This window comes from Schistocerca serialis, chromosome 3 (assembly GCF_023864345.2).
Source record: "Schistocerca serialis cubense isolate TAMUIC-IGC-003099 chromosome 3, iqSchSeri2.2, whole genome shotgun sequence".
Classification (NCBI taxonomy): Eukaryota; Metazoa; Arthropoda; class Insecta; order Orthoptera; family Acrididae; genus Schistocerca; species Schistocerca serialis.
This window is the reverse complement of record NC_064640.1, coordinates 670,841,481-671,129,838: the sequence shown is the minus strand read 5'-3', so window position 1 is coordinate 671,129,838 and position 288,358 is coordinate 670,841,481. Positions and strand designations below refer to the sequence as shown.

The following is a 288,358-nucleotide window of genomic DNA, read 5'->3' as shown; positions in this document are numbered from 1 at the left end:
TATGATTTAACGTGGCTTTCTGTTTATATTTCTCCTGTAGCTCGTATCTGATCCAAAGTTTTTCGTTATAGGCCTTCAAACGCGTAGCGGTGATTTGCACTCTATTTTTACATTTGAGTTCCTTGGTATCACCTCCTTCTGCAGACAATTCTTGTCGAACCATACACATTCGTTCAACTTCAGCATCTGAACTCGATGCCGTACCAGGTAAAGTCCTTAAGATTTTGAATTTGTGGGGATCCACCATTAAGGAGAAATGCGACAAACGTCAGTTTGGCGTTAAGTGTACTACATACTTCTATTTTTACATGATTAACATTGCACGCAATAAAATAAAGTAGGTGGGAGTTACACTAACTATACATTATGGCCGGCCGGAGTGGCCGAGCGGTTCTAGGCGCTACAGTACGCAACCGCGCGACCGCTGCGGTCGCAGGTTCGAATCCTGCCTCGGGCATGGATGTGTGTGATGTCCTTAGGTTAGTTAAGTTTAAGTAGTTCTATGTTCTAGGGGACTGATGACCACAGAAGTTTAGTGCTCAGAGCCATTTTATACATTATGTACACGGGAGAAGAATGTGTAGCAGTTTTCTCATTCAGAAACCGCGTTTATATGTTGTTTCGTTATGGTGATAGCGTATTACTTCTTCGTGAGATAGTAGAAACATCTACCAACATTTGTCGTAATTCAATGACGGCAGAATCATCTTCTATCGAGATGGCGGACTATCGCTCGGCAGTGTGGCTGCTCATGTTAGTCGGGATCCTTTGACTGTCATGTGAATGCAGAATTGATGGAAGCTATTCATTATTTTGGCTCCACTGGACTAGCGGCCACGGGTACAGACGTATGTAGCGCTTGACCGAGCACCATCGTACAGCCACGTCACGTATCACTAATTAGCGACTGTGTTGGTTTCCCGCGAGTCGTATAGCACAACGACAATGTCAGTACGACAGGAGCACTACGGGCTGGCAGCATATGGAACACTGTTGTAGCTTCGTTTGACGCAGTAGCAAAGAGGAGAGCCGAGAGTGCTGTACGTTATGACAACACTGGACACAGCAGTGGCAAAACGTCGTCATAAACATTGTAGACTTCATTAGAATGTCAGTGCACGTAGTAGGAAAGTCCTTGTGCTACAAGTAGACAAAGTGCTTGTAGCTGAATCAGAAGAGGCCCAGGGGGAAGATGAGGAATGCCAGCTATTTATCGAGCGGAATTGGTGTCAGAATATGTTATTTTGTACTATGAAACCTTGTATGGAAAACTATTGTTAATACCAAAACCTCTGCAGCATATTATCCCTCAGTGTCATGACACTATTCAAGCGTGAAATAGCGGAATGTGGCAAAAACACTCGTGTGGCCAAAACGTAGTGAAGACTATATCTTAAGCTGCATCCACAGCACATAATGCACGCAACAGGCTAAGACTGAAATTCCACTGCAACCAGTACCTGAAGCTTCCAGATCTATATAAACATTGGCTTTAGACATACTATGGTCATTTCTGGAAACACAGCGATGAGGTAAGTACATATTATCTATTATTGATTACATCTCATGCTACCTAGTCTTGGGTGCAACTGCTGATATGGCAGCAGAAACTGTGGCATTATACATTTATTTCTGCAGATCAAGGGACTAATTTCATATCTTCAATATCCGTTCTAATTTATAAAAATTCCACAGTTAAAAAATGGAAAACAAGACCAATTCATCGTCAAGTGAATGGAACAAATCGATAACTAAAATACTTTCTTATTATGTCAATAACTCATTATGACTGGAATAGGTATTTGCCGTACATTACATCTACTTACAAGAATCAAATCAGTGAGTCGACTGGACATACCCCAGATGATGTATACTAGCAAATATTGAGCTCCCTATTCGAATTAGAAAAATTATCATCCGGTATTGGTACAAGTGAAGTTAAAGAACTGGCAAGGAGACTTGAAACCATATGGAAGGAAGAGAAATAGAACAACTTAAGAACAGTTGATAGGCAAATAAAGATAAGTAATGACGGTGCAACGTTGCCATACTATTAACAGGGAGACTAGCTTATGTTGAGGAAAACTGTAGTTAAAAAGGAAAAACGAACAAATCATTCTTGTCTTTCGAGAGACCGTACCAGATTTTTCAGCTCACATCACCTGTGAATTCCAAGTTACAATTAACTAACCACACCCTGATCGTATTTTTCTGACACTGCCACCGGTCATTGTTTTCTGTTGATTCTTCATGAGCTAAACCTAGTACCTCACAATGGATTAAAGGTTGAAAAAGTCTTCTCTTCTTGCGCCCCACAGATACACTCTGAGTTCCAGGCGCCCGTGTGGTTTACGGTCAAGGGACTGAACTCTGTTCCCTCAACCCGTGTTTCGCTGAAACTGTCGTGTTCTACCATCGATGGATTCAGTAACAACCTCCATCAGCTCATGCTTGTGGGTATGGACAGATGACCATGGAATATCAAAGTGGAGTGTGACTATTCTTCACTTTTCATTGTTTCCGGTATAACACTCGATCCAAATACATTTTCTTTCTTTATTTTTCTGTATCATGTTATTTCGCTTTTAGGCATGGGTTGTCACGTGTTCGAAAGTATCTCCACCGACGTGTGATAAAGGAGTATCAAAGTAATGCAAAATCAAAGATCTAGTGGTTTGCATCACGTGACAGTAGCTTTTAAAATAAGTTGAGCTGTCAGAAATGCCTTTCCTTCATTGGTGTAGAGTACTTTTCAACTACGCAAAACATGTGACACATCCATCTCGCATTGGCGAAACAGAAGAACACTGTGAAATGAGACAGTTGTTCAGCCGTGTATGTACTGTAGAAAAATATCTATGTTTCTTTTGAACTTGTAGCTATTTCTCTGTGGACAATTAATGAGAGAGGGCTTACGCCCTAGAAGGACATGTTGCGTTACCGAGAAAAGAGATTTAATAGTATGGGCGCCACCTGTGGTGTCAGCAATTTAGTTTGTCTATTTCTTCATTATGAAGAGCACTCCCCAAATTTTTCTGTGTTTTCTGTCATGTTCCTTCTTTGTAACTGAAAAGGATGTACCCAGTTTGTCTAGCAATCTAGGTGAGTTAGGAATCTACTTCTTACCTACAAGTCTTAGGGAATGAGAAGTTTTTCAATACACAATCCTTCCTGCAGGACGACTTCCAGTGTCTGTTCTGTTATTCAATATTGTTTTTGGGTGTTATTCACCTGCTCCCTTTCTTCGCTCCTAAAACAGAACGTCTGATACTAGTAGTTTGGTCACTATAAAACGCCAATTTCAGAACGTCCTGTGGCATGGAAAGGTTACGTCTAACCATAGACGGCATTTGTAACCGTAATGAGTCTGTTCCCAAAGGAAGAAAAAATTTACCTTACCCTTGGATTTTCAATGCGATAGGGTCCGTAGCTGCGATGAATTTTCTGAGAGACTTCTTGAAGCCTTTAGCTGCCATTATCTTTATTCCCTTTACTATTGTACCTTGTACTATTGTACAAGGTTTAGATACTTGAAAATGGCCTAAGGCCGAAATTGTACAATCGTAAAAGAAATAAAGAGACCGGCAGCTGAAGGCTTCAAGAAATCTTTCAAGAAACTACTCTTGCATGTAAGTATTTCCATACATTGTAGTTGTTTGCTAACGGACTTGCCGCTGTGGTAACACCGGTTCCCGTCAGATCACCGAAGTTAAGCGCTGTCGGGCTGGGCTAGCACTTGGAAAGGTGACCATCCAGTCTGCCCAGCACTGTTGGCACACGGGATGCACTCAGACCTTGTGAGGCAAACTGAGGAGCTACTTGATTAAGAAGTCATTAGCCAGACATTGTATTTACATACTTTCAATGCACACCCTACACATGGTTGTCGTTTAATACACTACACATGGCCAGGGCAATACTAGATCCTAGATGCTATAGCTTGTTGGAATGCTATAACGATAATAGACAGGATCGCATTATGTTCCCCAGTTATACAGAGAAGCACAAGGTTAAGCTATGAATGAGTACTCGGGCGCCTTGCTGTTGTGGTTTAATTCTGTACTACATAAACTCACTTATAGAACCGAAAACATCTTTCATTATTTTAAAGCACTCCAAACTATTTTCTTCATAAATGAGAAGCTCCTTCGTTACTTGCCTTAACCTATCATCCCTGAGCCTCCATCCTGTGGACCCTGTTGGTCTTCTGTCAGTTCTTGACTTCACTTCGAAGTGTGAAGTAGGATGCATCTTGCCTTAGCTTCCAAGCGTAAATTAGGACTGCAAGTAACTGGGCAATGCTTTGCCTTTCGGAACCTTGTCGCAAACTGAACTTCGAAACCCTTCCTAAAACATATTCAGATACAGCGTTTCATGTTATCTAGTTACATGCCCGAAAAGTACCCACTTTATGTCTGTTTTCTGTGGTGGCATATATTTCTCCGGCAGATTTATATGGGCAGATCTGGAAAGTTTTCTACAGTAGTTGAGTGGCAGCGCTGGAGCTAAATCTGAGACGTAGCGGTTGCGGTATTCTGTAGTGTTAGCAAAAAGACTTCGAAAATACACTCCTGGAAATGGAAAAAAGAACACATTGACACCGGTGTGTCAGACCCACCATACTTGCTCCGGACACTGTGAGAGGGCTGTACAAGCAATGATCACACGCACGGCACAGCGGACACACCAGGAACCGCGGTGTTGGCCGTCGAATGGCGCTAGCTGCGCAGCATTTGTGCACCGCCGCCGTCAGTGTCAGCCAGTTTGCCGTGGCATACGGAGCTCCATCGCAGTCTTTAACACTGGTAGCATGCCGCGACAGCGTGGACGTGAACCGTATGTGCAGTTGACGGACTTTGAGCGAGGGCGTATAGTGGGCATGCGGGAGGCCGGGTGGACGTACCGCCGAATTGCTCAACACGTGGGGCGTGAGGTCTCCACAGTACATCGATGTTGTCGCCAGTGGTCGGCGGAAGGTGCACGTGCCCGTCGACCTGGGACCGGACCGCAGCGACGCACGGATGCACGCCAAGACCGTAGGATCCTACGCAGTGCCGTAGGGGACCGCACCGCCACTTCCCAGCAAATTAGGGACACTGTTGCTCCTGGGGTATCGGCGAGGACCATTCGCAACCGTCTCCATGAAGCTGGGCTACGGTCCAGCACACCGTTAGGCCGTCTTCCGCTCACGCCCCAACATCGTGCAGCCCGCCTCCAGTGGTGTCGCGACAGGCGTGAATGGAGGGACGAATGGAGACGTGTCGTCTTCAGCGATGAGAGTCGCTTCTGCCTTGGTGCCAATGATGGTCGTATGCGTGTTTGGCGCCGTGCAGGTGAGCGCCACAATCAGGACTGCATACGACCGAGGCACACAGGGCCAACACCCGGCATCATGGTGTGGGGAGCGATCTCCTACGCTGGCCATACACCACTGGTGATTGTCGAGGGGACACTGAATAGTGCACGGTACATCCAAACCGTCATCGAACCCATCGTTCTACCATTCCTAGACCGGCAAGGGAACTTGCTGTTCCAACAGGACAATGCACGTCCGCATGTATCCCGTGCCACCCAACGTGCTCTAGAAGGTGTAAGTCAACTACCCTGGCCAGCAAGATCTCCGGATCTGTCCCCCATTGAGCATGTTTGGGACTGGATGAAGCGTCGTCTCACGCGGTCTGCACGTCCAGCACGAACGTTGGTCCAACTGAGGCGCCAGGTGGAAATGGCATGGCAAGCCGTTCCACAGGACTACATCCAGCATCTCTACGATCGTCTCCATGGGAGAATAGCAGCCTGCATTGCTGCGAAAGGTGGATATACACTGTACTAGTGCCGATATTGTGCATGCTCTGCTGCCTGTGTCTATGTGCCTGTGGTTCTGTCAGTGTGATCATGTGATGTATCTGACCCCAGGAATGTGTCAATAAAGTTTCCCCTTCCTGGGACAATGAATTCACGGTGTTCTTATTTCAATTTCCAGGAGTGTAGCTGTACAAGGAACTACTAGTCATCTCGAGTCAGCAGCCCAAGTGCAGCTGGAACGTAGGAAGCAAGCATCATGTCTTACAGACTCGAACAGAAAACACTGCTCACTACCGTGCTTTTAACATCTGTCTCTTCATTACTGACCTCACCTGTTAGGAGCGACTATAGGTTTGTTTTATATAAACAGGCGTATTTGAAATGTTTCTCCACCTCTCCATATGAGGTCCTTTCCAAATCTCATACCTCTGGTACTTATCATGATTAGGGTTTCCCTCGGTGCTAAATCTGCAATTCTAAACTTTTGGCTTTGTATTTAATGCAATTTTAGGTGGCTAAAGCACCTATGTAATTTCAATTTTCCTCTATGTTATTGCATCATTTTTTGTGTTAAGCTTCCTAGTTTATCGTAACAGACTAGGAGTTTATTCGTTTGGACTCAGCATCAACATTCGAAATATATCGCAGCAAGAATTTAAGTGGGCAGCTTTTAGTAGACGATCTATTAATAATGTCGGGCAGTTGTGACTTACTTCAACACTCTCAACACTCTAATTGCCACATGAAGGTCACTAACTGCTTTGGCTGCATCGTAGCCACCCTGTCGCTACTTGTCACTTTTGTATTAAAAATAATACATTCCATACGATATGTGCCACACATAGGCTGAATCTGTTAATTTTTATTGCCTAATTGTATTTTAGTTTAGTTTTGGGAATGTTTAATTTTAATTCTGTATTTTAATTTGTTCATGGGCGTATCTAGTCGCCCACGTTTACTTATACCTAGACTCGTATGGTCACTACGACTATAACCACGGGTTTTACTTGCGATTTTTTTAAATCGATCTTGCTGATCGTGCTTTGTATGCATCCAATTTAGAGAACTTAGTTTTGTTCATCAAAAGCCAGATATCCCATTATGATTGTACTTCTTTGTAACTAATAGGTTCTGTTACGTGCCATTTATAATTCAAGTTTAAATAACTTAACAAAAGATTTTTTAATTACTATGTTAAGGTTTCACCACTGGAATTAGATTTCATATCGGCAACTTACCGGCTTAGTTGCTGTTTACTGTTTCACATAGATTTGTCCCATTATAAGAGTATATCTGTGATACCATTACTTAACAATTGTGCTAATTTTCATTACACTCTTTTTGAGTATCGAGTTTCATTGTAATTTTACTTATTGGCACTGTTGTCCGAGTTTTCTGTTTCATGCTAAGGTTATGAGGAATCAAATGGTCACTTTCCCTTTACATTTCTATACAGGGTGAATCGCACATGAGGAACAATGTTTCGTATCGCTAACGAGGAAAAATGTTTCGTACAAAGTGTCATACATTGAGCTACAAACGGGAATTCGTTTTCCCCATGTTCATATGTCACTAAATGCCAAGCCAATTGAATGTTGTACGATCGAAAAACAGGAAGCCAACTTTTGGGTGTTCCTGTGCGCCGACATAAGGCAAGGGGAGAAATCAGCATCACCGCACAACATGGGAGTAGCCGACGCCGCCGATAAGAGGGCGAGGTTTGCGGCTTCAAGCAACGGTTCGCGTAACACTGCGAGCAGTGATAGCGTCTCGTTACATTTTCGCCAACCGGTATTATGTATACGGCTAGTTGGCAAAGGGAAAAGAAACTGAGGAAGAACTTGTAACAACAACGACGTTGTACTATTGTACATATAAATAATATTTTTTTGCATCTGCTTTTTCGTTAAACTTGAGTAATTGATGTTCTGATTTCATTTGTTTTCTTGTTTCATGTCATTGTGTTAGGTAAACTGTAAACGAGTTTCAATGTGAATATTAATGTTTATGTCAAATGTCAAGTAGTATTGTGATAGAATTGAAATGTAACAAATTTTGAAACTGTTGTAAGATGTTTAAAATTGTAACTGTGCGTCTGGTCCGTACGTAGGCAATGTGTTAGGATATGTAGAATGCAAAACCTCAGGTGAATACCCTGTCTGTAAGGGAGCGGTAAAAGGTGGATGGCAGGCGAGCGCGGGAAAATGCACGCGGGCGCTGCACGGCACAACGGGCTCAGCAGATGTAGTAGGAGTTTGGCAGTGGTCTGAGCAATTCGTTTTGGAGCGAGGAGGCTCTCCTGGAAGACGTAGTTTCATTGAGCCTCGGGTATGCCGTTCCAACGCCCATACAGCATGGCAAAATTCCATAGGCACTAAATGGAGAAGTATTGCGACGCTATGAAGAAATAAAGTGCCGGTACGTCAAGAGCCATAGCTGTGGTTGTATGTGTTCTTTGTGCCTCGCCATCTCGCCGCCTGCCAACCGCCGCATCGATACAAACAGGTTCAAACTTTTAGTACTGCATTCGTATGGACCAGTGTTACTTTTGTTCCATACTGTTCAATAACAACTTAATAACAACTTAAATTTTATCAGAAATTTTCTATGATTTAATTATCCTCACAACTAACCTAGACAGGGTCCTTTCCAAATATTGTGCAATCCGAGTGTCCCGAGATGAAAAATTAGAGTTTGTGTTAATAATAATTACCTGCAGACCTAGCTATATTAGAATGGTGTTTAAAGAACTGTTTTGTTAATGAACCAGTAAATGAATAACGAAGGTCTGATAAGTTGGAAGATAACTTTAATATTGATTTGGTAATGAAGTTTAATTATTTCGAGACAGATATAAAGGTATTTAAATGAGTAGGAAATAAGATAAAGAGAGTAGTAACTCAGATATTGGAAATCTTGAGCGCATAATGGTGTCAGTAATTAATTTTTTTTAATACAGTGATCATAACAGCTTCAGGTTTCCCCCCCCCCCCCCCCCTCCTTTTTTTATTCATTTGAATTCTGAAGTGCTCTAAATTGGTTTGACTAGCAAAAGTTAAAGTCAATATATATGTCAAAAGTTATCAGTGTTTTATCTTTATCAAAACGGACATTTTGTGTGTGGCCCCAAAGTGCTATTTCTAGGGTAACCTATGCCCGATTTTAATCAGATCAATAGACAGTACGAAGTTTGGTAGTATACATTACAGTGTAGTGTTATGTATTCATGGTTTTTCCATATCAGTACAGAAAGTGAAACTATCAGTTCAATAGATTTTCTGGTTCTAAAATATACTATATTGTGCAGTGTTACTACGTGTTGTTTTGCATGAATGTACATCAACTTGTACAGAGAAGAAACTCAGTTAATGCCTAATTAGGCTGGCGACCGCATTATTAACAAATTGGTAGTATCTTCTGTGTTGCTTTTTGTCCGTCGTGACGTGTAGTTGAATTTCGAAATTACTTGACGTATCATTGTTATTACTGAGTGGGTGTAAGTCTGATTTGCCTCCATTCAGGTACACGCGGTCAATATCTATACAAAAAATCCTGTCTCGTAAGGTAAACCCCACTCACTTACCATAGTATAGGCTTTAATGAGTATTGTGTGCCCCACGCGCACGTTACAAACTGTATTACTGTGTATGCATGTTTTGTAATTTGGATTTTTTGTCTTGCATTAATCTTAAGGAACGACACCAAAGAATGAGGATACAAAGTCCGCCCCCGTTAGCTGAGCGGTCAGCGCCGCAGAATGCCACGCCAAAGGGCCCAGGTTCGATTCCCGGCTGAGGCAGGAGATTTTCTCCGCTCAGGGACTGAGTGTTGTGTGGTCCTCATCATCATTTCATCCCCATCTCCGACGAGCAAGTCACCCAATGTGGCGTCGAATGCAGTAAGTACTTACCCTCGGTGGCCGAACCTCCCCGAAGGGGAGACTCCCGTCCCACAATGCCTTACGCTCATTTCCATTTCAGGATACAAAATACGAGTACTCAGTTATGTCTCAGTTAATCAAAACGAATGCAGTAGAACTGTACAGATTTGAAAGAACATACAAATACATGCCCAGAAGCTGACGTGGCGTCCCATAAGTACTGTTCGAAATGATGGCCACTGTGTGTGTGTGTGTGTGGCAACGTTCGAATCTTCGATGAAAGGATTGCTGAACATGATTCATAATGTCTGTATCTCTTCGTATCTCTTCGCATAATATCACAGGCATGTTGTATACTGTGTCCAAAGTTCTTGGTATCAACAATTCCTCCTTCATAAATCACAAATCTTAGATGGCCCCACAAAAAGAAATCCATTGGATTAAGGTCCGACAGTCTAGCTAGCCATGATAAAGGGCCTCCACGACCAATCCATTATGAGGGAAGGAACTGTACAGGTGGCGTCGCATTGTGCCGCTGACGTGAACTGGGCTCCATAATGCTTGTACCACAGGTTCACAAAGAGGCCAAAATAAAGTCTTCCAACAACTCCTGTACCGTAGCACCCAGGAAACGCAGATATCGCTCTCCTCTCTGCCTTGTTGGTAGCGCATATGGTCCTATGAGATTCCGATCGATAATACCAGACCGCATTTTGATATCGGGTAGTTATTGGCACCCTCGTACATCTGTGCTGTGGTGGTTTTCTTCTGTCCACTCGTGACAGTTATGCGAATTCACTGTACAATCCTCTGTTAAACAGGCTTCGTCAGCTAACAGTATTGTTCGTGACAAATGCTGGTCGCGCCTCTGACGCCGTAGGATGGATTTGTCGAAGTCCAGCGTCTACTGGTGGTGTCCCGCTGACAATGTTTTTACCTTCTAATTGCTAAAGCGATGGGTGTGCAGTACTCGTGTAACAGTACATTGTGATATTCCGGCCCCACAGTGGCGAGAAACCTGGTGTTTATTCTTCGGTCCTCCAAAACAGTTTATAAAAATTCTCTTCGTCATCCGCACTGTACGGCAACGGTCGGCCCCGGCCACTGATTTCTGGAGGTGCTACACATGCCCCTATCAACATAGTGAAATATTTTTACGGAGTGAAGATACCGGTTAGGAAACCTCGCGTGATACAGTTGTCTTGCAACGTCAGTTCTCCCATCGGTAAGCCCTCAGATCCGATGGATGTCGGTGTATTCCTTATCTGTGAAACTTGCCATGGTAGTAACATTGCGATGTGTCTGTTAGCAGCTGTCAGCACGGCGACATCTCTGCGGCCGGAAAAAGATCCTACAGCAAGGGAACCAACGACAACTGAGGAGAATCACTCAACGTGGTAGAAGTGCAAACCTTCCGCAAATTGCAGTAGATTTCAATGCTGGGCCATCAACAAGTCTCAGCGTGCGAACCATTCAACGAAACATCATCGATATGGGCTTTCGCAGCCAAAGGCCCACAGGTGTACCCTTGATACTGCACGACACTGCGCGACATATAGCCCGTCAACACCGACATTGAACTGTCGATGACTGGAAACATGTTGTTGCCCGGTCGGACGAGCCTCGTTCCAAACTGTATCGAGCGGATGGGCGTGTACGGGTATGGAGACAACCTCATGAATTCATGTAGGTCAACACGGGACTGTTCAAGCTGGTGGAGGCCCCGTAATGGTGTGGGGCGTGTGCAGTAGAAGTGATATGAGACTGCTGATACTTCTAGATACGACTGTGACATGTGACACGTACGTAAGCATCCTGTCTGATCACCAGCATCAATTAATGTCCATTGTGCATTCCGATGGACTTGGACAATTCCAGCAGGGCAATGCGATATCCCACACGTCAAGAATTGCTACTGAGTGGCTCCAGGAACATTCTTCGGCGTTTAAACACCTCTGCTGGCCACCAAACTCCCGAGACATGAACGTTATAGAGCATATCTGTGATGCATTGCAAAGAGCTTCTCAGAAGAGATTTCCATCCCCTAGCATTCTTACGGATTTACGGACAGCCCTGCAGGATTCATGGTGTTAATTCCCTCCAGCATTACTTCAGACACTAGTCGAGTGCATGCCAGCTCGCGCCGCGAAACTTCTGCGTAGTCGTGGGGGCTCTACACAATATTAGGCAGGTGTACCAGTTCCTCTGACTCTTCAATGTACGTCACTCACGCCGCAGTTTTCCTTCGGCACATAACCGCTGTTTCGGTTTACAGGAGAAATATTCTCTGACATGAGACTGTAAATTCTGTCGCCACCATCAACGACTGGTTCGTAAGTGCCGATATAATTCCTCATACACTACGATAGGATTTATTCTTTCTCGTGTCTTTTAAATGCTCGCAGATACAAATCACCTCATTGTGTATCATGTGATGCATCTGTGGGGGAATAACATGTCGTGATCAAAAAATGGTTCAAATGTCTCTGAGCACTATGGGACTTAACATCTGAGGTCATCAGTCCCCTAGAACTTAGAACTACTTAAACCTAACTAACCTAAGGACATCACACACATCCATGGCCTGAGGCAGGATTCGAACCTGCGACCGTAGCGGTCACGCGGTTCCAGACTGAAGCGCCTAGAACCGCTCGTCCACTGCGGCCGGCTATGTCGTAATCGTGGAGTCTGTCAGGATCTCGTTAAATGCTTAACATTTCTCTTGTTTTATGTACACAAGGAACAAAATTAACAACGGTCGGTAAGTTGTTGGGCATAGCAGCACGGGTTCCTTAGAACATTTTTTCTCTGTTTACAACTCACCCTTAGAGTCACTTCATTTAATATCATCTTATGGGAGCCATAATCTTTGACAGTTTTTATGACGTAGTAATTGATTGGCTCTATTAGTGCAGTTTTATTTTTATACATAAAATTTTGAGTGAAAAGTAACTGACAGAATTCTAATGAAGTTTTACTTGTAAAGTTCCACCTCAGTACCCAAAGGCTGTTTTGATTTGACATATTCGGCAAGGCTTTCTCTTATGACAGTCGTACCCCTGATGCGGGAGACTAACTCTACGTGTTTCTCAGGTTATTAAACTGCCGTGGAGAGCCGACACCTTCAAACATAGGTGAAAGAAATACGTCAAGACTACGACGCAGCAGACTGCACGGTTACATAACCTACCAGTCAAATATCCTCAGTGTTTCAAATTCGAAGCTGATAAGTTAAATATCGAACTTTAAATTCTCAATTGGCACTTCATTTGTAATACATCATTTCGAGCACCATTAATGGACGTTCAAATATTTCTCAAACGTAATTTATTTCCTATTTTTAAGACTACTTTTACTTAATATCTGAAAGTTTTACAACTTCTTATTTTCAGCTTCCTTTTGACAAGGCATGGTATACAATATATTTAAATGTTGATGGGATTTCTATTATTATTAAGGGTATGTAGATGAAGAGAAAACAGATAAGTTTCATTTATGCAGTGGTTTGATATTTATTTTAATCTTTCAACATGAAAGAAAGAAATCAAAAATTTGCAAAGTGATGAGAAGTGTAATTGTGGTAACTCCTTCAGTTCATGAGATGGCAGACCTACAGTCTGGAACCGCGCTACCGCTACGGTCGCAGGTTCGAATCCTTCCTCGGGAATGGATGTGTGTGATGTCCTTAGGTTAGTTAGGTTTAAGTAGTTCTAAGTTCTAGGGGACTGGTGACCTCAGAAGTTACGTCCCATAGTGCTCTGAGCCATTTTTTTTTTATGGCCGACCTTCATGTTCACGGTTGTCATCATCAAAGAGCAGTTCGATCGTATGTATAGGGGTTACATCCGTTCTAAATTGTTTCTCTACCACTGGCCGGTGTGGCCGAGCGTTCTAGGCGGTTCAGTCTGGAACTGCGCGACCGCTACGGTTGCAGGTTCGAATCCTACCTCGGGCATGGATGTGTGTGATGTCCTTAGGTTAGTCAGGTTCAAGTAGTTCTGAGTTCTACGGGACTGATGACCTAAGATGTTAAGTCCCATAGTGCTCAGAGACATTTTTGTTGCTCTACATCTAACGGTGGAAGGCCCCTCAAACGATCATACTCATCGAAAACTTCTGGTGAGCGGTAGCCATAGAAGAATCGATCTTAACCAATCTCATTTAATATGAAAAAAGAATCCAGAAATCGAAATCAGCCCAACGCCACATATACTTCACCAGCACCGAATTTTCATCTGCCCAAGTAGACCAGACCTGAACACAAAGAAATCCTGTGACCTACGAGCGGTTATTTTCCAGCTCAATGTCAAAAACAGGTGAAGTCGTTGGATTTTCGTGCTGAATTTGCCATCATAATCTACAGCTATCGGTTGAGTAACATGATGGTATTTACCATTTGCTGAAACGTTGAGAGGATCGTTGAAGCGAACTAGAACTTCCTGTGGTTTGTAACTTTCAAAAGCTGATCTCGGGGCGTCCACGCAGCCCCTCCCGCTGATGGTTCGAGTCCTCCGTTGGGCATAGGTGTGTGTGTCGTTCGTAGCATAAGTTAGTTTAAGATAGTTTAAGTAGTGTATAAGTCTATGGACCGATGACCTCAGCAGTTTCGTCCCTTAGGAATTCACACACATTTGGACATTTGGGGCGTCCAAGAATATCTCATCAATTTCACCAAAAGCGCCATCGATGAGACCAGCGCTAACTGAAATGTTTGCGTTGAACAAAAGTTCGCCAGCCGGAGTGGCCGAGCGATTCTAGGCGCTTCAGTCTGGAACCGTGCGACCGATACGGTCGCAGGTTCGATTCCTGCCTCGGGCATGGATGTGTGTGATGTCCTTAGGTTAGTTAGGTTTAAGTAGTTCCAAGTTCTAGGGGACTGATGACCTCAGCTGTTAACTCCCAAAGTGCTCAGAGCCATTTGAACCATTTTGAGCAAAAGTTCAGCGCCGATTTCAGTACTGATTTCATCAGCAAGTCCACCTCAATAATCGGCGTTTCGTGTACAGTGCTTTTTCAGAGTTGGCTATCCTGCATCCTCTTACATTTAGGAGCACACATCTACGACGCAAACTTTCTAAACTTTTGCTGCCAGTTCTGTAAGCATCTGCTGCTTCCAGGCAATGCACTTTGCTTATGAAGGATGAATGTGAAGCATCTACTTCACAAACTTTGATCTCAAATCATCCTTAGAAATAACTCTGCTGTAGAGGACATCCAGGCCATCCGAAGTGAAGTCGCCATCGCGAAATCGATTAAACAGTTCAATGAAGACATTTTCTTGTTGTCGCATACTCTGATGGAGTTCCACGAAACTGAAGGGGTGCGACAGGTTAAAAGTATGCTCGTAAGATTTGGGATACTATAAAACCGGCGAGTCGAGAACAGGCTGCAACCGAAACAGATATCGAATGAGAACAGAATTTAAATTTCCGAATTCACCATTTCGTCGGTCGTTTTACCTGTCTCAGCCGTCGCCAAATTACAGCCAACATTTCAAATGAAATCTTTGAGTATTCACCCATTATGATCCAATGAACGTCACTGAATTTAGTGACTCCTTTCTCTCGTTGTTCAGCAGGCAATAACATATATTTGTCTTGATGTTTCTGGTCATTTCTTAGCCTAAAAGCGCAATGAAACGTCATTCCATTTATTTTCTCAGCTGCAAAACCAATTGCCTCAGCAATAAGAACAGAATCAGCCTTGCTGTAAGCAGTTCGCAAGAATTTGCGCATCACTCTGAACACGAAGCATTTTCCAGTTCCAGTGCTTCCAGAAATTATCAAACGTAGAGGTGGAACGTCTGCACGATTGATGGCTCTGAGTACTATGGGACTTAACATCTGTGGTCATCAGTCCCCTAGAACTTAGAACTACTTAAACATAACTAACCTAAGGACATCACATACATCCATGTCCAAGGCAGGATTCGAACCTGCGACAGTAGCGGTCACGCGGTTCCAGACTGAAGCGTCTAGAACCGCACTGTCATGCACGATTGATGTCTGCACTGATGTGACGTTCAACAAGTCGTAGAATTTTCTCTGCTCGATTGAGAGTGCATCGCGCCTGACTTTGTGTTCTTCATTTGTCGGAATGAATTAGCTGATATGTTGCGATTGACGTCCACATCAAATTCAGGATCTGCAGCGGTGGTAACTTCGTCGTTTCACAATATTGCAGTGCCTGTGTTGTTAAGAAGAACTATTTAGTGTTCCTTCGGACAGACGGATAAATGCGATATTGCAGTTCTTGTGTTGTTAAGATGAACGATGCAATGGTCCTTCGGACATGCATGCATGCACGTCCGAAGGAACATTGTATCATTCATATTAACAACACAGGTACTGCAACATCGTATTTATCCGTCGATACCAGGCACCGACTTTCAATTAAAATTTCCTCCACTGTACGGGAATTACATAACGCGTGTACGGTACGAGTACAGGTTGTCAAACAGGAACGACACACACAGAAGTTTGGGTCTGGCCGTGATTCGTGGTAGGATAGCCAAAGTGGTTCAGGCGACCGCTCGAGTCCCTGTCCGGCACAAATTTTAATTTTCTTCATTCCCTTATGAAGCTTATGATTGTTCGTATTTGCAAGTGTGAATACATTTCATGTATTCGCCGTTTCAACCTCAAGTCACAATCTTCACTTCACAATACACTAAGAGCTTCAGGAGAATGCAATAACTCAAGACACCTGTTCTCAAGATCTTCTGTGCCTGCATCCAATGTTGACTGCAAAGAACTTCCTGAGCATTCCTAAAACGTGCACTTCTGTTGCTTCGTAAGAGACCTCCATTTCAAAGAGGACAGTACAAATGTAGCAGGTTGTAGGTATGCTAATCAGCACACTTGTCAATGCTTGTTTGTGGCGTTTTAAGCACTTATTGGACCTTCCTTTTCTGCATTTTCGTTTTTCTGTCTCAAAGTGCCATTCCCTACGTCACTCTCATCTTATGTTTCACTAGTTTCATTAACTAGGCCGCAACTTGTGCAAACTGTGCTAGGCAATTATTCTTCAAGTTTTCTGGTCCCTTTTTCTATTTTTTAAAATATTTATGCCCACAATGGCTTACATTCAACAGTTGTCCAAACTGAAACAGCGTTGGCCTTTTTTTTTCTTGATCCTGTGCTCTGATACCACTGAATTCTCTGTGTCCCAGTCATACGTGCCAAATGTGCTGCTCTCAGCGTTTCGAAATACAACGTCGCGTTTGGCATTCGTGTTGGAGGACACACTTACAGGTGATGCTATATGTCCCCAGTACATTTAAATTTAGTGGGTATTTCGTCAAGTCAAGTTACTCCTTGGTCTCGGGCAGTAGTTTGAAGACGGTTTTTATGTTGGATTTTTCAAGTAACCTCGCAATTTTAGTTAAGAGCGGTCCCTCCTCCTCTTCCCAATTTGTTACATACTTTCTCCTCTTGAAAGTCTTTCTAATCTGTGCTTAGCTGTACCCATTCTTGCTGAACACTTCCTTCAGATTTTATAGTTCGTCTGGGAGGCTTTTGTTCCCGCAGATGTACCAGTGTAGCAGCTCTTTGCATACAGGTAAGGCTCTGTGTGGGTCCTCTTCCTATACACTGCTTGCCCTAGTGTTCCATCTGCCTTCTTCTTTATTAATATGTCCAAGGAAGGGAGACAACCATTATTTCCTGTTTCCATAGTGAATGAAATGATTTGATGGTTGCTATTAAGCGACCCAGAAACTCAACCACCGCCTGTACGGCATGCTTCCACGCGGCAAATCTAGCGTCAACATAGCGGAAGGAGTGCTTGGGGTTTTCGCTAACGGGTTTGAAGTGCCACCTCCTCAATGTGTTCTATGCAGAAATCTGCGATTCCGGGAGCCATGGGAATTCCATGGCCACTCCATCCATCTGTTGATAAAAGCTCTCTGTTGCACTCGAAGTAGGTGGTCATCAGTGCATGTTCAAAAAGTTTAACTATTTGCTTCTGGAAATGTTGAGTAAGCGTCGCCAAGGTGCCATAAGAAATACTTTCGCGAAGAGTGATGTGGTGCCAAGAGCATCATCTCCTTGTAGTAGCATTTCCAAAAGAAGTTTCACGAAGTCGGCCGAGCTCTTCACGTGATGACTACAGTGTCTCACAAGCAGCTTCAGAAAGTCGCCATAAATTTAGTGAGCCCGTAATTGGGCGAGTTAAAGGCGTAGAGTATTGGTCGGAGAGGTACCCGTTGCTTGTAAATTATAGGCATTCCATATAGGCATGTTGTCGCTGGCACCTTAGGATACAGCACCTTCTTCACTGCTGCTGGTATATCTGGGCGATCGTTCTCCTGGTTATCTGTGTTTAGATCCTTCTTAAGCTCCTTGTGAGACGGGTCCTAGCAGCGAGCGTAGTTTTTCGGTGGTAATCGTTGGTGTGCATCAGCATTGTTACATTCCCTTTGTCTGCAGGAAGAACCATAGTGTCAGCACCATCTCTCTGTGCTCAGAGAGCCACCTGCTCCACAGCACTCATGTTCGCTTTTGGAAGTCGGGAGTTTCGATGACCCTGCTGGTTTCCCGCTTTCTCCTCTGCATCTTCCTCTGGCAGGCAACGAATTGCTTCCTCCACAATACCAACAATGTTCAGTCTCAGTCTGGTCCTAGGGTCGGTTGTTAAGTTGAGTCCTTTTGCGATAGTCGAAGATGTAACTGAATCCAGTACTTTCTCTGTCAGATGCTCTCCTTGTCAGTAGCATGAGCTTCCGACAGTCTGACAGATTTCCCAAACTGTTACACAGCAGAGCTTGGGTTCTGTATCTTGCTGACGGCATAAGAGGTGCAGTCCGCAAGCTCCCAAGTGTATGCTAGTACTGCTTTTGCTATACATGGGTGGCATTCGAACAGGGTATGCACATTCTTGTCAGCTCTTTCCGTGTAAAGCGAATGCACTTCCTCACTGTGGCCATGTCCGCTACTTGTAAAATCCTGGTAGTTTATTCGATAACACTGCCACCCATCGGGAAAAGGCAAGAGATTTTCATTAATATCCTACGCCGAGAGATTATACAGTCACGTTTGAAACAACTGATTGATTATCCATACTGCCTTGCCATAGCCTGAATATGTCATGGCTATAACAATTGACCGTTGCCTCGTCTGCATCCCTTTTGTGATTGACAATTCGGGTGTTCACTTTCCGAACTGTTCTATTCTCGCTTCGTTCATGAGGAAAATCGAATCTGCAAAATTTATCCTAGTTTATAAAAGTCTGGCGATGACTGTGTATATGATACTTCTGTACCAGTTGGTGAAATTGCTCATCGTGCTTTACAATAACGCAATGTGTAACCTCCTCAATGTACGCGAGTACAGCAGCTGAATACACATCAGGAGCCTCTTAAATACAGAGCAAAACGTGAGCGTACTCAGAACCTCTCATTTGAAATTCAAAACGGATGAAGTAGTCAGCGGCACGTCTTTTCGATGCATTTGTAATCTAAATTGCATCTTATAAGCGCTTGGAAAAGCTGTGATAAAAATGGTGTGTTACACGAACAGGATTTTTTCTAACAATGCCATCCTTCTATGCAATGTCAGATTCTCATTTGTTTTGCCGCAGGCAGGGCCGTCCAGAACCAATAGTTAGCTCATTACTTCAGAAAGAAAAAATCATATGACCTGAATCAAAATGGAGGTGTCAGATGATTCGCAACTGCGGTAAGATCGCTTGACACGCTCGCACAAAAACTCATATTCTCGAAATACAAGCTCAGATCTATGAGCTCATTCAAGTTCGACGGTCCAAGTCATGGAATGCTCATCCTACTCAACAAATTGACTTTGTTATTCATGCGCTGCCCCTCAATTGTTCCGTAACCGTAAAAAAGGACATTCGCTGAACTAGAATCTTATCTTGCTGCCCTTAACAGGCTGCTGGACTCATAGGTCGTTACGGATATTTTGCGTTCTTCTACGAATCCGTTACTACCTCTTGGACTGATATACTAGAATGCACATTCTTTCAAGTATTTTTGGCGTGAAGCTTAGCAAGTTTTTCATGTTTTGCGTTGTACGACAAGCTCTCTGCTTTCTCCCTCTTTTCGTATGAACGCTCCTTCAATGTCTGGTGGTTGGAATTCTTCACTCCCTTTCAGAGCGTGTTTTTCAATCGCGGTTCCGTCGTTGTCAGAGTAAGACGTCTCAGAAACTATTCCAGTTTCAGCAGAGTCATAGGCCACGTATCCATGAACTTCACCTGGAGTGACACGAATGAGAGCGATAAGAATAATTTAACTTTCAACTCTGGACATTTCGAGGTTCTCTTCGAGACGCCTGAGTACAATTTGTAGCGAGCCAGGAATGACGACTGCAGTTGCTGAAGAAGATGTCGAATGATAATCAGCAGGAGCTCAGGTATGCGAGACAGTATGGTAATATATGTAGTGACTGCGATGTAAAGCCACAGTCATGTTCTGAAAAATCATTATAACATAGTCACTAAAATATTCACGACTGACAGAATCCCACCCATTACCCACATCTCGGTTTTCGAACCAAGCAGTGATGATCGATCTCAAACCCTGCACGCATACTTAATTGCTGTTGAAGCAGGATATCGACATTTCTTCTCAGTTGATACCAGACAAGGAGAAAATAGCTAGACTATTTGTTGCGATGTTGATTTCACAGATCATCTCATTTGCCATAAGTATATCGTGCCCCGACTGCTGTCGCTTATTTGAGTAAATGACATGCACTCTCGACGATGTCGCACCGAAATCACGCTTTCGCCATCAGATGATCGTATTCAAGACTGCTTCGCAAAGACCAAAAGCTGCAGCTGCCGCGCGCATGTTACCACTCTCAGGGGAACACTTCAAGTTTTTCTGATGAGTGGAAGCCTGAAGGTATGAGTAGCTTTTGCCCCTAATCTCGTAAAATGCAGTCCCTAACGCGGTGCTCTACGTATTTTCTACTTTTTTCATTGGCTTTGAAGGCAACAATTTTTGAACATTCGAGTCATTCGAAGAGCTACGCAGCTGTTCGAAATTGGCCGGATTGGCATTGACATACACCTTGTTCTACTCGTTGAGGCAATTAAAAGCAATATTCATGATCTGTGGTCGAACTACGAACTTCCGCTTGATATTAATACGTGTCAAGTCTTCTGTAAACTAGATAAGGCCAGCATCCATAAGACTGCTTTGCAGCTGATTAAATACTTTCTGAAAGATTTGTGGGAAGTGACAGATGACTCTTTTTGTTTTATTTTAATGACCCCATGGTACATTTGTATCTTGATAAATTTATGTAACAACGCAATCAGGCGCTTTTCTCCAAATGACAAGTCAGTGACGAGAGACAGTGCTTCTTCCAATTCAGTTTTGTTTCACTTTGGTCGAGGAGTGCGATGACCGATCAGTGGTTGATATCATCTTGCACTTAATTTTCCATTATCATTGACAGACCTATTGTGATCGACCAGCAGCTCAAGAATACTTTTTTTATTTGCACGCCATACGAGAATGTGTGGAAATATTTGGTGACCGCCAACTTGGAAAAACCTGGTGATTAAAATGTCAATACCGGGAAAAAGTTCTACAGTACTCTTTTAGGTAATTCCTTACTCCTGAGCGATATTTTCCGATCTCGGTCCTTCTTACACGCTTCGCTACCTTCAGTGTTGCAGAAAGACCTTCCATGTTTACCAAACGCCTTTGGTGGTTCGCCAAACTTGCGCATCTCTCTCTGGTGATGTTCGAGACATTCTGTAGTCGGGGCGGAATAAGAAGGCCCCTGTTGCCAGTTTTCAACTGAGAAACGCTTAAGGCTGCAGGAGCGACAATGGTCGTCTATAGAGCTTAGAAAACACCGAGGCTTTACCACAGAGACATTTACAGAAGCGTTTCCTTAGGATTTTCTGTTCCCGAAATGCCATGATTTTAATACTTCAATCGAAGAAAGTCTTTTTAATAGTTAAATGCTACACCAACTTTTCATGTGAAAAACTACTACGCCTTGAAGAGATGAACTTCGTGACACTCTGCCGCACGGTGTAGCCGCGAGGTCTGGTGCGCCTTGCGCGGCTCACCCCGTCGGAGGTTCGAGTCCTCCCTTGGGCATTGGTGTGATGGTTAGTTTGTGTTAGATTAAGTAGCGTGTAAGCCTATGGACCGATGACCCCAGCAGTTTGGTCCCATAGGAACTTAACAGAAATTTTCAAAATTTCGAGACACTTCAGTCACATAGGTAGCAGCAGCTATTCGTGATGTATTTCAATTTTCCCTCAAATCGCTAATTAAGTTTTCGTTAATTATCCTGATTTCTTACAACTACTTAAATCTTTTTCTGCAAAAAAACTCATAACGCTGGTCCATTACTTACTCTTCTGTTTTCTCTCGCATGCTGCTTATGTAGAGGCACAGTTTATGATAACCCGCACTGATAGTAACGTAGAGACCAGCGGAACGAAACAGACAGTTCCAGATATGGATAACAGTAGACATGACGAGATGAACTACACAAGTCCAGAGCACAGCCAAGTCGTCTGGAGCATAAACAACCTCAATAACAAACATAAATGAGGAGAGGTCGGAAACTCTGCTATTGAATGGCGCCTAACTAAGGCTTGAGTGAATAGTGAGAGACCGGCTGCAATTGCCGCGCTGCGGTATATCGGTAAACACTCGCCAGGGGGCGTCACGTGCTTGCCTGCGCGTCTGTCGCCTGGAACCTGAATGTCTGTGACGTATTCTCTCTAGCGTTACTCGGGCTAGGCGGGAAATACGGATCACCGACGCATACTAAATTTGGCGAATGATAATTGGGACAGAAGTTTCCATCAAACTGTAATTGAATTTTTTAATTTTCTTGAATACTATCAAGCAGTTACACCCTTTTTTGTCCAACTAGACCTCACTTCGGTTATTTTGATTCTCTATTTGTCCATTTCCCACTCTTCAGTTGACTATAAAAATTCTAAGAAAAACCGATTGTCTAATTTATAGGGACACTTGTTCTCGTAGCATCTAAACATTTTACCACTACATTGTAACCATCTTTTGTAAGCCCGTCTTGCGAACCTTGCCGTTTAGGCTCAAGTTCTCTCCAGCTGTAGGTCTGGAACGTGGTTCACGCCTCCCCTATCAGCTGGCCTGCGGAAAGGGGAAGGAATGTTCATGTGGCTAGTCAATCTAGGCGGTATCGTGAATTTTTAGCATTATTTCTAAACTTTTCCTCAAATTGCTGAAAACTACTGGCCTACAATCCCCCATGCACCACTTTGAAAAGCCATTATGGAGCGAAGGAGAGAAATCCCTTGTTGGTTGCAGACCGTTTCTGGAGTGTTGGTCCAAGACTGGACGCTCTCCCTGGTTCCGGCTGTCAGCTAGCTGTGATGTGGACCTTCTCCTCTGTCTCTCTTTATTGTCTGACAGGACATCTGTATGGTGCGGAAAGTGGGAACTGACTTTAAATCGTGCAATTTGTGAATTCATCCACATAAGTACTGAAAAGAATCCTCTCAATTGCGGTTACAGATAAATGACAAAAATATAAAGCTTGTAAATTCAACTATGGTTCAAATTGCTCTGAGCTCTATGGGACTTAAAATCTGAGGTCATCAGTCCCCCAGAATTTAGAACCACTTAAACCTAACTAACCTAAGGACATCACACACACCCGTGCCCGAGGCAGGATTCGAACCTGCGATCGTAGCGGTCGCGCGGTTCCAAACTGAAGCGTCTAGAACCGCTCGGCCACACCGGCCGACTCAACTAAATACTTATGGATCACAATTACGAATAACTTCAGTTGGAGCGATCACACAGATAATGTTGAGGGTAAAGTAAACACGACTCAGTTGACAGAACGCTTAGAAAATACAACAGGGCTACTAAAGAGACTCCTTACACTACACTTGTCTGCCCTTTCCTGGAGTACTGCTATGCGAAGTGGGATGTTCATGGGATGTTCATCAGATATGATCGACGGAAGACATCGAAAAAATTCAAAGAAGGACAGCTCGTTTTGTATTATCGCGAAACAGGGGAGAGAGTGCCACGGATATATAATACGCGAATTGGAATGCTAATAATTAAAAAATCGGCGTTTTTCGTTGGGCAGGATCTTGTCATGAAATTTCGATCACCGATTTTCTCCTCAGGGTGTGAAAATATTTTGTTGGCACCCACCTAAATAGGGAGGAATGATCCTCATAAAAAAATAAGAGAAATCAGAGCTCGCACGGAAGGATTTAAGTGTTTTTCCCGTACGCTGTTCGAGAGTGGGGCCTTAGACAAATAGTTGAAGGTGGTTCGATGGACTACCTGCCAGACTCTTGCTTGTGAAATACAGAGTGATGATGCAGATGTAGATGTAGACAGCTTTCCAAGACCACATTGAATGGCTAATGGTCTCGCATCGCGAATCAGGCACTCTCATATGGATTCCGTAAGCTAAAATATAAGAAATTGAGGTTAGATAACGCTTTTATTTAAGTGCCCACATCCTTGTCTAACCAGGCCAGGACCCGCTGTGACCGACAAAATGCTTTTCCAAGTCATTCTATCACGCTATGTCAATCCACGGTAACCTTTATAACTGGTCAACTAATAACGTGTTCCACCAACAGATGCTACTGACTGTTAATTGCGATACTGTTTTGTCCACTGAGTTCTTGCGTATTTACACGCAGTCTCCGCCAATAAATGTAATATTTACTCTTTGGCGTCTTATTAATTATGGAAATCTTCCAAACTCATAATTCATCACAAATACAAACTGTTCGTACAGTTTTGGTATGACTGAACTGTACGGAACTGTTGCACGGGAAACCCTAACGACGACTACCTCCTCACATTCTGTCGCATGACTGGTAGCGTTTGGTCATTGCTGAACGAAAACAGCAATACAATGTCATTGCTGGAAAAGGCTCACTCACCTCCGAAATTTTCGGAGAACAAGCGCTGCGGAAAAAGTACGATTTCTATGTCACGCCACTATCGATGGTAGTGTCCCGTACAGGTGCTAAAAACGTTTGAAGTAGGCCGCGAAGACATTGAAGACGACCATTGCCCTGGACACATCAGCCCATCATCAACCGATGAAATCATGGATAAAGTAACTGAAATGACGATAAACCATCGTCGAATCACAATCAGAGAAGTCGCTGACAGTGTTGGCATGTCAGTCCGCTCATCCAATGAAATCTTTTTTTAAGGTTTTGTGTCTAAATAACAGTAAAATTTGTTCCAAAACTTTTGAATTTCATACAAAACAGAAACTAATGTAAGTTGCTGAGGATCCGCTGGATGAAGTCAACAGCAATGCAGAACTACTGAAACACATATCATAACAGATGATGAAATATCGGTTTACCGAAACGAGATCAAAGCTAAGGCTCAATCGTCCAGATGAAAGAAATTTTGACGAATTCCGTCAAACGTGACGGTTATACGTCTATATCTACATCTACATGATTACTCTGCAGTTCACAAATAACTACCCGAGAGGGCTTTCATCAAATCACCTTCAAACTACTTCTCTGCCGTTCGATTCTCGAATAGCGTGAGAGAAAAAAGAGCAATTAAATCTCTCCGTGCGAGCTCTAATTTTCCTTATTTTATTATGATGACCATTCCTCCCAATGTAGGTCGGTCCCAACAAAATATTTTCACACGCTAAGGTCAAAGTTAGTGATTGAAATTTCAAGAGAAGACCTGCCGCAATGAAATTTCCTTTGTTTTGATAACTGCCACCCCAATTCACGTATCATACCCGAAGCACACTCTCCTTCCTATTTCGGGATAACACAGAACGAGCTGCCCTGCTTTGAACTTTTTCGATGTCCTACATGAGTCCTATCTGGTACGGATCCCACACCGCACAGCAATACTCCAGGAGATGGCGGATAAGCGTGTTCTTCTGTTTCAACAGCATAGTGCTGCATTATTTCTTGCCAAAGGGTCTAACAATCATTGAGATGTATTACTTACAAACTGAACGGCGTTTGTATGGAGCAATCCGAAAAAATAGGGCCGGATGTGTGATGAATCCAAGAATAGATTTTTCCACAAGCTTAATGCGCCTGCTCACACTTCGTTGCTTGATCGTGAATTTTTAACCAAAAGCAATTCTAATTAGGCCCAACCTTCATATTTGCCAGAAACGACCCAAGATTAATTTTCTGTTTTCAAAAATAAAGACAACCCTAAATGGCAGTCGCTATGCAAGTAAAAACGAGATAAAAACGCATTGCTAAGAAAGTGAAAAGCTATCCCAAAGATTGACTTCCAAAAGTGTTTCGGGGATTGGTAAAAGCATTGGAATAGTGTATAATATCCAGGTGGAACTACGTTGTGGGGGATAACATTCAGATAGACGAATAACCTCATTCAAGTTACTTTTGAACACACTTGGCATGCAAAAAAATAAACTCTTGTAAAAAGAAAAGGAGAATCCTTTTGATAATCTGTTGTTATAGAAAATTTTGAGAACTCAGAACATCCTACGTACTTATGAAGTCCCTTATGCTTCTGTCTACGACTGTGTTTTAGATTAGTAACCTAGCTATTCATCAAACTAGTGTCCCGATTGCGTTGAATATTTTCTTCACTGCCTCGCTAAATGAACAATAGTGATTTGTCAAAAGATGACAACAGGCTTGGTGAGTACACATTAATACCTCATTTTTGCTTCAAAGTATGATAAGACAAAACTTTAAACTTTTGACGTCCGAAGTTGCGCCACTTGGCGGGAGAAGAATCGATACATACAAAAATCAATTTATCTCTAAAAAATAGTTATCTCTGTTGAAGGACTATCCAGCGAATAGTTTATAAAACGACAGCTACTGAAACCGAACTTACTAAACTTACACACAATGAAGAAATGAAAGAGATTTTTTCTCTGCTTAGTTGATTACTCTGGCAATAAATACATTGTTTTATTGTTCTACCGATTCATGCGTTCTAATTGGATGGCTCCGTTCTTTCATTGTGAATGCCGCGTTATGGCTGGAGCACCTATCGATTATATTATCCATTTATCTCCAGCGTTCGGTGCAAAAGCTGTAGAAAGAGAGAATTGGAAACTCTCTCTCTTCTTTAGCAACCGCATGCGGTAGTTATTTTCTACAACGCTTTATTTATTTGCATTATACACTATAACCGAAAATTTTTTATGACTCCCTGTACATATTTATATGCGTTCTACTGTTGCTGCTCTCATTGTATAAATGATGGATATAAATTAATTATTTATCCACGATGGAAGAAATGGGTAGAGTATTCCAAGCTATTTGACCTAAACGACCTACTCTTGAAGCTCAAAGTTTTATTTTATTTTACTTTTTTTTTTGTTTTAAGAAACCTCTAAAACAATGAGATTCAGTTGTGCCAGGAAATGCTTTGGAGAGTTCAATTGTTTGCTTCGGATCCACTGATGTCAGCTGAACAGATAATCAGTAACCTGACTCCAGCTCGCTTTTTGTCCACAATTTTGGACTCTTGGCAATGTTAACACAAAGCTGTAAACTAACTACCAACGATTGTACAATGAAATACTTCAGACTCTGCGGCGAGCTGCACAACGCGTCTACAGATTCACTACACGAGTTATTTACTAAGGTAGCTGACTATTTTTGCATCCCATACAGGTTGTGCTGTGCATATCTGCAAGCAATGACAAGTGTGCCCACGGAATCATGAAACATATAAATAATAAGCGTCAAATTATATATTTCGCTTTCTTGTCATAATCACATAATAAGACAACTGAAACAGTCATACTGATCGAGATCTCCTGTGATATTATTTACTGTTAGTAAAATCTCCAATCCATCAAATATTCGTGAAAGTCCAAACGAAAAGCCGACCGCTTTGACCGAGCAGTTCAAGCGCTTCAGTCCGGAACCGCGCTGCTGTTGCGGTCATAGGTTCGGATTCTGCCTCGGGCATGGATGTGTGTGATATTCTTAGGTTAGTTAGTTTTAAGTAGTTCTAAGTCTAGGGGACTGATGACCTCAGATGTTAAGTCCCATAATGCTTAGAGCCATCCAAACGAAAAGTAACAGATATACCTGATACAAAAATATATAGATATAGAAAGACGGTGCGACATAGTCAAAAAAAGTCCTCTTACAACTTTCTGCAGAGTATATGACGGTCGTAATACCAACTAATTTCTGTTTTCCATTGTGCTGTGAGGCGAAGGAAAAATTAATCCTGTATGCCTCTACAAGTGCCCCAGTATCGATTCTGTTTTTATCATGCTTCCTGCATATATACGCCCGAGACAAAAAATATTTGCGTGTTCTCTACCCAAGAGTTTTTCACGGAAACGTTTCCGTTCCTCCAGTGGTTCACACGTAAACTCCCAGAACTCATATCACACTTACGTATCAGCAATATAGAAATGTTACGATACAGCATCTGAATTCCTTAGTCATCGACCGTGAGAACCACTATCCAGGGACTCCAAACAGTGCAACGTCACACAATTAGTCTGGTATGTGATTTCCTTAGGAGAAACTACATTTTCTCCGAATCCTCCGAAAAATTTTAAGGAATCTCTCTTTCCATGCAACCAGTTTAATGTACTCGTTCTTTGAGTATTCCACGCCATGTAGTATCAGTAGGATTACCCCTAAATATGCTCCAGACTCCAAACGTTTGTCATTAATGATGTAACCGAAACACTTGGTTTCTTTTTCTTACTTATGGGAATGATACAGCATTTATCAATATTTAAGAATTCCATTAAGTGTACCGAGTGGAAAGAGCCTGATCGTTTTGCATTTGCTTACAACCATCACTGACGTGTCTTTCCAGCGTTAACAGCATTATCAACGAACCATGTGTGAGAGCCGCTTAATCTTTCTGGCAAGTCCTTTACATGTATTGAGAACATGAAGCACGTGTTGCACGTGAAAGTGAATTACGAAAAGGAAGCATACAGCCTTATATATTCCCTCTTTTTCAACGAAATTTGTCCATGAGTGATTATCATGCACCTTTAACACGAGAGATAACAGTGTGAGACATATGAAGGAGTTATTGGTGACTCCAGATTGGCTCTACAAAGACCCAGGGCAAACTTAAGTATTTCTCAGTACATGGCAACACTGTGGATCGCTATAGACAAACGAAAGCGCAACATAGGTGCGACAGAGTCCAAGCATCTATCTTTCGAGTAACGTGAGTGAACGCCTAGGTTTTAGTGAAATAAGGTAACAGTCTAATAAAATAAGGTGTTAAATCCAAACCTTGAAATGGGGCTGTTGTTGGCGAACAGTTAAGTCGCGAACTATCAACCATCATAGGTGGGGTCTATTTCTTACGACGACGTGGTGTTCAAATATTTAACAGAAATTGCTCCATCCATCTCACACGGTGCTTGTGGTCCCAGCGAGCGGAACTGGTACTGCTCCAGCAAGTCGACAATATCTCCTCTGGCCGTATAAGTCATATCGATATCACTGTACGGCAAGAGTACAAAATCGCTTCCCGTTCAACAGTCACGCAGAGCTACTAACGTTCAGACCTTGGTCTAAATCGGTCATATAAGAGATTAAGTGGTGTCTGCATCTCGACAAAGATTCACAGGAAATGGATAGAATGTTAATGTCAAGGTTGTCGGAGATGGTTGTCTGTATGCCCGCCCCTGTCGGCGAATTCTGAGTGGTTGCTTCTGTTGGTACGGGCTCAGAGTCAGCTATGGGCAGAGGACACGAGTCCAGGTTAATGGAGACACATAAGAGACCAGTAACAGCTCCTGTTGGCACAGTGCTGCAGAACAATGACGTGAGCAGAGATCATATCGACATGGGAAGGAAGGTAGGACTAGAGGCGACAGGCTATGCAAGCTGGTAGCCTGAGCAATGGGCGACGGTAATCGTAGCTCGCACCTGCATGGGAGCTCTGCTGACGTATACGGGGGCATATGCTTCAGGTCTCGTACTGATGGGAGTCGGAGTGATGCAGACTATACCCCTGTTTACGACAACATTCCCTCGTGACGGGGCGGCCCTTGTGACCGAGCGGTTCTAGGCGCTTCAGTCTGGAACCAAGCGACCGCTACGGTCGCAGGTTCAAATCCTGCATCGGGCATGGATGTGTGTGATGTCCTTAGGTTAGTTAGGTTTAAGTAGTTCTAAGTTCTAGGGGACTGATGACCTCAGATGTTAAATCCCATAGTGCTCAGAGCTGTGACGGGAAAAAGATTCTGGATGCCGTCATGGACTTTGATTCCCTTCAACATATTAATTAGCGGTTATCATGTATTAAATATGTAAAGGGTGATTATATATGTATGTATGTTCTGAAAATAAGGTTTCTATGTATGGAAATGTAGAAAAACGAGAACTCAGATTTAATTGTGAAAAGCAATGGAAATGTGAAGTGATTGTCTAAATTGGTTCCCCTATGGTTTTGGGATATAGAAGTTCAGTTCTGATTTGAGTCTTGCTAGGGATGGTTACACTAGAGCTGGTAGGTGAAAGCTCTAATTAATTGTCATGTCTAACAGTCACTGGGGAAGACAGTAGATCGCGGATGTAGATGGGATTGCGACTAATGAATTGTTGAGAGTATAGTCAAGAGCGTACCGGTCCCCGGCACGAATCCGCCTGACGAATTAGTATCGAGGTCCGGTGTGCCAGTAAGCTTGTGGATAGTTTTTGAGGCAGTTTCCCATCTACCTCGGCGAATACGGGCTGGTTCCCCTTATTCCGCCCCAGTTTCACTTTGTCGGTGATTGCTGCTGAGCAAACACAATCTCCACGTACGCGTCCACCATAATTACTATACCATGCAAACATTTGGGTTTACAGTCGTCTGGTATGAGACGTTCCCGGAAGGAGGCGGAGGGGAGGGGTGCTGGGAGCCGCACCGCACAATAACTCTGGGTTCGGTGTAGGGCGGCGGTGAGGTGGGTGGACTGCTGTGGCCTGTTGTGTGGTTGTGAACCACTGAGTGCTACGGTGGGACGAAGCCTCTCCGTCACTTCTAGGTCCCTAGTTCAATACATACATACATACATACATACATACATACATACATATATCGTCAAGAGGGTTTATTGAATTATTGAGTTTGTATTCGGTCGGTGTTGTCGATCAGAATTTAGTGTGGCCGAGAGTGTTTAGCATTGTATCTTCCTCAAGTTATATCGTTCCACGAGAGAAAGTAGGGTACGTTAAACCAATTAATTTCAGTTTTTGCTTTGAGTCTTAGGGCTGGAGCAATTTTTGCTACGATCGAATATGTGAAGAAACGGGTAATTGACGCTGCAATAGCGTGGATAAAATTTATTAGTCTTCAATTGGTGTGGTAAGAAACGGGCTTGCGTGCTGTTGTAAGGTTAGGGGCATGTGACATGTGTGCTTCTGTGTTAGTCGGAAGCGTAATTTGTGCCCTACTGCATTCACTGAGTTAAACATCTTGGACTAAAATGTAACGAGGACGAGGTGCGTGTAGTCTTGAAGGCAGGGCTATTGTCAGTATACAGATTAGTGTCACGTCTCAACACGCTACTCTGCGTAGATCAGTGTGGTACAGCACAGTACACCGTCGTTCCATCCACGGTGTACGGTCAACTGCGTTGGCCTCACTGTGGGATCTCGCGCGATAATGTGGGCTAGTGCAGGAGGCCTGAGGTAATCAGGCTGAGTTGAATAGATAGAGTAGCATGCAACTTCTGCCCCCATATAGTAACCATTCTGCGTTGTGGTTGTTAACCGTGGTTCACAAGTAGGTGGCGACGAAGCGTGTCTCGACGGCCTCTGCCGTAGTCGTCTGCATCGTCTTTTAACATCTTGAACAACTGCTCCACCCACGTGGAATTATTGTCGTGAGGCTGAACACCATTTAGATAGCAAAATTGTTTATTCATATATGAAACGGCTCTTGTGCCTGTGACGAACCGTATGAATTGCGGAGCTCGCTCAATAAAGTTGGGTGTCAATTGCATTTATGAAATCGGTGTGAGTAGCGTCTAGTCGTTTGATTAAGTTTTGCACATGATGCAAAGACGGCACATACGAGAGTCATTCAATAAGTAATACCTCACATATTTTTAAAAAGCCATTACTAAAGCCATTATTATACATAGACAAACATCCTTGTTGGTGGTTCATATTTGATGTTTGTGCGCCTCAGGAAATGCAGAAACAGAGCTCTATGGTCAGCCACGCTGTGGAAGTCCTGTCACAGCCACTGCTCCAGACATGCTGAATCATGCGGATGCCATTATTCGTGCCGACCGACGCATCCCAACTCGACAATATTGGAAGTGCGTCTGCGATGTTCGAGACTCTCGGATATTCAAAGAGGTTCTCACGATTGGTTCCACGAATTCTCACAGCGGACCACAAGTTTCAAAGAAAGGCCATTTCATGTGAATTGTTGGAATCTTTTGAGACCGGCGGAGAGGTCTTTCTGTTACGGATCGTTACGGGGGACGAAAACTGGGTGCACCACTTTGCGCCGGTGACGAAAAGGCAGTCCATGGAGTGACATCATCGTCATTCACCACAAAAGAAGAAACTGAAGACAATTCTCTCTGCCGGAAAAGCCATGGTGACAGTCATCTGGGATTGTGATGGCGTCGTTCTCGTGGATGTGATGCCAAGAGGGTTAACCATCAATTCAGAGGCATACATGAAGACTCTGAATAAACCCAAGAACGATTTCCGACGTGTACGATCGGACAAAAATCCATCATAAATCCTGCTCGAACACTATAATGCAAGCCCACACACAAGTCTGAGAACCCGGGAACACATCGCCAAACTGAGTTGGACACCACTGCCTGATCCATCTTACAGTCCAGACCTGGCCCCTTGGACTTCCATCTCTTTGGGCCGCTTAAAGATTCTCTACGGTGAACACACTTTGAAGATGACGAGAGTGTCAGTCATGCAGTGAAAACATGGCTATGCCAACATGGTAGGAGCTTTTACCAGCAAGGAATACACGGTCTTCCACAATGTTGGAGTTCGGCCAAAGAACGTGATGGAGACTACGTAGAAAAGTAGGACATGGACAAGACATCTTGATGTATATTGTCACCAAATTCTGACTCTTAACAATAAATATGTTCCGAGAAACAATGTGGGGCATTACTTATTGAACGACCTTCGTAGTTTTAGCGGGACTATATGTGTTACACAGTGTTATTTCAAGCGTTTGCTACCGATTTCGAGAGAGTAAATGTTAGACGTTTAACAGTTCAACTGCTTTAAAGCTAATCGCTCCTCAACAAAACGGATATCAGACCTTCAACACATAACGAAGTCCATCTATGCCAGAAGGTCCCTTATGTGCTCAGCTCACAGTTCCGTAAGTAGTAGTTCTTTCCTGAAATACGCGATACTGAAAGCTCGTACCAGTAGGTGCGTAAGTGTTCCAATCCAGGATAATTAGAGAATGGCTGTTTATAGTAGGGCCGTGGTCCTCGTGATTGAACCGTGAACTTGTGGAGGATTGTGCTCTACGCAAAGGATCCGCTCTTCTGTTTTCAGTATTAGGCAGTACAATTACAAGAACAGTGTTCAAAGTTCTCAGTTTACTGGTCGTGAGGAGTGTGAGAACAAGCAGTATTAATTGAGTGGAGGAGCTACACAGCGACCTTTCTAGTCTGAAAAATTGTGTTAACGTCAGCAATTACAGAAATGAAGTACTGCAAAACATGGGCATTTCCTCTTCATGGTTGACAATACCACTTCTCGCCATACTGTTCTGACGGTTTTATTTTCGCCCTAGAAAGTATTTATCGAATGGACTGGCCAATGAAGTCATGTGACATGAATGCTATACAACAAGCCTGTCATGTATTGGAGCACTGAATATCATTCCGTCATCCAGCACCAAGGACTCTTCCAGATATGTCTATCGACCTTTCTGAGGAGTAGAACAAACTGTCGACAGAGTACACGGCATTGAGATCAAACAGATATGACAGGTCGTGGCAACTATACTTCTAATTAACTGGTTTGTTTCTGTGAAAGATAGTTTCTTTATTTTCATAATTCTTCTAATGTGTATCTTTCTGTTCAGAATTATTATAACTTCTAATTAATCGTTACCGTTTCCTGTAAACGTTTTGACACATTTTTGCTGGTGTTCGTCTCGAATTTCTTGATTACGCTTACAATTTTGGACGTTTGCGTTTCTGAGTGTTGCCCTCCTCTGTCAGTTGCACTCTATGAGAGAATTGCAGTCTGAAGAAATGTGAGTTAAATGCACTTCCAAAATGAGCGACAAGCATTCTTTTTATGCCGCTAGAAACTTTTACCTCAGCCACTACTTACATAGCACTGTAAGTTGCTTACTTTGTCTCATGAGATCATTCTTTCAACGTACGAAAATAAAATATTTTTTAATATTAGGATTCAACATTCTAGTAAGTTCAACACCAACTATTTTATGAATAGCATAGTTTCCATGGACTATCAGGGCCGCTATTCGAAGCTACGACACTGCAGGTTTCTGAGATAATATGCAATATAAGCAAAGACCCCCTTACAAACACATCACCTGAGCTTCTCATGTCGCCATCTACGAAAAATGTTTGTTGCAAATTAAGTATCAAATACAGACATGGCTGAGATAAGACACTGGACATCAAACAAATGTTGGTTCTCTGGTTCTTTATCGTAAGATGATCTCCATGACGAGGAAAACTGACGGTACGTTTTTGAGAGTTTGAGAGGTCAATTCAAAAATAGTAAGCGAAATTTGCAGTTTTCTTTGTCTCGCGACAGACGAGATGTGACTGTTGTCAGTTGTCTTTGCATGATTTTGGACACTAAAGATTTTTGTCACACATTTAAAATAGAAACATTGTGTCATATTCTTATGATATTTCTTTTTTCTTCCCGCACACCGAATTAGGATGGATGTCAAGCTGAGAAATCTGTATCTAAATACTGTAATCACACGATTTTGATGAGCCGTAACTGCTGTATGGGCACGTCACAGATCCGTTTCGCAATAGCACTCTTCCCTTCGAGCTTGAACATCTATTCAATTACAGGTCATATATAGTTACCAAGTTTTAAAGAGGGGCTAAATAAAGTACGACGAACACTGAGGGCTGGGAAGCAAGGTACCGTCACATTTAGTTTGCACAGGGCTACGATTCCTAACTCAATTCCTGTCAGGGCCATAAATTTGATTACGCAGCCTGTTCTCGCAAAGCTGAATTACATTCTTATTTTGCAGTAAAGAAGACACAGTCAGAGGCAATACGAGAGGATTATCTCACAAGCTAAAGAAATGATTGTGTGATATGTAACTACTACAGCCATATAGCAAATGGGAAATTAATGTGACGGTCACCATTGCATAACAATAAAGAAATTGAGATATTTTAACGTGATATCCGTAAAAATATCTCATCTTAGGCCCTATCCTACTTTCTATCATACTAACAAAAACGTGGCTCTGTAGTTGACACGTATTTAGTTTAAAACACAATAAATACTGTCCGCGTGTGAAATACGAAGACAAAATAAAATTAATTTGTAATAGAAAACGGCATGGAAAAACTTACTTCTTCGGCTTAATTTCTGATTCATCGAAGCCCGTGGAAATATACTTCATATTAGAGGGGACAAGAGACTTTAGGCTAGTTATTGGTATCATCAGTGCTATGTTCGTGAGAGTCTTCATTGTAATTTCCTGAAAATTGTATATTTCTGTTTCAGGACTTATATTTTGCTTTATATTTTCACAGCGTGTTTGTAGAAATGTATTGGGAAATTTGTCAAGATGTTTGAGCGCTTTTGATCATTTGTACACGTCGTTTTGCGTTATTACATAGAATCTGGCAGTCGTAATTTAAAGGAAGATATTAAGACGCTCATTTCTGGTTACACTTACACGCAGGAAATTATATATAACAAAACGTTTAATACGTTTTTTCAGTTGTACGCAGGAGCACTTTAGAAATTGAGGTTCACTGGAACATATTTTTGGTGATTTCTTCTGTTAATATGAACCTTCTATATATTTTAACAATGTCAACATTTTTGAAAGGTTATGGTATTAGACCAGTTGAGGTAAAACATTGTGAACAAATAAAAGGAGCTGATAGAGGAGTCTGTGGTGACCAAGGTGCTATGAGACACGCAGCTAATCACACCCAGTTAATATAACAACTAACATTTTATTTCAAACATAACAAAACAATGGATATAATTCACAACATACGGTCCACGAGGGCTATTGTCCATGTAAGTATGATGGACACGCGTACATAATACTCTGTTACACAATAAGGAGTCACATGAAACATTATGAGTCACTATGGTTACTGATTTATATGTAGTGATGAACCACACTTGATTTATTCTAAGTTTGCCTCTGAAGGCAGTTGCTTGACACAAGCACAAAGTCTAAGTTCAGCCGGCGTATACCGGCCCAGGAGCACTGTGTCCGATAAGGCTATAGTCGGTAGAATTGATGGCCCTTATAGCGACTGACAGCTGCTCATTGCGGTGCTGCTGTAGATTCTCCACGGTTGGTACGGCGGTTGGGAACGCTTGCTGCACGGCTGGGCACATGCAGATGGATAATTCTTCGGCGTGCTACTGACACCTGATTAGCGGATGCGAAATAGTGCTGTGGAAGCATCACCGCCTTTGGTGAAACAAGAGCCGCTGGTGGAAATGGGGGTGTCTCTTGCTCCCATGGAATCCGCAGGACGTCAAATCGAAAACAGATCGGTTTACTTTGATCGGCCACTGTATGTGTGTACAGTCCGACCTGTATCCGTACGCTGTTGTGAGGCCGGCGGGAGACCTGTGACATGTCAACCCGATGATCACATCTGTTGTGTAAGTAGAGGTAGTTGCAGAAGGTGGTAGAGTTTGAATACAAAAACTATCGAGTAGTAACTTATGTCCTTGGAAGTAATTCTGAGCCAGTGAGATCACTGAGATATCAGAAACCATAGGACATGCACTCTACGTTCAGCAAGATAATGCACTGTTAACTTAACAATGCTGTACATTACAGAAAGTTTTCAGCATATGTTGTTGTTGTGGTCTTCAGTCCAAAGACTGGTATGATGCAGCTCTCCATACTACTCCATCCTGTGCAAACATCCTCATCTCCGAATAACTACTGCAACGTCCATCCCTCTGCAACTGCTTACTATATTCATCCTTTGGTCTCCCTCTACGATTTTTAACCCCCCCCCCCCCCCCAAGCTTCGTTCCAGTACTAAAATAGTGAACCCTCGATGCCTCAGAGTGTGTCCTACCAACCGATCCCTTCTTTTAGTCAGGTTGTACCAAAAATTTCTCTTCGCTACAGCTCTGTACATTACCTCCTTATCAGTTACGTGAGCTACCCATCTAATCTTCGGCATTCTTCTGTAGCACCACATTTCAAAAGCTTCTTTTCTCTTCTTGTCTACACTGTTTATAGTGCATGTTTCACTGCCATATATGGCTACATTCACTAAAAGTCCTTTCAGAGAAGACTTCCTGACACGTAACTCGCTACTCGATGTTCACAAATTTCTCTTCATCAGAAATGCTTTTCGTGCCATTGCCAGTCCACATTTAATATCCTCGCTACTTTCACCATCATCCATTATTTTGCTTCCCAAATAGTGAAACTCGTTTACTACTTTAAGCATCTAATTTCTAACCTAATTACCGCAGAATCACCTGATTTAATTTGACTACATTCAGTTATCCTCGTTTTGCTATGTTGAAGTTCATCTTATACCCTCCTTTCATGACACTATCTCTTCCGTTCAACTGCTCTTCCGAGACCTTTGCTGCCTGACAGAATTACAATGTCATCGGCACACCTCAAGGTTTTTATTTTTCTCCTTGGACTTTCATCCCTACTCCAAACTGGTCTTTTATTTCCTTTACAGCTTGCTCAATATATAGATTGAATAACATCGGTGTTAGGCTACAATCCTGTCTCACTCCCTCGTCAACCACTGCTTCCCTTTCGTGCCCATCGACTCCTATAGTTGCCATCTGCTTTCTGTACAAATTGTAAATAGCCTTTCACTTCCTATGTTTTACCCCTGCCACCTTTAGAATTTGACAGTACATAACATATTTGTAGAAAATACCGGTGCGCTAACAAGTACGCCAGGTATCGTTCTAACACCATCAGAAGCTATAAGCATCTAGGCAAGAGGTATTTCTTAATTGTGAACTGGTATCTCGTACACGAGGCTTTTGCTGTACAATCTTTTCTTTCCAAGTACGTAACATTCTCAGTGTCACGTATCCATAATATTTTATTGGAAAGGAAGGCTCAGATGTGTCACCATCTTGCTAGTCTGATCTGACGCTTCTTGAGTTTTTTGTGGGGGCATATAGAAAGCTTCGTATACCTGACAGCAGCTCCTAACGAAGAAACTCTTTTCAACAGGATACTTGCAGATACATCGCAGTGTCCAATTTGTATCTGTAACCACATGGTGATTCACTGATAATGAAGTATGATTATCCTCTTTCCATTGCTGAGCAACTATGACATGTCGGAATTTTTAGAGGTGTTTATGAGAACGCTACTGAGATCATAAACAATATCCGTGTTTGTAGTCGTAACTAAATATGAATTTACATTTTTGGGATCGGAAGAGGGAAGGCGGAGTTTAGAGGTGTCCTGAACTTCAGTTGTCTTATTAAAAAAGTGTCTGTATGCTGAAAATGATATTGATATAAACAAATTGAATTTTTAAGTGGCTATCCATCATTGAGCAGTATGCAGTACTTCAGACCAACAACTAACATGACAAGAGAGAAGGGCACCCAGTAACAGAAAAAAAATGAATAAGAAACATCATGTACAGTATATAAAACTGTTATTGGCACCTCCTGTAAATGTACCAGGTAGTTCAGTTACAAATATGATTCTCAAATCATCGTTATGGTTCAAATGGCTCTGAGCACTATGGGACTCAACTGCTGAGGTCATTAGTCACCTAGAACTTAGAACTAGTTAAACCTAACTAACCTAAGGACATCACAAACATCCATGCCCGAGGCAGGATTCGAACCTGCGACCGTAGCGGTCTTGTGGTTCCAGACTGCAGCGCCTTTAACCGCACGGCCACTTCGGCCGGCAAATCATCGTTATGAAACACATAAAAACTTTCTACCGGTGAATAACAAGACATTCACACACACCGAGTGACAAGCTGGCTCGTTGAATCAAATTTGCATTCTGAAGAATAGAAGAAGAAAAAATAGCCAAAATATAAAAAATATCTGCCATAACTTGATTACCATATGCATTCATTTTATTCCTCAACGACACTCCATAAGCAATTTTGAAAATGTAAACTAAAGTGTCTCGTTCTATAAGTCATATCATATTACTTCACCAAAACCACATTTCAGAGGAAAAGTTCTCTTCGTACTTTCATTTCATTCTTCATTCTGCATTTGTTTCCCAGAAAATTCTCATAAGTATCCTTTCAATGCCCGAACTGCCCCATTCCTGATTATCTACACATCAAAAATATGCAGTGGCCTCAAATTACATGAAACAGTTTTTCATTAGCTTCCTTTCAAGTTTTTAACCGATACAAAAGATACGAGTCCTAATTTTACTTCAGTGACAAAGTGAGATCCTTCGCCCTTCATGTCAGTGTCCCCCTTAGTTTCCATTAACAACAACAATACACTACAAAGCGCTTTGTACTAATAAAATACCTCAAAAACCTTAATATGGAAATGGTTCGAATGGCTCTGAGCACTATGGGACTTAACATCTGAGGTCATCAGTCCCCTAGAACTTAGAACTACTTAAACCTAACTAACCTAAGGACATCACACACATCCACGCCCGAGGCAGGATTCGAATCTGCGACTGCAGCAGTCTCGCGGTTCCAGACTGAAGCGCCTAGAACCGCTCGGCCACACCAGCCGGCCTTAATATGGAACATGGATATATTCTTTGAAGCATTGGTAAACAACTCACGTTATATATCATCAATATGAATACGTTTATGTACAGTCGTAATCGTTCCTGCACGAGAAAACATTAAACTTCAGCTCTTCACAATAAGTCTAGGCACAAGATAATCTTTTGGACTATTGTCTAACTTCAATCAAGGATTACAAGAAGAGATATCTCCCTGTAACAATCTCTACTCGTGGGAACACAATGACATTCATTATATTTTTTACTGTTTCTTGTAACGCCATAAAACTATTAAGGTCATAGAGCATCATGCTGGACCTTTTGAAGGAATCCATCAAACCACAAAAATCATGTCATATAATTTCATAAACAGCAGTCAATGGAGCCACAAAAACAATTAGATCATTTACTTCAGAACACCCTCTTAAAAACCCTTAACAGTTAGCAGAAACCGTTATAAAACATTCTTAATTATCCTCGAAACAGCACCCACGGAAGATCTAACTCACAACTGCTCCGTTTCCTCGCACGTTTGACGCCGTGCCACAGTGCCGTCTAGAGAAAGAAAAAACACAAGCTTATCAAGTACCAGACCAGATTTGCGACTGGATTGAAGACTTCCTTGGGGACAGGACTCAATATGTCGCTCTAAACGGAAAACAATCAACAGAAGGAAAGGTAATTTCAGGAGTATTCCAAGAAAGTCTGATAGGGCCGTTACTGTTTACAATGTACGTACAGGGTGACAGTTATTGAACTATATGAAAAAACATAAATTAGTTGCAAACGACGGCGTGCATGCAGTATATTCAACATGTAAACATCACTACAGATATTCAGATTTAGGTTATGACATGTTCGATATGCCTGCCATCATCGGCGATGATGTGGCCCAGACGAATAGCGAAATTCCTAGCATGACCCGCTGAAGCGTAGGAACATCGATCCGTCTACGATCTCCTAACTGGCTGTTTTCTGCTCAGAAACGGTTTGGGGGATATTTCTGTACACCTTACCTTTAATATAGTCCCATAAAAGGAGTCACGTATGTTCAGATCCGGAGAATATGGCGGCCAATCGAGGCCTATGCCAGTGGTCTCTGGGTACCCTAGAGCCAGAATGCGGTCCCAAAAGTGCTCCACCAGGACATCAAATACTCTCCTGCTTTGAAGCGGTCAAGCTCCGTCTTGCATGAATCACGTCTTGTCAAAATCAGGTTCACTTTGGATAATGGGGATAAAATCATCTTCCAAAACCACGTACCGTTCGTTAGTTACAGTGCCGTCAAAAATATCGCACCGATTATTCCGTGACAGAACATTCCACACCACACAGTCGTCCGTTGAGGGTGAGAGACTTCTCGACAGCGAAATGCCGATTCTCTGTCCCCCAAATGCGCCACTCTTGCTTATTGAGGAAGCCATTCAAATGGAAGTAGGCTTCGTTGCTAAACCAAATACCATCATGCCCCACGGTCAGCCGTGGAGTTTGATCTTAACGCAAACCGTTCAGAAATTATCATGATTTTATTTCATATAGTTCAATAATTGTCACCCTGTAAATGATCTCGTAGCTAGCGTCGGAAACTCCAAGACTGCTGGCAGATGATGCGGTTGCCTATAAGAAGGTAGCGACGCTGGAAAATAGCGTCGGTTTGCACAATGACATGCAGAGGACTGATGAATGGTGCAGGCTGTGACATTTGACACTGAACGTAAATAAATGTAACATATTGCGCATACATAGAAAAAGAAATCCATTACTGTACAACTACACTATTAATGACAGATTGCTGGAAACAGTATCTACCGTTACATATCTAGGAGTATTTATCCAGAGCACCCTTAACTGGAAGGCCCACATAAAGCAAACAGTAGGAAAGGCAGATTTCAGGCTAAGATTTACAGGGACTACCTTAAGTAAATGTAACTCATCCAAGAGAAATAATGGCTTACAAGGCGTCTATTCGACCTATTCTTGAGTGTTGTTAATCAATCTGGGATCCTTGTCAGGAAGAGACTTATATAAGAGATAGAGGAGATTAGTAGGCAGATAGCGCCATCACAACAAATTCAGTATTAAATAGATATGCAAATTAATTAAATTGACCAATTAATGACCCCCACCCCAAACCCAGCCCTGGATGACGACAAGTGTTTCCCTCAGGCTGCACGTGGGTCACAGCCCCCTCCTCTTCACCTCCCCCTCCCGCACCAACTCTATTGGCGGGAATTTCAAGTTTTGGCGGGAATTTCGATATTAAGTTGGAATTTCTTTGTTCCAGGGCTGTAGTGACATCCCCCCTTCCCCCCCCCCCCCCACCCCCACAACCAGGAATTAGACGGAAATTCAAAATGACGGTGTCCTTCCTGTGACTCGAACCCTGGTCCTTCTGGATGGAAAGTCCAAGTACTCATCCCAATGTATGGAAACTGTCCAGATGCAGGAGAGGAGCGTTAGATTAAAGTACTTTATTTATTTTGGTTAGAAAACTGAAGTAAAGATCGGCCCTAATTACGTAATTAATCATAAAGATCGGTCCCAATAACACAACTATATGCTCTGTGCTACACAGGGAGTGAATAAAACCGCAATACAGCTCAAAACTGACATTACCAAAAAACTCTTGTTAACCTGCCGGACAAAAATTTCATATGACTCGAAAGTACTGGCAGGGGTACTCAAACTCTACCCATCACCTAGAAGCTAGAGGAAGAAACAGTGGAGTGAGAGGCGCAATCTTAATTTTTTTTTGTGGGAATTGTGTTCTGCTGACGATACGCTGGTGTTGGACAGAAAGGAGATTAGTAAGTGTATTACCTGTAAGGATTCTATCTGTCGCTGTTTGATGTCAAGGTTCGCTACAGACGCCTGCTTGACAGTCACAATGCAGCCAAGTAATCGAAATAAATACACACCACCAAAACTGATGGAAAAATCTGCACTGTTCAAATTACACATGGAAAATGTCGTGAAAAAAACAGCACCCGTAATCAAAGGTCATAATGCAATACATTTACTAGAGAAAATATTCATCCCGAAAGATTACAGAGGCAGCGGTAGTTGCAGCTATGTCGTCCCCTATGGGAACTATTGAACCAATCATCTTAGAGGCTGTCTTACCCTCCCCTCGCCCCACCACCCATCATCTCTCTCTCTCTCTCTCTCTCCTCACTGTAGGTAGAAATAGAGGCCTGATTTATCTTGGCGCTGGTGGTCCACAAAGAGATGTTTCTGGTGCCATTAATATACTGTCTCTAGATAGATAATACACAAGAAGTCCACACTCCATGAAATATGTTAAACGTATTTCACAGAAAGACTGGACCCCCCTGGAACAACAACTCAATTCGGGAGAAATCTGCAAATCACTTTTTAAAACGTCCATTGCTTGGAAAACATGTAGCTCACTACCTCTGCTGGCCATAGCTCCTGGTGTATCTGCGGTCGGAGCAGCCTCCAAGGTGGGGAAAGTGGCTGGATCCTCCGTTAGGCGGTTCATTTCTAACAGGAAAGACCATAACACCGATTGCCTGCAGAACAAAACAAAATGAGTGACGCTAAAATGTAACCATGCCCTGATCGAGGCACAGCTGCCTAGGACGCTCACACACACACACACACACACACACACACACACACACACACACACACACACACTGGCCGGCTCCACACCTCCACGAGTGCCCGCAGTTCTGATTGTGAAAACACTACATTGTAAAAATTGTATTTAACGTCAATGCACCTCTTATAATCGAGCATGTGTTCAAAAGAGAAACACAATCGCAAGTCCTCTTTCCACGAAAATAGGTGCTGTCAGTAAAATTTTAGTTTTATGAGCAAAGTCTGTATAGTTTTTACGTTCGACGGCAGCTTACAATTTGCATCTCATTGTTTTGTGACATCCAGCAAAGTGCGCGGGCCGGCTGGAGTGGCCGTGCGGTTCTAGGCGCTACAGTCTGGAGCCGAGCGATCGCTACGGTCGCAGGTTCGAATCCTGTCTCGGGCATGGATGTTTGAGGTGTCCATAGGTTAGTTAGGATTAATTAGTTCTACGTTCTAGGCGACTGATGACCTCAGAAGTTATGTCGCATAGTGCTCAGAGCCGTTTGAACCATTTGAAGTGCGCGGCTGCGGATTAAAAATAAATAAAATTTAGAAGTCTGGATGTACTATCCTTCAAATACATGTTCATCCTGCACAAAATCAGGAAAAAGCTTCCACTATTTTGCTGTGAAAACTACTAATCACCACAGAATGTGCTTGTTACGTTGAAACAATCATTGAATTAAAGAAACAGCCAGAATTTAAACTCCACAGTAAAAACATCTGTGTTAAGCAATTTCGCTTAATTTGATAGACAAATTACGAAACCTGAGAGCGTCTCATGCTTTCAAATCAGTGCCTTTAAATAAACCGTTATGCATATGTGTATTACAAACATGTCAGACATGTGAAAAAATGTTAGAGAATACACTCTTTCACGCCATTTCCTCACGTGTAGAAAAAAAACACTATCATATTACGTTCGACAACAGGCTCTAATTCAAGAGGACGCTGCTGTTTTGTACACTATGGCAAGTCCTCTTTCATTAATGCGGTGCTACATTACACTGGCATTTACAAAACAAATTGTGAGAGGATCTGTTGTAATAGAACAACCTACAAGATTTTAAGACGTCTTTCTCTCTTCCGTTTTATCGAAAAACAAATACCGTCTGCGCGTTGATTTCTATCATGTTACATATGCACGTATCACTCCAATGGAGCTCATGGCCAGTGATTGAGGTCACTTTCACAGATCGGCACAAGTTTTGTTGACTGTACTGGAGAAAAACCATATCCAACAGACTATCAATCATAAGAGAGGGTTCCTGTATTGTTCCTTCTTAAGCAGTTCAATAGATTGTTTTTCCGGCTGTAACTAGTGTACAACTACAGCTTTGTACATCACCATACATTTTACTTTTCTACCATGCCTTTGAGGTCTATGTGAGATACTAAATCAACATTAACATTTTTCAGTCAGTTTTCTCTCACAGAAAGCTGATCATCGCATGGTGTGAACTATGCAGCTCCCACAACACAGGTCAGTAGAAATAAAACACAGAGGCGATGTTCCTCACTGACAAAAATGTCGAAGAATTGCAACGTATGGAAACTGGAAGAGTTTGCTTCATTGTAGAGCGTTTCCTACAACTATCTTAAGGTGATGACCTATACAGTTAATGTCATCTACCACAGCGGCAGGGTAGCGGATGACTCAGTGTTCCATTTTGAGGAGCATTGTTTCCTCATTTTGCAGTCATGTACATGATTACTGTTCTGCTGTTGACCATCGCTAGAAGGTGCTGTTCTCAACACGTATGAGTTAGTAGAACTAAAAAGAGATACTGTTATCTTATAGGCGAAAAAGGAACATACAGAGGGCATCACAGCATATGGAAACAGGACGAGCCTGCAGAATTTAGGATGAAATAAGTGCGTGAAGGTGATGACCTCCACATTTAATCCCATGATCAACAGTGACAAGTAGCAGGTATCCAGTGTTCCACCAAGGCTCTCTGTTTTAACCAAGTGGTGTCAGTCAATCATCAGCATACCAGTGGACGAATAGAATGGGAGAGACTGTATTGATACGGGACGATTTACTCAAAAATGCACCATAATTGAAAGTGCGATCAATTTTAGTAATTTTAAAAGATGTTCTGTAATTTCACCGCCAGCCAATGACACAGCAGAATGTTTCCCAATTTCTGTATCATCGCTAAAACACCCCTCCACTACTTTGCAAGCACCATATACTAGATTGCGAATGCAGATAGATGACTGGGCAGTACTTCCATTCAGACATACACACCAAACTAAACCAGACAGCTTTCAGTACGGATGGGTTAGCTTATCTACATATTTCGAGGACATCTATCATACTGCAGAATTTACCATTTTTACTGGCCATTTTCCCTATTGTGGATGGGCGTCTCAGAATATCCTTTCATTCGTAGGATAAAGTCGAGATTGGCACATCCTTCCTACATTGTCCTTGACCAATCGGCGCTGCAACACGACGCCAATTTAATCTGCAACTGACCATAAGTATGATGGTCTTACACCCACTACATTCGACGTCTCATGAAGGAACATGGCGAGTTGTGTCTGTAACTACTGTTCAGCGTAGACTGTTCTGCACCAATCTTCCCCATAGCACACATCAAAATTCACAAGAAATCCCCAGACGTCTGAATGTTGGGGAGGATAGCACCTCTTATCAGTGCACAGTAGACATGAGAGTGTTGCTAGGATATAACGGACAGTTAATAAGAGACATGTGGTTTATACATTATGTAGCTCCAGACAGATGGAATTTGAAACATTTCACGTAAATCAACCATGCTATCAGTTCTGAAGCATTACTCCATTTTCTGGAGACAATAACAGGAAGGTATCGGCATGAGAGAAATGATCGTAGAGTATAAGCACGCACTCTGATGGTTACACGGTTCTGCACCTAAAAATGTTATATTGTTAAAGCGATACGGTTTACAAAGTATTAGTCATGCGGAATGCAACGCTCTTAATATTCTAATGCGGGATGTATCTGTCCAACATCTGACATACAACGACCACACCAAATTTCCTACTCCAATCACCACAGCGACCAATTTCAAAATGATAAAAGTACTTCCTTCTTCTGGTGTCATAGGACGCTATCGTCAGTATATATCCGCCGCTCGAACTGCTTATAAATCAATTTCAATGAAGCCAGGAGATTGCTTTTCTGTCTCTTAGGAAATTAACGGATTTTATACATCAGTCACACTTCCTGCGTTAGTCGCGCTTATCATCAGTAATAGTAGTATCGGTATTAATCGATGCGGCTATGTCTCACTAGGAAATAGAGTGAGGAGAAACTGGCACCAATATTGTCGATAGCTGATACATTGAAGTTCCACCCCGACCCTGCTGCACGAAAATGAATGCAAAGAAGCAACAACTTCCGACTAGTGAGTAAGCACCACTATCAGTAGCCAAATGAGATGCAACTCTCTTATTGCTGTTTACAGTATCATCACGACAGCTCTGGCAGGATTGCTGTCGCTTAAAGAAATCCTCGTCTGATGTTAGGGAGTTTTGCTCATGTGTAGGATAATATAGCAATTTCGTTCTAACACCACATCTCTCGAGTACACCTCCCTCCCACTACTGGAGGTGATATGTGTGGTATCAGTCCGCTCTCGTACACGACGTTCTGGGGAACAACTTAAGTCTGACAAACGCATTGATTCTTCTCCTTAATATTTAAGGAATAACATTGTTTGTGAGAACCAACCATAATTCGTTAATAGCTATATTCAACGGCACGTGTGAGAACACAATTAGGGATTGAGAGACATAGGTTTCGCCTCCTTTAATATAGCGCCTCTTTTTAATAACTGTATATTCTTTGCTGAAGAATGTGTTACGAAAACCTACGTAGTGTGCAGGGGGAGAGGGACGGCTAAAAGTGAATGCAGACAAAGAACATGTTTTAAGCTTTTCTTGGTCATGAGCGTCCGGGTATCCCCAATGCATCTCAGTTCCCTGCATTTCATAGTACTTTATCTCTAATTTTATGTATTCTTTGTCAATTTACGTAATTTTGCAAGTGTTTTCGCAAATTTACATATTCCGTCATATTTACCTCAATTTTACGTATTTCCCATTAATTTGTCGTAGTTATACCAGGTTTGTCTCGTTTTTTACCGATTTTATGTCATTTCTCATATTTTTTTGATATTTCCATATGTACATGGTCGTATTACCGCCATAGTCATGCGTTGTTTGATTTTATACGAGGGTATTTGCGTGTCCTATACACCAGTCTACTGAAAAATCCTATGAACTCCCCTCTTCCTGATGATCTACATGCATGCATTTTGGATAGGAAGATCGTGGAAAGTATAGTAACACTCGCTTAATACCTAGATGAGACTCAATGATTGGTGGAGACTGTAAACTCGTAGTCTAAAAACAAATGCGTGTACTGCTACGATACATCAGAGAGCTTGCCCAAGAGTCATATAGCGTTGAGCTTGATGGAAACTCAAAGTCTGGCACAGTTCTGCACGTTCATCGTATTTGCACTGTACCGTGTAGGCATCTGCAACAGGTAATTGACATGTTTACAGAGTTGATATTTGGTGCTGTTCTGGTAATTTATTCCCGTAAGTATATGCTCTTATTGCTTGCCAGATGAGCTCCGCTTTCTTTTTGTTTAAACCTTCAAACTTTGATACATCCTTAATCCGCGTCAGGACATATACAAACTGTAGATTCCGTGTATTTTGTTATCCTAGAAATATGCTATTCGTTAGGTGACAGTGTTTCGACTGCACTTAGCAACCTGGAATGTGAGAGTTTCCTCTCTCCATACCTATAGAGTGCGCACTCTCGGCAACGAAAATTATAGGTGAACAGTTAGCAAGTTATGCATTCGAACCACAACTGTCCCCCGCTGACATCTATACACACATATATAGAGACTATGCATGAGTGTTACCAATAGCTAAGTCTTGATTTAAACCAATATTTGCTACAGTATTTCGTCGTTTTTCTGAGACAGGCTCGTTTTGGGAAGCAGGAAATCATGAAGGACATACCAGAAATGTTCGGACATCAGACTTGGAAGGAAAAGTGACTAACACAATGGAAGGCGACCGCCGTGTCAGTTCTAGGCAGTTAGCCCGCCAGTACAGGGTAAGTAAGACGACAGTGTGAACCATTCTCCATGACTACCCTTATTACTTAAAGCTTGTGCAGGGCTTACTAGCGACAAACTTTCCACATCGGGAGCAGTTTTGACACTGGTTTCTTCACCAGCCAATCACGATTCTGGGATTTCTGTCATCCATCCTCTTCACAGATGAGGCCACCTTTACACAGAGTGGTATCTTCAACTTTCATAACACTCATCTGTGGGATAGTACTCACAACGCCATGGTATGGTGACAGCGAAACATCAGCATCGGTGCCACTGGAATGTGTGAGCCGGGATTAATAGCGACCATATTTTGGGACCAGTCTTCCTTTCAAGTTGCCTAACAGGCCGGAACTATCTGCGTTTCTTGTGGGTGACTTTCTCTCACCTTCTAGTAGAAGTGTCATTGATGATTCGGAGGGTTATGTGGCTGCTATATGATGGTTCTCCACTCAACTTCGCCGTTAACGTCCAGAAGCTTCCCATCGTCTCCTTCGTGGTCGATGGGTCGAACGAGGTGGTCCAGTTGCATGGCCTGCTCGTTCACCAGGTCTCAAACTGTGTGTGATTTCTGGTTATGGGGACATGTCAGAAGTACCGTGTATGCAGAGCCCATCCCAGATGTGGAGACACTGGAGCAGCGTATCCATGCTGCCTTTGACACTGTTCAGATGCAGCCTAGCCGGTGTGAACATGTGAGACACAACATGCTACGGCCCTTACAAGCATCCATTGAGGCACATGGAAACCATTTTCAACACGTAATGTAACAGTTGCTGCATGGTACAGCACGTATTTGACCACAGTTGTTGTAAAAATGTATAACTGAATAAATGGTCTGTAACGTGTAAGCCCTACATTTCCAGACATACGTTCGTTAGACCTTTTTTGTCCCGTGTCCTCTCATCGATCGATCCGTAGAGCTTGTACACGGTGGAAAAAATCACCCTGTGTAGCTCTGACGTAGTTCTTCTGATGAGAAATGCTATATTAACTTGAATTAGGAGCTTTCAGCAAGCTGTAAGCATGTGAGGGGCCTCTAACATATCAGCCTTCCCTTATAACATACTACAGCTTCATTATCTTCACCTGGTAGTTTATCATCTTCTCTTAGTACTGCCAAGGAACATACACAGCGATCTTTTTAATTTGTACTAATACGATTACAGCTGCCAAATTTTCATTGCGTAGTAGATATTGATCGAGATGAAGCATACAACATGCGAAAGGTCCGTAGTACCTAATCCAACAGGTTCTCAAGTACCATATTCAAAACATGAGGTTCATGTCGACCAACTCCTCGTCAGATAAAATACACTTCACGGTAGTGTATTCCATTTCTGCAATTAAATGAAAGGAAACTATAAGAAAGGAAATTGGTTTTTGGCATATGAGTTTCGCTTATTACATCTGTAAATGTATGTGATACATGGCTGCTTTATGTAAGCAAAGATGCATTATACAGTAGATAAAAAAATGTTACTACATTAGGTTTTCTCTTGTTTTTCAGATTACAAACAACTTTTGCACACAAGTTTCGTGACGTTGAATTATTATTTGGTGTTACTTACGATTTCATCCATGTGTGTTGCCCTGAATATGAATTTACTCGGTCTGCATACTCCTGATAGCCGATTTTACGCGTTTTTGCGAGCGCATTTATTTAAACTCTTCACTTCCACTTTGCATTGAGTATGGAATGTGTGTCTTTCGAGTGTGTAATATTACCAACCCCAATTGTGTGTTTTCCCTTGGTCAACCTTCGTTTTTGCTGTGGTGTGTTTGTGTAGTTTCATATTTGTTCATTTGTTGTTTGTTTGTTTGTTTGTTTGTGTGTGTATGTGCGTGCGTGTGTGTGTGTGTGTGTGTGTGTGTGTGTGTGTGTGTGTGTGTGTGTGTGTGTGTGTGTGTGTGTGAGAGAGAGAGAGAGAGAGAGAGAGAGAGAGAGAGAGAGAGAGAGAGAGAGAGAGGGAGAGAGCTAGATTAATTCATTACTTAGTCAAGTTGTTTTTTACTTTATTTGTTTTTGTTTTAGTAGTTAACATGATCAGTGAGTTACTGTCTTTAATTGACTTGGAAATTTATTATTTTCCTGCTCATTACAAGGCACTTTATATATGGGATTTCATCTGTATTTTCAGACTTTTTTGTTGGAATTGTTCACTCTAACAGTTTTCATGTACTGTTCGATGTTGGATGTTTCATGTTCATATTTTATCAGGTGTTCAATACAGGTACAATATCTGTTTTCATTCTTCCACCTTCTTATATGTTGTTACCTAGTTTTGAAATTTCCCCCTATCATTCCCAGATACACTGATTCGCATTCTAGACATTCTAACTGGTGTGTACCTGCTCCTTGGTAACTATCGTTTGTCTGTTACTGTCTGTAAATGTTACTGTATTGTGTTTCCTGTTATGCAAGCAATATGTAATTTGCTTCTAAAGCAAGGAAAACGCAGCAGTACAAAACTTTCTACGCTAAACGCGGTACAGTTTCTCAATCACTATAAAAATGGTTAGCGCAAGTAAAGGTGTAGAAGGGCTTTATATTTCACATCATCTTCCTAATTTTACATATTTCGTAATAAATTATCCTATTATTCTTCCCCCAGTATCATTTTTGGTAATGTTATGAGTATGTACTTTGATCACCAAAACTACCCCATACACTTTGACTTGGTACGTGCTTGCAATAAATCCACAGATTAAAAAAAATTATCGCTGTGTCTGTTACGGACAAATAATTTGAAGGCCTTAAATTTAATCACATAGTTAAAACTACAAATGGACTGTAGTGTCCTCCAATCTTGAGGGCAATCTTGAAATCCAATGAAACAATATCACACTCAAATCTTGAAATCCATTGAAACCATATCACACTCACGAGAGTAAAAGAGAAAGTGAATAGCACTACGAACGACAAGTTTGTATGTTCGTGGAAACTCGTGCAGTGCGCTCAGACACTGCACAGATACGACTAGCCAGATGTTTCCAAATCTGACGTGCAACACTGCTGAGCACTTCCTGCAGAGGAGTGGGGTGAATAATCGCACTTAGAGTCACCTGTTACACAAGGGGCACCGATTTCGGTAAAGTGACTGTTAGACTGACCCTTACATTTCTAAAATATGTTTTATTCTCACTCATTTTGACGTTTCTAGAGAAAGAAAATCTTCTCTATAAAAAAATACAAGTAATTCGCAAACAGAGATGTATCCAGAATCAGCCCCCTTTGCTCGTTCGTGAGATACAGAGCGGTTCCGCACGGTCGTTTAGTGAATAGATTACGAGTTTACAGAGTATCAGACCAGATTTATGAGATTAGATTCAGGACTTCTTTTGCAGATAGAACTCAACACGTTGTTCTTATCTGCATCAATTATCTAATGCACATCGTTGGAGGCTACGCAAGGCTATTCTCCAACGAAGCTGTTGGACACTCACCGTAAATAAATTAAAAGTAACTGCAAGCTCTTGATTTTAACGTTAACGCCCACTAAATATCTTAAGTTCCGGATTCGTATATATTGACAACAATGTTCCTGAAAAAAAAAATCGCACAATTTGTAACACGAAATTTCGAAAGCTGTTATCTTTATGCTAACAGCACGAACATCATTGTCTGCAGGTTTTTCGTCAACATAAGTCCGTACCCACTGTACATGCAGATCGAAAGTGCGCATTTGCCTATTCCGATGTCAAATATAGAAAAGGAAAGCACTCAGTCTACGGTAAGAAATTAAGTAATCTACAGTAAAGTATTTCCCACAGTATGGCATCCACTTCAAATCAAACAGTAATGGCTACATAGCTTGGTACATAACAGGCTCAGGACACTCCTCACTGCTCTCATTCACATACGTTTTCGGTACGTGAAGGAACTTGAAGCCTGCAATAACGTTTCTCCAGCTGTAGTAGGAATTCTCTTTACTGTTTAAACGGTTATCACAAACTTCACTAGACCTACATCGCACAAAATGTGTTCCTATAGACATAGTAGTTATTAGCGATTTCGCATTGTATGTACGTCTACATCTTTCAATTCTCTCCAGCAATCTTTACATTGATAACCGCCCCTGATAGGAATAACATCATCTGCTTTCTACTATGAAACTCAGTCCAACATTTTATGTACTGAAATTTAAATCTGCATCTACATCTATACTCTGCAAACAACTGTGAAGTTCTTCTACATCTACATCTACATTTATACTCCGCAAGCCACCCAACGGTGTGTGGCGGAGGGCACTTTACGTGCCACTGTCATTACCTCCCTTTCCTGTTCCAGTCGCGTATGGTTCGCGGGAAGAACGACTGTCTGAAAGCCTCCGTGCGCGCTCTAATCTCTCTAATTTTACATTCGTGATCTCCTCGGGAGGTATAAGTAGGGGGAAGCAATATATTCGATACCTCATCCAGAAACGCACCCTCTCGAAACCTGGCGAGCAAGCTACACCGCGATGCAGAGCGCCTCTCTTGCAGAGTCTGCCACTTGAGTTTATTAAACATCTCCGTAACGCTATCACGGTTACCAAATAACCCTGTGACGAAACGCGCCGCTCTTCTTTGGATCTTCTCTATCTCCTCCGTCAGACCGATCTGGTACGGATCCCACACTGATGAGCAATACTAAAGTATAGGTCGAACGAGTGTTTTGTAAGCCACCTCCTTTGTTGATGGACTACATTTTCTAAGCACTCTCCCAATGAATCTCAACCTGGTACCCGCCTTACCAACAATTAATTTTATATGATCATTCCACTTCAAATCGTTCCGCACGCATACTCCCAGATATTTTACAGAAGTAACTGCTACCAGTGTTTGTTCCGCTATCATATAATCATACAATAAAGGATCCTTCTTTCTATGTATTCGCAATACATTACATTTGTCTATGTTAAGGGTCAGTTGCCACTCCCTGCACCAAGTGCCTATCCGCTGCAGATCTTCCTGCATTTCGCTACAATTTTCTAATGCTGCAACTTCTCTGTATACTACAGCATCATCCGCGAAAAGCCGCATGGAACTTCCGACACTATCTACTAGGTCATTTATATATATTGTGAAAAGCAATGGTCCCATAACACTCCCCTGTGGCACGCCAGAGGTTACTTTAACGTCTGTAGACCTCTCTCCATTGATAACAACATGCTGTGTTCTGTTTGCTAAAAACTCTTCAATCCAGCCACACAGCTGGTCTGATATTCCGTAGGCTCTTACTTTGTTTATCAGGCGACAGTGCGGAACTGTATCGAACGCCTTCCGGAAGTCAAGAAAAATAGCATCTACCTGGGAGCCTGTATCTAATATTTTCTGGGTCTCATGAACAAATAAAGCGAGTTGGGTCTCACACGATCGCTGTTTCCGGAATCCATGTTGATTCCTACATAGTAGATTCTGGGTTTCCAAAAACGACATGATACTCGAGCAAAAAACATGTTCTAAAATTCTACAACAGATCGACGTCAGAGATATAGGTCTATAGTTTTGCGCATCTGCTCGACGACCCTTCTTGAAGACTGGGACTATCTGTGCTCTTTCCCAATCATTTGGAACCCTCCGTTCCTCTAGAGACTTGCGGTACACGGATGTTAGAAGGGGGTCAAGTTCTTTCGCGTACTCTGTGTAGAATCGAATTGGTATCCCGTCAGGTCCAGTGGACTTTCCTCTATTGAGTGATTCCAGTTGCTTTTCTATTCCTTGGACACTTATTTCGATGTCAGCCATTTTTTCGTTTGTGCGAGGATTTAGAGAAGGAACTGCAGTGCGGTCTTCCTCTGTGAAACAGCTTTGGAAAAAGGTGTTTAGTATTTCAGCTTCACGCGTGTCATCCTCTGTTTCAATGCCATCATCATCCCGGAGTGTCTGGATATGCTGTTTCGAGCCACTTACTGATTTAACGTAAGACCAGAACTTCCTAGGATTTTCTGTCAAGTCGGTACATAGAATTTTACTTTCGAATTCACTGAACGCTTCACGCATAGCCGTCCTTACGCTAACTTTGACATCGTTTAGCTTCTGTTTGTCTGAGAGGTTTTGGCTGCGTTTAAACTTGGAGTGGAGCTCTCTTTGCTTTCGCAGTAGTTTCCTAACTTTTTTGTTGTACCACGGTGGGTTTTTCCCGTCCCTCACAGTTTTACTCGGCACGTACCTGTCTAAAACGCATTTTACGAGAGGTAAGTCCCATTCTACCTGTTATCAGGGTTTTGTCCATTCGATTCACGTATGGATCGCAAGAAGAATAATTGCTTAAATGTCTCTGTGCTTGTTGTAATTAATGTAATCTTGTCTTCACGTTCCAAGTGGGAGCGATACGTAGGTTAGCCGGCCGAAGTCGCCGTGCGGTTAAAGGCGCTGCAGTCTGGAACCGCAAGACCGCTACGGTCGCAGGTTCGAATCCTGCCTCGGGCATGGATGTTTGTGATGTCCTTAGGTTAGTTAGGTTTAACTGGTTCTAAGTTATAGGACTAATGACCTCAGCAGTTGAGTCCCATAGTGCTCGGAGCCATTTTTTGATACGTAGGTTGAAACGGTACAGTAGCTTCCGCTCTATAAGCAGCAGGTTTCGCTGCTCGCTCGCACCGAGAAATACAAACAGAGGCGGCTCTGTCGCCAATTTCATTGCACGACGCGGCCGGCCGCGGGTGCAACAGAACCCATGTGGACGGGTGGAAAGAAATTTTTCAGGCTTCATAATACGTATTTATATGTGACGCGTATTATGCATTTCTTGTACGTGAATGTGAATCTGCACATGAACATTCCTAAGCCTCCTCACACCTTTCCATAAAGAGTAGCCAAATCTTAGTTGCGAAGTAGTTCTGTAGAATAGTAGTGCCAACCTAATTCTTGGGTACGGGATCAGAGAGACATCACAGGCAGGTAAAAGTCAAAGACCTTCCAGTGTCACAAGATTTGGGGTGGAGAGGTTAATCACGGCCAAGTGGTTCGACCATCCCCTCCACCGGGGCCCAGGCAGACTTGCAGGTGCCCACCATTTTCGTGGAGTGTTACAGAAGAGGGGTAAGTGAGCAGACGTGTCCTTAGTGCGTCTGTCTCAATGTTCTCGCATGGAAGAGAGGTATTTGAATATTTGTACTAATTCTTTTATTTCCACCTTCGTATTGTGTAAGTAAATGAATGTTCTCGTTTAATTTCGGAAACTGGACCCCCTGTGTTAATGTATCTGGTCCCCAATTTGCCCGTTATCCTCCTCACATGTTGGATGTCCCATGTAAAATATTGTGAGACTTTGGTGTTACACATTTGGCCAACGCAATTCCGCCTTGCCCGTAGAAATGTGTGTACAGATTAGTATATAATATACCCGACCTATAAGTTGTAAAATTGTAATATCTATAAATTGGAACAATTGGTGCAATCGCTGTAAAGTCGAGTGATAATGTTTAAAATAAATAGGTAACCAATCGTCATCAATCTTTAACATACCTTAAAATCACAAAGAAGTTAAGTTAAAGGACTTTATTTAAAATAAAATATATAGAATGCAGGAACCCACACATCAGCGTGTGAGCCCTCCAGCCCCTTACCTAGTATCGTACAGAAAGGGCACGCTCTCTAGGTAGCGCTCCCAAGCTACCCTCCCAAGTTATCCGTTGCGCAATTTTCATTCAGGGCTTGACGACATCAACTTTCATCTGGCGTCCCTACGCAAGGAGGTTAGACGGGAACCTTTCGAGGTGTTGTAATGTACGAGAAGTTTTCAGTAAGCATTGCAAGAGATTTTTTCTGAAAGCAGGTTGGTCTTACACGGGATTCCAATACATCATATTATTCCCCACTCGTTTGGCTACAAAACCCTATTTTTCTACATGCTCTCCGTTCACTGTGATGGCCTTACACCATCTTACTGTAGAGATGGAGACAACTGAATGAAAACAGTCGATTCAGTCTGTTGTTGAAGAGCAATCGACCCATTTAGTTGTAGCTTTACAGATCGGTTTCATTATTTATTCTTTCTGTTGAGTGTCTATGGGACCAACCGAATGGAAACAGCTGAATCCGACGGTTGTAGTTTTATATACGGTTGGGCTATTATTCACTCACTTCTTTAACTTGAAACCAAACCCTTGGATCAATCGAATGAAAACACAATCCATTGGTGTTTTACGTACTGACTGAGTTATTCATTATTTCTTTTCAAGTAAAACCAGTCTTCACTTTTTATATTGTTTGAAGCACGTATTCAGTCGTTCGTTCAACTGAAAGCACTGTTCAGTGGTTTATTTGACTGAGGTATCCAGTTATTAAAAAAAATGTTCAAAATGTGTGTGAAATCTTATGGGACTTAACTGCTAAGGTCATCAGTCCCTAAGCTTACACACTACTTAACCTAAATTATCCTAAGGACAAACACACACACCCATGCCCGAGGGAGGACTCGAACCTCCACCGGGACCAGCCGCACAGTCCATGACTGCAGCGCCCAAGACCGCTGGGCTAATCCCGCGTGGCTCCAGTTATTAATCTGAGTGAAGCCAGTCAGTAATACTTTCATTAGGTGAAGTAAACCAGTGGTATACAATACAGTCTGGGTTATAGATACCCACAAAGGGTAGGCCCACCCCTAGGTGTACGCCAAAATTAAAATAAGCAATATAATATTCATTTAATTATGTACTGCAAGATTAATTCTTCTTTTCGCCATTTAAAATTGATGAATATATTGATGGTCATTAAATTGCTCCAGGTGCAATTAACAAACACGTACCTAATAGAACTTCACTGGGAGTACCAAGTTGAGCAAACATAGACGTTGTCTTAAGGTGTAAACATAGTGGAGCGGCAAGTCAAGAGCCAAGCGGTGTGTGAAGCTGCGCTGCTTGTAATGATGTATGTTGTTCAATGAGTTAGTACATATTGGAGCGTCCAGTGGCTCTGGTTACAGCGTCGAGACGCTTGACTCTTTGGTCAGGAAGTCAGCACCGATGTCCCTGCACCGCAGCTCCAGTCGAGACACATCGCTCAAACTCTAAACAATAACGAACGTTGAAAATGTTGCTTTATCCGTGAACGACCGGTGCGCTGTTTAGTATCAGTAAACAAATGAACATCACAACAGGTACAATCTAGATCGCTTGTGGAAGGGTACAAGCAAGGATGACAATTACAGTGGTAACAAAAATTTAACATTATTTTCATAAATATTGAGGTAATGAAGAATACTGTTATTTAAAAATCTACCCTTGGAATGTAATTGGTAGAGATTGATGTGTTTAATAGGATTATCAAGGAAGTACACGTCAAATGGTCGCGCAATAGCAGAACTGCAGATGGCAGTCGTCCTCCTTCTCTTCTTTGTCCTTGTTGACGTACAAGAGTTTTATCTGTAGTTTCCCCTGCCAGATGTCTTTCAAAACATTCCATGTCGATAAGAGTATTTTGAACAAACAGGTTGCCTTCACTATATAATCTGCAGTTTCGTGTTTTGCTGCTAATCTTTTGTCGGTATTCGCCATTTAGAGTACAGAATGCCGAATCTGCATTCGATGCTTTTCCTTGACCTTGAGTGTCTAAGATTGAAAACAATTTCGTCTGCAGTTAAATGATCAGCAGGGTAGGGGGTAAACAACGTAAGTAATTGAGGGTACGCCTCGTTACCAAGAAACACAAAAGGTGTTTTGACCTCTGTCCCTGGTAAGTAGATATCCTCTGGAATATATAACTGGCTCCTTTTTGCCTTTTCGTACAGATCTGAAGCTGAAAATGTAGCTTCCTCGTTCTGATTTCTATAGCCTCCAATATCACTTACAGCAAATCTATATCGAGCAATACGTCGCAACGGTATTCAGTGAGGCAAGAGTAGGCATTGCTGCTGAGAAAACGTTTTATAGTTATAGAACATTGATCCAGAATGTGGTGAGCAGCCCGCATCTCGTGGTCGTGCGGTAGCGTTCTCGCTTCCCACGCTCGGGTTCCCGGTTTCGATTCCCGGCGGGATCAGGGATTTTCTCTGCCTCGTGATGGCTGGGTGTTGTGTGCTGTCCTTAGGTTAGTTAGGTTTAAGTAGTTCTAAGTTCTAGGGGACTGATGACCATAGATGTTAAGTCCCATAGTGCTCAGAGCCATTTGAACCATTTTTTTGCGGTGAGCAAATAATTCTCACTTGTTTCACATCAGTACGCCCCACACAATTAGGAAAATTCCTAATTTCCATAAACGCATGACCTGTATGAAGAAACTTTTCTATTGTAGGTTCAAGCATATGTAATGGCTGTAAAACATTCGATAATTCTTTCACTGTGTCGTTTACAATATTCCTTACTGTAGTACCTCCAGCTCTACAAGCGAACGACAGACTTTTGAAGAATGTTCCTGTAGCAAGGTACCTGAAAAATAACAATAGTTACATGGCTATGGTAGTAAGAAAGGCTTTTCAGATGCTGTTGACACTCGGTTAACCCTTCCCCATGTTATCTAGACACTATGGACGGAAGCGAAGAAAGAGACAAACACGGCGCCACACCCCATTTGAGTTGCGTCGTCCAATCCGGCACTCGCCACCCAAACCTTTTTGTTTGACATGTTCTGTTCACTTGACTTTTGTCCCTCTGGGCGGATACCACTTCTTCTTTCTGTGCTTTCTTGTGTTGAAAATATTTGTCTAAGAGAAAATGGGTGACAAAAAAAATTGATGAAGAGCCTAAGTTTAAACGTAAGAAAGTGGTTGTGCCGACGAAAACCCGTTTGGAGGTGCCGAAATATTTGGATGGTGGGTTACTTATCCTAAGTAGGGTGGTTATGGCGCTGGACCATGAGACATGGTAGGCTTATCCATCGCGTAGTGGTAAGTGGCGAAAGCACGTCTGCTGATAACATAGCTGCCTTCAAATTTATAATCAAATTCAACGAAATGGTCGAAAGCGAAGGCCTTAATCCAGAAAGGATCTATAACGAGGACGAGATCGGCCTGAAGTTGAAGCAATTGTACCACAAGAACCAGTTAAACTAATTTACTGGTACCACTGGCATACGTAAGAAAACATGGACCTTCCAGCTGCCATTTTTATGATTAAAAATCTGGTAATTACGTGTTTCTGATTGTCGAGAATAAGTGGTATCCCATTAGGCCCCAATCACGATGTTTCCCCGAAACTACAGTTATAATTAATATTTTAAAAGAAAACGTAACGTTATGTTAATGTATTTCAAAAGTGTTCCAAAGATGTATCTGTGACCAATATATTCTAACTTTTATGTACATACCAAAAAAATACTTTTTTCCAGTACAGCGAAAGATGTTGTCGTTATTTCCGGGACACGTATAATTTATTACGGAAATACAGTGAAGTCACTAAGTTTAGCTCCATACAGGCGTTGATATACGTCAACGGGGAGAGTCGAAAATGTGTGCCCCGACCGGGACTCGAACCCGGGATCTCCTGCTTACATGGCAGACGCCCTATCCAATTTTTGGTCGTTGTGGACGTTACATGACATCCATTAAAGTTCGTTTTGTTGCTCCTTCCACTCAGTTCTTTTATTACGGATGCCAACCAGCTCTCTGACTGAAGACGCTGAGCTACCGTGCCGGCGATATGTGGAACGCTTCACTATTTTGCGTGTCATCCTTGCGCAGGGGCCATGCTAATCTTCTCTGTCTCGTTCCAATTTTAGTATATGTACCGCCGAAGCGAGTACGTCCATCTGAGCCACCGAGGACACAGAGGATATTGCGACTGCAGGGAGTTATCTCCGGCACGCCTCCCGTGAGACCCACATTCCCAACTCATATATATATATATACATATATATATATATATATATATATATATATATATATATATATATATATATATATATAAAAATTATTGCTTAAAAATATGATTCAGCATATTCTTTTACTTAGCTTTAAAAGAAATAGGCAGACTAACAAACATGTTACTTATTTATTTCACTAAAAGAAGTGCAACATAAATGGAAAGGACTAATGGGTTACTGTAGGAAGGAATTAGGGAAAAATGCAACATGAAGGATCAGGATATGGAGCTGATTTTCTATATAAACAGAATTGGCCGTACTTTGTATATATGCACTTTCTAAGACGGCAGTTTAAAACAAGACTTTCAAGTGGAAACTGGGAACGACATGAGCAGTATAACGAAAGCAGTGGAGTGGAATTATCCACGGTAGCTGATACAGAGGCGAATGACAATAATGCTGATTCGCTGAATGTAAACGTAACATATGACGAGAACAAGGGCACTTACGAGTCACGATCTACAGGAAATAACGTTGACTGTACTAATATTCGAGAACTACCACCAGAACTTTTTGCGAACTGTTGCTTATCATGTTTGAAATATTAATTATTACTAATATTACCTAGTCGTTTGCATTTTCATTATTCTAATAACACATAAGAAAAAACATACTTTAAAATAATGAGTAGCCTCCCTTCAGCTTCAGTTGGCTGCTTTACAAAGTTAACGCCATTTGCTTGTATAAGTGCCACAATCAGGTTGAAGATGTACCGAAATGTGCTCTAATCCATCCTTGTTTATTGGAAAAAACCTTAAGGAAATTTCTTTAGCTGGTGGCATAAATGGTGATATTCGCCGAATTTCCTACGTTCGTGATTTACGTTCAGGGTGGACAGCGTAACTCCTAATCCCTAAAACCGATATGATTTTAAGTGTACTATACTACTATAACAAATCGTCTTCGCTGTCCGAGGACATTTCCTGACTGACCTTGCTATATGCATGTGAAACGCCGGTATGAGCTTCATTCAAAACACGTGGAGCTTCAGGATCCGCTTGACTCTTGACTCGCCGCTCCACTGTATTTTCACCCTTAGGAATACGTGAAGAAGAGAAACACTACGAAACTTTTGCGACTATTTGCGTCCCGTTTTACTGAATAGACGCGATGGTGATGATGTCCATTAGCTATTATTCATTTGCATTTATTTCGTCTGCCCTGCATCTACGTCAGCGTCCTCCTGCTGCCAGAGGCAGACGGCGGAAGGAGGTAACCAGTTAACGCTAGCTCAGGACCCAGCAATGCTGCGCTCACAGTGGCCACGACGCTACCTCCTCGCGGCGACTGTGACCCTGGCCCTGGCAGCAGGACGAGGAAAGGCTATGTGAGTGCAACGCCAAGCACACGCCCAAATTACGGTCGCCTCCTCTCCCTCCCCTCCCTGACTGACTTTTTGATCTCCCTGTACATAAATAACTCGACAGGATATAATTCACGAAGTACCAATATCAAATGCCTGTTGGGCCTACTACAAGAAGAAAACCTTATGTTTGAAAATAGTTTTACATTTTATTCATGTGCTCCAGTTTCTCAAGCATGAGATCGAAAAGTAGTAGGAGTAAGTAATTTATACAAAAATTTAAATCGTCATATTCTTCCATATAATTTTCCTGATGTGCCCGTTTCTTCTCCTTCCTGGTTGTAACAAACAATCTTGTCGTCACTATATCTATAACTATTACTGCCATTGTCAAAACTTATTCTCCAGTTAACTTCACTAACACTTCCAGGTTCACCGGTTTGGTTATCTCTTGTTTGTTCTCCGGTTGAGCGTTATTACGTGTTCGTACAACGCGTTTTCCGCGCGATTCCGAGAATATAATTAAGTGGCTGCTGAATCGCAGATTGTACAACTGGGCCTTAGTAGAGTAACGATCTGGCCAAAATTATCTGTCAGATTCCTATTTTCTTAGATACGCCGAAAAGGTAATATGTAATCTTCCTTACCTGTTATTCCTGTTAGTCATTTATTTCCACTATAGGAGTCTGATTCTATGGATTTCGCTAATACACACATCAAAAATTTTTTTGCATCACCCCGGCTCCCAGAACTCCTGAAGAGAGACATTGACTGTGGATATTGTATCACAGACACAGTCCCTTTGACTGTTTACAGATGTCACTAAACCCTCCCAAAGATGTAAACAACCATTTACGAGCAGCGCCTATTAGACGGAGGGTGTCCGACAGTCGATCAGTTCCAGTCATTCCACCATGAAGGAGGTACACGACTCGTATTGTAGGCAGTTCAACCATGCCTAGGCGGTCAAGACCGCGGTTCGATCGCGTCCACATTGTTACTTTGTGCCAGAAAGTGCTCTCAATAAGGGAACAGCCCAGTCATCTCAGAGTGAACCAAAGCGATGTTGTTCGGACATGGAGGAAATACAGAGAGACAGGAACTGTCGATGACATGCTTCGCTCAGGCCGTCCAAGGGCTGCTACATCATTGGATGACCGCTACCTACGGAGGAACCCTGATAGCAACGCCACCATGTTAAATAATGCTTTTCGTGCTGCCACAGGACGTCATGTTTCGACTCAAACTATGTGCAAGAGGCTGTATGATGCGCAACTACAATCAAGAGCCGCGCAGGGTAGCCGTGCGTTCTTGGGCGTCTCGTCACGGTTCGCGCCGCTCCGCCCGTCGGGGGTTCGAGTCCTCCCTCGGGCATGGGTGTGTGTGTTGTCCTTAGTGTAAGATAGTTGAAGTTAGATTAAGTAGTGCGTACACCTAGGGACCGATGACCTCAAGTTTGGTCCCATAGTCCTTACCACAAATTTCCTAATTCACTCCCAACGACCATGGCGAAGTCCATCTTTGCAACCACGTCACCATGCAGCGCAGTGCAGATAGGCTCAACAACATGCCTAATGGACAGCTGTGAATTGGCATCACAAAATCCGTTCACCAATGAGTGTCGCATATGCCTTCAATAAGACAATTGTCAGAGACGTGTTAGGAGGCAACTCGATCAGGCTGAAAGCCTTAGGCACACTGTCCAGCGAGTGCAGCTGTTTTGGGGTGGCATTATGTGGGGCAGACGTACGCCGCTGGTGGTCATGGAAGGTTCCGTAACAGCTGTACGATACGCGAATGCCATCCTCCGACCGATAGTGCAACCATATCGGCAGCGCATTGGCGAGGCATTTGTCTCCATGGACGACAATTCGCGGCCCCATCGCGCACGTACTGTGAATGGCTTCTTTCAGGATAACGACATCGCTGAACTATAGAGTGGCCAGCATGTTTTCCAAATATGAACCTTATTGAACATACCTGGGATAGATTAAAAAGAACTTTTTACGGACGACGTGACCCACCAACCACTCTGAGGGATGTACGCCGAATCACCGTGGAGGTATGGGACATTCTGGACCAACAGTGCCTTGGTGAACTTGTGGATAGAATTCCACGATGAATACAGGCATGCATCAGTGCAAGAGGACGTGTTACTCGGTATTAGAGGCACAGGTGTGTACAGCGATCTGGACCACCACCTCTAAAGGTCTCGCTGTATAGTGGTACAACATGCAATGTGTGGTTTTCATGAGCAATAAAAAGGGTGGAAATGATGTTTATGTTGATTCCTATTCCAATTTTCTTTACATGTTCCAGATCTCTTGGAACCGAGATGATGTAAAAGTTTTTTTGATGTGTCTAGATATATACTGAAGAGCCAAAGAAACTGGCATATCTCACTAATATTTTGTGGGGCCCCTGTGACATGAAGAAGTGCCGCAACACGACATGGAAAGGACTCAGCAAATGTCTGAGGTAGTGCTGCAAGGAACTGACACCATGAATCCTACAGGGCTGTCCATAAATTCCATAAATCCGTAAGAATACGACTAGTTGAAGCTCTCTTCTGAACAGAACGTTGCAAGGCGTGTCAGATATGCTCAGTGATGTTCATGTCTGGGGAGTTTGGGAGCGAGCGGAAGTGTTTACGCTCGGAAGAGTGTTCCTGGAGCCACTCTGTAGCATTTCTGGATGTGTGGGGTGTCGCATTGTCCTGCTGGAATGGCCCAAGTCCGCCGTAATTCACAATGGACATGAATGGATTCAGGTAAAGAAACAGGATGCTTACGTACGTGTCACCTGTCAGAGTCATATCTAGACGTATCAATGGTCCCGTATCACTCCAGCTGCACACGCCCCACACCATGACATAGCTTCCACCAACTTGAACAGTCCAATGTTGACAGATGTGGTCCATGGATGCATGAGGTTGTCTCCATACACGCACACGTCCATCCGCTCAGTACAATTTGAAACGAGTCTCGTCCGACCAGGCTTCATGTTTCCAGTTATCACAGTCTAATTTATGTGTTGAGTCATAAAGCGTTGTATCGCACAGTCATCAAGAGTATTTTTGGGCCCTCGGCTCCCATATCGATGTTTCGTTGAATGGTTCGCACGCTGATACTTGTTGATGGCAAAGCATTGAAAACTCCAGCAACATGCGGAACGGTTGCCCTTCTGTCGTGCTGAACGATTCTCTTCAGTCGTCGTTGGTCCAGGTCTTGCAGCATCTTTTACCGGCCGCAGCGATGTCGGAGGTTTGACGTTTCACCGGATTCCTGATATTCACGCTACACTCGTGAAATGGTCGTAGGGGAAAACCCCCACTTCATCGATACTTCGGAGATGCTGTGACCCATCAGTCGTGCACCGACTATAACAGCACGTTCAAACTCATTTAAATCGTGATAACCTGCCATTGTTGCAGCAGTAACCGATAAAAAAACTGCGTCACACACTTGTTGTCTTATATAGGCGTTGCCGACCGCAGCGCTATATTCTGTCTGTTCACGTAGCTCTGTATATGAATACGCACGCATATACCAGTTTCTTTCGCGCTTCAGTCTAACAACGCGTATTATTTGCACACCCATTCATCCACATTAACAAACAGCGATTGGCACTCACCCGTTTGAGTTTAGTCGGCTCAGCTCATAGAGCTGCGTCCCCTTTTGTCCTGGGAAAAAATTTTTATTTCTAGATACAATATGGACTCCCTTGGTAGAGACATCACGTACCCCACTACGCATTCAAATATCAACTTATGATTTCTTCGAATATCAACTTACAATGTGTTCAGAAACGTTGAAAAATCTGTTAGGATGGTTTCAAATCATATGAAGAATCGATCGACCAACGTAAGCTGGATGCTAGGCGCTTTGTGAGATTAGGTTTTGTTCTTCAAGAATATGAATTTGGCACCGCCTTATACAGCCGCCCAGTGCAGATACCCCGGTTTTACCCGCCCGTAGATCCAAGCCTGGTCTCATATTAAGTGAAACCATTTAGATCTGGACAGGGATGTGGCCTCAAACCAGTTACATTCGGTTGTTTCATTCGAGTGCAAAAGACAACTCAAAGAAAAAGCAATCGAATGACTAAACGGTTGTTGAAAGCAATCGGTTTTCCCAGCACCAGTTAATTGGGAGGACCTGCATGCAGTCAAGGAAGCCTACTGTTCGTCGTCGGAGCCAATATCTTGCTGCATCAATAACCTCGTCATCAAGTACGTACTGCTTCGCAGAGAGTGCATCCTTCATTGGGCCAAACACAGTTGGAAGCTGAGAAACCCGGGCTGTAGTGTGGATGAAGAAGAACAGCCCATTGTAGTTTTGAGAGCTTTGGCGCTATGAGCTGTGAGTTTTGTAATCCTCAAGCAATTCAGCACAAATTGTTCTTTGTTGCTCCTTATGGTCTTCTGTTAGGTGCCGAGGAACCCACCCGGCATCACAATTCAGTACCTAAACTGGTGAACGAGTGTGTCAGCAATCTTTCCTTGAAACGTTTTATCAGAATCTTTATTTCATTTACGGAAATTTACCGTTCTGGCACTAAAGGAAATACGTTCTCCACATGCAATGGTCTCTTGAATTCGTCTTTAATCATGATTTCGATGTGTAACTTGCAACTTGTAATCATCTTCAGCACAAATTGAGAACCCATCAATTGTGCTGTAATTTTTGACAAATAATTCGTTGTGATTTCACTTTAACTGCACTTCTCAAATCACATTCCTAATAAAATCTTCTTTTCACGTCATAATATCATTCGAAACTCGTGACTCGATTTCTGTGGCATTTCTTTGGCTGTTATGTGTCTGAAGTTCGTTGTAAGCCCCCCTTCGCCCTGGACATAAATAGAGATGAACAACTTTTTTAAATCGATGTAAGACTTTGCTGCTATAACTGCGGTTGGCATACAAAGGCGAAAACGTCTTACAATCGTCTATTGAGACCATCATGATGCGCAAGTTTCAAGTGGGTTGTAATATTTCGAACACTTTTATATGCTTGAACCCATTGTCTCTTCCAAAATTTTTTAATCTCCAAGCTCGACGTAACCGCATAGACGGATGTCGGATCGAAAAACTATTCCATAGTCTAACGGCAAGCTTACTCACAGTTAATGGTTCAAATGGCTCTGAGCACTATGGGACTTAATATCTAAGGTCATCAGTCCCCTAGAACTTAGAACTACTTAAACCCAACTAACCTAAGGACATCACACACATCCATGCCCGAGCCAGAATTCGAACCTGCGACCGTAGCGGTCGCGCGGTTCCAGACTGAAGCGCCTAGAACCGCTCGGCCACCCCGGCTGGCCAGAGTTAATGCTCTGGACGTCAAAGAGGGAGGAGGAGACAACTCGCAGGTGCGGAGACAGATGAAGAGGGCAAGGTCCGTAGTGTAGTAGGGCGGTTACGCACTAGGCAGGCCGCCTGCCGTAGCCAATAAAATAATTACGTGCGTTGTAGCCCATACCCTGGTCAGCCAGCTGTCTCCGTGCTGCCACTATGAGCATGCTATCTAGTGCAGAACTTATGTGGCTGCCTTCAGTGTCCGTGCCCTTGTCGAGGCAGCCAGACCGTCCTTGCATCGTGAAACAAACTTCATGATGACTTTCGACAGGTTATAGGACTTAACGGAATTTCCAGTTCTGGAGGGACGTACTTTATGTCTTAAAATTTATAGTCATCTCCTCCTGGCACATTATTTTGTAAAATTCAGCTTGCACTTATTACGGCAATTGCAAATTCATCTCGCAGATGCATTGGGACATGAAAAATTCTCTGTACTCCATTTATTTACTTGAGTGTATTCGATAAACCACCTAGTCCGAAAAAGACGAGTTTTAAAGGTTCTTTTATTGTTTGTTAAACTCCTTCTTCTACAAAGACGCATTAAGTTTTCAGACATGCCAAATGCCTCCGACCGTTACGCCCGGCTCCAATATGCTCCAAGGTGTGGCAGGGGGCGAAAGACATTCCGGAGGGCTGAACGGAAGGCCTTTCCAGTTTGTCTGACGAACCGGTTTCAGGCTCTGTCTCAGGCTGATACTGATCTTCGGCCTGACATGGCTGCTTGTCCTGTTCCAGAGGTTGCCCCTCAGTCTGCAAGATCCGGGCGGTCGCAGAGGGTGGACTTACTGGTAGTTGGGAGCTCCAACGTCAGGCGCGTAATGGAGCCCCTTAGGGAAATGGCAGCAAGAGAGGGGAAGAAAACCAATGTGCACTCCGTGTGCATACCGGGGGGAGTCATTCCAGATGTGGAAAGGGTCCTTCCGGATGCCATTAAGAGTACAGGATGCACCCATCTGCAGGTGGTCGCTCATGTCGGCACCAATGATGTGTGTCGCTATGGATCGGAGGAAATCCTCTCTGGCTTCCGGCGGCTATTTGATTTGGTGAAGACTGCCAGTCTCGCTAGCGGGATGAAAGCAGAGCTCACCATCTGCAGCATCGTCGACAGGACTGACTGCGGACCTTTGGTAGAGAGCCGAGTGGAGGGTCTGAATCAGAGGCTGAGACGGTTCTGCGACCGTGTGGGCTGCAGATTCCTCGACTTGCGCCATAGGGTGGTGGGGTTTCGGGTTCCGCTGGATAGGTCAGGAGTCCACTACACGCAACAAGCGGCTACACGGGTAGCAGGGGTTGTGTGGCGTGGGCTGGGCGGTTTTTTAGGTTAGATGGCCTTGGGCAAGTACAGAAAGGGCAACAGCCTCAACGGGTGAGGGGCAAAGTCAGGACATGCGGGGACCAAGCAGCAATCGGTATTGTAATTGTCAACTGTCGAAGCTGCGTTGGTAAAGTACCAGAACTTCAAGCGCTGATAGAAAGCACCGAAGCTGAAATCGTTATAGGTACAGAAAGCTGGCTTAAGCCAGAGATAAATTCTGCCGAAATTTGTACAAAGGTACAGACGGTGTTTAGAAAGGATAGATTGCATGCAACCGGTGGTGGAGTGTTCGTCGCTGTTAGTAGTAGTTTATCCTGTAGTGAAGTAGAAGTGGATAGTTCCTGTGAATTATTATGGGTGGAGGTTACACTCAACAACCGAGCTAGGTTAATAATTGGCTTCTTTTACCGACCTCCCGACTCAGCAGCATTAGTGGCAGAACAACTGAGAGAAAATTTGGAATACATTTCACATAAATTTTCTCAGCATGTTATAGTCTTAGGTGGAGATTTCAATTTACCAGATATAGACTGGGACACTCAGATGTTTAGGACGGGTGGTAGGGACAGAGCATCGAGTGACATTATACTGAGTGCACTATCCGAAAATTACCTCGAGCAATTAAACAGAGAACAGAGAATCGACTCGTGGAGATAACATCTTGGACCTACTGATAACAAACAGACCCGAACTTTTCGACTGTTTGAGTGCAGAACAGGGAGTCAGTGATAATAAGGCCGTGGCAGCATCCCTGAATATGGAAGTTAATAGGAATATAAAAAAAGGGAGGAAGGTTTATCTGTTTAGCAAGAGTAATATAAGGCAGATTTCAGACTACCTAACAGATCAAAACGAAAATTTCTGTTCCGACACTGACAATGTTGAGTGTTTACGGAAAAAGTTCAAGGCAATCGTAAAATGCGTTTTAGACAGGTACGTGCCGAGTAAAACTGTGAGGGACGGGAAAAACCCACCGTGGTACAACAACAAAGTTAGGAAACTACTGCGAAAGCAAAGAGAGCATCATTCCAAGTTTAAACGCAGCCAAAACCTCTCAGACAAACAGAAGCTAAACGATGTCAAAACTAGCGTAAGGACGGCTATGCGTGAAGCGTTCAGTGAATTCGAAAGTAAAATTCTATGTACCGACTTGACAGAAAATCCTAGGAAGTTCTGGTCTTACGTTAAATCAGTAAGTGGCTCAAAACAGCATATCCAGACACTCCGGGATGATGATGGCATTGAAACAGAGGATGACACGCGTAAAGCTGAAACACTAAACACCTTTTTCCAAAGCTGTTTCACAGAGGAAGACCGCACTGCAGTTCCTTCTCTAAATCCTCGCACAAACGAAAAAATGGCTGACATCGAAATAAGTGCCCAAGGAATAGAAAAGCAACTGGAATCACTCAATAGAGGAAAGTCCACTGGACCTGACGGGATACCAATTCGATTCTACACAGAGTACGCGAAAGAATTTGCCCCCCTTCTAACAGCCGTGTACCGCAAGTCTCTAGAGGAACGGAGGGTTCCAAATGATTGGAAAAGAGCACAGATAGTCCCAGTCTTCAAGAAGGGTCGTCGAGCAGATGCGCAAAACTATAGACCTATATCTCTGACGTCGATCTGTTGTAGAATTTTAGAACATGTTTTTTGCTCGAGTATCATGTCGCTTTTGGAAACCCAGAATCTACTATGTAGGAATCAACATGGATTCCGGAAACAGCGATCGTGTGAGACCCAACTCGATTTATTTGTTCATGAGACCCAGAAAATATTAGATACAGGCTCCCAGGTAGATGCCATTTTTCTTGACTTCCGGAAAGCGTTCGATACAGTTCCGCACTGTCGCCTGATAAACATAATAAGAGCCTACGGAGTATCAGACCAGCAGTGGATTGAAGAGTTTTTAGCAAACAGAACACAGCATGTTGTTATCAATGGAGAGAGGTCTACAGACGTTAAAGTAACCTCTGGCGTGCCACAGGGGAGTGTTATGGGACCATTGATTTTCACAATATATATAAATGACCTAGTATATAGTGTCGGAAGTTCCATGCGGCTTTTCGCGGATGATGCTGTAGTATACAGAGAAGCTGCAGCATTAGAAAATTGTAGCGAAATGCAGGAAGATCTGCAGCGGATAGGCACTTGGTGCAGGGAGTGGCAACTGTCCCTTAACATAGACAAATGTAACGTATTGCGAATACATAGAAAGAAGGATCCTTTATTGTATGATTATATGATAGCGGAACAAACACTGGTAGCAGTTACTTCTGTAAAATATCTGGGAGTATGCGTGCGGAACGATTTGAAGTGGAAAAGATCATATAAAATTAATTGTTGGTAAGGCAGGTACCAGGTTGAGATTCATTGGGAGAGTGCTTAGAAAATGTAGTCCATCAACAAAGGAGGTGGCTTACAAAACACTCGTTCGACCTATACTTGAGTATTGCTCATCAGTGTGGGATCCGTACCAGATTGGCTTGACGGAGGAGATAGAGAAGATCCAAAGAAGAGCGACGCGTTTCGTCACAGGGTTATTTGGTAACCGTGATAGCGTTACGGAGATGTTTAATAAACTCAAGTGGCAGACTCTGCAAGAGAGGCGCTCTGCATCGCGGTGTAGATTGCTAGCCAGGTTTCGAGATGGTGCGTTTCTGGATGAGGTATCGAATATATTGCTTCTCCCTACTTATACCTCCCGAGGAGATCACGAATGTAAAATTAGAGAGATTAGAGCGCGCACGGAGGCTTTCAGACAGTCGTTCTTCCCGCGAACCATACGCGACTGGAACAGGAAAGGGAGGTAATGACAGTGGCACGTAAAGTGCCTTCCGCCACACACCGTTGGGTGGCTTGCGGAGTATAAATGTAGATGTAGCTCTATGTAAAAGAACCTTTTATCCGTAGTACATAAAGCAGGTAAAACGATAGTAAAATAATTTTTTATAATTATAGTTAAATACGTTTGTAATGAGGAAAAAGGCATAACATATTTAATGTACATCTCTCACGGCTGATCGGTCACGACTGACAGTCAACTGGCCGACCAAATTGGCTGCTTAATTTTGTGGCTGCCTAGTGCGTTATAGCCCAAACTGTTGAGGCCGTCCACTTATAAGTATTTTTAAGTTTCATTTGTTACGCTGTAAATCAACTTGAAGGATGGTTTCAACACTGCAGTGCCTTGCTAGGCATGGTGGTGTGCCCTTGATGCCCTCCCATCTCTGACCAGATACAATTAAGTACATCGAGATCTACATTTCCGCACCTACTCTGAAATACTCTACCACTTGACTCGGCATTATTGTCATTGTTATAGGTGAAAGAAGCAATAGGAACAGTGAAGATCGTGGGACCCACCTAACCCTAAGTTTTGTAGTTTGGAACAGAATCCACTGAGCCACAATGACACATTTTTGGTCAAACCCTTAATAAGTTATTTATAAAACAGAAACTGCACTGAGCCACTTTCGAATTTGGAACAAGAAGTAAGCAAAGGAAATGCTGTGACATTGTATATTATTCGTTATTTAATTTATAGAAAAATTTTTGACGAATAAATTTGTTTCATTGACCTACTTATTCGAATAATTATCCAGACAGGCATCTATTCGAACAACACCTATCTCTTTTCACCATTACAGGAATCTAATCGAACAATACATATCTCTTTTCACCATTACACCTTACGCTTCCTTTCAGTTACTGTTCATATTATCAAATGTAACGATTCCTATTACTTTACCTGCTCAATTTGCTCACGAAAGCCTGTGGTGAAGCTGGATTAAAGTTTTTAGTCAGTTATAAACAAAGTTGACAATAATCATCTATTGTCACAATCTCTACGTAAATCTCTTCAATTTCCTCTGTTCAAAATATACCCAAACGTCAGTGCGGTTTTAGTAGCTGACTGCAATTGAGCATTAATTCATCAGCTATTATTTCGCGCCAGCTGGGGTGGCCGAGTGGTTCTAGGCGCTACAGTCTGGAACCGCGCAACCGCTACGGTCGCAGGTTCGGATCCTGCCTTGGGCATGGATGTGTGTGATGTCCTTAGGTTAGTTACGTTTAAGTAGTTCTAAGTTCTAGGGGACTGATGACCTCAGAAGTTAAGTCCCATAGTGCTCAGAGCCATTAGAACCATTTTTTATTATTTCGCGTAAATATACAAATCGAAAAATGACCTTCAGTAACATTCAACAATCGGTTATCATTTTAATTTTCGTTATTATGTGGAAACACTTGGTGAATCTGAGATATACAGTCCACTTCTTCTCCATAGGAAAAACGGAAAATCGACAGATAAAAAGAAATTGTAATTATAAAGGCATTTGAACGCTTGCTGGGCCCATTAGTACCGATACATTGTGTCGAGGCTGTATAGGTAGAGTTTGTGTCTCTTTACCCGCGTGGCAAGACCACGTGGCTGTTGCCAGTCTCTCTGTGGGTGAGCGCAGCGTGATACCGAGTGTGTGAATTGCCAGCCCCGTACTTCCATGCGGGCGTGCATAGCGAGTGATATACAGGAGCGCTGTTCACGCGGATTAGCCACACGGATGCAGTGCTCTAGTCAGCACTACCACCAGAGACGTCCAGATATGAAGCAAGGTGCTTGTTGTGATTCGCCGATGAAAGTGTCCACACGTTCCAGTATTGCAGGATTCACAGCTGTGTGCGGCCGGCCAGCACGCAGGAGATTGGACAGGTTTGCGCGACCTTGTTGAGATAATAGACGCCTCGCCTAACGCTTCACCGTGCTTATGTTCATTGCCAGGTGTACACAGAAATTCTGCTAGTGCCTATGACTATCTGCCATCCTTTCGTTTTCCGGCAAAAGGAACACTATGACAGCTCCCTGCTTTGAACGCATCTCCGTTAGAGACGCCATTTTAAAGGCTACATATAGCGTTGCCATCTACGGAACCCTCATGAAACTATAGGGGCTGCAACAGAAATATTCCACGATGTTCTACAGCAAATGCCGAATTTTTTAATCTAAATTGGCCTAGAAAAACAGTTGTGTTGCATTACTTATTGAATGTCACTCATATTCCTAGATTCATCACTTAAAGTTGTTTCTACGAACTCCATAAGTAGGTTTTCACGGGATAGTTTCGTCCACCTTTAAGCGCCTGCTAGTTCAGTTCTTTCAGCATGTTCCTAATACTCTCGTAGGGTCGAACAAACCTTTAATTACTCGTGCTGGTCTTCTTTGTATCCGTTCAACATCCCCTGTTAGTTCTATTTGGTACTGGTCCCACACGCTTGAGCAGCATTGTAGGATGGGTCGCACAACGGTTTTTCATGCGCACACTTTAGCAGACTGATCGCAATTCGCTAGTATTCCGCCAATGGAGCTGTTTTAACTACGACTGAGACTAAGTGACCGTTATATTATATAACCTTAAAAATTATTACACTCGTTTATTTGTATGTGTTGATCGATTCTACCTGTGACTCGCTGATATCATAATCATAGGATACAATGTGTAGTACACAATTTCACATTTCTGAACGCTTGTAGTAAGTTGCAAATCTTTATACAGGGACCACGGGGCTACAGAAACATAAAATGTGTCACTCTAAAACTAAACTTCCGTCAAAACTTTTAACATATATGAAAAACTCAAAAGTGAAATGCATTAACAGTACTAACACAAAAGAAAAAGCATTTTAGTTTAAAATTAATTCAGTTTGCATATATTTGATTTTTGGAATTGCATCTCTTGTGCAGTTTCGGTAGTCCTGGTCCTAATCCTTTCAATTGAATCCTGTACTTGTTTTTAATTACCAACAAAACTGAAAACCCTTGTTCACACAAATAAGCTTAGGAGAAAACGATAAGGGAGCGCAAGGCGATTTATCGAATTTTACTGAATGAAATTGCTTTTTTGCTGCATGACTCGAGAGAATCAGATTCAAATGCTTCCTTACAGTTTCTATCACCTCTAAATTCAATGATCTCTTCCAGGATTTCTTCTGCAACTTCTCCAGCAATACTGCTAAAAGGGTTGCGAATCAGGTTTGGTCAACTTTAGCTTCTCTTTTGTTATATTCTGGAAAGAAATGATTAAATTCATTAGACAATATTTGTAGATGACTCTTGATATTTTCTCGTATGTTTTCTCTTACCTGTCTTACTTTAATCGTCAATGAGTACTTTTAACGTGACGAACTTGGAGCAACTGTTTTCGGCAGTTTTACCTGTCCGTAACTGACGTTTGAAAATGAAGGCACGAAGTTTATCTAAAAAAAAAATGCAGTTACAACACCTTCTAAATGTCTGTTTCCGGAACCTTGGCATAGCAAGTTCAACTTATTCAAATGTTGGAGAATATCCACAAGACAAGCCAAATACATCTGAGATGCCATATCAGAAATCTGTTCCAGTAAATCCTTCATTTTTTCTCCCATAAAAATAACTAAACCTCTCCTCTGAGTTCCCAGTTTGTTACTTTTAGAGAGCAAACGGACTTTTGTACGAAAGAGAAGGATCTCAACTTCGGAGTCCATTTCAGTGCAGATTTTTTTTAAGGCTTGTATTTACGGGGCTGCTTTTGATAACATTTACCACTTTCATGGCCACCGTTGCTTTGTATTAATAAGGCGTTCAGAAGGATTCTCGGAAGATAAAGCCCGTTGATTTGTGGTACAATGCGTTGTAGATTCCAAGGGATTTTCCATTTTATTCACGTCGCTAGACCGGAGCGTGATCCTAACATTGCTGGAGCGCCATCATTACGGAAACCGACTATCTTTACCCAGTTAATTTTAAGTTTCATAAAATATTTCTTTATCGCCTTCAATGGGTCCAAGCAATATAATGTCGTTTGCAGTTCCCGGAAAATGAATAATTCTTCTTTGATTATGTCGTCTTCGGCTAGAAGGCGGACAAATACGAGGAACTGACAATAATTAGAAACGGCAGTCGATTCATCACACTGCAGGGAGAAGCCTGGTGATCTTTTAACTTTTGAAACAAGTTGTTTCTCGACATCATTTGACAATTTGACAAAAGTTCAATTCGATCTTGTACTGTGTTGTTCAGTGGAAGTATTTCCATCGGGCTTTGTTCAGTTTTTCAGTTGTTTCTTTGCACCACTGACACTAATATCTATATCACCCATCTTTTCAATGCTACTAGAAATATGGGTTTTCTACCGAGCGAGGTGGCGCAGTGGTTAGCACACTGGACTCGCATTCGGGAGGACGACGGTTCAATCCCGTCTCCGGCCATCCTGATTTAGGTTTTCCGTGATTTCCCTAAATCACTCCAGGCAAATGCCGGGATGGTTCCTCTGAAAGGGCACGGCCGACTTCCTTCCCCATCCTTCCCTAATCCGATGAGACCGATGACCACGCTGTCTGGTCTCCTTCCCCAAAACAACCAACCAACCAACTATGGGTTTTCTTTTGTAAGGGAAGATTTGAAACTGGAGTTAGCCGTTTCTGCTTTTGCTTTGGAAGAGGAACAAATGCGAACAAGTAGGTACTGATTACTTGCGAAAACTAGTCACGATTAGTAATTTCATTAAGTGTAATACAATTATAGGCAGTAGCCTTCGCTGCAGTGTTATTCCTTTCGTATAGATCAATAATATTTTGTTCATCACAGTTTGCATATCATTGTAAATTTAGAAGAAAGTAAAGACTTTACGTCAGCCAAGATTGTTGACGCATGGATTCGGAAGACTTGTTAGGAATTATTACATTTTTGTTTAGTACACTCATGAATATGTTCTCAATGTATATGAAATACTGCACATCAGATAGGATTGGAAGTCAGAAACACCACAGATACCAAGATGGGGAATATGTTATTAAGTTAAACACATAGTTGTATGTTCATAATGAATCATCCCGCTTCCCATCGCACTTGAAGGTGTTATCAGCTTTCAGAGATGCAGGACGTTGATCTTCATGTAGGGAACTTCCAGAACAATTTTTCAGGAGTCTCTCAGATGCATTCACTCCGCAACTTCGCTTCGTAGACTACGTATAAAGAGGGGCGGCGGAATTTCTCTGTCGAGATCAAGTATCGGTAGCGCGAGCGGGGGACCAAGAGGCGGTAACAATGAGGCCGCTGATAAAACGGCTCGCCAGCAATCGATCGCGACGGACCTAGCGTGCTCCCGTAATGACGACGCTCTCATTACGCTCCGTCCCTCTCACCGCCCCCCACTCACCCTCCATCCAAACGAGAGACAGGGCATTCCACGCGCAGAGACGGCGGAAGGCAGCGGTCTGCACTTGGACTTTCCTCTCGTAAGCCTCTAAATCGGTAGAAGTCTTGAGCGGGACACAGTTTTGTATTCCTCGTCACTGGGTTCCTTAAGCCTGCTCTCCAGTAACGTTCTGTGCAAGAAAAAGGAAATAAAAGCCGGTAACCATTGTTCAAGACGAATCGCCTCTACCTGAATCACTTTACAATCAGCATTTCATGTGTGGACAGACATACTCCTGCTGGTAGAGCAATTTAGGACTCTCCATAGGAGGAAAAAAATAAGAGGTGGAGCCCCTCCACGCCCACACCGGCATGATGGCCAACACAAAAGGTCTACTGCCATCTCTGCATAAGGGTTAGTATTCACTAAAGTGAGGTGTCGCATGATGTGGGTACTGCGATGTTTGCGTACGTCTGGTTAGGATTAACCATTAATACGCGCTCATCTGGAGATAGATTGGTCGAAATCTGACGAAGGGTAGCGGTTTGAAGGGCAGAGGAAAGAAAGTGCCAAGGCAAGAGCCAAGGGAAAAAAACCTCTGCGAAAGTTAGGTCGGGCGGCAAGAGCAGTAGCGGTTGTCTTGCTGCCTGCGATAGGTTGTGTAAGGATAGGCTTTGTTAGTAGTGGGTATCATGCATGTCGATACCTTGACGTTGTGCGTTTGTGCTCCTCGGCGGCTGGCGCTGGGTGCTGGTACAGAGTCCTCGTTCAGCGTCAGGAAGATAAGCTTGCGTATTATACAGGGTGGGCAAATAAAACTGAATCGCAAAAATACTGCCTAACAGAAAAACGAAGCACCAACAACACACGGCCATACACCAGCGTAATTTCATACACGCAGAAACTGTCGGCGGCTATGTAAATGATTAGACTTGAAATTTGAAGTAACGGGTTGAAAAAAATGGCTCTGAGCACTATGGGGCTTAACATCTATGGTCATCAGTCCCCTAGAACTTAGAACTACTTAAACCTGACCAACCTAAGGACAGCACACAACACCCAGCTATCACGAGGCAGAGAAAATCCCTGACCCCGCCGGGAATCGAACCCGGGAATCCGGGCGTGGGAACCGAGAACGCTACCGCACGACCACGAGATGCGGGCAGTAACAGGTTGACTGTCACCACAGTACATACATTAGCGTTGTTCGATTTTAGTGTTGTTATCAGATCTGTTAGGACATAAACTACTGGCCACTAAAATTGCTACACCAAGAAGAAATGCAGATGATAAACGGGTATTCATTGGACAAATATATTATACTAGAAATGACATGTTATTACATTTTCACGCAATTTAGGTGCATAGATCCTGAGAAATCAGTACCCAGAACAACCACCTGTCGCCATAATAACGGCCGTGATACGCCTGGGCATTGAGCCAAACAGAGCTTAGATGGCGTGTACAGGTACAGCTGCCCATGCAGCTTCAACACGATACCACAGTTCATCAAGAGTAGTGACTGGCGTATTGTGACGAGCCAGTTGCTCGGCCACCATTGACCAGACGTTTTCAATTGGTGAGAGATCTGGAGAATGTGCTGGCCAGGGCAGCAGTCGAACATTCTCTGTATCTAGAAAGGCCCGTACAGGACCTGCAACATGCGGTCGTTCATTATCCTGCTGAAATGTATGGTTTCACAGGGATCGAATGAAGGGTAGAGCCACGGGTCGTAACACATCTGAAATGCAACGTCCAGTGTTCAAAGTGCCGTCCATGCGAACAAGAGGTGTCCGAGACGTGTAACCAGTGGCATCACATACCATCATGCCGGGTGATATGCCAGTATGGCGATGACAAATAGACGATTACAATGTGCGTTCACTGCGTTGTCGCCAAACACGGATGCGACCATCATGATGCTGTAAATAGAACCTGGATTCATCCGAAAAAATGACGTTCTGCCATTCGTGCACCCAGGTTCGTCGCTGAGTACACCATCGCAAGCGCTCCTTTCTGTGATGAGGCGTCAAGGGTAACCGCAGCCATGGTCTCCGAGCTGATAGTCCATGCTGCTGCAAACGTCATCGAACTGTTCGTGCAGATGGTTGTTGTCTTGCAAACGTCCCCATCTGTTGACTCAGGGATCGAGACGTGGCTGCACGATTCGTTACAGCCATGCGCATAAGATGCCTGTCATCTCGACTGCTAGTGATACGACGCCGTTGGGATCCAGCACGGCGTTCAGTATTACCCTCCTGAACCCACCGATTCCATATTCTGCTAACAGTCATTGGATCTCGACCAACGCGAGCATCAATGTCGCGATACGATAAACCGCATTCGCGATAGGCTACAATCCGACATTTATCAAAGGCGGAAACGTGATGGTACGCATTTATCCTCCTTACACGAGGCATCACAACAACGTTTCACCAGGCAATGCCGGTCAACTGCTGTTTGTGTATGAGAAATCGTTTGGAAACTTTCCTCATGTCAGCACATCGTAGGTGTCGCTACCGGCGCCAACCTTGTGTGAATGCTCTGAAAAGCTAACTGTGGTGTCACCGCCAGACACCACACTTGCTAGGTGGTAGCTTTAAATCGGCCGCGGTCCATTAGTACATGTCGGACCCGCGTGTCGCCATTGTCAGGGATCGCAGACCGAGCGCCACCACAAGGCAGGTCTCGAGAGACTGACTAGTACTCGCCCCAGTTGTACGGACGACTTTGCTAGCGACTACATGGACGAAGCATTGCTCATTAGCCGAGCCAATAGTTAGAATAGCCTTCAGCTAAGTCAATGGCTACGACCTAGCAAGGCGCCATAGCAATTGATAGTTATCACCTCAATCGCCTGCTTGCTTAATGGCCGCCTCCCTTAAAAAATGTGCGTAGTGTTGGCAAACTGCCAACACTACACTAACCATTTGCATATCACAGCATCTTCTTCCTGTCGGTTAAATTTCGCGTCTGTAGCACGTCATCTTCGTGGTGTAGCAATTTTAATGGCCAGTAGTGTATAAGGGGCGTGAACAGCGTCAGACGTTCAGTGATAACTGTGAAAGACACGAAGATGCAATGTACTCGTGTGGCACTCTGCAAGAGTCCTCAGTCTCGGTCTCCAAATGGCCGGCTGATCGAATCGCACGATATTCAGAAGTAAGGGGCATTCGGATGTGACACTGGCCTGTTGTTGAACTGCATAGGAACGTGAGGGTACACACACTCGTAGTCAAAGTTCGGGTCGACCACATGCGACAGCCACATGGGAGGAGGCACATCACAACCCATTTTCATCAGCACCGGCCATCCAAGAACAAGTAATGGACTCCTTGCAACATTCTGTGTCATACCACACTATTGGTTGGAGACTAACGGCAGGCGGAATAGGGAAGTACCGTCCCGCGCGTAGGCTGAAGTTAACACCACAACACTAACGGTTGCGTCTGGAATGACCAAAGGGCATGGAGTGCTAATTGAGGTTAGAGATTAAAGACAGTTCGCACTAACCCAGATAGCCGCCATTGGTGAGTATCGCAGCGAGTGGGGAGAGGGATGCCATTCCATTAATGTTTTGGAGAGGCACAATAGTTACTCCTGGGATCATGATATGGAGAGCCTAGGAGTTATAACGTAAAGTCACGGATCAAAGTGATCGATGGATCCCTGACGGCACAACGGTACATCATGGATATCCCTTTGTGCCAGTTTTCAACAGGACAACGCGTCCACACATCACCCGTATCTGTATGTACCGGCTCTATCTGCATGACGTTGTGAGACTCTCACAGCAAGATCTCCAGATCTGTCCCTCTTAGGCCGGCCGTTGTGGCCGAGCGGTTCTAGGCGCTTCAGTCCGGAACCGCGCGACTGCTACGGTCGCAGGTTCGAATCCTGCCTCGGGCATGTGTGTGTGATGTCGTTAGGTTAGTTAGGTTTAAGTAGTTCTAAGTTCTAGGGGACTGATGACCTGAGATGCTAGGTCCCATAGTGCTCAGAGCCACTTGAACCATTTTGTCCCTCTTAGAACATTTGTACAAGTAAACAAGATGTCATTTCTGTCTGCGTGCCAGTATCCAGGTTGACAAGGACCAAATTCAACAGTTGTGGGCCAGCTTGCTCATGAAAGGATATAACGACTTCCCTTTTTAAACTGAATCAGTGCATGTATCTAAGCCAGAGGGGTTACAACGTCACACTTTATAAGTGGACTCCTTCCTATAATTTATTTCTAAATTTCACTCAACTTTTCAATTACTGAAATGAGATTACATATCCTCTCAACCCCTGAAGATTCTGTTCGATTCCTCTTACCCTTCTGGATGCTTCACTTTCGTTGTCACACAGTGCATTTGCAATAAAACTGACGAGTGAGTGACCTTAGTTAATGAATATCACGGTTTTTATTCGGTGAAGAGTCCACCTCGTCCCACTTTGCCCCTCAGTTTCGAATTGTAGACTTCGCTGTAGTTTTTACCAAAAGACACACTTCCACTTACGTTTTCCACGAACTGCGCTTCACATGACCCTTGATAACGAACACATGCTATTTTATCATTCGCACCATTTTGTATTGCAATCAACTGGTCTTAAAATACGTCTGCTCCTCTCACATGCCGGTCGCTGTGGCCGAGCGGCTCTAGGCGCTTCAGTCCGGAACCGCGCGAGCTGCTACGGTCACAGGTTCAAATCCTGCCTCGGGTATGGACGTGTGTGATGTCCTCAGGTGGGTTAGGTTTAAGCAGTTCTACGTCTAGGGGACTGATGACCTCAGATGTCCCATAGTGCTTAGAACCATTTGAAGCATAATTTTCCTCTCACTTAAGCCAACGTACACTGAAGTACTCTGGTCAGAGCATGCGGGAGATCAGCACGTGCAGACATGTAACAGCAACCGATTAGCGCACCCAAATCATTGTTTCCAAAATTTTTAGTGCTGGTCAGTTCTCATTTTCACTAATGAGTCCCAATTCAATATCAGTATTATACCCTGCCTAACAAAGGAAGTTAAGTACCCAGGAGGAGAGGAGGTTACGAAATGAAACTTCTCGGTTTGAGAGGCTATGTGATGTTATTTGACATATTATAAAATCGAGCCAATCTTACAAAGAACTCGGCAATACGAGCCTCCTTATTATTATAACGTTGCACCCCCTATGACCTGGATGCATGCACCAACTCGGTTGGGAAGTGAGCCATAAAGGAGTTGTACACTCTCCTGAGGCAAGCTGGCACATTGCCGTTGTAACTGATCCTTGATATCGTGGATACTGGCACTAATGGAGTTGACGTCCAGGTTTGAGACAGATCTGATAATCTTGCTCGCCACGAGATAATCTCGACATCATGCAGACAATTCGTAGAGACGCGCACCATTTGTGTACGAGCATTGTCGCGCTGAAAAATGGCTCCAAGATATTGTCACACGAGTGGTAACAGATGAGGACGCAGGATGTCCGTGATGTGCCATCTTCCTTTCGGAGTTCCCTTAATCACTACCAGCAGTGACTGAAGGCTACGCAATGGAACTCCACTCGGTGACGCCTGGAGTTAACATCACTGCGTTTCTCCAAACCATTGGAAGTACGGGATCTCTTCCAAGATCTCCGCCCTACTCGCCGACGACGTTCACTCAGTGTAGTGCAGAATCGCGATTCATTGTTGAACGCGATGCGATGCCATTCGTCACTCGTCCATGTTTCTTGGATACGTTACAACAGGAAATGCTGCGTTCGTGCTGTGGTGTCAGCAACAGCTTACACATGAGATGTTAATTCCGTACTCTGACAGTTGTCTTCTCCGACCAGATTGTAGCAGATAATCCGTTACTTGATCTCGGATGGCAAGCGCAGATTTGAAGTGGTTACTAAGTGATCGGTGTTCTCCTTTGTGGTGGTCAGAAGTGTTCGATTAGAACGCAGACGATAAGTATGCCTCTCCTCACGTTCCTATGCAATCTAAAGTGAGGACACTGTCACATCCAAATGCCCAAAATTTGTGGAAATTCACGAGTCGACCATCTAGTCAAATGAAGACTGCTACGAAATCCCTTTCTGACTCGGTCAGCTACCTTTAATGCTGTCTCTGTGTCTTTCACAGTGTTCACCAAACATCTCACATTCATCACATCCCTCATTTAACCCACAAGGTCTGGAAACAGCACTAAACGCAGACAACGTTAATGTACTCTGGTAGTCGTTCTGTCACAGTGAATTCCAACTCTAATCATTTCCATAACTAAACGAAATTAAATTGACATCTGACCATGCTTCCTGGTGGTTCACATTTTTTGCCTGGCAGTGTAAATACTTTATAGGCCAGTTTTACACTCTAAGACGAAAAAGAAAAAAAAGACGCAACATGAAGGAATTACCCGAATGGAGACCGGTAGATGTGAGGTACATGTACAGAAAAGCAAATGATTATATTTTCGGAAAATTCGATGATTTACTCAAGAGAACAGCTTCATAAACTGAGCAAGTGAATAACACATCGGGCCATCTCTGCCCGTTGTGCAAGTAGTTATTCGGCTTGGCGTTCATTGCTAGAGTTGCTGGAGACTCTCCTGAGAGATATAATGCCAAATTCTGTCCACTTTTTGCGTTAGATTATCAAAATCCCGAGCTAGTTGGAAAGCTCCACCCATGATTCGCCAAACCTTTACAATTGGGGAGAGATCTGACGACCTTGCTGGCCAAGGCAGGGTTTGTCGTGTACGAATACAAGCAGTTTAAACTCTCACCGTGTGTGGAAGTGCATTATCCTGCTGAATCTGAAGCCCATTGTGACTTGCCATGAAGGACAACAAAACAGGGAGTAGAGTGTCGTCGATGTACGGCTGTGTTGTAAGGCTGTCGACGATGACAACCAAAGTGGTTTGCTGTGTAATGGCACCTCGGACCATCACTCTTAGTTGTCGAGCTGTATGGTGGGCGGCAGTCAGGCTGGTATTTAACCGCTATCTGAAGCGTCTCGAGACACGTCTTCACTGGTCATCGCGGTCAGTAACCTCACTGACTGGCGTAAAATTGTCTTCAGTAGCGAGCTCCACTTCTAAAAGGGTCTCGATGACCAGCGAATACGTGTCAGCAGACGCCTGACTGTCACCGTCCATATGGCCCGACAGCCAAGAGCAATGGTCTGCGGCGGCCTCGTTTCATACCAGGAGCCTTTTGGTTGCCATCGCCGACACTCTTACAGCACAGCGGGACGTCGACGGTATTCTAAGTCCCGTTTCGTTGCTCTTGATAGGAAGCCATCCCTGGCTTCCATTTCAGCAAGATAGTGTCCATCCACAAACAGTGAGAGTTTCTATTTCTTGGTTTTGTGTTTGTGAAACCCTACCTTGACCAGGAAGATCGCCTGGCTTCTCCCCAGTTGCCAATGTTTGCAGCATTATGAGCAGGACGCTTCAACCAGCTCTGGATGTTAGCGATCAGACTCGCCAATTGGACAGAATCCTGCACGATGTCCCTAGGGAGTGCATCCAGCAACTCTGTCTCTCAATGCCAAGAAAAATAGCTGCTTGCGTGAAGGCCAGAGATGGACCAACGCGTTACTGACTAGCTCAATTTGTGAAGCTCTGTCTCCAGAATAAATCATCCAACGTTCCTGAAATTTTAATCATCCGTTTGTCTACACATGTACGTCCAATCTACCAACTTGCATCCCATTCTGATAATTCCTTCATGGTGTGTAATTTTTTTTCTTAGATTGTATTATGTGAATGGTTACTATGATTCTTTCTTCGTCTTAGTCTATATTTTTCCATCCAGTAGTGACTGTAATCAAGTCACATCGGAATAGTCATGATTCAAGTTTTCCCTCAGTTTCATAATACATTGCAGGGAACTTTCAAGACTACAACTTTACAAACAACATTGTCATTATCATATTTTATCCACCTCCATGTAATGTTTTTGGTACTTACATCTTGAAGAACTTGTTGCCAGCGTTAAGATGGATTCTAAATATAAATAAAACTTATATATATAATAGCATAGTTCGTTACTGCTGTACCATTCGTAGTTAAATACTTTCATAGTCAATTAGCCTCCTTCAAGAAGCAAATATGCTATTGACACCTGATGATTTTTCGGCGAACATGATGATAATATGTTTCGGGTTTGCAGCTTATTTCACATGTCAAGTTTGAGAATAAGATTTCAACTACTGACCCAGTCCTGTTCTTCAAGAGCTATGATCTGTGAACTTGCGCATGTTCGCTTCCTGGACCACAATCAAATCGTGAAGTGCTGAGCTCAACTTGAAGAATCCGCAACCGATTTGATGCTCCTTGTGAGACCAGCGCTTTACAAACACAATTGTCATTTCCATATTTTTTTCGCGTTCATGCAATTGTTTTGGTACTTACATCTTTCGGAACTTGTTGTTAAGGTCAATTGTAAATGAATAAATATGGACTCTTTGGTGCTGTTCTGCTTTATCAGATGCGATAACCCGAAGAATGTAAATTAATTGAATGTTAGGACCCATGTTCTGTTTAAATTGAAGCCTCCGTCATTTTTCTAAAATTTTATCACATCCTAATGTTATATATTTAGGATGACAGAAAGTGGGAAAAAGTCCTACAGCAAATATTTTATGTGAAGAATAGCAATAGTAATATAAGGAATTCCGAAACAGAATACCGAACGAGGTGTTGCTGGGGTTAAGACACTGTACTCGCATGCGGGAGGACACATTCCAGCAGAATCTATTTATGTTCTACGTAAGGTATTATTACTATCTTTTTTTTTTCTTTGAAGGCAGAAAGCAGTTATGTCTTTACCACAAACAAGTGATTGAGTCGAAAATAATAAAGTAATATCATACAATAAGTGAATCACCGTCCGCGCAAACGGAATGTTTTACACTTAATCGCCAAATAAACTGGTATAGGCGTACATATTCATATACAGAGATATGTAAGCAGGCAAAATACGGCGCTGCGGTCAGCAACGCCTACATAAAACAACAAGTGTCAGGCGCAGTTGTTAGATCGGTTAATGCTGCTACAACGGCAGCTTATCAAGATTGTACCGTGAAAATCAGGAATCCGGTAAAACATCAAATCTCTGACGGCACTGAGGCCGGAAAAAGATCCTGCAAGAACGGGACCAACGACGATTGAAGATAATAGTTCAAAGTGACAGAAGTGCAAACCTTCCGCAAATTGCTGCAGATTTCAACGCTGGTCCATTAAAAAGTGTAAATGTACGAACCATTCAACGATACATCATCAAAATGGGGTTTCGGAGCCGAAGACCCACTCGTGTACGTTTGATGACGGTACGACACAAAGGCCGGCCGAAGTGGCCGTGCGGTTAAAGGCGCTGCAGTCTGGAACCGCAAGACCGCTACGGTCGCAGGTTCGAATCCTGCCTCGGGCATGGATGTTTGTGATGTCCTTAGGTTAGTTAGGTTTAACTAGTTCTAAGTTCTAGGGGACTAATGACCTCAGCAGTTGAGTCCCATAGTGCTCAGAGCCATTTTTTGAACGACACAAAGCTTCATGTTTCGCCGTGGCCCGTCAACACTGACATTGGACTGTTGATGACTGGAGAAACATGCTGCATGGTCCGACTAAGCTCGTTTCAAATTGTATCGAGCAGATGGGAGTGTACAGGTATGGAGACAATCTAATGCATCCATGGACCCTGCATGTCAGCGGGGTACTATTCAAGCGGGTCTAGGCTCTTCAGTGGTGTCGGTCGTGTGAAGTTGGAGTAATATGGGACCCTGATACGACTAGATACGACTCTGACACGTGACACGTGAGTAAGCATCCTGTCTGATCACCTGCATCCATTCATGTCCATTGTGCATTCCGGCGGACTTGAGCAATTCCAGCAGGACAATGCGACACCCTCACGTTCAGAATTGTTACAGAGTGGCTCCAGGAACACTCTTCTGAGTTTAAACTCTTCCTATGGCCACCAAACTCCCCAGACTTGAACATTATTGAACATATCTGGGATGCCTTGCAACGTGCTGTTCAGAAGAGATCTTCACTCCCTCGTACTATTACGGATTTATGGACAGGCCTGCAGGGTTCATGGTGTCAATTAGTTCCAGCACTACTGCAGACATTAGTTGAGTCCATGCCAAGTCGTGTTGCGCCACTTTTGCGTGCTCGCGGGGGCCCTACACGTTATTATGTAGGTGTTTCAGTTGCTTTGGCTCTACAGTGCATGTTCTACGTGGCTGGGTTCCGTCTCTAATAACGCTATCTTTAGCAGGACGGTAAACCTGATTTTTCTTACTCCTACCGAAAGAGGAACAGAGGATATTAGAAGGTATCCCCAATCCGGCTGATATAGTATTCAAGTTTTGTGGTTGTTTGTTTTGTATACTTTATCAGTACTGTAATTTATTCGCACCACACATCTGGTATTATATCTCAACATGTTTCACGTAACTATGTCAAGGAATTTCCATGACCCATTGTCATCTAACTGTAACCAAACTTTAAAAAATCATTAAATGGTTAATGAAACAGATGCTTCATCAATTGTTCACATTGCAACCTCCCAGTACAAGTAGTAGGCGGCACTGCGTATCCTACTGGAATTTCTTGAATTAAGACCATCTGAGCTAAATGGAGACACATTTTTCCTCTACGCTTATCGTGTGTGTTGAAGGGACACCTTGTGTTGGGATATAACTGAAACACGATTTTGGTAACTACTTCTGCTGAAAATTGTAACCTTCACGACGTCAAGAGCTATCCTAAGGGACGAAAGTCTTTGCATGATGGTCTTACATAAAACGTATAAAAAACATTCTCTTCGAGTTGGATTAGAAGAAGGCTATTCAAGAGCAGAAAACTACAAAAACCAAACTGAGACTCCTTGTCTATCATATAACGACTGTGACTGACCGTGACAATAGTATAGGCGCATGATTTAGATGGTACTACATAATCTGGTAGATGTTACGCAAAGCTCTTCAGGAAAAATGACCATTATCTGACTACGTAATGTGAGACTTGGTTTTCATCTTGTTGTTTATTATTTTTCAGAAACTGGCATACGACAGCCACCAGAATAAACACGTCCTCTTTAATAAATCTAATATGTCTTAGTAAATTTAGTTTAGGATTTGATGCAGCATCATTGGAAGCTTCGAAATTAGGTCAGGAGTCTTCAGTAGTAGCTTTTATTCTTAGTATTTCAGAAAACACGTCAGTGACCTTTAACTCATACGTAATGTTCCTCGTGCTAGACGCTCCACGTACTGTGTTTAGGTGGTTATTACTACCACTGCCAGATTAACTAATTTGAAATTTGGTCCAATGTTCTAACCAGCGATAGTCATCCACAGCAGAAAAGTAGACTTTGTCCCGTGTCTCTGCTCCAGATTTTTGAGGCTTTTTATTTGTTTCAGCTATTATAAGTTGTAGGTGAGAGTATTGTTTCTCGGTGCTTTTTTGAGACTTCCGACCTGTAGTCAAAGTTGAATATATTTTCTTACCCCATTGTTAAATTGCAACATCCACTGTTTGTGTGTTGCAGTATTTTTCTGAAATTACTATAACTACTCCGGAAAAGTAAAATTATTCCAGACGTGATGAAATGTTCCAAGGGTACATACTGAGGAAAAACATTCTATTGAAATTTAAAAGTGTTGATATAGTGCAAAAATTGTCAATACTGTATTTAATAGTGTACCTCTTACATTATTACTCTACTACACATCAACAGTAAGTAAGTGAAATCAAATTAAAGAGTATGAGTATTATAAATCAGTCACAAGTTAAATATATTTCGAAATGGAAGTTATTGGTAATTAAAGAAAATTTTCATTTTAAAGACAAGGAAAATTATTAAGAAGTTAAGGAAAAAAATGGTTCAAATGGGTCTGAGCACTATGGGACTTAACTTCTGATGTCATCAATCTCCTAGAACTTAGAACTACTTAAACCTAACTAAACTAAGGACATCATACACATCCATGCCCGAGGCAGGATTCGAACCTGCGACCGTAGCGGTCGCGCGGTTCCAGACAGTAACGCATAGAACCGCTCGGCCACTGCGGCCGACCATTAAGGAAACTCAATTCATTTTCAAGTACCGCTTGTTCCATGGTAAAAGACATACTCCAATTTCAAGGACAAGATGGCACACGACCGGCAAAGTATAGCTTATCTGTCCACATATTAAGTAAATTGTTCATTAAATAAGTGACACTTTACTCTCAATAAAATTCTATCCCTTAAGAGTTAACAGTATACTACAAATAGATTTAATATATTACACACGATTTAAATATGTAGGACTCGAACAACACTGGCGTAAAAAAAAAAGAAAGAAAAGACACAACACAAAGTAGTAAGTGTGCGACGTAAACAAAATTTGGTGGGCGTGCGTCTACATCTGAAAGATGATGTCTATTCAGATTTCCGGTCAACTGCGTAAGAGTGGCGCTAGTAGTGCCACTATGTATACGCAGATAAGGTTTGCTGGCATCCATGCTGTTACGAGAGTGAGAGTCGTTACCTTTGAGACTGGACGTTGTAAGTTGATGTTAGTCAAGAATGCCTTTAATGCGACAAAGGCGCCATTATCAGCACCTCGCTGAGTTCGAACGAGGTCATGTAATAGGACTACGAGTAGCTGGATGTTCCTTCTGCGATACTGCAGAAAGACTAGTCAGGAATGTAGCCAATGCGTATGACTGCTGGCAGCGTTCCGTATGGAAATGTGCGGTGGCAAGAAGACTGGGCTCCGGACGGCCACTTGACACACTAAGAGTTAAAACCATAGTGTTCGGCGTATAGCTCTGGCGCATCCTACTGCAGCTGCAGCAGAAATTTGAGAAGTAGTTGACACAACAGTGACGCAACGAATTGTCGCCACGCCCGGTAGTGTGCATTCCACTGACCCCAAACCACCGCTAACTGGACCTCATTGGTGTTAAGCAAAAGCTTTGGGCAGGGTGGAGGTCTCTTGTGTTTTCTGATAAAAGTTGGTTCAGCCTTGGTGCCTGCCAGTGATTGACGTGTATTGGTTACCAGGAGGCTAGTGGAGGGTCGGCAAACAACCTGTTTGTATGGCAGACACACTGGACCTACACCTAGATTTATGGCCGCGGATGCCATTTCGTATGACAAAAGGAAGACTCTCATGGTTATATCACTCACCCTTACAGCAGATCTGTACGCCAGTCTGGAGATTCGACCTGTTGTGCTGCCTTCATGAACAGTGTTACAGGGCCTGCTTTTCATCAGGATAACGCTCGCCCACATGCCGCTGTTGTAACCCAACATGATCTACAGTGTATCGATATATTGCCTTGGCCTGCTCGATCACCTGTTCTGTCTTCAATCGAGCGCATATGGGACATAATGGGAGGACAAACCTAGTGTCATCCACAACCGGTATTAACCGCCCCTGTATTGATTGATCAAGTGCAACAGGCATGGAACGCCATCACACAAACTAACATCCAGCACCTGTACAATCCAATTTATGCACGTTTGCATGCTTGCATTCAACATTCTGGAGGTTACACCGGTTATTAATCTAGCAGCATTCCACATCTGCAATTGCGTATCTCACGCTTACATTAACCTGTGACTTGCAATGTTAATCACTTAAATGTGTTCCTAGACAAATGTATTTCCGAAATCAATTTTTTTGTGGTTTGATTTTTTTTTTGTCAGTGTAATTAAAAATTCTCCACAAAGCACTATATTATGTCTAACAACAACAATAAAGCTGAAAATGGCAGAAACTGCTTATGTCGATCAGGCACTGGACTGCAATACAGCATAAATGACATCGTGAGTTGTGAGGTACACTGTCGTCTAGGTCCTGCAATAAAAACGGAACGTAATATGAAATGTTGTTCTCTCAACAGCTGGAAAGAAATTCCGGGTCTTACATCGTTTATCAATAAACAGTCACGGATATATAAGAATTAACTAGAAGTCTCTGTGGAAATTATAATTTTTTAACTGAAACATACAATTACAAAATGGAAAAAAAATCTAATTCTAAACTGTAAATAGACGTTGAGGGATGGCCAACTGGCCACAGGAATAACGGCGCTAGTTTTAGTTGTGGATAATAATGCTTCAGAAGAAAGTTTCTCTATGAGTAATTGCTAAACTATAAGCTGGAGTTAAAGGATAGCGTTTTTTAAACAGCAGTAGCTCACGTTTTTCGTGAATTTTTAATACAGGAAAAGCCTAAAATTAGCGAAAAACAGCGCAAGCTATTCCTGTAGATAGGAAGGGCGAAAAAACATGTGCGCAAAACTGTAGACCAATATTCTTAAACAGGACTGCTACAAGATCCTTGAGCATATTGTAAGCTCGAACATCATAAATTTCCTAGAGAGAGGAAAGTTTCCTCCTGTATATCAGCACAGATTTGGAGGGCGTCACTTGTGATAACACATTTCCGATATTACACACTATGTCTTGCGAACCATGGATGAAGACCAATAGAGAGAATCTATGTTCCTATATTTCCGGAATGCGTTCGACTCTGTACCATCTTGTATATTGTTAAAAAAGGTCAAAGAATTCGTAATTGGCTTCCTCACGCTTTGACGAGCCAAAAAATTATGACCATCTTCTTAATAACGTTTGTTCCACATTAGGAATGCAATACATCTGCGATTCTTCGTAGCATGATTTCGAAAAGTCCTTGGTGGCCGGTCGGCCGCGGTGGCCGAGCGATTATCGGCGCTTCAGTCCGGAATCGCGCGACTGCTACGGTCGCAGGTTCGAATCCTGCCTCGGGCACGGATGTGTGTGATGTCCTTAGGTTAGTTAGGTTTAAGTAGTTCTAAGTTCTAGGGGACTGATGACCTCAGTTAAGTCCCATAGTGCTCAGAGCCATTTGAACCATTTGAACCTTGTCTTCGAGCCACTCACATAGTTGGGAACCAATCCCATATGCTCGTGTCTTAGTTAGGAGTCTGCAGTGGGGCACCGAGTCAAACGCTTTCCGAAAGTCAAGGAATATGGCGTCTGATATCCTTCATCCATGGTTCGCAAGATATCATGTGAAAAAAGGGCGAGTTGCGTTTCGCAGGAGCGATGCTTTCTAAAGCCGTGCTGATGCATGGACAGCAACTTCTCTGTCTCAAGGAAATTCATTATACTCCATGAGTTTAAGGAGGAATAGTTGGGATTACAGAACGATTCTGCTGCCTCCAGTGTTCATCTCACCTACTTACTTCAAGTGCACTACTAAAGAAGCCATACTCCATTGGCAGTATGAAAGGTCTTATACAGGGTGGCCAGAAACAATATGAAAATCTCGTAAGTATGTAGCCGGGTAGGTGGTGTTGAGAAATAATTGTTAAGAAAAAATCGATACGTTACGCCGTTTCCGTGTTAACTAGCACTACAATTAGCTCATCAGGTCGTTGTGTGTGCAAATCCAAGCTGCACCCCAGGGACGGTGTTGCCAAACATACTCTTCGCTTAATTACCTAAAACAGAACATGAGAACGATACAGAAACAGGTCATGGGACTCTTCTATATAGGAACAACTGACACTAATTCTATCTACCGGACCGCTCCAATCTCGACGGACAACGGCCTAATTGGCTACCTTCAATGATAATTAACTAGGAAACGGTGCAACGTATCGATTTTTTTTCCTAACAGCATTACTCAGCACACCCTATCCTGCAACACCTTTAAAAGCTTTTCAAGAGTTTCTGACTACCTCGTATAGGTCAGACCACACGTATTGTGGAAGAGCGTCGTGCAGAACACCAAACTAATTTTGCAACTGATGAAGTCTGGCATTGCTGAATATTGAATATCTAAGAAGCATACAATGGACTACGACAAAAAGCAAAGTTCATTTTGTGATTTCATTATTAAAGAGTGAGTAAACAAGCATGCATGAAATCGTATTAACCATGACAGAGCCTATCAATTTGGTAACACATAGAATTCCGTTATTTCCACCTTACATTCGCAGCGAAGAGAACGTTGAATGCCAAAGGCCACGGCGAGCGGCAACCCATTGGACATCAGAGTTTAGAATTTACGCCGGCTCGCACTGTCATTGGTTTTGCAACTACATCGCGACATATGCACGAAACGCATAAAGCTTGCTAATAAATTGTGCTACTTGAGTGGCCAATGTTAGTATTCCTGAAGACACCCGGAAAGTCTTCGGATGAAATATCTTGCGTGGTGAAGGGACGGCTGCATTCTCTAAAAACGTATCAAATATTCAGCATGGCGTAAAATTTCCAGATTATGGGAAATTGACACTGGTAAAGTGAGAATAGCGAAGACAATAATGAAACGGTACCGTCCTTTGATAGAACACACAAGGAGCATCGGCGACCTCGTAGTATACATACTGTTACCAGTTCAAAGCAGAAACTGAATTCCAAATTACAGTGACCTGCGCCGAGTTGTGATTCTGGTGGCAATTAATCACGAGTATCTGACTATTCCGTACAGGTGCTACTTATTTTGTTGACGCCGACCTTCATAGGAAGAAACGATCATCATAATAAAAGAAGGGAATTAGAGCTCGCACGGAAAGATATAGATGGTCGTTTCTTCCGCGCGCTGTTCGAGAGTGGGATAATAGATCATTATTGTGACGGTGATTTCATGAACCCGCTGCCAAGCACTTAAGTGTGATTAGTAGAATTCTATGTAGGTGTAGATGTAGATAGTGAGAAGGACGCGTCAGTTTGATCCATATATCTAGAGCATAGGAGCCTTCTCAAGTGTGGCTGCATGATAAGCTTTAGAGATGTGCAACTGCCTTAGTAGCGGGACGTCCATACCTGAAATGTCAAAAGCGATATCTTTCACAAACGGAGCTGGTAGAAGCAAAACTCGACAGTACCATAAGCAGAAATGTTACGCAAACTAGATGGTACGATAGAGTATGTTCACCACGTAATCCAAACTTCACTGTCCCTTTCCCTCCACGACATAACGTCTGTGTGCTGGAGTCGAACATAACCGGTTTTGGAGGTACAATAAGTTTGTAAAATAAAAACTTTATTCGACTCAATTATTATTTGAGAAATCTCTTGTAGAAAATAATACGTATCTAATGGGTTATATAAAGGGTAGAGGATAGTGACCATCCATTACTTGCGTAGCCTTATAGAGGCTAGCAGCAAACTAGAAGTTGGAAGAGAGGAGGATTAGGGTAATAGGCTTCATATAATTTATAGGTCTACATGTGCCCCCTGGGCAGTGTAAGCATTCGACATCACTTTGGATGGAAATTCAACGTAGTGATGCCGTAGGGAATATAACAGATATTGAAGGGGTTTGATTGGAGAACATGTAATTATGGCTAATCAGAGGCACCAGTCCTCTAGCACAACTTCCTTCAATGAGCATCATTTGAGGCGAGACTGGAAAGTAACGTGGTTTACACAACAGGCATGTGCTCCTAACTCTCTGACAGAATCATCTATGTTATGACTCTCAGCCTTACAGTGAACAAGACACCAATTATATGAATGTCTTACTAGGGGAAAGAACTGTTATTACGGAACCTCACTGGTGCCTATTATACTGCAGCTGTTAGTATAGATTGAATTGATATGAATAACATCCATCCTATAAGCGATTGTACAATACAGAAAAAGTGCTAAACACCTGACAAAAACTTCTCGTGCTTCCACCTGGTTGGCTCTGTTGAAATTCCGCGACGTTTAGATGAATTTCACTCTGATGAAGTGTTAACATTGCATGGTAATCCTATATATATAATTATGCGGCCGTGGCCTCTCTTTCTGATACATGAATTAAATGTGAATTGCACCCTAGGACGAACCACTCACCAACAGAACAGCATGTTCGAGGGATGGAGAGCACTAGGATAGATCGATGGTAAGGAACGACCCTGGGGTAGTGCTGAGGTGTGTGTTTTCCCCATGTTAAGGAGACAGGTATTTTCTGTCACAAGAGCTTGTCAATAGCTCGCCCTCTGCGGCATGTGGTGGAGGAACCCCATAACGCTGAAGGAAAAACGATCGATGGAACTGTCCAATGAAGTTACTGAGAGCGTCGTTATCTATAGCTTCGTTTGCATATGGCCATCCTGTACGGCACATGCGTAATTACAGCAACTGCTTGCAAACTGGTGTGTGAAAGGACAATGGAGGAGTTGTATGAACGATCTACGACGATAGACTCCTCCTTTAACTCCCTCCCCACTTATGTCGTTCTTTCTGTGGCACGGTGGCGTCAGAAAAACGAAAATATGTTACATTTAACCACAGCCTCTCTGCGTTGTGATAAAAGTCTGATTTCTTCCACATGTGTTCTGAATCCACTTACGTTCCATGGTAAATGGGAGCAATTTTATAGATGAGTTTTTGGGGTAGGGGTGTTGCCACTGAAGGGAGATTGATGGTGGAGCTTGTCGGTTCCCTCAGGCAAATTTCTACGTTCATATCGCTTGTAATTCCATCAGATTCATCACAGAAGCCTAGTTTAGCGTCGTCTGATGGCTTTCGTCTGTTACTTTTCACTCTGGACCATTTTGCCACTACGTTCCCCTGTGTTGGAGTTGCTGGTGACTTCATTATTGAGGACCCCTACTGTCCTTTGATCTAAGGCAGGAAGGAAGGAAGATTTGGTTTAACATCCCGTCGATATCGAGGTCATTAGAGACGGAGCATAAGCTCGTATTGTGACAAAGATGGGGAAGGAATCGGCCGTAACATTTCAAAGGAACCATCTCGATATTTGTGTGGAGTAAATTAGAGAAATCACAGAAAATCTAAATTTTGATGCCCGGACGAGGATTTGAACAGTGTCCTCCCGAATGCTAGTCCAGTGCACTAACCACGGAGCCACCTTGCTCGGTTGCTTTGATCTGTTTGCCTGTAGGAATGTATTTGTGATTTGTGCAGTTAAGTTTGCCTGTAATCTTCGTTTATTGAGAGGCAGAAACGCCAGTTTTCGCACCAACTCAACAGTACCATGTTCAGTTCCATGTGCTAGTGTTTGGGCTGCAACAGTTAATGAAGTCTGTGTGGCAAGCCTATTTTTAGGAATTAAGCAAACAACATCACATATCTCAGTGGTTTCTGGACAGCGCATATTTCTTTTAGCTTTTAAATAGGGGGTGAGACTTTGATCTCCTGAATTTTCTTATGATCCAGGAACCTTGGTACTCACGGCTCCAAACATCACTTTCATACGAATGAATCCTGCAGTAATGTGCTGAGGTAAAACTGGGGAACTGTACGTCAGGATAAATATATTCATTTTTTCTAGTTCACCGGTGATGTTCTTTAATTAGGTTTTAACAAGCTGCACTCCAATGTCTTCCTGTTCTTTCATGAGTTTATCTACATATATGTACATTAGGTCCGTTCATATTACAATGACTTGGATATAAGTAAGGACGTTGTGTAGTTCAATCACAACTAAGCATTCTCCAACAATTTTTGCATTCTGTAACTGTTGAACTTAACATAATATGGCATACAAACAAGTAGAATGGCATTTCCTAAGCGCTTGACAGACTTTAATATGTCTGTTATACTGTTCAAAGGTTTCACTGATGTTAGCCACATTCGGGCAACGAAATGAATCAATGACAACAGGTGAAACTTTGTGCCGGATAGGGACTCGAACACGGTCTTCCCGCTTTACGTGAGCGGCCGCATTAACAGCCTCTGCTATCCGTGCACGCTTCCCTTCCGATGCCAATTCCTATCCTGTTACACAATATTGACGCAGCATCACCTACCTATGAACTCTTTACTAGCAATTCCTCATTGGCGTAAGAGATTAGGCACGGTGTGCATCCACACTGGAAGATCATTTGTCTTCGTCACCTTATAGGTATAACGTTGCTAGACATCCTAACCTTTTATGTAAATAGAAACGCGACACTGTTTCAAAGATTCCCTTCTATCTTACACAAGTCAGAAACACATTCTTAAACACTTAAGTGTTCTTTTACTATCGTGCAGTCTTTTTTCAGGTGAATCATGCCACGGGTTGTCTAAAGTGTTTTTTGTTGAACGTGTGCTACTGCTTTCAGACGGTACATCCATCCCCCTGAAAGTGTTTATGTGGCTGATTCGAAATGGTGCTCCCACTATCAGCTAAGACTATAAAAGGTCACCCAGGCACAGCTCTGTTTACCTGGATAAGCCTTAGACAACTGAGATATGCCAGCTTCCACCGATACTGCCTGCAAAGTACTGTTTCAATTCAACAGCAAAATACTCCATCGGTGCGTAGCACACAGTGAAAGGGATGAAACGAACCACATCGTCGGGGATGAAAGATGAGGCACACGATTGTCTGCACCTACGATTCTAGTACTCAAATTAACGGCGGCGGCTCATTCTACATAAATTTGCCACCCATACTGCGCCATTGTCAGTGGCGTAGCGTGAGGGGAGACTTTGAGACTTAGTCTCCCCTGTATTCGTACTTTAAAAATATGCAATAGTAATTCATAAAAAAAATTTAAACAATTTTCTTCTAAGAGCACTAAATGTGCGAAGACATCAGTCTTGTGGCCCGCGCCGCACCCTGAGTATTGGTGTATCTGCCTGCTTGAGACTCGACTGCTCTTAGTCTCTGCCTCCCTTCCCTTACCTGGCTGTGTGCGCCTGAGCGTTAGTGGTGTTCTCGGCTCCCCACCACTTCCCCTCTTCCACGAAGGCCGGTGCGCTGCACTTGCTAACAGGTATTAAGACTAGTCACTGCCGATTCTATCCTGGCTTTTAACACGGAAGTGAACAGTCACGCGGTTTGTGTTCATAGTCATTCTTGTGTGATTTTAGTGCATATTTTCGTTGTGTCGCCAGCATGAGTGAGCCAGCAACTGAACACCTGATAGAATTTTTATTAAAGACGTCTTTTTCTTCATTAACGCACAAAAAGTGCGAATTGAAGGACAAACGACCTACTCGTATACTCAGTGTAGTTTTAAGTGAAGCCAAACAAAAACGCACTTTTCAGACAGACTTGTACGAAAAATATGCTTGGCTGACTGCGAATGTAGTTAATAACAGATTATATTGTTATATATACCTTCTGTTTGGTGGTGAAAAGGAATAATGCAATACGGGCACTTGTACAATAAAGAACTTTGAATGGGAAGCACAAAAGCATCAGATGATAACGTCAACTGAAGAACAAAGAATCATTTCAGTTATTGGGCAAAAGTAGAATTGAGCACGCCCTTTCTGAAGTCGCTAGTCTGACAGCAATAAAATATAAAAAACAAGTTGCATCCAGCAGGAGAATATTGGCTCGTCTTATTCAGGCAACTGTATTTCTTTGTAAACAAGAACTAGCCTTTCGCGGCCATCGAGAAGACGAATCCTCCAGCAACAAAGGTAACTATCTGGAATTGTTGGATTTACTAGCTCAAGGAGAGCAGTTAATCCGAGACCAGTTGTCATCTTCTTCAACCTTTAAAGGAACTTCTCCAGATATACAGAATGATGTAATAGAAATGATAACTCTGGCAGTTAATGAGAAAATAAAATCTGAAATTCAGAACTGCAATTTCATTTCGATTCAGGCTGATGAAACATTATACGTGTATTGCAAGAGTTAAATGAGTATAATATTCAGGTACTGTTTTGCAGACAAAATTGAGGAAAGATTCGTTGGATTTAACGATGTTACTGAAGATAAAACTGCTGAAGGTTTGTCAAACATTATTCATGCAGTATTGAAAGAATGGAATGTGAAAGGAAAAGTGGTTAGTCAAATATATGATGGCGCTTCAGTACTGGCGGGCAGAGGAAGAGGACTACAACAATTGGTGAAGCAGTTCTGTCCCTATACGCTGCTTAATCATTGTTACGCACACCAATTGAATTTGGTACTGTTACATGCCTCCAAAATCATACGACAAATACACTTGTTTGTAAGTGATCTTACTGCATCCCATTCGTTTTTTAACAAAAGACGAACTGTATTGGAAACTGAGAAATGATTTAAACTGCCACATTCAAGTAACACACGCTGGAACATTCGTTCCAGGGCAGTTTCAACAACATCTAGTCACTTCTCAGGGCTATATAGTGTTTTTAATTATATGTTTGATGATACAGACTCTCAGCTGGACCCAGAATCATTGAGCTGTGCTATGGGAATGAAACGACGGATGGATAATCCTACGCTTGTCTACTTGCTTTGCTTCTACCGAGGGTGCTTTGTTTACGTTGATCATCTCTTTAATGTTCTTCAGTCAAAATCTGTCAGTATAACTGCTTGCCACAACGAAATAAGAACTGTTTTGAGAAACTTACGACAATTGAGAACGGAAATATTCGTTGATGAATGCATTAAATGCAGCTTGTGTTTGAATGGCAACTTATCATTCTGTAACAGTCAAAAGACATCTCTGAGGGCACTAACTTACGAGATACTGGATTTGCAAATTGTTCAGATGGAAAGAAGGTTTCAAGACTTACCCCAAATTCAGTTTGTTGAGCTTCTGAACGAAAAGTGTTTCCCGAACTATCAAAAAGAATTCCCAAAGTTGAAACTGCTTCAATTATTAGAACGGTACCCTTTTTTTAAACAAGAACAACTTGAAAATGAACTATGTAACAAATACGCTGATGAGAAAAAACACTTATCCCCAAGAATCCTCTTAAAGTACATTGTCAACGATGATTTAGACTCCGTTTATGAAGAAATGACGAAGTTCCTGCGTTTGGTTTTGACCCTACCCGCAACTACAGCAAGCAGTGAACGAAGCATAAGTACTCTTAAACGAGTGAAGAATTATTTAAGGAATTCAATGTCCAACATCTGGCTGTCGTGTTTGAGCACTTTAGCAATAGAAAAGACACTACTTGGAGAGCTATCCAGTGATCAGATCTGTGTAGACCGAGTTGTAGACTTATTCGTGGAAAGAAAAGACAGGCGCATTGCACTTGTGTACAAGAAAATATAAGTGCTTCTTTTCTTGCTGCTGGAGTTCTACAAATTTGTCATCGTTTCTTGAACAAGTTATTATTATTATTATTATTATTATTATTATTATTATTATCATTAGTGGCGGTGGTAGTGGTAGTGGTAGTCGTAGTAATAGTAGTAGTTGTTGTTTTATTTGATGCATTTTGTTTCATTTGTTTAAATTATTGTTTATTGTAATATTTTGTCTCCCTTTAATAACTGCAGAGTCTCCCCAACCTTTACAACCACGCTACGCCACTGGCCATTGCTGCTAAGACATGTCACACTGGAAAATTCCTTAACGAGCGATTACAATATGTTCCTTTCGAGAAAACGGAGACTTGTGATAATTGAAAGAGATAGATCACTGACGAGATATATTATGTAATGAGTAAAGAATATCAGGAGAAGATCACAAAGAGAATAGTGGTCGTTGTTACTCAGGTGAGGTTTTTCGGATTAAATTTAATAATGCTGAAGTCATCGGAGCCACACTATCTATTCGTTCGCTTTCTTTTCAAAATCATCGAATGTAGGAATAATCTTAGGACGCAGGCAAGAGCTGCACCAGTTGTTGTTTCTCCAGCATTTCCTATGAGTGCTGCAACCTCACGTTCTCCCGAACGGTCGTCAGCGATACTGTGACGGCAACTGTGGCTGATTCTTTCCAGGATGTTCCGTTAGCTACTGCCTAGAAGTCATAATAGTTTCAGATCCATAGGCACTGTGTTTACATGAAAGTGCTTTCCGCCATTGTTGTAGGTGTCGTTTTACAAACACAGTCACACGTAATGTAAAGAAAAGGTATTATGACACAATACAACTATATTCAGTGATCGATTCAATATCTTCATCTGAGTTCTCAACAGTATGCAACAATGAAGTCCAAAAGCCGATCAAGAAGAGTAATAGAAGTGGTAGGCAGACGTCGATATTTGTGATGCTTAACAACAACCATAGAAATTGCAGCATACTGAAAGCAGGAACCGAAATGCCGGTGAAAGTCTGTGGTGGATAGTGATAGCTTCCAGCGGGTTGCTTTCCTTCCGCAGTTAGCTGGTGCTGAGGTGTATCCACAACCATGGTACGGCTTCACTTGGCTGATATCGGAAAAGCAGCAACGCCCCACTTCAACGATCGAATCCATACGCTAGTCAGTATTTCACAGTTGCATCTGGAAGACAAACACGTATGGTCTTGCCAAACAACATTTCTCCTTAGAGATTTACATAGCCTACAAAACAGTTTAAGGCAAGTCCAAATATTTTTTCAATAGATGTATGATTTGTTCGAAATTTACATGGGGAATTTTAAAGACTTTGAACCCATGTACTGTCCATAAATTCGTGAGAGAAGTTTCACAAATGAATCTGAGCGTGACGGTGCTTATTTAGATCTGAGGTAAATAAGATGGGAATTTACTGTAACTGTTGATCTGATTTAGGGTCGAAATGATTAAGGAACTCTAGATCAGTTCTACAACTGATCAGAAATAGAAAACCGTTAGATCTGATACATAAAGGTGACTGGAAAAGTAATGAAAAGATAACTCTACAAATCGAGAATAATAAAGACAGCAGCACAAGAGTGCACTATCCGTTGATAAGTTACTAGTTCCCAAGAGGGCTAGGACATCGGAGCCCATGAAACTTACAGTTCGCAATTGTAAACCATCGTACGGCAGATAAGCATAGTCTTGAGCTGTAAAGGAAAAGAAGACATTGCAGGTGTGAAAGGTCTCAAGATAGTAGTCAGAAAATTAAAAAAAAAAAAACAAATTTAGTATACGTTTTTAAGACATTCCATTTTTTTGCTACCTTAATGAGTGAACATGTACGAATTTTTAAATAAGCTGATAGTTCCGTACATTTTAAGGAACAAAAGATGAATTTTCAACAGCATAAGACTACTTAAATTTAGCCATGTTATATGGATGTTACTTGAGGGCTGCGACTGTATTGTAAGATTCGAAATAATACATGCTGCAAGACACTTGTTATCAATGTTTTATTAGCATAACGCGTTTCGCCAGCATGCTGCCATCATCAGGCCCATTTAGATTTACTTTTACATTTTAATTAATATGAACTGACTTTTTTTCATTTGCTGTATGTACCAGTGAGGTTATGTGTCGAAAAAGATCCCTGTTCCAGAAGATAAATATATTGTGTGCACATTGTGCTATAAGTGCGATTAGTCATTTTGTTAGTGCATTTGCTTATATTTTTGTTGATTAATTTCTTTGTCTGGTCCACAGAGAATGGTAACAAGTACATAACAACCCGCAACACACACTTATACACAATAACGCACAGGCGGATAAAAACTCAGTAACAGGGGTTTATAAATTAGTATGTATTACCTGCAAAGCCCTGTACATAGGCCAAACCGGGTGACAGTTCCGAAAAAGATACAACTAGCACATAAATGTCTACCACGCTATCAACTATAATAGATCAGCAATAGCTATCCACGTATAAAACACAGGCCACCCATTCCATGATATTGTTCATGATCTTCATATATAACATTAAAATGGTCAAGGGATACCAAATTGACTTACATGAAGAACTGGAAATATTCATTCATGGGATAGTACAAAGACACATCTTACAAAATGATAAACTTGAAAATACAAATATTAACTTCTTTGAAAACTTCTCCGATGTTGAATGCCTATTTCATTTTAAAAAATTGTCTTTACCAGCCACTCTCCTACAATCTGTCATCACATAAATACATCTAGATATAAATAATTCATTTTCACTGCAATCTGCTGTTTAAGCAATGTGAACGAGTTTATCTTACCTTTTAAGACTTTGGATTGATATAAAAAAGCGATTGTGAAAGTGTTAGGTTGTCATGTGCTTGTTACCGTGCTCTGTGTGCCAGAAAACTGAATTACTGACATACTTATAATTAAATGCACTAACCAGATGACTAATCATGGTTATTACATAGGCGTCTTTTTGGACACATAACCTCACTGGCACACAGAGGAAAGGAAACAAACCTCACTTCATGTTAATTACAATGTAAAAGTAACTGTAAATGCACCTGATGATGGCAACATGCTCCTCAAACGCGTCGCGCTAATAAAAATTAATAAGAAGAGACTGTTGCAGGATATATTATTTCATAAAGAGGTTAGAGTAACACTTGTGGTCTATAGCATAAACATAGATCTTAAAGACCAAAGTTTATTAGGAATGATACGATCGTCTAGCTAGTAGGAATGGGTGTCTCCCTCGGTCCCTCCCCTCGTACATTCCTGTATGTTAACCCTCCTGATGAATCTGTGCCAAATGAGATGTGTGAAACCGCAGGCGAAAAATAAATGTATATTCATCTCCAGCTCTGTCCGTCAGACCCAGTATTCTCTTTACTTGAGCTTCCTCTTTTCACTTCTCGCGCGACTAACAACTAGTAGTCATCTATAACATTATTAGATATTCACAACTGAAACTTTGTAGCTAGCTGATTATCACTAAGTCGAGGCGAACTTTGAAGCTCAGTGATTCTCTTGGTATTTTAGGAACTCAGAGGAAACTATTATTAATATATGCTGTGCCAAGCCATTTCACGAGAGGCTTTAATGTAATAGTTAAAATTAATTTTTCCATTTCATCTATTACCATTGATCCGTACATGTTTTAGTTTAACGTGACGTACCTACGAAATATACCATTAATCTGCCAGGAAGTTTCATACCATTACAGTTTAAAATCCTAATGGAGTTCTCGTAACATGGTGACCGTTTTAGTCCCTGTTGAAGATGATTCGTCTGCTGCTAACGGCTTGATATTAATTACATAGAAACTAGTACAATACTTGTCAGCCAGTAAACACGATTAATATAGGTAGAGCGCTGTTGGTAAGAGCCGGGATAGTGGATATATGTGAAATCTGTTCAAGTGAGCAGAACTAGCGCGGCGTCACTAGGAAATGAGTTGGCGCCTGCAAATCGCCGCCCCGCAGCCCGCCGGTCCCCCAATGCAATCAGGCGGCAGTCGCGCAGGCGCCAGTAATCGGGTTTGCTCCACCGCAGCGTCGCGGCGAAACAGAAAACAAAATATTCTCCGCGAGCGGCGCAGCTGATGAAGTTATTCACCCCTCCCTTCTCGCCCCTCACACCCCTCCATGTCCCACCCTACGCTCGTACTTTCCGCCCGACCCGAAGGAGTTGACTGCGCAAATTGTATCAGCCGTCCGTGATTCGACGTTCATCTCCAGGGAAGCCGCATCCTGATTCTGAAGACGTCCCTTCTCTGATTATCGAGCGTTCTTCTCTTACGCCGGAGTTTTCGTCTACTTGTTCGTACAGTTCTGCAGTACGGCTAAGGTGCAGGTAAAAACTTCCTGCCTCTGAGGCATCACATTACCTAGCGAGCGTGAACAAATTATTTGCTTACGGTGGGAAAAAAATTTATATTATAGAATTCACGCAAGTCCAACTCTAATACCTTCAAAATTCATGAGGGCGGAACCAAGAGTTTCTAAATTTAATCATTATTAGGTATTTCTTCAGCTCGCAACAAGTGTGTATGGCTTTTACAATAATCTGCGGGTAGTGAGGCATAAAGTTCAGTGTAATGTTACACTATGAACCTTTCGTTGCTATTTTCAGAGTTTGGCTTCGCTTGAGTGGTTGAGCACTTCACTGCGATGCAACGAAGAGTGTTACAAAAATTACACATATTTTACCTCCAAGTAAGTGAATTGGATCTCCATAGGAAATTTTAATATGATGACTAAACGCTACACTTTCTTTATATGAGATTAAACCACAACCTGCGCTACTGATGAAGAAGGAATATTGGGGTTTAATGTCCCGTCGGCCTGCCCATGTGCTCGGCGGTAACTAGTGTAGTTGTTGATGGTGACAACGAAGTGTGGTTGAAACGGGTCACCTCATATAAAGAAAGTGTAGCAATCTAGACATTACAGTAAAACGTTATACACTACTGAGGTTGCGTGTTCCACAATGTACTTTACTTTACTTTACATGTGGCAAGGGCCTTATCGACCATACGCCTGCTCCATGAGCCTCTTCCACTTCTGCCTGTCCAATGCACTGTTTGCCCAGTTGTTGTTGCTGTTCATCCTAGTTGTGTCCTTCCGAATGTTATCCCGCCATCTGATTCTGGGTCTCCCTCTTCCTCTCGTTCCATCTATTTTGTTCTGCTGACTGCCATTCTAGGTAGTCTATTTTCTGTCATTCTTGCTATATGGCCTGCCCAATTCAACCTTCTCCTTTTGAGCACTTCGACGATGTTACGGTGTTTGTACAGCCCTCTTAATTCTTCATTTCTTCTTATTCTCCATTCCATGTTATTTTCGTCATATACAGGTTCAAAAACTTTCCTTAGTACTTTTCTTTCGAATATTAACAGTTTTTCTTCATCTTTCTTTGTAAATATTAATGTTTCACAATGTACTCACGTTATATTTTATTTTTAGTCACAACGGCACAGTTGTGTGTACGGCATCTGATTATTTTCTTGGGAACCAATTAATGTGGCAATTGTCAATAATGACTTAGCATAGCTCTATTACTCTCTTCATATTTACTTGTCTTTATTAAACCTTTATAGTTATATTCTATTTTTTTCATAAATATTGTAAGGTTCGTGTCTGATCAACAACAACTGTGTAAGCTGTAAATAACTGTGGTTCAATGCTGCAAACGTATCACAGAAATACACGCAATTACACAGTTTACAATGTGACAATGCTACGACAGTTGTCAAACGAACGCATCTCGTCCTCAGAAAGTGAAATAATCCTAAGCACAACAATGGTAAATTTTAACTAGAAGTTTCTTTACAAAATTATTCTTACGACTACGTCATGATCCCCCCCCCATGAACCATGGACCTTGCCGTTGGTGGGGAGGCTTGCGTGCCTCAGCGATACAGATAGCCGTACCGTAGGTGCAACCACAACGGAGGGGTATCTGTTGAGAGGCCAGACAAACGTGTGGTTCCTGAAGAGGGGCAGCAGCCTTTTCTGTAGTTGCAAGGGCAACAGTCTGGATGATTGACTGATCTGGCCTTGTAACATTAACCAAAACGGCCTTGCCGTGCTGGTACTGCGAACGGCTGAAAGCAAGGGGAAACTACAGCCGTAATTTTTCCCGAGGGCATGCAGCTTTACTGTATGATTACATGATGATGGCGTCCTCTTGGGTAAAATATTCCGGAGGTAAAATAGTCCCCCATTCGGATCTCCGGGCGGGGACTACTCAAGAGGATGTCGTTATCAGGAGAAAGAAAACTGGCGTTCTACGGATCGGAGCGTGGAATGTGAGATCCCTTAATCGGGCAGGTAGGTTAGAAAATTTAAAAAGGGAAATGGATAGGTTGAAGCTAGATATAGTGGGAATTAGTGAAGTTCGGTGGCAGGAGGAACAAGACTTCTGGTCAGGTGACTACAGGGTTATAAACACAAAATCAAATAGGGGTAATGCAGGAGTAGGTTTAATAATGAATAGGAAAATAGGAATGCGGGTAAGCTACTACAAACAGCATAGTGAACGCATTATTGTGGCCAAGATAGATACGAAGCCCACGCCTACTACAGTAGTACAAGTTTATATGCCAACTAGCTCTGCAGATGACGAAGAAATTGAAGAAATGTATGATGAAATAAAAGAAATTATTCAGATTGTGAAGGGAGACGAAAATTTAATAGTCATGGGTGACTGGAATTCGAGTGTAGGAAAAGGGAGAGAAGGAAACATAGTAGGTGAATATGGATTGGGGGACAGAAATGAAAGAGGAAGCCGCCTGGTAGAATTTTGCACAGAGCACAACATAATCATAACTAACACTTGGTTTAAGAATCATGAAAGAAGGTTGTATACCTGGAAGAACCCTGGAGATACTAAAAGGTATCAGATAGATTATATAATGGTAAGACAGAGATTTAGGAACCAGGTTTTAAATTGTAAGACATTTCCAGGGGCAGATGTGGACTCTGACCACAATCTATTGGTTATGACCTGTAGATTAAAACTGAAGAAACTGCAAAAAGGTGGGAATTTAAGGAGATGGGACCTGGATAAACTAAAAGAACCAGAGGTTGTACAGAGATTCAGGGAGAGCATAAGGGAGCAATTGACAGGAATGGGGGAAATAAATACAGTAGAAGAAGAATGGGTAGCTTTGAGGGATGAAGTAGTGAAGGCAGCAGTGGATCAAGTAGGTAAAAAGACGAGGGCTAGTAGAAATCCTTGGGTAACAGAAGAAATATTGAATTTAATTGATGAAAGGAGAAAATATAAAAATGCAGTAAGTGAAACAGGCAAAAAGGAATACAAACGTCTCAAAAATGAGATCGACAGGAAGTGCAAAATGGCTAAGCAGGGATGGCTAGAGGACAAATGTAAGGATGTAGAGGCCTATCTCACTAGGGGTAAGATAGATACCGCCTACAGGAAAATTAAAGAGACCTTTGGAGATAAGAGAACGACTTGTATGAATATCAAGAGCTCAGATGGAAACCCAATCCTAAGCAAAGAAGGGAAAGCAGAAAGGTGGAAGGAGTATATAGAGGGTCTATACAAGGGCGATGTACTTGAGGACAATATTATGGAAATGGAAGAGGATGTAGATGAAGATGAAATGGGAGATATGATACTGCGTGAAGAGTTTGACAGAGCACTAAAAGACCTGAGTCGAAACAAGACCCCCGGAGTAGACAATATTCCATTGGAACTACTGACGGCCGTGGGAGAGCCAGTCCTGACAGAACTCTACCATCTGGTGAGCAAGATGTATGAAACAGGCGAAATACCCACAGACTTCAAGAAGAATATAATAATTCCAATCCCAAAGAAAGCAGGTGTTGACAGATGTGAAAATTACCGAACTATCAGCTTAATAAGTCACAGCTGCAAAATACTAACACGAATTCTTTACAGACGAATGGAAAAACTAGTAGAAGCCAACCTCGGGGAAGATCAGTTTGGATTCCGTAGAAACACTGGAACACGTGAGGCAATACTGACCTTACGACTTATCTTAGAAGAAAGATTAAGGAAAGGCAAACCTACGTTTCTAGCATTTGTAGACTTAGAGAAAGCTTTTGACAATGTTGACTGGAATACTCTCTTTCAAATTCTAAAGGTGGCAGGGGTAAAATACAGGGAGCGAAAGGCTATTTACAATTTGTACAGAAACCAGATGGCAGTTATAAGAGTCGAGGGACATGAAAGGGAAGCAGTGGTTGGGAAGGGAGTAAGACAGGGTTGTAGCCTCTCCCCGATGTTGTTCAATCTGTATATTGAGCAAGCAGTAAAGGAAACGAAAGAAAAATTCGGAGTAGGTATTAAAATTCATGGAGTAGAAATAAAAACTTTGAGGTTCGCCGATGACATTGTAATTCTGTCAGAGACAGCAAAGGACTTGGAAGAGCAGTTGAATGGAATGGACAGTGTCTTGAAAGGAGGATATAAGATGAACATCAACAAAAGCAAAACAAGGATAATGGAATGTAGTCGAATTAAGTCGGGTGATGCTGAGGGAATTAGATTAGGAAATGAGGCACTTAAAGTAGTAAAGGAGTTTCGCTATTTGGGGAGCAAAATAACTGATGATGGTCGAAGTAGAGAGGATATAAAATGTAGGCTGGCAATGGCAAGGAAAGCGTTTCTGAAGAAGAGAAATTTGTTAACATCCAGTATTGATTTAAGTGTCAGGAAGTCATTTCTGAAAGTATTCGTATGGAGTGTAGCCATGTATGGAAGTGAAACATGGACGATAAATAGTTTGGACAAGAAGAGAATAGAAGCTTTCGAAATGTGGTGCTACAGAAGAATGCTGAAGATTAGATGGGTAGATCACATAACTAATGAGGAAGTATTGAATAGGATTGGGGAGAAGAGAAGTTTGTGGCACAACTTGACCAGAAGAAGGGATCGGTTGGTAGGACATGTTCTGAGGCATCAAGGGATCACCAATTTAGTAATGGAGGGGAGCGTGGAGGGTAAAAATCGTAGAGGGAGACCAAGAGATGAATACACTAAACAGATTCAGAAGGATGTAGGTTGCAGTAGGTACTGGGAGATGAAAAAGCTTACACAGGATAGAGTAGCATGGAGAGCTGCATCAAACCAGTCTCAGGACTGAAGACCACAACAACAACAATACGTCATGATGTTGGCCAGTAATACGATAAATCATCCGATTCCGGTTCACAGTTCGGTGCTATTTAGGATGACAATCAAGTCTACGGAGGATGGTTAGTTTTGTGACAATTTGAGCAAGAGATTCCCCAAGGTCGCTCGAGTTTACAGTGGACACACGCTGGTGAACGAACACGTTCACGCCTCTGCGTGCGGTATTTACCTTAGCTGCGATGAGCTGTCGTCTGCATGGCTGCTCTCGCCAAATGAAATTCCTATAAAATCAAACTAAGCCATTTTTGACTTTTTTCAGCAGAAGTTCTCCCTATGTTTCTCGAGCTGCGAGAAAAGATGGGTGGCCGAGCGGTTATAGGCGCTACAGTCTGGAACCGCGCAACCGCTATAGTCGCAGGTTCGAATCCTGCCTCGGGCATGGATGTGTGTGATGTCCTTAGGTTAGTTAGGTTGAAGTAGTTCTAAGTTCTAGGGGACTGATGACTTCAGAAGTGAAGTCCCATAGTGCTCAGAGCCATTTGAACCATTTGAGAAAAGATGGAGTCATCCCTAGTCTTGGAATATGGCGATATGCACGTGCATGGCTTGAGCAGCATCAATATTAAAATGCCCTTTCAGTCCTCGCAAGGACAGTTAACTAACTGGCTGATTCGTTTCTCCACAGTGGGAAGTCAACAATGACACAGGTAATACCTACCTGAATGTCGGCTGCAGTGAATGTAGTGTTCACTCAAATTTCTCCTCAGCGTCGTACAGAGTGTTATGTACTCCGTTCTGCACTTGACGCCAGTTCTGAAAAAGTCCCCTAAAATTTCGCTCGCTTCTTTGTCGTAGCCAAACTCGCTCCCTCACCTGGGTTCCTTCTTTCTCCTAGCCACGGCTTTTTTCGACCAATAGGAGCGTTCCTCTTATTTTGTAGAATCTCTCTTTACCAATCGCAAAGGCCCTACCATAGAACTGCATCTAAATCTCGGCACTTTACTCTTTCCTAGTTCGTTTCCGCCAATCGGACGTTTCGTGCCGGCTCACATGTGTACCATTCGCTGTTCACGTGATTAACTGCGTCAATGGTTTTGTTTGTATCCATTTGGAATTCCGAAACGCAGTTTTCTAAAAATTCTTTCTGTCCTAGTTTTGGAGGCCCGTTACTTGCTCTGCAGTGTGCGTCACCTGCGTGGTCGCTGACTCCCAGCGCGGTATCCCCCCTTAAGAGCTTTCCGTAGTGCTTCCCGGGGTGCAGTCTCAGCATCTGCCCGCACTGGCTTCCACACAAAACGTTTCCTCTCGCTGCTTGTTTCACCTTCTGCTCGTTGGCATGCATTATATAGGAATGGTGTGTTAATACCCTCGATTGAGTGTCTTTCCTTTTGCATTACATTCTTATAGGCAAATCTGCTCATTACTGCCGAGAACAGAGGTGGAGCCCCTCCACGCCCACACTGGCATGATGGCCAACACAATAGGTCTACTGCCATCTCTGCATAAGGGTTAGTATTCACTAAAGTGAGGTGTCGCAAGATGTGGGTACTGCGATGTTTGCGTACGTCTTGTTAAGGTTAACCATTAATACGCGCTCATCTGGAGATAGATTGGGTCGAAATCGAAGGAAGGGTAGCGGTTTGGAGGGCAGAGGAAAAAAAGTGCCAAGGAAAGAGCCAAGGGAAACAAACCTCTGCGATAGTTATGGCGGGTGGTAAGAGCAGTAGCGGTTATCTTGCTGCCTGCGATAGGTCGTGCAAGGATAGGCTTTGTTAGTAGTGGGTATCATGCATGTCGATACCTTGACGTTGTGCGGTTGTGCTGCTCGGAGGCTGGCGCTGGGTGCTGGTGTAGAGCCCTCGTTCAGCGTCAGCAACTTGCAACAGTTGGTTTATTGTCGTTTTTATGTCCAATAGGTCATATATCGGAAGCACAGTGTGAGGTAATGTTGGCGGTTTGTTTGTGCGTCAGTGGGAGGGCTCGTCGGTGTCCCTGCTGTGGCCTGTTGGTCGGCTCTAATAGCAGCTGGTAGTTACCAGTCTGTGTTGCTGATATGAAGAGGCTTGCCGACGTTTGTCGCTTGTTTGCGTATGTTAGTTTACCATAGGTGGCTATGCCCTAACTAGCAGTGTCTTTGACCACTTGTGCTTCCACCCATGGTTTGATCGTAGTTTCCCAGAGTGAGGATGAATGGATTGTTCGAGTCTCGAGTTCCTGTATAGTCGTGTGGCGTGTTTTTTGAATACTTCCTTGAGGGTATCAAGGCGGTATTCATGATGAAGATCCACGGTGCGTGTGTAGTGTGGAGCGTTGTTAATGATTCGTAGCACCTTGTTCTGTATGATCTGCAGGCGGCGCAGTCGTGTAGGAGCTGCATATCCCCAGACGGGAGCTGCGTACGTCATCAGAGGTCTGATCAGTGTTATGTATATGGACCTCGACACCTCCTATTCAGTGTGCTTTCCCTGTTGAGCATTGGGTAGAGCTGTTTGAGTCTCGCGTGCGCTCGGTTGGCAACGTACTCGATGTGATCCTCCCATGTAAGTTTCCGGTCCAGCCCGACACCAAGGTATCTGAAATTCTATCGGACACGTACTGGGCGTGTATGTAGTGTTATCTGTCTACAGTGTTGATGTTTGCGCAGTAGTTTCGGTCTACGTGTGAACAGAACTGCTTCGCACTTGTCGACGTTTACTTTAATACGCCATCGCTCCAACCAAGGCTCAGCTGTTCTGAGTGCTGTCTGTATTCGTGGCTACCGCTACGGTCGCAGGTTCGAATCCTGCCTCGGGGGGTGTGATGTCCTTAGGTTAGTTAAGTTTAAGTAGTTCTAAGGTCTAGGGGACTGATGACCTCAGAAGTTAAGTCCCATAGTGCTCCGAGCCATTTGAACCATTTTTGTATTCGTGAATTGATGTTCGACGTTTTCCAATCTTGAGCAAGGATGGCGGTGTCAACCGCGTAGATGGCTAACGTCGTGTTTTGTGTTGCTGGGAAGTCATTAATGTACAGGTTAATCAAGATGGGCCCTAGGACGCTTCCTTGGGGTACTCCAGCTTGGATACCGTGTTGTGGTGATTGTTTATCCTGCACGTTAGTGTTGAAACACCTGTTCGTGAGATATGAGTGTATGAGACGTACGAGTCCGTCCAGGAAACCAGCTTCGCTTAGTTTGCGTATGCGTCCGTTGTGCCAGAGACGGTCGAAAGCCTTTTAGATGTCCAGGAACACGGCCCCTGTGGCTTTGTACATGTTGTAGCCGTGTGTTATATGTTCGACTACGCGGAGGAGTTTTTGTGATGTCGAGTGGTGATTCCTAAAGCCGAATTTCTCCGGTCTTAGAGTGTCATTGCCGATGCAATGCCTAGTGATACGTTTGTATATTACCTTCTCAACAATCTTGCTGAGCGAACACAGCAGACTGATGGGTCGGTAATTTTGTGGGAAGGAGTGGTCTTTCCCTGGCTTCCTGAACATCAGGACCTTGGCCGCCTTACAAAAGTCAGGGAAGCGTTGGTGTTTCAGGATGGCATTCGTTAAATGTGTAAGGTATTCTACGGCTTTAACCGTGAACTCCTGGAGGACACGGTTTTGAATACCATCAGGCCCAGGGGCTTTCCTAGCGTTGGTGTGCTTGATAGCCCATGTGATTTCATTTGTGCTAGTACGTATAATTTCGTTGCGCGAGGGCTGGGCTACAAATCGTGTAACCTCCTGGTCCGTTTCAAGTGTGAATACTGGGTCTGAGGGAACCAGATTCGACATGAAAGACGCTGCAAGTGTTGTGGCCATAAGCTCTGCCGTCTCCGTCGCGGAGTAGGCTGGGCCGTCTGGTCCTTGTAACGTGGGAATGTAATGTTTATCCCTGGTGAAGTGTCTGGCCAGCTGCCACACGCCTGGACGTGTGGTATCTAGCCCAGCGAGTTTCTGTCCCCATTGTTCGTTTCTGAATGTTTGTATTTTACCCTGTATTATCCCCTGGAGTCTGTTGACGTGCAGTTTATAGAACGGGCGCCAGGTACGCTGCCAGTATCTCCTGAGGCGGTTCCTCATTGAGATAAGGCCCAGGATCTCCTGGGGCAGGGCCGTTGAGTGTTGTCTTGGTGTTGTATGTGGAATGGCGTCAGTCATTGCGTCTTGGACGGCAGTTGTGAGAGCCTCCACAGTCTCATCGATTTGTTGTGTGTTGTTAATTTCGTGGGTGTCAGGAATACGAATATCAAGCTTTTCCTTGAAGAGTGTCCAATTCGCGCGCTTGTAGTTAAGTATCCTGCGTGGTTCGATGTCCTGCAGTGTTTCTTCCGTGTGCAGAATTACAGACATGTGGTCTGAGTCCAGATCGTTTCAACCGTAAGGTTGAGTGTGCATGTGATGCCCTTTATGAGGTCTATGTCTAACACGTCTGGCCTATGTCGGGGCTGTGTAGGCACGAACGTGGGAGCGTCCGGCCGAAGTACAATGTAGTTTCGGCCTAGTGCGTGTTCGTACAGTTTCTTGCCGTTGGAGGCTCGTATTCGTGAGTTCCAATCGGGGTGTTTTGCGTTTAGGTCTCCAGCGGCGATTACCTGCGATGCTATGTTGAGTACTGTGCTGATATCGCGTGTTATTATGTTTTTAGGAGGATTGTACATAGATACCAGTGCGGTGTTGGCTCCGTTGAACTTGACCCTGACGGCCGTGGCCTCTAGTCTCTCAAGCGCTGGGAGCTCGATGTTCGTGTGTTCTATGTCTCTGTGTATGATGATTGCCGTGCCGCCTCCCCTCCTGCCATCCGCTCGGTCGGTACGATAGACGCAATACCCTGGGATGTTCAGTTGTTTGCGAGGCGTAAGCAGTGTTTCGTTCACAAGAGCGATTCGAATACCCTTTCGCTCCATGAAAGCGGCCATTTCGGCTTTTTTGTTTGCGATCCCGTTGGCATTCCAAAACAGGATCTTTGAGTTTGTGTTAGCATCTGCGTTTCGGGGCTGGTGTGGCGTATTATCCATGTAGTAGTGTAAGAAGTGGCGTGATAGTGGCTTGGAAGCTAGTCCAGTTGAGCGTGCTCGACATGAACTGCATGAAGAGTTGTGAGACACACCCCATAATCTTCGTGACTATTTCGGTGGTCGTGCGTCCAGGGAATAATGTTTCCATTATTCTCTGGAATGTTGACATAATGTTGGGCATGTCGGCCTGTGTGTTGTTGGTCGTGTTAGCGACCGCTTGTTCCTGTGTTGGCGTTTGGTGAGGGCTGCCTTGTGTGTCAGCTGTTCGTGCGACGGTTGTGGTGGCCTGTGTATTCTCTGTGGGTGTGTTGTGTGGTTTGTCGAGTTGGTGTCCGGATTGTGTTCGTGAGTACTGGTGTCCTGTTGCCTGTGTACATGTTGTGGTGTGGCCGTGTTCCTCCTGTTTCGGTTGTTTCTCCTTCTCCTCCTCTGACGCTGTGGTCGTCCCTGTGTTGGTGCGTCTTCTGTAGCCTGTGGTGGGCTGCAGTCCGCGATCTCAGCGGGTAGGGTGCTGTTGCTTCTGGTGTCGTGTGGTATAACCGGTGCTGGTGTGGTGTTAGGTGTTGTGTTTGTCCGTTGTGTGTCTGTTGCTCGGGGTGTTTGTTGTGCGTGTCCTGAGCTCTGGGGCTCCTCTAACCGTCCCGCGCTGCTGGGGCTGCCAGCGACCACTCCAGCGAAAGATACACCACTTCTTACTGGGCGCGGGGGCGGTTTAGGAACTGTGATGGCGGTAGGTTTAGCGTGTTTAGCTATTTTGCGCCTCAGAGCTGCCTTGTATGCAATGCACCCCCTGTAGTTTGCCGGATGGGCAACACCACAGTTGGCGCACTTGCGAGGTGCTGTGTGGGTGAGTTTGCACTGTTGGGTCGTGTGACCGCCAGGGCAAATGCGACAGCGGGAAGCGAGACCGCATCGGATAGCCGCGTACGCAAAGCGCTGGCAGTTGGGGAGTGCGCGGCTTGTTGTAAATCTCTACATTGACGACCATATGAAGAAGTAATTTTAACTTCAACAGGTCGCGGGACTTGGCCGTGTCGGCCAATTCCGCCATGTAGTTGTGCGATGGCCTTGCTGTGCCGAACTCTGACATTCTGTTTACCCGAATGCACTCCCACCCGAGAGCAGTGAGTTCTTCGTGTACGGTATCGGTTGGGGTTCGTGAATCTATCCCCTTGATCACGTACTGCTGTGTCTTTTCAAGGACTGTTCTGTACGTGAAATGCTCTACCTTCCTTTCTTTAAGAAAGTCCAGCAGACTCGAGTAACCTGATTTGTTTGCGACGTACAGTGCTGCGCGTTCCCCTGTGAGTTTTGAGTGGTATGTTGTGGGGTTGTGTTTCTTATTAAATTCTTTGTTTAGGAGACTAATGTCTCCCTAGTTGAGTATGATGACTGGTGGGAAGCCAGTCGCGGTTTTGTTTGGGTTCTGCGTAACTGCTTGTGTGTTTGTGGTGCTGCAGTCGCAGGGTTGTTTGTGTTGGTCCCTGTGTTGCCTTTGTTGTTAATTTGCGGTGTAGGTGTAGTTGGCAACAGCATTCGGCCGTTGCCTCGTGAGTTTGTGGGCTCACTTGTTTGTTTGTTTGGAGGCTGTTTGCGTCTCGGACCGATCTGCTGCCACGGTCCGTCTTCAGTGTTAGTTGTGTCCTCCGTCGGCTCTGGCTCCGGTTCCGTCGGTGCCTGGGCCGCCAGAGGTGAAAGAGAGGGCATGTCCTTCGTGTTTTCAGCTGGCGCTTGCGTGTGTGGTGTGGGTGTTGCTGTCTGCGAGTGTTCACTGCCCATCAGCTGTGCGATCAGCTCTTGCTGATCTGCAATCTGCTTGTCCTTCAAGGCAACCTGCTCTTGTAAGATGGACAGTGGGACGGAAATGCTGGCGGGAGTAGCCGGCATCCCCGCCTCTTGGGCTGCAGCTTTGCTGCGGGTAAGTGGTGGGCAAACACAGGAAAGATCAGACATCTTTGCTGCTTGGAGGAATTTTATTTGGATAGGGAAGGATGTACGACTATTTTGCTCTTTTTACGAAACGACAATATTTACTTTTTCAGCGAAAGTGCGGTGTATCGTGTCCCTACAGAAGAGGGGAGTCCCGACGACCTATCTGCACAGTGTGTAATGCGCGGCGCAAGAGAGCGCGGGTAGAAGAGAGCGGCCTACAGTGCGCGGGGTTATCCGACGTGAACGGGCCCCTGACACTGAGATTACCCTACCAAAGAACGGGAGAGTCCCGCTGGGGAGATTTGCAACCGAAGTTGTGGGAAGTTGAGCCGAAACTCTTTCCACTTAGCGCCTGGAAGCGTTAAGCGGCTTGCGCTGGTTCGTGCCGCTCAAAAGAGCGTCACCGGCAGCTACGCCAGTTGCAGCTTATTTGTGACCACTCCGAGGAGCTATCAGACTGGCAGCTACGCCAGGTGCAGAGAGCAGCGTTCCACTTAGGCGGGCTGCTCACCTTCCAATTACGATGTATAAAACTCTTATGTAAGGTGAGAAATTGACCTTCATTTATTCTGCCAGCTTACATTATGTCACGAGCAGTGCATTCGTAAAGAGTTTGATACAGGTTCTCGAGTGACTAACGTTATTCAAGAAAAGTAATCTACCATAGTTATCAGCCTCCATTAACTGAGTCGAGCCGCGCGGGATTAGCCGAGCGATCTGAGGCGCTGCAGTCACGGACTGTACGGCTGGTCCCGGTGGAGGTTCGATTCCTCCCTCGGGCATGGGTGTACGTGTTTGTCCTTAGGATAATTTAGGTTAAGTAGTGTGTGAGCTTAGGGACTGATGACCTTAGCAGTTATGTCCCATAAGATTTCACACACATTTGAACTTTTTTTTTTTAACTGAGTCGAGCCACTGCAGCCAAGAGACATTTCATTTAGACATACTCCAGTGTTTCGCTTGTGGTGTTTACGTTTCGTTTATGTTACAGGAAAGAGTTTACAATATGTAGTCGTGACATAAATGTATAGAGTGATTCAAAAATGCTTTTACAAATTGCCGCCCATGTGAGCAGCGTGGCCTGAGGCGTCTTGTCACGGTTCGCGCAGCTCCTCCCGTCGGAGGTTCGAGTCCTGCTTCGGGCATGGGTGTGTGTGTTGTCCTTAGCATAATTCAGTGTAAGTCGATTTAAGTTAGATTGAGTAGTATGTAAGCTTAGGGACCTATGACCTCAGCAATTTGGCCCCATAAGATCTTACCATAAATTTCCATTTTTTTTCGTTTACAAACTGACATGGTGTGGGGCGGCAGGTGGAATAATAGAATAGATGTTTTGTATTTATGCTGTTTGCCGTTCTCAACACTGGCTCTCTAACTACAATATTGGCAACCAGAAAGTGATTAGCAAAACGTGAAGCCTGTAATTAGAATTCCTAGTGCCCACTTCATCTGAGAAATACATTTATAGCTACAGCTTATAGCTCTGAGGAATTAGGAGATTGTCTGGGATTCATAATCAAAAACCATTCTCTCTAAAATGTTCACTATATTCTGAAAGTCACAGACCAAAAAGAATCCACACAATCCAACTACCAGAGCAGTTCAGAGTCTAACGCGCTGATGCCACTATAACTGTTCAAATTAAATGTTTAAGTGAATTCTCGCCATAATTTGATGATAATGTTCATCAAACGCCACGCTAAATAATGGTAGAATATCTGTCCTGCGGCGGCACGTGAAAATACGACATACTCAAAATGAAGATAGATCATTAAAGTCATCCCAGAATTAACACTTCACTCGAAAACGATTTCATCGTTACGCGTATCCCGAGTAACTTATTGCGGCATCTGATGCTGTTTATAGCAATGATACCGACGCTACGCGACGCGACTCGCGGCACAGGTGGTGCGCTAATCAGCGTCTGGAGAGAACTGGGGCCTTTTTTTTTTTTTTTCGCGCAGCGTTCTTACATATAAACCCGCGGTGCCGACGGCTAAGGGAACGCCTGATTAAATCTGCTCTCCCGACTAGCCGCTGGGCTAGTAATGCACCACTTTAAGTTATCGAATAAATCATTGCTTCCTTTGCTGATGGCCGATGAAGCTTTCAATTTAATTGTGCAATCAGCACACAAGTAAGTAATCATAATAAAAGTCTGACGTGGCTAAGTCAAATATTTTGGGCGAGAGAATTAATTTAATTACACTACACACAGTAGACGAGCTCTGAACTTGCTCTTTGGAGATACGCTATAGCTATAGTTTCATAGTTATTCAGTTAAAACTTCTCACATCTTTATGATTATAACGGATCTCCCTTGTACTTAAATTTAAACATCCTAGCTTTATTTATTCGCCTACTTAACCTATCTTGCTTCCTTAATTTCTAAGACTAAAACCAGAAAATCATGAATTTCAACTAAAATTTTAATTTGTGAGATCGAGAATACTGTTTCTACTAAATTATTATGCAAAAGGAATCTAAATATAAATTTTTAAGTTTCTAGCTCCTTTCTGTTGCTCCAATTTTTACGACGTCAGAGCTAGTTACAGCGGACTAGGCTGGCACACAATGGAAAGACTGATGTGAATTTTATACAGCGTGAGTATGCTGCTTCCCTACAGTGGGACATCGGGTATATAACAACCAGGCGTCGTAAACGCCACAGGAGGACGCTACGCTCACGAGAGGTGGTTGGTATACAGACACAGGCAGAGCGCACGGACACGATCGCTGTTCACGCCGTGGAGGCATTGGCAGTAACATGACTTGCTACACGTACTGCAAAGTGGCTGAGATGCATTTCATCTATGGTGCAGCCAGCTGCAATGCACAAGAAGCTGTTCAATTTTATCGTGCAGCACGTCGGTATGCACCAACGATTATACAGCAGTTGTTAACTCCTGATCAACCTTGTGGCTAGCATGGGAGCACGTTGCAGAGCACGCATTGCAGTCCATGGTGATCACACACCCCATTAGGAACACTTCCAAGTCTTTTGCAATGTCTGGGAGACGAAGATACATTGCGATGACATCAATGTAATTATTATCTTGACTGAAAGTCTCATTTCTGTTTCTTTCACCGCGTATTTCTTTAGTGACATTCTGTACTGTAACGTATCCGTTCCTGCTACATGTGGTCACACTAACATCGAGATATGTTACTCGGCAGTGACACATCGTGGGACAGCAAACTTCATCCTTAAGTTTTCCACGCCACAGTACATTTAGGGATATGTATCGAGTTAAAGATTCTGACGCGGCTCCCAGCATGAGGGCAAAACAGCATGAACAGGCCCCTCGATTATTTCCCATAAATATTCGATGGCATTCATGTCCGGTGAACTGAATGACCAAACCATTCACTAAAATAGCCCAGAATGTTCTTCAACCAGTTGCGAACTTTTGTGGCACGGTAACATGGCGCATTGTCATCCATAATAATTCAATCGTTGAATGGCAGCAAATGGTCTCCAGGTTGCCGAGCATATTCTTTTGCAGTCAATGATCGGTTCAGTTGGACCAAAAGACCCACTCCATTCCATGTAAACATAGCCCACGCCATTATGGAACCACCATCAGCTTGCACAGGGCCTTGTTCACAACTTGGGTCCATGGCTTCATACGAACACCACCATTAGCCCTTACCAGTTGAAATCACGACTCATTTTACGCGGCTATGGTTTTCTGGTCGTCTAGGGTCTAACTGATAGGGTCACGAGTTCTAACTGATACTTTCATCGTGGGTCCCACATTGACTTCTGCAGCTCTTTCGCACACTGCCGCTTGTCTGTTAACACTGACAACTCTACCCGTCTGCCACTTCTCTCGGTCGTTAAATGAAGGCCATCGGCTACTGCGTAGTCCTTGGTGAGAGTTATTGCCCGAAATTTCGTATTCTCTGGACACACTTGACAGTGTAGATCTCGGAATATCGAATTCCCTAAAGATTTCCGAAATCAAACGTCCCATGCGTCTAGCTCCATCTACCATTCGGCATTCAAAGTATGTTAATTCACATCGTGAGGCCATAATAACATCGGAAACCTCTACACATGAATCACCTGAGTGCAAATGACAGCTCCGCCAACTCACTGCCCTTTTATACCTTGTGTACGCGGTCTGTATATATGCATATCACTATCCCATGACTGTTTTCACTTCAGTGTAAGCCTGTCTGTCACCGCAACATGCTTTCTTATTACGGCCCATTGTTCCACTGCCGTTACCATCGACTCTACATGCACCGTGCGATATGGGGTAGTTGGCAGCACATGCCAGTATTGTAGTCTGGAATGTTGTGAGTTAACGTGCTTAGTGTAGGTAACACTGAAACTTTGAAGTAATGTGCGAAATTTCCTTTAAATAAAGATCATTTTCTTGGTTTGGCCCTAAAAGTTATACACTGACCCACTGAATTTCTTTCATATCCGGTTATCGAAGTAAAATCTTTACATTTACTAAACTTAAGCCGCAATACAAATAATTAACGTTTCAACAAAAACTTGTCGTGTTACATGTACATCGATGTTGTTCGAGACTTAACACCTAATTACCAGCCGCCATGCGCCGCTATCTGGCTTGGTGTGTACAGGTGTAAATCTATTCATATTTCTTTGTTTTTACATACTGAGAAAGCATGATATCATGAACAGTTTCTGCTTAGCCTCGCGGGGTAGCCACGCGGTCTTAGGCGTCTTGTCACGGTCCGCGTGGCTCCCCCCCGTCAGAGGTTCGAGTCCTCCCTCGGGCATGAGTGTGTGTGTTGTCCATAGCGTAAGTTACATTAAGTAGCGTGTAAGCTTAGGGACCGATGACATAAGCAGTTTGGTCCCATAAGATCTTACCTCAAATTTACAATTTCACAGTTACGACTTCGCCTTTTATTGGTAATAGTATGGCCTTTGAGACGTGGTATTTGGCCTTTCCTTAGACGAAGCCATATGCCATTACTTTTTTTCATTTTTATCAGAATTTCACAATTCCACGAACAATTCATGTTCAGTTTTGATATATCACTAGCCACTGCCGGATATTTGACATTATTACTATATGGACCCTTACTGATTTTGTATTGCATTTCCTTACTCGAAAGCTTTCCTTCACCGGTATTTAACCCAGCATCAGATAAATCAATGTAAACTTACCTGACCAAATCTTCGTGACGTGAGCTTCCCCCTCCCCCCCCCCCCCCCCCCGCACGTTGTTGTATTAAAATTCTGCGACACTTCAAATAGTTCAAATGGCTCTGAGCACTATGGTACTTAACTTCTGAGGTCATCAGTCCCCTACAACTTACAACTACTTAACCTAACTAACCTAAGGACATCACACACATCCATGTCCGAGGCAGTATTCGAACCTGCGGCCGTAGCGGGGGCAAAATTGTTATGGGCAAAATTATTTTTATCTATATTCTTGTGTGAGTGAATCTTGTATGTTGTAGCCTAAGATTTTTTTTTCATTTATCCTCGCAAAGTACCTCAGCACTCAATATAACAATAATGTAAGCGAGTTAATTAGCGACAGATCATAATTTTGATTTACTTTGTGAATTTTTAATATCTGTGATTACCGTTCCTCAGATAAACCTGTCTCCTTTTGTAAGATTATATTTAATTCATCCCACCTGTCATTTATGAAGCGCAAAAGGCAGGCGCTATGTTGGTAGACTTTTTCTGATTATCTTATTATTTTTGTTGAGGCTTACGCTCCTGCTTGATCTGAATTATTCCAGTTAACATTTGTGCTTCAATTTTTCTCATATGCTCATTCCATATATCAACTGGGGTCTTTTTATTAATTTTAACACTACAGTTATGCTTACCAATTTAGTGATTAATTAACCTCTTATATTACATTTTCCCAATTTGAATTAAACTGGGTGGCGACCCAGAAAAATTTTGTGGCACGCGAAACTTACTGTAGACCATAGAGTTACACATGGGCTAACTTCCCACAGTTTCTGTTTGCAAATCACATTCCAGGTAATCATTCTCCCATTAATATCCATTTAACAGCTTAAATGAAAGTTCAGGGCAGGAGTTAGTTGAGTTTCATTTATTAAGACCTCATCTAGTCAGTATGTCTCGAGAAATATTTATAGTTCGTGCTTTTGGCGCTGAATGCCGTTGGCGTTCCCGATTACGATGAAAATGATGATGATATTTTGGTTTCGAAAATACGAAGGTGTCACGTATACATACCTGAGCGGCCACTATCTCTCCCCACCCCTTATCCCTATCAAGGGTGTCGTCGAACTGTGGCGAGGTTGCCAACCTCTGTTCGATTCTCGATGCCTTTAGTTTTGCTCAGACTTGTGAGGTGTCAACTGCTGGGCGTGGTCTCCAGGTATAGTTGCTAGTTCAGGATTCCAGGAGCGTCTTAGCGTCCCTGGACACGAGATTATCATGAAGCCTTGCTTCAACTAATTCTTTATGAAGCTCTTCCAAAGGCCACTCAGCCGCGTAGGGTAGCCTCGCGGTCTGAGGCGTCCTGTCACCGTCCCATCGGAGGTTCGAGTCCTCCCTCGGGCATGGGTGTGTGTCGTCCTTAGCATAAGTTAGTTTAACTTCCATTAAGTAGTGTGTAAGCTTACGGACCGATGACCTCAGCAGTTTGGTCCCATAAGGCCTTACCTCAAATTTCCAAAGGCCACTAGTTCGGAACAACATTTCTGTTTTCTCTAATTCGAACGTATATCCCTCTTTGAGGCTGTATTCACTGCTCTTTCATCTTTATGCCCCGGACGTACGCATATAATGTGTCCCACGTACTGTTGCGAGATGCTGTGGTGTGTTCGTCTTATGTACTTGAGGCTATATATATACCTGATATTAGAAACTGTAGTTTCTCGTTTATCAATGCAGGCATATCTTCCATTTTTGTGAAGGTCGAAAGATGTCCTTGATATTCTGCCCGAGATGTCTCGCAGTTTTGGCTGAAGGAGGCACAATACAGACCATGAAGTCGAGTTTCTGTTCGTCATTCTATTCCGCTTTTTTGCTGAGGGCTCTATCACTTGTTTCATTTAGTAAACGTCTAATGTGCTCTTCGCTGTACCCATTTTGGCGATATACACCTCCAAGGTGTTGCAGCTCAGCAAGGAGCGTGTCTTTGTTACAGAAGGCATGTGTCCCGTGAATTAGAATCGTCAGAACAGTTTACCGCTGCGCCGGATAAAAACAACTTGTTGCATAAAGATACAGATCTGTGTGGGTATTCTTTCTGCAAACCGCATGTCCTAGGGTACAACCTGCTTTTTTTCTTATTAGAGAGTCCGAAAATGGAAGGCGTTCATTCTGTTCTAGCACCATTGTGAACTGTATGTTTTGATGGACGCAGTTCAGGTGGTCCAGGAAACGCTTTAGGGCCTTCCTGACACGTTCCCATAGCGCGAAGGCGTCATCCACGTAACAGGACAAATGTTTAGGTCTGAGCTGTACAGTGCGTAGTGCCATCTCCTCAAAGTTCTCCAATAGAGACTTGCAATTGCAGGGGTAAAAGGCGACTCCATGGCTATTCCATCAGCTTGTTCATGGAACTCACCACCAGTTTTGAAATAGGTTGTGGTTAGTATATCATCAAATAGCTTTACTTTTTTGGACTCAAACTGATCTGCTAAGAGTACCAAGGCGTCTTGATGTGGTACGCTTGTAAAAATGGATGTTATATCGAAGTTCACAAGCAAATTGTCCTTCTCAGTCGCATAGTTTTCATGATCACGAATTCGGTCATGTTCTGAATGTGATGACTGACTGTCCCTCTGTGTGTTTCAGAAGTGAGGCTAGATACTTGGCCACTGCATATATAAGTGTGTTAATGGTGCTGATTATAGGCTGCAGTGGTACACCTTCTTTATGAATTTTAGGCAGTCCATATCAGTGTGGTAGTGCTGGAGTCGTTTCACATCTTCTTTCGCCAGAGCTGACTCATGAAGCAAAGCTGTTGTTGTTCTTGTCATTTTCGGTGTTGGGTCATTCTTCAGCTTCCTGTAGACACGATCGTGTAGCACAGTACCTATTTTCTGGTGACAGTCATCAGCACACAACGGAACTGTCGTATTTCCTCTACCGGCAGGGAAGAATGCTGTGTATTCATCTTCTCTTAGCAATCTTTGTGTCCATCGTTGTAGTGTTGTCATATTTGGTTACGGTTGTCGGAATTTGTCAATGATCCTCATGTTTTCCGCCCGTCTATCTTCCACTGACAGATCACGAATTGCTTCTGCAAGACTTGTTGTAATGTCCTGTTTCGGTGCTGTGTTGGGAGCAGAATTAAGTTGAGTCCTTTGAAGAGGGCGGATGTTGTAGCAGCATCCAGTTCGTTCTTTGTCCGGTTGAGAATTTTTCTGGTATTCATCTAAAGTCCAGCAAGCCTCTCGAACTTTCCGTGCTGTCTGGAGTTATCCCACCGTCTTTGTATTTCGCTGTCGTCAAATGAGTGGCAATCTGCCCATTCCCGGGATTATGTTGATAGTGTACCAGCGAGATGTAGTTGGCAGGTGAGTAGAGTTTGTGCACTGTTGTCGAGTTCTCTTCGTGTGAAACGAATGTGTTCCCCTACTATGGTCCTGTCTTGCTAGTCGTAAAGTCCCATACAGTCATCTGCAATGAGGAGGTAGAGGATGAGAAAGAAACTCGCCTTTATCCCCAATATTGTGCCTCCTGCAGCCAAAATTGCAAGGAACCTCGGAAAGAATATTAAGATCATCTTTAGACCACCACAAGAAACGAAATATATCCTTGCCTCGGTTAAAGAGAAACTACAACCGCAAATAGCAGCTACTGTATATTTAGCATGCCTAGTGAGTGAGGCGTCCAGTACGTAGGACAAGCACAGCGCTGCATGGCAAACATTAGATTCGTACGTCTGGGACATAAAACTGTGTCAGAAGTGGCACAACGCAGTCTCAAAGAAGAACAAACGTTCGAACCTGAGAAAAGAAAAATGTTTTGGGGTGTTAGTGGTTTTGGGAGAGCATAATTAAAGAATCAACTGAAACGAGGCTCCATGATAATCTCGTCTCCAGGCTACCAGCTAAGTTCAGCATGGTGTCCTGTACAATTTATTTATTTAAATTTTGCTCAGGCACACGAAGCGTCAACAGCTGGGCTCGGTCTACGAGTAGGTATAGCTGCTAGTGCAGGATACCATGCGCTAAGAGTCTAACGGCGGCCTGCACCCCTCACCACAGTTCACCGATCTCAGGGCTAGCAAAAAGGGATAGAATGAGACTGCCGCCTCTCAGACATATATAGGGTGTTTCACTAAATGTGTTTGCCTCTGTAAGTTACGAAGTAATAGGCGACGGAAATATTTATTGCGGTAGGTCACCATAAGAAACGTTACACTGTCTGCGGAGCTATGAACACAGTTTATTGTTTAAATAACTGTCTCAGCCCCACTTCACGACCGCGCAGTGCTGAGACAGTTTTAGATGCGTTTTTACAGTCTGAATATAATTTATGGATTTGTAGTTCTTGTTTGACTATGTCCACTATGGACAAACAGTAGTTACTGTTATTCTGAAGAAGGTTCGGTTATCCCGACTGAAACATAGGTAAATTCTAGGTAAACGGTGCAACTGAGGCTGTTGATTATTAAAATTAAAATTAATAGTTTACTGTGTTATTACCCAAAGAACTACAGCAAAAAGATATAATTTTTTAAATGGAACATTAGTTGTTTCTATCATGCGCTGGAATCAGTAATACCAGCTGTGTATACATCAGTTTAAATTAAATTCCTATCACTTTTAGTTTCGGAGCTAGAACCCTTCAAAGTTTCAGGGGCAGATACCACACACGCTGGGCATAACGCAATGCACCTTCTAAATGCGGTGCGTCCGAGTTGTCATGGAGTGAGAAGCTTCCTTGATGCGCTGTTAGACTGCCGACTTTTGCCACACACGGCCTTATACCCGACAATTCGAGCCACACAAACAAACGGGGCTCAATATACCACAGTTACTGGCATCGGATGACGATGGCATACACAAACAGTGAGTACGTTGACTTGTTGCTGATGCTCGGCGAGTGCCGACACGATGCCACTGAAGCAGCCATGGCAGCTTGGTAATGAGTCGCAGTAACAAACGAAGAACTGCAAGAAGTGAGGAGACGGAGGTGTTTGTTTTAGCTGCAGAACACCAAGATCCTCATATCAGCCTACGAGCCGTTGCTGCAGTCGCTGGTGTCAGTCTCACATCTGTGTGGCATATAGTACACGGTCACAGGTTTCCCCCGTACCGCCTGTCACTGACCCAGGGGCTTCACGGGAACGATTTCCGTGCGAGAGTTACATTCTGTGAATGGTCCATGCGTAATTTCACGCTGGAGTATTTACAAGGTGTTATGTTCTCTGGTGAGTCCACGTTCACAAGTTATGGTGCAGTGAACTGCCATAGCGTGCACTACAGGGCCGCAGACAATCCTTGACGGGTACGACCTGTCCACCGTCAACGTAGGTGGTCTATTAATATGTGGTGTGCAATCCTTGGGATGAAATCATCGGATCCACACTACCTCCCAGGTACACTGACAGGTGAGTTACAGCGCGCTTTTATAGTCTACAGTTTGGGTGGTCTCCTTGAACATGTGTATCTACACACGAGAGTCCATATGTGGATGCAGCACGATGGTCACCCAGCCCATTCTGCGCGTGTTGTTGTGGAAAAACTAAACAACAGGTTTGCAGGAATGTGGTTGGGGCGCCATGGTCCTCATTCATGGCCCTCAAGGTCGGCAGATTTAACAGCATTAGATTTCTATTTGTGGGGATATGTAAAGGATTGTGTTTATGCTACTGAGCCCACATCCTCAGATGATCCGAAACGGCGCATCGAGGACGCATGTTGCTCCGTGACACCGGTGGTGTCACATCTCGTCCGCAGATCCTTCAGAAGGACCATTGCATTGTGCATTCAGGAACATGGACACATATTTGAACATCTCATTTAAATCAACTTCCCACCGACAGAACATCCATCACCCACCACACAGCCATGTATTATGTACAGCGTGTGGTATCTGCTGCCCCTGCAACTTTGAAGGGTTTTATCTCTCAAACTAAAAGTGATAGGAATGTAATTTAAATTGATGTATACACAGGTGGTGTTACTGATTCCAGTGCATGATAGAAACAACTGTTGTTCCATTTAAAAAATTGTATCTTTCTGCTGTAACTTTTTGGATAATAATACAATAAAGTATGTTCATAGCTACACAGACAGTGTAACGTTTCTTATGGTGACCTACCGCAATAAATATTTCCGTCGCCTATTACTTCGTAACTTACAGAGGTAAACACATTTAGTGAAGCACCCCGTATGTGGGATGCCCGTGTAATGTCGACTCTTTGCCACAAGAATGTCATTCATGGAAACGAAGCGGAGTTTCAATTCGACCAACCGGACAGAAGTCCGGGAAGATTTCGTCAACATTGGATAAATTCGGTACACGTTTAAAAAATGATATGAGCTTGGGTCAGGTAGTCACAGCCTGTAATTTAAATATTGTTGCTTCATGAGGGATATTTACTAGTTTCTTTGTAGCTGTGTCTTACTCATAACGCACGCTGCATTGTGAATTTATTTCGTGACTGTGTCGTAAATATATCAAAGGTAAAGGAGCACTAACATCCAGTCAGTTTATCTCCATGGACAGTTGGTCATTATTTGCAAATGCCATTACACTGTTCAAGCGGCTCTATATTGACATAGATCACTATAGGTGAGAATCGATTAATATATGGCAGCGGTAGCGTATGACAGCGGTAAATAGAAAGTACATATTACCCTAGAATGGCTGGTAAAAATGTAATATATCATTTTTCGTCGTTCGGAGCTCCAGCGTGAGGTATGAGATGAGCCTCGCCAGTGAAATGAAGGCCATATTAGACTTTCTTAGGCAGTAGGCTAAAGTGGTAATGACATCTACACTTAATAGCGAAGTTGAAAAAAAAGGGATTGTATTGTGATTACGAAGGCTTTCCCGGCGTAATAATTGATAATATTCTTCTCAGGTGTGCAGCCGATTCATAATATCATCTTGAAACAATATTTCCGTGGTCCAGCTGGCCGCCATCTTCATGTGAGAGTGCTGGTACACGATCTCGCCGGAACTGATTTCTCAGCGCAAGCGGCGGCCCCTATATAGGCCACAGATGGCCCACAACGCGTGCGCGAGAAGGTGTCGTAACCGCCCTCTAGCGCAAGTAAACATACCGCGCCGCCAGTGGTGGAAACAGGCGAAATCGAGATATCGCTATCAAAAATTAAATATTATTCCGACGTTCGAAACACAGACCGTTATTTTTTAATGTCTGATAACACCGGGTTGCCAGTCTTATTTAAAAGGTAACCCTTGTCTCTATTAATAAGATTATCAGATAAACAAATCTCTATCGATTCTTTTAAAACACAGTCCCAATATCGAGATGCGAGGGCAACCATTTGTGTCTCGCCATACAGCATTTTATGTCCCTCGGTGAGAAAGTTTCCGCCACTGCAGATTTCTCAGGCTGAAACAACCGTGTGTGCCGCTGGTGCTCAACACATCGGTCCTGAATGGTCTGGATTGTCTGACCAATATAAGTCTTCCCACAGTGGCAAGGAATCTTGTAGACACCGGGCTTCCTCAAACCTAAGTCATCCTTGACTTGTATTGTATTTTCGTCCACATGTCCAAATGCAATCCACCTACACGAAGCTGTTTGCAAGGATTAAACCAGAGGCTTGAACGATTTTGTGACCTCAAATGTACATTTTTTTTTGTCTTGCACTACCGGATATAGAGTTTTAGTATCTACCAGAACAGGTCGGGTGCTCATTACGGTCATGAAACTATTACTGGAAGTAGCAGAGAATGTGTAGTTAATATAGATCTGAAACCCCGCCTTCTCTGCCTGATGTGAAGTTATGTGTAGTACAACACAGTGCAGAAAGTGGGCCACCTACACTAGTCACAGAGGGATATACACGTCCTTGCTATTAGTTAATTGGCAGAAAATGTGAGTATAATATTGGTTAACTATAGAACCAATGAAGCCAAGGTCCCTTAATTATTCCCGATTCTTTCGAGTTACACGAACGTATTGTAAGATTTTACGAAATAGATTCGTAAACTGACGTCAGCCGTGCATTTGGATAACGGCACATGAAAAATTGTACCAGACCGGCACTCGAGCTCGTATTTCCAGCTTATCGTGAGTAGTGGCATCAAAGACACCTAACATGATGCGAAAACTTTATATATATATATATATCCGTCTATCGGACGAAATACGTCACTGATTCTGGGTATTTGGGATCCAACAGTTTGTTGGTAGGTTTATGGAGGTACGTGGTATTAGATGTCTCTGCACAAAGTCATATAATTCGCGTAAATATCGGACCGCTGATTTTCGTAGGCGGTGATGACGCCCGGTAGCGACCCAGATGGATCCCATAGGATTTATGTCAAGGAATTTGGTCATCGAGACATCAACGTTAGTTCACTATGATGCTTCTCAAACCACTGTTGAACGGTTCTTGCTCCGAGAAACGAGCAGCCATACTGCTGCAAGATGACATCACCGTCAGGGAAGACATCAAGCATCAACAGGTGCAGGTAGTTCCCAGCTGTCAGCGTGTCTCCGATTACTACCACAGGTCCTATGCAAGGGCAAGAGAATGCCTCCCACAGCATAATACTGCTCCCACCAGCCTGTGTCCGTAGTGCAGTGATCTTTTCGAGCAGCCGTTCATCTAAATGACGGGGTTTGTGGAGACGTCTATCGACTTAGTGTAGCAAAAATGTCTTTGACCCGAAGTGCACACGGGTTTCCACTGATCGATGGTCAAATCCTTACGGTCCTATACCCACTACTATCGTAATTGACAATGTGGTTAAGTCAACATGTGAACACGTAGGTGTGGTCTGCTGCGGAGCTCCATTTCAACAATGTACGACGAACGGGGTTACGGCGTAAAGTCAAGAGCCGGCACGCCAGTCGGGAACGATAGAGAAGTGATGGCAGTGAGAAGACGGCAGCCAATGGCACGCTGACGAACCCCTCTCCAGGACGACATCACAACAGCAGCATCCCTTATGTGAAGACGACATAAGCTCAGTGATCGACTGGTGACAGTCCAGTTGAATAGCAGTTTCAACTAACGACTTGGATGGAAGCGTCAACTCTAATCACTTCGCCTGTACTCTATGAAACACAGACTTACAATTGATTATTCTGAAGAAGCTTGATTATTTTCGAACCGAGCATGCAATATTTCTAGACACCACATATTTGACGACGAACATGGAGACATAATAAATGGTGTGCTTCGAAACTATTGTGCGTGCACCAGCACTGTGGTCTTTCGGTAGAGATGCCACAGATCACCATATATCCTACTTTACAGAGCAGACAAGCCTCCTAAACAAACGTTCTGTGAAGAGGCATGGATGTCCAACCACTTAGCACCTATCACTGTCCTACCTCTTACTGTAGATACTTACGACAGTAGCACGTGAGCATTCGACTAGCTTCGCCGTTTCGAGTTACACGTTCACAGGCTCTGCGTAATATTATTCTGTCCATATTCAATGTCGCTTATCTCAGTGGATTTTCCCATTTGCAGCCGATATCTTCGCTAGAGTGATCCCCCGTCCTTGTCTGCTCCTCGAAAATACTTATGTTACCGCGTCACGTGCCCCCAACGAAACCAGGCGATATCCAAAGTCGATACGGGCAATGGGCATAATATTTTGGCTCATCAGTGTATTTTACATTACAGTGCCTCTCAGGTATGCATGCATATCTGAAGGACATGTAATGTGATATGCAGACACTGCGTAGACACATGCATTTTGTAATTATTTATTATAAGATTACTGATCACTAATATTGAATGAAAGGTTAATGAAGGTGAAAAGATATTTCCGTTTAACGAAGAAAACCAGAAAATTGTTATTAAATTATTTGAGCACACAACAGCAATCACTTGGATCTGGTGAAGACGATATGAATGATGTATGGCCCACCATTGGTGCGCGACTTATGAACTTCAGTCAAAAATGATAGTGATGAAGGGGAATAATACGCCATGCTTCAATAAAAGTGTTGGGGAGTTCAAACGAAAACAGAGTGAGCTTCAGGGAAATGAAAACGTAGCCTTTTCCTTGATGTCAAACGAAAGAAGAATGAAGTATAAGTAAGAGAGATCGAAATTGAAAATTAGTTAAAGTACCTCAGTATCAAGTAAGGCCGCTGGACCTTGTTCTCGTTACAGTCCTCACGGATTATGTGAAACAACTCGGAACCATTTACAAACAGTTTACTGAAGATCAAACAATCGATGTGTCCGACGCGGTTGAAAATATATAAGTTCTTCCAGTCTTTACCGAATGTCGCAGGACATACGCAAAGAATTACACACCTATCTCAATAAAGATTATTGTAAGATTGTGGAAAATATCTTGGACGCATACGAAATGACTTTTGTGGAGGCAAAAAAATTTCTGTATTGAAATCAACATAAATTATTTGGCATCACTGATCATGCCAGACTTACTTCCCATTTTTGTTCACAGCGTAATACAGAGCTGACAAAAGTCAAGGGATAGCACATACGCAAATGGCGGTAGTTTCGCGTACAGGAGGTATAAAAGGGCAGTGAACTGGCAGAGCTGTCATTTGTACTTAAGTGATATATGTGAAAAGGTTTTCGATACCATTAGACTTTGAACGCGGAACAGTAGTTGGAACTAGGGGCATGGAACATTATATGTCGGAATTCGTTAGGGAATTCAAGGTGTTACGAGAGTATCTAATTCCAGGCATTACCCCTGACCACGGACAACGAAGGGGTCGACGGCCTTCACTTAACGACCGAAGGCAGCTGCATTTACGTATATCGGTCAGTGCTACCAGACAAGCAACACTGTGTGAAATAAACATAGAAATCAATGTGGGACAAACGACAAGCGTATTCCTTAGGACAGCAAAGCGAAATCTGGAGTTAATGGGCTGCGTTTACCGTACATAAAATGGACTGGATTCTCTGTTCCAACTGAATCGATCACTGACTGTAAATGGTTTTGTTCGGCTACTTGGAGACAATTTCCTGCCATTCATGGACCCCATGTCCCCAAACACCGACGCAGCTTTTATGGATGCCTATGCGCCATGTCACTAGACCACAATTGTTCGTGATTGATTTGAAGAACATTCTGGACAATTCGAGCGAGTGATCACCCGAAATGAATTCCATCGAACATTTATGAGATATAATCGAGAGGGCAGTTCGTGCACAAAATCCTGCACCGGCAATACTTCCGCAGTTACGGACGGCTATAGAGGGAGCAAGGCTAAATATTTCTGGAAGGAACTTCCAGTGACTTGTTGAGTCCATGCCACGTCGAGTTGCTACACTACGCCGGCAAAAAGACGATCTGATACAATATTAGGAGGTTTACATGGCTTTTGTCACCTCTGTATATAGTGTGTCTGTACAAGAGGAATGTCTAACGACTGGGAAAGGTCGCTTTGCTCCAGGGAATCGTGCCCCACGCCAATCTATGAGAACTGTTGTAGTTTCAAGAGTGACCTCAAATTCACTCAAACAAAGATGACAACTGATAGGTCACAATAGACAAAACAGAGCTCTATTCACAGACATAACACTTTTGCGATTTTTGAGGGTGGATATAGTAAAATTATGCGTCGCTTTGAAGTTCTTGTAGGTAGAAGACTTTTTCAGAAATAAGAATTTTTAGCATCGGAAAGGAAAGCGTCGTGTATGAAGAATGCAACCTGATATGGAAACTCAATGTGTGATTTATAAGCGCAGCTGGCTAAGGAAAGTGTGGAGATCAAGTGGGTGAAAAGTGTTGAACAGGAATGTGGACCCCACGAGGCACTATTGCCGGTTTCTAGGCTGAAGTTTGGTGTTGTCAGCACTCTGCGATGCAGTGGCCGGCGTCGAAAATTGTTGTAGCAAGGGAATGAGCTATAATAAGATTTTCTAATTTTCAACCCCTTACTATTCTGTACCATAACAAAACGCTTTATATCGTTTGACTAGACGGCAAGAATCGCACACTACACACGCAGCCTACAGATGGTGCTTCCCAGCAGGTGTAGCTTGAAATGGCAGATTCCAACAGTGTGCCATTTGTAGGTTGTTTGTGATATATCCTAAAGTTCTCATGTGATAGGCTACCTATCAGTCTTCAATTTGTCTCAAAATCATCAGTAACTCTAACGTCTCAGATCATTCTTTAACGGCATGGGTAGTTTGTGATAGCAAGATATCAGTTATTTGGTTTAAGTACATCAGAGTTAGTTATTATTAATTTTGTAAAGGGTGAATAACGCAAAAGCAAGGAAATTATCTCTGAAGTCCAACTTAACTGGAACAGGTACAGATATACTACCTAAAGCGACATATACAAATTTGTGCTGGAGCAGCAACCGAACCCAGATTTGCCGCTCATCTTTAGAGGTCATCTTACAACTTAGGCTATCCGTGCATGCTTCATGGTCTGACCCTAATTTCCATATGTCACACATCCGTCCAGTTATTCCTATAGATTATTAATTCATTTATTCACACTACCACATTTCCTGATTCCTGTGCTGGTTTCATTATAGAAGCAAGACAGTGAGGTATCACAGGCAGTCGTTTTTTTCGTCACAGCCCCATCTTCGCCTTATATATATTTATTTGTGATGACAAATTTATCGCGAGCGGTCGCCTTACCACTCCCCCTTATACCCCTTATCCCGAGTGGTCTCCTTAACTACCTTGTTATTGGCTGGCTTCTATGGCTTAGGGTTTTTTTCCCCCGGGGGTAACGACAAAAAGTGGCCTGTAATAGATGAAACTGTATAACATCAAGTAATCTACGAGAGACATAGGGTTGAGCCGTCACCGCATTACTGTCACGTCCCTGCACAAAACTATCCGACTCGCCATCTGTCTTTTCGCCGTTTGATCTTTTTCTGGTGTCTGATCATAATTTCCCCCGGTGGCTGGCGTAGCTGTAAAGTTCATCTCGACAGGCTGCCTTGTCTTCACTCTGGTGTATTTCCGTCGTTTTACTCCGTCGTTCTCCTTCCTATCCTTTCCTCAGTCGACTTCCGTAACTTTACGCTTTCCAGTTCGCTGGGAGATCCATAATTTCTTTAATGAGAAAACTTGCGAGCATAGTCCTGTTATATGGATGTAACTGAAGTCGATAGTGCTGAGTTTTCAGATATGCCAAAATTCCCCAGTACTACGTTACGTATTGCAGAGAATGTAACATACTGCCTGCCCTTCCAGCCAAATGACGGAGTTTCTCTGTGCATAAAAGTAAACATCATGTTCCAGAAATAACGGACTATTAAGGGTGACAGTGTCTGGTGACAGACGTTGAAGAAATGCCAAGAGGTCTCTAACCGCTCTCCATATTTCGTGCGACGTTCCACATACTAATTGGTGTTCATCAGTATCTTGCACGCGAAAGGTTGAACAGAGGTGACAGTTTGCCATATTTATCACATGCAATATCGAATTCTGGGGAGTTTCCTGCTGACCACATAATACCACAAGACCCTCACACTCTTTTGCATATTTTTGTGATGGACAATTTCCCATACGATGTTCCTCTCGACCTCCAAGTATTTATCTTCTATATCGTTCTTAGCGTGCGCTATGATTAGTATTAGTACACTGTCCGGACTGTGGCTAGTTCCGTCTCTGGCATCTCCATGCTGATATAGCTATACTGAATTAAGGTGTTTAAGATGTTGGAGGTCATTCATATGTGATGAACTTCCTCCGGAGCTTCAAGGTTGTCCGGCATTATTTCGTTCAATAAAATGGTAACGATTCTATTCTGCGAAACCTTTCACATTTTGTATGTGGAACTTACATACAGAGACCAAATATTCGTATATGCGTCGGAGAAGTTAAGTCCGCAAACTACAGTTAGAAGAGTAATCGTAGTATATTTGATCTCGAAAATGTAGCTGCGGTCGATAATGTGGTCGAAGACTGCTATTAATATGTTTGCTATCGAGGAGGATAGTAGGAGCACTCGTGCCGTATAATTGACTTTAGATATGAGATAAACTTCAACCAAGGATAGCCTTTTTAGTGCGTGCAGCGGTCGGAGGGTTTACCGACATCCAGAGGCACATACTTTATTAAGTAAATCTTTATAATTGACTGCAACCGTGTGTTGAATGTCACCAGTGAATTTTCCTCTCTCACACACGACATGACCGTGATCTCGCATATCTGTCCTGGTATGGGAGTCCCCAGTCCGCGGTCGATATTAAGGACACCGGCTTCATCACATTTACCTTATCTCCAGCCGCCTTCCTATAGTGCTCTGCTATGCCCATCGCCGTTTCTCAGTGGCTATTTTGACTAGAAAGGACATGTTATCCGCGCTGGCGCGGCAGACGACCTAATGACCCCGTGTCATGACTCCGGGTTAGCAGTGGCTCGATGGCTACAGAAAATAGCGCCATTGACATTGTGGAGCTTGTCTCACTGCGTTATTGATTGTTACCAACCATTTATCAGGTTTGTGGATTCGAGTTTGGCAGAAAACGTGTGATTATTGTCACGAAACGTTGTGTGAAGTTCATTACCTGCGTGGTCTTCAGTAAAGAGTCGTAGTTAACCCTGTCAAAGATTCTGTCAAATTCGAGCGTAATCAAGGCTCACGGGATGCGACAGGCGGCCTCAATTGCGATTATTTCATGACAGTCAGACAGGTATGTGACTGTTGCCGTCTTCACCGACACTGGTTTGTTGCGGGGGTGTGACTGCATTCATTAACTGTTTTACTCTCCCAGCTATAATACTAGCAAATACTTTGTAGTTACGAAGAGGGTTAATGCAAGATAATGTTGTGTCTGTTTCTCCATTGCGGTTTAGAAACAGTCATAATAATGCCTTAGCAAAAATGGATCCATCAGTTCTCGGCATAAGCACATTGGTTGCGGTAACTGGTGTTTAAATTTATGGTAGAGTTCCACCGATATAACATCTGGTTGTGGTGACTTGTTCGCTGAGCCTTTCATCAGCGCGTCGTCCAATTCCTATTCCGTAAATTCAACTAGAGAACATTCGCCTCTACATCTACATCTACAATTAGATAGACATTCCCTAAGACATCATACTGTGCCCGGCGGAAGTTACCCTGTACCACTAAGAGTCATTTCCTCTCCTGTTCCAGTCGCAAATATAGCGAGGGAAAACGACCTCCAATATGTCTCAATATGAGCCATAATTTCTCGTATCTTACCTTCGTGGTCTTTACGCGCAATGTACATAGGCGGCAGTAGAAACTTTTAGCAGTCAGCTTCAGATACTGGTTCTCAAAATTTTCTCATGAGTGTTACTCGAAACGTCGCCTTCCCTCCAGTGTTTCCCATTTCAGTTCCCGAAGAATCTCCGTAGCACTTTGTGTTGTTCGAACCTACAAGTAACAAATGTAGCAGCTCGCCTCTGAATTGCTTCGATATCTTCCTTCAGTCCTACCTGATGCGGATCCCAAACACTCAAGCGGTACTCAAGAATAGGTCGCACCAGCGTGCTATATGCGGTCTCCTTTACAAGAGAACCACTCTTTCCTGAAAATTCTCCCAGTGTACTGAAGTCGACCATTCGCCATGCCTACCGCAGTTCTCACGTGCTCGTTCCATTTCATACCGCTTTGCAGCTTTACGCCCACATACTTAAACGACTTGAATGTGTCAAGAAGGACTGTATACGAACCACACAGGTTTGTTCTTCCTACTCATTTACATTAATTTATATTTCTCCACATTTAGATCTAGCTACCACTCATCACACCAACTGGAAATTTTGTCTACTTAGTCTTGTATTTTCCTACAGTACTTAATCTCGACACTTACCGTACACCACAGAACCATCAGCAAACAGCAGTAGATTCTGACCATCTTGCCCGCCAAACCATTTATGTATAAAGAGGACAACAGCAGTCCTATCACACTTCCATGGGGCACTCCCTTGTTGCTGATGAACATCGAGGACAACATACTGGTTTCTATTACTTAAGAAGTCTTCGAGCCACTCAAAAAAATGGTTCAAATGGCTCTGAGCACTGTGCGACTTAACTTCTGAGGTCATCAGTCGCCTAGAACTTAGAACTAATTAAACCTAACTAACCTAAAGACATCACACACATCCATGCCCGAGGCAGGATTGGAATCTGCGACCGTAGCGGTCGCTCGGTTCCAGACTGTAGTGCCTAGAACCGCACGGCCACTCCGGCCGGCCGAGCCACTCATATCCATGAACTTATTCCATATGCCAGTACCTTCGTTACCAGCCTGCAATGGGGCACCGTGTCAAATGCTTTCCGGAAATCTAGATATATGGAATCTGCCTGTTGCCCTTCATCCATAGTTCGCAGTATAGCACTTGAGAAAAGGGCAAGCTGAGTATCGCACGCGAAATGCTTCCAAAACCCATGCTGATTCGTGGACATAAGCTTGTCAGTCTCAAGAAAGTTCATTATATTCGAACCGGGAATATGACAAGGATTCTGCAGCTAACCGAAGTTAGGTGTATTGGTCTGTAATATTGTGGGTCCGTCTCATATAATAGAATTTGCAGTCGCTTGCAACTTTGCGCTTTGTGAGAGATTCTCGATAAATTCAGGCTAGATAGGGGGCCACTGCCGTGGAGTACACTTTGTAAACTCGAACTGAAATTCCATCCGGACCAAGTGATTTATTTCCCTTCAGTTGTTTTCTACGACAGGGATGCTTATTACTAAGTCGTCCATACGGTAGTCTATCCGATGGTCAAATGAGGGTATGTTTGCACGATTCTCCTTCGTGAATATGAAACTTAAAACTTCGTCTTTCGTTTTACTACCTCCAACTGTAACACCAGACTGGTCAACGAGGGACTGAATGGAAGCCTTAGATCCTCTTAGCGATTATAAGACCAGAATATTCTCAGTTTCTCTGCCAGATCTTTTGCTAAGGTGTGGCGGTGGTAGATCTTTTCATAGGTGCACGAATCTCTACTAATCTTCGCTTGTCGTCATTTGTGCGGTCCCTTTAGAACTTAGAGTACAACAGCTTCTGGTTCCTCAGCGTCCTCCTAAATTTGTTATTAAAACTGGTGGGTCTTTTCTAACGGTTATCCAGTTCCTAGGCTTATAACTCTCCAGACCACGATTTACAATCTGCTTAAACTCTGCCCGTAATTCCTCTACATCTGTGTTACTGTAACTAAGTGATGCCAGTTCACTGTCTAAGTTCGATGCTAATAACTGCTTATCTTCTCCATCTACCAGAAACACTCTCCTAGCCTTCATGACTTATTTATTGACTTTTGTGACCATAGTTGATATACTGACATCATGATCGTTAATCCCAATTTCTGTATAGCCGTCGTCCATAAGATCTAATCTATTTGAAGGTATAAGATGTAACATATTTTCATTACGTGTGGGCTGCCCAGCTAGCTGCTCAAGGCAGTTTTCAGAAAATGTGTTCAAAAGCATTTCGCAAGACTGTCTGTCTGTACCTCCCTCAATGAATCCGTAGACATCCCAGTCTATACTCGATTGGTTAAAGGCGCCTCCAACTAGTATTGCATGAAATGGGTATTTACGCGCTACTGAGCGTAGACTTCCTTTGAATGACTCTAGAACTATCACAGCGGATTCGGTTGGCCAATAAAACATCCTACAATTAACTTGGTTTCACCTACAGCGGTTATACGGGACCAGATAACTTCACTGCCACACTCAGTTTCGGTCTCGATAGGGGCAAAATTTTTGTCGGCTATATTGAACACTCCATCAACTAAAGTTCCTAATATATCTTTCCGATATACGTTCCACGACTAAATAATAGCTCAGAGCTTTCCACTTTGGGTTTCAACCAGATGTTCGCCCCAAGAATAATTTTAGTGCGAGAGCTTTTCTGGTAGGCAGTAAATTTGGGAACTTAACTACATATAATTTGATAGTTTACTGATAAAATTATGACAGTCGAAGTGTCTTTATTCTGTTCCCCGTTAGGCTTCCCTTGTGGCATATTGACTGGCTAGTGTTTATAAGGTCACCTCAAACTACCGCCTAGCCTAAAAAACCGTCATGATCCTCCACAAGTACTCTGCTACCCGACTAGCCGCTCCTTTGTGTAGTGCACCCCTCACATATCAAGGGGAGTCCTAAAAATCCCCGCCGGCCGGAGTGGCTGTGCGGTTCTAGGCGCTACAGTTTGGAACCGCGTGACCGCTACGGTCGCAGGTTCGAATCCTGCCTCGGGCATGGATGTGTGTGATGTCCTTAGGTTAGTTAGGTTTAAGTAGTTCTAAGTTCTAGGGGACTGATGATCACAGCAGTTAAGTCCCATAGTGCTCAGAGCCATTTGAACCTAAATATCCCCACACGATAGCGTAGGCCTATAAATCATCAGCCAAGAGCGTCACAGAGTCGACGGAGACTTTCATTAAGACCCTCCACCTGGCTACATACCAAAACACCCCGATCAAGTCTGGGAACAATGCTGCAAATTGCGAGCTCTGCTTACACCCCTCGCGCGAGGCCAACAGTTTTCATCACCTCCGCCAACCGCCTGTACGAACTGAGGAGGGTCTCGGAACCCATGCGACAGGCGTCGTCGGCGCCGACATGAGCCACAAATTGCAGACGAATGCACACTCTACTCTCAATAGCCTCAGGCAAGGCCTCCCGGAATCGTCTGGTCAAACCTGCGGGTTATTCATGACAGTAGTTTTCCATTGCCGCATGGTCACGACCCTTTGCGGCGTAAAGCGCCTCATAATATCTCTTCAGCTCAGCTTTAACCTTTTGATCTTGCAGCAGTAAAAGTCCGTTCACCATTCGTAGTTTAGTCATGAGCTTACTGCGGCTGTCAGTTCGCTCGTTTGTGACCTGATATATGGAAGGTTGTTCGCATTGGGTACCGTCACGAAACCGCGCTCTAATTCGGCACCCCTCTGACTATTTTACGTGTTAACGCCATAATCGTTGTCTTCACCCGTTTTATTTATTGGTGATTGTCACCAACCGACGATTTTAGCCGGAAAAAGACACCGAGGACTTCAAAACAGAGGTCATTCGTCTGGCTGTACCATTACATCCTCTCACCGGAGTATCTCATGGAGCCATTCTGATAGCCGATTTTGCACAATGTAACCACCACTGTAGCGACGAGCCATATTGAGCTGCCAATGTGTCAAATATTTTATGGCATTCCGTCTCGTCCAAATGTTAAACGTTCTACTTCCTGTGTCCCCTACCACGTTACATCCCTTGTCTTTGGTGACTGATCGTACAACTGTACGCCACGTGGTGCGAAAAAACTGTTAGCCATACCCGTGTCTGCAAAATTTTACGCCTTAAGGCTGGCCTCACGTAAAAGCGGTCATGTCTGCTTGCTGAGTGGTTCGTGACACATATGACTCCTTGCTCATTGCCATTTAAGTGTTCCCAAGTATCAATCAAACGCAGGTCCCCTGTTACAGTCGCTAGTTCCTGGGAACTGTTAAAAAGCGACCTTTGGTCTTTCTGTAACAGGGCACAGTTGAAGTCACTCCCGATGATATTGTGGATGTAATAGCCAGCAAATAATGGGACTGTTTCTTCTCTAAAAAATTTGCCCGTTGATGTCTACTGCCAGAGCTCGAAGGTGCGTAGCCGTTGATGTGTGACCTGGTGACCTGTATGGTGAGGAGGATACATCGGGCTGTTGCCAGATACTCCTTCTTTTGTAAGTGCTGCTGTCCAAAGGTCTAATACAGCTCCTGGATGAATGAAGGCTGTATATCCACTAATCTTATAGAGATCTATGTCTGTCACCTCTGGCAGCAGAACAATATCTCTGCTGCATGTAGCATGTCACGTGAAGCCTGAGGATTCAAGCAGCTGCTTATATTGTTTGTGCTGACCGCCCCTGTTTTGTATGCTTGTGCGGGATTCATTCTGTAAGGGGAGGCAGTGTGTTCCCGTCATTATCTGTGGCCATTTTTTAGTTTTTCTCACATGTATGGGTCACTGCCGCACCCTTGTGACCCCTGACTCAATGCACTTCCCGTGTCCTTACACCTACTGTCGTTTCTTCATTCATAGCTTCACCCGACAAATTACATTCCACTTCATGTGCCCAACTGCTTCTCTTCCTAAGACTGCTCGACGCCGTTTCCCCGTTGCGTCGCTATATGGGTAGCCCATTCAGTGTCGTTTGCTGTGTGCCTTCCACTTGTGTCTGTTTGGTAGTTGGATTCCCTTCCACGGACCACTCAGGGATGGCCGCCGGATGGGTTATCTGGTGGATTCCGTCTTGGTGGCCGTCTGATGTTTCTCTCAGAGTGCGGATGATACTCTGCTCTTTCGCGAATTTCTCTCGCCTTTCGCTTCGCGTTTGGTGTTGCTATCGTTTTTTTTTTTTTTTTTCGTGTTGAGTGCCGATAACTGCCTGCGTCATTATCTAAGAGTGTGTTCGGCTCCAGCGCCATCGGGTCGTCCACCCCTGACATGTTCGGCTGTGACCTCTCTTAATTGTTCTGCTCCATCACTGGTTGCTAATTGGTTCGTTGATTCAGGGGGTGTTTCTTTCGCCTACATCTTGTTACTGTCCATTGGTGTGAAGCGGTCCCCAGTAGCCACCATTCCTAAAACCTTCCTCCTCAGCTCGTAATTGTTCCATTCCCGTCCGCCCTACTGCTGCAATATCAGTCACTGGTAATGTCAACGACTGGGCGGAGCCAGTTGTTTCTCCTACTGGTAACTGGTTCAAAATGGCTCTGAGCACTATGGGACTTAACATCTAAGGTCATCAGTCCCATAGAACTTAGAACTACTTAAACCTAACTAACCTAAGGATATCACACACACTCATGCCCGAGGCAGGATTGGAACCTGCGACCGTAGCAATCGTGCGGTTCCAGACTGAAGCGCCTAGAACCGCTCAGCCACATCGGCCGGCCTTACTGGTAACTGGGCCGCCCTCCTCCGCTCACATTCAGATAGTACATGTCCTTCCTTTTCACAGTGTGAACACGTTTGGGGCTGCCCTTCCCTACATTACAATAGTTCTACATCCGCAGACGTTGCTATATAAGGTGACATGACGCTGGAGGTCAATTTCATCCTGTCTAACACCGTTTAGGACCTGAAAGGTTTGAAAACTTGTCCATTTTTCCATCGTGTTACTCAGGACTGTGTCGAACATGCTTAGAACTGAATTTATTTGCTTTGGAGCCATTTCAAAGGGAAGTTCAAAGATCCTTAAGAACCTGACTATTAATCCCGTCATTTCGGCTGTTAACTCCCCGATGTTCCCGTCACAATGGTTCAATTTAAATCGTCCTCCCATTGAGGCTATGACCCTTTTTTTAGAATTCAGTGTTTATCATCTTCACATAGACAGTGCTGCTAAACTATCGGCAAGCGAAACCTGTCGTTTCGTGAAAGTTCACTTTTATCACATTTTCAAAAAACATCTGTCTTCTAAAGATCTCGCTCGTTCATAGCGGTCGTCAAAAATAACTTTCAAAGTGTTTTTATGGAACTGGTATGTCATCATTACATCGGTATTACGTCCAACATGTTCTAGCAGTCACCCTTCCCACCATGTTTACTTACCTTCCAGCTTTGGCGCTCGGCCAGCAGTGGGACGTAAACAGTGTATGTCGGCACAGTTCGCCTGCCACAAGCAGAGAATTTATGTTGTATCGAGGCTCGAACCTGGATTTCGTCATTGTCGCGAGAGGCGGCTTTACCATTTAGGCTGTCCGAGTACGCTCCCTAGACTGACCCAAACTTCTATATGTCACACACCTATCTACTTCTTCTCATAGATTATTAATTCATTTATTCACACTTGCACATCTCTAGATTCCCGTGTGAGTTTTAGAATCAAGACACTATCATTCTCATTTTCATCACAGGCCCATCTGCGCCTTTATATACTTATATTAGATAACGATCAACATTTTCAAATATTGAAACTTACTGCTGAAATGAAACTTCACTGTGACAGATAGAGATGTACTACCTAAAGCGACATTTGAAAATTTGTGCCAAACTGGCACTCGGACCCGGATTTCCTGCTTATCGCGAGCGGTCGCCTTAACTCATGCCCTATTTGAGCCCAGTCCCCAGACCGACACACACTTCCATATATCTTTGCTAGGTATAAATATACACCTAGTAGAGTTAATTTGAACTTCAACAATAAATTTCAGTATTTGAAAGTGTAGTTCGTCTCAAATATAAATATAGATACAAGGTGAAGACGAGCCTGTGACAAAAAATGACAAGGATAGCCTATGTCTTCGCGTTGTCTTGAATCTAGAACCTGCACGGGAATCACGAGACGTGCGACAGTGGGCAAATGAATTACTAACCTGTGAGAAGAAATATATATATGCGTGTGACAGGTGAAAGTTTGGGTCTGCCCGGGACGTGTGCTCAGATAGCCTAAGTAGCTGCCGGCACAGTAGCTCAGCGTGTTCAATCAGAGGGTAGAGGGTTAGCTGCTCTCTGTAATAAAAAACTGAGCGAATGGGTCAACAGTGAACTTGAATGGGTGTCATGGACGTCCGCACCGAACAAATGCAACAAAGGAAAGTAGTAAGCAACCACACGTGATGAGTGTGAAACCTGGGCTCGATCCTCTTTTCGGAAGAAATTTCCCTGTCACTTTAGTTAGTACATCTATACATATTGCAGTGAAGTTTAGTTTCAAGAATAAATTTCAATATTTGAAACAGTGATTCGTCATCAGATATAAATACAGAAGTAGTAGATGTTTGAAAAGTGGAATTCATGGGGAAATTTGAGTAGTTATTATTTGATTTAGTTACATGCCTGCAGCGGGCGTATTTAAACTGTCTATTTAAATAACTGCAAATCTTGTATCCAAGAACGTTACTTTGCCTAAAGTGATTCCAATTCCACAAAACACTCAAGGCTTAGACAACGAAGACAAGTTTGTGCGATTCTGCTTGGTTTCATTGAAGTCTTGAATGCAGTTTCTCCTCATCGCCTGGTAAATACGACGTGTGCATGCGAAATATAGGAACATGTAAAACCGAGAAATTAAGAAGCTATTGATTGGGTAATCTGTCAAAACTAAGACGAACTCCCGGATAGTGTGATCCGACCGTTACAACTAAGGACGTATATGTTTATAGAGCAAACTGCCTATCTGATATTTTCGACTGGAAGCACTTTAGGCAATCAGACCGTTTAACTCCGGTTGTTAACTGCATGTACAGATAGCGTTGCAAACGAAATCATGTTACTAGTCAAACGTATCTAGTTTCAAACAATTATTTTGATTTCACCTAAAGTTAAGGAACGCGAACCGTAAGTTATAACATTTAGGAAAGAAAAAAACATTCAATATACTCAAATTACGATATTGTATCAGTTGTACTTGTGTCTTATCTTAGTCGCTACACCAATTTTTGGACAAATTGACCAGAACAGTTATCTTCGAACTCGCCATTGCAATAAGCTTCTGTTCTCGTAGAAAGAGCAGTTCGTTTATCAGGTATGCGACGATCATCAAATGGAAATGTTTTACCCCCTCCAACGCAGCAATAATTATCGACCAGTTGACAGGTGTATTGCCGGTTCTTGGTTCCAACGGGCACAATATTTCGGCGATCACAAACGTCGCTATCGTCAGGTGTGCACCTGACGATGCCAACGTGCCTGTTCTCCAATATATTCTGCCCGTTTAGATAATATTCAACGGCAGTACACCCGTGGACTATTCGGTCAGCTCATACGCTGGGAGAAACTGAAGAATCACGTAGCAATAATGGTTTAACACCCTTCGTTTGACATAGGCCCAAAGAAACGTCACCTCTCAGCTACTAAAAATTTCATGAAATAGGTATACTGTAATTACATTATTCTAATTGGTAGACGGGATGAATTGTCGGATTGTGCTCTCACTCACAACACAGCTTTATAAACATTTTCACTGTAGTATTATAGACTGATGCCTCATTGCATGCTCATCTCTCCTGTAAGACCTCAGCGACATGAACACTGATACTGATGCTTTTACGTTAAAGTGATAAATGTCATCATATACATTATAATTTATTATCCATTGGGTCTCCCCTCACCCACTGCTTCAGTACGCTCTTATTAGTCCAGCGACCACAACTGCTCCTTTTTGTGTCCCCTGAATCCCGAAAGGGGACTTGGCAATCGTAGTTTGTACCTCACTTTAACAAAACCATGAAACGTCGGTAATTTCTAGAGCAGGGCAATTGTGTTTACCAATTTTTTAAAGAGCACAGATGTAAATATGGAACGTAAAGACAACTAACGACATAATACACAAAATATAAGCTCTTGTTACTGTGACGCACTAATATTAGTCTACAGTAAATTACGTTTCTGCACTACAATACAGGATCTAGCAACTTTCGTTAAACAGCATAACCTGCAATCATGTGTAAAAAAGTTTAAGAAACTAATCTCACACAGCATTAAAAAAAATGGTTCAAATGGCTCTGAGCACTATGGGACTCAACTGCTGTGGTCATAAGTCCCCTAGAACTTAGAACTACTTAAACCTAACTAACCTAAGGACATCACACACATCCATGCCCGAGGCAGGATTCGAACCTGCGACCGTAGCGGTCGTGCGGTTCCAGACTGTAGCGCCATTAACCGCTCGGCCACTCCGGCCGGCACACAGCATTAAAAGACGCTCTTTTTACTAGTAGTTGAGCACTATAATGTTATAGTAAATATCACTGGGGTATGTTAGCTACCCACTTTATTTCGTATATCATACAAGCATACATCGGCACTGCACTCACCCATGAAGAAGCGGGAATGGGGAGGCAGCCCCACTCTGCGTGGCCTACGGCTATTGTAGCGAGCCCAATGTAAGCGGGGCAGACCTGCTTTGGAGAGTCGCCCAAACGCTCCCTTCCTCTGCCACAGTAAACACAAGCACATTGGCTTGCTTTCTCATAGCGGTAGGCTACAGCTCTCTCGCTACATCATCTACATTTCATTCATAGTGATCAAAGATGTACTGCTTGTGTAGCACAGTCAGCATGGTACGTGCATTAGGAAAAGGGAGTGTGGCACCCATTATCAACTGGTTGAGCTAACTGATTCGCACCTTTTATACCAGAAAAGGACGGAATATTAGAAGAGATTTATTTTTTCACTCCTTTTTTTTTCAATCTTTATAGCCAGCTTAATAGGACGTGGACCTTAAACCTGAAAATCACAGTGTAACTAATAATGTTTATCGCAATAGTCATACTACGAAATAAAGTCGTCATTCTGAAACACCGATTGAAGCTTGTGAAAACTGTGTGTAACATTACAGACAGCAGGTATCTGTTTACAGGAAATAGGTAGTAATCCCTGGCATTCAACTTAAAGTTCTCGTCCAAAAGTTTATTATAAATTTCAAGAACCACACTACACATATTTTTAGATCTAAGTCACTGGAATATGTAACATGCATCAACACATGCATCTGTCACGTCAAATCTACATACTCTTCTAGCTGCACCATCTTCATGTATTCTGGTGTCATCTATTCCAGAATATTTTGAGTGGCTAGACTTAGCAGATTGCCTGAAAACAGGAACGTCCTTCAGTCATTCTCCATTAACAGCATATTAATGGTCGACTTCAGAGAGTTGAAAAATACTTTCAGCTGAGAAATGGCAGCATACACTGGTTACCTTGCATGTAGATTAACGACTAATACCTGTCCGATTCTTATTGCTCTTAGTGTTTCATAACCTTATTCACTGCGCCATGCAATAAAATGACTGTGATCTGAGTGTTTCTTATTATACACCTGAAACCAAAGACTATATACACATAGATTTTTCGTTGTATTTTTAAAGTTGCAAACGCTGCTGCAAAAAATATATATTAACGACGGTCTTAAAAGCACTATCCCAGTCGAGTAAGAACTCTTAAACAGTGAAGATGTCAAACTGTTCATCCCAGTGTGCCTCTTCCTTGATACAGGCGACAAGTCTACATCATACTCTGCAAGCCACCTAATGGTGTGTGGCGGAGGGTACTTTCGGTACCATATCTGATCCCTCCATCCCTATTCCACTCGCGAATAGTGCGTGGAAAGAATGATTGGCGGTAAGCCTCTGTATTGGCTCTAATTTCACGAATTTTGTCCTCGTGGTCAATACACGAGACGTATGTGGGGAGAAGCAATAGGCTGTCTGACTCCTCCTGAAAAGCGCTTTCCCCAAATTTCAGTAGTAAATATCTCCGTGATGCACAACGTCTCTTTTGTAACATCCGCCAGTGGAGCTTGTTTAGAATCTTCGTAACGCTCTCTCGCCAGGTAAACGATCCCGTGACGAAACGCGCCGCTCTTCGTTGGATCTTCTCAATCTCCTCTATCGGCCGTACCTGATAGGGATCCCAGATAGATGAACAATAATCAAGAATTGGGCGAACAAGCGCCTTATAAGACACTTCTTTCGTGGATGAGTTACATTTCATTTCCTTAAGATTCTTCTGATGAATCAGTGTCTTGCGCCTGCTTTTCCCACTGTCTGTTTTATATGGTCATTCTACTTAAGGTCGCTCTGGATGGTTACGCCTAGATATTTTACGGTAGACGCTGTCTCCAAGTGTTTGTCATCAACAGTGTAGCTGTACAGTAGAGGATTTCTTTTCCTATGTATGCGCAATATGTTACAATTATTTACCGAGCGAGGTGGCGCAGTGGTTAGATACTGGACTCGCATTCGGGAGGACGACGGTTCAATCCCGCGTCCGGCCATCCTGATTTAGGTTTTCCATGATTTCCCTAAATCGCTCCAGGCAAATGCCGGGATGGTTCCTCTGAAAGGGCACGGCCGACTTCCTTCCCCATCCTTCCCTAATCCGATGAGACCGATGACCGCGCTGTCTGGTCTCCTTCCCCAAACCAACCAACCAACAATCATTTACGTTCAGGGCCAACTGCCAGAGTTTGCACCAATCATCGGTTCTCTGCATGTGGTTCTGCAAATTCTAACTATCTTCTGGCGTTGCTACTTTGGTATAACTAACTGCATCATCTGCGAATAGCCTTAAAGAACATCAGACGCTTTCTACTACATCATTTATATATATTGTGAACAGCAACTGTCCTATCACACTTCCCTGTGGTACTTCGGATATTACCTTTACATCTGTCGTTTTTGTTCCATTAAGAGCGATGTGTTGAGTTCTATCTGAAAAATGTCTTCAATACAATTGCAGGTTTGCTCCGATATTCCGTGAGGTCGTAGTTTCTTTTTCATAAAACTGCAATGCGGAACGGTGTCAAACGCCTTACTGAAATCAAGGAACACGGCATCAGCCTGAGATTCGTTGTCCACTGCGCTGTGGATGTTATGGAGGAACAGAGAGAGCTGAATTCCGTAGAGTCTCTGTTTGCGGAATAAATGTTGATTTTTATAGAGGAGCTGTTCATTTTCCAAGAACGTTATAAATCTTGAGCATAGGACATGTTCCATAGTTATCCAACTGATAGACGTCAACGATATAGGTCAATGTGGATCTGTCTTACGGCCTTTCATAAAAACGGGAATGACCTGCGCTTTTTTCCAGTCGTTAGGTACCTTTCATTGCTCAAGCGATCTACGATAAATTACTGCTAGAAGGGGAGCAAGTTCATTCGCATTAGCTACATAGAATCTTATAGGTATCTCATCCTGGTCCTGAAGCCTTTCCACTGCTAAGCGATTGTAGCTGCTTTTTAATTCCGCGGTCGGTTGTCTCAATATTTGCCATTTCGACGTTCGCACGTCGACTGAAAAGAGGAACAGTGTTACGATCTTCCGCGGTGAAACAACTTTGTAACACCGGATTCAATATTTCGGCCTTCTCTCTGTTATCTTCCGTTTCGGTGCCGGTGTTGTCGCTGAGACAATTAATAAATGATTTTGACCCACTTACTGATTTTACATAGGACCAAAATCTCTTAGGGTTTTTACTCAGATCGGTTGATAACGTCTTACTTTCGAAATCATTGAACGCTTCTCTGATTGCTCTCCTTACGTTCATTTTCGCTTCGTTCAGCTTTAGTTTGTCAGCAAGGTTTTTACTTCTCTTTAATCTGAGATGGAGTGCTCTTTCTTTACGTAACGCTTTTCTAACACGGCTATTAAACTATGGTGGCCGGCCGCTGTGGCCGAGGGTTTCTAGGCGTTTCAGTCTGGAATCGCGCGACATCTACCGTCGCAGGTTCCAATCGTGCCTCGGGCATGGATGTGTGTGATGTCCTTAGGTTAGTTAGGTTTAAATAGTTCAAAGTTCCATGGGACTTATGATCTCAGATGTTAAGTCCCATAGTGCTCAGAGCTATTTGAACCATTTGAAACCATGGTGGATCTTTCCCATCCCTTACAACCTTACTCGGAACATACTTGGCTTGGGCATATTGAACTACGCATTTGAATTTTTTCCAGTTGTTCTCCACATCTTCGTCCCCATCGCCGAATATTTTATGCTGACTTCTGAGATATTCTGAAATTTGTATCCTGTCACCCTTGCTGAGCAACTATATCTTCCTACCGTTCTTAACATTCCCTGTAGGACCCGTCATCACAGATGCTGTCGCAGCCTTGTGATCACTGATACGTTCCTCTAAGTTAACTGATTCGATAAGTTCAGGTCTGTTTGTTACCAGGAGGTCTAAGACGTTACCTTCACGAGTTGTTTCTCTAACTCTCTGCTCGAGTTAATATTCGGACAAGACATCTAGAACAATGTCACACGATTCCCTGTCTCTGGCACCAGTTTTGATGTCCTAACATTCTCAGTCATACCTGGCAAGTTGAAGTCACACCTATTACAACGGCATGATCGGGAAAATTACCAATGTTATTCTGCAAGCTCTGAAGCTCTGTCTGGAGCGCTCTACAACTACAGATCCTGACCCCAGGTGGTCTATAAAAGCATCCGATCACCATTCTTGACCGTTCTTTGATATTCAGTTTCACCCAGATTAATTCATTTTCAGAATCCGTGATAACCTAGCTAGATTCTGGAGTGAGTTGATTCCAATGACACCAAAGGTATCGCAGGTCTCGTCAATGGCGCCCTGAGAGCACCGCAACTTCGACTACTAGCTCTACAACTTTGCTTCTGCCGTTTTTTCTCGAAGTTCTAAACTTTATTGTGAAAAATTTACAAAAAATTTACGATTCAATGTATTGGCCATCGTTGGCCACTGCTTTCACCTAGCTTTAGGGTAGCATACGAATAGCGCAGTGTATAAACTGGGCATCTTTTGAGGGGAGCCATGAATCGATCCAATTTAGCACTTGTTCATATGACCGCAAGTGCTAGTCAGCTGGGTCGTGTGTCATACTGTAGATCGAGAAAGGTGGCAGTCAGAGGGAGGAATATCTGGAGAATTGAGTATGTTTTGTTGGGATTTTCGACATGGGGTTGTGCACTGTCATGCTGCAAAATCATTTTTTTTTCATTTCTATCGCTGTAGTGTGGGTGTTTGTCTTTCAGCGCTCGGCTCAAACACATCAATGGCTTTCGATAACGATCTACTGTGGTTGTTCCCGTCGGCTGCAGTAGGATCGAAAACTTTCTCTCTTCCACAACCAACGTCTCTTGAAGCATGGAAACGATTTTCTCCAAAGTTTTGTCACTAACAGGCGACTCATCATAGGTCTTACCCAGCCTTTTATGAGCCTCAGCCGCACATTTCTTCATATCAAAGCAGAAAATTAAACCCTCCCGCAGATGACGAGAACTGGGCTCATACGTTGACGTATTCAGTCAAGAATAACTTTATAATGCAATCAAAAATCGACTGATATTTTAATGGCGTTATGTTCTCAAATGCCTAAGCTTACTGTATGACACTTACGACGGAAGACTTGCATCACTACTTTCCACTGCTGCCATCTATTGCAAAATGGCGGAAGCAAAGTTATAGACCTAATAGAAGCTTTTCGATGGTAGCCAACGCAGCTTCCAGCTGTTTACGGACAGCAGGGAACTCTCCTTGTGTCCCCTCACAACAAGCACAGTACCTAGCCATATCGTACTGGCGTGATGTTTGTAGAAGAGGAAGACGAATGTAATAATTCCTGCGTATCTAACACATTTATTCTTCTTCGTGCAGGTGAGTTGAAGCCATAGCAGCAGCCATCAGATGATAGTTATGTTATAGAACACCACCTACAGCTTAAACATCAGTGACAGCAAACGCATTTGTGTCAGGATAATCTCACATCATGAGTTCTATCCCATGGTGGCTTTCAAAAATTGTCGATTTAGTGGTTGCTTGTTGTTGTGGTCTTCAGTCCTGAGACTGGTTTGATGCAGCTCTCCATGCCACTCTATCCTGTGCAAGCTTCTTCATCTCCCAGTACCTACTGCAACCTACATCCTTCTGAATCTGCTTATTGTATTCATCTCTTGGTCTCCCTCTACGATTTTTACCCTCCACGCTGCCCTCCAATGCTAAATTTGTGATCCCTTGTTGCCTCAAAACATGTCCTAACAACCGATCCCTTCTTCTAGTCAAGTTGTGCCACAAACTTCTCTTCTCCCCAATCCTATTCAATACCTCCTCATTAGTTACGTGATCTACCCACCTTATCTTCAGCATTCTTCTGTAGCACCACATTTCGAAAGCTTCTATTCTCATCTTGTCCAAACTAGTTATCGTCCATGTTTCACTTCCATACATGGCTGCACTCCATACAAATACTTTCATAAACGTCTTCCTGACACTTAAATCTATACTCGATGTTAACAAATTTCTCTTCTTCAGAAACGATTTCCTTGCCATTGCCAGTCTACATTTTATATCCTCTCTACTTCGACCAACATCAGTTATTTTACTCCCTAAATAGCAAAACTCCTTTACTACTTTAAGTGTCTCATTTCCTAATCTAATTCCCTCAGCATCACCCGATTTAATTTGACTACATTCCATTATCCTCGTTTTGCTCTTGTTGATGTTCATCTTATATGCTCCTTTCAAGACACTGTCCATTCCGTTCAACAGCTCTTCCAAGTCCTTTGCTGACTCTGACAGAATTACAATGTCATCGGCGAACCTCAATGTTTTTACTTCTTCTCCATGAATTTTAATATCTACTCCGAATTTTTCTTTTGTTTCCTTTACTGCTTGCTCAATATACAGATTGAATAACATCGGGGAGAGGCTACAACCCTGTCTCACTCCTTTCCCAACCACTGCTTCCCTTTCATGCCCCTCGACTCTTATAACTGCCATCTGGTTTCGGTACAAATTGTAAATAGCCTTTCGCTCCCTGTATTTTACCCCTGCCACCTTCAGAATTTGAAAGAGGGTATTCTAGTCGACATTGTCAAAAGCTTTCTCTAAGTCTACATATGCTAGAAACGTAGGTTTGCCTTTTCTTAATCTTTCTTCTAAGATAAGTCGTAAGGTTAGTATTGCCTCACTTGTTCCAACATTTCTACGGAATCCAAACTGATCTTCCCCGAGGTCCGCTTCTACCAGTTTTTCCATTCGTCTGTAAAGAATTCGCGTTAGTATTTTGCAGCTGTGACTTTCTAAACTGATAGTTCGGTAATTTTCACATCTGTCAACACCTAATTTCTTTGGGATTGGAATTATTATATTCTTCTTGAAGTCTGAGTGTATTTCGCCTGTCTCATACATCTTGATCACCAGATGGTAGAGTTTTGTCATGACTGACTCTCCCAAGGCCATCAGTAGTTCTAATGGAATGTGGTCTACTCCCGGGGCCTTGTTTCGACTCAGGTCTTTCAGTGCTCTGTCGAACTCTTCACGCAGTATCTTATCTCCCATTTAGTCTTCATCTACATCCTCTTCCATTTCCATAATATTGTCCTCAAGTACATTGCCCTTGTATAAACCATCTATATACTCCTTCCACCTTTCTGCCTTCCCTTCTTTGCTTAGAACTGGGTTGCCATCTGAGCTCTTGATATTCATACAAGTGGTTCTCTTCTCTCCAAAGGTCTCTTTAATTTTCCTGTAGGCAGTATCTATCTTACCCCTAGTGAGACAAGCCTCTACATCCTTACATTTGTCCTCTAGCCATCCCTGCTTAGCCATTTTGCACTTCCTGTCGATCTCATTTTTGAGACGTTTGTATTCCTTTTTGCCTGCTTCATTTACTGCATTTTTATATTTTCTCCTTTCATCAATTAAATTCAATATTCCTTCTGTTACCCAAGGATTTCTATTAGCCCTCGTCTTTTTACCTACTTGATCGTCTGCTGCCTTCACTACTTCATCCCTCAGAGCTACCCATTCTTCTTCTACTGTATTTCTTTCACCCATTCTTGTCAATTGTTCCCTTATGCTCTCCCTGAAACGCTCTACAACCTCTGGTTCTTTCAGTTTATCCAGGTCCCATCTCCTTAAATTCCCACCTTTTTGCAGTTTCTTCAGTTTTAAGCTGCAGTTCATAACCAATAGATTGTGGTCAGAATCCACATCTGCCCCTGGAAATGTCTTACAATTTAAACCTGGTTCCTAAATCTTTGTCTTACCATTATGTAATCTATGTGATACCTTTTAGAATCTCCAGGATTCTTCCAGGTGTACAACCTTCTTTTATGATTCTTGAACCAAGTGTTAGTTATGATTAAGTTGTGCTCTGTGCAAAATCCTACAAGGCGGCTTCCTCTTTCATTTCTTCCCCCCAATCCATATTCACCTACTATGTTTCCTTCTCTCCCTTTTCCTACTGACGAATTCCAGTCACCCATGACTATTAAATTTTCGTCTCCCTTTACTACCAGAATAATTTCTTTTATCTCGTCATACATTTCATCTATTTCTTCATCATCTGCAGAGCTAGTTGGCATATAAACTTGTACTACTGTAGTAGGCATGGGCTTTGTGTCTATCTTGGCCACAATAATGCGTTCAGTATGCTGTTTGTAGTAGCTAACCCGCACTCCTATTTTTTTTATTCATTATTAAACTTACTCCTGCATGACCCCTATTTGATTTTGTATTTATAACCCTGTATTCGCCTGACCAAAAGTCTTGTTCCTCCTGCCACCGAACTTCACTAATTCCCACTATATCTAACTTTAACCTATCCATTTCCCTTTTTAAATTTTCTAACCTACCTGCCCGATTAAGGGATCTGACATTCCACGCTCCGATCCGTAGAACGCCAGTTTTCTCTCTCCTGATAACAACGTCCTCTTGAGTAGTCCCCGCCTGGAGATCCGAATGGGAGACTATTTTACCTCCGGAATATTTTACCCAAGAGGACGCTATCATCATTTAATCATACAGTAAAGCTGCATGTCCTCGGGAAAAAATACAGCTGTAGTTTCCCCTTGCTTTCAGCCGTTCGCAGTACCAGCACAGCAAGGCCGTTTTGGTTAATGTTACAAGGCCAGATCAGTCAATCATCCAGACTGTTGTCCCTGCAACTACTGAAAAGGCTGCTGCCCCTCTTTAGGAACCACATGTTTGTCTGGCCTCTCAACAGATACCCCTCCGTTGTGGTTGCACCTACGGTACGGCCATCTGTATCGCTGAGGCACGCAAGCCTCCCCACCAACGGCAAGGTCCATGGTTCATGGAGGGGGGGGATTTAGTGGTACCTGTGCCATAATATCCCTAGATGAGTGGATTTCTCTATATGAAACTCTGATGTTGATTTCTGCCATCTTCAACAGAATTAATCAACAGTAATACAGGGGACTACCCAGGCATTATTAATTTTTTTAAGGAAAAGGAGTGCCCTCATCTATAGGAACAGACACTAAAAAACTTTATGTATGTCACTTATGCGATTCGGTATGGTCTAGACAGGTGGGTATGCTTACAACCATATGTGTGCATATTGTACATGAATATGTGGTTCAATTTGATGGAATTGTTGCACCAATCTCCTAATCCGTCAGAGGAAATTATCACTCAACTCTGTGACGTATACTGTGCGTCTATACGCAGCAGCTATACCTGATGTGGTCATGGAACTACGAACATTTTTAAGCATGTATATTTATCCTCACATACAGGGTGTTACAAAAAGGTACGGCCAAACTTTCAGGAAACATTCCTCACACACAAAGAAAGAAAATATGTTATGTGGACATGTGTCCGGAAACGCTTACTTTCCATGTTAGAGCTCATTTTATTACTTCTCTTCAAATCACATTAATCATGGAATAGAAACACACAGCAACAGAACGTACCAGCGTGACTTCAAACACTTTGTTACAGGAAATGTTCAAAATGTCCTCCGTTAGCGAGGATACGTGCATCCACCCTCAGTCGCATGGAATCCCTGATGCGCTGATGCAGCCCTGGAGAATGGCGTATTGTATCACAGCCGCCCACAATACGAGCACGAAGAGTCTCTACATTTGGTACCGGGGGTTGCGTAGACAAGAGCTTTCAAATGCCCTCATAAATGAAAGTCAAGAGGATTGAGGTCAGGAGAGCGTGGAGGCCATGGAATTGGTCCGCCTCTACCAATCCATCGGTCACCAAATCTGTTGTTGAGAAGTGTACGAACACTTCGACTGAAGTGTGCAGGAGCTCCATCGTGCATGAACCACATGATGTGTCGTACTTGTAAAGGCACATGTTCTAGCAGCACAGGTAGAATATCCCGTGTGAAATCACGATAACGTGCTCCATTGAGCGTAGGTGGAAGAACATGAGGCCCAATCAAGACATCACCAACAATGCCTGCCAAAACGTTCACAGAAAATCAGTGTTGATGACGTGATTGCACAATTGCGTGCGGATTCTCGTCAGCCCACACATGTTAATTGTGAAAATTTACAATTTGATCACGTTGGAATTTAGCCTCATCCGTAAAGAGAACATTTGCACTGAAATGAGGATTGACACATTGTTGGATGAACCATTCGCAGAAGTGTACCCGTGGAGGCCAATTAGCTGCTGATAGTGCCTGCACACGCTGTACATGGTACGGAAACAACTGGTTCTCCCGTAGCACTCTCCATTCAGTGACGTGGTCATCGTTACCTTGTACAGCAGCAACTTCTCTGACGCTGACATTAGGGTTATCGTCAACTGCACGAAGAATTGCCTCGTCCATTGCAGGTGTCCTTGTCGTTCTAGGTCTTCCCCAGACGCGAGTCATAGGCTGGAATGTTCCATGCTCCCTAAGACGCCGATCAATTGCTTCGAACGTCTTCCTGTCGGGACACCTTCGTTCTGGAAATCTGTCTTAATACAAACGTACCGCGCCACGGCTATTGCCCCGTGCTAATCCATACATCAAATGGGCATCTGCCAACTCCGCAATTGTAAACATTGCACTGACTGCAAAACCACGTTCGTGATGAACACTAACCTGTTGATGCTACGTGCTGATGTGCTTGATGCTAGTACTGTAGAGCAATGAGTCGCGTGTCAACACAAGCACCGAAGCCAACATTATCTTCCTTCAATTGGGCCAACTGGCGGTGAATCGAGGAAGTACAGTACATACTAACGAAACTAAAATGAGCTCTAACATGGAAATTAAGCGTTTCCGGACACATGTCCACATAACATCTTTTCTTTATTTGTGTCTGAGGAACGTTTCCTGAAAGTTTGGCCATAACTTTCTGTAACACCCTGTATGTGAGAATTTATTAAGAAAAAAAAATAAGTGTAAGAGCAATACTTGATTTCTATTTCTATAAAATCGTATACATGCCCAGGTGAACCTGTAGTCATTACCATGACTGAGTGCCCAAACATCCTCGCCACAAAGACTTTGTGAGGGTACGGTACCATCACACGGCAAGGTATTTGAAATCAGTTATTAATTTACGTGGCAAAGTTATCCATCCGCCACACCACAGAATGTGTATTACACCCACCTCTGGTTTAGCTATGGTCAGAGCTACGAAATAATCTGTGATCGCAGACAATTACACTGATAATGATTTGCGTGTGCAATATGGATATGAATAACAGTGGCTGGTCAAACTGAGATCAGTGACGTAATTAACAGAGACAACATTGTTGATCGGGATGATGTTACCATGGATCTTATTAATGATTTAGAAAGAAGCAACTGAATTCAAAGTTCAAATGTAGTAGCTGAAAATGAAGATTCAAATTTGGATGTAACTACTGAATCAAGTGAGGTCACAATAGACAACAATCTGACTGGTGTTGTAGGAAGGCAGCATGCATCAATGCAGTTTTTACAAAGGAAATTCCCATATATAAATAAAAGATTTGGTGACCAGAAGAAAAATTTATATAAAAAACTTGACGATCTGGAGCAAGATTTAAATAAAAGTCTTGACGAAAATAACAAAAAGCTAGACGGTACTGAGTGAGATTTAAAAGAGGATTTGAACAAAAAATTGGATAAACATACTGAGATACTGAAAGATATGTTTGATCAAAAGGCAGTGGGTACTCGTAACAAGCAGCTGAGTGAGGTTACCGAAATCATGAAAGACTGTAGCGAGTCTTTGAATCGATAATAATATGAATTCATGAGCTTTGTTGCGACACATTGGCAGCACATAGAAGCAGAAATAACTAAAATACAGATTCAAGCATCCTCACATAAGGAAAATGTTCAAATGGTTCAAATGGCTCTGAGCACTATGGAACTTAACATCTGAGGTCATCAGTCCGCTAGAACTTAGAACTACTTAAACCTAACTAACCTAAGGACATCACACACATCCATGCCCGAGGTAGGATTCGAACCTGCGACCGTAGCGATCGCGTGGTTCCAGACTAAAGCGCCTAGAACCGATCGACCATTACAGCCGGGTAAGGAAAATGTGAAATAAACCATTTTAGACTGTGCAGTAACAAATAACAAAATTGTTCGAACTAAAGATGGCTATGAAAGTGATATCAGTTGTGCAACAACAATAATCCGACTTGAAACTAAAAGTGCCAGACTTGGAACAAACTCTGAAAAATGCAAAGATGGATAAGATGCCGACTGATACAAATATAACCCGACCCGAAATAGAAACACGAATACAAGTGAATCGCGGTACGGGCTTTTGTCCAAGTATCATTGTACACAAAGCGCTTGGTCAAGGACAGTGTAAGGAATTAGATCCACACAAAAAATTACACTCAATGCACTTCGCGAAGCAATTTAAAGTAGTGTGCCCAAGAATTCGAAATGAGTTAGAAAAGATCGATTTCAGTGTATGACACATGAGTGTAGGTACGAGAACATGGGTAAATCTGGTGTCCTTAGGCAGACTTTGAAAATGCTTCCTCAAGTATTGGTCGCGAGAGAAACAGCGAAGTGTTACAGAATAATGATTTGCAATGTGCAGGTATAGTCGTAGGGAAGGATAAATGCGTAACTTACTTCAATAGCACTGGGAGAGGAACAGCTGTCTAGACGACTCTAGTGGTGATGGTGATTTGATTATGATACTGATGAAGCATTTACTGTGGATAGTCAAACAGAAATTAGCGTCACGCACGTTCGAGGACTTTGACGAGCTGTTATGAGTTGTTATCTCTTAAAAGAGATGGATAATGGTGGAACACCTGGGTAATGGAGAAAAATATGATACGTCGCAGTCATGATTTTCAGCGACGCAATGCAGCGCGGCAGGATAATTTTAGACTCCCGCAGTGGAGTCAGAAAAGCGACCATTGATCACGACACAACGACATGAGAACAGATGAACACTCACAAAATTATTCCCGTAATGATGATGGGCTTCGACATGACGAGAGGAGGCAAAATGGTTTTGATAGATGGAACCGGTAGGAAACACATGATCGATGATTACGAGAGCGTTTGTTTCCGACATACGGATGACAGGCACTGACATAATGAGCGATGGCTGGTAAACTAATATTAGTTTCGGAAAACACATGCTCCGGCACAGGTGAATAGTTTACTGGGTCAGAATGAGAACAAAAATGATTAAACAAGATAATGAAGACATGTAGGTTGAACTATTGAGAGAAGTAGTACGAACTGTAGATGATGTTTTAAGTCAAGTGATTGCAATTAGTGTAAACGGTCGCAAAATTACAGCAGATCTAGTTTCAGGAAATCATGCTACAGCTACCTCCAAGAATTTATATGCGCAGCTATGTCATGTGGAACAGGTACCTTTTTGCGCACAGAACACGTGCTGTTATTAGGCAGGCACTTACGAGGTGCAAGATTCTGGAAAGATATTTTGACGTGGCTTTGGTAATTATTGATTCTTTGTTGTTTAATTGGCGTATTGGTAATGACTGGCTCGTTGAAAGAAGGTGTAGAATTGATTTTGGAAAGGGATGTTTAGGTATCTGCGATGAGAATGAAGAACTAGGAATTAATTTCTTAGGATTTGTCGAAGAAAATGGAGTAGCGCCTGCTGGCCTCAGAGTCAGATTTATCCAAAAGAAGATAGATGATGGGATCGAAGCGCCAAACTTTATGAAAGAGAATGCATCGACAGGCAGAGAGGAAGAAAAGAGGGAAGTCATGTTGAGAATTCAGAAAAAATACAAGATTTGAGTTATTCGCCAGCATGCTTTAGGAAGGAACTACAAGAATTTTTACGTATGCATGCAGAGGTCTACTCAAATGCATCTGGACTAATGAAGGGATGTAAATATCAACTTAAAGTGCGACCACACAACCCGTCAAAAATTAAATCGTATTCAGTATTAACCGCTAGAAGAGAAGCTGTATGTGAAGAAATCAAACAAATTACAGAAAACGACGTAGTTGAGAGATCAGGTAGTGAATATTGCAACCCAATTCGCCCACTAATTGAGAGGGACGGATCATTTAGACTTGTTTTGGATGGTCGAGCAATCAGTCATGTCACTTTGCCTCAACTGGATCAGCTAGAAAGTATAGAAGAGTTTCCGCAGAAGTTCACTGGCACTTCTTGTCTTAGTAGTCTAGATGCAAGGAGCTACTGGTGGTTACAACTGCAGAACTCAAGACGAAAATTCACTACATTTTTATACAACGAACGTTGCTTACGGTTTAAGAGGAATCCGTTCTGTTTAAATATTTCATCATTAAAATTTGTGAGAGCGTTGGATGAAATTCTTGGGGACTAGCTTTTGCAGAATGTAAGTTTGTAAAGAGAGTCACTCTCAGTCTGAACAGAATGGGAATTTCCGAAGAAGTATATACGATTCTTAGGACATGTTATATCTTCAGCCGTGTTGTATCCAGATCCGAAAGAAACTGCATACCATTTTAAATTTAAAGGTACCGACTTGTAAAAAACAATTTCAGTCGTTCTTGGGTTTCTGCAGATACTATCGTCGGTTTCTTAAAGGACATTGTTCGTCATAAATTGCACTGTTGATTCTATTCAAATATCCCCGAGAGATGGGATAACGAACTGCCTGAGTATGCATCCTCTGATTTGTTGGTGAAGTATTAGTAACAGTGAACTTACCAGTAGACGATTACCTTGTGAGTGCTGTGGAAAATCTTTCATGTTTACTTTCGAGTGGTATCAATTTTCAGAACTTTGAACTGTTGAGGAACGTATTATTATTATAGTCACAAGTGAGTGTATTTCAAGTTACATCGTTGCGACATCTTAAAGTAACCGTTTGCGTGTGGCTATTTATTCATTACGGCGTGTGGCAAATTTTTGTTTTTAAATGATACTACCACTGTCCTCTACTGTGTTTTTGAGGTCATGGCAGAGACTGATCACTTTACGTCATGGCGACATCAATACTACAAGAAAGTGGATCACAAGTAATTCAGTTTCGTGAGTATTTACAGGGTTCGTCAGGTAATTCTCAAAAAACAGAGTCTTCATGGGTACATTGAATTTATGTGACCAAAAAGCTAAAACGAAACGAGTTGACAATAGATGCAATCAGTGCGAAGGTATTATGTATTTCATCTGTGCCTTGGATGACACTGATTTAAACTTACATCTTCTGGCTTTCTTTTTTCTCTTTAAATCGATTGATGCTTAATTCTGTTTTGTTTGACGTAAGTTATTTATCTATATTCTTTGCATATTTCTTCAAGTATGTGATTACTTTAATTTTTTGCTTCCTTTATCAATACGGATGTAAGATATTGTCCATAAGCAAATTACAAACTGGGTTATTTTATTTGCTATTCACATGCAGGACGAAACTGGCATTTTTAAAAGGAATTACTGTTAGGGTGATACAACGATGGGCATTTACATACCAATGACAGTTACATTAATTAATTTTGTGCATTGTAGACATTGACAGTTCAAAATCTTATATCTTTTACCTTTATTTACTGATTTTTTTCATGGAACTTCCATGAATAATTGCTTGATAAAGGCAGATATACATCATTTTTGGTATGATTTTCGGATAGTGACATCAAGTGAGTGTATGCAGCTTCAGTGTTTACCTATTTAGAATTAGGTATTTTGGCTTCAGCACTTGCTGTCGGTTAGTTATTAAATTCATGGAGAAAAACGAAGCAGAAACCGTAATAGTATAACAGCCAAATTATGTAATAACGTTGTAGTAATCGACTCGTCGTGCAATGACGCTGATACCAAGAAGAAGAAGAAGAAGAAGAAGAAGAAGAAGAAAAATGGAACATTCCTTTTCAATATGGTACACGAGCGCGCCTATATATAAAGTTTGCCAATCACAAAATAACATCGTCTCCTACCATTCCATTGTTGTTTTACAATTTCAAGCTCGAACCTATTCGTTCATTGCTGCTTCAGCTGGTACAGTGATTATTTGAGTTGCCATACATCGAAGTGAGCAGTGGTAATATAAAATAAACAGTGAGCTAGGGGAGAAAATTTACGATCCGTGCAAGAAAATTACTACGATTCCGAGCTAGCAGCACCATCCCACGATGTGGAAATTATCTACGACGTAATTAGTATTCAAACAAACTGTTGTCAGGGATCTGACGCAAATTTGCTGTTTAGTGCTTCAAGTGGGTTATTACTGTGGGGTAACACATTTACACGGCAGCAGAACAGTATAATGAAAATTTATTTTACTATTGTTTAATGTAACAATGATTTAGCTCATGTTATGTAAGTTTTTTATCTTTGTTTAATTAAACTAAGTTTAAACTGTAATTTTCTCATACTTGTTAACCTTGGTAACCGAAAGACAGATACTTTCTATATGTGTACAAAGTACGCTACACTCCAGCTCGTGTTATGAAACATAGCTCGCCTGCTCCAGGGTTAATTGTCGGACCTTCTGACTGCCGGGGATAATGTTCGTTCACCACTGTTAACAGATTCATCCTGAGAGGGTCTCCTTCGAGCATGTGCACGTATTTTACAAAACATTATTTCAGCTCAAGTATTGAGGATGGGAACAACTGACCGGTTAAAACAGATATCGGTATTTTAGTTGTAAATATCCGGTATTTTCGGTATTTGTTTGGTCACTGTTTAACAGGTTTTTTTTATTTTTTGTTAATAACTGTCTAAAACATCGAAATATCAATTGGCAGCAGAATTAAAATTAACCATTTTTAAATAAACCTTTCATTCAAAAAAAGGAGTAATTTTTTTCGTAAAATATTCATTGGTTTGAAATATTGTGTTATCATGGAAAATGGGAAAAACGATCAGAGCTATTTCAGTAACAATTCCGACAGAAACGAGTAACAAGCACATGGCATACGAACTGCTACAGCAGTGCCGAGACAAAAATGTCCCTGTCCCTGTGTGTCGTGGCGACAGGTACGCGTGTAAGGGCAGCGTGCAGGACTTGCACCCACCTGGTCTATACCGTAGTTCCTCGCAGTCCTCGCTGGACATACGTTGTATTGCATAATGGCACCAACTCTAGATGGGAAATATTTTTACGGCGTGCAGTAACAATGAAGCACAATGTTTCAGTTGCATTAAAAGTTTAAAGATGTATAATAAAAGAGGAATGAAACTACGCTAACGGCAATACATCAGAAATTTAATAACAATTTATTCACAGTATATTCGTACAATAAAAGTGGAAAGTAGCTTGTCTGCTCCCTGTGTTTACATAATATGCCCTTATTTGTATGAAACCCACGAAAAACAGAGTTATTTAACCTCAATTTTCATCCTGCAAATGCGACTAATCGTTATGGCCCAAATAGTGCATGATCCCCCATTACAACATGATTTTTCAGCAGAGTTCCAAATAATTGGCGTAATAGGGACATACTCATGATTTTTTGTGCTATTCAACTAGATATAGCTTTTCAAGAAAAGCAGCGAACGCTTAACGGACTGAGTAGCCTTTTATTTGCCTGTTGTATTAGATAGCTCCTCTGGGTTAGTATGAGTAGAGGTCGTTTTTGGCAATCGGAATAAAATAATAACAAGATCGTTTCACCGACCTCCCAACTTAGATTATATACCTGTTGAGAGATTCAAAGAAATTTAAAACACGTATCGGACTTATACATTTATAGTTGTTGCTGACTTCAATTTACCCTTGATATGTTGATGAAAATACATGTTTAAATCCAGTGGTAAGCATAGAATATCACCGGTATTTGTGCAAAACGGATTCTCAGAACATTATGTCGAGCTATTTGTTCATGTGCCAACTCGAATAGTAAACGGCTGTGTAAACACATTTGACCTCTTAGTAGCAAATAATCCTGAGATAATAACAAACATCAGAACGGATACAGAGATTAGTGAGCACAGGGTTATCGCAGGGAAACTGACTATCTAACTCCTAAATCCACAAATATTAGTGAAAATTACATCTATGCAAAAAAGCAGATAAAAATTCCATTTACGTCTTGCTGAAAGACAGTGTCCACTTCTTCCAAATTCACAATGTATGTGTAGGACTAGACGTGGCTTGAATTCAAAGAAATAGCATCGACAGGAATTGTGAGATTTATACCATGTAAATTAACAAACGACGGAGGTGGACCTTCATGATACGTAAGCCAGGTCACAATAGTGTTGCAGAAACAACGAAAAAAGCGTGCCAAATTTAAACGAAAGCAATATCCCCAAGACTGGAGATTTCTTATAAAAGCTCCAATTTTAGAGCAGACTTCAATGTGAAATGCTAATAATACGAGTAGTTTCCGTTACGAAACTTTGTCTCAGAACCTGACAGAGGATCCAGAGAGCTTCTGGTCGTATGTAAAGCATGCAAGCGGCAATACATAATCAGTGCTTTCTGTGGGTGATGGCAATGTAAATATTATCGATGACAGTATTACTAAAACAGAATTAGAAAACCCAGCCTTTCGAAATTCCTTCATCAAAGAGGACGAAGTAAATATTCCAGAGTTCGAATCAAGAATATCTGCTAACATGAGTAACTTAGAGCTGGATGACGTCGGACTAGTGAAGCAACTTAGATCACTTAAGAAAAGCAAGTCTTCCATTCCAGACTGTATACCAATTAGGTTCCTTTCAGAGTATGCTGTAGCTCATACTTAAGAATCATAAGCAACAGCTAGCTCGACAAAAGATCCATACCCAAAGACTGGAAAGTACCACAAGTCTCACCAATATTCAAGTAATGGAATAGGAGTAATCCATCAAATATTCGACCCATATCATTAACGTCGATATGCAACATGATTATGGAACATTTACTGTGTTCGAACATTGTGAATTACCTCGAAGATACCTCTAATGATACACAGTCAACACGGATTTAGGAAACATCTTTCTTGTGAAACACAACTAGCTCTTTACTCACATGAAATGTCGAATAGGCCTACTATCGACAAGGGATTTCAGACTGATTCCGTATTTCTAAATTTGCAGAAGGCTTGAGACACCGTGCCTCACAAGCGGCTTGTAATCAAATTGAGCACTTACGAAATAGCGTCTCAGTTATGCTACTGGATTCGTGATTTCCTATCAGAGAGGTCACGGTTCGTACAAATTGACGAAAAGTCATCGAGTAAAATGGAAATGATTTCTGGTGTTCTCCAAGATAGTGCTATAGGCCCTCTGCTGTTTCTTGTCTGTATAAACGATTTAAGAGACTATCAGGGAAACCGTCTAAGTCTGTTTGCAGTGGACAACGTCGTTTAACGTCTAGTAAAGTCATCACAAGATGAAAACCAATTGCAAAACGAGTTAGATGAGATAGCTGTATGGTGCAAAAACTGGCAATTGACCTTAAATAATGAAAAGTCTGAGGTCATCCAAATGAGTGGTATATGGAATACATTAAACCTCAGTTACTCGATACATCAGTCAACTCTAAATGCCGTAAAATCAACTATATACCTAGGAATTACAATTACGAGCAACTTAAATTGGAGCGGACTCATAGAAAACGTTTTGAGGGAAGGTGAATCAAAGACTCCGTTTTACTAACGACACGCGTAGAAGATGCAACAGTTCTTGCAAAGATACTGCCCACACTACGCTTGTCCTTCATCTTTGGACTAGTGCTGCATGATGCGGGATCCTTATCACATAGGCTTGACTGAGTACATAGAGAAAGTTCAAAGAAGGGCAATCACTAACTTCCTCCTTCGAATGCGAAAATATTTTGTTGTTGCCGATCTACATAGGGAAAAACAATTATCATAATAAAACAAGGGAAATAAGAGTTTGCTCGGAAAGATATAGGTGTTCATTTTTCCCGCAATCTGTTCTAGAGTGGAATAAAACAGAATTAATGTGAACGTGTTTCCATGAACCCTCTGCCAGAAACTTGAGTGTGATTTGCAGTGTAGCCATGTAGATGTAGATAATTAATTTGATATTTTCATACTATGTATCTTGAAACAGTGTGTCCTAATTTTCCATTCTTTGTTAGATTTGTACAGTTATTACAGGAAATAGCAGGAATAAAGACCTGAAAATCGGTTATTAAAGAAGCCGGTTATTTTGAGTGGTTTCAACGGTCTGGTAAACTGCCTTGGAAAAGCACGATACAATAGAAAACTAAATTACAATGAAATGAGGCGTTGACATACGTCAACGGGGACAGATGAAAATGTGTGCCCCGACCGGGACACGAACCCGGAATCTCCTGCTTTTATGGCAGACGCTCTATCCATTTGAGCCACCGAGGACGCAGAAGATAGCGCGACTGCAGGGAATTTATCTCTGGCACTCCTCCCGCGAAAACCACATTCTCAACGTATTGTCCCGCACTACATTCGTAGTGCCCCTGCAGATTATACTCATTACTCGCGGTGTTGCGATTCCCGTAAGAGTTCGAGCACTATTTGTGCATTCGCACAGAAGAAAAAGATGGTCAAGTGGCCGGTGAGCCTTAGCTATTTATATATTAAGATGATATCTGTTCTTTCGGACATGTCCGAAAATGTGTGCCCCGACCGGGACTAGTTGTTTCAGCGATAACCACCAGCGCTATCAAGTATCACCTATTGCAGGACCCTCAGCTTGGGACTGATGGAGTAACGTATCACACATTCAGAAAAGCAGCAATATTGTAATATAAGAAAGAAGAAAAACCAAACAGTCTATTCATATTTGACGACTTTGCGGTCCAATAGCAAGCAAATGACATGACATTCAACGAATTTCTGACGATATGTGGAGACTGCCGAATTACTCAAGGTATGAGTATCTGGCAATTGACAAACCAACAAAACTGAACGATGACGTATATAGAGGAAACTTCCAAGATTTTCTGTTTACAAGATAGTATCCCAGTAAGCAGCTGCTTCAGTATATTTCTTGCCATCAATAAGTTCGCAAGAATGTTATGCACTCATTCTGAGGGTTGTACGTAGGTCAGACATTCATATAAATGTGAATACAAAAATCGAAACAGGAATGAAAGTCCTATAAGATCTATGGAAGACATCACCAGAAGTCTTAAACATCGTACTGCTGAAATGCACACGTTGGGTGACGCTTTGCGAAGATTAACAATAAAAGCCCATAACAATGAAAGAAACATTAGAAGTTATTGAAAAACACCTCCTCTAAAAAAACTGAGGAAAGTAAAGCACAAGAAGAAAGCACTAGAACCATTCTGCGGTTAATCGATATAGTAACTGGAAACGTTGATGAGATTGAACAAGTTTTAGAAAAAAAAAAAACACTGTGTACTATCTCGAAGTCAGTTAAGTACGCAGCAGCGTGTCAAAACAGACAAAGTCGTAGAGGCATGTAATTGTTACGTTTGAATACATTATTGGAGTGATAGTGATCAATGTGTTACAGATATTTACTATTAAAATAGTCTTGATCACGATTTATTTATTAAGGTGACCGGTTTCGACCACTACTGTGGTCATCTTCAGACCAGTGAGTAAGAACCGCTTTCTGCTGGTGAATCACTACTAAAGTGTAGCGATTCTCCAGCAGAACGAGGTTCTTACTCATTGGTCTGAAGATGACCACAGTAATGGTCGAAACCGGTCACCGTAATAAATAAATCGTGATCAAGACTGTTTTTAATAGAAAGCACGTAACTGTATTTTAAGCAAATTACGGTTGATGAAATTGAGACATTTGGAGGAAGATCATTCTGTCTCAGTGACTTAAGACCAACGGCGCCCACACATGAAGTATGGAGGCAGAAGAGGAAGGTAAGGAGAAGGGGGAAGAAGAAGGAGAGAGATATACTGTTTACATTAACCATCACAGTTCTAGCAAAATAAACAGGACATACAGTGTCACCAGCTATAAACTGCATATGCTTAACCAGGCATTTAATATGCGGTGCAGAGAAGGAGTTTCAGCAAACACCTGATTTAGTGGATCTGATATTCTTAAAAACTTTGAGTCCTAGCACGTATCCCCTCAAAGAGACATTATTGTATGCTGAAATATTACCTATTGCATATAGGCTAAACAACATGCTGGATGGACGAATAAAGAGCCCGAACAGTAAGGAATATATAAATATCATTAGACCTGCATTAGGAGCTCTACATAGTGTGAATGAAGGCCTCGGCATCCAGCATGAGAGAATGGACACTCGACCTCTGGGGTACATACAATGTGACAATCCTAACGAAATTACTGGATGTTTATGGCTGCTCACAGAATACTGCTCTCATGAACAAAATCATGTCATCGTTTTCGGACTTTTGGAAAGACATATTATCGAATAATTATGGAGATGGGCATCTGAGAGCTCCATAACCAAATGCGAAAACCATTCCATCTCAAACGTTTCATTATCTATGGTTTCGAGGATTTACTGCAGGCAAATCTCATAGATACGTATTTCAATGATTATAGTTACCTACTCCAAATTCGCCTGGACCTTCCAAAAAAGGAAGACTAGTAGGGAGTTACACTTGTGTTTAAGGACCTGTTGCTGACAGGGAGCAATCACTCCCTAGACCACCTTCTAATAGATCATGGAGACGAAATCTACAATCAGTAATTCAGGACAATAATTCATCGGTACAGAATACAACACTACTGGATATTCTCTCTTATGAAAGCGAATAGAATGTAATGTGTGAATAGAAACGTAGAAAACCCTATATGTATACTGTTTAATCGTCAAGGATCATTTCTGTGTCTCATGATGGATCGACATAAACAAAAATTTAATGTGGGTGGTTTGGTGTATATTTCAAAATACAAGACAGCGTATGAGAAACCTTACCTACATAACTGATAATTACATTTTCCAAAGTGCGATGAACGAACCTAAGAATATACTTGTTAAAAGACGGTAAAGGCAAAAAAATTGCTGGTAGTTCCTACACAGAGAAATCACAGAGAAGTTCTAAACCAGATCCTTTTCTCTTAGAGTTCGTCATAGGATGACGACGGAGCAAGGCTGTGGTTAAATTGCTCGGGTTTCCGTCCTTCCACAACAACTGGGTAGATGCTGCAGACGTGGTATATAATAATTTGTCCAAAGTCTCCTAGCACGCAGTAGCATAACATGTCTCATAGGATGAGCATTATGCGGCGGTAAAGGTAGTATTCTTTCAGTTTACTAGTTGGATTACATACACCCAGGTATATCTGTTGCAGAGCTGGAACAAAGCTGCAAAAGAGCTTCCCACATTGTGAAAAGGAGTTTAATCTACTGAATAATGCCAGCAAGAGTTTCGATTGTACGTATGCTGCATATAAAGGTTTAGCAGAACGTCATATTGTAGATAGATTTCTGCCAATAAAAGCAAGCAAATACATGGGAGAAGGGCTAGAGGCATATATCAATGTATTGTGGCATTCGCAGCTGCTAAAGAAAGACTAATTGGTTTCTGACATAAAGTTCAAATGGATTATGAATTCCACTCCTAGCCCACTTACGAACCCGAAGACGAAACCTGAAGGAGTTTTAAAAAATGCAGCTAGTCATCGTTATTGGTGTCTAAAAGTGTTGTGAAGAGGAAAAGGGTAAAGAGAAAAAGATGAGCTGAGACTCCTAGGTTGCTACCAACACCCAACGCATGATTTGGAACTATACCATTTTCAATTTCAATACTGACCAAGTTCTGCCATAGAATAGATAGTGGAGAATGGACAGAGCACAGAAAAGTTACTTCAGGAAGCCAAAAGATGTAACAGGTTTATAGAATGTCACTATCAGGAATGAATCATATTTAAAACAATACAAGGAAGGGCTTAGACTGTTCAAGAGAAAAAAATCTCAAAGCTGTACCATGCGATTGATCACATACAAATACAGATCTGCTTATATTCGTCAAAGCATTCTGCATCCCAAGGTTTACGTAGTGTTTACGACGGATACAACCTAGAAGACAATCTGTAAATGTAAAGAATAAGGCGTTGTGAACTCAGATGTTGCAAGAGGACCTGGGAATCACTAGGCTGCATTCGTGAAGAAGAACAGGATTGATGTGAGCTACTTTGAGTCACATTGTGATTTACAATGACTAGAAGAGTTTACTGACAACAACGACGTGTCCTACAATTTTAGACGCTACCAAGACTTTGATCTATATTTCTGTAGCAGTTTAAGTCTAATGTTTGTCCTGACGACCACATGCAAACAAACAGCATGTAAATCAGTATATCAGTTGATGCGTGGATGAGATGTCTTTCACCATAATTTTGAAATAACGACCTTCAGCATTAAATGCAAATTCCTTCCTACAAATTCATGTAAGCAACGGAGAATAGAGTATTGTATTGATCGGCATTCGGAGTATCACTGAGGCGAACAATAAACTACAGCTAGGAAGTGGTAAATTTCTGGAACTGCCCACTGGCTCATGCACTATTGACGATCTAAATCTGTTGGCAAAACAATTTTTAAAAGGTCTGAGTTATGTGCAAGGGTTACAATCACTACTTGGTTTCTCAAGTGGTCACGCTTTGGAAGTGTTACCGGTAAGCACGATCTGTGTCGAGTGTAATACGGCAACGAATTCGTAACTCAACGGCCGGCTCATTCATACTACCTACAGGTTGTATCCTCTAGTAAGCCCAGGATTAAACATTTTTCGGGTGACTATCCACACATTAGACCACCTCGAGATTAGTATTCTAGATCAGGATGGGAATTTAGTTAGTTTTCGTGATGAAGAGGTAGTTATAAATCTCCACCTGAAGCAATATGGTCATGAAGTACAAGGTTGACTCACACAGCAATCAATCAGTTCCTTGGCAATGAAAGTGTGGTGGATTAAGAAGAGAGAATTACGTTTCTCAAATCGAATCATTGGTCAGGGTGTTAACAAAACTACCCAGTATTTCAGGGAATTATATTATGCATCAAAACAAGACAAAAACATCTTATGACCGTAAGACCTACAAAGCATACGTTCTGACATACGGCCACTTGTCCAGAGGAGGTGCTCTTGTGATGTCATCAATGGCAATGCATTACTTGTCCTACTACAGACCACTACCCGATAATTAACGTTAATTACAAACCCTGGCTCGGACTATTACGAGGTAGGCAGACATCACGAACGGATGGTTGCGGATATGAGACCCGTTGTTGCACTGGCACTCCGTAACATAACAGAGTCAGCGGCGTGCTGGGATACTGCCGTGCTGTATCGATTTCCATATTAGCTGGCTCAGTGATCTGCAGTGTGTTGTTCCGTTCACGTTGAGTCATTTTAGTGATGTCTTGTTACTTCTGTTTACGTTCGCGTACGTTTCTCGTAACTCCGGATCGCACTGTGATGTTTGAGCTACTTACAGGTCACGTTTAAAGTACATGTTACTGTGACGTTTTTTGGTGCGGTAAAATATGTTTTTTTTCTTTTGCTGATACTTTGTCACAATTTAGCAGGGGAAGTCTTTTATTCCACAAAGGAAGTGCAGACATGATTTACTGCTATGGTTTAGCACGTCGAGTTAATTTGTACACTGAATGATTTACAGCACGCAGGATACAATCTGTTAAGCTGTTCAGCCGATTGTTCCATCGCCTTGGGGAAACAGGTTCCGTAGCACCCAACAAAGCAGACAGTGGAAGGCCTCGTTTAGTCCGCTCGCCTAAAGTGGAAGAGCGTATTCTAGGTGCAGTGGACGACCATCCTGCAACGAGTGTGCTACGAATAGCAGCAGCTGAAGGTATTATTCATCCTTTAGTCCAGGCGGTACTTCATGAGCAATTGTTGGATCCGTATCATGTTAAGAGCGTGCAGGCCCTTACGACAAGACCATCCTAGCAGAGTGCAGTTCTGCCTATGGTTCTTGCGGCAGTGTGGTGCTGATCCACAAGATTTAGTTTGCTGATGAGAGAGGGTTTACACGAGATGGCACGGTAAATTTCCGTAATCAGAATGTGTGGGCTGATGAAATCCCCAAGCGGTTCAAGAAACAATGCATCAGGATCGATTGTCGGTCAGTGAATGGGTAGGCGTTCTTGGCGATAGGTTACTAGGGCCTTATATGCTACCGCAGAGATTAACCGGGGCTCGTTGTCACCGCTTTCTGAAGAACGTACTGCTGGAGGATGTGCCACGCCAAGACGGACTACAGATGAGGTTAATGCATGACGGCGCACCAGCACATGTCATCTGCATTGTGCATCAGCACCTGACGAGGACATTTGAAAAGCGGTGGATTGCCTGTCCTACTAGTTCTCAGGACCTAAATCCACTAAACCTCTGTTTATAGAGACACATGTAGCAATTGGTCTACACTATTCCAATAAACGATGTGCAGACAATGCACAATCGTGTTTTCCACGTATCTCAGCACATTTAGAAACAACCAGGGCGATTTCAAAGAGTGCGGGAGTCCTTACGCCAAAGGACAGAGGCATGTATTGAAATGAATGGACATTATGTTGAGCACCTACTCTGAACAAGCGGTAATATGTCAGAATATATGCTTTGTAGGACCTATGGTTGTAAAACACTTTCTTCTCGTTTTGATGCTTGCAGTGATCCTCTAAAATACTGGGTAGCTTTTTAACACCCTGCATTTTCCACGAACCTATTTCTTTGCAATATTTAATACTGGTGATGAAATACGAATTCTGATTCAACATCACGAAATGCTGATATTCAAAAGAAACAGTGTCTTTTACCTACAATGAGGTATTTGAGGAAGGATGAGAAACCTACAATCATTTCACGACTCGCATGTAATGCCTTAGCCTTTATGTGTCAAAACGTAAGATACGAATCAAATGGCGTCAAAAATTATTGCAAGCACAATGTGGATATCACATCAACCCCCAAACCATATTTTTCCTCTTGTACTTCCAGTGTGAACTGCCCGCAGAATATAGGATGGTTCATAGACTGAACGATAAGTTAATTCGACCGGTTTAGTATATGTATACAACTTAGACGCTTATGGGATTCTTTGAAGACATGCAGTGACTCACCATGAACTCAAATCAAGAAATAATTTTAGTGAGAAGTGGGACAGATAACAACTCGTATCTTCTGGGAAAACATAATCCTGAAGAGAATAAAATAGTACTAGAGAAGGTCATCTCGAAGACGCAACATGTTTCAGAGTCAGACGAAGAAAATCTGTGATCCCTGAAGGTGCTGAATTTCTCTGCTATGCTGCCATTATCTTTCCGTTTATGAGAGCTGTATGAACATCCAGCTCTCTTGACTACGTCAAGACACACCTGGTTTATAAGGACGGTTGTTTGTGTAGAAACACTTGGTTCATAATATTGGATCTGCAGATGAAGAGGAAAGTAAACTTGAAGAATGATTCAAGGGTATTCGACAATTGTAAATTAACAAATGGTAAAGGGTTTTTAACAGTGAATTTTTACACATAAAGTAACTTGCAGCTGAACTGGAGTAATACAGCTACAGTCTGTTAGGCGACATGTATCTGAAGTTTCATCCCTCCAACTGTGAGTGCTACGACGGATGCAGATGCATACTGACCTCAGAGACATTTAAAGAACTAGTGCGTATTGCCGTTAAAGGATGTTCAAAGCAAATCCAACTGGTCAACGGCGTACAGATTAACGTTTGTATTGAATAAATGAGTCACTGGGCAATTTCTCCAAAGTAACTGCTCTGTTCACATTGTTGTTGCATGTTTGCACGATAAATTATCGTCCTCTGACTGAAATACTGCAATGAATGGTATAAATTAACTAGCAATGCAGCACATCTGCAGCATTTCACAATGGGACATCAGGGTGCGATCATTATCGCTGATACTCAGGGCTTTCACAACTAATTCGACAGTTTGTGTTAAAGGACGTGGGATTTCTCACTTTTTCGAATGTTAGATGCATACTACTGACATTCTCAGCGAGTGCTGGAGCTTCTAAACTATTCAGAACTATTAAATGTGCGAACACTAGGAGGATTATGTTTTGGCTGATGAGAAATTACCATTCACAGAACTAGAACGAACTTGCTTTGTTTCTCGAACATGCGCTGATGGCATTTTGGAACTTCGATCACGTCGATAGTGTTATTCATGTCAAATGAGGTAAGAACTTATGTTGGATCAGAGAAATATGCAACAGCGCTGCAGTCCATGACGTCGAGTTGCATGGCTGCCCAGAAACCCGCCAACTCATGAAGATGTATGAAGAAGAAGTAGAAGAAGAGGAAGGAAGAACCAATGATTCTATTTCTGCTTTAATTAATGTGAAACTACTCTTAAGCTGGGTAACCTATAAATGACTTTTTAAAAATATCATTATGTATTCGACTTATTCTCTTACCCCTCATACATCAACAGATTTTAAATGGTAGTATGTAGCTTCAGTCACGTACATAACCTGTGGTTTGGTTCCAGTATTGGAGACAGCATTTCAGTGAGTTTTCAGAGAAATTTATCCAAGTGATTTCATTCAAGTACGTGTATCTCCTACATTCCGACATGAACTGCCTGGTAAGTATATGATCAAACAGTCACCCTATGAATTTTATTATGTTCATCTGCCAATCAAACACATGGCTTCTTCACTTCCATTGCAGCAAGCAATAGCACTGGCCCAGCTTCCGTACTGTGTGTGTTTACCATGACAAATGGTGTGTGTTATTAGGATGACAAGTGGTCCGTAGCAGCAGTATTGCTTATCACTCGTCTGGACTAAGACTATTATATAGACAGTGCATTTGCTGAGTGATGTTGAAGCGTGATATATAAGGTAGAGATAAGATCAAATGTAGAGAAAAGCGTTAAGGAAGGACCAGTCGCGTGAATGTATTCCAAGTGCCAGTGTTTAACTTATTGCACCCTACAGTGCTAAGATGCATGCTTGTGTAAATACGAGTATAACAGGTCCAGGCGACATGCTGTATGGAGCATTTGGCAGAAGGTATTTGTATGTATCTGGTATAAAATTCATTGTACAGTACACAGGATCTTGTTCTGCCTATATAAATGTGCTTTGGTGGCAATCATCTGCACAGAATTTATCATAAATACCACACACGACTTTACTGTGCCAGTACTGTGGAGCAGTGTCTCCTCTGGCAGACACTGACTGGTGTAAAATTTATTGTGTACCACACACTGCACTCTCTCTATCAGAGACATATGTGGCTGCTACCCGATACAGTATTTGTCTGGTAGGGAAATTTAATATATAGTGGAGGACCCGCTCCGCAAGCCAGATCCAAGCTTTCAAGCACATTATGTCTGTGTCTGGTCTGTATTAAATCTTCAAAATACAATATCAGTTGTATGAAGCAAAAATACCTGTTTCAGTTTTCAGAGGCGTCACTGACCTCTGCTGCAACTGTTCGAAAAAGTAAGGCATCAACGTCCACTGCTCTTGACGATCGAAAAATATAGCGTCAGCGTCATCTCCTGTCATTGGCTGAAAATATAGTGGTGGGACAGCACTATTCATCAGATCTGACCCCACCACAGACGCTATCTATCCCCAGAAGTGGAAGATTAATAGGCCATTGGCAGCACTGCACTTCAGTCCTATACAGACAGCCGCCAGAGCACCTGGAGTGATGATGCACCAATTGTTTACTCATTCTTCCTTGGTTGGGGAGGCAGTCAAGTGATATCGCATTGATCGCGGTACATATCATGAAACTTGCATGCATATATGTAACCGTTCATTCTTCATGTTGTTACAGTATTGCCAAAAAATAATTATGATCATTTTCTTCTGTTGCTTTTAATGGGAAGTGGCACAGTTAATTTCCTGTTCTCTGATTCCCCAGAGGAGGCAGCTAGCTGATTTCGACCTGTGTATGTATATCTCCATAAAGGTGCGTATATGTCTACATTTTTGATTCCTCTCCCATTTTAAAATTTTAAAATACCGCATCGATTGTCAAAGACAACAAAATGTGATAGCTGCATTAAATCCTATATACCAAAGAAATCTCTATACTGTGTCAGCTACATACACTCCTGGAAATGGAAAAAAGAACACATTGACACCGGTGTGTCAGACCCACCATACTTGCTCCGGACACTGCGAGAGGGCTGTACAAGCAATGATCACACGCACGGCACAGCGGACACTCCAGGAACCGCGGTGTTGGCCGTCGAATGGCGCTAGCTGCGCAGCATTTGTGCACCGCCGCCGTCAGTGTCAGCCAGTTTGCCGTGGCATATGGAGCTCCATCGCAGTCTTTAACACTGGTAGCATGCCACGACAGCGTGGACGTGAACCGTATGTGCAGTTGACGGACTTTGAGCGAGGGCGTATAGTGGGCATGCGGGAGGCCGGGTGGACGTACCGCCGAATTGCTCAACACGTGGAGCGTGAGGTCTCCACAGTACATCGATGTTGTCGCCAGTGGTCGGCGGAAGGTGCACGTGCCCGTCGACCTGGGACCGGACCGCAGCGACGCACGGATGCACGCCAAGACCGTAGGATCCTACGCAGTGCCGTAGGGGACCGCACCACCACTTCCCAGCAAATTAGGGACGCTGTTGCTCCTGGGGTATCGGCGAGGACCATTCGCAACCGTCTCCATGAAGCTGGGCTACGGTCCCGCACACCGTTAGGCCGTCTTCCGCTCACGCCCCAACATCGTGCAGCCCGCCTCCAGTGGTGTCGCGACAGGCGTGAATGGAGGGACGAATGGAGACGTGTCGTCTTCAGCGATGAGAGTCGCTTCTGCCTTGGTGCCAATGATATGCGTGTTTGGCGCCGTGCAGGTGAGTGCCACAATCAGGACTGCATACGACCGAGGCACACAGGGCCAACACCCGGCATCATGGTGTGGGGAGCGATCTCCTACACTGGCCGTACACCACTGGTGATCGTCGAGGGTACACTGAATAGTGCACGGTACATCCAAACCGTCATCGAACCCATCGTTCTACCATTCCTAGACCGGCAAGGGAACTTGCTGTTCCCACAGGACAATGCACGTCCGCATGTATCCCGTGCCACCCAACGTGCTCTAGAAGGTGTAAGTCAACTACCCTGGCCAGCAAGATCTCCGGATCTGTCCCCCATTGAGCATGTTTGGGACTGGATGAAGCGTCGTCTCACGCGGTCTGCACGTCCAGCACGAACGCTGGTCCAACTGAGGCGCCAGGTGGAAATGGCATGGCAAGCTGTTCCACAGGACTACATCCAGCATCTCTACGATCGTCTCCATGGGAGAATAGCAGCCTGCATTGCTGCGAAAGGTGGATATACACTGTCCTAGTGCGGACATTGTGCATGCTCTGTTGCCTGTGTCTATGTGCCTGTGGTTCTGTCAGTGTGATCATGTGATGTATCTTACCCCAGGAATGTGTCAATAAATTTCCCCCTTCCTGGGACAATGAATTCACGGTGTTATTATTTCAATTTCCAGGAGTGTATACCAACAAAAATTCTAATTAATATTTCATTTTAAAAAAAGATGTTTGTTTTAGATCACCTTGGGAGACATATTGGCAGTTTGAAAAAGATTGTAGTCATTGAAGCATGTATACCAAATCAAATATACGTCTGCAACATTCTTTCTAGTCATTAAGGCATCTGCCAAAGAGTAATATATCTCCTTAATTTCTAGTCAATGCTATATATTTCTGTACAAAATATAAAAAATATTGTGCAGCTAGAGAATAAGCCAGAATCTATCAACGCACATATTAGATACAATCCCGAGTAATTCAACACATCTGAATATATGGCCGATAATCCTCATGGTATTTTTACTTAGAAAAAATTTATCACGTATTTGTGTAGTTCAACTGCATGTAAAAATGTACAGTTGTTATAGCTTAGTGTCAGATGGTAATAGAGAATTTTTTCTTTGTGAAAATACACTACTGAACGAGCTAAAATGGCGATGCATGTTTACTATGGATAAAGTACAAAAAGTTTTTCTATTATCATTTATACTCTCTTTTCATTTCGGATAACATTGTGGTGAATATGAACATAAGTAAGTATGGACATATTTCTTTGTCAACATCAGTTAATGGTGATGCACCATACATAATGCGTACAGCACTATAATTAGTCAGATTTGAAAGAGCATTTCCAGAAAATTGGTACACATAATCCCACTACCTGACATGGTTATTCACCGACAAATTTCACAGACGTGAAAGCCCAGTAAAACATGTGGGGAGGGGGGGGGGGGGCGTTTCACTGTTGAACTGAGAAGCCACCTTTGAGGAATTTTCACATAACTGCATGTCTGCCACCACGTATAGAGCGCTAAACTCATGTCCAGGGGACATGTACACCACTCACATTTAAACTGTATGAAACTGTGAGGAGAAACAATTCAAGTTTTTAGATATGCCAATGCAATCACGCGTATGGTGTTGTCGATGTCAGTGGCATCACATCATGGACATAGAAGAACAGTTCTTCAATATAGTCCTTATATTTGTCACCGGTGGACCACTGCTGCTGCTGTGCTGGAGTCTCAAACTTGGACAAAACAGGCGGCGTAAATCTGAAGTCTCACAAATCAGGTAAGCGCTGCAGAAAACTGAGGGTCCGATAAATCAGGCAGGTGAACAGCATTATCATCAGGAGTTCTCTGCATTGTAAGAGAAAGAAAATGTTACTAAATAGCAAATAACAACAACAATAATAATAATAATTATTATTTTTATTATTATTATAGTTATTAGACAGAGGTGGAGGAATTAATACTTACATTCAAGTGAAGAAGTTTTCATGTTTTTATTCTCCTCGGAGGCAGAGGATGATCTCTGCCAATGCACGGTGCTGCTTTTACTCGGGTGATGTGCCGACTACAACTGCCAAATCCCATTTCAGGACGCAGGAGGGACTTAGAGGGGTGGGGGTCGGGGGCTGGACCAGTAGGAGCATGCTGCAACACTGGCGGAGAGGAAACGCCGTTTTAGGGTAATAAATTACCGCCTTTGTGATGACAGTTATCACTTTAGGCTAAAAGTATTTGACCTTTAACTGGCATCTCTGTATACATGAGGGAAAGTGTGATACTTGGCAGCAATCTTGCTTATAAGTAATTGCAATTTTAATGACAGTTATGCATCATTAACTGTAATTACAATGACCTGGTACTTCAGTGTTAAATACACCTAACAAAGGCCCAAGTGTGCGGTTTGTGTACATAAGGGGAAATTGGTCAAGTGGCCGGTTTGTTTACTTAACGAGAAAAAGGGGCCTTTTGTCCCTCAAATTGTACAGCAACACAGTTTACCTCCTCATTAGATCTGTCTCATCGTTAGCATTCTTCAATAGAATCACATCTCCCAATCTGCTTTTCTTTTCAAGTCTGAACTATCTACCTTCGAAGTTTCTCTGTCATACAAGGCTGTATCCCAGACCAGTGGTTGTCAGAATATTGTGTTGACTAGTAACCTACATAAATTAGTATTTTATGGGCCCCCAATAGACTAGTTACATTAATGACATGATAAGTTGTCTTACGATACCCAAGTACATCTATATCTATGTGATTACTCTGCTATTCACAATAAAGTGCCTGGCAAATGGTTCAATGAACCACCTTCATGCTGTCTCTTTACCGTTCCACTCCTGAACGGCGCGCGGGAAAAACGAGCACTTAAATTTTTCTGTGCGAGCCCTGATTTCTCTTATTTTATCGTGGTGATCATTTATCCCTATAAAGGTGGGTGCCAACATTCTGTTTTCGCAATCGGGGGAGAACACTGGTGATGGAAATTTCATGAGAAGATCCTGTCGCAACGAAAATTGCCTTTTTTTTCTAATGATTGCCACTCCAATTCACGTATCATGTCTAAGGTTCTATCTCCCTTATTTAACGATAACACCAAACGTGCTGCCCTTCTTTGACCTTTTTCGATGTCACCCGTCAGTTCCAACGAACGCGGATACCACACCGCACAGCAACACTCCAGGATAGGGCGGACAAGCGTGGTGTAAGCGTCGTTAGAAGTCGGCACCATTTGGAACACTTCGTGTTGGCTGTTCTCTGCTTCAGAATGCTGCCACTCTCAGAGACCCGCTAAGTTGTGACACTGCAATTGCCTGACACAATGTTTCTCTTATGTGAGCACATGAGTAACTGATTAATAATAGTAAAATGGTTCTGAGCACTATGGGGCTTAACATCTGAGGTCATCAGTCCCCTAGAACTTAGAACTACTTAAACCTAACTAACCTAAGGACATCACACACATCCAAATCCGAGGAAGGATTCGAACCTGCGACCGTAGCGGTCGCGCGGTTCCAGACTGAAGCGCCTAGAACCGCTTGGCCACGCCGGTCGGCCTTAATAATAGTAATTATATTTAAATAAATTACTGTATATGCGACACAGTCACAAATATTTACTAACTGTTCTGAACGTCGTTTTTCTTCTGCTCATTGCGTTGTATTACAATAGCTTTAATTCCTTGCTAAAATCCTGTACCACGTCTGAAGACGATCTTCTTTATGATGCATGTTCACTACTGCAAGTTACATTCGCTTTAAATTTATACCATATCATGTAATCGGTATGAGGTACAAACAGCTATGAGTTGTCAGCAATAGATGACTAACAATAAGCTATAGCCCCTCTCACTTAGTGTAAATCCACAGCGGCCACGATACTTACCCCTCTGCCACTGAGGTAAGCGACTAGCTTAACTTAGCTCGGGCTGAATTCGCCAATATCAATTAAAATGAAACTATCGTAAAATATAACAGTCTTTTTATGTGTTTTGGTTTGTTACTGGTTGTGAGCACAAGAAGTACACAATAAAAAAGCTCCTAATGTCAGCTGCCGTTTTTGAATTCAGCTGTTAGTTGCTATATGCATAGTGTTATAAAATACGGTCGAGAACAGTGGGCCTCTCGAACACTTGATTCAACGAGCAGGCTGCAATTTGACGACCACTGATCTAGACAAATACCTTGAGAAAGAAATTCAGAAATGCTTAAAGTTTTTATTAGATATTAACAAATTCCTCTTTTTCAGAAATACTTTCCTTGTACTATCCATTCCATTCAAATGATCATCGAAGTCGTTTTTAGTCTCTGACAGAATTACAATGTCAGCAGTAAATCTTATGATCTTTATTTCTTATTCCTGAACTTCATTCTCTTCTCCTAATTTTTCCTTTGGTTTCCTTTACTGCTCGTTCAGTGTACAGACTGAATAATATCTACAACGCGGGAGATGAGGCATTGATGAAAGTAAGGCTAAGAAGATGTGTTGTCAGTCATGCTTAGATAGTTCAGACGACAGAGCACTTCCCCACGACAAAGGCTGCAGTTTCGAGTCCCGGTACGGCTCATAGTTTGAATGTAACAGGAAGATCCAAATTCATCTTCTTCGAGATCGACTTTTGTAAATAATTCATGTCTGTAGTTTGTAACCATGACTTAGTAAACTAATAATATGGTAATATTCATACATGACAGCAAATTTTTTCTTTGGAATTTCAATTGTTATACTCTACTTGAAGTGTGGGGTATTTCACCTGTCCTATATATCTTGCACAACAAGTGGAATAGTTCTGTCATGGCTAGTTCACCCAAGATTATCAACAGCTCTGAGGAAATGTCGTCTGCTCTAGAGATCTACATCTACATCTACATCTACATTGATACTCCGCAAGCCACCCAACGGTGTGTGGCGGAGGGCACTTTACGTGCCACTGTCATTACCTCCCTTTCCTGTTCCAGTCGCGTATGGTTCGCGGGAAGAACGACTGTCTGAAAGCCTCCGTGCGCGCTCTAATCTCTCTAATTTTACATTCGTGATCTCCTCGGGAAGTATAAGTAGGGGGAAGCAATATATTCGATACCTCATCCAGAAACGCACCCTCTCGATACCTGGCGAGCAAGCTACACCGCGATGCAGAGCGCCTCTCTTGCAGAGTCTGCCACTTGAGTTTATTAAACATCTCCGTAACGCTATCATGGTTACCAAATAACCCAGTGACGAAACGCGCCGCTCTTCTTTGGATCTTCTCTATCTCCTCCGTCAACCCGACCTGGTACGGATCCCACACTGATGAGCAATACTCAAGTATAGGTCGAACGAGTGTTTTGTAAGCCACCTCCTTTGTTGATGGACTACATTTTCTAAGCACTCTCCCAATGAATCTCAACCTGGTACCCGCCTTACCAACAATTAGTTTTATATGATCATTCCACTTCAAATCGTTCCGTACGCATACTCCCAGATATTTTACAGAAGTAACTGCTACCAGTGTTTGTTCCGCTATCATATAATCATACAATAAAGGATCCTTCTTTCTATGTATTCGCAATACATTACATTTGTCTATGTTAAGGGTCAGTTGCCACTCCCTGCACCAAGTGCCTATCCGCTGCAGATCTTCCTGTATTTCGCTACAATTTTCTAATGCAGCAACTTCTCTGTATACTACAGCATCATCCGCGAAAAGCCGCATGGAACTTCCGACACTATCTACTAAGTCATTTATATATATTGTGAAAAGCAATGGTCCCATAACACTCCCCTGTGGCACGCCAGAGGTTACTTTAACGTCTGTAGACGTCTCTCCATTGATAACAACATGCTGTGTTCTGTTTGCTAAAAACTCTTCAATCCAGCCACACAGCTGGTCTGATATTCCGTAGGCTCTTACTTTGTTTATCAGGCGACAGTGCGGAACTGTATCGAACGCCTTCCGGAAGTCAAGAAAAATAGCATCTACCTGGGAGCCTGTATCTAATATTTTCTGGGTCTCATGAACAAATAAGGCGAGTTGGGTCTCACACGATCGCTGTTTCCGGAATCCATGTTGATTCCTACATAGTAGATTCTGGGTTTCCAGAAATGACATGATACGCGAGCAAAAAACATGTTCTAAAATTCTACAAGAGATCGACGTAAGAGATATAGGTCTATAGTTTTGCGCATCTGCTCGACGACCCTTCTTGAAGACTGGGACTATCTGTGCTCTTTTCCAATCATTTGGAACCCTCCGTTCCTCTAGAGACTTGCGGTACACGGCTGTTAGAAGGGGGGCAAGTTCTTTCGCGTACTCTGTGTAGAATCGAATTGGTATCCCGTCAGGTCCAGTGGACTTTCCTCTATTGAGTGATTCCAGTTGCTTTTCTATTCCTTGGACACTTATTTCGATGTCAGCCATTTTTTCGTTTGTGCGAGGATTTAGAGAAGGAACTGCAGTGCGGTCTTCCTCTGTGAAACAGCTTTGGAAAAAGGTGTTTAGTATTTCAGCTTTACGCGTGTCATCCTCTGTTTCAATGCCATTATCATCCCGTAGTGTCTGGATATGCTGTTTCGAGCCACTTACTGATTTAACGTAAGACCAGAACTTCCTAGGATTTTCTGTCAAGTCGGTACATAGAATTTTACTTTCGAATTCAATGAACGCTTCACGCATAGCCCTCCTTACGCTAACTTTGACATCGTTTAGCTTCTGTTTGTCTGAGAGGTTTTGGCTGCGTTTAAACTTGGAGTGGAGCTCTCTTTGCTTTCGCAGTAGTTTCCTAACTTTGTTGTTGTACCACGGTGGGTTTTTCCCGTCCCTCACAGTTTTACTCGGCACGTACCTGTCTAAAACGCATTTTACGATTGCCTTGAACTTTTTCCATAAACACTCAACATTGTCAGTGTCGGAACAGAAATTTTCTTTTTGATCTGTTAGGTAGTCTGAAATCTGCCTTCTATTACTCTTGCTAAACAGATAAACCTTCCTCCCTTTTTTTATATTCCTATTAACTTCCATATTCAGGGATGCTGCAACGGCCTTATGATCACTGATTCCCTGTTCTGTACATACAGATTCGAAAAGTTCGGGTCTGTTTGTTATCAGTAGGTCCAATATGTTATCTCCACGAGTCGGTTCTCTGTTTAATTGCTCGAGGTAATTTTCGGATAGTGCACTCAGTATAATGTCACTCGATGCTCTGTCCCTACCACCCGTCCTAAACATCTGAGTGTCCCAGTCTATATCTGGTAAATTGAAATCTCCACCTAAGACTATAACATGCTGAGAAAATTTATGTGAAATGTATTCCAAATTTTCTCTCAGTTGTTCTGCCACTAATGCTGCTGAGTCGGGAGGTCGGTAAAAGGAGCCAATTATTAACCTAGTTCGGTTGTTTAGTGTAACCTCCACCCATAATAATTCACAGGAACTATCCACTTCTACTTCACTACAGGATAAACTACTACTAACAGCGATGAACACTCCACCACCGGTTGCATGCAATCTATCCTTTCTAAACACAGTCTGTACCTTTGTAAAAATTTCGGCAGAATTTATCTCTGGCTTAAGCCAGCTTTCTGTACCTTGTTTCGACTTACGTCATTCAGTACTTTGTCAAATTATTCTCGTAGTATCATATCTCCCATCTCAATCTACTTCCTCTTCTCTTTCTTTGATATTGATTTCAAGGTATAGCATCTCCCAAAGTAGAGATACAGTGTATATCTCTATAAATTCCTTCCATATTTCAGCTTTCCCTTTTTGCTTAGTACTTGCATTCCATATGAGCCCTTGATATTCATAAAGCTGCTTGTCTTTTCTCCACAGACCTCGTTAAATATCCTGTAGGAGGCATCCGTTCTTTCCTTAGTTATGCATGCTTCTTTTGTCTTACATTTGCACTCTAGTTTTTCCTGCTTAGCCATTTTGCACTTCCTGCCAGCTTCATTTTTTAGACATCCGTGTTCCCTTTCGCCTACTTCATTTGCTGCATTTTTATCATTTCTCCTTTTATCAGTTAAACTGAGTATCTCCTGTGGTATCCAAGGTTTCTAGTAGGTCTTGTCTCTCTATCTATTTGATCCTCTGCAGCCTTCGCTATACCATTACTCAAAGCTACCATTCTTCTTCTAATCTAATGTATTTCTTTGTCCCGTTTTAGCAAATCGTTGCCTAATGCTCCGTTATATACTCTCAACAACCTCTAGTTCTTTCAACCTATACAGGTCTAATTTCCTTACTTCTATACTTTTTTCAATATCTTCATTTTTAACTGTTTAATTATTTCTGTCCTCTTATTCATTATTAGACTTACTGCTGCATTTACCATATTTCATTTCGCACTCTGTATTCACCTGATCGGAAGTTCTTTCATCCTGTCACCTAACTTCACTAATTCCCACTGTATCTAACTTCAAGCTATCCATTTCCGTTTTAATTTCTCTAACCTACTTATTCTATTAAGGAACCTAAAATTCCTCTGTCCCACCCTCATGATGACAGTTTTGTTTTTCTTGATGAGGACATCCTCCTGACTAATCCCCATCCAGAGATCCGAATCAATAAAAAACTGTAATGGACGAGAGAAATACAGCTGGCATTTCAGCAGCACTAAATACTGAGCCAACGTTTCAACACGAGACCGCCTGAATGTACAGGTAGTATCAAAAGTTCACTGCCACCAAACTATGGACAGAGTCTACATCTTGTCTGGAAATGTCATACAGTTTAAAATCTAGTTGAGAAAACCCAAAATCTTCCAATGTCGTCGAGTCTCTTCCACGTATGAAGAATTCTTCCACGATTCTTGAGCCACGTGATAACGACAATTAAATCATGCTCTGTGCAAAATTCTACCATGCACGTTCCTCTTTCGTTTCATTTCCTTAGCCCATATTCTCCTGCTATTTGTTCTTATCTTCCTTTTCCTATTGTCGATTTCGACTCCACATCGGAATAAAGTTTTCCTCTCCCTTATTTATATGAGCAATTTCTTTTATCTCACCTCCAATCTTCCAATCTAATCATCCCCAGTGGTCGTTGGCATATAAACTTTTGCCACTTTAATAGATGTAGATTTTGTGTACTTTTGGTCTGTCATAACGCACTCATACGCTGTTCATGGTACCTTAACCGCATTCCTGTTTTTTTTATTTATTATTAAGCTAACTCCTGCATTAACCATATTTAACTGGAAGCTCATTTCATCCTTTCATCTAACTTCATTAATTCCCAACATACTTAACGTCATTCTAAACATTTCCCTTTTTAAAAACTCTAACCTACGTACCCCTTAAGGAATCTGACATTCCACACTCCAACCATTAGAATGCCAATTTTGTTTTTCCTAATGAGAACATCCTTCTGAGTAGTCCCCAGCCGGAGATCCTAATCAGTAGAAAGAAAAGCCAGTGATGAGATAAATGCAACTAACATATCGCAGCAGTAAAACACAGTCCACATGTGTTTACGAGGCAACTTGAATGTGCAAGTGGGACCGGAGGTGTGCTCTATAAATATTACTTTCCTATGCGTTGAATATTTTTACACCTCTCACCACACAGCTTCATGAGATAAACTTTCAATAATTATTACAATTATCAGAATGGTTCTCATGAAAACTGTAAAGTAATGCCACTCTTCCGTGCAAGATTTTATTTACGAATGGATCATCATTTACAAATTATGGGCATATCAAGTTTTGTAGTATGCACTTCTCATCAGTTGAAAGTCCAAGTAGGTTGAAAGAAGTGGATGTACAACGACTTTTGTCCGTCAGCGTGTGGCATGTTATTTTAAAACATCGCATCATTATGGCGTTTGGTTGATGATCGGTACTCACAAGAGAACCTCCCCATCGAACCCCCTCAAATTTAGTGGTCAAGTGGCCCAGTGGGTAGCCCGTCAAAAACTGAACACAGATAAAGCATGAAAACTAGAAGGTGTACTGAACTGTGAAAAAAGAAAAAAAATAGGAACAGTGAACGGCCCAAGCTCAAGATATGCAACATTGAGAGACTCACAAGAATAACGTCGTCGTGGTTGTGCGATCACAATGTTGGACTGCAAAGCGGGATATCTGTTTTCAAACATCCATCGTGTCCCTGTTTTTCTTACCTTTTTGTTTTTTGCCACAAATTTATGAACTATCCGTCCGGCCATTGACGTGTCTCTTCTTTTGTAGTCTTGGCAATCGTAATACTGGTCGTTGGTTATAGAATATGAATCATGTGGTAAGAATATCTTACCGTCGCAAGTAAATGTGATGAATAGTGAGAGCAGGCGAGATGCCTCGTAGACCTCTCACAGAAATGAGTACAACAAATAAATGGGTGTCAACTATGTTACAACGAAGGAATTGTAGAGTCAAAATTTCCAAAGCGGAACGCAAGAGGCATAACATGTAGCAGTTGTGTAGGAGGAGTAAGAGGTACGTACGTCTGGATGTCCCTTCGTTACACGGCGCTCTTGCAAACGGACGTTACATCACGATACAGACACAAATTTGAATACGTCGAACAGGCACGTCAATGACCGGACGGATAGTTCACAATTTTGCGGAAAATGAAAACACCAAAGTGGGGCCTAAGGGAGATTTGAACACGGATATCCCCATTCGCAAACCAACACCTTCACCACATGACTACGACGCCAGGTCAACGTAAGTCGCCCAGTGTTGTACATACTGATCTTGGACCGTTCTCTTTTCTACTTTGCTTCTTTTTCCACAGTTCAATACACCTTCTTCCTGCTTCCATGCTCGATATGTGTTCAGATTTTGACAATCTGTTCAGTGGGCCATCTTAGCACTAAATCTAAGGGGGTTTCGATGAAGAGCTTTGGTTGTCAGCATTGTTTTACGTCCTATACTTATTCACTGTGATCTCTCTCTAAATTTGCCATGAATGTCATTTGTAATTATTTATTCTTGAATTCAGACTTCGTATTATTTTATTGTGACGAACAAAAGTAGACAGATTTAATCTTAACTACCGACTGTTACGTATTCAGTGCGAAGATCTAAAAGTTCGTTAATCAGTCAGTCAGAAGTGTAGGAGATAATGAAAGTCAGAGGGAGAGTGTGTGTGTGAGAAACCTGTTTCAAGCATAAACAGGAAGGCCTACTGTGCAACCTTCACACAACTGCAATGAAGCTGTTACTGCAGTGACTAATATTGGGCGGTATCAGAGAGTTAAAACTGGACGCATCAGGCAGACGTTTTCCAAATTGCTAACACGTTGATTTAGTCCACTGGGAGATCTGTAGTTCAATGGGGTCACAGTTTCACAGAAGTGTGAGTTTGATGTAAAGGAAGATACACTTTTACTGTACAGTATTTTCTTTTCAAAGGGAACTGTTTGTTTGTTAGTGTGTCATTCATTTGATTTACAGGAACTTGTACTTAGCTTTCACATATGCTTTCTAATGATGAATTAGGTAATAACTGTGTGGATGTACCACTTTGTGGTTCTTGGCATTAGAACAATTATTTACTGTGGTAGAAAAGTACAGTGCAGAATTGATTATCCGGACCTTGTTTTTACGGATTGGCGATAATTCAGACTGCCACCCGCGAGCAAATATCTTTGTAGTGTGCGTGTGTGCACGGACATGCGCTGGTGCTACCCGCCCGAGGGTTTCGTGTACGGCACGCTTCATTTTGTTTGAGTTAAACAGCGCACATTTCGCTATTGTTTGAGTTAGACAGCTGCCAATCGATCCCCAATTTCGCGTCTGTGCTTAAAGATGTCAAAGTGCAAGAGAGTGGTGTTCTAGCTTAAAGGTAAAATAAACATTATTGATTCATTAAAAATAAGGTAAAACTGGTCGTAAGTTAGCCGATAAGTATGCTGCAGATATTTGTATGGTAAGTGATGTTAAGAAGAACATCGATTCAGTTTTGAAAAACATCTGACGGGAGTAAGCATCGAAAAATGATGACGAAACCGAAAAATGAAATTCTGGAAGAAGCTTTGTGCTGTAGGATTTTACAAAAACTATCAACTGTGAAACCACTATCTGTTCCTTTACTCTGTGAAAAGGCATTACAGTTAAATAAAAAAGGTATGTGGTCATGAGTCGTCTGTGGCACGTAATGGATGGTTGTACCCATTTAAATCTCGCCATGGAATTCGCGAACTGAAAATCCAAGGTGAAAAAAATCTCAGTTGCTGCAGTTGCACCAACTTCTTTTAAAAAGAGTTTTTAAAAATAATAGGACGGATATCACTATGACTCGGACTTTGTTTACAAAACATGAAACCGAATTAAATTGGAAATCATTAACGTCAAAATCCTTAGCTTCTCGGCGAGTGAGTTCAAATCTAGAATGTAAAAGGAATAAAAAGTGAGAACAACAGTAGTTTGCGCAAACGCTAACGGGGGCCATAAAATGTTTTTGCCCCTCATCGGAATATCAAAAAAACCCAGATTCTTCCAAAACATGAGGGTTCCCTTAATTCATAAAAATCAAAAATGGACATGGAATGCAGTGACTGGATAGAGATCAAATGAAACAAGTAGAAGAGAGAAAGTAACCTGGACGACTGAACCCAATTTTAAAAACTATGCCACAGTTTCAGTAGCTACGTGCATTGCTGGGGAAGGGGGAATTATATGTATCAACGTTAGAGTTAGCTGAATCATAGGTGGAGCCATGTCGTTAGGTTATGTGTTGGGAGACCAGACTAACACACGATTCTTGAAGACGGCCAATAAACTACCCTGCATGACAGCTGCTAATGAACAACTGACACGTTCTAAGGAAAAACTGTCCGTTGGTACTGAAAAACCGACAATTGCAACGGAACACCCTCTCAATCATAGTAAAAGGTAATGTAGGGGGTGGGTCGTGTTAACTGCAGCGAAACCTGTGCAAGGACGCTCTGTGTGCATTCTACAGTTCACGCAGTATGGTGTTTGACAAATATGGTTGTGGAACTGATTAGTGCGACGTTCCGTGGGGAACAGCAACACGTTTGCAAGATATCCTTTGAATGCCTACGTTTGTACATGAAGAGCTGGACTTCTCGAAGTCGATCAGAGTCTCAGTACTGTGGGCACAGAATGGATGTGCCAAAAAGCCTCATCTCACGAATGTGAAAGGTCGCTGAAGGCGGAAATCGTATGTGAAAGGGTGCCGCTGGTCGAAGACGGACAACGACACTGAAAGAGGATCGATACGTAGCCCTAGTGGCGAAAAGGAACGGACATCTCTCTCCTAGGTAGATCCTACAGACCTTGCAACCGCTTCCGGCACACGTGTCTCAGCCAGAATCATTTCGCGGCGATTAAATCAGGCTTATTTGTATGGTTGGAGACCTGTTAGATGCATCTCACTTCAACAAGGACATAGTCGATCAAGAGTTTCGTTGATTTAAGGAGCACATTGACTGGGGTAGTAACATTTGTCCAGAGGGATGTTCTCTGACGAGTCCCGCTTCACGGTGGCAAGTGATTCTGGCCACCAGTTAGTGTGGGAAGAGAAAGGTTACACGCTACACATGACAGGCGCTGACAATCTCGCTGTTTAGGGCCCTTAAGCATCAACCAAACACACGATAGGATGTTCTAGAACTTCATCGGTATGGTCTAGGCGTTATTCTGCCAGCAGCCATTATGCACAATGTCCGAACAACGTTGTGCGAGATACAGTTACTGCTCCGCGTTATTTGCAGGGAGGCTATTCTGGATTATGGACGTCTCTTTAGCGGTAAATAAATGTAAATGTCGTGTGACTACGGCCTTCCGTCGGGTAGACCGATTGCCAGGTGCAAGCCTTTCGACTTGACGCCACTTCAACGACATGCGCGTCGATGGCAATTAAATGATGATGATTAGGACAACACAACACCCAGTACCCGAGCGGAAAAAATCGTCGACCCAGGCGGGAATCGAACCCAGGCCCTTAGGATTGACATTCTGTCGCGCTGACCATCTCTTCTTTTTTTTTCAATAACCTTTATTGAACAGACTAACAGTAAATATATATACACAATGCAACAGTTCTTCAAGGTACCATTTAAACAAATACAAATAATTGTTAGTTAAACAAAATATTAGAAAAACATTAAATACAACAAAATATAACGTATTAGACCTATTCCTTTTGTTTTCGATGCATGAGAACGTGGATAAGGGTGTTGCATCATGTGACGGGTAGGAATGGCATACCCCAACTTCGAGTGGGGTCAAGGAAGACGTTGCGGAGATAACTGGCAAAAGTTTGCCGATAGAATGGTTTTCGGATGAAGGTGCTATGCGCGGTCACTACTTTGTACCAGAAGTCAAGGGCTGTATGCGGATCACTCTGAAAGAGGTATTCTAAAGCCTGTCCTCGAAACCAGATGAGTGAATGGTGCTTAGCAAGAAGGTAGTGAAATGTCTGGGGCAACAACAAGAAATCTCGGTTTACGGTCGTTAGCGGGGCACGGAGGTAAAAGCCCACGATTCGTTGGATGAGGAGCCATACGATTCGTTAGAGGTGGCACGTAAGACGGTGCTCGTCGGTGTCTTCGAGCTGACAGTCAGGGCAGAGTGGGGAGGTGGCCAGTCCTATGCGATAAAGATGACTAGTAGTCGGGAATTTGCCATAGACTAAAACATACCAGAGTGCAGACACAGAAGACGGTAGAAAGGGTGCATGCACACCCCCCAAACCGTTCGCCAGTTAATGTCGGGGTGCTGTAGCACCATTCGGTCGCAAGGGTTGGAGAGCATACACAAACGATAATAATCTTTTCTACGGAAAGGACGGGTGACTGGAAGATCGGCCCGAACGTAGCTGAGTTCTATGAAACAATTGGCGACGTGGTACAATAATGGAGAAATAGATGCCACGTTGATCGGTGGATCGAGAGAAGCTGGTCGGAGGATATCTAAGAGACTGCGTGTTTAGGTCGGGACAGGCCCCCGCCAGTGCCGCAACATCGTATGGACAAAGAGTGCACAAGATCGTGCCCGAACGCTGACGAGTCCGAGGCCACCTTTTGCAGGAGGCATGTTAGAGTGTTGTAGCGGACTTTGAAAAGTGCCCCTGCTGACACGAAATATCCAAAGGCTGTTTGGATGCGGCGGCCAAGGAGTAACGGCATTGGGAGGATCTGGGCGACGTGTACCAGTTTAGGGGCGACATACATGTTGACATAGGACAAACGTTGGAGTTGGTTTAAGTTACAGTGCACTTTACAGCAGGCATGGTGCAGAATCGACTGCAGAAGCCGCTGGTAAGCGAGGGCCACTGTCCGGTGTGTGGAGCTCGTAAATTCGATACCCAAGTAACGAAGGGTGGTCCTGACTGGGAGTGGGGTCGGCACCATAGCAGGGAGGCCGCACTCAATGTGCATCATAGTCCATTTACGAACATTATGAATGGTACCAGAATGACGTCCCTAATGGTGGATGTATTGGATGGCGTCATTGAGTTCCGTGGAGGAGCAGGTGAGAAAGAGGAGGTCGTCCGCACCACTCAGCTACCGTGGGCTGACTCTTTAGGGGTGAGGTAGGTACATACTTTCTATGTACGGACGACAGTGCCCGCACACACAGGACCACTGAGGTGTCGGACACACTGGAAAGTGAAGGTATTGAACGTATGGAATGGCCTGCGTACTCCTCAGACCCAAACGATATGAGCATGAATGGGATGATCTTGGCGGATGTGTTTGTCAACGAACACAATATCCTGAATGGTGCAAGAAGTCAAAACCATCTTGAGAGATGAATGTTAGAATATCCCCAAAGGTCTCCTGAACAATTCATTACTATTCCCATTGTTTTTCTTTTGTTTGTATTATGTTTTAAATTGTTATTTTTCGTTTTACATTCAAATTTTTTTAGTTAGTCATTTCACGTATATGTATTTTGTTAATTGAAATTGACAGTAACTCATTTTTTACCAAGTCATTAAAGTAACGATAGTCTGTAAAGATATGCTTAAAACATAACGTTTTTACACCGTGCACATAAAATGAACGGAATTTCTTCACCCACGACGGAGAACACAATATAAAACAAAATTCAGCAGGATTTCAAACTACCACGAGTGATCCGCTAAATATCCTGATTTGTATCAGACATAATTCATTACATTTCTAAGCCTTGGTGACGATAATTGGTTCTGTATTAGCAACGGCAGCTTGATTATAGTGTTTCTCAAGTGGAGAGTGACATCAAAATCAGTTAGCAGAACTAGACCCGAAAACCTTCTCACAAAGCATTTGCCTATTCTGTCAATATTTGCTTTCAAAAAGCTAAAGTCCTGCTTATTATATTCCTAAGAACAACGGATAAAAATTTAGAACAAAGAACGTATGCTTCGTGATAGGTTGTAGTTATCGGATGTCTCCTGCATATATTGTCAGCAATGTGACGCCAAATGTATATAGACCAAACCTGAAGAATTTTTTCAGCTCTGTTTAAAGACCATATAAACGGCTCGAATTCAGGACCAGCACTAAGAGCGCATTTACGCGACACCGAAGATCATACCACGGAAATGCACGAGAATATGCAAATCATACACTGAGAAACCAAAACATTTTGACCACCTGCTTAGTAGCTTGTTTGTCCGTCTTTGGAACGAAATACACCACTGATTCTGATCATCATGAATCTGACGGTTTTTTGGTAGGTTTGTGGAGCTACGTGGAAGTAGATGTCTATGCACAGGTCATGCAATTTGGTCAAAAACGGGTCGCTGATTTGCGTACGCAGTGATAGCGCCCGATAGCAAACCAGATGTGTTCCATAGGATTTCCACCAGGTGAATTTGGTCGCTGAGACATCAACGTGAATTCACTGTAATTCTCATCAAACCACTGTAGCACGGTTTTGGCAGCGAGACACGGATGATTATACTGCTGAAAGACGACATCGCGGATGGGAAAGACATCAAGCATAAAGGGATGCAAGTTGTTCGCAGCTGTTAAGGGTGTCTTCGATTGCTACCACAGGTCCTATGCAAGAGCAGGAGAATGTCTTCCATGGCATAATACTACTCCCACCAGCCTGCGTCCGTAGTGCGGTAATCGTTTCGAGCCGCCGGTCACCTCGATGACTGCGTTCATGAAGACGACCAGCGACCCCAGTGTAGTAAAAATGTGATTCACCCCAATAACCAATACGTTTCCACTGATCGACGTTCGAATCCCGATGGTCCCGTGCAAAGTGCATTCGTAATTGACGATGTCGTTGGGTCAGCATGTGAACAGTTAGGGGTGATCTGCTGGAGAGCTACACGTTCAGCAATGTACGATGAACGGTGTGCTCCGAAACACTTTTGCTTGCACCAGCATCGAGCTCTTTCGGCGGAGACGCCATACATCACCATCTATCCTATGTTACAGAGCAGATAAGCCTCGGAACCCCATTTTCTGTGAAGAGTGTGAACAGCCAATCATTTAGTGCCTAGTAGTTGTTTCACTGTCCTTCTACCTCCATCCATAGATGCTTACGACGGTAGCACTAGAACATTCGACCAGCTTTACCGTTTGAGAGGTTCTCGTTCAAAGTCTCAGCCTAATAATAATCTTCTCTTTGTCAAAGTCGCTTATTTCAATGGACTTCCCCATTTGCAGGCCATATCGTCGCTGGGGTGATCATTTAGTGCCAGTAGTTGTTTCACTGTCCTTCTACCTCCTTCCATAGATGCTTACGACGGTAGCACTAGAACATTCGACCAGCTTTACCGTTTGAGAGGTTCTCTTTCAAAGTCTCAGTCTAATAATAATCTTCTCTTTGTCAAAGTCGCTTATTTCAATGGACTTCCCCATTTGCAGGCCATATCGTCGCTGGGGTGATCCCTCATCCGTGTCTGCTCCGCTTACATACTTTTGTTACCGCGCTGCGTGCCCACAACGCCACCAGGAGGCATCCAAGGGCGTGGTGGGCAGTAGTCATAATGTTTTGGCTTATCACTGATATTTCAAGAATGAGGGTAGCAGTCTTAGTATTTTAGAATAAATGGAGATATTCCGAGCCTTAAAAAAATCTCCTGGGCCCACCTTAAACACTCAGACAGAACTGAGACGTAGGAATAGTTTCGAGAACCTTTACAACCTAAGCAGGCAGCCTATTGCTTTTATTTTTCGGTAGCATATTTTGCTGCAGGTAAAAACTTTAACTGTTTAGAATTTCTGAATTGATTTCCAAACTGCGTGGAATAAAATCCATTGTAAATGTTATTAGTGTGTGTCATACCGTTTGAAGAAACTAGCGCTTGAGAGATACAGAAGCGAGCGAGTGTGCCTAGACCTACGCCAGTTCACTACAAGTAGCGCCACATCTTCATAACGCATCTGTGCGAAGCGTACAAAGTATAGCGCCATAGACTAAGAGTGAAATTTTAAAACTGAAAATTGAAATAACTTTTGCAAGCTTTGTATGCTACAGGATATTAATGTTACAATGATTATATCTCAGAAGGATCAGATGAAAATGTTTCGTTAAATATATTATTTGCACAAATGAAGGTAGGAAACCAAAAATTATTCATAATGTGCTAATGTATGTCAGAATCAAATGTTATTAGTCTAAACTTAATCGCAGGATATTCTGGTCAAAATCGGCATTTTTACGAAAAATTGTTGGCGTTAAATATTAGACTCGGAAAGTTGAAAATTCGTAAGATTCAGTTTGATATAAAAACACTAACAATGTGACTCTTTTTAGCTACCTCCAATAGTTTTGTCGTTACCCACTAAAAACAAAATTAGGAACAGAAACGTCCCTATTCATATCAGATTAAATGTCATTTGTAAATGTTATAGAAAGTTCTAATTACAGCACTCGATTACATTAAGGAAATAATACATCTGTACCATGTTTCAATATTTTATTGTAAATAACAATCAGTACAGGTACTCTTAAACAGGGAGTTCAGAGGTCATGTTCTACTATCATTTCCGTTCTAAATATTCTAGTTGGCGTCGTTTAAATACATTTGAGTTAAGACTTTTTCAGTAACTTAGTAACAATAACCAAGTTACCTTCATTCATATAAAAATTATGAAGATTGTAAATTGTTGCACAACAGGTTTATTAAATAATACGTGTCTGAGAAAACGACTATTTAGATGCTGCTGACTGTGCCTAGAGCAGCTGACAGCAGATGTTCCGTTCGGCGGTCTGCGACCATACATACTCGTAAATTCAACCAGAGAAGCGGGAGGAGAGCTATCAAACTGTTCGGGTCAGTCAAACACCGGCATATGCTCTCCATGGATGACATCACAGCTGGACACCTACCAAACGCACGTCTTCGGTAAAAGTAGAAAGTTCACTAGCGAGGACTGTACACCGTCCTGGATCGCTTCGATTTCATGGAAGTAGCTGTTTGTGTGCCGCCCGTAATAATTACAAACCTCCGTGGCAAGCAGTGAGATTATTTTCGACTTTTGTGGCGATCAGTTAACTTTGATGATTAAAAGTCAGGTTCAAATGGCTCTAAGCACTATGGGACTTAACATCTGAGGTCAACAATCCTCTAGACTTACAGCTACTTAAACCTAACTAACCTAAGGACATCGTACACAACCATGCCCGAGGCAGGATTCGAACCTGCGATCGCAGCAGCAGCGCGGTTGCGTACTGAAGCGCCTAGAACCGCACGACCACAGCGGCCGGCTAAAAGTCAGGGCGATAGACCATTTTACTTGGAACTTACCACTGTTGCCTATGAACCGCTAACAGGGCTATTCCTGATGGGCACATTATTATTATTATTAACAGGAATATTATTATGTTTGTGCATGTGAACTTTAACTGAGTATATTAATCAGTTAGGACTCAAAACTTTTATTTATAATCATAATTCCTGATCCTGCTGAGTAAATAGCAAGTAGGAACATTTTATTTCAGTGAGAACAAGAAGAATGCGGACTTGCAGACTGAAAATTATGGCCAGTATGTTCTCAATCGCTTTCTGGCTGACCGCAAAAATAGTTTTTAAGCTCTTCTAAATACGGCGACTATACTCCTTAATTAGAATCCACTAATCGCCCCACAACGGGATTTTCTGTATTACTTTTCCATCCACAAATCGCCCATATTTTATATCACTTGGTGATTTAAATTGGAATTTACTTTTACGTACAGTACCTCCCCCTCTTTCATGCTTCGCTCTTTAATGAACTAAACCCAAATTCCGTTAGCTTTTGTTAGCTTTTTCGGATATCACCGCCAATACGGTTTTCCTTATGGTTGCTTGCATAGTCCTCTAGTTATTTCTGTGTTACTAATAGCTATGTCCACATAGCTGCCAGTTCATAATATGGTATGTTTTTTCTGGTAGGGCTTATTTTATTAACCCTCAACCAAATACTCGTTTTATCTGGTCTTAGGGAGACTTCCTTGTTATCAGTTTGACAGACGCTTGTAGCGGATTTTAATTTATCAGTAACAGGAAGGACGACGAGAGGCTTGAGGACAGCATAAAATAATGGTATAGACACTATTTATGTAAGTACACAATGTACAGGAGTTTTCTTCTCCGTATAGAAATAATTATTATGCCAGTGAAATAATTGCAAGATTTTTCCTTTCTAATCTCTGTTTAGATCACCTAAGGATGCGCCTAGATTGGCGTGAAACCGGTTGTGGTTCTACAGCTACGATTTTTTTGCTTTTTTTAAAGATGTGGACATTTGGTTGCGGTTGAAGGTAATTCATAATAATATGTTGAAACTTTAATTCCGAGGAGGATTGTAAGTAGAGAGTAAAAAAAAGGAAGATTAGGAGAAATAGTATGTAAACATAAAGTAGGAGACAGATATTGACAAGGGAAATTTCGGATACAATTGTATACGGAGCACTTATCAGTCATAAGAAATTGTTTATTTAAGAATGAAAAGAAGGTTCTATACGCTCAAGACATCTGGAAAGTCTCATAGAGTGAAAAGTCGTAATATAGAGATTTTAGTGGAATGTTTGAGTTTCTATGCATTTGCAGAGGTAGATGTCGACACTGACCACACTGTATTAGTTATAAAATGTAGATTAAAATGTTAGAGATTGGAAAGGAAAGTTAGAAATTAACGGTCTGGTACCTGGGTACGCTAAGACAACCAGAAATTGTTAAGAGTGGTTAAATACGCCGTACTGTATGTTCAGTGGTCTTTCACAGTGTGCAGTTTCAACCGTATTATGTATGTTCAATATGCACTCACGTCCTATAATACGACAACTGATCTATGAGACCAGAAGTACGTTTTTCTGTTGGTGACATTTCACAAACAGGTCACACATATTTTAACACTTCAACATTCACTTTGGAATGAATATAGACCCGAAATAATGATTGTGTAAAGTAAATGAACAATTAACAATCAAATGGGGGAAATTTATTTCAAAAAAGGTTTAGTTGTTCATCTTGAAATTTAATTTCTTTCCAAATTTATTCTTTGGCTCCCTTTACTACTTGCTCAGTGGACATGTTGAATAGCATCGGGGATTGACTACAACACTATCTTACTCCAGTTTCAACTACTACGTCTCTAACATGTCTTTCGACTCTTACAACTAGCGTCTGGTTTCCGTACAAGTTGTATATTAACTTTCGCCCGCTGTATTCTACCGATGCTAGCTTCAGAATTACAAAGAGTATATTCGAATCAACATTGTCAAAATCTGTCTCTAAATCTACACAAGCTGTAAACATTGGTTTGCCTTTCTGTAAGCTACCATCTAAGATAAGTCGAAGGGTCAGTACTGAGTCGCGTGTTCCAGCATTTCTCCGGAACTCAAATTGATCTTACTCACTGCTATCTTCTGCCAGTTTTTTCCCACTTTTCTATAAATAATTCGTGTGAGCATTTTGCAACCGTGAGTTATTAAACTGACAGCTCGATAATATCAATGCACGTCAGCTTCTGCTTACCTAAGAATTGTAATTATTAGATTCTTTTTAAAGTCTGCAGGCATTTACCCTATCTCATACATCCTGCACACCTGGTGGAGCAGTATCGTCATAGCTACGTCCCACAAGTACACACATCAAAAACGTTTCGCACCCCGGTTCCCAGAACTGCTGAAGATAGACGTTGACTGTAGATATTGCATCACAGACATATGCCCTTTGACTGTTCAGAGATGTCACTATACCCGCCCAAAGATGTAAACAACCATGCACGAGCAGCCCCTATTAGACGGACGTGGTCCGACAGCCGATCAGTTCCAGTCATTCCACCGGGAAAGAGGTATACGGCTCTTGTTGTCTGTAGTTCAACCATGAATAGACAGTCAATACCGCAGTTCGATCGCGTGCGCTTTGTTATTTTGCGTCAGGAACGGCTCTCAACAAGGGAAGTGGCCAGGCGTCTCGGAGAAAACCAAAGCGATGTGGTTCGGACATGGAGGAGATACAGAGATGGGAACTGTCGATGACATGCCTCACTCAGGCCGCCGAAGAGCTACTACTGCAGTGGATGACCACTACCTACGGATTATGGCTCGGAGGAACAGTGACAGTAACGCCACCATATTGAATAATGCTTTTCGTGCAGCCACAGGACGTCGTGTTACGATTCAAACTGTGTGCAATAGGCTGCATGATGCGCAACTTCACTCCTGACGTCCACGGCGAGGTCCATCTTTGCAACCACGGCACCATGCAGCGCGGTACAGGTGGACCCAACAACATGCCGAATGGACCGCTCAGGACTGGCATCAAGTTCTCTTCACCGATGAGTGTCACGCATACCTTCAAAATGGCTCAAATGACTCTAAGCGCTATGGGACTTAACATCTGAGGTAATCGGTCCCCTAGACCTAGAACTACTTAAACCTAACTAACCTAAGGACATCACACACATCCATGCCCGAGGCAGGATTCAAACCTGTGACTGTAGCAGCAGCGTGGTTTCGGACTGAAGATCCAAGAACCGCTCGCGCGTATACCTTCAAATGGTTCAAATGGCTCTGAGCACTATGGGACTCAACTGCTGAGGTCATTAGTCCCCTAGAACTTAGAACTAGTTAAACCTAACTAACCTAAGGACATCACAAACATCCATGCCCGAGGCAGGATTCGAACCAGCGACCGTAGCGGTCTTGCGGTTCCAGACTGCAGCGCCTTTAACCGCACGGCCACTTCGGCCGGCTCGTATACCTTCAACGAGGCAATCGCCGAAGACGTGTTTGGTGGCAACACGGTCAGGCTGAACGCCTTAGACACTCTGTCGAGACAGTGCAGCAAGGTTGAAGTTCCCTGCTGTTTGGGGTGGCGTTATGTGGGACCGACATACACCGCTGGTTGTCATGGAAGGCCTCCTAACGGCTGTACGATACGTGAATGCCATCCTCAGACCGATATTGAAACCATATCGGCAGTGTATTGGCGAGGCATTTGTCTTCATCGATGACAATTCGCGCCCCCATCGTGAACATCTTGTGAATGACGTCTTTCAGGATAACGACATGTTCTCGAGATATGAACCCTATCGAACATGCCTGGGATAGATTGAAAAGGATTGTTTATGGAAGACGCGACCAACCAGTCACTCTGAGGGATCTACGCCGAATCGGCCTTGAGGAGTGGGACAATCTGGACCAACAGTGCCTTGATGAACTTGTGGATAGTTTGCCACGACGAATACAGGCATGCATCAATGCAAGAGGACGTGCTCCAGGGTGTTAGAGGTACCAATGTGGACCACCACCTCTGAAGGTCTCACTGTATGGTGGTTCAACATGCAATGTGTGGTTTTCATGAACAACAAAAAGGGCGGAAATGATGTTTATGTTGATCTCTATTCCAGTTTTCTGTACAGGTTCCGGAACTCTCGGAGCCGAGGTGATGAAAAACTTTTTCGAAGTGTGTATATCAGCTGCTGTAAGGGGCTTGTTTTCGCTTAGGCCTTGTACCGAGGCCTTATATGATAGCAAAAGTAAGGGATAATTAATATAGACAATAAAGTAGAAGTTTTTCAAATCTGATGCCGCAGAATAATGCCGAAGATTATCTCGGTTGATCGAGTAGCTAATGGAGGCGTACTGAATGAAACTGGGCCGAAAAGAGCCGTATGGCCCAATAAGGAAAGTACACGTAAACAGGTTACATTTGAGTCATCAAAGAATATTAACTTAGCAGTGGAGGAAAGTATGGTACGTAATAGCTATAGAGTTGGACCATGGCCTCTTTACACTACGGTAAGCAGCTTACGCATTTAGAAAATTGCGCACAATGGTTTCCTATGTATATGAAACTCAGAGCTTCCGATCAGCATGTTTTTCCGGTTTATACTTACATTTGTGACACATAAACTCGTAAAGAGGAAACCATTCAAAAACTGAGCATTATAGAGGGGGAAGTAGAGCATCTCCTATTGGGAATTCGAAGAGGTACAAGGAAGTAAACAAGTAGCTCATAGAACAGACTGGAGTAGAAAACGTATTTTATGACAGCAATGAAAATAAAATGAACGTGGCCTGGAGATTTATATAGAATAATGATTGGCAGATAGTCCAGAGAAGCCCTTTAACTGATTTCCGAAAATTAGAAAAAAACTAGCGACGTCATAATGGAGGTGGGTAGGTAAATTAGAAAAAAATCAGAAGTAACATAAATAAATACAGCTAAATGTATGGAAAAGTCTTGATGAGGCATTTATACACCAATGGATGTGAAATTACAGTGATGATAATCATGATAACTTGCTTCTGCACAGTCAGTGCAGTAAACCACTTGAAGGCAGATAGTTTCTGATATGTAACCAGCAGACAAGTTAGCAGTTGCCATTATTAGGTGATTATTAATATTCTGATTTCTTTTTAACCGGATCCTAGATAGGTTTCAAGAGGTCAAGTATGTTATGAACTACGTAGTTTCGATAAACTCGAACACGGCATCAGGAAATGAGCGTTGTTTTCTGCGACGTCGTAACTGCCGTCTGCTTCACGTCTGCTGTGCAGCGAGCTACCTTAATTTAAGTATTAACTGTATTTTTCTTACTTGTCACTTCTTCTTCCGTGTGTATTTGCTTTTAGGAAGCTTTAATTGTCGGGTGCTATTAATAGTGTTCCATAGATTTCGTGTTTGTTTTGAATACAGTCAGAGAGAGTCCCTTTAGTCAGCCATAGTCCAGTACAGTCAGTGTCGTCGTAACTGCCGTCTGCTTCACGTCTGCTGTGTAGCGAGCTACCTCAATTTAAGTATTAACTGTATTTTTCTTACTTGTCACTTCTTCTTCCGTGTGTATTTGCTTTTAGGAAGCTTTAATTGTCGAGTGCTATTAATAGTTCCATAGATTTCGTGTTTGTTTTGAATACAGTCAGAGAGAGTCCCTTTAGTCAACCATAGTACCAGTAGTGCTAGTGTTTGTTTGCAATACAGTCCAGAGACAGGTAGTGCTATTTTCATTGTTTTCTACAAGAAGTGCCTAGCAACCACAGTTTAAAGAATAAACAGCCGCCTTTAGTGAATTAGCAGTCTAGTTAAAGGTTGATTAACTCTCTTCAGTAAATTTATTCCTTAGGATGGACAGGATGTGTGACTGCTGTGTACGGACGCAGGAGGAGCTGGCCACTGTTCGCGAACAGCTGAGCGTGTTGATGGCCGCGGTCAGCCGTCTTCAGGCTGCTGCCTCGGAGTGTAGCGGTCTGGTGCGTCGCAAGGTACACCCCAGGTGTTACATGCTTCACCCACTGTCCCTGCTGTCGAGACATCTTCGCGTGTACTGGGCGCGGTTGGGCCACCCTCTCCCCAAGGGGAGTGGCGGGTTCAGCGGCGTTCGCGGCGCACGAGGCGGAGGGTCAATGTAGAGGCTGGCCGTGTGGCATCGCCCGCTCTGCCTGTGAGTGGACATGTGGCTGCTCCTTCAGCAAGGTCCGAGCAGGCACACGGGGGGAGGGGTTTATTAGTTATTGGGAGCTCCAACGTTAGGCGGGTGATGGAGCCCCTTAGGGAAATAGCGGGAAGGTCGGGGAAGAAGGCCAGTGTTCACTCTGTCTGCTTGCCGGGGGGTCTCATCCGAGATGTGGAGGAGGCCCTACCGGCGGCGATAGAGAGCACTGGGTGCACCCGACTGCAAATTGTTGCTCATGTCGGCACCAATGACTCCTGCCGTCTGGGTTCAGAGGTCATCCTCAGTTCGTACAGGCGGTTGGCGGAATTGGTGAAGGCGCAAAGCCGCGCTCGCGGGGTGAAATCAGAGCTAACTATTTGTAGTATCGTTCCCAGAACCGATCGCGGTCCTCTGGTTTGGAGCCGAGTGGAAGGCTTAAACCAGAGGCTCAGACGATTCTGCGGAGATCTGGGGTGCAAATTTCTCGACCTCCGCTATCGGGTGGAGAAATGTAGGGTCCCCCTGAATAGGTCAGGCGTGCACTACACGCCGGAAGCGGCTACAAGGGTAGCGGAGTACGTGTGGAGTGCACATGGGGGTTTTTTAGGTTAGAGAATCCCCTCCCTAGGCCCGATAAGACGCCTCCTGAGACGCAGCAAGGTAGGAGTAGGCAAAATGCAACAGGGAATAATAATATTAATGTGCTAATAGTAAACTGCAGGAGCGTCTACAGAAAGGTCCCAGAACTGCTCTCATTAATAAACGGTCACAACGCTCATATAGTACTACGGACAGAAAGTTGGCTGAAACCAGACGTAAATAGTAATGAAATCCTAAACTCAGATTGGAATGTATACCGCAGAGACAGGCTGGACAGTGAAGGGGGAGGTGTGTTTATAGCGATAAGAAGTGCAATAGTATCGAAGGAAATTGACGGAGATCCGAAATGTGAAATAATTTGGGTGAAGGTCACGGTTAAAGCAGGCTCAGACATGGTAATTGGATGTCTCTATAGGCCCCCTGGCTCAGCAGCTCTTGTGGCTGAGCACCTGAAGGATAATTTGGAAAATATTTCGAGTAGATTTCCCAACCATGTTATAGTTCCGGGTGGAGATTTTAATTTGCCGGATATAGACTGGGAGACTCAGACGTTCATAACGGGTGGCAGGGACAAAGAATCCAGTGAAATTTTTTAAGTGCTTTATCTGAAAACTACCTTGAGCAGTTAAACAGAGAACCGACTCGTGGCGATAACATATTAGACCTTCTGGTGACAAACAGACCCTAAGTATTTGAAAAAGTTAATGCAGAACAGGGAATCAGCGATCATAAAGCGGTTACGGCATCGATGATTTCAGCCGTAAATAGGAATATTAAAAAGGGTAGGAAGATTTTTCTGTTTAGAAAAAGTGACAAAAAGCAGATTTCAGAGTACCTGTTGGCTCAACACAAAAGTTTTGTCTCAAGTACAGATAGTGTTGAGGATCAGTGGACAAAGTTCAAAACCGTCGTACATAATGCGTTAGATGAGTATGTGCCAAGCAAGATCGTAAGAGATGGAAAAGAGCCACCGTGGTACAACAAACGAGTTAGAAAACTGCTGCGGAAGCAAGGGGAACTTCACAGCAAACATAAACATAGCCAAAGCCTTGCAGACATACAAAAATTACGCGAAGCGAAATGTATTGTGAGGAGGGCTATGCGAGAGGCGTTCAATGAATTCGAAAGTAAAGTTCTATGTACTGACTTGGCAGAAAATCCTAAGAAATTTTGGTCTTATGTCAAAGCGGTAGGTGGATCAAAACAAAATGTCCAGACACTCTGTGACCAAAATGGCACTGAAACAGAGGATGACAGACTAAAGGCCGAAATACTAAATGTCTTTTTCCAAAGTTGTTTCACAGAGGAAGATTGCACTGTAGTTCCTTCTCTAGATTGTCGCACAGATGACAAAATGGTAGATATCGAAATAGACGACAGAGGGATAGAGAAACAATTAAAATCGCTCAAAAGAGGAAAGGCCTCTGGACCTGATGGGATACCAGTTCAATTTTACACAGAGTACGCGAAGGAACTTGCCCCCCTTCTTGCAGCGGTGTACCGTAGGTCTCTAGAAGAGCGTAGCGTTCCAAAGGATTGGAAAAGGGCACAGGTCATCCCCGTTTTCAAGAAGGGACGTCGAGCAGATGTGCAGAACTATAGACCTATATCTCTAACGTCGATCAGTTGTAGAATTTTGGAACACGTATTGTGTTCGAGTATAATGACTTCTGGAGACTAGAAATCTACTCTGTAGGAATCAGCATGGGTTTCGAAAAAGACGGTCATGTGAAACCCAGCTCGCGCTATTCGTCCACGAGACTCAGAGGGCCATAGACACGGGTTCACAGGTAGATGCCGTGTTTCTTGACTTCCGCAAGGCGTTCGATACAGTTCCCCACAGTCGTTTAATGAACAAAGTAAGAGCATATGGACTATCAGACCAATTGTGTGATTGGATTGAGGAGTTCCTAGATAACAGGACGTAGCATGTCATTCTCAATGGAGAGAAGTCTTCCGAAGTAAGAGTGATTTCAGGTGTGCCGCAGGGGAGTGTCATAGGACCGTTTCTATTCACAATATACATAAATGACTTTGTGGATGACATCGAAAGTTCACTGAGGCTTTTTGCAGATGATGCTGTGGTGTATCGAGAGGTTGTAACAATGGAAAATTGTACTGAAATGCAGGAGGATCTGCAGCGAATTGACGCATGGTGCAGGGAATGGCAATTGAATCTCAATGTAGACAAGTGTAATGTGCTGCGAATACACAGAAAGATAGATCCTTTATCATTCAGCTACAAAATAGCAGGTCAGCAACTGGAAGCAGTTAATACCATAAATTATCTGGGAGTACGCATTAGGAGTGATTTAAAATGGAATGATCATATAATGTTGATCGTCGGTAAAGCAGACGCCAGACTGAGATTCATTGGAAGAATCCTAAGGAAATGCAATCCGAAAACAAAGGAAGTAGGTTACAGTACGCTTGTTCGCCCACTGCTTGAATACTGCTCAGCAGTGTGGAATCCGTACCAGATAGGGTTGATAGAAGATATAGAGAAGATCCAACGGAGAGCCGCGCGCTTCGTTACAGGATCATTTAGTAATCGCGAAAGCGTTACGGAGATGATAGATAAACTCCAGTGGAAGACTCTGCAGGAGAGACGCTCAGTAGCTCGGTACGGGCTTTTGTCAAAGTTTCGAGAACATACCTTTACCGAAGAGTCAATCAGTATATTGCTCCCTCCTACGTATATCTCGCGAAGAGACCATGAGGATAAAATCAGAGAGATTAGAGCCCACACAGAGGCATATCGACAATCCTTCTTTCCAAGAACAATACGAGACTGGAATAGAAGGGAGAACCGATAGAGGTGCTCAAGGTACCCTCCGCCACACACCGTCAGGTGGCTTGCGGAGTATGGATGCAGATGTAGATGTAGATGTAGATGTAGATTTAGACGTCACTGAAAACCAGGAGATTTCGCAAATTTAGTCATCATGAAGTACAGAAACACATTTTTTTATTGCTTCGTTGAATGTACGTCTGGGAGTGTTTACTTTCTTTTAAAAATCATTTATTCATGAAGCTCACCTGCCTGACCTACTCACACAGACTTGAATTCGCATGTGTAGAAATGCCTGATTCACGTACTCATAATATCAAACGGTCGGTTCCAGGCTGTGGCCACTACGGCAAAGCTTAATTTAGACTTACAAGCAGTCTATAGAGCAATTATAGCCGCTGTTGCCTGTCCCCATTCACAGAGGTTCTTAATAGCTGTAGCAAACTACTGCCGCTGTACGCATAATCCTGTTTCCACCGTTAAGCACTCTAGGCTGAGTTTGCACATGTAACATGTCTCCTCATTCAATTCCTCACGTTTCCTGTTCCTATGCATATCATCGGAACTTAGTAGCTGGGGCTTGTGCAAGTATTATTGCATTTTCTTTAAGCTGGTATTAACTGTTCCCACTACACTGTTTTTCCTGAAAATCGTCAATATGATGCTAACCTAGTAGTAGTAGTAGCCCTATACACCTGTGGTGGATCACTTTCAGAAGGATCCTGAACATGTCATGGTACCGCAGTTTAAAACCAAAGACGTTAAAAACGTTGTCAATATATACATGAATTTACATTTTAAAAGGCCTAGTTTCACAAGGATGCGACTAGTCGTCGGACATGGCCTTATAGTAGAAACCATCCTGGTATTGGCTTGAAGTAATTTAGGGAAACCGTGGAAGTCGTAAATTAGGATGGCTGGATGGAGATCGAAGACTCCATAATCCTGAAAACAAGGCAAGTCTGTTTAAATCTGCGCATCCTCAAATAGTTTATCCACAGTAAACAATAATTTTTTACACAGAAGTTATGTCATAATGTAAAACGTTAGTGCTATCTGGCATTTCATTTCTTATTACCAGACAAGGCGAACACTAACATACACAGCACACAAATTATTGCATAATGTGACTTTATATATCAAGACCACAGAGAAAATGTTTTGTTCCCTTTTTCAATACCGCAACTTCCCATCTTCTTGCCTGAAAGCTGAGTCTCAAAAGCCTGCGCCTAGGGGGTACATTACTTAATCTCGCAACAGCAACAGGAGGCTGCCGCAGTTAAACTGAGAACCATTGAGCCCCCAAAGGGAGGTCGTGGACCGAGCTGACAGGCAAGAATGCCGTCAGTATCTAGGCATTCCCACCAACCCGTCCGGTGCGCCTCACATGACCGCCTCCCTCACCCTCCAGCCCTCCTATTGGTGGGTAGAGGGCGCTTCAGTGGGGTCTCTTCGTCAGCGATACTCAATTACGCAACATAGTGGCCCTGTTCAGCTGTACTACCGTGGGATCATGTTCACGTGGAGAGAGCGGGGGCGTTATGCAAAACATCCGGTACTATGCCTAGCCTGGCTCAGCCACTGTCCTACCAAAGAGGCACCACCGTATGTCATATAAAAGACAATTAAAATTGAGAATTCGAAAAAAAATTTGGAAACCGGCTTTTCCTCTCATTAAAACTGCTTACCTCGCACATTACCTACCTCTTCCGTGAGAGCTACAAATTATAGAATCGGATCCTAATGTCAACGACTCTCGCAGAAAGTTCTGACGACTTTTACGGTAATATGGGACCTTAGAAACTTTTGGGGAATTAAATTATAACAAATCATTTAAAAGGGGCATTGTTTACAAGTCATATAATGTTTAAGTTTATTTGGTTTAGACATTTGTGAAAGTCACGAGTAGAATGGCCACATACAACTTGTTACAAAATCAAATAAAATGAAGCAAACTGAAAGAGAAGTGGTCCTCTGAGTTGGGTTTTGATGCGGGGTTGCTCGAGGCGGGCAGGCGCAAAGTGGCCTTAGAGCGCGCGGCAGGGCTCGGGCGCCGCCGTGTGGGCGTGCAGTCGAAACCGACAGTGGTGGTGCTGCAGTAGGGGGTTCGGCAGCCTCGGTGAGTATGCCTCGCGGATTGTAGGCGACTTCAATACTTAAGGACGCGGTTCGCATCAGTGGAGGGCCCACGGAAGAATTCAGGGTGCGGAGCCATTTAAAAAAATAGCATTAGAATAGTTAGTTGTAACATAAATGCCACGTGATGGCTTTGTTGAACAAATTAAAATAATGTGACTGTAGTTTACAAAACTGTATAATCATCTACGTTTCTTAATAAAAACTGCAAGATAATCGTTGTCCCTGATACGTAGAACATTTAATGTTCAAATACAAATATTATTCGATACACAATTATCCACTATAGTGACACTGCACGACTCCAAGGCAAGATACAAAACTTAACCAATTAAAAGGAACATCAATGTAATAACACAAAACTCTAATCTCTACGTCGTAACACAAGTGAGGCGCATTCCTGAAGCGTTCCTAGGTATATACGTGATATTTGCTGTTCGGATATTGGTTTCGTCGGGTTTAAAAAATTCACAATAGCCAAGGGTATTATAGCTCTATTCAATACGGCAAACAAGGATTACAGTTACAGGGAAAGTTTTAGCGCTGGAAATAGTCACTCGGTGCCTGTAATCTGTATCGTTCATTCAATGACACTTGAAACTGCGCGATCAAGCGTGAATTGTCCGTGTTCTTTAGCTAATAATTTGTTAAAGTCGAGTCTAACAAGGGAACCTCCCCATCGCACCCCCCTCAGATTTAGTTATAAGTTGGCACAGTGGATAGACCTTGAAAAATTGAACACAGATCAATCGAGAAAACGGGAAGAAGTTGTGTGAAACTATGAAAAAAATTAGTAAAATATACAAACTGAGTAGTCCATGTGCAACATAAACAACATCAAGGTAATTCTGAACTAAGGAGTGCCGTGGTCCCGTGGTTAGCGTGAGTAGCTGCGGATCTAGAGGTCCTAGGTTCAAGTCTTTCCTCGACTGAAAATTTCAATTTCTTTATTTTCGCTAAGTTATGATCTGTCCGTTCGTTCATTGACGTCTCTGTTCACTGTAATAAGTTTAGTGTCTGTGTTTTGCGACCGCACCGCAAAACCGTGCGATTAGTAGACGAAAGACGTGCCTCTCCAATGGGAACCGAAAACATTTGATCGCAAAGTCATATGTCAACAGATTCCTCCACAGAAAAACACATCTGATATAATCTATACGACACTGGTGACGGCATGTGCGTCACATGACAGGAATATGTTGTCGACCCACCTAACTTGTACACTTAGCGAATGGATAAAAAGATTCTTCTACCTTGCCCGATTTAGGTTTCCTTGGGATGTGGTAATCACTCCCAAAAAAGTGATGAAAACATAAGAGTTTGTCACATAAACTGAAAATAAACAATTAAACTTTTCACTTGAGGAAGACTTGAACCTAGGACCTCTCGTTCCGTAGTTGCTCTCGCTAACCACGGGACCACGGCGCTCCTTGATCTCGATTGTCCTTGATGTTGCCTATCATCACACGGACTACTCAGTTTGTATATTTTACTAATTTTTTTCATAGTTCCACACAACTTCTTCCTGTTTTCTCGATTGATCTGTGTTCAGTTTTTCAAGGCCTATCTACTGTGCCAACTTATAACTAAATCTGAGTGGGGTGCGATGGGAAGGTTCCCTTGTTAGAATTGTTGGGTAATACCGGCAATCTGTCTGCGTGTGGTAACACACTAGGTACTTCAGGCAGGTATAACACAAAAATGTTTAAACAATAACGCACAGCTATATGTGACGAACCGGTAGATCTGGGACAAGAATGTAGACTGATAGCAAATCAAAACTAACATAGGTTATGGCACAAAGTATGACACACTGTTTGCGACAGGGACGAACCAAGGTTCGTGTATCGTACGGACGGTACGAGGGGTAGGAGTGGTTTTAGTATCTTCTAGGAATAGTGTGACTTCACAGTTCCTTACCCCAGTAGTAAGTGATAGCGTAGAACACGTTCCTTAATTGGTGTGTGTACAGGACTGAAAGGCATTAAGAGATATCGCCGCATGTTTGTCTGAGGATGTGTTTCTGGGTGGATATTTGCATTAGCGACAATAAATAAAAAGAAATGTTAGTGAGCGTTTGCAAGGACAATTCAGCGGATAATAAGTTAGGGCTAAGTTTTTGTTGTAAAGTTAGCTGAAAAATAGCACGCAATGTAAGAGCATGTAACCGGGTTGCGAGGGTGTTACACGATTTTTTAATGCCTTAGTTACCTCTAGGTAGCGGTTAGGTTTGACAGTTCCTGGTGCATAGTAAGCAATTCATGGTGGATTGAATTCCTCAATTCTTCATATTGTTGTATTAGTTCAGTAGCTACACTACTAATTTGTCTGATGGTAGGCACAAGATTGTCATCGATATGTGCAAGCCTCACATGTTGGCGTACAAGGGTTTCACGGTTTTGGGTAGCAAAGGAAGTGACTTGTCGGAGAGTTTTATCCCAACGACCAACATCGGCTTGGTCGGGGGTGCAGAATATTGTTTTCAGTGCACCACCACCCGCGTTGAACCAAGCTCGCTTGGTGTGTTGCAGCGGAAAGGCGTCCGAAATGCTTCGCAATTGTTCGTGGGGGGGGGGGGGGGGGGGGGGTAATGTCCCATAAGGTACGAGGCGTTCCGCTTCGGCCTGACCTTCGCAACAATGTTTCACACGCCATTGATTGATTGGTAATTTTTTGTAGCACTACTTCTTCTTCTTATAAACCGGGTAAATCCAGGTCACCCACTATACTGACTTGGTGAGACGTGTGCAGTACATTATACAAATGCTCAAACATTAAACCCGATGACAATGGATGGTATTGGAAAGGTGGTGCACTCGCATCACTAGTAAGAAGAGCAAACACAATACAGCACCTCATGGTATGGGTCGATGGCAACTGATGAGTGCCCGATGGTACTGAAGTGTCTCGGCGAATGTGGTTATCATTTGTTTGTAAGGCTTTAATGGCAGCGCCATCTAATACTAACCGGGGTGCCTATAATAATACACATCGTAATTTATTAGGACGAACAAGTTCTCGCACTGTTTCTGTTAATCAGCTAAACTACTGTCCATTACAATTGCTACGCCACGAAGATGACGTGCTACAGTCGCGAAAATTAACCGACAGAAAGAAGATGCTGTGATATTCAAATGATTAGATTTTCAGAGCATTCACACAAGGTTGGTGCCGGTGGCGACACCTACAACGTGCTGACACGAGGAAAGTTTCCAACCGATTTCTCATACACAAACAGCAGTTGACCGGCGTTGCCTGGTGAAACGTTGTTGGGATGCCTCGTGTAAGGAGGAGAAATGCGTACCGTCACGCTTCCGACTTTGATGAAGGTCGGATTGTAGCCTATCGCGATTTTGGTTTATCGTATCGCGACATTGCTGCTCGCGTTAGTCGAGATCCAATAACTGTTAGCAGAATAAGGAATCGGTGGGTTCAGGAGGGTAATACGGAACCCCGTGCTGGATCCCAACGGCTTCGTATCACTAGCAGTCGAGATGACAGGCATCTTATCCCCATGGCTGTAACGGATCGTGCAGCCACGTCTCGATCCCTGAGTCAATAGACGGGGACGTTTGGAAGAGAACAACCATCTGTACGAACAGTTTGACGACGTTTGCGGCAGCATGGACTATCAGCTCGGAGACCATGGCTGCGGTTACCCTTGACGCTGCATCACAGACAGTAGCGCCAGCGATGATATACTCAACGACGAACCTGGGCGCACGAATGGCAAAACGTCATTTTTCCGGATGAATGCAGGTTCTGTTTACAGCATAATTATGGTATCATCCGTGTTTGGCGGCATCGCTTTGAACGCACATTGGAAGCGTGTATTGCCGGCCGGAGTGGCCGAGCGGTTCTAGGAGCTAGAGTCTGGAACCGCGCGACCGCTACGGTCGCAAGTTCGAATCCTGCCTCCTGCATGGTTGTGTGTGATGTCCTTAGGTTAGTTAGGTTTAAGTAGTTCTAAGTTATAGTGGACTGATGACCTCAGAAGTAAAGTCCCATAGTCCTCAGAGCCTTTTGAACCATTTTTTGAAGCGTGTATTCGTCATCGCCATGCTGGCGTATCACCCGGCGTGATGGTATGGGGTGCTATTGGTTACACGTCTCGATCACCTCTTGTTCGCATTGACGGCACTTCGAACTGTGGACGTCACATTTCAGATGTGTTACGACCCGTGGCTCTACTCTTCATTCGATCCCTGCGAAACCTTACATTTCAGCAGAATAATGCACGACCGCGTGTTGCAGGGCCTGTACGGGCCTTTCTGGATACATAAAATATTCGACTGCTGTCCTGGCCAGCACATTCTCCAGATCTCTCACCAATTGTAAACATCTGGTAAATGGTGGTTGAGCAACTGGCTCGTCACAATACGCCAGTCACTACTCTTGATGAGCTGTGCTATCACGTTGAGGCTGCATGGGCAGCTTACCTGTTCACGTCAACCTAGCTCTGTTTGTCTCAATGCCCAGCCGTATCATGGTCGTTATAACGGCCAGAGGTGGTTGTTCTGGGTACTGATTTCTCAGGTTCTATGCACCCAAATTGCCTGAAAATGTAATCACATGTCAGTTCTAGTATAATATATTTGTCCAATGAATACCCGTTTATCATCTGCGTTTCTTATTGGTGTGGCAATTTTAATGGTCAGCAGTGTAATAACTCAAAAGTTATATTCACTTCATAATTGGCAGCAGGAAGCAAGTTGGCAGATAGTTCCCTGTATCTCGTTGAACGACATGAGGAATGCGACAGCGTGAAACGTCGAATTTGGACAACAGCCTATGGAATGTGACATGTTCACATGCGTAACAATCATACTTCGGGTCAACAAAGAAGTGGAATGAGGGGAAAAATAAGACGAACTGTGTGGTAATGAATGCTTACGAGTCACAAGAGCTGGTGTTCTTGTGGAAGCAGGTCCAATCAGGCACCTGGAATCACTTATCTTACGACCGATGCATTCGGTCACCAAAATCGATCCGACGGCGAAAAGTGCTGATTCGGAATGGCAAGTAACGGAAGAAATCCAAGCAGGCTCAGCTGCAAGATTGGGTGTACAATCAGACAATAGTATATATAGTATATATAGTGGCTAGGAGATATGAAGCAGGCTAATACATGTAGCTCAGGAAAATGAATACCAGGTGTAGCATGGGAGCACATTAGTACTGGTGATTGCTGTTGTTATAACGTTGAGGATCCAGAAATTCAGTTTTCGGTTCCTTTAACGGTATGACTGTAGCAGTGAAGCTAAATTATTTTCTCTGAACAAATTGAAATGACTTGCTAATGTAAAGTGTTGTGGTGAGTACATAGTGTGAATATTAGGGTTATAAGTAATAAGACATAGCCGATAATTGCCGAACGACACTACAAGGTATAGTAGATAAAATTCAGATGGCACTCCCACATCACACTGCAGTCGGTTTTGCGGAGGATCTGGCTGAGGTGTACTTTATTGTACGGCAGAACAGTACCAAAATTAGTCAAGAAGGTAAATGTGTGACACCACGTTAACGTTTAATTGTCCTGACACACGGAAAGCATAAAACTGAAGGCACGTGTCGCACCAAAACAACAGAGAAACCCAAGGGGCAAGACTATGAGCGTATGCGAGCACATCGAGCCTTGCGCATGAATAGAGGGCGCCTGTGTACAGCTGAAGACTGCCTAGCGCATTCTGTATGTAGATAAGGGACACGGCGTGTGTATAGGAGGCCCAGTGTGGGCCACAAAGAAAGGATTTTCTTTCTAGAGCTGCCCGAACATTTAGTGACTGATCATAGATACGTGTTTTGTTCTTTAAAACATCGGTCGTCTGCTTGCTTGACAGACGGAGACGTCGCCCATGCCTTGCGATAAACAAGGGTGAAGCTAAGTATGAAATACTGCGGCAAGGGAGGATCAATATCTCGTTGTTGTTGGATGGATAATATGAGATATATTACGTATTGACGAAGCGACTCAGTCCATATTATCCTGGCCTGGCCGCTCCTCGACACAAGAAGGCAGTACAGAATAGAATTGGTGACATGACGGGAGGGTAGGAAATACTGCAGCACCATGCGGTTACTGGTACCCACCAGCTTTTCACCTACAGAATGTACCCCCACATATCGACCAGCAAACGCTGTGTCATCGAAATTGACCATTCACGTAATACCATGCGTCATTGTCACTCAATGACGTTACAGTAAGTTGATAGATCCCGTACGGTGCCTTCAGCGCAGTAATGTTATTAATGGGATCACCCTTCGTAGACTTCCCTTGTCACAGTGAACTACAGCCAGTTCTTATGGAAATAAACTACACTAACTCATGCTCAGTTTGAATTGTTGCAACAACCCATATGAAAGTGCAATACGGTAATTCGCGTTAGGGTGCGCGTGTTTCATTTCAAATCCAACACCCAAACAAGTTATGTGCTACCACAATGGGAGATAGTAAATCATTGTATCAGTTACAGCAAGGAAAGTGACAAAGTTAGAGGGAAGCTTTTCCCTTACAGTGTTATTTGCAAATGATCAAATAAGAATTGACACTTTCTACCTACTTTTATCAAAACATGTACACTCGTATTGAGCAATACCTAGCCGCCTTAAGGCAGTTACTGTCATTAATTGTCAGTATACACGTGACACAAAATATACAGTAAGTCTAAGGCCAAACTTAGAGCGAGGAGAAAACTGTCACTCTTTATATAACAAAATCATATAATCTAACATACACAAATGCAAAAACAGCAAGGCGGAGCTGAAAACCTTTATACTAAACATAATAATCATTATTAGTAGCCAGAGCAGCAGTAGACATAGTCAGCTCTCCCATTATTAATTCTGATGCAATTTTCTCTTACCTGATGCTTCTCAAACACTCGAACTTGTGAAGGTACTTTGAAAATGTCTGACTCCCACGAGGGGACTGACTGACAGATTTACATTTCGTGTTATTATTGCTTCTTGAGGTTTATCAGTAAAGAAAAACTGTTTCACTGTATCTGTTTAAACGATTACTAGCTCTCTCATACGCTTCCTTATGAAATCTCCAATTAACGTCAATGTAACTGAGTCAGATTGCCTCTCTTTCAGACGTTAATAATCGTGTGTTTTCGCAGTTCAATTGATGGTGCTCAACTTACCTGCGATTATAACAAACGGCTGTGGTGAATCAACGACTCTCGTAGGCAGCGTCGACAGTCCTTCGGTGACGCACTTAACTGTATTGATGGGGAATTTCATAGTGGTGCGACGAATAATGGGTTGGGTTGGGTTGATTTGGGGGAAAAGACCAAACAACGAGGACATCGGTCTCATCGGATTAGGGAAGAATGGGGAAGGAAGTCGGCCGTGCCCTGTCGAAGGAACCATCCCGGCATTTACCTGAAGCGATGTAGGGAAATCACGGAAAACCTAAATCAGGATCAACGGGAGAGGGATTGAACCGTCGTCCTCCCGAGTGTGAGTCCAGTGTGCTAACCACTGCACCAATAATAGGAACTCAGTAATAAACATAATATGCAATGCGGCTTCTTAAAGCAGTATTACACTGACTTGTTTCATAACGTATAAGTTGCATCTACCTTTAGGCGAATAAATCAAAATGAATTGGCTCACAATATCTAGTTCGTGTTCAAGTGTAAAGTGTATCATGGTGCTAATAATACCGTAAGACTCACTAATGGTTTTATGTGTAGTACTGCAACATGTGTTTCATCCTCAGTATTTGCAGTAGTTACGTAACTCTTGCAACGTCATATTGTACGATGTAATAGGACAGAATGTACAAATGCAAAGAGTATCTCCAGTGTTGTGGTACACAATACTAATCACCAAAAATTTGCAACAGCTTTGGTACTTTGTTAGATGGTTAAAGGTCGATTATGTCTCCAAATGTATTATTCCAGTGTGTTGTGCTAGTGTTCTTTTCTTCAAAAGGTCGATCTAAACCGGCGTGATTGCCCGGTAGGGATTGCGTAATTGCGGCGTGTAAGGGGCAGGCTCAAAGACTGTAAAATCTCCTTAGTCATGGTTCCTCCCAGTATATCCGGTGTAGGTACTCCAAGGTGCCTAGGGATAAGCATGTTAAGAGGGAATGTTGCGTCACTTCAGCGTTAAATCGTGTACAATGACTTGTATTGGAGGAGTTTTATTACTGAGTTTTTTTAAGTCTATTGCACTGGGTCGCCAGTGTGATTTACAGAGCCTTGCTCGTGGCGCAGTGTGTTGTTCATCGGCGCTCGGTATGTGCGATCTCAACAGCGTTTGAAGCGGTGCGTCACTGCGGCTCCACAGGCAGCTGTTAAGATGAATATTCACAGCTAATAGGCGGCAATATTCCGTCTCATTAGGCGACATCAACACCTATACTGATTTCCAGTACACGCAGGAGGCGTACATGTAATTCCTGTTTATGCCAATATGAAACATATTCAATCAATGGCTTCGTAGAGCAAATACTCAAAACCACTTCTGGAAGTTTAGATTTTCAGAATGAAACTAATAATTACACAATCTATTTCACCTTGGTCTTATGGTGAAATTAAGGACGGTAGTCGGTAATATGTATTGCTCGGATGGCAGCTTGAATAAGATTTCACATAACCGTAATTTTATTTACAATGCTATTAAGGGTCCAATATTTCATGCATGAATCGGATATTTGCTTATCTTCCTCCTAGCTGACGAGTCACGAAGACACACACAGTAGCAGGGCACTTGCTAATGTATAGACCTACGCTACGATGGTAATTAAGACAATCCAAGCCAACTGAAGGAGTGGCATTCAGGTGTCTTAGCCGGGCAGACAAAATTATGTTTAGCCATCAATTAAATTGACCACAGTATCAACGGCGAAATCAAATTATTTGTGGAACTCAATAAAATCTTTCCGAGAATTATGGCTAGTGGACATTATTATGCAAAAGCCTTACACGGATGTCTCAAAAGAATGCTGAACATTGCAAGAAATGGGATACGATACCATACGTCTGGCTCTCGGCACGAGTCGTGCTCAGATAGCCAAACTGTAAGGCGACCGCTCGCGATAAGCTCGAAATCTAGGTTCGAGTCCCGGTCTGGCACAAATTATCACTGTCGCCATTCCATTATACAGCTGACGGTTGTCCATATTCGCAACTGCGAATACATTTCATGTATTCCGGGAAATGAGTCAGGAAAAGTTTATTTGGTATATGGCAGTGGTAAAAGGTATTGATTTGATGACTGTCTGTCGACTATTGTTCTAAATGTGTGATCAGTTCATCATTAAATCTTGGCATTTTACTGTTTCTTTTCCATTATTTTCGAAGAAGAACCTTACGATGTAACTGTAGTGGGATCGAAGTCATGTTTTTTCCTATTGGATGGCAGTATTAGGAATGAATTGGGCGGAATGAGTAAAAGGCTGTGTCGCAGTTTGTTTATCCCGTAGTCGCACACGTGCGATTTTAGGACGTGGCCGAACAGACACGCACTGTCTATTGTGCCGCGATTGGCTACGTTCCGCGCGACGTTTACAAGCTTCGCGATGGCCGCGGTGCAGTGGAAAAGAGGAGAAGCCGTGCAACACAAATTCGTGCTCGGTGTGACGTATCAGTACTACGTCCATCAACGATATTTATTTGTATTCTCAGCTTATAACAAGAGTGCTGTGGCCTAACGGGATAACATTACTGCGTTTTCTAGGCAATTCATCGAGGCAGAGCGCGAACACATGTTTCTCGTAATATTCCTTATGATACTGTAGTACATCTCTCGGCACTAGCGAAAATAAACTTACATTGATTTACTCCTTAGTTCAGAAACACGTTCCCGTTATTGCAAGAACACACATTACTAAGTGCGGAAAATATGATCAAGGCTAATTCCGTGCAAAACAACTTGTTAAAAGAGTGTTAAATGGTTGCAGTTGTGTCACCTACTTCAGAATCGATTTCCTAAACAACTTCAACATTGCAATTACTTTATATAGTATTAGTTGTTTCAATGAATGTACTTCAATTAATTGTCAGTCTTCCTGACTGAAGTTGCTATTTAGATGTGGCTGTCAGCTTATTCAATTAATGAAAAATCCTAATTCAGCAATGTAATCTTATTTTCTCAATGTTCTAGATTTTTCAAGAGGTCATTGCTTAACTGTACAGTAGATTCACTGAGAATGAATAGCTAAGTGTGCCATGGTATAGTGTCAAGCTTCCTATATATCAGCGGAACCAATGTGAAAGCTCAACATCCTGTCTTCCTGGATTAGTCTTATTCAACCACTTCATTACAATAAATTCGTTGGGTGTCACGGAGAATTGCACAAAAACATAAAGATGGTAGACTTCCTAGCATAAAGTAATTCATATCCTTTCCGTGTACACAGACACTTGAGTGAGGCTGGTATAGAACGTAAGTGTTCTTGTCGAATTAATTACTAGTAAACAGTCGTTAAAGTTCGATTAAGTCTCCAAATGCATTATTCCAGTATGTTGTGCTAGTGTTCTTTTGTTCAAAAGATCGATTTAAGCCAGCGTGATTGCCCGATAAGGATTGCATAATTGCGGCGCATAAGGGGCAGGCTCGGAAGTCCGTAAAATCTCCTTAGTCGTCGTTTCTCCCAGTATATCCGGTGTAGGTACTCCACCCCGTGATATTTGAGCAACTTGCTTATATTCATCAACTCTATCTAATATCGGTCTGTCACTAAATTTTATTGTGTTCTATTCAAATACATTCAGACCAAACGGCAAAAACGAAGTTAAACTTGTAAAAACCAATCCCTCTAAGTAGAGAGCTTTGATACACACAATCTACGTCATTCATAGTTTACCAGTTTCTATCCGTTTGACTCCATAGCTAATGTTCTCATAAGCCTAATAGTACCTTCACAGTTTTTTTCGACTGCTTGGTACAAATTGCCACAGTTGTAACAGATTCTACTATTCAGTAGATCATCACTTTACTCCTTTCCTCCTTTAAAACAACATAATTCATTTTCCACTGGTCTACTTACTAATCTCTAACGCAACAACTTATTCTACAGTATAGCACACATGTGTGTAATAAAGTGGCGCAAGCATCTTCTTCCATCATTTTGAGGGGTGTCATGCGTCTCTATTGGAAATAAATCTGTCAATCTGATACTTGTTTATAAAAAAAATCAAATAACAGTGCATATTTGTAATCCTGATTTCCTTATACGTGTACATAATTATTCATCACATTTTTATACTCTACTATAAATCTGACAATGTATTTGCTCCTCTGTTTACAAAACAAACTTAGTCCCTAGACCTTAGGCCATAGGTACGCCTATTTCTTAAGTTGTAGCGAGGAAGTGCGGGCTGTGGATTGTCCTTCTTTTTCTTTACTTTTTAGACTGCCTTGTTGGAAGAATACCCAGTTGATTCGTGCATACGGCTGTTACACGCCGAAGCGACATAACCGACATATTTATACCAGTCTGTATGAGCCTTTCCCACGTAATAAGACAGCGTTCGAAAGATCCTCTAGGGACTGATGACCTCAGCAGTTAAGTCCCATAAGATTTCACACACATTTGAACATTTTTTGAAAGATCCTCTTATGGACGCGTTCGAGGCAGTCGTTACCTTGCGGGTGAAAGGGTGTTGTGCGCCATTTCTTAACTGTTAACAGTTTACATACACTGTACTTGTACAAATAAGGAAGACATAAAGTTGGAACCTTGTTCAGTTAAAATAGCGTCGAGGCTTCTGAAATGGAGAACCAGTGACTGACAAAGGAGCAAGTGACCGTTTCGGCGGTCATATCCGCAAGTGGTACCAGAATGAAGTACCGAGAAAAGTGATCAAGAATAGAAAAGATTTACTTTTTTTGGGCACTTTGTGAAAAGAGGTGACAGTGTCTAAAGCGACGATTTGAAATTGTTTTAGTCCGCAGCTCGTGGTCGTGCGGTAGCGTTCTCGCCTCCCACGCCCGGGTTCCCGGGTTCGATTCCCGGCGGGGTCAGGGATTTTCTCTGCCTCGTGATGACTGGGTATTGTGTTCTGTCCTTAGGTTAGCTAGGTTTAAGTAGTTCTAAGTTCTAGGGGACTGATGACCGTAGATGTTAAGTCCCACAGTGCTCAGAGCCATTTGAACCATTTTTCGAAATCGTTTTTTAGCCTCACACGGTGGAGACTGACATTATTTACCCTGGAAGTGGCCCCCTCGTGGTGGTTCCAGCTTGTGTCCCAGGGTCATCAGGTCTAGCAATGGGGCGTAGGCCAGCAGCTAGCGGATAAAGAGGCGTGGACGTAGACGAAGGTGATTGGCCCACATGAGGCTACTGACAGGGGTAGAGTAGGTATCGGCATCGGAAGCTGTCCAAGACAAGATAGTGTTAGGTCTGAGCGGAGAGTATCTGCAGTGGCTTTGCGTAACTTGGTTGTGACGAGGCCCCACCTACACTCATGAAGAGAACCAAGGCAGTGCCGCATAAGGAAACTCACTACTGTGGCGGACTGCGGTCTCGCACCCTGCTATATCAGCAATATTCCAGCCCAGGCAGCAGGATTTCATAGGCAGCTAGCTTGTCAGTCTTGCCACGGGTTTCAAGCCTGCACGAAAGGGTGTTGCAGCAACACTATAGCGGTACCATCTACATTTAATTTAACAGAGTGGTATACCCTCATGAAATTGAGACAGTTCACCCAGAGTAATTCATTTCCATCAGCCAATCAGTAACAAATTCTTGACATTTCTTTTCTTTATGTTCAGTGTAACTCTGTTACATACTGACCAATAGTAAAAATCCTTGAAGGTGTCATTTGCTTTCTCTGCAAGCAGTTTTCTTGTTTCCTCAGTCGCTATAATATTGCTTTCATTAGCAAGGAAAATTGTTCTCACAAATAATGCGAATAGCAAAGTCATTTATCTATACAGGATCAGTAGTGGTCCTAATATACCCTGATGACCTCCTGTGTTAATGAACTGTGGTTCTCACAATTTTTTACGTAGTATTTAGCGTCATTTGATGCTTGAGTTATGTCTACACTTCGTACACTATCAGCTGTGTATGATTCGGATTAGTCATTAGCTACGCTCCTTATTCCTAATTATTGCAGCCTATTTAGTAGAATATTATGTTGAACAATACCAAAAATCTTAAAAAGTTCTAAGAATACTCCCGTGACACACTCATCCTCATCAACAGCATAAAGTGCCGGCCGAAGTGGCCGTGCGGTTAAAGGCGCTGCAGTCTGGAAACGCAAGACCGCTACGGTCGCAGGTTCGAATCCTGCCTCGGGCATGGATGTTTGTGATGTCCTTAGGTTAGTTAGGTTTAACTCGTTCTAACTTCTAGGGGACTAATGACCTCAGCAGTTGAGTCCTATAGTGCTCAGAGCCATTTGAACCATTTTTTGAACAGCATAAAGTACCTCTTTTGTGCTGAGTAGTGCCTTCCAGTACGCTGCTATGATAGTTAAATGTAGTGCTATGCTATTATCTGTGACTTCATATTGTGCTCTTAGTTGTGATAAAAATAGAAGATGAGAGTGGTGGAGTAACATTTAATTTTTACAAAACGGAGTACATTAATGATTTAGCACATTACTTAGAGCGTAGATAGATTCAACCAGAGAAATAACTTAAAAATTAAAAATAAAAATTATCCTTCACAGGAAGAAAAATCGTACTACTCTAGAGATATTTCACTTTTAACACCTCTGTTTTAGGAAGCGTTTCACTTTACGTAGAAAACTTTCTTGTATCTAAAATTTGTTCCTATTTCTGAATGAGTGAATTCAGTATTGCTATCTGCATCAGCAAGCGGCAACACTCGCCACATGAAGAGCACTACGCTTCAGTACGACCGTAGCCCAATTCTGAAAAACGTTCCTCCCTTACTAATAGTTTCACATTATCATTATTGTTTTGTTTTTTTCGAGTAGGATATTGCCATCCCACGGAAGCTATTGTTCTTCTTACAGTTAAAATTAGTGGCGCCAACTTATAAACATCAGTTATTATTCTATCTGAATACCAGCTCCTTAATTAACACACTAGCTGCTAGAAAAGTCTGTCTATAAAATCTTCAAGAGATTAAACTACAAAAAATTTATTGTTGAGCTAGACAAAACGCAGGATCCATTACGAATTTTTGTTATTTTTCTTCATTTGCAGGAAAAGGAAAGATAGCACTGCGCAATTGGTACTTACAGCGATCAACAAGAACTGTAAATTGCAACTCTGTTACAACCAACGTTAAAAGTGTTCATGTTCATACTTACACATTCACTCAACAGTAAGAGAAAATCATAAAATTGTTGCATCGCTGACAAAGATAAAACGAAAAGTTCTTGCTGATTGTTTACAGACCTCTTTGTTCCCTTGAGGTACTGTTTATAGTACCGAAAACATATTTTCTAATACTCGAGAACAATTAAGACATCACCTATGTAAAAGAAAACTTTTGAAAGTGTCGCTAGTTGGAAACATAGTGACTCTAATTATTTCCCAAGCGAAGTGATGTTCCGTCAATTTTCAGGCATGCCATATTTCGCCTAAAAAGCTTACAGACGATTTTTATGACCAAGTTTGTAGCATTTCCAAGCGAAATATTGGAAGCAGAGTGCGTCATTACTTTGTTGTGCATCAGAAAAGTTACTAAACTGTAGAAAAAAATTGAGATATACTTACAAAAGTAAGATAATACATGGTTGAGTCCGTTCGCAGATCAATCAGACACATTTTCAAAGAAATGAACTAATGAGTAATAGCATTCTCTCTCTTTTACTCACATAATAACACTATTTCCACTTCAACGTCTATATCTCTAGCGCCCCGTAATGACTGTTAAACTTACCAAGTGTTAGACGAATTTTGCATTCGCTATTCCTTCCTCTAAATGGTTTAGATGAACGAAAAAAAATTGTGAGCCAGCAGTGGATTTCTTGGCGGCGGCCAGCGGAGCGAAACTGTGTTCTCTTTATCTACAACAATTCTAGGAAAGCCGCGAGACCGTACAGACGTTGGCGGAGAGTAGCCGTCAGCTAACTGCTGCTATCTGCAAGAAGCTCTCGCAAATTCATATGGCATGCGATAGCCATATAAACTCTGCAGAAGGCTTCGCGGCTATGGGGCTACGTTCCAAATGTGCAGAAGCATACAATCAAAAAGATGAATATACCCACGGAATGCTGGTGGGTAAGTGAAGCATAGCTAGCATACCACGAAGCGTCGGAACTAGGTGGCCATGTATTGAGTACGTGAAAAATTCGTGCACCAAACCAGAAAGACTTTTTCTGTCCCGTACGACAGACTAGTGTTCCCTCTATGTCGATAGCCGGTAGAGGGTGTCAACGCACGTGTAGATCACATTGTCACGTTACACAGTGATGTACATTGGTTGCTATACAGTAACCTTTCATTACTTTGAATTATATTATATTTGTTCATTTCAAAATCAATTTGACATATCGTTATTACTTTGTGAAACAGTTCAGACAGCATAACTAATTTCCTTCAGCCTGTCAGTAAGGATTACGCATGCAAGAATATGACTCATATCGCATCCAAGGTAAGACTCGCCTAAGAAATAACTTCATAGTGAGTTTCGCAGCATGTGAAGCATAGCCTTGTTTTCATCGACGGGAGAACAAACGAATAAAAATCTGTAGTAGTAATAATTTGTCGGCGATCTCCGGAATTAAAAAAAATTAAAACGGAAAAAAGCCGTAGAAAGTTCTCTGGTGGTCAGCGGAATTAGATGATATATAAAGACCAAATTTGGCAAACGAGTTAGAGATATTGCAGAACGCAGTCTGTAGAGGGGATTTTGTGATAGCTGAGATTTTTCTTTTTGTAGCAACGTATACCATTGCAGATTGTAACAAAACCATACCGACAAACATAAAGAACTTGTAAAGGGCGTATTGAAAAAGATTGAAAAAGATTGAAAAAGACGTAGAGAATGGGAACCCATGTACGGAACTGTCCTATGACGTTATACAGAGTAAAATTTATTGTTGTAGCCCCCCCTCTCCTTCTAGCCTATCCTCCACGCCCGGGTACTTCTTGGTAACAAATCTTGAGATTGAATGCTGATAAGCTGACCGACTCCATGTGTTCACGCAATGGAGCTGACAGCGTTCAGGACGTTAGACAGTATCGAAAACATTTATTTCAGTTACAACGCTGGAAAGAGTGCTAGGCCGCAGTGTCGGTAGTGTAAAACCTTAAATTTGCTGTCACACTGGTCGTCAAGTTGCAGCCAGTCACCCATGTACACTCGACAGCGAAAAAAGTGGGTCACGCCTGAATTCCAACGTGTAGGCTGCACTTGAATGTATGCAACCAACATAGCATACCTGTGTTGCACATCGTCGCAACTCTCCACAGTACAGTCGTTGTAAGATACACAATGGGTACCGCTAGAGACTACTAGAGAACACCGGTCTTTACGACAGTCCGTCCAGATGTAAAGAAACATCACGATAGTACAGAAGAGATCAGACAGTCCTTAACGTTTGTAATCGAAACTTGATTACAATAAGTGACATTTCAAATGTTATGGGACAACTAGTTTTGTCACATAAATCGTTCAGTAATCCTTAGGCACAATTAAATATTTGAGACAGTATATGGATTTATAAAGTTGTATGGCAATTAGAAACAAGTTATTTGCTGTCTAAATGGTTTACCTAATACATACTGAACGTCGTTCAACGTTCAACGGGGAGTGGTTTTGCATCAACATTATATGATACTAAGCAGTTAAAACAAAAAGTGATTAACGACGGCAAGCACTCTACGGAAATCCCAACATTAACAGCGAATCACAAGTAATATCATTGTTCACATTACTCACCAAAAGTTACTTGTACACAATGTTATACTTTAAATGACATGACCAACGTCTTCGTTCTGGATCCGGATGCAAAGCCAGAACGTAAAGCCATTATTAAGCAAGCAAAGATTTGTGCCTTATCGAGACTGGAGACTCTATCACTAGGCAGAAAGAGACGTCAAATATTCACGTTTGCACCAGTATCAGTCATCAATTCTCAACTTGAACGTAAATGATGATAATGTTTGTCCGAAACCAGGAACCCTAACATGACAATTAACTTCTTGGTAATTAACCTCGAAGAACGTTGTATATTGCTGCATTGTGAAGGAGCAAAGGATATATATGTTTAAAATTGAAATGCCATCATGTAAAGCTGATGACAAGGATGCGAACCAAGCACCTAATCGGACTGTTGAATAAGTACGTAAAATCATAATGTAGATATCACAGTTTGTCACCAGTAGTGGGGTTGGAACCTTAAATGATGAATGAAGTTGTATTGCCTGACCGGGATTCGAACCCGGCGAATACCGCCGTCGTCGTCTAACCAGGAACTGACGAGAAATGTCCAATGTTAGTTTACCATCAGCGAGATGTGCACACGTTTAACTAGGAATAAGGTGACGAAAACGTCTATGCTGACTGAGAGTCGAACGCCGCACACATGGTTATGAAGACGCAATATAATGAACTTCATATAGTAGTAGCTAGGAGTAGCATGTTTAGTTGCAAACGTTAAGGCCTTCTCATCCCTAGTAACGTGTTGCCTAATATCTGCGATATCATGATATTAATTTACAAGTGGATTGACTGCCGTAAAGAGCAATGTTCTCTAGTGGTCGTGTATCATTGAGATGTTAATGAAGTGCCTCAGCAGAAAGTAATTTCCGTCGTGCAGCACGTATTGTTTCAGAGACACTGAGTACATGTTATAAGTGCACAAAACGTTTATTATATACTAAGTGTATACTTTATTTGGAGAAGCCGCCGCCGATCTTGTTTACTTTTACATTCCGCTTAGTTGTCGTGTTTGAATACAGGTTTTCTTAAGGCTACATCTAATGCACAGCGCTTACAAGAAAATATAGTTTCCTGCGTCATGCTATTGCTAGCTAGGTGAAATATTTTGTGGTAGCTATGTTTAAAATGAATTTATTTTTGAAAGTATTGTTCGTCAAATATTTGAATAAATCGTCAACTGTGGGTGTGCCTGCACATGTTATAGCATAATACCTGTAGGTGCGTTAGTTGGTACTACAGACTTGGGAAGATTAGGTGTAACTTTTGATCCTTCAAGGGGTGATCGTGGCCGAGCGACCCGGGACTGTACTAGCCGCGGCTCGCGAGCTACGGGCCAGCCAGGTTGGCCGAGGCGAGTCGCAAGTGAGCGAGTTGGCGGTGGCGTTGGTGGGCCAACAGCCCGGGACGAGTCAGCACGGCTGCGCCGCATGCCAGTGCCTCTGCCGCTCCGTTTGACGTAAATATGTTTACCTCCTCTCCCGGAATCAGTATAAGAGCGGCAAGCAGAAATACACATCAGGCTGTCTGCCGTAATGGCTCACTGGGAGAGGTCTATTCGAGGTAGAGTCAAAAAATGGTTCAAATGGCTCTGAGCACTATGCGACTAAACATCTGACGTCATCATTCCCCTAGAACTTAGAACTACTTAAACCTAACTAACGTAAGGACATCACACACACCCATGCCCGAAGCAGGATTCGAAACATAGCGGTCGCGCGGTTCCAGACTGTAGCGCATAGAACCGCTCGGCCACTCCGGCCGGCTGAGGTAGAGTCGTCGCTCTCATTGAGGAAGGAGGATGTTTCATCAGAGAAGCTGGCAGACGGTATGCCGTACCACATACCACTGCAACGAGATGGCGGAGGATCTGCCTTGAAAGAGGCACCACCAAAGGGCTCCTGGCTCAGGCAGGAAGAGAGTGATCTCACGGCAGTGTCTAGGAGCAGAGCAAATCCCTTTCTGAACGCGAAGCAGTTGCAGCGGGAAACCAACTTGCTCGGCTCCAGTGACACGATTCGCCGAAGACTGAGGGACGCTGGACTGCATGCACGACGATCTGCCGTGAAACAAGAGCTTAGTGAAGACAATGTTTTATACCGGCTAGCATTCGCGGAACTCCATCTGAGGGCGTCGAGGGACAACGTCATTTTCACTGATGAGAAGGTGTTTTCCACCAAAAAACTGGTTCAAATGGCTCTGAGCATTATGCGACGTAACTTCTGAGGTCATCAGTCGCCTAGAACTCAGAACTAATTAAACCTAACTACCCTAAGGACATCACACACATCTATGTTTTCCACCAATAACGACGGTCCACGAATCGTTTACAGGCCGCAAGGGACTCGCCATCGACGCGACTATGTAACCACGACAAGAAGAAGTCCTCCCTGCCGCCGTTGGATAAGCAGCTGCAGCAGGAAGTCGTATACTCCTAGCTCACTCATGTGTTACATAGTTTAATTCTTAATTTCTTTGCGTGTTTTTGGTACTGGCATTGTTTAATTCATTAATTTCGGGCGTATTATAGTATTTGAGAGTGTAGCATCGCGTTTTAGTACCTGAATAGTGTAAATTCGCGTAGTCTCCTTCCGCCGCCGAGCAGTGTCAGCAGTGCGCAAGGAGCAGCATTACTGCATTTACTAGGCGATCTTGTATTTTAATAACCGTTTAACTTTTGTCGATTTGTTTGCGCTCTCTGTAGATTAGTTCAGACGTTCTTTGCAAAACAGTTTTTAGCATGGATAGGGACTGCAACTGCTGTGTTCGGATGCAGGCTGAGTTGGCATCCCTTCGCTCCCAGCTTCAGGCAGTGTTGGCTTCGGTCACACAGCTTGAGGCTGTTGCCAATGGGCATCACTGTGGGGGTCCGGATGGGGGTTTGTCGGGGATGGCCAGCTCGTCCCACGCATCCCCTGATCGGACTACGACTGTGGTTGCCCGGGATACTGCCCGCATTGAGGCTGATCCCTCACCTGTGGTAGAGTGGGAGGTCGTCTCAAGGTGTGGCAGGGGGCGAAAGACATTCCGGAGGGCTGGACGGAAAGCCTCTCCAGTTTGTCTGACGAACCGGTTTCAGACTCTGTCTCAGGCTGATACTGATCTTCGGCCTGACATGGCTGCCTGTCCTGTTCCAGAGGTTGCCCCTCAGTCTGCAAGATCCGGGCAGTCGCAGAGGGTGGGCTTACTGGTAGTTGGGAGCTCCAACGTCAGGCGCGTAATGGGGCCCCTTAGGGAAATGGCAGCAAGAGAGGGGAAGAAAACCAATGTGCACTCCGTGTGCATACCGGGGGGAGTCATTCCAGATGTGGAAAGGGTCCTTCCGGATGCCATGAAGGGTACAGGGTGCACCCATCTGCAGGTGGTCGCTCATGTTGGCACCAATGATGTGTGTCGCTATGGATCGGAGGAAATCCTCTCTGGCTTCCGGCGGCTATCTGATTTGGTGAAGACTGCCAGTCTCGCTAGCGGTATGAAAGCAGAGCTCACCATCTGCAGCATCGTCGACAGGACTGACTGCGGACCTTCGGTACAGAGCCGAGTGGAGGGTCTGAATCAGAGGCTGAGACGGTTCTGCGACCGTGTGGGCTGCAGATTCCTCGACTTGCGCCATAGGGTGGTGGGGTTTCGGGTTCCGCTGGATAGGTCAGGAGTCCACTACACGCAACAAGCGGCTACACGGGTAGCAGGGGTTGTGTGGCGTGGGCTGGGCGGTTTTTTAGGTTAGATGGCCTTGGGCAAGTACAGAAAGGGCAGCAGCCTCAACGGGTGCGGGGCAAAGTCAGGACATGCGGGGACCAAGCAGCAATCGGTATTGTAATTGTCAACTGTCGAAGCTGCGTTGGTAAAGTACCAGAACTTCAAGCGCTGATAGAAAGCACCGAAGCTGAAATCGTTATAGGTACAGAAAGCTGGCTGAAGCCAGAGATAAATTCTGCCGAAATTTTTACAAAGGTACAGACGGTGTTTAGAAAGGATAGATTGCATGCAACCGGTGGTGGAGTGTTCGTCGCTCTTAGTAGTAGTTTATCCTGTAGTGAAGTAGAAGTGCATAGTTCCTGTGAATTATTATGGGTGGAGGTTACACTCAACAACCGAACTAGGTTAATAATTGGCTCCTTTTACCGACCTCCCGACTCAGCAGCATTAGTGGCAGAACAACTGAGAGAAAATTTGGAATACATTTCACATAAATTTTCTCAGCATGTTATAGTCTTAGGTGGAGATTTCAATTTACCAGATATAGACTGGGACACTCAGATGTTTAGGACGGGTGGTAGGGACAGAGCATCGAGTGACATTATACTGAGTGCACTATCCGAAAATTACCTCGAGCAATTAAACAGAGAACCGACTCGTGGAGATAACAAAATGGTTCAAATGGCTCTGAGCACTATGGGACTCAACTGCTGAGGTCATTAGTCCCCTAGAACTTAGAACTAGTTAAACCTAACTAACCTAAGGACATCACACACATCCATGCCCGAGGCAGGATTCGAACCTGCGACCGTAGCGGTCTCGCGGTTCCAGACTGCAGCGCCAGAACCGCGCGGCCACTTCGGCCGGCTGTGGAGATAACATCTTGGACCTACTGATAACAAACAGACCCGAACTTTTCGACTCTGTATGTACAGAACAGGGAATCAGTGATCATTAGGCCGTTGCAGCATCCCTGAATATGGAAGTTAATAGGAATATAAAAAAAAGGGAGGAAGGTTTATCTGTTTAGCAAGAGTAATATAAGGCAGATTTCAGACTACCTAACAGATCAAAAGAAAAATTTCTGTTCCGACACTGACAATGTTGAGTGTTTATGGAAAAAGTTCAAGGCAATCGTAAAATGCGTTTTAGACAGGTACGTGACGAGTAAAACTGTGAGGGACGGGAAAAACCCACCGTGGTACAACAACAAAGTTAGGAGACTACTGCGAAAGCAAAGAGAGCTCCACTCCAAGTTTAAACGCAGCCAAAACCTCTCAGACAAGCAGAAGCTAAACGATGTCAAAGTTAGCGTAAGGACGGCTATGCATGAAGCGTTCAGTGAATTCGAAAGTAAAATTCTATGTACCGACTTGACAGAAAATCCGAGGAAGTTCTGGTCTTACGTTAATACAGTAAGTGGCTCGAAACAGCATATCCAGACACTACGGGATGATGATGGCATTGAAACAGAGGATGACACGCGTAAAGCTGAAATACTAAACACCTTTTTCCAAAGCTGTTTCACAGAGGAAGACCGCACTGCAGTTCCTTCTCTAAATCCTTGCACAAACGAAAAAATGGCTGACATCGAAATAAGTGTCCAAGGAATAGAAAAGCAACTGGAATCACTCAATAGAGGAAAGTCCACTGGACCTGACGGGATACCAATTCGATTCTACACAGAGTACGCGAAAGAACTTGCCCCCCTTCTAACAGCCGTGTACCGCAAGTCTCTAGAGGAACGGAGGGTTCCAAATGATTGGAAAAGAGCACAGATAGTCCCAGTCTTCAAGAAGGGTCGTCGAGCAGATGCGCAAAACTATAGACCTATATCTCTGACGTCGATCTGTTGTAGAATTTTAGAACATGTTTTTTGCTCGAGTATCATGTCGTTTTTGGAAACCCAGAATCTACTATGTAGGAATCAACATGGATTCCGGAAACAGCGATCGTGTGAGACCCAACTCGCTTTATTTGTTTATGAGACCCAGAAAATACTAGATACAGGCTCCCAGGTAGATGCCATTTTTCTTGACTTCCGGAAGGCGTTCGATACAGTTCCGCACTGTCGCCTGATAAACAAAGTAAGAGCCTACGGAATATCAGACCAGCTGTGTGTCTGGATTGAAGAGTTTTTAGCAAACAGAACACAGCATGTTGTTATCAATGGAGAGACGTCTACAGACGTTAAAGTAACCTCTGGCGTGCCACAGGGGAGTGTTATGGGACCATTGCTTTTCACAATATATATAAATGACCTAGTAGATAGTGTCGGAAGTTCCATGCTGCTTTTCGCAGATGATGCTGTAGTATACAGAGAAGTTGCAGCATTAGAAAATTGTAGCGAAATGCAGGAAGATCTGCAGCGGATAGGCACTTGGTGCAGGGAGTGGCAACTGACCCTTAACATAGACAAATGTAATATATTGCGAATACATAGAAAGAAGGATCCTTTATTGTAGGATTATATGATAGCGGAACAAACACTGGTAGCAGTTACTTCTGTAAAATATCTGGGAGTATGCGTGCGGAACGATTTGAAGTGGAATGATCATATAAAATTAATTGTTGGTAAGGCGGGTACCAGGTTGAGATTCGTTGGGAGAGTGCTTAGAAAATGTAGTCCATCAACAAAGGAGGTGGCTTACAAAACACTCGTTCGACCTATACTTGAGTATTGCTCATCAGTGTGGGATCCGTACCAGATCGGGTTGACGGAGCAGATAGAGAAGATCCAAAGAAGAGCGACGCGTTTCGTCACAGGGTTATTTGGTAACCGTGATAGCGTTACGGAGATGTTTAATAAACTCAAGTGGCAGACTCTGCAAGAGATGCGCTCTGCATCGCGGTGTAGCTTGCTCGCCAGGTTTCGAGAGGGTGCGTTTCTGGATGAGGTATCGAATATATTGCTTCCCCCTACTTATACCTCCCGAGGAGATCACGAATGTAAAATTAGAGAGATTAGAGCGCGCACGGAGGCTTTCAGACAGTCGTTCTTCCCGCGAACCATACGCGACTGGAACAGGAAAGGGAGGTAATGACAGTGGCACGTAAAGTGCCCTCCGCCACACACCGTTGGGTGGCTTGCGGAGTATAAATGTAGATGTAGAAGTGGTCGGCTATCTGTTACCGGCTGGGGTTGGATTTCTGCGAAAGGGGAGGCAATGCTTCACAGGATACAAGGAACTCAGGACAGCGTGCAGTATGCCCACATATTGGAAAATGGGATGCTTCCGTCAGTGCGAATGCTGTACGCAGAAGGGGACGTCACATTGGAAGAGGACCATTCTCCCATTCACAAGCCTGCATTTCTTCAGCAGCGGCTCTCCACGATTGGCGTCAACGTCATTGACTGGCCGCCACGGGCGGCTGATATGAACTCCATGGAAAACATGTGGGCTGAGGTCGCCAGAATATTAGCAGAGAACTGGCCACGAAACCAACCAACTACTGCGGACGCTCTTTGGGACTGCGTCCTGGAAGCCTGGGAGGAAGTTGCTTCTTCAGGCTGTTACGTCCGACGGCTTATACATTCTATGCCAAAAGGCGTGATAGAAGTACGAAATAATGAAGGATTCTGGGTAAAATATTAGAGTTCATAAAATGTTTTGTTATGTCCTCTTTTTCGTCATTTCTCCTCATTGGGAGCTAGTGGAAGATCGCGAGGCAACAGAAAAGATACAATATGGGTTAGCTTTCCTTTGAGTTTAATTCATGTGGGTTTCTTTTGAATATACAGTTTGTTAAGTATTCTATTTTGATTTCATTTATACCCTGTCTACATACTTACAAACTAATCAGCGTAGATGGGCTCGGTCACAATAGCTTTTGTTATTTCATATACGTCTCTCTCTTCCCCTCCATCCATGAATCCACCCTCTGTCCTCCACACAATAGGCAAACGATATCATATTATGTTTACTCGCTGCGCGGGATTAGCCGAGCGGTCTGGGGCGCTGCAGTCATGGACTGTGCGGCTGGTCCCGGCGGAGGTTGGAGACCTCCCTGGGGCATGGGTGTGTATGTTTGTCCTTAGGATAATTTAGGTTAAGTAGTGTGTAAGATTAGGGACTGATGACCTTAGCAGTTAGGTCCCATAATATTTCACACACATTTGAACATTTATGTTTACTCGTTGTTAATATGTCTTCTATTCTCTCTCACACTGTCTCTCTCTGACACTATCGCCGCAAGTGCCCTTCTATTACACTCCCCCAAAACTTTGTAAACAAATCTAGCGGTTTCCAATGACGCTACATTTTTTCTTTTAATTGCTGCTGTCTTTACTCTCTATCATTCCTCTCACCACCTATGAAACCGTATTCTTTGATCTCCCCTTATCTATAACCCATTCTTCGTTCTGAGAACAGTCCTTCCTTATCTCTCGGTCCTAAGATAAAACGAACTGTGGCACACATCTAAGTAAGCAATACTTTGCAAGCATTTCACGCTTATATTTTGCACTTTTGGACTTCTATTGATTTCCAGATCCTGCCCTCCTTCCTGTTACCCCTCCCTTGGCATCTGCATCTACATCTAAATGAATGCTCTGCAATTCATAATTATGTGCTTGGCAGGGGTTCTGTTGTCTGGTGGATTAAAGACTGCCGCCAACTTACATTTCGCGGAAAGACCACAAAGATAATATAAGAGACTCATATAGGCAGTCATTTTTCCCTCGTTCTATTTGGGAGTGGAACAGGGAGAAAAGATGCTAGTTGTGGTACGAGGTATCCTCCGCCACGCACCATATGGTGGAGTGCGGAGTATGTATGTAGATGTATATGTGTAAAACGTGTAGGTTCACATCTGACGTCAGTCGTAGATTTGTAACACACACAAGTAACTCACCTGCAGCCCTAGTAACGCCAAGTGCAGAACGCGAGTAAGCTCCGTGGTTCAATATCCACAGTAAAGATAACATCCCTTCGCTGCCGACTGGGGCAGAGCGGCATTCGTTTGAGCTGTGACAGATGTAGAAACCCCGGATGGCAGAGATTCTGTCACCAGCAAGCCGTCGTAAACTAGAAAACGTATTTCATTTAATGAACCAATAGGCATGTAAGTTCACGAGGCTCAAACTTCATTTGAAACTGAGACGTTGGAAATTGTGGTGCTGGCTGGGATTCGAATTCGATTTCACTGTGTTCCCCAAGATTGCAAACTCTTCTAGGCCACCTCGAAAGGCACCTATCTGCTTTCAAATCCTGATCAGCAAAAAATATTCATTATTTCATTTCAAGCCCTAGCAAGTGCACTCCCAACTACTGGTGAAAAATAGTTGCATTTTCAACGTCTCTTCGTGCGTTGTCAGCTGTAAGGTGTTAGTTTCAACTCACAGCCACATGATGAGATTTTTATCACAACATTACAGGAACCAACGTTTTCTTACATCTTTTCAGGTTCAAACATTCCTCTCCATCCTACTGGTGAAAACGGAATTAGGTTTGACGTTGTGTTCGTTGTGATCACCAACGACGACATGTTGTGGATTCAACTTCTAGCCAGCAGAGTATTTTCCATCAAATCATTGAAAGTACAAACATGCCATTCCTAGCTATTATTGGAAAAGAATTTGATAGTTAAAGTGTCTTCATGACCACGTGTGCGGGGTTTGAATTCCATTCAGCACAGAACTTTTCGTCGCCTGCTGCCTAGCTAAACATGCTCCCATCTCGCTACTGGTGAACCAACAATAGCTATTTATCGTCTGTTCCTGGCGAGAAAACGACGGTGCTAGAAGCTGTGTTCGAATCCCTGTCAGGCAAAAACAATTCTATCGTCAATTAAGGTTCCAGCATTTCGCAATTGGTGAAATCATTCGATATTTAACTTCTGATTTCATGTACAGTCGTGCTCAAAGTATCCGAACGACCTGAATTGCATTTCACCTGATTCCCATGCAACCTACATAACGCAGCTGTCTAGCAGGTCCTCTAATCACTCCTTGGTACAGTCGTTTGACTATTGAAAACGGTTCCAACAAGTCACCACTAGAAAACACTGCTCTGTATCGCAATAACTCAAGATGTAAAGTAATAAAAAGATACTCCAAATATCAGGAAACACCTCATCACAGATAAGACTGTCCTTAAGGCTTGTAATCTCACATTTATTCCAATAAATGACATACTCGAAATGTTAGCACTCTCATTATTACGTCAGATAGGTAATGCACGTAGTAAGTTCGTCGTATTCATGACTTCCTCTTCAAAGTAACATACCCTACTTGTTATTTAACACAAAATGTAATCAAAAATTTACGTTACTCACAGGCAGCTAGTTGAGAATATGTATGAACTTCAAATGACACGACGAACCGCCTCGTTCTGCATATGGTTTCAAACCCAGGTCATGCAGGCTACGCCGCGGCAGCCGTGCGTTTCTAGGCACTTCAGTCTGGAACCGCGTGACTGCTACGGTCGCAGGTTCGAATCCTGCCTCGGGCATGGATGTGTGTGATGTCCTTAGATTAGTTAGGTTTAAGTAGTTCTAGGTTCTAGGGGACTGATGACCTCAGGCTAAGATTTCGTGACTGACGGAAATTATCGTTCATTCCTGACTAGGCATAAAGAGAGTGAGATACCTCATTTTTGGACAGTATCAGTTAGCAAATATCAACTTTAAATTACATAACGTAACCTTTTTAACGGACACGAATTCCTACCCACCATCTATTGCCCCTGTTAACGAACTACGAAAGATGTTAAATATTGCTACTTCACAAGTAACTTACTTGAAATGCAGTGAGGTAAAGCTTTCTGTTGGGCAGGGATTCGAACCCAGAACCTAATCGGATTGTTATCGAAACACAATCAAGTTTGACATATCGGATTTTCTCGGCAGTAGCTAGATGTATTAGCTGAAATGACGAGACGGAACATAAATTTTTTCCTTCCAGGGCTCCAACCCGGCACATATCACTGTTTTATTCTAGAGAAAAGGAACGTTAAGTATGGGTTTGTTACATCAGCAGCGACACGTGAGCATGTTTGAACTAGAAATAATATGAGGAAGAGTTCAGTGCTGACTGGGAATCGAACCCCACACATATCGTTTCAACACACAAACAGATGTCAGCTACCGATTTTTTCTCCACTAGCAGCTCGGAATAACATCCTTGAACTTACAGTGATCTCGCAAATAGTTCTGCGTCTCACTGGGAGTCAAAAACGTCAGATATCGTTAGTGTTGACAACGAATGAAAATGGATCAAAAATAAAAATTATTATCCACCAGCAGATAGGTGTTCTCATGCTAGAGCTTGATAATACAAAGTGAAAACTTTAGTGCTGGGCCAGGATTCCAACCCATTCGTGCGCAATATGTGGAGATGTTGAGGAATCTGCAGTTTTGAACAAACGACAAGTTGTAGTCGAGCTATATTGACACAAAGGGATCAAATTTCGCGTTAAGGACGGACTGAGTTGCATTCACAGTTCAGAACCAATTTTATCGACATACAGAAGCTCAAATAAAAGATGGAATAAGTGTCCTGTGACCATACACAGGGTTTGTTTCGTCACTAGAAATAAATAACTAGTATAAGATAGGTTACTGGTGATAGAGCTTCTACATGTCGCCACTCCTTACTTTATTGTGGTTCCACCTAACGTCTACTTGGTACAGAAGGAATATCATGTTTAATGTGATTTTCAGACCACAATGCCATTATACCTATTCACTTGACGTAGCCAGAAGAGAATAGAATCTGCCTCTCCCTATGAATAAAACGTCAGCAGAAGTTGGAATCGGACACAGACCACCATCATATGAAACTATCATCAGTACAACAGACCAAAAAACCCTCTTCTCTATGACTCATTTCTCTATCATAACACCGTTGCGGCACACAAGATGAGAATTCTGACACACGAGCTCCCTGTAGTTGTTTGCAGGATGTTCAGTACATTCATTTACATGGTTGACCGAATCGCCATGAACTAGCTGCCTTGCCTACCCAGTGCATTTATTCGACTCTGTTGTGTAATCACCGAAATAAAATAACGTAACTGCCACCTACACAGAACTCCAACAGTGTAGGATGCAGAAATTTAAATAGGAAGTGTTCCTTTCCATTTGAGCTACTCTATTGCGCTATCTGTTTGTTGAAACCATCGTGAAGTACAAAAGAAATGCTGTAACTGTCTGTCTCTCAGAAGTCTAGATCCTGCCATATGCGTTATTTCACAGCACTTTGGAATGCGGAAGTTCTGGAGGAACTGTTGTTCACTTCCAGAGGTGCTGTAGCTGCGTCACAGCTAGTAGCGTAACGGTAAGCGTCGCGCACTGTTGGTAAGAAATCACGTGTTCTACTACATTAAAACGCAACTCTGCTGTCTGCTGAAGTTATCAATTTAATGGAATTTTGAACATAATTCTCTTCACTTCTCAACCCAAAATATTTGCATGTGGGAAAAAGGCTAACTTCGGCGTCATTTTGTTCTTTTCAGGATTAATAGACGGCCAGGGAGCAGATGCGTCTCGTGGCTGTTGTATTATGTATGGGGAGAGCGCATCGTGCCGAAATAGTCATAAAAGTATTTTCTACATTAGCTGTCGTCTGGTAGTGGTATTTTATTCTTCTTCAAACCTTGTTTGACAGCTTTAACTCAGAACAAGTTTTCTACATGCATGTAATCAATAAACTGCATGTGCATTGTCAGACTGTTATAGATAACATCAGAGTATTCGCACATATCGTTGATGATTAATTTCTCTCTCATGTTTAGTATTGTTTTAACAACACTAAAAGAAACCTTACGAAAACTGTGCACTGTATTGTAAGAAATGAAATAAAACTACCCACGATAATCTTACGACGAAAGTCTGTTTTAACAAAACTGAGTATCTGTACACAAGCGTGCCTCTATCTGCACGAATTAGTAAAATACTACTCACTTAGATTTCTATTGGTTCTGTATTTAAATGATATGATGTGTCATACTCAACAGGTATGCAAATGTGGCATTTCATAAATAAAGTGACGTATTCCTAGAAACCCAAAATTTTCTTGTCAGCAGAGGAAAGAGGCATTACCTGTTGTGCAGCATTGTAAGTTTTTCACCATTGCACTTTGAGCTGAATGTATTTTTTTGCGATTTGCTAATCAATTTATTTCCTCCATATTTATCACCCTGGCATGGGAGTTTTAAGTGAAGGACATTATTGAAATTCGTATCGTTGACGGTCGATTCGAATTTCTTTAGAGACGCTTGTATTGTATAGCAGCTTGGCAGTCAGAAAGCCGAGATCTACGACCATTAACACAACTTACTGAGTCGAGCTGCCAAGAGGATTTGATCTGTAAATGTTTTCTTCTGATTTTGTTAGAGAATTTTTTCTGGGAATTCGCAGCTCCATGAAATAATACACAAAAAAGCTCACACACGCTGCCCTTACCACAGTTAGAACTGACAATTCTCTTAACCGTTGGAACACGAGACACGAGCGGAACCACAGGGCTACGGACACACAGCTGCCAGCATGCCACTCTCATCATGGTATTGGTCGATCAGCCTCATAACGCATCGCGAAAGATATTAAAAGTTGTCACTTATGTGAAGAAAAGCATTTATTTAGCCAAAAAATTGAAATTTCTGTCTCAGTGTCTTAATTTACCTGAGGATTATATACCACGAATCATTCAAATGGAAAGGGAATATCAAGTGAATTTAGCGAGTCAGTTCAGTACCATACGCGGAGGTGATTGCACTGTCACAGTGTTGCCAAATATTTGTGACGATGTTGCCAATTCTCAGCTGTGCTAGTAACAGCTCTGTAGCGTTATAGTAGGAGAATCCTGTGCTCGTCTCATAGGAGGATACGGAGAGGAGGCGCGGGGTTTGGTTAATATGCAGCGTTTTCTCCTACCAGCTGTGTCAAACATTCAGGTGTGTAATCTTCCATCACGATTACAGTTTCCCACAAAATATATACGAATAAAACACTTACGTTGTTGCTTTGTTACAAAAGATTATTTCAGTACAATAAAAAGTCTTTGGAAATCTACTTTGCCAACCTGTCACGAAAAGTAAGATAACAAACACTTTGCACCTCGAAATCGATTGCATCTATGTGCAGTCTTGTGATCATACAAGTAGAGTTTCATGAAATGCACGAGAATTTAGAAAAATGTTGGTGCGAATGGAAGCTGTAAGAAACACAGTTACCTAATTTTTCTGTACCACGTAATAATCAATTCATTTGATAATTCTGAAGAGAAGAAACTAAAAATTAGGCCCATTAAGACAGGAACTAAAGTGCAGATGCGGGCACTGTGCAGATCTGCGCTTTTTAATCTTCAGATCTATACAAATAATGTATAGTAACCAACGTATTCTTTGCTTTCGTAATGTTTCCCTCTTGTTTAGTCTTCTTATGATGAACTGGATCCACACCCATGAGGCTGAATTTTTCTTTGTATCCTTCCATCTAATATCTTTGTGTGTTACTGTTCGGTGTTCTAAAAGCAAAATATTATGCCTGCTCCCACGAGGTATTAAAATGAGGTCGCAAAAAGGCTGACGAATTATAATCAAAATACAGTGAGACGCCAAATTGTCTGTCATCATGCTGTTAGGTGGGCAGAAATAGTAGGGTGTTATTGTCGTCTTCTCTTATTGAGATTTTCATATTACCCTGACACAAGACGCCGAGATAAATGTGTATATTCTCCGTGACGAAACATCCCACATTTCATTCATCCTGATCCATTCGTTACGTGCATCGGCGACAATGAGTGATAGGAAAGCTGTTGTGGGGTGACGAATAACAATAACAATGGTAGTAAATACAAATCAATAATCAAGGATTTTTACTACATTACAGGCGACTAACAAAATAACCAAGAATAGCTGAGTGTTTAATTGGCGCACTGAGTAGGTGGTCTTACCAATTTGTTACTGAATTCTGTTCTAGTTGTTTGCAGAGAGAAAACAAAGAACCCCGTAGCCATACATATCGCTAGTACAACGAGATATTACCTATCAACTATTCTTGCTTTACATCACGAGACGACCATGGCGTCACTGAGCTGATATTTGAAATACATTTCTGTTTTCTCTCTCTGTCTCTCTCTCTCTTTACATTTTTATTTTAATTTATTGAAGAAAAGCACCGAGAAGCGCGATAATAAGCAAGTAGGCATATAACCTGTTTACAGTTATTATCATCGGGATACATAATGCAAAAATACAACTTTTAAGTGTGTTATTGCGTAATTCCAGTTATTGACAGTCTATTCGTGAGCTTGCTCGCATTCAGTCGGGTGAAACCTATCACAGAAGCAAGCAAAACACATATATTTCTTGCACCATGCGCAACGCGTAAACGAAATCTCGCTGCACTGATGTTTTGTCCAATATATTGTACGGAAAACATATCTGATTCATGTTGCTAAATACAGCTCTATCAGATATCAATTTGGAAGCATACCAAGTGTATAAAAGTATATCTTGAAATACGCAGAAAGGCCCATAGAGGTATTCGACTGAAACATAGCCATGACCAAAATTGTAACTGCGGTCGACAGCATCGTCGTCTACCACCTTGACAACTCGAACGGTGACAGTGGTCGGCTGGTTACTTACGTTTACTGGTATTAAAGCTACAGCATGAAAACACAAAAATGTTAGTAAGCTGAAGATTATTAGTTTTGGAACCAATAGAAAGTAAAGCAGTCATTAGTCGCAAGAGTGGTTTGAACATTACAGTGGTACGGTCTTGTTGGATGTGGTATGCTGTTGCTTTCATCCGACCTTTCAGTTGACTTACCTAGCCAGTTAATAGGGGAACCTACAGTTTTACATGGCTTTCGGACCACAGTACAACTCGGCATTTTTCACATCAAAAAACAGTGCCCCAGGGGAAATATGTGTAAAACGGCACATAAACATCGTGGGACTGGTGAGGTATCGAACCTGAGACCTTCGTATCCATAGTCTTGCTCTTTATCACCTTGCCACCATGCAGCCAACATTGTGGTTTCTGTTTGCCATTAAAATTAAGGATCTCTCCTTTGTGCCTGCGTTGGCGCTTGCGTGTCCCTTAGGAGACCTTACCTTTGGGATTACCCTCGTATACGTGTGTGTAAACGCCTTTCAATGCCCACTCAAGGAAAACACGGATACATAGTCTAGCTTAAATATTAGAAATACGCCTCAGTTTGTGGATGAACGCAGACTTAGGCTGATAATCATTTTGAATATTTATCAGTACTGTATCCATTGGTGTGAAACCCATTTTCTACCAATGATTCCCAGAGCTACAGGAACACTACTTTAATAACTTTTAGACAAAATACTTACGCAGTGCTATCAGACGAAAAGATCAACGTGACACAAACTGTGGGAAGTTTGTTTCACAACTTCCGTACCAGGAAAAAGAGCTTTTCCTATTTGAGATGTCTGTGAACGTTACTGCATAAGACGATTTAAGAAGAAACTAAATTCCTTCAGCTACGCCAATGTTTAAAGAAATCGTGTTAACGGCACTAAATCGTGGTTAGTAAATCGTTTACCAGCCGTACTCTGCCGCATTTCGCCGGTTCGAAGGCAAAAAGCTTACTGACAAATTTCACACAAGGAAAAGGGGACGAAATGTCTCCCACTGGAAGGGCATGTTGTTTTACTTAAATGATTACAAAATCGGGTAAAACGAACAATGAGGTTGTCAGTATAAGGACATTACTGATGTCAATATGATGTTGCACCGCCCAGGGCCTGTAATGATAAAGGGCCCGTTTAGGTCAGGCATATTGTACATAGAAGTGGAAGAGAGAGCACCACTAAATTCTACAATCCGCATGCACTGCATACACACAAAAATTACTGTTACAGTGTACTTACGGAGCCCAATGAGTGAACTGCATATTTTCCGGTGAGAGAGAGCACTGGCAAACAGTCATCACTACATTAGGTTACTTAAACTGGCGTCACTTTGAGTTAGAATTTATGGCCAGCGACTAAGTGTAAGGACAGTGAGTCGGATGCGGGTTCTGCAACTGTGAAATACTTTCCCTACATTATGGAAGCGAATATTAAATTTGAACTAATATTGCGAAAATTTTGGACTTGGATAGCTTAGAATGAAAAACTTTCTGTTTATTGCAAAGGAAAACAATTGATTTTCTAAAACATTCTCTGTCATACACAACTTGAAACATGACACGTCGACCAAATCGTATGGAAGAACCGACAGCGACGTATATTGGAAGGCAGTAAGATCCCTTGGCTTTTGGTTTGTCAGTATTCGACAGCCATTTCTAGGCGCAAGTAAATGAAGAAAGTTGGCGCGTTTTCGATATCAAGTAACGTCTTCATCAATTACTTTAGTTTTAATGTGATCTACGAGTAATTGCTAATGTTTGATATTAACATGAAAAGGATTCCGTAGACAGGAAAAGAACTTGTTCTTGGGCAATTATGTAACACCCCACCCGTCACTTAGCTGGTTTTGGCGTGTGTTCACCCCAACTAATTGACTAACAGATCAACAGAGAGTGCACAACTGCCGCAATATCGGATAACACAAAAAAAATTAATATGGCCCTGTGACTCCTGATTGAACTGCGGTGGAAGTGTTGACATTAATTTATTCAGAATTTATCACTTTTAATTAAAAAGGGGTGCACATTGATGTTATATTCAGCTATTGAACACCAGATGCAAATGTTGAACCTAAAATTAATTAAGAAAGTGGCTTGGGATTTCTATTACTTGATTGAAAACAGATGCAGTCGATTCATACAAATTTATTTTAACTCCCGACCTTCAATCATCACATTACAAGACTCTCGTATCAGGCCGTGGTAATAAATTGCGTTTGCGTGGAGTAAAGCTCGATAACTCAAAAGTAATTCCTATCGATTGACCCAGGCGTAATGTGAAGTGCGAGAAGAATTCTACAATACATGGCCCATGAAACCCTCGTGAAAACTTTGCTGACGTGATCCAACTAATTAATCAGTGGCCGGAGCAGACGCAATATCACCGAATACAGCGTGGCGTAGCAGTGTCGTTGTGTGGACGTCGGCCGACCTCGTGGTGCTGCAAGGCTGCGCTCGTCTATCCACTCCTAGCTATCTTGCTGAGTACATAGCTGAACCAAAACTTCCTATCTCCAAGCAATTGTTCCGTTTGCTAAGTCCTAAACTGCAGAGATGCTCACTCTTTCTCAGGCAAGCTGAGTAAAGAACGCCACGTCCGCACTCTAGACAAGCTGGGAACCGAAGACCTCTACGGAGACTTCTCACAGTCTGCTCTTCACCTCAGTTTCCCCTCCAGCAAAATCACTTACGCCAATTGCAGTGCAAGTCGCGTTAATTATTCGTCGCTTCCCAGCGCCGACCAGTGCCTGTTCTGGGAAGTGAACAAATTCCCACAAAATTTTCCTTCCTCTCAACTTCTGCTATATAGCTCCTCCCAGGCCACCCATCAAGGTAAGTGTCTCCACAAACACCAAGTTTTCCGGAATTCTGACTCCCAGGATAGTACTTCAATTTCCTTGGTCCTACGTTCCTATCGGAGGCCGGCGTATTTCATTCTGTCACTCTTCACCTTATTTGCTTCAGACTCTGCGGACCGTGAATTCAGCGTGAAGTTGCTATAGTCACGAACATGCATATTTTGACCTCTGTTGACTACTCCACCGTAGCTTTGCGCGGCTTTCTCGCATATTTCACAGAAAATGGGACGACGGACATTTATCAACAGGCGTACAAGTTCTCTGTCTGCTTCCCGGTACAGCAGCATGGGGTCCCATGCACTGTTACCGCTTTCTCAGAGCTTGAGCTACCCTAAGCTGCATATTGTCGCTTCCCTTAGCCACTCCCCCTGCAGCCACGGTCAATTCTGAGTACTTCCCTGGGGTAAACTAGCCTCCAGTAAATCGATGCGTTTCCACGAAGTTTTCATTTCGTGTGAATTACTTCAAAACCATCACCCGACATTAATTATTCCAATATGTCCATACTATACCCTCTACAAGATGCATTGTGTCTTATCAGTCATTTTTGTTCAGCCCTACTGTTCGCTCAACGTGAGTTAGATGATCTTTAATAACTTCATGTAAGGGGTATAGTTCTTGCCATCTTACAACTACATCTATAATGACCAAAAGGACTTAAATGATATTCAAGCACATCTGTTCCAGCAAGGGTATGAAGAAAATGATAGTAATAATGATGGTGATAATCGAATTATCCGGTAACTTCAAACTTCACAGTGGATTTTCTCGAACTAAGAAATTTCCTGAATTAGTGAAAATTTCAAAATGGCTTCAAATCGAGGCTATGACACCTAGAAGAGTCTTCACATTCTGCTGGCATGAGAATAGCATAATCTCCACGTCAGAAGCTTGCTTCTACTTAACCAATTAATAGACTCGCGTTTTTTTTCCACCGTGACTAGTTTTGTAAGCTACGCACATCATCCATTACAGCACACTCCTGGGGCTGGGAAATGTGGCCACAATGGTCTGGTGGAACGAACTATCACAAGTGCAATGCGTGGGTTCAGGCAATTGCTTTTAAGAGGCACAAACAGATTCACTTTACCTCTGGTAACCTCAAGAGAAAGCTGTTATAATCCAGAATCCGCATTAAACATCACATTCCTTCATTCCAAACTGGGCAGAGCCGGTTTACATTGGAAAAAGACATAGGTGGAGGTCAGGGTAAACAGAAATACTGTCGCCAGTAAACTTACTTACATTAGAAAGTTTTATTTTGTTTTATGAACTGATAGCCATCTAAAGGAACAGGGCTCTTATTTTACTTGTACTTGATTGAACTAGAGACGTTGAAAAATTTGGTGCTGGACTGTGATTCGAATTTGTATCTCCTCTTTTGAGGATCTGAATCTCTCGGAACAGTATAGTTCAATCATTTCATTCTTTTCCCCAAGACTGCAGTCTTCTCTAGATCTCCTCCAAAAGTAAATATGTGGGTGCGAATCCTGATCCAGTACAAAAATATTCATAATTTCATTTCAAGCCCTATGACGTGCACACCGGCCTGCTAGTGAAAATTAACGTGCATTTTTAATGTCTGTTTATGTTGCCAACAATTTCTGGACAAACACGCACACATCTTACTGTTGGTGAGTAAGCAATTGATACTTAAACAATATTCGTGGACAATAAAGAAGAACGATAGGAGTGCGGTTAGATTGTAATTCAGGCACAAAAATTTGGGTAATTATTTTAGATTCAAACACATAGGAGCTGGCAAGAAAAACCGATACCTAACATTTGATTTTACTTAGTTAACAATCCTATTACGTCTTGGGTTTGTATCTCCGTCGCAGAACTTCACGTCATGCGCTTCATCTTTAAATGCATACACACTTCGTTACTTCTGAATTGATGTATATCAGACATCTCTCATGGTTAGTTAACAGGGATAAAAGGGTCTTGATAGGAGTCCCGGTTTATTACAAAAACTGTCGTCTTTTATTTTCAAGTTTAGATTTGGTTACTGATATAGGCGAAAATTTCGGTACTTCATGACTCTTCATGGATAGTCAGCAATATGATATGATTAGTGATGTGTTGGCAAATGTGCCAACACCTTGTAGATAGAGGAGGCCGAAATGCACGCTATCTAACGCAGACGGGCGTGAATTCTGGAACAGGATAAGTATTGAATGCTAATAAGAAAAGTATGCGGCTCCTCGAATACTTAACTTTATCCCATCCTCGTCGCCAATGATGTGTTGGCAAATGTGCAAATACCTTGTAGATAGAGGAGGCCGAAATGCACGCTATCTAACGCAGACGGGCGTGAATTCTGGAACAGGATAAGTATTGAATGCTAATAAGAAAAGTATGCAGCTCCTCGAATACTTAACTTTATTGCATCCTTGTGGTACATCGCTCTTGATAATACAAATAAGACTATCTTCAGATACGGTTAATGGCGCCTTGCTAGGTCGTAGTCATGGACTTAGCTGAAGGCTATTCCAACTGTCTACCGGCAAATGAGAGAAAGGCTTCGTCAGTGTAGTCGCTAGCAAAGTCGTCGTACAACTGGGGTGAGTGCTCTTCCGTATCTCGAGACTTGCCTTGTGGTGGCGCTCGGTCTGCGATCTCACAGTGGCGACACGCGGGTCCGACATGTACTAAATGGACCGCGGCCGATTTAAGCTACCACCTAGCAAGTGTGGTGTCTGGCGGTGACACCACAATTAGATTAATACTTGTTCCATAGATCATGAATACGACATTTCGTAACGATGTGGAACGAGTCATTTTAATGAAAGATTTCTTTACATACCAGCATTCAATTTCTTTACAACAATTTTTTACCCTCTCTCTCTCTCTCTCTCTCTCTCACACACACACACACACAGACACACACACATTATATATATTTTCTCTTTTTATTTTTATTTGTTTGTTGTGCTCGACTATCGGCGAAGCACGAAAACGTCCGTGAATGAGTTTCTTAGTTTTGAGTACAGTTACGAAAGAAATATAAAAACAACTATGAGAGTTACTGATTTATGATGCTTAGCAGCAGTCAGTTCTGAGTATTATTATTAACTAAGCTCCAGTCCCTAAACCTAGCTATAGAAATGCGAATCAGACGCATTACGTATTCCAGGCCGTAGCAGCCGCGTCTTTGAGGTGCCAGCTATGGTCACTTCCCAGCCCGCTGTAGGATCACATTGGTTCATCTTCTTCCTGCTGGTAATGTAACTGAGATTTGGCAACAACGCAACGTATGTTTGGCAACTCTTTGATCGACGAGTTACTTCCTGGTGTGCAAGGAATTATGCCTCAAAGTTCACTTGATTTCTCGTGTCATGTCCATTGAATAATCTAGGTTGTTATCGCTTGAGGTGTAACAGAAGATTGTAAATTTACGGTTTTCAGCCCAGCAAAGTCATTGAACGTGGCAATCGCAACTAATCTCGTCCTGTAAATAGCGTTTTACGAGCTCTAGCCACTATTGGCCGCGTAAGAGGAAGGGGAAAACCATATCTATCTGCTAGCTCTGTGTTGACAGGCTGACCTGTCGAAAACCGACTGTTATGGTTCGCGGTTCCATCCTCGCTGAATGTAACGTTTTTATCCCTTCTGTGTAAGAGTTGCAAGCAGTCAGATCAACCATCGATAAGCAAATCGCAGGAAAATAGTTTCAGCTCATAGTGCAATGGTGAAAAACTTACAATGTTGCACAGCAAAAAATGGTTCAAATGGCTCTGAGCACTATGGGACTTAACATCTATGGTCATCAGTCCCCTAGAACTTAGAACTACTTAAACCTAACTAACCTAAGGACATCACACAACACCCAGTCATCACGAGGCAGACAAAATCCCTGACCCCGCCGAGAATCGAACCCGGGAACCCGGGCTCTACAACAGGTAACGCCTCTTTCTGCTGCTGACAAGCCAAATTTGGGTTTCTAGGAATACGTAACTTTATTTATGAAATGCCACATTTGCATACCTGTTGGGTATGACACAGCATACCATTTAAACACAGACCCAATCGAAATCTAAGTGAGAAGTATTTTACTAATTCGTGCAGATTGAGGCACGCTTGTGTACAGATACGCAGTTTTGTTAAAACAGACTTTTGTCGTAAGGTTATCGTGGGGAATTTTATTTCGTTTTTTATAATACAGTGCACAATTTTCGTAAGGTTTCTTTTAGTGTTGTTAAAACAATACTAAACATGAGAGAGAAATTAATCATCAACGATATGTGCGAATACTCTGATGTTATCTATAACAGTCTGACAATGCTGTCAAACAAGGTTTGAAGAAGAATAAAAAGTCACTACCAGACGACAGCTAATGCAGAAAATACTTTTCTGACTATTTTGGCACGATGCGCTCTCCCCATACATAATACAAAAGCTTCGAGACGCATCTGCTGCCTGGCTGTCTATTAAACCTGAAAAGAACAAAATGACGCCGAAGTTAGCCTTTTTTCCACATGCAATTATTTTGGGTTGGGAAGTGAAGAGAATTATGTTCAAAGTTCCATTAAATTGATAACTTCAGCAGACAGCAGAATTGCTTTTTAATGTAATAGAACACGCAATGTCTTATCAACAGTGCGCGACGCTTACCGTTACGCTACTAGCTGTGGCGCAGCTACAGCACCTCTGGAAGTGAACAACAGTTCCTCCAGAACTTCTGCATTCCACAGTGCTGTGAGATAACGCATATGGCCGGATCTAGACTTCTGAGAGACAGACAGTTACAGCATTTCTTTTATACTTCACGATGGTTTCAACAAACAGATAGCGCAATAGAGTAGCTCAAATGGAAAGGAACACTTCCTATTTAAATTTCTGGATCCTACACTGTTGGAGTCCTGTGTAAGTGGCAGTTACGTTATTTTATTTCGGTGATTACAAAATAGAGTCGAATAAATGCACTGGGTAGGCGAGGCAGCTAGTTCATGGCGATTCGGTCAACCAAGTAAATGAATGTACTGAACATCCTGCAAACAACTACAGGGGGCCTGTGTGTCAGAATTCTCATCTTGTATGCCGCAACGGTGTTATGATAGAGAAATGAGTCGTAGAGAAGAGGTTTTGGTGGTCTGTTGGACTGATGATAGTTTCGTATGATGATGGTCTGGGTTCGATTCCAATGTTTGCAGATTTTTTTTTTTTTTTATAGGGAGAGGCAGATTCTATTCTCTTCTGGCTACGTCAAGTGAATAGGTATAATGGCATTGTGTCTGAAAATCACATTAAACATGATATTCCTTCTGTACCAAGTAGACGTTAGGTGGAACCACAATAAAGTAAGGAGTGGCGACATGTAGAAGCTCTATCACCAGTAACCTATCTTATACTAGTTATTTATTTCTAGTGACGAAACAAACCCTGTGTATGGTCACAGGACACTTATTCCATCTTTTATTTGAGCTTCTGTATGTCGATAAAATTGGTTCTGAACTGTGAATGCAACTCAGACCGTCCTTAACGCGAAATTTGATCCCTTTGTGTCAATATAGCTCGACTACAACTTGTTGTTTGTTCAAAACTGCAAATTCCTCAACATCTCCACATATTGCGCATGAATGGGTTAGAATCCTGGCCCAGCACTAAAGTTTTCACTTTGTATTATCAAGCTCTAGCATGAGAACACCTATCTGCTGGTGGATAATAATTTTTATTTTTAATGCATTTTCATTCGTTGTCAACACTAACGATATCTGACGTTTTTGACTCCCAGTGAGACGCAGAACTATTTGCGAGATCACTGTAAGTTCAAGGATGTTATTCCGAGCTGCTAGTGGAGAAAAAATCGGTAGCTGACATCTGTTTGTGTGTTGAAACGATGTGTGTGGGGTTCGATTCCCAGTCAGCACTGAACTCTTCCTCATATTATTTCTAGTTCAAACATGCTCACGTGTCGCTGCTGATGTAACAAACCCATACTTAACGTTCCTTTTCTCTAGAATAAAACAGTGATATGTGCCGGGTTGGAGCCCTGGAAGGAAAAAATTTATGTTCCGTCTCGTCATTTCAGCTAATACATCTAGCTACTGCCGAGAAAATCCGATATGTCAAACTTGATTGTGCTTCGACAACAATCCGATTAGGTTCTGGGTTCGAATCCCTGTCCAACACAAAGCTTTACCTCGCTGCTTGTCAAGTAAGTTACTTGCGAAGAAGCAGTATTTAACATCTCTCGTAGTTCCTTAACAGGGACGATAGATGCTGGGTAGGAACTCGCGTCCGTTAAAAATGTTGACGTTATGTAATTTAAAGTTGATATTTGTTAACTGATACTGTCTAAATTCGAGGTATATCACTCTTTTTATGCCTAGTCAGGAATGACTGTTAATTTCCGTCAGTCACGAAATCTTAGTTTGCATGACCTGGTTTGGAAACAATATGCAGAACGAGGCGGTTCGTCGTGTCATTTGAAGTTCATACATATTCTCAACTAGCTGCTAGTGAATAACGTAAATTTTTAATGACATTTTATGTTAAATAACAAGTATGATATGTTACTTTGAAGAGGAAATCATGAATACGAAGAACTTACTATGTGCATTACCTAACTGACGTAATAATGAGAGTGATAACATTTCGAGTATGTCAGTTATTGCAATAAATGCGAGCTTACGAGCCTTAAGGACAGTCTTATCTGTGATGCGGTGTTACCTGATATTTTTAGTATCGTGGTATTACTTTACACCTTGTGTTATTGCGATACAGAGCAGTGTTTTCTAGTGGTGACTTGTTGGAAACATTTTCAATAGTCAAACGACTGTATCAAGGAGCGATTAGAGGACCTGCTAGACAGCTGCGTTATGTGGGTTGCTTGGGAATCAAGCGAAATGCAATCCAGGTCGTTCGGATACTTTTGAGCATGACTGTACTTCGTTAACAATGCGATTAGGTGCTGGGTTCGCATCCCTGTCACAAGCTTTATATGATGGCATTTCAATTTTAAACATGAGCATACCTTGTTCCTTGTGAATGACACCATATTAAACGTCGTTGGTGGTAGTTCCCAGGATGGTAAGTGTTATGACGTGATTCCCAGTTCAGTACAAACATTTTCGTCATTTATTTTCAGGATCTGAATTGATAACTGATACTGGTCCAAACGTCTATACTTCACGTCTCTTTATGCCTAGTGATCGGGTCCCAATAAGGCACAAACAAAGCTTAGCTTAGTTATCAATGGCTATAGGTGCTGGGTTTGAATCCAGGTCCAGAATGACGATGTTGGTCATGTCATTTAAAGTTCCAGTTTGTGCACACGTAGCTGTTGATGTATTACGAGAACAATGATATTACTGGAGATTCGCTGTTAATGTTGAGATTGCCTTAGAGTGCTTGATGCCGTTAATCGTGTTTTTCTGCTGGTTCGTCCAATATCCAGTTTCCAGAGCCACTCGCCGTTGAGCGACCTTCATCACGTGGATGTAAAACCTTTTAGAGGGCGAAAAACTTTTTTCCAATTGCCGTATAGCTTCGTAACTCCATATATTGTCTCAAGTGTTTAATTTTGACTAAGGATTACTGTACGATATATGTAAAATAATCCGTTTTCTCAGAACAATTTGGAATGTCACTTGTTGTGAATAAGGTTAGTTTATGAGTGTTATGGGGTGTCTCATCGCTAAGAACGTGTTTTCTAATATGTTTTGTATGACGATATTAGTTGACGCTTAGGCTGACTGCCATAAAGACCTTTGGTCTCTTGGTAGTCTCTTGCGGTACCCATTGTGTGTACCCAAACGACTGTACCCCTATGGGGTTTTGGTGTTTAGAGGACCTGCAACACAGCTACGTTATGTTGGCTGTATTCGGCAGTGACCCACTTTTTTTGCTGTCAAGTGTACCTTTGACACCTTGTAACATCTTTTGATGACATTCCCGAACATTGGTTCTTCATCTCAATTTGTTCCTCAAGACACCAACTACGAAACCTCTTGCTGATTGTCGGAAGCGTTTTGTTACATCCTATGTTTCCTATTACCACTGCGCTAAAGGCTATATATATTACAGTTCCATGTCCTAAGCTGAAAGCTTACAAATGAGCGGGTCAGCAGAAGAAAATGCTAACCTCAGACAGCGTTATTTTGAGTACTACAGCTCAGATGTTGGTTAATTTCAAAAGGCGAGAACTTGAATACAATAAGACAAAAAATTCGTAGAATTGGCATTTCTTTATAGCGGTATATACGTAGTAACTAATTATCAGTATGTGGTTCATTCGAAAACACGAAAGATAATACGATCGGACTAATCGCTGTGAATTTGAAGATTAGCAATCCTTTCCCCGAAGCCTTCAAATAACTCCATACTGGTTATGAAAAGAATTTCGGACCACACAGGTTCATTTCCTGCCCCCACACCCACTCCCCACACCCACCACCACACCCACCCCCACACCCACACCCAGTTTCCACACTTTGGACAGTTTGAGTATGTCGCACGCAGTCAGGGACTATTGTGTGAACCTACGAGGCAGTTCGAGTATGTCGCACGCGGTTAGGGACTACGGTGTGAACCTACGATTAATATTGGCCCGTATCTGTCCAGTGGTGTGTCGCACATCCTTAAAATAAACTCCTTCAAAAGAAGCCAGATAGGTATTGTATATGTAACACAGCAAGATATGAAGTAGTATTCTTCAGCTGATAAACATGCACAATTGAATGTAAATTAGATCGAATGAAATCACTGAAGCTGAAGTTATTGAATAATATGTGGTTTATTCAAATATTCACTGTCAAGTAAATACTCTATTTTAATCCACACAATGTTACTAAGTGTCAACTAACTAGCTGGACTTTAAAGTATAACCTAGAACTACCTTAATTACTTATATAAATGCGTGGTGTCTGTTCTTGTACATTTACTCTCGATCTGTAGCGGGAATGTAGAATAAGCGAGCATGGAGAACATGGACAGGAACTGCGGATGAGCGACGCTGGGTGGGAATGCGAACTGGCCGGCGAGCATGCCGAGGTAATCCGCCCATTTGCGATTAACACTGTGTCCAGGTGGCACTGTAGTTGAAGCATCTACCTTGTAAGCAGGGGATCCCGGGTTCGAGTCCCAGTCAGGCACATGTTATCGGTCGTCGCTGCTGATCCCGCATGAAGTTCCGATGCAGCTGATATTAGTTCCTTTCCTTTCTTCCTCCTTCACCATCAATTTACTTATTTTAATTACTGTTCCCAGATGAAAATACAACAAGGCAAGTGTTATCTAAACTTTCAATTAAAATTCTTCGCTTAGTAACACAAAATCCTGTTAACGTTTAATCCAAAGAAGATCTTTCACCTCAAGTGGATCAAACCAAAAACGAGCTAGTGTAATATGGCGAGCGCACAACTCGCTGTTAAAGCATCAAACTAGTCCACCAAGAGCAGTCACGGTGGCACCAAAAGTTTATTCATAGTCCGAGAAAACACATAACGAATAATCAGATCCACTGACTGTAATTTGGCTTCACTGAGAAGAATGTGAGGAAGATGATGGCTGCACCGGACGTCACCTACCTCGACCGCTTTCGACCTCAAATAATATCCCTAGGACAATGCAAATGACTGATGCTTGAATACATAAATGTTACTGCAGTCAAAAATACTCAGGAAACTCATTATAAACTCTACACTAAGGAAATTTCAATGTGTGCAGCTTATCTTCATTCAGCACAAACTATTTTAAGTTCATCTTCACTGTTGTTAACAATAAAGAACTGCATCATACGACGTAAATTCACTGAAACCTTAGTCTAGAAGGAAATATTTCACATCTATGTCAGTTTAGAACGAACTTTCACGTGGTGTAATGTTTTTTAATGACGGGCGTAATTTTTTAATTGTGGCTGTTGTCATTATTATCCTGATAAGGAAGGCGTTTAATTCTACAGCGTCAAGTTCCTAGACTTAAAAACTGCGTTTGTAGGAACGGGAGGAAACTATTCAGAAATGCTGTGAAGCCTCTGACATTTCATATCTGTTTCCTAGTGTGAATACCTGTTCAGTAATCAGATATTGATAACTAATCAGTCAGGTTACAGACAACGTGTAATTCCTATCAGTTCAATAATTTCCTTTAACGGAATGCGCATCAGTATCTTACTTGTAATATGCAGCACGTCTCTAAGGGACCATTACTGTAAATATAGCAATTACAGTGGACATGAAACAAAAGATATAGACGCTAAAATTGCCTATGTATTCGATAACACACTTTGTAGAAACGGGGTTGAATATTTTCAGTAATCTCCATCTCAGCATGCATCTTACGGTACGGCATACTTCTGTTATGTACAATGTTTCCCCTTTGGTTATAATATGAGAGCCCGTTAATCTAGCCAGTGTAAAGTTATCTCCTGTCATAAGGAGCCTGGCTCTAGCTCACGCTAAGCTCCGTACCTTCAGTCATGTCTCCAGAGGCCCTATCTCCTTACATGGCAACACGAAACCACTACTAGAAAATTCAAAATAATTTTTCTTGCTCAAGTGTAGGTACAGAAATCTTCTTTCAACTGGATATAAAACGTTATGGAATTACCTACTAAACATAGAATTACGGCGTAAAGGCACACAACTTGAAGGGAGAAAAGCATGGATTAAGCGTAGTCTCTTACAGACCGAAATGCTGAAACTGAAAGATATTACTACGAGTGATTTAAAGAATGCAGTCAGTTTATTTCATCTCTTACAGTCATAAAATTTTGGTGAACAGCTTTGGAGGAAATGTTGAAAACATTACACAGAGAACTCTAATTACATAATAGTTTAGTGCGATCCAAATCTTTAAGATATGTGTTATCAGTAAAGATATTCCTTATATTAATATTCCATCATTTTCAATTCCTGCCTTGACTCTCCCTAATAGCGTATATCACCCGCTATAGATGTCCGTTGATGAGAGCATATATGTGTCAGTGCATATACTCCATGAGACACCGAAAGTTCTGGTGTTTCATTCTGGTCTACAAATGTTCAACCGCTCTCCAACGTTCACAGATTTATTCGTAGTTGGGAGCAAGGTATGTACATTTTGTTGAATCGTGCCCCATCTACTTTCAACTCGATTAACTTCTGGTGAACTTGGTGGCTACATACGCGATTTCACGCCCACTGACTCTCCCTCAAACAATTCTCACCATTCTACATCCACATTTACATCTATATGGATACTATGCAAATCACATTTAAGTGCCTGGCAGGGGTTTCATCGAACCATCTTCACAATTCTCTATTATTCCAGTCTCGTATAGCGTGCGGAAAGAATGAACACCTGTATCGTCTCGTACGAACTATGATTTCACTTATTTTATCGTGATGATCGTTTCTCCCTATGTAGTTCTGTGTCTTCAAAATATTTTAGCATTCCGAGGAGAAAGTTGTTGATTGGAATTTTGTGAGAGGATTCCGTCGCAACGAAAAACGCCATTCGTTTAATGATGTCCAGCCCAAATACTGTATCATTTCAGTGACTCTCTCTCAAATATTCGTGATAATACAAAACGGGCTGCCCCTCTTTGAACATTTTCGATGTACTCCGTCAGTCCTATCTGGTAAGGATCCCACACCGCGAAGCAGTATTCTAAAAGAGGACGGACAAGCGTAGTGTAGGCAGTCTCCTTAGTAGATCTGTTATATTTTCTAAGTGTCCTGCCAATAAAACGTAGTCTTTGGTTAGCCTTCCCCACAATATTTTCTACGTGTTCCTTCCAATTTAAGTTGTTCGTATTTTTAATTCCTATGTATTTAGTTGAATTTACGGCCTTTTGATTTGACTGACTTACCGTCTAACCGAAGTTTAATTAATTCCTTTTAGCATTCATGTGGATGACTTCACACTCTTCATTATTTAGGGCCAACTGCCAATTTTCTCACCATTCAGATACCTTTTCTAATTCATTTTGCAATTTTTTTAATCTTCTGATGACTTTATTAGTCGATAAACGACAGCGGCATCTGCAAACAACCTAAGACGGCTGCTCACATTGTCTCCCAAATCGTTTATATAGATAAGGACCAGAAAAGGGCCTATAACACTACCTTGGGGAACGCCACAAATCACTTCTCTGTTACTCGATGACTTTCCGCCAGTTACTGTGACCTTTCTGACAGGAAATCACAAATCCAGTTGCATAACTGAGACGATATTCCATAAGCACACAATTTCACTACAAGCAGCTTTTGTGGTTCATCTACATCTACATCTACATGATTACTCTGCAATTCACATTTAAGTGCTTGGCAGAGGCTTCATCGAACCACAATCATACTATCTCCCTACCATTCCACTCCCGAACAGCGGGCGGGAAAAAGGAACACCTAAACCTTTCTGTTCGAGCTCTGATTTCTCTTATTTTATTTTGATGATCATTCCTACCTATGTAGGTTGGGCTCAACAAAATATTTTTGCATTCGGAAGAGAAAGTTGGTGACTGAAATTTCGTAAATAGATCTCGCCGCGACGAAAAACGTCTTTGCTTTAATGACTTCCACCCCAACTCGCGTATCATATCTGCCACACTCTCTCCCCTATTACGTGATAATACAAAACGAGCTGTCCTTTTTTGCACCCTTTCGATGTCCTCCGTCAATCCCACCTGGTAAGGATCCCACACGGCGCAGCAATACTCTAACAGAGGACGAACGAGTGTAGTGTAAGCTGTCTCTTTAGTGGACTTGTTGCATCTTCTAAGTGTCCTGCCAATGGAACGCAACCTTTGGCTCTCCTTCCCCACAATATTATCTATGTGGTCTTTCCAACTGAAGTTGTTCGTAATTTTTACACTCATGTACTTAATTGAATTGACGGCCTTGAGAATTGCACTATTTATCGAGTAATCGAATTCCAACGGATTTCTTTTGGAACTCATGTGGATCACCTCACACTTTTCGTTATTTAGCGTCAACTGCCGCCTGACACACCATACAGCAATCTTTTCTAAATCGCTTTGCAACTGATACTGGTCTTCGGATGACCTTACTAGACGGTAAATTACAGCATCATCTGCGAACAACCTAAGAGAACTGCTCAAATTGTCACCCAGGTCATTTATGTAGATCAGGAACAGCAGAGGTCCCAGGACGCTTCCCTGGGGAACACCTGATATCACTTCAGTTTTACTCGATGATTTGCCGTCTATTACTACGAACTGCGACCTTCCAGACAGGAAATCACGAATCCAGTCGCACAACTGAGACGATACCCCATAGGCCCGCAACTTGATTAGAAGTCACTTGTGAGGACCGGTGTCAAAAGATTTCCGGAAATCTAGAAATACGGAATCAACTTGAGATCCCCTATCGATAGCGGCCATTACTTCGTGCGAATAAAGAGGTAGCTGCGTTGCACAAGAACGATGTTTTCTGAAACCATGCTGATTACGTATCAAAAGATCGTTTCCTTCGAGGTGATTCATAATGTTTGAATACAGTATATGCTCCAAAACCCTACTGCAAACCGACGTCAATTATATAGGTCTGTAGTTCGATGGATTACTCCTACTACCCTTCTTAAACACTGGTGCGACCTGCGCAAATTTCCAATCTACAGGTACAGATCTATCGGTGAGCGAGCGGTTGTATATGATTGCTAAGTAGCGAGCTATTGTATCAGCGTAATCTGAAAGTAACCTAATCGGTATACAATCTGGACCCGAAGACTTGCCCGTACCAAGCGATTTGAGTAGCTTCGCAACCCCTAAGGTATCTACTTGTAAGAAACTCATGCTAGCAGCTGTTCGTGTTTCAAATTCTGGAATATTCCATTCGTCTTCCCTGGTGAAGGAATTTCGGAAAACTGCGTTCAATAACTCCGCTTTAGCGGCACAGTCGACGGTAACAGTACCATCGGCATTGCGCAGCGAAGGTATTGACTCCGTCTTGCCGCTTGTGTACTTTACATACGACCAGAATTTCTTCGGATTTTCTACCAAATTTCGAGACAATTTTTCGTTGTGGAACCTATTAAAGGCATCTCGCATTGAAGTCCGGGCCAAACTTCGCGTGTCTGTAAATTTTAGACAATCTTCGGGATTTCGCGTTCTTCTGAACTTCGCATGCTTTTTCCGTTGCCTCTGCAACAGCGTTCGGACCTGTTTTTGTACCATGGGGGATCAGTTCCATCTCTTACCACTTTATTAGGTATGAATCTCTCAATTGCTGTTGCTACTATATCTTTGAATTTGAGCCACATCTCGTCTACATTTGCATAGTCAGTTCGGAAGGAATGGAGATTGTCTCTTAGGAAGGCTTGTAGTGACACTTTATCCGCTTTTTTAAATAAAATTATTTTGGGTTTGTTTCTGGTGGATTTGGAAGAAACGGTTTGAGCCTAGCTACAACGACCTTGTGATCACTAATCCCTGTATCAGTCATGATGCTCTCTATTAGCTCTGGATTGTTTGTGGCTAAGAGGTCAAGTGTGATTTCGCTACCATTTACAATTCGCGTGGGTTCGTGGACTAACTGCTAGAAATAATTTTCGGAGAAAGCATTTAGGACAACCTCGGAAGATGTTTTCTGCCTACCACCGAATTTGAACAAATATTTTCGCCAACATATCGAGGGAAGGTTGAAGTCCCTACCAACTATAACCGTATGAGTGGGGTATTTATTTGTTACGAGACTCAAATTTTCTCTGAACTGTTCAGCAACTATATCATCGGAGTCTGGGGGTCGGTAGAAGGAGCCGATTATTAACTTAGTTCGGCTGTTAAGTATAATCTCCACCCATACCAATTCGCACGGAGTATCTACTTCGACTTCACTACAAGATAAACCACTACTGACAGACACAAACACTCCACCACCAATTCTGCCTAATCTATCTATCCTGATCACTGTCTGAGACCTCGTAAAAATTTCTGCAGAACTTATTTCAGGCTTTAGCCAGCTCTCTGTACCTATAACGATTTCAGCTTCTGTGATTTCTATTAGCGCTTGAAGCTCAGGGACGTTCCCAGCACAACTACAACAATTTACAACTACAATTCCGACTGTTCCTTGATCCAAGCACGTCCTGTATTTGCCATGTACCCTTTGAGATTGCAAAAAACAACCCGTACTTTCCTGAGGCCTTCTAACCTGGAAAACCGCCCAGTCCACGCCACACAGTCTCCGCTACCCCTGTAGCCGCCAGCTGAGTGTAGTGAACTCCTGACCTTTTCGGCGGAACCCGAAACCCCACCACCCTATGGCGCAAGTCAAGGAATCTGCAGCCAACACGGTCGCAAAACCGTCTGAGCCTCTGATTCAGATCCTCCAACCGGCTCTGCACCAAAGGTCTGCAGTCGGTTCTGTCAACGATGCTGCAGATGGTGAGCTCTGCTTTCATCTCGTAAGCAAGACTGGCAGCCTTCACCAAATCAGATAGCCGCTGGAATCCAGAGAGAATTTCCTCAGATCCAAAGTGACACACGTCATTAGTGCCGACATGTGCCACCACCTGCAGCTGGCTGCACCCTGTGCTCTTCATGGCATCCGGAAGGACCCTTTCCACATCAGGAATGACTCCACACGGAGTGCACACTGGATTTCTTCCCCTCCTTAACCGCCATATCCCTAAGGGGCCCATTACGCGCCTAACATTGGAGCTCCCAACTACCAATAAGCCCACCCTCTGCAACTGCCTGGACCCTGAAGGCTGAGAATCATCCTCTGAAACAGGGCAGGCAGCTGCATCTGGCTCAGCCAGAGACAGTACCTGAAACCTGTTTGTCAGACGCACCGGGGAGGCTTTCTGATCAGCCTCTGCGGACGTCTTTCGCTGCCTGCCACGCCTTGGAACGACCTCCCAATCAACCACAGGCGAGGGCTCAGCCCCACTGCGGGCAGCAAACGGAGCAACCACAGCGGCAGACCGATCTGGGGACAGACGGGACGAGGTTGACATCCCCGTGATACCCAAGTCCGGCTCTCCACAGTGGTGCCCATTGGCAACAGCCTCAAGCTGCGCGACAGAAGTCAGCGCTGCCTGCAGCTGTGAGCGAAGGTATGCAAACTCAGCCCTCATCCAAACACAGCAATCACAGTCCCTGTCCATTCTAATCGATGTTAAACAACAGTTACTGAAACATGAGTCCGTGCCTAGATAACACAAGGGAAACACGCAAAGAATGTATGATCTAACCTGTACAAATGCCTAACGACTGCGCTACAATGTGCCTGAATTTAAGATTACATTAATAAAAACTCGAAATTACATCTCCTATACGAAACTATGTAACAAATAAGTGAGCTAGGAGTATACGACTTGCTGCTGGCAGCTGCTTATCCAACGGCGGCAGGGAGCACACTGGCTGTGACCAACCGACACTGGCCGTTCAAAACAAAAACGGAAGACAAACGACTACGCAAATTTACACTATTCAGGTACTAAAGCGCGATGCTACAACTCTCAAATACTATAATACGCCCGCATTGTATGAATTAAGCAATCCAAGTACCCAAAAACACGCAAAGAAATTAAGAATTAAACTATGAAACAAATAAGTGAGCTAGGGATATACGACTTGCTGCTGGCAGCTGCTTATCCAACGGCGGCAGGGGGCAAAAGCCTTCCGAAATTCAAAAATACAGAATCGATCTATAATCCCTTGTCAGTAGCACTCAACACTTCATGCGAATAAAGAAACCCATGTTGAATGTGTGGTCAATAGACCGTTTTCTTCGAGGTAATTCATAATGTTCGAACACAATATATGTGCCAGAATCCTGCTGCGTATCAACGTTAACAATATGGACCTGTAATTTAGTGGATTACTCCTACAACCTTTCTTGAATATTGGTGTGACCTGTGTAACTTTCCAGTCCTTGGGTACGGATCTTTCATCGAGTGAATGGTTGTATATGATTGTTAAGTATGGAGCTAATGCATCAGCATACTCCGAAAGTGACCTAATTGGTGTAGAGTCTGGACCAGAAGACTTGCTTTTATTAAGTGATTTAAGTCGCTTCACTAATCCGAGGATACTTACTTCTACGTTACTCATCTTGGCAGCTGTTCTCGATTCGAATTCTGGAATATTTACTTCGTCTTCTTTTGTGAAGGCATTTAGGAAGGCTGTGTTTACTAACTCTTCTTTGGCAGCACTGTCATTGATAGTTCTTCGATAGTATCTCCACTGCTATCGCGCAGAGAAGGCATTCATTTTTTCTTGCCGCTAACACGTTTCATACATGACCAGAATCTCTTTGGATTTTCTCCCAGGTTTCGAGACAAAGTTTCGTTGTGGAAACTGTTATAAGCATTTAACATTGAATCCGTGCTAAATTTCGAGCTTCTGTAAAAGATCGCCAATCTTGGGAATTTTGGACCTGTTTGAATTTGGCAAGTTTGTTTCGTTGTTTCTGCAACAGTGTTCTGACCCGTTTTGTGTACCAAGAAGGATAAGCTCCGTTGTTTGTTAATTTATTTCCTATAAATCTCTCTATTGCTGGCGATACCATTTCTTTGAATTCAAGCCACATCTGGTCTACACTTATATTATTAATTTGAAAGGAGTGGAGATTGTCTCTCAGGAAGGCGTCAAGTGAATTTTTATCTGCTTTTTTGAATAGGTATATTTTTCGTTTATTTTTGGAGAATTTTAGGGTTACAATTTTCAATCTCGCTACAGCTACCCTGTGTTCACTAATCCCTATATCCGTTTTGATGCTCATTGTTAACTCAGCATTATTTTTTGCTAAGAGATCAAGTGTGTTTTCACAACCGTTTACTGCTCGCGTGGGCCCATGAACTAACTGCTTTAAATAATTTTAAGAGAATACGTTCAGCGCAGTTTCGGATTATGTTTTATGCGTACCTCCGGAATTAAAGATGTATTTACGCCAACATATCGAGGGTAAATTGAAGTCACCACCAACTATAATCGTATGAGTCGGGTACGTGTTTGAAATGAAGCTTCAGTTTTCTTGAATATTTCAGAAACTGTATCATTTGAGTTGGGCGGTCAGTAAAAGGATCCAGTTATTATTTTATTCCGGGTGGCAACAATGACCTCTGCCCATACTAACTCACAGCAGCTATCTGCTTCAACTTCGCGACAAGATAAACTACTTCTAATAGTAACAAACACGCCACCACCAACCGTGTTTAGCCTATCATTTCGGAACACCGTTAGGTTCATCGCAAAAATTTCGGCTGTGCTTATCTCCGGCTTTAGCCAGCTTTCAGTGCCTATAACGATTTGAGCATCAGTGCTTTCTATTAGTGCTTGGAACTCTGGTACTTCCCCAACACATCTATGACAATTTACAACTGTTATACCGATGGTTCCTGTATCTACGTTCTTCCTGTGCTCGGCCTGCACCCTTTGCGACTGAAGCCCTTCTTGTGTTTTCCAGAGACCCTCTAGCGTAATAAACCGCCCAGTCCACGCCACACAGCCCCTGTTACCCGTGTAGCCGCCTCCTGTGTATAGCGGACACCTGACCTATCCAGCGGAACCCGAAACCCAACCACCCTGTATACAAGGTAGCTGTCGCTCGCGGTTTTTGTGCACATGTTATTGGCATTCTTCCGAAAATGTTTTTAAGTATACAGGGTGTTACAGAAAGGTACGGCCAAACTTTCAGGAAATATTCCTCACACACAAAGAAAGAAAATATGTTATGTGGACATGTGTCCGGAAACGCTTACTTTCCATGTTAGAGCTCATTTTATTACTTCTCTTCAAGTGACATTAATCATGGAATGGAAACACACAGCAACAGAACGTACCAGCGTGACTTCAAACACTTTGCTACAGGAAATGTTCAAAATGTCCTCCGTTAGCGAGGATACATGCATCCACCCTCCGTCACATGGAATCCCTGATGCGCTGATGCAGCCCTGAAGAATGGCGTATTGTATCACAGCTGTCCACAATACGAGCACGAAGAGTCTCTACATTTGGTACCGGGGTTGCGTAGACAAGAGCTTTCAAATGCCCCCATAAATGAAAGTCAAGATGGTTGAGGTCAGGAGAGCGTGGAGGCCATGGAATTGGTCCGCCTCTACCAATCCATCGGTCACCGGATCTGTTGTTGAGAAGCGTACGAACACTTCGACTGAAATGTGTAGGAGCTCCATCGTGCATGAACCAGATGTTGTGTCGTACTTGTAAGGGCACATGTTCTAGCAGCACAGGTAGAGTATCCCGTATGAAATCATGATAACGTGCTGCATTGAGCATAGGTGGAAGAGCATGGGGCCCAATCAAGACATCACCAACAACGCCTGCCCAAACGTTCACAGAAAATCTGTGTTGATGACGTGATTGCACAATCACACAAGCACCGAAGTCAACATTACCTTCCTTCAATTGGGCCAACTGGCGGTGAATCGAGGAAGTACAGTACATACCGACGAAACTAAAATGAGCTCTAACATGGAAATCAAGCGTTTCCGGACACTTGTCCACATAACATCTTTTCTTTATTTGTGTGTGAGGAATGTTTCCTGAAAGTTTGGCCGTACCTTTTTGTAACATCCTGTATAGTGGAGAAAGCATGACGTTATGAGTATCTTCTATTTTCAAAATTTTGGTATTTCGTGTCTCAGTTCTAGCGTTGCTGTGCGTTTTCCTATGACATTCCCAGTTTCGTTCTTTCTTCTTCTCCTTCCTCATTTTCCTCTCCCTCTTCACCCTTCTTCCTGTGATACAATCAAGTAGTTTACTCCGAACTTTCCGCAAATTGTAATACAGTACTAAAAGCATGAAACATGTCAGCTACTCAATTCATCGTCAACAATACCACCCAAGAACTGTTAGTGCGTCAAGCACTACCGTTGATCACTCATACAACCAGCAAAGAAGAAAAAAACTGTGATTCTGGTTTCACATACACGCCAGACAGTTTGAGCCCGGTGGAAATTTGTACAAGCATTATGTGCTTTCGGCTGCTGCACGTAGAATAAAGGGATCACATGGAATAGTGCGAAGTCACGCTCGCACACAGTTTGTGCGCACAGACTATCGCGCGCGTGGGAATGTCTGGGACATTCCAGTTGGGGGGAGACTTAAAACAGATGTACACCTTTCGTCGGTTCTGTTAGTTTGTTGCTATATTTTACAACCACTGATGGCTGAAAAATTCAATTTCTCTTACACATTCTCATTCATCTTTGCATTATTATGGCCGAGTGATATAATGTGAAAAACACGAATTTTGTTCCAGATTATCGTGTATTTACTTGTTTGTAGTTTGTTAAATCCACAGACCATCAAGACAGAGTGAAACAAAATGATTATCTACACTTCTTCACAAATAAGTAGAACCTGTAAACAACAAATGCTACACTAAAGAAAATGTAATTCCATGTGTAAATTGAAGGGAGATCACTATCAGCTTTAGCGGGACATTGAGGCGGATACAGTGGCGACGAGCGAAAATGTGTACCGGACCCAGATTCGAAGCTGGGATTTCGTGTTCACTACACAGGTGCGATAACCACTGCTCCATCCGCGACACAGCGTTCTCGCAACTGCATGGACTCTGTCGGTACGCCTCACGGCCGATCGACATTTCCAGCGAGCGCAGCCTATCCGCAATCCCTGTCCATTATACTCTGCTTCGCTACTTAGAGATTCCCACAGGAGGTCGGACGTATTTGTGCATTCTCATTGAAGAAAGTAGATCCATTGCCCAGCCACACTTATCAGTTATCTGAATGCAGAACGTCTGTTCCTTCGGAAGAACAGACACCACGCCGATCAAGCAGCTGTGAAACACTATACGTAAATTGCAGAGGTATCACTGCTGTCAACTGCAATGGAACATTATGCGGAATCAGCAGCGATGACAGAAAATGTGTACTGGACCGAATTATAACCCAGGATCTTCTGCTTATTAGGCAGGTGTGGTAACCATTGCGCCATCCGGGACACCGTGTTATCGCAACTGCACGAACTATCTCGGTACACCTCAAGGCCGAATCACACTCCCATCAAGCGCCACCTATCTGTAGGTCCTGTCCATTAAAGAACAGACACTGCGCATTCAAATACCTGATAAGCCTCGCTGAGCAATGGATCCACTTTCTTCAGTGCGAATGCACAAGTACTTCCGATCTCCTGTGGAATCTCTAAGTAGCGAACAGGAGTGTAATGGACAGGGATTGCGGATAGGTGGCGCTCGATAGGAGTATGAATCGGCCGTGTGGCGTACCGAGGTAGTCCGTTCAGTTGCAATAACACTGTGTCCCGAATGGTGCACTGGTTACCTCACGTACTTATTAAGCACGACATCCCGGATTCGAATCGTGGACCGGGACACATTTTCGTTCGTCGCCACTGATGTCGCTTAATGTCACGCTGCAGCTGATGGCAGTTATCCCCCTTCAATTTACAGATAGGATTTCACAGCAACTGGATTTGGGTGATGTCTGTTCTTTCGAAGGAACAGACACTACGCATTCAAATAAAATGTAATTCGCTTGTAGTCCCGCTGAGTACACGACGAACACATGTCGAATGCCTGTACTCATTCAGATGCGGAAGACGTCTTTGATATTTTCCGAGGCTGACAAATCGAGACCGACTTCATCCATCTCTCCACCTCCCCACGCCACCAACACACACACACACAAACACATATATATATGTATATATATATATATATATATATATATATATATATATATAGGGTGAGTCACCTAACATTACCACTGGATATACCGAGTGAGGTGGCGCAGTGGTTAGCACACTGGACTCGCATTCGGGAGGACGACGGTTCAATCCCGGGTCCGGCCATCCTGATTTAGGTTTTCCGTGATTTCCCTAAATCGCTTCAGGCAAATGCCGGGATGGTTCCTTAGAAAGGGCACGGCCGATTTCCTTCCCCATCCTTCCCTAATCCGAGCTTGTGCTCTGTCTCTAATGACCTCGTTGTCGACGGGACGTTAAACAGTAATCTCCTCCTCCATCACTGGATATATTTCGTAAACCCCATCAAATACTGACGAATCGATTCCACAGACCGAACGTGAGGAGAGGGGCTAGTGTAATTGGTTAATACAAACCATAAAAAAAATGCACCGAAGTATGTTTTTTAACACAAACCTACGTTTATTTTAAATGGAACCCCGTTAATTTTGTTAGTACATCTGAACATATAAACAAATACGTAATCAGTGCCGTTTGTTGCATTGTAAAATGTTAATTACATCCGGAGATATTGTAACCTAAAGTTGACGCTTGAGTACCAGTCCTCCGCTGTTCGATCGTGTGTATCGGAGAGCACCGAATTACATAGGGATCCAAAGGGAACGGTGATGGACCTTATGTACAGAAGAGACTCGAACAGCACATTACGTCCACTTGCTAACACCTTTTTATTGGTCTTTTTCGCTGACGCACATGTACATTACCATGAGGGGTGAGGTACACGTACACACGTGGTTTCCGTTTTCAATTACGGAGTGAAATAGAGTGTGTCCCGACATGTCAGGCCAATAGATGTCAATGTGGTGACCATCATTTGCTGCACACAATTGCAATCTCTGGCGTAATGAATGTCGTACACGCCGCAGTACATCTGGTGTAATGCCGCCGCAGGTTGCCACAATACGTTGTTTCATATCCTCTGGGGTTGTAAGCACATCACGGTAAACATTCTCCTTTAGCGTACCCCACAGAAAGAAGTCCAGAGGTGTAAGATCAGGAGAACAGGCTGGCCAATTTATGCGTCCTCCACGTCCTATGAAACGCCCGTCGAACATCCTGTCAAGGGTCAGCCTAGTGTTAATTGCGGAATGTGCAGGTGCACCATCATGCTGATACCACAAACGTCGACGCGTTTCCAGTGGGACATTTTCGAGCAACGTTGGCAGATCATTCTGTAGAAACGCGATGTATGTTGCAGCTGTTTGGACCCCTGCAATGAAGTGAGGACCAATGAGGTGGTCGCCAATGATTCCGCACCATACATTTACAGTCCACGGTCGCTGTCGCTCTACCTGTCTGAGCCAGCGAGGATTGTCCACGGACCAGTAATGAATGTTCCGTAGATTCATGCCCCGTGGTTTGTGAAACCCGCTTCATCGGTAAAGAGGTAGAACTGAACACATTCTCTGTTAATGCCCATTGACAGAATTGCACTCGATGATTAAAGTCATCACCATGTGATTGCTGATGTAGCGACACATGAAACGGGTGAAAGCGGTGACGATGCAGTATGAGCATGACACTACAGGGTGATTCAAAAAGAATACCACAACTTTAAAAATGTGTATTTAATGAAAGAAACATAATATAACCTTCTGTTATACATCATTACAAAGAGTATTTAAAAAGGTTTTTTTTCACTCAAAAACAAATTCAGAGATGTTCAATATGGCCCCCTCCAGACACACGAGCAATATCAACCCGATACTCCAACTCGTTCCACACTCTCTGTAGCATATCAGGCGTAACAGTTTGGATAGCTGCTGTTATTTCTCGTTTCAAATCATCAATGGTGGCTGGGAGAGGTGGCCGAAACACCATATCCTTAACATACCCCCATAAGAAAAAATCGCATGGGGTAAGATCAGGGCTTCTTGGAGGCCAGTGATGAAGTGCTCTGTCACGGGCTGCCTGGCGGCCGATCCATCGCCTCGGGTAGTTGACGTTCAGGTAGTTACGGACAGATAAGTGCCAATGTGGTGGCGCTCCATCCTGCTGAAATATGAATTGTTGTGCTTCTTGTTCGAGCTGAGGGAACAGCCAATTCTCTAACATCTCCAGATACTATAGTCCAGTTACAGTAGCACCTTCGAAGAAAAAGGGACGAAAACTTTATTGGCTGAAATGGCGAACAAATGAACAACTAAATGAAACTTTATAGCTCCCTTAATTCGCCGACAGATAGTGCTTAGCTCTGCCTTTTGTCGTTGCAAAGTTTTAAATTCCTAAAGTTGTGGTATTCTTTTTGAATCACCCTGTACTTTGACTCAGTCCACCGGCTCTCGCAATGTCCCGTGTACTCATGTGTGGGTTCATGGCAACAGCAGCTAACACACCAACTGCACCCGCTTCTCCTGTGATGGGCCTGTTACGGACCCGTCCGCGTGCTACGACCATACCTGTTGCATGCAGTTGGCGGTAGATGTTTTGTAATGTGCGGCACGTTCGATGCTCTCTGTCCGGGTACCGTTCTGCATACACCCTGAAGGCTTCAGCTGCATTTCGTCGACACTCGCCATAGATGAGTATCATCTCCGCCTTTTCAGAGTTCGAATACACCATGGTCACAGTTCCTACAACACTACACTATCACAGACGTCTGGTAACACGGTGTACTACAGTTGGTCTGCGTGCGCAGACGAATGCAGAATAACAATAGCAGCAAACGCTACATGCGGACACGGCGACAGCTAGACCAAACCACAACAGTGCACTACAGCCACACTCGTAAACACGGTCGTCATCGTAAACATGTCCCTGCAGTTGCTGCTCGCCGACCGTGGCCCTTGTTTGTTACAACACGCAACTGAACGTCGGAGGTTTCAAGCGTCAACTTTAGGTTACAATATGTCCGGATGTAATTAACATTTTACAATGCAACAAACGGCACTGATTACGTATTTGTTTACATGTTCAGGTGTGCTAACAAAACTAATGTTGTTCCATTTAAAAAACGTAGGTTTGTGTTAAAAAACATAATACCGTGCATTTTTGTATGGTTTGTATTAAACAGCTACACTAGCCCCTCTCATCACGTTCGGTCTGTGGAATCGGTTCGTCAGTATTTGATGTGGTTTACGAAATATATTCAGCGGTAACGTTAGGTTCAAAAAGGTTCAAATGGCTCTGAGCACTATGGGACTTAATCTCTGTGGTCATTAGTCCCCTAGAACTTAGAACTACTTAAACCTAACTAACCTAAGGACATCACACACATCCATGCCCGAGGCAGGATTCGAACCCGCGACCGTAGCGGTCACGCGGTTCCAGACTGAAGCGCCTAGAACCGCACGGCCACACCGGCCGGCAACGTTAGGTGACTCACCCTGTATATACGGGGTGTCCCGGCTATCTGGTCCACCCAAAATATCTCTGGAACAATAACAGCTATTTGAAAACGACTTTCACCGGCATCAATGTAGGGCTGGGGCCCATGAATGTACATATTTGAAAATATTCTAAAAGGAAAGCATATGTGTTTTTTAACACAAACTTATGTTTTTTTAAATGTACCTCCTATATTATTTCTTCAGCAATCCGTAGCATGACAAAGCACATACACAATGGCGTTGATTGCATCACAATATTCCCATTATATCCCGAGATATTGAGACGCGAAGTTGACGCTTGAAACACCCGACATGCGCTGCTAGCGCACGTCCTGAGGCTCAGGCGTGAACCCCATGCTGCCCGTAATCGCGATGTGATTGACATGTGTAATCACACCTCCATACTTACCAAGAGGTCCGACACGAATAATACGGTCTGCTGCCATCAACTCTCATAAGTACATAATGGTTTTTCTTCTTGCACGTTTTACGTATCTACGTACACAATATGAACCAGTACCGATCGGTGTACACCCATCAGGTTGTCTTATTTATCCTGCACACCCAAAATAAGGTTTATCTAATGCGTTATATGACCCATTGTGCCTGTCGCGCAGGGCCTGGCTCTACCTAGTCAAGTGTCCAACGTAGTTCCCACTACTGCCACAGTTACCACTTCGCATTGTTTATGATTTGCGACCCATGCAAACTCCTGTACTCCACCACCCTCCGAGCATCCCATTTGTTGTTGCTTTGGCGTGCAGTACACCGCTTGCCAGTGTAGTCGTGCATCAGAGTAATCTAGTGACGGCACGGAGGTAGTACACATTGTGAATAAACGTTGTGTTGTGGAACTTATACTGTACAGTATAATGTACACACATGAAGATATGGCAGAAATGCTGCTGATCTATGGAGAATGTACGTTGACGGAAAATACGTTATGAGATTGCTTGTTTGTTGATAGTACTGTTAGCGAACATTATGATTATTTAGTTAATATGTCTGTTTCCAACCCTACTCTACACACCTGTACTGTACCCTGTTGTAGGTGGACGAAATGCTGTTCAGGCAGAACGACTGTACAGAAGACGATTCCCTGACAAGCCATCGCCTTCGCGCCGGATGTTTGGTCGTCTCACATCTCGTCTACGTGAAACGGGAAGCTTAAATCCAAGACCTCGACATCGTCCTAGAACACGCACAGATGAACGTGCTGAAGTTGCTGTGCTCGCTACCATAGCGGTGAATCCTCAAATCAGCACACGTCAAATTGAACGTGAAGTTGGTGTGTCGAAATCAAGTGCACAGCGTATTCTTAAACGTCATAAATTTCATCCTTACCATGTTCATGTACATCAGATTCTTCATGGAAATGATTTCCGCAATAGGGTAACATTTTGTCGGGGGGCTCAGCAAAAACTTCTGACTAATCAAAATTTTTTTGCAGTTGTTCTCTTTACCGACAAGGCATCATTCACCAACAAAGGAATTGTCAATATGAGGAATATGCATTATTGGTCCGCAGACAATCCAAAATGGCTCCGTCAGGTAGAGCATCAACGTCCGTGGAAAGTTAATGTTTGGTGTGGGATTATTGGAGATACTATTATCGAACTTTTCTTTATAAATGACATCCAAAATGGCAGACAATACTCCAGATTTATACGACACAATCTTCCTGTTCTCTTGGACACCGTACCTCTGAACCGGAGAATGGTCATGTGGTATCAGCATGACGGATGCCCTGCACATAACGCCTTACGAGCACGACGACTTCTGAACCGTAAGTTCCCTGGTAGGTGGATTGGACGAGGTGGCCCAGTTAGGTGGCCTGCCCGATATCCGGACCTTACACCGCTGGATTATTTTCTTTGGGGAGCAGTGAAGGATGCTGTTTACCAACATGAGCCAACAACACCAGAGGACATGAAGCAACGCATTATTGATGCTTGTACAGCCATCAAAGAGGAAACAGTAGCACGCAGTAGGGCATCCTTCATCCGCAGAGTCACCCAATGTATGCAAGCCAATGGGCATAGCTTTGAGCATGAGATGTGAACGCTATGTTTAGTATGTAGTGCTGGTATCACAGTGGAAGTTTCTACAAAGGGCCTCTTTACCCAATGATGTTAAGAAACATTTGTTTGCAACAATTTGTCATTTAACGCATTAGATAAACATAACACTGATAATTATGTGATAATAAAACTAATTGGTTAAACATATTTACATTCATCTTCTATGTCCTACCTGAACTTCCCAAATCAAAACATTTTTAGCTAAACAACGGTAAAACTTTTAGTCCACTTGCTCGTTTCACTAAAACCATCAACATGAATTTTACTATTACGAGTGAATGATTAACTGTCACTTGCGATAGATCTACAGTAAAGTAAAGTTTTAACGTTGAACGGCATTACCTTTTTTAGTAACGGATTAATGATAAGCGAAGTTAAGTTTGTGACAAACGTTGCGGTACACAGATATGTTACAGAACCGCATCACCCCTAGCCTATGGGATAAATGCCTGCTGGAATATACGATGTTAATGCAGGATGGCAGCAGACCATATTATTCGTTTCGAATCACTTGATAAGTATTGAAGTGAGGTTACGCATGTCAATCACATCGCGATTACGGGCAGCATGGGGTTCACGCCTGAACCTCAGGACGTGCGCTAGCATCGCATGTCGGGTGTTTAAAGCGTCAAATTCGCGTCTTAATATCTCGAGATGTAATGGGAATATTGCGATGCAATCAACGCCATTGTGTATGTGCTTTGTCATGCTATGGATTGCTGAAGAAAAAATATAGGAGGTCCATTTAAAAAACCATAAGTTTGTGTTAAAAAACACATACGCTTTCGTTTTAGAATATTTCCAAATATGTACATTCATGGGCCTCAGCCCTACATTGATGCCGGTGAAAGTCGTTTTCCAATAGCTGTTATTGTTCCAGAGATATTTTGGGTGGACAAGATAGCTGGGACACCATATATACATATATATATATATATAGTAAACTGTCGAGGGACGCCTATGTTTATAATTCTCTTGAAAGACTTAATGCTGCCCTTTTTACCATTACAATAGTATCTGAAGCAAGTGATAGTTCGACGGAAAAAGTATCCTACTTTGCTTGTTTTCATTCGCTTACGACGAGTGGTGTTATATTTTGGGTAACTCTTCCCATTCTCAAAGGGTATGTCTGACGCAGAAACGGGTGGTTCGGGCAATACATGGTGTAAGTTCGTGATCCTCTTCTAGAACCTTGATCATTAGTCTGGTTATTCTGACATGGCCTCTATATATATATTCTTTACTGACGTTTCTTGTTAAGAATATCAGCTTATTCCGCAGTGAGCCTTGAGCAGCCGCTGGTGAAGTATCAGTGCAGCAGTAGCGAGTCGCATATTTAGCTTTCATATTTGTTTTGTAATTTGATTCTTAATTTATTTCCGAGTGTTTGTGCGCTTGCATATTTAATTACATAAAATCCTTGCGTGTTCTCGTATTTGAGAGGAGTAATATTGCTTATTGACAGCCGTAGTGTATAAATTTGCGGAGTCGTTAGATATTAGCAGTAGGATGGATAGGGTGTGTGCGTGCTGTGTGCGGGCGCAGGAGGAACTGGTCGCGGTTCGCGAGCATTTGAGCGTGCTATTGGCGACGGTCAGCCGCCTTCAGCCTGCTGCCTCGAGGTGCAGCGACGGCGGAGGGTCTGGCGCGTCGTTTGAGACACCCCAGGTGTCGCTTGCTGCGTCCGCTGACTCAGCCGCCGAGGCACCTTCTAGTGTACCCGGCGTGTTGGGGCCGCCCTCACCTCAGGGTGAGTGGCGGACTGCAACGCGTTCGCGTCGCTCGAGGAGGAGGGCCAATGTGGAGGCTGGCCGGCTGGCACACCCGTTCATCCTGTCAGTGGGCAGGTGGCCGCTCCTTCAGCAGGGCCCGAGCAGGCACACGGGGGCAAAGGCTTGCTGGTTATTGGGAGCTCCAACGTTAGGCGGGTGATGGAGCCCCATAGGGAAATAGCGTACAGGGCTGGGAAGAAATCCAACGTGCATTCGGTTTGTCTGCGGGGGGCCTCATCCAAGATGTAGAGGCGGCCTTACCTGCAGCTATCGAGCGTACGGGGTGCAGTCGTCTGCAAATAGTTGCTCACGTCGGCACCAATGATGCCTGTCGCGATCCTCAGTTCGTACAGGCGGCTGGCGGATTTGGTGAAGACCGCTGGCCTCGCACGCTCTATTTGCAGCATCGTTCCCAGAGTGGATCGGGGTTCTTTGGCTTGGAACCGAGTGGAGGGTCTCAACCAGAGGCTTCCTCGACTCTGTGACGGTCTTGACTGCAGATTCCTAGACTTGCGCTATTGGGTGGGGAATTGTAGGACGCCCCTAGATAGTTCAGGGGTGCACTACACAGAGGAAGCGGCTACTCGGGTAGCACAGTACTTGTGGCGTGCACGTGGAGTTTTTTAGGCTAGACAGTAGTGCGAGGTGTCCTGATGAACACTCACCAGTCGACGTGCAGGCAGGGAAACCAAAACGCGCTCAGTGTAAAGACCCTTCAGCTATCAAGATATTAGCAATAAATTTTCAGAGTGTTCGGAATAAAGTTCCTGAATTTACTGCCCTCCAGGAAGTGTGTGGCGCGCAAATTATTCTCGGGACTGAGACCTGGCTGAACCCTGAGATAGGAAGTTCTGAAATATTTAGTGAGGGTTGGAACGTATATCGGAAAGACAGATTAGACACCGTAAGAGGTGGTGTCATCATTGCAGTTGACAAAAATATTCTGTCTACTGAGGTCGAAGTAGAGTGTGATTGTGAAGTTATATGGACACGTTTAACAGGGCTAGGGGAGATCAAACTAATTGTGGGGTGTTATTACCGGCCACCAGGTTCCACCGTGACAGTTCTAGAATCATTCAGAGGGAGTCTACAATCTGTATCGCAGAAGTAACCGGATCATGCTACATTAGACGGAGGCGACTTCAGCATACCTAGTATAGAGTGGGATGTCTATGGATTCATTACAGGTGGTACAGACAAGCCATCGTGTGAATTACTTTTGGACACATTATCCGAAAACTGTCTTGAGCAGCTAAATCGACAGCCAACGCGTAATGGAAATATTTTAGATCTGGTAGCCACGATCAGACCAGACCTCATCGACGGTGTCAGTGTTGAGACAGGGATTAGTGATCATGATGTTGTCATTACGACTATGGTTACGAAAGTTAAAAAGTCGGTCAAGAAGGCTAGGAGAGTATTCTTACTAGAAAGAACAGATAAGCAGTTGTTAGCATCCCACTTAGTAAATGAATCGACTTCATTTACTTCCGGTACGAGGAACGTGGAAGAATTACGGGCAAATTTTAAGCACATTGTAAACCACGCATTGGAGAAGTATGTGCCGAAAAAGTGGGTTACGGACGGAAAAGACCCACCGTGGTTTAACAGCGCAATTCGGAGAATGCACAGGAAGGAAAGGCAGTTGCACTCGCGGTACAAGAAAGATCGGGAAAATGAGGACAGGGAAAAGTTAGTAGAGATTCGTGCTGCTGTAAAAAGAGCGATGCGCGAAGCATTCAACCACTACCACCGTCATACCTTAGCAAAGGATCTTGCTGAAAACCCAAGGAAATTCTGGTCTTACGTAAAATCCGTAAGCGGTTCGAAGGCTTCCATCCAGTCACTCACTGATCAGTCTGGCCTGGCAACGGAAGACAGCAAAACGAAAGCTGAAATTTTAAATTTAGCATTTGAGAAATCTTTCACGCAGGAGGATCGTACAAACATACCGCCGTTTGGGTCTCGTACAGATTCCGGTATGGAGGACATAGTGATAGACATCCCTGGGGTTGTGAAGCAGCTGAATGGGTTGAAAATAAATAAATCTCCAGATCCTGATGGGATTCCAATTCGGTTTTACAGAGAGTGCTCAACTGCATTGGCTCCTTACTTAGCTTGCATTTATCGCGAATCTCTTGCCCAACGTAAAGTCCCGAGAGACTGGAAATGCGCAGGTGACGCCTGTATATAAGAAGGGTAGAAGGACGGATCCTCAAAATTACAGACCAATATCCTTAACATAGGTTTGTTGCAGGATTCTCGAACATATTCTCAGTTCGAATATAATGAATTTCCTTGAGACAGAGACGTTGTTGTCCATGCATCAGCACGGCTTTAGAAAGCACCGCTCCTGCGAAACGCAACTCGCCCTTTTTTCACATGATATCTTGCGAACCATGGATGAGGGGTATCGGACAGATGCCATATTCCTTGACTTCCGGAAAGCGTTTGACTGTGTGCCACACTGCAGACTCCTAACTAAGGTACGAGCATATGGGATTGGTTCCCAAAAATCTGAGTGGCTCGAAGACTTCTTAAGTAATAGAACCCAGTACGTTGTCCTCGATGTTGAGTGTTCATCGGAGGTGAGGGTATCATCTGGAGTGCCCCAGGGTAGTGTGGTAGGTCCACTGTTGTTTTCTATCTACATAAATGACCTTTTGGTTAGGGTGGATAGTAATGTGCGGTTGTTTGCTGATGATGCTGTGATGTACGGGAAGTTGTCGTCGTTGAGTGACTGTAGGAGGATACAAGATGAGTTGGACAGGATTTGTGATTGGTGTAAAGAATGGCAGCTACCTCTAAATATAGATAAATGTAAATTAATGCAGATGAATAGTAAAAAGAATCATGTGATGTTTGAATACTCCATTAGTAGTGTAGCGCTTGACACAGTCACGTCGATTAAATATTTGCGCGTATCATTGCAGAGCGATATGAAGTGGGACAAGCATGTAATGGCAGTTGTGGGGAAGGCGGATAGTCGTCTTCGGTTCATTGGTAGAATTTTGGGAAGATGTGGTTCATCTGTAAAGGAGACCGCTTATAAAACACTAATACGATCTGTTCTTGAGTACTGCTCGAGCGTTTGGGACTCCTATCAGGTCGGATTGAGGGAGGACATAGAAGCAATTCAGAGGCGGGCTGCTAGATTTGTTACTGGTAGGTTTGATCATCACGCGAGTGTTACGGAAATGCTTCAGGAACTCGGGTGGGAGTCTCTAGAAGAAAGGAGGCGTTCTTTTCGTGAATCACTACTGAGGAAATTTAGAGAACCATCATTTGAGGCTGAGTGCAGTATAATTTTACTGCCGCCAACTTACATTTCGCGGAATGACCGCAAAGATAAGATAAGAGAGATTAGGGCTCGTACAGGGGCATATAGGCAGTCATTTTTCCCTCGTTCTGTTTGGGAATGGAATAGGGAGAGAAGATGCTAGTTGTGGTACGAGGTACCCTCCGCCACGCACCGTATGGTGGATTGCGGAGTATGTATGTAGATGTAGATGTAGAGAATTAGCAGCTTTCACTCAGTTAATATAGGCAGAAATCCAATCTGCATTTAGATCGCAGTTCCTTGACTCTTGTGCAGAAGGGCGTGTAGTATTTGCTGCATCCATTTTCAGTAGGCTACCACAAGAATTCAAACGTCTTACTAGTAATCCGCGCCCTTTCAAATCTGAATTGAAGAGTTTCCTCTTGGGTAGTATCTTCTACTCTGTCGAGGAGTTCCTTGCGAAAATGATTGTGTATTATATTGTTGATTGCGTTTACATAAACTTATAGCTTGACGTCTTTTTAGGATTCATGAACTTTTTATTTTATCTGTTATTACTTTTGTGTTGTAATTTCATATACTGACACGTTCCATGACCACGGAGATTTGCTCCTCAATTTCGTCCTGCGGAGCTAGACGTGTAAAATAAAAATAAATAAATAAAATACTGGTGGAATTTGACTGGCGTATATATAAATGAAATGTTTTATCCCGTAAGCGCCTCCAAGACGAAAAGTTTTGTTTAGGTATTTCAAAGTTTTAAGTGAAAGCTTCTTTCCTCAGAGATCAGCGGATCCTGTTCAGTGCTATAACGTATTTAATATAGTTTACTAGGCTCCAGAAACACCTAAATGACTGTATTTAAATCGCAATATGAAACTGAAAAGAGTCTTCACGTAGGATTTTACCTCCACAGATCGTCAACTTTGACAACAAGCGGCAGCCAATCTCTTTTGTGTGCAGCAGAGTTCTCTAGTCCAATGACAAAGTCGCATACCAGTATTAATTAATTAAATTAAAGTTAATCCCACATAATCAAATGCCAGTTACATCCATTATGGATGTCTTACAAAAAAAGAAAGAATTAATACATCCTTCAACACAAATACCACAATACAAGACAATTAAATACTGTAAGAGAAGGGAAAGGTAAATACAATAGTTCAGGAATAAATGAATTAAAATGTAATAGTTGCATGTCTAAATGTATTGGGATTACTACATAAAATTTTAACATCGAATGCAAAGAGCATTTATGTCTACTGAAGTGTGAATATAAACACTCCACATCTGCAGTTCATGTAATAAATGAAAATCGGTATCACTTTGAGAAAATAGGAGACATGAGAATTTTATGCCATAATAACAGAGGAAAGGGATTGTTCAGTCTTCAGGTAGAGAATTTCCCACAGGTCATAAAAGAAAATGGAAATGTGTTCATTGACACAAAAGCAAAAGCACAAGGACAATATTCTCACTAATTCATATATTGTCATAAAAAAACTTTTGGAAACTCACCAAAAGTTCCATCCCCATCTGAACACCCCACTTCACTCGCACCCTCTATAGCTGCCAGCAAGTAAACAAGAACGTGTGCCATGTGCAGCAGTAGAGTTTATGTGTATTGAAATGTGTAACTGTAACATATTATCATTTAAAAACCTATATTTTGTGCGTCCAGTACTAGCAGGAAAACATTAAAAGAACACACAAATGGAAATAAATGATAAATCGCAACACTGTTATTGCAGATACTTAGGTCATATAAGTCTGGTGCCAGGAACCACTACAGAGGTAAAAAAAAACTTGTATAATTAAATAATTTTCTCTACCTTATAAACAACTGATTACTTCTAGTACAAATAGTTGAAACATGTTCGGACAAAAACAAAGTTATCATTCAGTCGTAAAAGACAGATTTTTTCTTATCCCCACGATAAACATTAAATAGAAGAAACATATCCATACGAGGATAAAAGCGTTGCTTTGAAAACTGCCGCCAGTGGAAGCAGAAAATATCCGACCGGGAACAGTCAGAATCTTGCAGCATGCAAAGCCTCCGGAGCAGAATATATCACTTGTAGAAAGAGTCGCCCTACGTGGGCAAAGGAACAACATAGATATTGCGTTTTTACGAGCAGACAAAAGAAACGCCACCACATCGCGAGAAGCCTAAATGAGCGATTTGCTGGATGACAGCATGTACAAAGAAGAGGAACGTGACCCTACGTAGAAGATATACCAATGCAAGTCCTAATTAAGTGTTCTAGAATCGATGCTGACACAGCTGAGGGGTTGTCATCGAAATTTGAAACGCCACCAAGAACATATGGGGCACCAACGGTGTATAAGGAAGGCTGTCCTATAAGACCGAGCGTCAGTCAGATCACCTCGACCACTTATTATCTGGCGAAACATCTGAACCACAAGCTACGCCAACTGGTTGATCGTGCTGAGTCTTATTTTAAGGATTCAACACATTTCACTCAGTTCATACGAGAACAGCAAATAGTGGCTATCGATCTACAGGTCAGCTTTGGCAAAGTCTTTGTTTATCAACGTGCTGGTGGCTGAAATCACGTACAACCTACAGGAGAAAATGCCATCAGATTTCAACGACTTGTTGCGTATGTGCTTTTCATGAACGTGTCTTAGTTAGCAGAACGAATGTTATCTGCAGACAGATGGAGTGGTAATAGGCTCTCCCCTTTCACCTGCAACAACTAACGTAATCATGAACAGATCAGAACACTGTAAAGTTCCACACCACTGAGCCCACGTTGTCGATTGACGTGCGTTGCCGACACATTCATCAGATGGCCAAATGGGAAACCATAATTACGAAGATCTTATCAGCACCTCAATAGGTTACGTCGAAATATGCAATTCACCTCGAAATACGAGTAGAAAATACCAGTGCGACTACTTTTGTGGACGTGGAAGTGCACAGAACGTCTAGGGGGAAGGTAGGATTTATGGTGTACAGGAAACAAACACCAACACATATATGCATGGCGACAGTGACATCTTCCAATATGAAATGAACGAGCTTCGGACAATAATCCGTGCTCATGGATGAAGCATCAAAAGCTTAAAACGAGCTATGATGTACAGGGAAGATACTAGAGACAACAGAACAGAGGAACTTCTTCCTGTTGCTGACTTACATTACGCGAGAGGCGTCGTCGGACGTGTACGCAAGGTGTAGCGTCTCGATGGAGTGAAAACAATATTCCAGAGTGGCTGAAAGATCCGTGATCCGTTGAGGCCCACAGGACATCCCGTAGATGCTGTCCACACTGCAGGCGTCTACGAATCTGATCTGGCTGCGGTGAAGTCTACGTCTGCGAAAAGGAGACATTGATTAGCTCTCACATACCGTAGCATAAACGCAACAAACGACTGGGGCAATACAGCAAAACAAATATAGCTGAACATCACCAGGACTCTGGGCGATCTACTAATTCTCAAGAACATTCTGTGCAGCCTTGGACGCAGCAGCGACAAGTACGACAGGTTATCGAAACTAAACGTCCTAAGAGCATGAGAAGGGAGAACGGTTACAAGTTGCCGACAGCCTGGCTGCTTGTGATCCCAGTCCATAGGGCAGCGTGTGTTCGCCAGCTAACAGCTCAACATGACAGGCGTTCAGCATAAACAAACCGCCATAAGAGAACTATCGTGCGGTATCGACGTCTAGCTGTAGGAAAACCCTACCCCTAGGTACAAGCTGCCGATTCGCTATGGCCTCCCAACCACCTGCCAAAATAGCACACGCAGTAGCCTGTTGTGCAGCCATCCATCCACAGAAATCTTTGCTTTGAATTGTTCGGCGACTCTGTAGCCTCCTGACAATCAAAATATGAGAATTAATAGTTTAAGACCAGTGACTGAATCCAGCATCTAGTCGCCGTGAAGAGAACTGCTGCAAAACCAGTTGAAACATCGGCATTTTAGTTGCTATAGTGTTTTGTAAAAATGAGGCATTTAAGTCTCTGATAGCTATTTTTAAAAATAAAAAAATGAAAATAAATAAAACATAAAAGATAAAAAATTAAAAATTAAAAATAGCGATCAAAGACTGAAATGCCATATTTTTATTCAAAGAACGATCGTGGCTATCCCAATAAGACAATCATGTCTTGTTTTGATACATTGTTTTATAATGACGCAGCCTAATACACGAAAAGGGACTAGGAAAATTTTCTTCTTAATTTGCCACCTTAAATACAGCTGAAACACAAATAAATAAATGAAAGGTTCCCCTTGCATATTTGTAAAATACTGCCACGTTTCCAACAGCTGAACATTAGCATGCTAAGCAAGTCTACGTCAAGAATATATGTAACAAGATCAGGTGAACTTGTCCAATGTGTATTTATTGTCTACCATTTTCATTTACAATTAAACTACCGAGACGGATGGTAAAACTGTTTGGCCTTTGAACTCTTTATCTGTTACGAGGCCATAGTACAATTCTATCACGATGTCACTGCGGAGATGATTAAGCACCGATTGCTCGAACTTGTGATTCATTCAATTGTGAACACATGTAGACTTGACAGTAAAAAAAGTGGGTGACTGCCGAATACAACCAACATAACGTAGCTGTGTTGCATGTCCTCTAAACACCAAATCCCAGTGCGGTACAGTCGTTTGACCACACACAATGGGTACCGCAAGAGACTACTAGAGACCAAAGGTCTTTGTGGCAGTCAGTCTAACCGTCAACAAATATCGTCATACGAAACATATTTGAAAACACGTTCTTAGCGATGGGACACCCCGTAACACTCATAAACTAACCTTATTTACGACGTGCCGAGTAAAACTGTGAGGGACGGGAAATACCCACAGTGGTACAACAACAAAGTTAGGAAACTACTGCGAAAGCAAAGAGAGCTCCACTCCAAGTTTAAACGCAGCCAAAACCTCTCAGACAAACAGAAGCTAACCGATGTCAAAGTTAGCGTAAGGAGGGCTATGCGTGAAGCGTTCATTGAATTCGAATGTAAAATTCTATGTACCGACTTGAAAGAAAATCCTAGGAAGTTCTGGTCTTATGTTACATCAGTAAGTGGCTCGAAACAGCATATCCAGACACTACGGGATGATGATGGCATTGAAACAGAGGATGACACGCGTAAAGCTGAAATACTAAACACCTTTTTCCAAAGCTGTTTCACAGAGGAAGACCGCACTGCAGTTCCTTCTCTAAATCCTTGCACAAACGAAAAAATGGCTGACATCGAAATAAGTGTCCAAGGAATAGAAAAGCAACTGGAATCACTCAATAGAGGAAAGTCCACTGGACCTGATGGGATACCAATTCGATTCTACACAGAGTACGCGAAAGAACTTGCCCCCCTTCTAACAGCCGTGTACCGCAAGTCTCTAGAGGAACGGAGGGTTCCAAATGATTGGAAAAGAGCACAGGTAGTCCCAGTCTTCAAGAAGGGTCGTCGAGCAGATGCGCAGAACTATAGACCTATATCTCTGACGTCGATCTGTTGTAGAATTTTAGAACATGTTTTTTGCTCGCGTATCATGTCATTTCTGGAAACCCAGAATCTACTATGTAGGAATCAACATGGATTCCGGAAACAGCGATCGTGTGAGACCCAACTCGCTTTATTTGTTTATGAGACCCAGAAAATATCAGATACAGGCTCCCAGGTAGATGCTATTTTTCTTGACTTCCGGAAGGCGTTCGATACAGTTCCGCACTGTCGCCTGATAAACAAAGTAAGAGCCTACGGAATATCAGACCAGCTGTGTGGCTGGATTGAAGAGTTTTTAGCAAACAGAACACAGCATGTTGTTATCAATGGAGAGACGTCTACAGACGTTAAAGTAACCTCTGGCGTGCCACAGGGGAGTGTTATGGGACCATTGCTTTTCACAATATATATAAATGACCTAGTAGATAGTGTCGGAAGTTCCATGCGGCTTTTCGCGGATGATGCTGTAGTATACAGAGAAGTTGCAGCATTAGAAAATTGTAGCGAAATGCAGGAAGATCTGCAGCGGATAGGCACTTGGTGCAGGGAGTGGCAACTGACCCTTAACATAGACAAATGTAATGTATTGCGAATACATAGAAAGAAGGATCCTTTATTGTATGATTATATGATAGCGGAACAAACACTGGTAGCAGTTACTTCTGTAAAATATCTGGGAGTATGCGTGCGGAACGATTTGAAGTGGAATGATCATATAAAATTAATTGTTGGTAAGGCGGGTGCCAGGTTGAGATTCATTGGGAGAGTGCTTAGAAAATGTAGTCCATCAACAAAGGAGGTGGCTTACAAAACACTCGTTCGACCTATACTTGAGTATTGCTCATCAGTGTGGCATCCGTACCAGATCGGTCTGACGGAGGAGATAGAGAAGATCCAAAGAAGAGCGACGCGTTTCGTCACAGGGTTATTTGGTAACAGTGATAGCGTTACGGAGATGTTTAATAAACTCAAGTGGCAGACTCTGCAAGAGAGGCGCTCTGCATCGCGGTGTAGCTTGCTCGCCAGGTTTCGAGAGGGTGCGTTTCTGGATGAGGTATCGAATATATTGCTTCCCCCTACTTATACCTCCCGAGGAGATCACGAATGTAAAATTAGAGAGATTAGAGCGCGCACGGAGGCTTTCAGACAGTCGTTCTTCCCGCGAATCATACGCGACTGGAACAGGAAAGGGAGGTAATGACAGTGGCACGTAAAGTGCCCTCCGCCACACACCGTTGGGTGGCTTGCGGAGTATCAATGTAGATGCAGATGTAGAAGTGACATTCCAAAAGTTCTGAGAAAACGAATTATTTTACATATATCGTACAGTAATCCTTAGTCAAAATTAAATACTTGAGACAATATATGGAGTTACAAAGCTGTACGACAATTGGAAAAAAGTTTTTCGCTCTCGAAAAGGTTTTCCATCTACGTACTGAACTTCGCTCAACGGCGAGTGGCTCTGGAAACAGGATATTGGACGAACCACTAAAAAACGCAATTAATATCAACAAGCACTCTACGGAAATCTCAACAGTGAATCACCAGTAATATCATTGTTCTCGTAACACATCAACAGCTATGTGTACACAAATTTGAACCTTAAATTACATGACCAACGTCGTCGTTCTGGACCTGGATTCAAACCCAGCACCTACAGCCATTGACAAATAAGCTAAGCTTTGTTTGTGCCTTATTGAGACCCGATCACTAGGCATTAAGAGACGTGAAGTATAGACGTTTGCACCAGTATCAGTTATCAATTCAGATCCTGAAAATAAATAACGAAAATGTTTGTACTGAACTGGGAATCCTGTCATAACAGTTACCTTCCGGGGAACTGCCACCAACGTCGTTTAATATGGTGTTATTCACAAGCAACAAGGTATGCTCATGTTTAAAATTAAAATGAAATCATGTAAAGCTTGTGACAGAGATGCGAACCCACAACCTAATCAGATTGTTAACGAAGTATGTAAAATCAGAAGTTAAATACCAAATGTTTTCACCAGTCGCGAGATGTTGGAACGTTAAATGATGATAGAATTGTTTTTTCCTGACTGGGATTCGAACACAGCACCTAGCGCCGTCGTTTTCTAGCCAGGAACAGACGATAGGTAGCTATCGTTGGTTCACCAGTAGCGAGATGTGCGCATGTTTAGCTAGACATCAGGCGACGAAAAGTTCTGTGCTGAATGGAATTCAAACCCCGCACACGTAGTCATGAAGACACTTTAACTATCAAATTCTTTTCCAATAATAGCTAGGAGAGGCATGTTTGTACTTTCAATGATGTGATGGAAAATACTCTGCTGGTTGGAAGTTGAATCCACAACATATCGTCGTTGGTGATCACAACGAACACAACGTCAAACCCAAATCCGTTTTCGCCAGTAGGATAGAGCTGGAATGTTTGAACTTGAAAAGATGTAAGGAAACGTTTGATCCTGTAATGTTGTGATGATAAGCTCATCAGGTGGCTCTGAGTTGAAATGAACACGTTACAGCTGACAACGCACGAAGAGACGTTGAAAATGCAACTATTTTTCACTAGTAGTTCGGAGTGCACGTGCTGGGGCTTGAAATGAAATAATCAATTTTTTGTGCTGATCAGGATTTGAAAGCAGATAGGTGCCTTTCGAGGAGGCCTAGAAGAGTTTGCAATCTTGGGGAACACAGTGAAATCGAATTCGAATCCCAGTCCAGCACCACAATTTTCATCGTCTCAGTTTCAAATGAAGTAAGAGCATTGTGAACTTACATGTCCATTGGTTCATTAAATGAAATACGTTTTCTAGTCTACGACGGCTTGCTGGTGACAGAATCTCTGCCTTCCGGGGTTTCTCCATCTCTCACAGCTCAAACGAATGCCGCTCTGCCCCAGTCGGCAGTGAAGGGATGTTATCTTTACTGCGGATATTGAACCACGGAGCTTACTGGCGTTCTGAACTTGGCGTTACTAGGTTTTCAGGAGAGTTACCTGTATGTGTTACAAATCTACGCCTGACGTGAGATGTGAACCTGCACGTTTTACACATATACATCTACATACATACTCCGCAATCCACCATAAGTATTGCTTACTTAGATGTGTGGCACTGTTCGTTTTATCTTAGGACCGAGAGATATGGAAGGACTGTTTTCAGAACGAAGAATGGGTTGTAGGGAAGGGCAGTTAAAAGAAAACGGTTTCATAGGTGTTGAGAGGAATGATAGAGAGTAAAGACAGCAGCAACTAAAAGAGAAAATGTAGCGTCAATGGAAACCGCTGGATTTGTTTATAAAGTTTTGGGGGATTGAATAGAAGGGCACTTGTGGCGATAGTGTCAGAGAGAGACAGTGTGAGAGAGAATAGAGGACATATTAACAACGAGTAAACATAATATGAAATCGTTTGCGTATTCTGTGGAGGACGGAGGGTGTATTCATGGATGGAGGGAAAGAGAGAGATGTATTTGAAATAACAAAAACTACTGTGAGTCCATCTATGACGATTGGTTTGTAAGTATCTAGACAGGGTATAAATGAAATCGAAATAGATTATTTAAGTAACTGTATATTCGAAAGAACCCCACTTGAATTAAAAAGGCAACTCAAAGGAAAACTAACGCATATTGTATCTTTTCTGTTGGCGCGCGATCTTCCACTAGCTCCCAATGAGGAAAAATGACGAAAAAAAGGACATAAAGAAAACATTTTAAGGACTCTAATATTTTTTTCCAGAATCCTTCATTATTTTGTACTTCTATCATGTGTCTTGGCATAGAATGTATAAGCCGCAGGATGTAACAGCCTGAAGAAGCAACTTCCTCCCAGGCTCCCAAGACGCAGTCTCAAAGAGCGTCCGCAGTAGTTGGTTGGTTTCGTGGCCAGTTCTCTGTTAATGTTCTGGTGACCTCAGCCCACATGTTTTCGATGGGGTTCATGTCAGCCGCCCGTGGCGGCCAGTCCATGACTTTGACGCCAATCGTGGAGAGCCGCTGTTGAACAAATGCAGGCTTATGATTGGGAGAATGGTCCTCCTGCAATGTGACGTCCCCTTCTGCGTACAGCATTCGCACTGACAGAAGGATCACATTTGCCAATATGGGGGCATACTGCACGCTGTACAGAGTTCCTTCTATCCTGTGAAGAATTCCTGCCTCTCTCGCAGAAATCGAACCCCAGCCGGTAACAGATAGCCCGCCACTTCTTCTCGTCGTGGTTACATATTCGTGTCGATGGCGAGTCCCTTGCGACCTGTAAACGATTCGTGGACCGTCGTTGCTGGTGGAAAACACCATCTCATCACTGAAAATGACATTGTCCCACGACGCCTTCAGATGGAACTCCGTAAATGCTAGCCGGTATAAATCGTTGTCTTCGCTGAGCTCTTGTTTCACGGCGGATCGTCGTGCATGCAGTCCAGCCTCCCTCAGCCTTCGGCGAATCGTGTCACTGGAGCCAGGGAAGTTGGTCTCCCGCCGCAACTGCTTCACGTTCAGAAAGGAATTTTGTCTGCTCCTAGGCACTAGGTCCCTGTCTTTCTGCTCTGAGCTCACTCTCTTCCTGCCTGAGCCATGAGCCCTGTTGGTGGTGCCTCTTTCAAGGCAGATCCTCCACTACCTCGTTGCAGTGGTATGTGGTGCGCCATTCCGTCTGCCAGCTGCTCTGATGGAACATCCTCCTTCTTCAACGAGAGCGACGACTCTATCTCGAATAGACCTCTCCCAGTGAGCCATTACGGCAGACAGCCTGATGTGTATTTCTGCTTGCCGCTCTTATACTGATGCCAGAAGAGGAGGTAAACGTATTTACGTCAAACGGAGCGGCAGAGGCATGCGGCGCACCATGCTGACTTGTCCGGGGCTGTTGGGCCACCAACGCCACCGCCAGCTCCCCCACTCCCGTCTCGCCTTGGCCAGCCTGGATGGTCCGTAGCTCGCGGGCCGCGGCTAGTACAGATCCGGGCCGCAAGGCCACGATCACCCCTTGAAGGATCAAAAGTTACACCTAACCTACCCAAGTCTGTAGTATAAAATAACGCAGCTACAGCTATTATGCTATAACATGTGTAAGCACACTTACAATTGACGATTCATTCAAATATTTGCCGCACAATACGTTCAAAAATACATTCATTTTAAACACAGCTACCACAAAATATTTCACCTAGCTAGCAATAACATGAGGCAGTAAACTATTCTTTCTTGTAAGCGCTCTGAATTAGATGTACCCTTAAGAAAACGTGTATTCAACCACGACAACTAAGCGGAATGTAAAAGTAAACAGATTTGGCGGCAGCTTCTCCAAATAATAGCATATACGTAGTATATAATACACGTTTTGTGCACTTATAACATGTACTCAGTGTCTCTGAAACAATACGTGCTGCACGACGGAAATTACTTTCTGCTGAGGCACTTCATTTACATCTCAATGATACACGACTACTAGAGAACATTGCTCTTTACGGCAGTCAGTCCACTTGTAAATTAACACCATGATATCGCAGATATTAAGCAACAGGCGGCCGGAATGGCCGTGCGGTTATAGGCGCTACAGTCTGGAACCGCGCTGCTGCTATGGTCGCAGGTTCGAATCCTGCCTCGGGCATGGATGTGTGTGCTGTCCTTAGGTTAGATAAGTTTAATTAGTTCTAAGTTCTAGGCGACTGATGACCTCAGAAGTTAAGTCGCATAGTGCTCAGAGCCATTTGAACACGTTACTAGGGGTGAGAAAGGCCTTAAGGTTTACAACTAAACATGCTACTCCTAGCTTCTACTGAATAAGAATTTGATTATTAACGTGTCTTCATAACCATGTGTGCGGCGTTCGACTCTCAGTCAGCATAGACGTTTTCGTCGCCTTATTTCTAGTTAAACGTGCTCACATCTCGCTAATGGTGGACCAACATTGGAGATTTCTCGTCTGTTCCTGGTTAGACAGCGACGGTGGTAGGAGCCGTGTTAGAATCCCTGTCAGGCAATACAACTTCAGTCGTCATTTAAGGTTCCAACCTCACTACTGGTGACAAACTGTGATATCTATATTCTGATTTTACGTACTTATTCAACAATCAGATTAGATTCTGGGTTCGCATCCTTGTCATCAGCATTACATGATGGCATTTCAATTTTAAACATGTGCATCCTTTGTTCCTTGACAATGCAACAATATACAACGTCTTTCCAGGTTAATTACCAAGATGGTAATTGTCATGTTAGAGTTCCTGGTTATGTACAAACATTATCATCATTTACGTCCAAGTTGAGAATTGATAACTGATACTGTTGCAAACGTCAATAATTGACGTCTCTTTCTGCCTAGTGATCAAGTCTCGATAAGGCACAAAGCTTTGCTTGGTTAACCATGGCTTTACATTCTGGGTTTGCATCCGGATCCAGAACGAAGTCGTTAGTCTTGTTATTTAAAGTACAATTTTGTGTACAAGTAACTGTTGATGAGTAATGTCAACAATGATATTACTTGCGATTCGCTGTTAATGTTGGGATTTCCATAGTCTGCTTGCCGCCGTTAGTTACGTTTTCTTTTAACTGCTCAGTATTACGTAAAGTTGATGCGAAGTCACTCCTCGTTGAACGTTGAACGACGTTAATCATGTGTTGGGTAAACCTTTTATACAGTAAAGAACTTGTTTCCGATTGCCATACAACTTTATAAATCCATATACTGTCTCAAATATTTAATTGTGTCTAAGGATTACTGAACCGTTTATGTGACAAAATTAGTTGTCCCATAACGTTTGAAATCTCACTTATTGTAATTAAGTTTAGTTAACAAACGTTAAGGACTGTCTGATCCCTTCAGTACTATAGTGGTGTTAATTTACATCTGGAAGGACTGTCATAAAGACCGGTGTTTTCTAGGAGTCTCTAGCGGTACCCATTGTGTATCTTACAACGACTGTACTATGGAGGGTTGCGACGATGTGCAACACAGATTTGCTACGTTGGTTGAATACATTCCGGTTCAGCGTTCACGTTGGAATTCAGGCATGACCCACTTGTTTTTGCTGTCAAGTGTACATGTTACAGGCAGACATGATCTCGTTGTCATATTCTTAAAATTATTGTTGCAGTAGACACAGCCAGAAACTTCACACCTGCAAATTCCTTTTTCAAATGTATACAAGGCTCTTCTTTAAACATGCAACGTATAATAACCATTGGAAGTACTTGTGGTACTACTAATACGATCCTTATACCATGTCGTGCCTATGCAACACAGTATCCTCTATCAAGAAACTGTGAAACGCCGTGACAAGTGTCTGTGAACTGCGCCCAATGTCTGAGATCTATCTATCACATGTCCGCTTTCCTACGAGGCACCTCGGGGATGGACATGGTAACTTGTGCTGATGCCTGCCACCCCACATCTACTGAACCAGGGCGCTCCCACAGAGCTGATGATTACTTTACGACTGTGCACTGTGCCTTGTATAACAGCCCTACTACATTTAAATCAGTCATAACACTTCAGCTGGTAGCTGAGATAACTCGTTCCTAATATTCGCGAAGGTCAAACTCCTAGCTGATAAAAGAAATAGGTTGATCTGGTAAAATATAGTTTATTAATGCTAATCTACGAGAAATTATCGTCGAAAGCTCTACTGACATAGGATTGTTTTTAAAACTGAATAACAAAAGCATAAAGAATAAAAGGGATAAAAATAGCATTTGGGTCTTCACCATCGAAATATCGTTGGAAAATTCCGTCATTTGAATGACGGCGATGGACGTATCATAGACCTCCACATTAAGTTACAAAAAGTAGTTAGTGAGAATTGCATAAAAACAAAATGAAAAACAGAGTAAAAACTAAAATGGAACAGGGGAAAAATGAGAGACAAAACCGAAATAAATCAGAACCAACATAGCGGAAGATTGTTAAGAAACGTGATTAAAAGGTTATGAATTGCATTTAGTTTACTAGACAACATGAATGAACAGTTGAATGACTACACAGTGAAAGGAGAATGTGAGAGGTTGTGTAAGTGATCCCCCTGCCTCCAGCATATCTCAGATTATCCGAAAACGTGAAATCTGTCTATTTGTCCTAAACAAATTATCAGAACGTTCCTCGGTATTGTACCATCACTCTGCAGTCTTACGAAACACCCGCGTCATATTCATGGCACCAGGGCTGATGTACAGCATGCCTTCCCGACTCATCAGTGCAATTTGGCCAAGTCGCAAAATTACGAATCCAGCGCAAGTGCAGTGCCTGCTCCAGACCAAGCGCAGAATAACAATGTATTAACTGAACGATTTCTGAACCAAGTTGTACTCTCCAATTTACCTTAACTTTCACATAAACTTTGTTGAGGCGCTCTATCCTCGACGCTACGGCCAATCATAGGGCATGACACTAACGCTCTTCGAATGACAGAATTATGATAGTAACTTCTGCGCTTGCAAAATTTGGGCCGGCAAATCCACAGGCTAGTGCAAGTGGATAGAGCCCTGAAACTTCGTTCTCATCTGCTTTTCAAAAATGTTTTGAAAGATTTTATCTCATTTTCCAGAAATCCCTTCTCCAAGCGAGCACAAACAATTCTTGCCTAACGGAACGTCCAGCCATAGAGCTGTGTTACTCACGGGCTGTACTGCTCTCTGGTGGCCTCCGAGCTGACCGTTGTAAGAAGATTAGTGTTGACCACCACAAAGAGAGCTCCCGTCGTCGGCATAGCAGTGGGCACTGAAGGACATCCCAAGTCGCCACATTGCGTATTTCCCTCCCAAAGCAGAGCTAAATTGTAAATAATACGAAAGCAATGACTGCAGTAAGTTTGATCGTCTAATGAGAAAGAAAAGTAAGGAGTCGTTAACCTAAATTCCCAGTTCGTTCATCCTGGAGTCATTCAAGTT

At 42.8% G+C, this 288,358-nt stretch overlaps 1 non-coding gene across 1 annotated transcript; it reads right to left on the bottom strand.

Moving 5' to 3' along the window:
* Window positions 1-59,845: 59,845 nt before the first annotated feature.
* On the bottom strand, window positions 59,846-59,952 carry LOC126472258 (U6 spliceosomal RNA). Its single transcript, XR_007586385.1, has one exon. It is a non-coding gene; the product is annotated as a U6 spliceosomal RNA (small nuclear RNA).
* Window positions 59,953-288,358: the final 228,406 nt, after the last annotated feature.